Source organism: Streptopelia decaocto (assembly GCF_964273445.1).
Source record: "Streptopelia decaocto genome assembly, chromosome: 23".
NCBI classification, from domain to species: domain Eukaryota; kingdom Metazoa; phylum Chordata; class Aves; order Columbiformes; family Columbidae; genus Streptopelia; species Streptopelia decaocto.
In genome coordinates, this window is record NC_138678.1 from 1533986 (window position 1) to 1776930 (window position 242945).

Genomic DNA, 242945 nt, shown 5'->3' on the forward strand with positions numbered 1-242945 from the left:
GCTGTCACACAACAGACAGTAAAGCTGGCAGAAAAATGTCACTGTGTGATCACAGATGTAGCCACAGAGCTCAGCGCAGTTTACTGGTTCAGCAACTGGCCTTCAGTTTAGAAGACGTGGAAGAGATGATGCTGCAGGTGAAAAGCCCCTAAGCACAGCACAGGTTCGGGATCAGCTTCTGGACTGCGTGAGCCTGCAAGCCAACATCACTCTGGTCAGCTCCTACAACCCAGAGGACTGCAAAGTTCCTTTTCCACTGAATAAAAAGCCCTTCTTACTGGGATTTTCTGAGCACATTCAAAACAGATATTCAGAGGAAATCTATTTGGGAACAGCTCCGTTCCCAGTTGGACACTAAGGAGGAACCACGTCCCACCTCAGCTGCAGGCTCTGTGCCTGACCGCGGGCTGAGCCTCCTGAAGTTCAGGCACCACAACACCTGATCTCTATTACCAATGGGTTAGTCTGAAAAGGCACCCAGCAGAATTTATTGCACCCAACCACCTTTAGACATCCAGATGATCTTTTAACAGCCAGACATTCTTTCTTCACTTTGTCTAGCTCTTCAAGACACAGAATTTAATATCATACACTGCAGCCCCCAGGCATGGCTTATTACAAAGACAGTGCAGTTTCTGTAAAAAAATTACCAAAATACACTGGTATTATCAGCTTGACTAATTATGGCCTTCTAGGGATAGACTGGGGTAGAAATCTGACCTTGTAAGAAAAGGAGTCAGTGTGTGGCTGCACAGAAACTGCTGCTGTGGCCAATGGGAGCTGCTGAAGTTGCAGATTTGGACTGTTGCCTCCTTCCATTTTGGTTGATCAGAGTGTTTGCTTTTCAGCCTCTTTGATGCTGGAACTTCTTTTCAAAGAAGAGACTTGGACCCTGCTGGAACCGCCTTATCTGTAAGTTGGTACCACTTTTTCCCATCCATCCTGTTTTCTTGAACAAGCAACAATTAGTTCAGTGATGTACAAAAAAAAAAAAATCTCTGTAGTTTGTCTGGTGCTTTTGTTCTCCGGGCAGGCTACATCGAGATAGGGCAGAAAGTGTAGATAAGCCGATATCTCCAGCAAGTCAGTGGGGCAGCAATGTTGTATTCTTCCAAGGTGACACTAAGAAAAGAAAAGAAAAAAATATAAAGAAAATTAGGTGAAATGAACTCAATGGTCCAAAATCTGCAAGGAAGGGTAGTTGCCAGAAAAGTCCCCAGAATCAAACTAACAGCTGCATGTATCAACAGCAAAAGTAGCGTTTAAATGCCTTCTCACAAAGTCTGACATCAGGTCTCACACCCAGAAACTCACACAGACTCTTAAAGAGCTCACAACCTCGCTTGGCCCCAAGGGTGCCAGATTCAGCTGGCATTTAACACCAGGCCTTGCCATTTAGAACGCTCTTATCAAAAAGCCTCTGAAGTCCTCCAAGCCCTGCTTTTAATTTCTCTGCTGCCTGCATACCTCTGGTTTTTGTTCAGGATGCAGCATTAGTCACGCCTTCCCCACGTGCCAGGGATGACAGCGCTGCTCTTCTTGCAAACAGAGGTCATGTCAGTGTAATCGCTGTGAGCAGCATTTGGAGGCTCCATTCCTTAGAGCCAGACTCATTACCAGTGTCTGGAAAGCACCGCACACAGCAAACCGGTCTGAAGTCCCTGCACGCCACGACGGCTCCTTTCACCAAAGAGCATCAGCAACCCTGAGCAACGAATGTTGGAAAGAGCCCTTTGTAGAGAGGAGGATACTGGTGTAAAGACATTGCAGGGGTGTGATCCTCACAAGTGACGTGCCCCTCTTGCCCCACTCAAAGTCTTCCTGAAAGGGTGCAGGCTGAGCACCCCTTACACTCTGGACAATTGGGCTGCGGTCACATCCTGAGGTAGCAGGACCCATCCCACACTCAGGCCCCGAAATGCAAGATCTCTTGGCCTGTGACATTAACTCATGGGCTGCCTCTGTGCCTCCAGTGTGGGGAGGACAAGGGCAGCATGGCAGCCTAGCCATGAAAAGGCAAAACACCCCGTTGTGAAGGGAAGTGGGGGGCAAAGCTCCCCCCCCAGTCGTGAGGAAACCCTGCCCGGGCAGAGCAGAGCCTGGCTGAGGGCAGGGGGTGCCCCAGGACACCTTCCCTGGGCCAGGCCGCCCTGTCCCTCAGCCGGACCCTAGTGACGGTTTGTTCCCCACCAAAACCCGCCGGAAGACCCGCCACGCCGAGGGGGCAGGGGCGGCCGCTCCCGCCGGCCCCGCGCACTCACCTGCTCCCGCAGGGCGCGCCCCGCACCCCCGCCGCTCTGCCCCCATGGCCCGGGCCTTTGACCCCCAACTTCCTGGCCGAGCGCCGCGTTCCGTTCCTGCCCGGCCCCTCCGATTCGCCGTCAGCGCTGTCAATCAGAGGCCGGGCCCCGGCTGCCGGCGGGGATTGGCTGTCAGGCGTGGGTCGGGCCTGGCCCAGCCTATGGACTCCGAGGGGGCGGGCGGAAGGAAGGAGCAGAGTTCCGCCGCTCGTTCCAGGCGGGGCGGAGGCTGTGGCGGCAGCACCTTCACCCGGCGAGGTCCGACCGCCCCGGCACAGCCTGGCACCACCGCCTGCCCCGTGTGCGCGCCTGCCGCCCGCTCCGGGGGCCGCGACTCCGGTTCGCGCCCGGCCCGCCAGAGCCGCCTCAATGCGCATGCTCAATGAAGCTCCACTGAGCCCCCCCCTCCTTAATCTACTGCGCATGCCCAGCTGCGAGCAGAGCGGCTCTGAGAGTTTGTCTGTGATTGGGCACATGCCGGAGGGCTCAAAGTAACAGGCGCACTGATTGGAGGAGAGCTGGGTCAGCCGTTGTCTCGGCAACCAGGTGTACGCGTTACCTCAGCCGCCGGTGCCGCCGAGACGCACGGGCAGGTACTGGCAGGTACAGGCCGCCCCGGGCCGCCCCACCTGGGCGAGGGGTCCCCCCGGCGCGCAGCCTCACCCGGTCAGGTGCCCGCCATTCCCAGCGTGCAGCGCGCTGCCTCCCGGGGCGGACTGACGGCGATCCCAGCATGCACCGCGTTGTCTCACCGTGGAGGGTTCTCAGGCCGCGGCTCCGAGCTCCTCCGGCTTCCCCTCTACCCCTGCACCATGTGCACAGGCAGCAGGACTGTAACAGCTTGGTGAATGGAGAAACCAAAGGTTATGGCTGACCCGTTGTATCTGTGTAGAAAACCAACCCAGACCTTCCAGCCTCTGTCCTTTTGCTGGACCTTAATAGCTCTGATTTGTTTAAAACACAAAATGGCGCTACACAGAGACATTACATTCGATGTGCAGTAGCTCTAACACAGGTGCCTGCCTTTCCACAAACACTCATGAGTGTTCTGGAGCACAAGGTACAACCAGCAGAAAAGCACCGCTTGGTGCCATGGAGCAAACAGGAGCAGCACTTGAAGCAATCACAGCTGAAGAAGGAAACCCCAACCAAACAAAGGCTTTTCTTTCCAAGCACAGCAAGGGTTCATTAATGAAACTGAGCAATAGGAAGTGGCATCCAGAACAGTTCATATCTACAGCCAGTGGCAGGTGTTTCAGACACAAAATTGCTCTTCCTGGGTACAAACCAGCACAAGGGACTAAGAAATGCTGTCAAATCATAACCCTGGAGCACTTCTTGGGTGGCACCGAGCAGCCCAGCAGCTGGGCAGGAGCTGGGGAACTCAGCATCGTTGCTCAGATTTTCGGTTTTGGGAGGGTAAACCCTGTGCTGCGAGTTGTTCAGACGCCTGACTCAGAACATGAGGACAATCTGCAGAAGTGATTTAACAGCGCTGAGTCACCCTTCAAGCCCATTCATCAACAGTAGTGCTTCAAAGTGCTTGTTTTTTTCCCCCCCCTTTGCTTTTTAAATAAAACAGGGAAATTGAATGCAGCAATGTCTGCTGATTTCTTGCCTTGAATACTGCATTAATGTTAGATTTGCCTTTAACTTACACATCCTATTTAAATGAAAGATGGTGCTGTAGTTATATATTTCCTGTATCTCCATATTCAGAATTTTATCATTGTCTATTCCTTTTAAGTTTCAAGATTTCCTCCAGTGCTTATAAACAGCATAGGAAAGAAATCTCAAACTCAGAAAAAAAGGGATTTAATTCCCAAAGAGATTTAACCAAGTGAGCAACAAAAATGTTTGAAGTTCATGTTTTTGATTCAAATTTCTTTGCAACTCATACCGATCCTGTTTTGTAACAAGAACAACAATGAAATTTAGATCAAGGTTGTTCAAATAACTTTGTAATCACAACTGAAAACAGGATGAGAAAAATGGTAAAGTGACATTATTGGTTTAAACTTCGAAATCACTCTGCATACAAGCCCCTCGCCTGTACCATCTCTCTGGTCCCATTTCCAATATTCTTGAGCTCCCCAGGACACACACATATATATTGCATTTCTTGTGAAATTCAGGAGCAAATTCAAATAAATTAGTGAAATTAATGCTTGTGTAGTGTTAGCACGCTCCTATCTTTTCCTGCTCTTCACCCTTATCCTTTCCTGATGTGGAGGAATTACACTGGTACTTCTGTTCCCTGGCCAGCAGAGGGAAGCAGAAAGATATTTTAAAACCCGCTTTGTGCAGGCTGAGCTCTGCCCGGCTCCTTTTCAAGTCCAGCCAACACTCAGGAGGTGCCAAGGGCCTCCTGGGCTTTCTGGATCCAGCTTTCAAACTGTTTCCTCGGCTGGTGGAAGGAGGATGCCCGTGGCCCCTGCTGACAGTCTCCTGCTGTCTGGTGACTACGTGGTAACCCCACAACTCTGAAAATTAAGTATATTAAGAATTTCTGAAACTTTGTGTACCGGGTATGTAAAGTAGGTAAATCAAGGAAGTATTTGGCATCTTCCCTCTTTCTTCTTCTGCCTTTGGCATCTTCTCTTTCTTCTTCCTTTGATCTCTTCCTCCTCGCTTGTCTCTCCCATCTCGGTGATATCAAGAGTGTATTATCTCGGGATTGAATAACAGCAATCAAGGACGCAAAGGACAAAAGATGAGGGGAAAATGATCAAGGTAGAGAAGTTGCTTAAATAACCTTCTGTAGGCGCCATCAGTCTGTCTGGTCACCTTCCAGGAGTTCCAGGTGACCTGATGCTAAGTTGTGACTAAAAGAGAAGAGGCAGAGTCTTCAGGTAGCTTCACAAAGCACTCCCTTCCCTTTGAGAATTTCCTGCTTGAAGGGCAGAGTGGGCAGGAAGCCAAACCACAAGCTACACAAGGGCTTGGCTGATTCTTTCTTGAGCTTTATCCCTAGAGAAAAGTTACTGCACCAGGGAGGGGATGGAGAGCATTCGATCCATTAACACTAGACCGTGGGGGGGCTGCTGACTTAGTTTCCTCCACCAAAAGCACTTTCCATCCTCTCCAGCACAAGCCATTTTGGAACACATTCCTTTAGCAGAGTAGTCAGGGATAAATGCCAGTACCTGAAGTTTACCCCTTTGTAATTTAGACAATGTAAAGAGCTTATTTGCTTCTTACTGCCTGACCTAGAATACCTAACAGGTGAGTTGACCCACTTTTGTACCTCTGCCAGTTTACCACTCTCTTCACACATCCCTTTGGGTATCAGAACTCTGGAGTTAGCAAGGTATTTCTGATGGACTCACCTTGCAGCTCAGCACCCCCTTCTATTACCAGAATACGATTCAAAGCATTCAAAGGGCACCAAGGTGTGCAGTCACTTTAGCAGGAGGCAGATTTCCATAGGCGTGTAGATGTCTAATCTCCAATTACTTTCAACAACAGCGAGGTGATGATGGGCATGCCAAACCCGAGCTGGATGCACTGGATGGAGAAGGGCTCTGTAGCCGTTTCCCCGACACGTGCTCTCCTGGAAGGCGTTAATCAAGAACGTGCTGCCAGAGTGGTAACTCCTGTTGTAGGGCAGGGCTGAGCATGGGACTCCATCCAAACCTCAGCAGGCTGGTCAGCGGGAGCAGCCAAGCCTGGGTAACATCAGGGAATGGAGCTTGCAGATGCAGTTTTTTATCAGCTGCTTTGGAAACCTGCTGCAATTTTAATAGCCAGTTCTAGCAAATGGGACCAATCTTGCTTTCCTCAGCACAACCCTCTTGTCCACGGAGCACAGGGTGGAGAACCTCAGGCACGTGGCCGGGTTTCTACATGGCTTGGCCTTGTGGAGATGCAAGCTGAAGACCAGAGCAGTGCGCTGTCTGTTCTGCTTCTAGTTCTGGGGGTTGATAAAAACCAGCCAGCTCAGGATCCTGCTCCGTGTGGGCAAACCCTCACACCACGGCTTCAGAAATCTCCTGGAAGTTGGGCGTCCTTGGAGAATCACACAGGGGCTAAACTGAAATGAAGCGTAATTCAGAGCAGCTCTGCTGGAATTTCTGGAGTTGTATCACATAATGCAGCTTTTGGTTTGTACTGGAGCGTTTTCCTAGAAAGAAAAACAGGTGGAAAAGATTATTTGTGAGCAAATCCACAAGGATTATGCGTGCAGATAACAAGAACTGGAGACCTGCGGTCTGATGCCTTGCAGTGCTCTTCCAGTTTTAATCAAAGTGGCACATATTTGGGGTTTATTATTTTTAGCGCTGTAGGAACACTGTTACACTTGTCCATGCATGTAGGAAAGAAGCAGCTCAGCTGCAGTGAAAAAACAGACTGGTGAAGCGATTTGCCCGTGATCTCACTGTAAATCAACAGCGTCTCCTCCAGCAGATAGCACTGCCTGCCCACTCCCATCCATTCTTATCCTTGCTCTACTCTTTTGCAAGACCAAGCAGAGCAAGACCAAGCAGACCCTGCCTAAGGGAGAGCAAGCTGTTCCAGACACCTTGAAATGTATGTGACATAATTAGGAAAAATGAAATGGTGAGTATTCTCATATCATATAAAGCAGAATAATATCATCATAAACTCAAAACCCAAGATATTTAAGTGTGAAAGGAGGATGTAAATGTACAAACACTGTTCATCCTCTATTTGTGAAGTGGGATGGTAATTTACCATGAAAGCTGTTTGGAGCAACAGATACATGAATTAAAAAAAGAAAAAAAAAGTAGTTCATTTGTGGAACTCAGCTGTGAGGGCCAGTAAGATCAATTGTAAGAGAGGTTTAAAAGTTGTTTAGATACATATGGACACATATGGACTGTACGGACCATTGCTCTGCTCCAGCATCACTGTTCTCAGAGTTATTCCAGAAATAATTGGTATGTTTTGGTCTGTGCTCAGGAAGATGAAGAGCAGGGATGTACTGGGGACAGGAGCTGTCCCATTGGCATCGGGGTGAGCCCGTGCTTGTGGGAGACAGGTATTATAATAACTATTACACCTTGGCCAACGCGTGTGCTATTTCCCTCACTAGAATGAAACTCCAGGTGCAGGATTTGATAGTGTCACTGGATTTGCTGCCAAAAGCAAAAAGCATCCAGTGAGTTTTCATCCCAGAAATCCGACCTGCCTTAGTTGGGTGTACAGAACTCCCGCCAAGGAGCTCAAGGCAGGTGAATGTTACACCTTGAACAGGTTCTGGGTTTTGAGGTTCAGCCTCAGAGCTGGGACTCGGGTGTGCGTACGTACACCCGGTGTACCTGCCCGTGCCCTTCCACTCGCCGTGGAGCTGCACCGGTTTACACTGAGGACCCAGCCTTGGGGTTCAGTTCCTGAACCTCCTGCCGATTCACCCTTGTGTAAGTCACTTAACTGTTCTGGGCCTGCTGCTCCCCACCCGCCCCACGGTGACCAGGCTTCGCTGGGGTGTTGTAAGCTCTAATCCGCAGGAATTCAGAGCGTGTTCTGAGATACAGGAGATAATAACAAAACATAAAGTGTTATTAACAATTATCAGATAGTTTATAATAACATACACGCTGCTAATGGACTTTCCTGTCCCTTCAATGGCGTGTTGCTATCGCTGTGATTACTTTTGGATTGTTTTGTTATTCTTTCGGGAGAGTTTTTGTCTTTTTCCGCACAGCGTGTCTGCATTGCAGCCGTTTCCTAGTGGCCTGTCGCTTTTCAACCACGCTTTAACGCAAGATACATCCACTGTGTGGAGAGGCAGAGCACAGCGCCTCTTTGTAATATCTGATGACTTTGCACAGCCGTTGAAGACAGAATGAAGACGACGACACCATTTAATAAGCTTAATAAGCTGCCACTCATCAACCGAGACATCTTAACTGGCTGCGTGCATGCTCTTGAAGCAATTCATGCTTTTATAAAGTAATTTGATATAGTTTAAACATCAGCAAAGGTGTTTTAAACAAACATGTCTTACCTCACGATCTGGGCGTGCAAAGAGCACACGTACAGGGTTACCGAGGCCCAGCTGACGTGAGGTAACCGCGCTCGCTCACACAACCTGTACGCTAAGGCTGAACTTTCTTATAGTGACTCACTCCGACTGAGTATCTGCCCCAGCATGTTCTGAGTTGATTACACTAGTTTGCAGGCCGTAATTATTTTCTATATCATACTATAATGGATTCACATCATATTATTTTTAACATTGTAAGAATTTGCTTCTGGGAACGGCCTTCTTGAATTAATCACTGACTCATGATTTACTGTAGGAGATAATATCTAACCTACAAGAAGCAGAACAGGAAACTATCTATTTAAAAGATGGCAGTGTCTGATAATTTATGACTATAGACAAAGAGACATCTGAAAAGAAAAAGAAGGCCAGATCCTGCAGTTTTTACATGGTCACTCCTCTCAGGCTAAAAGAAGCTTTTGTCTGGTAACTGGAGGATCAGCTTTTTGGGACAATGACAGCTGAAAGATCACTAATATTAGAGAAAAAAAAGAGTGAGAAACAAGAAAACAGTGTCCCAAGCTGTCCTCAAAACTGATATTAAAATAAAGCCAGTTAAACGTTGTGGCTGTTGTAGGCATTTCACTAGTTGAATATAGAAAACATGAAAAAAAAAAAAAACAGGGAAAAAACAACAGTATTGCTGTGTTTGAATCTGTTACGCGGGTTTCTTGCTACCTCCTCACTCTTCTGCATAGAGTCTTCTACTTACACCAATGAATCAGCCTGACCTGGTAGATGTTTTCTCTAGCTATGGCCTGGTTAGAAAAAGTCCCAACAATCAGGAGACTTAAACACACAGAGTCACATTTTCTGCAAGACTTTCGAGTCCTCAGCGGCTGTAAATGCAGCCTCACCATGGTCCCAAGGGGATCTACCTACACCAGCCGAGCGCTCCCAGATTCTGGCCCTAATGCTGCCAACAGCTGTATCATTGGAGTCACTCACAACGGAGACAACTGGATTTTAATGTGGGTTTTCCTTTGGCGGTAGTTACCCACAGGCGAAGTCAATTCAAAGGCTTTCACAAGCCTTTTTTCTTTTTCTGAAACAGACCTCTCTGGATTTCTGCAAGCAAAGCAACACTGTTTCTGTGTCCAAAACCACAAGAGGCTTGAACTGGAAAAATTGGGAAAATGGCCTCTGCTGTGTGCATGGGCCTTGAGCTGGGAAGAAAGATGTTGCTGGTGATTTTAGTTCTGATTCTGCAGGGGACAAAGCACCATCACACGCAAATTCAGGTCACTCAGACCTTCTTAAGGCACGTTGGGTGTAAGCAGGTGTCAGGACACTAGTGAGCTGTGGACAGGTCCCTTTGAACCTCTGCTGAGACAACCATCCAGAAACCATCCTCAGATTTTGAGTAGCCATGAGGACTCACCAGAACGCCCCACAACTCCGTGTAAATGCCAGAGGCTTCAGGAGAAGCCACTTCAGTGCATGATGTACCAAGATCCACAGTACTCCATCTGCAAAAGACGCCTGCTCCTGGCCCAGTGCCTGGTGAGCTTTGAGACCCGGAGTGCGAGGACACGTAGCTTTGTAGCTTATCTCCCAAGTTATACCGCGTGCGAGTTCTCCTCCTGTTTGATTTTTATTTTAATTGCTAATATCTCCGTTTGTTCCTATGGCTCAGGACAAAGTTTAGTGTTGCCTTATCAGTGTCCCTCGAAATGAGCTCTGCCCAGGACAGCACGTTTTAAATCCAGAAGTGATTTCCTCACGTAGTCCTGTTATACCGGTTCTTTTTCCCTCTGTTACGTTCACTGACTGATGCGCTCTCTTTCCTCAGTGCCACTGTTGCAGCCTTGTTTGGTATTTACGTGCTTTTCCTGTTTGATAGGTCACTACAACATCACCGGTTCCCTCATCGAGGTGTCTCCCAAGGGTATAACATCTTGCTTCAAGTCAAAAACCTTCCTCCTAACAAGGGTGGACAGATTTACTCCAGAACCTGCAACTCATATAAACCGCCAGGGAAGCAAAGCAAGCTCCTTTCAGGCCGTTTCAGCCTGGCAGACGTGGGACAGTGTTCCTGCAATGTCCCCACTATGTCACCTGGTCTGATGGGGCCAGTTATTGCCACAGGGTCACAGGAACTGTCTCAGGGGTGAAGTGTCCCAGGGCATCGCCTTGGAGGGGACTGTGGGTTGGTAACACCCTGGAGCAGCGTATCAGAGGTACCTTTATCAGATGATCCCTCAGACGTTTACAAACAGTAATTAAATACTGCACCACCCTTATGATGGAGGCGTAATTTCTTATCCCCATTGCGCAGAGCAAGAAGCCAGAGCACACATGACCTGGAAAAAGATCCTTCACGTCCCAGGAAGAGGTTTTATGCATTAGGCTGCGCTTCTTTTTGCATCGCCAGTGCCTAAACTCAGCCCCAGAGGAACACGCTGAGCACAGAGAGCCGAGTATGGGAACCGCTGGGCAGGAATGTGGAGGGTGCTCATGGCTGTGCAGCAGCTCAAGGAACCCGGTGGGTAAAACACTGACATCTCCTCAGCCCCAGCTAAAGCTGGGAATTAGAGCTGGAAAGGGGCTTGTGAAAGTCTCAGCTGCTTAATTCAAGCCACAGCTGCCATCCCTTGTATCCATCCTACCGCTTGTTTCTAAGAGATTAAAAGGCATGAAATGAAACTCCCTTCTTCCTCCTCCCCCTTGGTATCCTTATGAGAAGACAAATAAATCTGCCTATCAGCAAATTGTCCAAGTAAATTTATTGTCACTATGCACTGACGTTGCCTGGCCTAAGATTAAGATCAACAATAAATTCCTGACCATGGAAAAGAATGAGAACACAAGAGAGCCCATGGCTCTCCTTACCCAACAGGTGTATCTTTACTACATCTCTCAGCAGCTGTATCTCATAACAGGTGTTTTGCAAAAAGAGTGGGAAGCCGTAGGCTGGGAGGGAAGCAGTGCCAAGTGGCAGTTGATAAGAACAGAGGGCTAGAGGAAAGGGCAAATTGAGTATGAGAAGATCGCCGGTCTGTATTATCAAAAAACACAAGAACACTCCACGCCCAAGTGCTGGGGAGGGAGGAGAGAATTGGAGTCACTCGGCACGGCTGTCGGGGCTGTCGGGGCTGTCCTGGGCTGTCCTGGGCTGTCCTGGGCTCAGCACTGTCATGCTCTGGAGCAGTTGGTCTCTGCAGAGGCTGGACCACAAGTCTTGGTATTTTACAATAAACAAAGGGGCATTGCAACTGGACCCTTTATTCCCCCACATCAGTTCCCGAAGATTTTGGCTTAGGAGGGTAAAGCATCCACCCCCCCAGGGCACTTAACAGAAACCACAGCTTTTATTTCTAGGCATAAAACCTCATCAGTTTGGGATGAGTTCCTTATATCTCTGTTTCTTCTTGACAGACAGAAATGCTGCTTGACTCCCTGCTCCAGCCATTCCACCGAGTAAATATCCTCCTCCACCTGGGCTTCGCACAGGGCATGTAGGACCCTTTGTGAGTGGGGCACAGTAGGTTTGTGATGAGCACCAAGTATCTAAATTCATATAAAATCGGAGCACGGTGCCTCCTGACATGTTTAGATGGTCTAACATGGCTGAACGGTCTCCAAAGGGCCCCACAGCAGCAATGTGGCAGAAGCAGTGCTGGAGTCCCAGCCGCCAGCTCTTTATTTAACTTGTTCGTCCGTATTTTACAATATTATTTTTTAAGGCAAGACTGAGAAAAGCGTGTTTGCAATGTAAAGGCCATTAAAGCATCACTGGCTGTCAGTGCGTTTGACAAACAGGTTCTGTGAGTTCTGGTGCATGTGTAAAACTATCACATCATTCTGGCTGTTGAGACAACAGACATTTCGTCTGTTTGATTGGAAAAGAGGAGCACTCGCAGGGAGAGAGCAGAACAAGCCTCTGTGCCCCAGCTGAGAGCAGCGTTACAGAGCGCCCAGCACCGGCTGCTTGGCTTTACACCTCTGGATTCACTGCAGTGTGTCCTGCAGAGCTGGTCCTGGGCTGGAGGCAGAGCTGAGCTGAGCCTGGGCAGAGCTGAGCTCAGCCTGGGCACATCATGCCCCTCAGTGCCCACTGGCTGATTGTTGCCGGGCGCAAGTAGCGTTATTTTTTCAGTTAGTCACACTCCTATTTCTTACCCTGTTTATTTCTTCTAAGGTTCTTAAGTCCTTCTGGGAGGTGACTGAAGGGCTGGAGAAGCAGACAATAGCAATACTGCACTAATTTCTAGCGTTCGTGCTTACCCAGCTGCAGATTTCGTACCAGCAATAGCACACGCCGGTGCCATCGGTCTCTCCAGAGCCCTCGCAGCAGCACAAATGGGGTAATGGGCTTTTTGGAGCCGCGGCCGGATCACATCCCAGACTTGTAACGCACTGCGGCAACACGCAGCTCCCCGAGAGCTGTTGTGCTGACTAAGCCGGGACGAGAGCCCCAGCCAAGGTAAATCACTCTCAGTTCAAGGAACTGAGCTGGGCCAGTTTATTCATGCTGAAGATCTGGCCCAGAATTGTTAAGGAGGGTTACCAAAAGTAATTAAAGAGGAAGTGAATGCGCTAGAAACAGCTTCTGCAGATGGCAGAGAAATGCCATCTTTCGTTTTCCTCAGTCTTTCGTGGCAAATATATTACAAACTTGTGCAATACATGTCAGTGCACAGAATGGACAAGGGGACACTATTGTCACCATCCATGTAGCCTTTGCTCTGTTGCTCGGAAAAAACCTCACATCTCTTCTCCAGCCCGAAAAGAGGGGAAGAAAATTCCATTGGATCAAAACTCGCAGTCATGAGATCAGAGGTGACTTTGTCTCTGATCCTCTTCGATACCCAACGCAGCACCAGGGCACCTCAAACACAACGTGTGGGTGTCCCAACACAACACAGGATGCTGTTGTTCCTTGTACAACGATGGAGAACCACACCACACACCGAGATCCTCAGCTGCTTGGTTGATGATGCAAGGAATGAATAAGCATGAATAAAGACATAGAAACTGGGTGTTATTTGTAGAAGAGAGGAGCGGAGCCCTCCACCCAGCACCGGGGATACCAGAGCTCTTGCACAACTCAGCTCGCGTGCTGCCACGGCTCTCTTTTTTAATGCATTTCTCTTTTTTCAATGCATTTCTGTCATTGCTTGTTCGCCCAAAGCACCCGGGACATGTGCCGGCACCCACAGCTGCGGTGGGAAGCGGCTCCCAGCGCTGGGAGCAGCAGAACCTGGGCACCAGAGCAGGGTCCTCTAACAGGACTTGTGCAAAGCACACACTACACCATGGTGAGCAGCCCTGTCCTCAGCCCACTGTGGCTGGTGGCTCAGCAGCTCATTAGTGGTGCTTCGTAGTGTATATCGAAAGATGATAATTAGCTAAAGTTGATCGAAAACTTCCAGTTGTGTAGATGTTGAATGATTACTACGATTAATGCAAGGTGCAAAATAACTCCTCTTGGTGCTTTCAGCTGGTAAACGAAATAGAAATCGGGGACTGAGCACACCCACAGATGTTACCCAGGCAGCGAGTCCTTCCTACCAGGGTAGAAATAGATGTGAAGGGCATCGTGGGCAAATCCTGCGCCTCTGCCGCTCACAGGCTCAGGGAACAGACACGGGTTTGCTGCACGGCGTCAGGCGCAGCTGGAGCACGATGCCTCGCGTCACCTCCCCGGTGCGGTGTCTGTGCCCACACCCTCCGCAACCCACCGCGACGTTTTACAAGCTCATCGACTGGAGCGTTTCTGACCGGAGTCAGCACAAACCAGCCACCGACCGTCCGGAGCAGCCGCCGCTCCAGAGGAAGCCGCTCGCGTTTGTCAGCACGAGCCCTTTTGCGAAAACACAAGTGGGTTCATACTTTCACACGACCTTTGTTCGCTCCCAGGTGAATCGCCTTCATCACTCGTATCTCAATCTTCAAAAGGAACTGGTGGGCTCCGGGCAAAGAGTCAAGAATGCTCTCATGTATTTGGGAGCTCTGCTTTACGCAACCTCCACAGCAACTCGCCTTTGCTGGAAGGGATGAGCGATACTGAGCCAGTCAGCAAAACACCCACCCTCGGCAGGGCTGGCAGGGGGCGGCGACTCGTCTGCTCGTACGCTGGTGTGAATCAACCAGCGTTTCCCTGCACGCAGCGGAGTTACCGTGATTTAAATAAAACCTGACAAAGCCAAGATCACCCAGAAAATGCGCCTTGTTCTCTGCCTCCGTCCCATGAACAGAGAGCGGGGGAAAGTCATTTGCACGCAGCAGACGTGCGCAGCTCCAGCCAGGGCCATCCTCACCCCACGAAACTTCAGATGGGTTTGTAGCCAGTGTGAAAGGGAACAGCAAAATCCATCCCTGTTCTGCCGGGAGCCTCAAGTTACCAGTGACATGACTTTGGCTGTTGTAAATCAGGAGTAACACTACTGGAATCTGTGGAGTTAGACTAGTGTAACTGGGAATCGGATGCCTAGTGCTGTGTTTACACCGGTAGGAAGTTACCTAGAAATCAGATTTTTAGAGCTGCTGAGGGATGAGGGGTCACCCAGAGCCTCTAACATCACATGCACAAAACACCCCCCCATGGTGACCTGCAGCCCCCAAACCTGCGCTGCGCCCCCCTGCTGCTTCGGGGTGATGCAGGGAGCTGCAGATTTCACAGCACCAAGCACTGGGGGGTTGCTGGTGTGCCTGGTTTTAACTGGAGCAAGATGGAGGGCACGGCCTCGCAGAACTAACAGTGAATCAGAGAAATCCTGCTGAGGAAGGAGTTTACGATATGAAGGAGTGCAGAGTGCTGGGAGAGATCTTCAAACACTGATAAGCCTTCAGACTTATCTGAGCCTCATCTCAGGGGCCCTCCTCGTCGTGATAACAACACTTAAGTAATCCAAAACTCACCAGCCTGATGCGTTTCAACGTTTCAAAACCCCCTTCCCAGACATGGGACCAGCCTCGAGTCCTTTCTGCGCCCCTGAGGTCACCTCCTGCCTTCCCAGCTCCAGCCTCCAGCGCTGGGTGCAAACAGTTCACTTTCCATCTTTCAACCTTTATTACTACAGAATATCCAAAACAACAAAACCAACAACACAGTTACAAAAGGAGTTCACGGAGAAATGTGAAGCAGCCTGTGTTTGAAATGCTCTGTGTCACCGTACTGTGTCAAATATAAAACAATGCATATTTATACATATATAAAATATAAAAGGAACAATACATCAGAAATGTATAAACAAGGGCTATGGAGGCCTTCGTGGTATTTACAATGAGTGAGGGGGGCACGGGAGCGGCAGTGTCCGAAACACGGCGAGGTTTGAGTGCCGCTGCGAAAGTCCCTGCGGGCAGAGCGGGCGCAGAGCGCGCTCAGCCCCGCTGGAAATGGTTTGAAGGTTCTGCATGACTGGTGCTTGGGAGGACGCCAGGGCCCGGGGTTGGATCCGTCACGGGCCGAGCAGCGAGCAGAGGCGGCTCCTGCCCCTGCCCAGGCTCTGACAGCCGCGTCAGCGCCGCTGCGCGTTCCCAGCTGTGAAACAAGGTCAGGCCCATCGCCAGAAGGGAATAAAATAAAATAAAAAATAATAATAATAAACTCAGAGAGAAGTTCCACGTTCACATCAGTAACAGATCTTCCAAGCAGTCTCCGGCCTGGCACTGGGAGGCCCAGGCCCTCCCCAGCGGCAGTGATTTCAAGTAAAGGCAAGAAGTCAAGGCACTAGGCTGAGCTCTGTTGGGTCAAGCTTGCCGGCTTTGAGAGAAGTCCCGCTAAGTGCTGCCTGTGGCTCTTTATAGCTCCTTGAGGATGATCTGGAACTTGTCCTCTGCTTCCACCACGTCCAGGAGAAAGGCCATGTGGTTGCTGTAGTGCTGGATGATGTTGTTGTCCATGTTCACCAGGATCCTGCGGGAGAGGGAGAAGCGCCGGTCAGACGCAGCACACGGGAAGGTTCGCAGAGCGGCTCAGTCAGGAGGGTCAGACCCCCCCGCACGCTCGGGATTCCCGTTGTGAACTGGGAACACCAGCGCCGGGGCAGGGGGGGGGCCCTCTCCCAAATGTCTCTGTGCAAAATTGCCATTAAGAATTGCCGTTACTGCCCTGTTAACGATCAGCGTTATCGTGGCCAGGAGCCCCAGCCCTCGGCAGGGACAGGACGGCGCTGCAGTGTCCACCTTCCCCAGCTGGAGGAGCTCGGCCATGATTAATTAATTAAAGCCTCGAGACAACACAAAAGAACATCCTGCAGAGCTTTTTCGCAATTCTGCCCTCGACATGCCTAGGCCCAGCGTTTGCTACACAGGCAAATTAATCTGGATTACGGCAGGGTGTGAATTTAGAGCAGGATTGCTCACTCCTCACTCGGGTGCGTTTAGGGGTGCGTTATTCTGAACAAGCCGAGGCCGCTCTGGGAGTAGATGGAAGCGGTTTGGACAAGGACGCTTTGCTCCTGCCCAGCACCAGCTCCCGCGCGGACGAGCCCCGAGCGGCGCGCGAGCCCGTTCTGGAGGGACACACACCGCAGGCTGAGCTGGGGGCACGAGCGCACAACCCCAACCCCGCCGCAGATCCCACAGCTGCTCTGACCTGGAGTCAGTTACACAGAGACACGGGGAGAAGGAAACGCTTAAACAGCCGATTTAAACCCGAGGCTGTGGTTCTGTGCCAGGCAAGAGCCCCTCGTTACTGTAATGAAAGTAACGGGGCAGCTTTGCATCGCCCCACTGAGCTCCCGTAAATCAGCTGGGAAATTTGTCACCGTTTTGGAGGAAACAAAGAGAACAAATTATCCCTCTTTGCAGAAAGCACATCCCCTCCAGGTTCCTGCTGGGGTCATTAATGGGGCAGCAGCATTAATTGTGCAATGCTGCACAAGCCAAGATTAAAAACAAGAAAAGGCTGAGGATCTAACAAAACTCAGTTTAAAGGCACAAACACGGGGCCCTGGTGTCCCTCTGGGGAACAGCTCGGAGGTCCCTGCAGCCACAGCGCATCGCAGCAACTGGTTCCTGCCCGTTTGGTCACAGCTCATCACAGCCCGGCCCATTGTCCCCACGCTGCAGAGGGGAAGGTGGCAGCTCTGTCCTGGTGCCGCGTCTGTCCTGGTGTCCAGGGCTCTTCCCGGTGAGTCACAAACCTTCACGGATGCATCGCACCCCCTGTGCTGGGGCTGCCCGGGGACAAGGGGCCCAGGTCCCCAAGCCCGATGTCCCTGGGAGTCTGGGGTGTCCCCAGAGAGACAGCAGGGACACCCAGGGGTGGGTTGTCACCAAAACCCTTGCGACAGGGCAATCCCAGCGCAGGAAGGCAGAGATGCCATCCGTGCCTCTTGCTGCTGTGCTTCCAGCTGATTTCTCAACACAAAGGACTCAAGGGAGTGTTGATGAGGAATCTCAGCACTGCGTTGTTTTTCTAGACCAAACCTCACCAAGATACTAAATTACTTCACATTGCTCTTGAGTCAGCCCGAGACCGAGTCCCTGCGGGTGAGCTCATCCCGCTGCGCTGGCACTGACAGCAGGTCAGCCCGCGGTAACTCCAGGTAGGACCACGGAGCTTCGCGGCGTCGCACCAGGGGCAGGCCTGACCCTCGAGCTGTAATTACTGAGAGAGGGTTGTTTATGGTGGAGCAATAGGACAAAATTAAATCTGGGGAGCAGAAAACAGTGTCCGGCCCTGACATCCAGCAGACTGGAGAAAATCCTGTATGTCCCCCACGCTTCAGCAACAACCCGTGGCATCGCCATGTCCAGCTTCCATTAAATCAGGTGTCAAATGTATTTTCTTTTTAATCTAATTTCCAGGTGTTGCCTTTTCATTAGATGCCTCTTTGCCCCTCCATTTTGGGGAAGAGATAGAAAAGACACCTACCTCTTTTCCCTCAATCATTATTAAACAAGATGCACTGCTTATCAGACCAAGCGACGAACAAACCCAAAGCAAAGCAAAGCAGAGGCGGCCTCTCCCCGCAGTGCTGCCATTGCCCGCCTGCCAACGCGCCCCTGCTCGGGTCTCTCTTGCCGCGCGACGCTGGCGCTGAGCCGGTCAGAGCAGAGCTGCTGGCTGGTGACAGGCTGGTGACCGCGGTGGCCACGTCAGAACCACCAGCACAGCTGACACCCCTGAGTTTGGGCTCAGCCCCAAAGCTGTAACAATAAACTGACCCCCCTGACTGTCCTTTGCAGTCGCTCTTCTCGTGAGGCCGCCAGTGTTGCTCTATGGGGTGAAAATTCCCATTTCTGGGGGTCGTGGGTGAGCAGCACCTGATGGCACCGAGGGCCCCAAGTTCAGCAACAGGCAGAAGAGCCTCCCGACCAACCTGGATAGCTCACTAGGACCCATCCACCATCTTAAACTTAGGACCACATCTAAAAATGCATCATCCAGGCCTCACTTAGGCTCCGCTCCCCTTGAAGCAAACAGGCCAAGTCTCACGGGGACCAGGTTCTGGTGACACCAAATGAGCTAGAAGTTCCATCCAAGGAGCCTGAGGACGTTCTCACCTCCCTGTCACCAGAACACCAATGCAGAACGAGAGCTTTGGACTAACCCTCCACTCCCAAGGCCTCTGTTCACCCCTTGTTCCCTCTTTGGGGGCCGTGCTGGTGACAGTGGCGGATCCGCAGAAGGTTGGACCCGTCCCCAGCCTGGCTCTTCTGTTCTGCCCGTCTGTCCCCGCGCTCCAGCTCTGGGCCAGCGCCAGCAGCAACCATGAGTTCATCTCCCAGGCACTCGCTGCCCCGATTACATCTCTCTCCTCTGCGATTCAGCTCTGGATTCAGCTTTATGAAAATAAGCTTGGGAGTTTCTGAGTCATTCCCGTTCCATCAGCTGAAGGGAGAACTCGCTGCCAGAGCTGGGGACAACCCACAGGGAGTTCTTAGTCCAGAAAACATTTCTGAAAGCGGCGCTTGGCTCCACGTCGAGACCATCGCCCTGCGCAGGACACCCGGCGGCTGGTCCCCGAGCAAACCGGCGCCGCTCCCTCCCAGCCAGGGGGGAGATCCACACGGATCTCGCACGCACCGCGCTGGAGTAACTCGAGAAGCCGTTTCACATTCACTGCAAACGTCCCCGTCTCTTTCTGAGCCCAGGACAGTGGTCTGGAGAAGCAAACATTTGTACCTCTCCGATGGCACCGAGATAAGTTCTCCATAACCTCCACCTTTTGGACTGAGGCACAAAGAATCACCCATTAAACTGCCCAAACAATTCCTCCTTCATCCAGCTGCCTTTCCTTGGGAGCCTTTACACTCCAAACAAATATAATACAAACGAGCATTATCCCAAATCTTTAAAGCCCAGAAAGATCTGAGTTTTATATGCTCCAAATAGCACAGATTCCCATGGCTTTAGTTTTTATTATCTTGTTAAAACGCTCCTTCAGCCCACAGGAGGGTACCAAGGGGTTCCAGAGGCACAGCGCAACAGCAGATGAGACATTAACTTACCCTCTTTTGCATTTTTTGTAGACTTTATAAATGCTTTCTTCAGGAAGCCCATATTTTTCTGAAATCTGCGAGAGAAAACACGGCAATTCTTTGTACTTGTAAAATGAAATTCCTATGATAAAAATCAAAGATAACACGGAGCCGGGGTGTTCAGCAGCAGAGGATTCCCCCCCCTTTTACTGAAAGGGCTGAAGCAACATTCTGAGCAGGACAAGTGGAACGTGTCCGTGTCCTGCAGCCTTGGCCCTGGTTCCCTGATAGTCAGGCTGGGAACCTTAGGGAATAATCTTCATTTTCTCTCATTCTCTGGCCTGTTTAGGGGCTGATGCTTCAACCTGCTGGGCACTGAGAGCCTGAGCTTCTCCTTTGCTGATCCATCTGAAGGTGAGAGAAACTAAAGCGGCTGCATCTGACCGCAGCTGAGGTTTGAGCTGATCCGCAGAGCTCTGCTGGGCAGGCAGAGGGACAGCCTTAGGACGACAGTTTTGTAGCTTTTTCACAAGCATTTTCTGTACATTTTTTGCCTCTTTGTGGCGAGGGATGGGGGAGGGAGAAGATGGCAAAGAATCCTCTGCGCTGACATTTTTCAAACCCTCTATTTTTAAAAGTTTGTAAAACCAACAGAGCTTAAAGTGCAGCCATAAAGCCGCCCCAAATCTGGGAGGTTTATTGTTTGTTTCCTTCCCAGCGATCTCCCGGGAGAAGGGGCTTATCAGAGATGCTGCTGATAATCATCACAGAAATATGTCTGTGCGCTCCTCAAACACAACGCAGGGAATTCCAGCGCGAGGCCAGAATTGCTTCGGATTGCACATCCACAGCCTTGAGAATGGAAAGGGTGTTTTACAGTGGAAAATATGAATGTGCTGTCACAAGAGGAGACTCACGATCTGAACAAAGCATCTCGCCATAAGGTGTGTTCTTCCCGCCGCAGCGCTAACGCGCAGCCCGCGCCAGGAGCTGCGGGGAGAATTCACCTGCTGCTCACAATTTCCATTTCCATTCTCAAGAGAAAGCAGATGGGACATCTAAACAGCCTTATATCCAGCTTCTTATATACCAAATCCCATTGCCCTTTTCTCTGCTGTTTGTTCACATGCCACAGGTAACACTTACAGCTGTCCTGAGGCCCTGGAGATCTGGTGTCTTCAACATGAGAGCATCGAACACCTCCTCCGACTCCCTGCGCACGTACAACAAGACTGCAAGAGAGAAACGCAGCTCCTTACGGTGTGTTCTCAGCGCTGTGGCCTCGTGTAATTCAAGGGCTGAGGTTAATTGAACCAAAGGAGACGCTACATTTCAGCAGAGCGCCCATCCCAGGGGTTACCTCTCTGCGGATCTTCTTCCTTAGTTTGCTTTGGAGGTATCGGGTCAAACTCGTCTGTGAAGGAGGCGCCGCTCCGCTTCACGGGCAGCCTGAGCGAAACGGACACGATCCTCTCAGAGGACAGAACAACAGCAGCGAACAAAACAGTTCCAGCAATCGAACTTCTGATTGAACAACCAATTATGCCAACGAACATCCAGCAATTAAGTATCGGGTTGGTAATCATGGCAGCAGTCTCTACCAGAGCTGGGGGTTCCTGGCCAACGCGCACAGGGTTGGGGACAAACGGGCAGCGCGTTTGGTGTCACGTCCCACACCAACGCCTTCTGTGCCTCCTTGTCATTGTTTCGCTGTTGGTATCACTAGACAGCGGATCAAGCCCAGGGAAAATACTGGTTCTCCCCACTCTAGACACATTACAAGTGTGATTTCACCTTAATTCTGGTTTATTTTAAAGCGGTATCTGCCTCTGGTTACTTGAACCCTTCAGTAATAGCTCTGTGATCTTTATTTCCCCTCTTTCACACGATCAGAACAGCAGGACAGCCATGGACTGCACTCACATTGGAGTGGCTCAGTGACAGGGACAGAAATGTGCTTCTGCATCCCCTGAGTCCATCCTAGGCCTGAGTTTAACAAATATTGTGACTCTCGAAGGCACCAGGGAGACCCTGTGCTGTGCTGTTTTGCACCTGTGGATATCCCCTGCCTGCAGATATCACACAAACGACACACCCACAGAAACAGAGCAGCTGATGGATGGGAAATACAAACCACTGGCTCCTTACCTGTTTGCAGAGTTGGGAACAGCAGGAGGGAGCACCTGGAATGGAAACACGGATCTTTAAGTTTGCACAGTATCGCTGTGTGCTGGTGAAACTGGGGGGAAGTCGACATGGGCACATTTAAACATGACGTCCCTCCTCCCAGCCTGTCACTCTTCCTACACAATTAACCCCAAACATCTGTAGGTGTTTCTTAGATTAAATGAATCCTGATATAAATAACTTATCTCGATTCTCCTCCTCTGCCTAGAAGAGACCTGCACACATGCCCAGCTAGAGCTGGTCACCTCTCATAACCTGCTTGGGGCCAAGGACCAGGGTTCTCAGTGAGTTCTTGGGGTGTAAACCGGATTCTTCCAGTCCCTGGTTTTGATGCTGATGCATCAGCACAGCAGCCCCTGCACCGGGATGTCACCGCACCGTCACAGCGGCTGTTTTTCCCCTTATTGACAAATTGAGGCAGTTGTTTCTTGGTACAACACCGATGAGCTCTGAAGGACGCTGGGCCGCGGTCTCCTCAGGCTGGAGGGGCAGAGGACAAGCGAGATGTTCCCACACACGGGGACTGATATGGTCACATTTTCTATAGTTTACTTTCTGCTGCTGCTCTAGTCCTCTGTGGAAGCTGCAGATGACACCTGTAAAACCACAGGGGTATCTGGCTGGAAGGAACCTGGAAAGGTTATCATGCCCATCACTGTTGCATGATGAGGCCACTCCTCACAGCTACGTCTTCACATTCACCACATTTCCACAGGAGAATTGTGGTTTGTTTTTTTTATACACAAGTCGTGTCTGGGGGACCGATCAGTTTGGAAATGACAGGACTGACAGACGAAGGCAAGAGGTTGGTTGTTTTTTGAAGGGACTCACCGTGCCACACCTCTGCAGGTTTGAAAAGTGGACGTTGGGGATGAACAGGACCGGTTGGGTTTCGAGGTCGGTCTCTGGCCTCAGGAACGTGATTTCATTCCCTCTGAAGCCAGAGAGCAAACAGCCTTTCAGACCTACGGATGGAAAGTCCAGTTCATCTCAGTTCGCTTGGCAGTTCAAGAGGCAACTACACACAGAGATGGGAAAGTGTCTGCCCACGGTTTCCCAACAGAAATATCAGTGCAAAGACAGAACTATGCAGAACCAGGTCTTGTCCTGTGCCGTGTCCTCGAGGGACTCCCTGCAGAGACCCCAACGCAATCCAGAGAGGTTGGTTATTAATAAAAGGCTTTGAGAGTCTCGGTAGGAGAGCAGGGAAGGACCTGCCTGACGAGCTGCTGCTGAGCGGTTCTGATTTCATCAGGCTTGGAAACACCCAGGGCCAGATCTCGTGGAAGTTAACGGACAAACCTCCATGGATTTCAACACGCTTGGGATCAGGTAACAAACACCAGCACTGACCATTGTTATTGGAGTCCAGGCATTTTCCTTTCCTTCTGAACTGTTTCCTTTCATCGTCCCGCATTTTCCTCTCTGCTCCCTGTGGGGAAAATAAGGGGAGAATTAGGACATGGGCAGTTCTAAGGTGGGCAAGAGAGGACTGACTGTCCACCTCTGGGAGATAAGCTCATGGAGGTAAAGGCAGCCTTTATTCCAACATGCTAATGTCGGAGACCTTCTACAGGCCACCCAGAACATTCTGATACTTATACATTTAAACCAAAATGCTTTTAAAAATGAAAAATGCAGAAAAAGCTTTTAGAAATTCTTCCGTGGGAAGGTACGTGAGGCTAAGGAAGAACCCTTAAGGAGATTCTCACCTCTTCTGCTATTTACAAACTTGTCAAAACCAAGAGTTTATTATGAGGCGCAATGGCATGTAGGGCTGATTTGGGGACAACTCTGTAATGAATCCGCTCTCCAAAGGCCTCAGCAGTGTGGACACATCCCCGCTGTCCCATCTTGCTCAGCTGAGGGCTGTAACCATCTCTGCTCCTCAGCCGTGACCTCTCGGCTGCTCTAGACCCTCACAACCTTTCTGTTTGTTCTCCTGGAGCCACTGGCCACCAGTTTAAAATTCCCCCGGACAGCCCAGTGGAAAAGCAACGCTCTACCTTATCGCAGAAGATCTTGATCTGGCAGACGGCGCGGTGCACCAGCTGGCTGCTCCCGTTGCCGTAGTCGTAGGTGTCGATCTGGAGGTTGAGCGGGACGCCTTTCACTCCCTTCTGGGAGGAGAAGTCGGTGCTCAGACAATTCACCCCAATAAACACCTGCGAATATGAGCAGAGATTGATACAGCTTGTTAGTGCCGAAATATTATAGTCAAACAGCAATGAGAGCTGTGGGTAGGAACAAAAGCAGCTACCGAGACATCCTTCCAAAACTCCTCGTGTCAGCCAAGCACCTGAGCGCTGGGTTTCCCACCCAAGCGCAGCCGCCCATCCTCCCAGCACCTCTGCAGCTCTTTATTTAATCTGCCTGCTCCCATCAGCTCGGATAAGCTCAGACCAGATGCAAAGGCTGCCTGGGGATGTTCCTGCTGCTCTTTCTGATCTTTCCTTTGAATGAGGGACCCTCAGACAGCAACGCCCCGGAGGAAGGGAGGGGGCTGGCGCACAGCTTCGGGAATTGCAAATCATCGCTGCTGGTTAAATAAATATTCATCACATACTGGGCTCCTTTATCACCAGGATGGAGTTACCTCCAGTGGGAACATTTGAAGAAAAGCTGAGCATAGATATAATCCACGTTGTATTTCCAAAATACCAACTGATCTGTGTGACCTTGACATTTCCCCTGGACTCTGGGTACAGGAGAAGCTCCCTCAGCAGGGCTTTGGCTGAGGATTCCAGCCCAAAACCTACCGCCAGGTCTACTCAGTGCCTACATAGAGAGGAGAAAACCACTTAACTGTGGTGTGAAGTTTAATTGCAAGAAGAGAAGTAACAGGTGCTCCAGACGACCCAAATACCTGACCCCTCCTGTCGCGCTCCCAGCCCTCGCAGCCTCTGAAGTCTCAGCCCGAGCTGCCCCGGGCCAGCGCAGGGACCGAGTTTCTGCTAAGAGTTAAATCCAGTTTTGCTGAGGTGCCCCGAGGGCTTGCCACATACCTGACATATTTCCATTTCTGACAACTTTGCCTTGAAGACATTTGTTAACCTCTTGGGTTGTAAAAGACCAAGGTCGCCTTTGGGCTAAAAGAAGGGCTTTTTGAGACCTCAAAGCAAACCAGCATTTTCCCAAGAACCAGCTTCAGAGAGGTGGGTATTTATACTCTTCTTTTTTTCTTAGTTACTTCATCTCTTTTTATATTCTCCTTTCAATCCACACCAGATGCAAAGTGTTAACGACAGACTGAAGACATGCAGAAGAGACAGCAGAACTAGAAAGATGTTGCTAAAAGCTTTACATTTAAGGTCAAAAGGGATCTCGTGACCTGCCTGGCTCCCTTCCACATCACACAGAAGGGTGGCTGGTCATTTCTGCATCCAAATGCTGCCTTGAAAGGAGGGTCTTTGTTCCCTAAGCTGAGGTTTATTTAAATAGGCTTCACCTACATGCGAGCAGAGCCCCGATGGAGGCTGCTGCTGCGAAAGGCTTTCTTCAGAGTTATCCATCAGCACTAAACCAACATCTCTGAGCCCGTCTCGGGTGTACCCAGAGTGTTTATTAGCTAATGGCAATGCTTAAACACACAGAGGAGCACGGTGTCCTTCCTCGCTGTCCTGCCAGACAAACACTACCTGGGGCCACTGGAATGGAATTGTTTGGACTGGAAACTCTCCCTGTTTCTAAGTGGAGAAGTGGGGGGTGCCTGGGCCAGCAGAAAGGAGGCTCCAGTTTGGCTGCAGACCAAACCTCCCCATTCCCCTTCCACAAGCAGTTTGTACCTTTGCTTCTTCATGGACGTTCCACACGAAGGACAGCGCGTTGTAGGCCAGCTCCTCAATGTTCTGCACTGTGTTGAAGTTTTCTTTGCAGTCAGCTGAAACGCAACGGAGAAGCAGTTTATACTCTGGCTGCAAACCCGGTTTCATTCCCTGGGCTTCCCACCCCATAGAGTCTGTCCCTCGCTGACCCCAAAGCTAAAGGAGTTTTGTGATTTATCAGAGGCCGCTCTTGATAGCACTGGGCAAACCCCAGTGAGCACAGGTAAGGGACGGAACAGAAGTGACTCAAGGATATTGGCTGGTGACTGCGGTTTGAGTAGCGATGTGCAAAGACAACGCAGATTGCTTCTAAATTCAAACAACTGCACGTCTCGGCCTGGTGCTCAGTGAGGTGCTGAGCTGGACAGACAAAACCTCCATCTGGCCCAGCAGAACATGCTATAAAGCCTGTGTGGTTGCGGTGGAGAAGGACAAGCAGCACCCAAAGCCATTCCTGGGCTCCAAGAGGCAATAAGTTACATCTGCAAGAGCCAAAACAGTTCAGCAGTTTGTGTCTCTCTGAGACTCTTTAATGTAACTTGAGCTCCTAGTGCATGTTTCTACACTTGGCAAACACCATCTTACACCCCAAAATCCCCTCAGCCAGAGAGATCTGAAGCCAGCAGATCCGCCTGCTCCTCCCGCTTTCCCCCAGGCCAGATTCTGGAGCTTCGAGTGTGTTACTGGGTACTGGAAATGCAGTGAAATGGTGCTGGAAGTTACCGACCCCACCCGGACATCGCCCCCGCTCATACCGACGTCAATGACTCTCTGCTTGGCCGTGGGCTGGCGGGAGTGCCAGTGCTTCCAGAACTTGAGCTGCTCCGTCGGGACCTTTTCATTGTCAAAAACAATCATCACAACGCTCTGCAACACAGCAAGGACACCCCGTATCAGTGCACACAACAGGATGGCGCCTGGTGCCCTCACTGTCCTTTCCACCCAGTGCATCCACAGAATGGCCAAGGGCAGCTTAGTGTCACTATTTAGTTGCTGGGGAAACTGAGGCAGGCAAGGCAAGGGACTTGAACAGTCATGCAGGCAGTGACAGAGCCAGGAGCAAAACAAGCTGCTCTGTCCGCCCCTCATTTCCACCGACTGCGAGGTGAACAAGGATCCTGTGCTGGGGAGTGTTCACAGTGCTGCAGCAAGTATTTGGCTGGGCCAGCCTAAACGCTCTTTCTCTAGACGTTCTGAGTTTCAGGAGTCCTCCAAGTCTCGAGATGCTCAAAGTCCAGCCCCTAAACACCACTCAGGATTGGAGGACAAGGTTTCTTTGCTAGGAACTGAAGCTCAGCTTAGTCTCGGGTGGCTCGGAGGCCTGGCCACACAACCCAGGAAGGAGATGGGGAACCCGTCTCCAGCTCAGAAGTCTTCCCACCGCGGCCCCCAGCCAGGATTCAGCTAGAGAGGCCTTTTGTGCATCCCTGACCTCCCTGTGACAGGTTTCACCCGTCAGGGAAGATGAAGGCTGTAGCTGTGCATCAGAGGATTAGCTTGCTACGAGTGAATCCATCCCATTCATCGCTTTAAGCCAACATGAGCCACAAAGCCATTACTCTTCATGTTCAGCTCTGTTCCCAGGCCAGGACAATTGCTGGATGTCTGATTACAGCATGTGTCAGCAAAATTGTCAGCTTGTCTCTTACCTTCACTTTATTTGAGGACAAGTGTAAACATTTGCTGTCTCCAGCTGTCCGCAGCGTGATGGGGTAGAACTGTCCTTTGTTGAGGTAGGCCATGGGAGAGTCCCCAGATTTGATGTGAATGGCTTTGGGTGACCCCAGCGTGTATTCAAAGTCACTTGCATGGAACAAAGAGAGAAGGATGAATAAGCACACGCTGCTGTTTCACTCCAAAAGCAAAACAAGGCGACTTGCGAGTCTCCGTCCTTACAGGTGACAGATACCGGAGTCCCTCACACACCCAGAGCTGTGGCCTCCCAGCACATACTGATCCTGCCCAGCACCCCGGGGAGCAGCACTGCCCAGATATCCTCATTCTACCCTTCGGTTTTGGCTTTAAAACGCCTGTACCTTCTCATAACCAGTATTTTTTCTGTGCATGGCTACAGAGCCATTGCACAATCAAAAGCCTAAACCAAACCAAACAAAAATAGGTACCTGTGATAAGACTTTTAAAACATTCTAAACTCAGATTCCTGTCTCTAAATTCCCACCCACAGCTGGCCGACCCACACAGACTGTGTCCTAATGGGTCCTGGAGAAACAGGGGGATCTGCAGGACACTGACATCTGCTTGTTTACCCAGAGGCTTAAAAATGGACTTAAACCCATCTTGTTGAACTCTCAGCCTGGTGGGCAGCAACTTTAGTCTTTACAGAAAAGATTTGTCATGTTGCACAGAGGAAGGTGTCACTGCCAACATGCAAATTTGAAAGAAGAGCCTCATTTGCAAGAAGTCCCTGCTCTTGGCCATTCCCCAGCACCTCTGAGCATTCAGACCATGAGGTTACAGCTCAAGGCAGCTGCTTCTGCCAGGAATCCACGTAAGCCACCACCTGTACACAAGCCTTCACACAGACCCTTCAAGTGCCTTGAAGATCATATTTAGTCACCAACCCATCTCTCTTTCCTGCTCCACCTCCCCCGTGATGCCATCTCTGCAGATCGGCTTGGCAGCTCCTCTTATCTGGAGCCAGGAGAGCCAGAGAACTCCAGCGCACAAACACAGAGCACAGAGCCTCTCGCTCGCGAAGGCGAGTGCTGGCTGTGTGAAAATCCCCACGTCTGGCACTGAGTCACGGAGCAGGTGACTGGGGAGGCAAATAAAAAGTGGGAGGTGGAATAATGTTACCTGCTCGGAGGTTTGATGCGGTATCTAGAGCAGGAAAGCTCTGGATGAGAGAGGGGTGGAAAGGAGGAGGAAATCTCTCTCATCTTTTAGGAATGATGAGAGGTGCGGTGGCACCTTCTAAAACCAAGGTTGACTAAACCCGAAGTGAGAACCTAAAGCTTATCACCCTCTTCAACTGTCACCCCCATTTTCTTTGTCATTTACCCCATTCCAAGCAGCTCGTGGAAGGTGCAGCCGCCTGGATCTATTTGTAGTTTGACTCCTTTTCAGCAAAACACTCAAACCCTAATCCCTGCTTCCTACTACGAGTGCTAAAATCCAGCACTGCTCTGTGTCTAAAAAGTCATGGAAACTTGTTCCTAAGACACCAGGGGACACAACTTGTCTCCACAGAAGCAGATCTGTAAGTTTGCAATGATCATTGGCAAGATGAGCGTTGGGTGAAGAAAGGGACGCAGACGTTCCCCAGGGAAGGGACCCAGCCAAGGGCGCAGTTACCTCTTAACACCGTCCGTAGCGTAACTCTCAGGGCAAGGAGGCTCTGGCTGGGGTTTGAGGATCTCGCTGAAGAGCAGCGACTGTAGACAAATGGAAACAAACCAGTCAGAAGTAGAATCTTCCATTGCTTTGTTCATCCACCCAGACATTACAACAGAGGCCGCAGATAAAACACGAACCCTCATTTCAAAGCCATTATTCTACTTTCAAAACCAACGTAAAAACCCCAACAATTCCACGGGAATGGCATCAAGCTTCTAACGCAAAAGCAAAGCTCCCGCTGACTCCAGCATGAGCAAACCCCGAACTAGAGATGTCCCCACGTAGCACCCCCGGGGCTGCACCCGACAGCGCTGACCTCCTGGGGATCCTCTTTGAAGGTGCTGTCCGGCTGCCACCTCTGCTGCGCCGGGGCCACGGGGATGGTCTCGAAGAGGGAATTCAACGAGCTGGTGTCGTACACGTCCCCTGGAGGGACCATGTAGTTGTCTGGGGTGGCATCCAGCTTGCTGGTGCCCGGTGGGAGCATGGCCGGCTTGTGAGGAGCAGGGACGCCTTCCAGATTTAAGCCGTTCTTCTTCTGTGGCTCGCAATATTCTTGGGTCATGGAAACGTTTTCGGACAAGAGCTTCATGAGGTGGGCTGAGCCATCAAAAGCGGCGATCTCTGGGTCGTACTCCATCCCGTGGCAGTGCCTGGTGGAGAGAGGGTCCTGTCTCAAACCAGGGCAGAGGGGGGAGAACCCCAGCGAGCTGCCGCAGCAAGAAGCGAGCGCCTCAATGTGCTGCGGGGAAGGAAACCGCACACCCGGCTGCCAGCTGACCGCTCCTGCTCGACGCGCGAGATCTGAGGGGCCCGTGGGTGATCTCCACCCACACACACCTCTCAGGGCCATCGGCAAGAGCCGAGGTGCTCGGCAGATCAGGGATGATCACACGGAATCAGAGGATGCGGTTTAGACGTGATTTGGGGCTGCGGATCCAGAGCAGACATCCATCATTTCTTTATTTTGCCTATTAAACGCTCAGAGCAGCAGGGACGATAAGAAGGATAACTGCTACGTGGTCCTTCCATCTTAGTCTTTTTAAGGCTCCTTGACACTGAAAGCTGATTTTTTTTTAATATGGAAAGCTGATTCTTGTACAAATTCAAAAACTCCAGGAGCTTAGGAAGCAAAACTCCCAGAGGACACCAGATCAGTGAAAAACTGACAGGGCTGCAGCACTGGAAGCAAAGTGTACGGCCTGGACTTCAGAGCAGAAAATGATGAGTACAGGAGCTACCGAGTGATAAAGACACGTACAAAACCGCGCTCGTCTCGCTCAGGGAAACCAGCCCTTGGTGCAGCATCCCAAGAGCTGGTCCCTCCTGCAGCGGTGACTGTGACCGGGTACGTGCTGAAATTTCCATAGTTAATAACAAATAGCAGTGGCCTTTCAGAGAGAAGAGAGCAGCTCAGCTCAGCTTACTGGTGAGGAAGGAATGAAGAGGCTTATTCTGTCAAGCAGGGAAAAAACAGACAACCAGAAAAGGCTGCCAAAGTACAAACCACCCAGGAAGGGGAACTGAACTCATAGTGGCAAATGAGCCATTAATTTCATAGTTAATTATCTGAAAACCTCAAAGGACAAATGGGAGTCACTGGATGAGAACACTGGGAGACTGGGAGCGAGTGGAACAGAAATCCTTATCGGTTTAAGCGAATGCAAGAGGACTTGGTCATTCCCTTTTGGTGCCAACGCTTAATCCCTTTCCAGTGTCACAAAGTGGGAAATCAAGACAAATTCTTCAGTTGCTGCAAATCAGTGCAACTGCTCTGAACACAGCCAGACAGCTCCTCAGTTGTGTAAATGGGTGTAGCTCCATTTCTACCTCCTTGGGATCTGGCCTAAAGAATTTTAATGTATGTCTCAGGGTTAATAACCTCCACTGTTGTTGGTAATAACACTGTGCTTTGATGTCTATTTTATGCAAGCTAAGAGACACATCATGCATGCAAGCAGCTGCAGGAGAATCAGACAGCTAGAGAGAACAAGAACTGAAGCGAACCTCTTTCCTAGTTCATTCCGTCCCATCACACCAGAGGGAAGAATCCTCTTCTCCTTCGGGACCTAGAACAAGGCAGAACAAAGGGTCTGTTTATCGGTAGGTTTTATTAATGGAAAACAGAGGCAAAATCAGCCTTGTCTGTGTAGCGAGTGAAGTCTCCCAGATAAAACACCAGGTGAATAATCAACACTGGGTGAGGATACAGAGACCTGGGCTCTCCTGCTGGTTCTGCCGTGGATTCCCAAGGTAACCTATGGCAAACCACATCGTTTTGTTCTGGGGAAGACTTTCAAAAACACTCAAATAAATGGGAACATCAGTCCTGTTGGTTTCAATTAGGGCTAAATCATGTCCATATTTCTTGAAGCTCCATCGTACAGCAACACTGAAAAAATAAAGATAGCACCTAGCTGTTCCAGCTCCACGTCCCTCAAAGCATTCCTGGTCCTTATATGAGAGTTGTTGGGTTAAAAAAACCCACCAGGGTGAGACTCAAGACACTCAGGTTCAGTTTTTCGCCCTGTTCTGGGTTCCTTCTACACTATAACGGTGTTTTGTGCCTCAGTTTACCATCTGCGCACTGGTGCTTTATGCCATGGTTATGAGGTTCATGGCATAAAAACCCAGATTGCTCAGGCGATGGGGACCCGGAGGTGGCTGAGCACAAATTGCACCTTCACGCTTCTCCTTGGGGACAATTCCCCCCCGAGACACCCAGCCCCATGGAACGTACCATGTAGTAGTCGTAGAGGAGGCTGAGGGCGGCCACGCTGTCGTCGTCTCCGTTCACCCTCATCATGGCTTTGGTGGCTGCGGTCAAGGGGTTCTCCAGGTAGGTTTTCCAGGCTTCATCTTCATTGGTGTAGGGGAATTTCTGGAAGTTCATGGTGTCATTCTTCATCAGACGCACGGATCTAAAACTGAGCCAGACAGAGGAGATGGAATGAAGGATCCTCATTCCTCACAGCAACCCCCCCGGTTGGCAAGGGCGCTGTTGGCAAGAAGGGATGGTTCCCTGGTCCCTCACTCCCAGAGCCTTCAGAATCACAGAATGGACTGGGTTGGAAAAGCCCTCAGAGGTCATCCAGTCCAACCCTTGGTCCAACTCCAGTCCGTTTACTAGATCATGGCACTAAGTGCCATGTCCAATCTCAGTTTAAAAACCTCCAGGGCACCTCCCTGGGCAGCCATTCCAATGCCTGACCACTCTCTCTGCACAGAATTGCTTTACAATTACCAATTTTTCTGCTTGTCGCTATGGACAAAACGAGGCCAGAGTGTGTCTGGTGGGGCTGTGCAGTGTGACAGCTGCACCTCTGCTTCCCTCCTCCTGCCCGGGGATGCAAACCACCAAAAAATCATCCGCCACGGCCCCTTCCTCAGCACGGACACGCTCGGCAGGCGGGTCCTGCACTGTCAGGGTGTGATGTCCGTCAGTAACTTCAGTGTAACGTGATTGAGAGACTTTGCAAATCTTTTCCTTGAATGTGGAGCTAAAGGGCAGTGCAGCCGACAAGTGTCAGTGATCACTCGGTGTCCAGAGAACTCGATCTACCCAGGTGAAATCAAACCCCGTCATTTTTCTGTGCTGTAGCTCACAGTTATCCAATTTAGTCCCACTCTTAACTTGGTTATTTTCAATCATTTGTATATGATTTGACTTAGAGGGAAGCAGAGAGGCAGATCACAACGCCCTCCCTTCCACTAACAAGAATTCCTGACAAAGGTGAGGTCCATGGGGCTACGTGAGCTGAGAAGCAACATACCAAAATAACGCCCTGCCTGTCCTTCTTCTGGCACTTTCTCCAGGTCCCTCCATCTTCTGTTAATAAACTGTCAGACACTTAATTACCCAAACATTGGCCATCTTTCCTTTTCCTCCAGCAAATCCTCCAGCAGCCGGCGCAGGAGCAGGGGATGAATCAGTGGCCGCGCTCCTGCCACGTCCTTCGGCCACGTGGGGATGGTGTCACCACAACAGCTCATCGTGAAACACAAGCTTGGTGGACAAAAATGACTTTTTCATCAAAATGGAAACTTCCTGGAAGGGCAGGTTGTTTTTTACTAGTGGAAGAAGTTTAAAAAATAGCTAAGAAGAAAGATTTCTTTAAATCTCCAAAGTTGCCTAGAGCAGAGCTATTTTTTTTTAATGGAAAGGTAAAGAATATCTCCAGGAATTTAGATAATGAATGCTACATTTTAATGACTTTTTTGGTAAGGAATATATAGTTTCCATCAAGCTACTCTGCATATGTTTATTATAAGTCCTGGGTTAGACTTTTAAGTGAATCACTCAGAGAACAGTAAGGAATCTGGCATCTCAGAAACGCCCCGTTGTTGCTGGATTTCGGATGGGGTGGAAGATGCTGGTCCCCCCTCGCTGGCAGCTCAGCCGAGACGGTTCCACCCCGCACAGGCGCCGACCTCCCCCAGCAGGAACACAGATACAAACCATCCAGGGATGGTTCTGCTGACGCTGCCAGATCAAACTCCAGAGCTCCTTGGCTGAGCAGAGCAGCAGCCCCAGCGCAGCACAGTGTGTCCCAGCGCAGCACCGGGGCCACCAAGAGCTGCCTTTGCTGTCCTCGTCACCTTTTTATTAAATCACACGGTGCTTCCACACAGAGTCCCTGAGCCAAGGGCAGGTGCCTCCACGTTATGGTTCCGGTCACCACCAGCTCCATCGCACGCCGGTAAAACAGAGATGCTGAGCTCGCTCCTGTTCTCCCTCGCACGTCGGGATGATGCGCTAACACCGGTCCCACCCCGCGCATGAAACTCCACCAGGTGTTTGGAGAGTTTCGTTGTCTTTAGCGTTTCTCACGCAGCCCTCCCTCCGGTGCGCCGCTGTCTCCAAGGCGAGCAATCGGCATGACTCAGATTTCGCCGCTGTCGACTTGGCGATGGGCTGTTCAGTCCTGTCCGGACAGGAATCCTCACCCGTTCTCAATCCGATCTTCTCAAGGAAGAATAGGCAGCAACAGAGCTCGCTCTCAGGGTGAGACTCAGCTCCTATCACTTGTAATCAACACAGATAAACACATCACGGCAAGATGTAGCAACAAAGCGTTCAGGAGCTTTAAAAAGCACAGATATTACAAGGAAAAAGGCTTTGGAGCTTTTAGGACTGTTCCGCCTGCCTTGTCACTGTGGCACGGCACAACCGCTGCTGATGTTTTAGCGTTTTATCACCCGGTCTGCAAAAGGTAGGCAGAGGGAGCTTGAGGGGGGAGCTTGAGATCTCCAGCACTTGCAGCTGTGTCCAGTTTATGAAGAATACGGTTTGCACTGGTCCCAGTGAGCTTGCACCCATTCACCCGGCCGAGGACTTGGACAAAGGTGACACGATGGGGATGGCACGTTTATTCCGTCTTGTTTCTTTTGCAGGTTTATATGATCCCTAAGAGCCACTGCAATACACTGGAGGGGAGCCAGGTGAATCGCCTCAGACACGAGTCCGCAGGTAGGGCAGCTCTGCGGTGGATGCGATGCAGACTCCGTCCCGTTCTTCTCTTCTGTTCTGCTCTGCTCCTATTCCAGAAGAACAGGGCTAACCCATATCTGAAGAAACAGGGTGATTTGGGGAAATCAGCAGATATGATGACATGTTTCGAGGCACATTTTGACATCAGATGCATTTCAGTTCACGCAGCTACAGCATGTGTTTGCTTCTACAGCCGCCTTCCAACTCCGCGTTAGCAATCTCTGTGAAGCGGAGGTGCAGGAAAAAGACACCCAAATCCAGATCCAAACACAGGTGAACTTCAGTTTCATCAGCCCCTGCGGTGCCCTTTCCATCTGGCTCTGCCGTGTTTGTCCTCTGCAAACTCTCCGCTCTCTGTTTGGCAAAACAAACGTTCCTTTTCCAGGCAGCCGCCGTGGTGCCCAAAGCGAGCACGCGTTGGTGAAACACAAACATGTGGGACCAGCCGGTGCCCTCCTGGTCTGCCCAGACCCACCTCGCTGGGGCCTCGGGGTCTTGTGCAAAGCAGCGCACTATTTTGGGAAGGGAGCAGTCTATTTGTTTCCAAACAGTTTAGAATTTGACACAAGGTGATACCGGCCCCCTTTCCCTGCTCCATCCCACCCCATCTCTGTTTTCCTGATTTATCTGCCCCATCTCCTCTAGCAGTGGCCTCCTGATGATGAATAAACACTCCAGGCTACGCTGAAACAGGAGAAGATGCCCAAAGGGTCTAGGTGGGGAGATCAGCCAAGCAGGAAAGAGACGCTTGTATTCCTGTGGCCTTTTGTTGGGTTTCAGTGGGTGGTTTTGCCGGCCTTTAAGCTTTGTGTTGCTTTGTTCTCTATAACTGATTAAGCCTCCAACCTTAATATTAGCCAGGCCAGATGCTGATGGCTACAGAGAACATCACATTGTCAGAGGAGCAGAGAATCCCTGACAATGCACAGCAGGAATTCAATGGCAAAGAACAGAGACCCGCGGGACCTCGGAGACACCCCAGGCAGTCCAGGGGGTTCATTAGCTCTGGCTTTGTGCATCACACTCATCTCCCTGCTGAAATAACCCCGATGCTCCCCCAGAGCCTCTCATCAGTGGTACAGGGAAGGATCAACTCTACACCAGGGCCGAGGAAGGGCAGGATTTACCGTGATGGCTTTTGGGGTGAGATCTGAAACCAAGCCCCTCTGCCAAGGAACAGCAGCGTCCCACAAAGTGGCTTCGTTCCGAAATCCAAAATCCTCAGCTAAATTCTGATTTCACCCTGTCTTTGCAAGTTTAACAAACAAGTACATGCCAAGTCAGCGTATTGTCACAGGGGCAAAACCCAGACAAACACAGAACCAGGAAAAAATAACGCACAAAAAGAAAAATAACACACGGACTAATAATGAAAAATGTTGCCTAGATGCCAAGCACAATACAGCGTCGATGCACAGGTGTCAAAGGAGAGCGCTGATCCCACGGACCCTGACCTGCACCGTCTACCAGACTGAAATATTTTCTCTGGCAGCTGGATAACAATGTGGCCTCTGTCCCTGGATTTCCTCGGGGCGTTTCAGCAGCGCGAAACTCAGCGCCACGTTTCCCTGCTGCCCCCCAGCCCCGTTTCACCCGCACACGGCCCGTGATCCCCTTGTTTTCCTGGAAGCACGTGTCTGGATGGCACAACCACGAGACACGTGAGCCCCTCGTCCTCAGCCAGAGACCCTGCGCACAACCGGGCACCTCCCCGCGTTTGGTAAGCGCTGAGCAGAAACGTGCGGCGGCTGCGATGGGGAGAAAAGGGACCATCACGGGCATCTCTGCTGGCTCCTGTTTCTCAAAAGGCTCTGAGTGTCCTCAACATCAATATGTGCCCCTGGTGCTCAGCTTTATTATCACAGGAGGAGAAACTGAGGCACAGGGGTTGACAGTAAAATGACTTCTTGTGAAGATGGGAGAGCAGAAGCAGAGCCGAGGCTCCGCTGCAAACCTCGCCAGCTGGTTCCTGCCTTCCCAGCCCCAAGGAGTGGGATCAGTGCTGAGTGACGTTTGGGGGACACCAGCTGGAATTGTGTTTTACCTGATAACATCACCCTTGAGGTATCCACCCACACAATCATATTGCACAAATGATTCCTGCTTCAGTGCCTTCTCTGCCTAACATAACAAATTACAGCATTGAATTAGTTTGCAGCTCAGGAATTACGGCTGATTTTTTCCAGCGGTGGTTTATGAGGTCGGACGCTTCAGTTTTGAGGTGTCCTGAGTCTGAGGGTGACCTGACTCCAGAGGCAGGACACAAAAACCGGGCCCTTCAAAGAGCCCCTGACTGCGCATCACCTGGCACTGCTGGAACCTCGGTCTAAAATTCCACCCGCTTTCTTATTTTCAGTGTAGACAGATAAGGAAACCTTATGTACACACGTATTCTAGAACACAAACCTTCATCTCCACCAACACAGAACACACACGCTGCACTGGAGCTCCCAGTGCTCCAAACACCACGAGAATTATCGCACACGACGAGAAGAACTTCGGAACGCCGAGGGTTCGGGTGCTTCCAGTGACCTGTTTTGTTTTCAGTCCTTATGGATTTTTCCTCCCAGCTTCCACAGGCAGATGCCTTGCTACCAGCTGTATTATTTTTTAATTCTCATATATTCACTGATACCAAAAGCTATGGCTTAAAAAAAAAAAAAAAACACAGTTCTACAAGACTTGGATTTAAAAAACAACAATAAAGGGATATGCAATCCTTTGTGACAAACAACTGCTCTTCAGGGAATCTGGGGTTAATCCAGTGATCAATCATTATGGGTTATTGGTACTGCAGAGCCCAGATTTACTCATGTTTCTATGCCAAACAAACAATTCACCGCACTCCAGTATAACCCAGTTAACCAACGCGTTTTGGAGAGCGAGCACCACAGCTCCGACAGCAAAGACAGGAGGATGAGAAGAAACAAAACGGTGACAAAGCAGGTGGGTGGCAGCCGGGAGCCCTCGGTATGGGCCACCGGCTCTTTCATCCCGAACGCTGTGGTTCCGAACGCTCTGGGGACAAGGACGGTTGGATCAGAGCTGCCCTCGCCCATCCCGCAACCACAGCAACAAAACACCCAAAGGAAGAACAACAAACAAGCCAGCGCATTTTCTTATCTTAAAGCCTTTGAAACTTGGAGTCCCAGCCAGGATATCATCATATGCTACATAATCAATTCTACTGATTAATGTATGTTTCAGCTGTTGGCTTTATCACCCTCGAGCACACATGGGTCAGGGATCTGATCAGGGCCCATCAGCTGAAGCGCTTGCAGGTGCCATGTGAGTGCGAGCGCATTTTTGGATGAATACTCCACAATGATGAACAATTCAAACACCAGACTAACAAAGCACAAGTAGATCCTCACCAGCGTAACTGTCTTTATTCTACAAATTTCTCTGGAATGACACCGATGCACTAATCAGTTGAAAATGTGACCCAAACCATCAAAGCAGAGATACTATGTAAATGTTGATTTCTCTCTGCTTTGAGTCTAGAGTTTATTCAGAGGGCTTTTACTCCTTTGTTGTGAGTTGCATAGCAGCTGATTATTGTTTCTTTAATTTACAAATCTCTCTTTCTCTTTACATAACTTAAAAAACAAGAAATAACCCCCACGTCTCCCTTGAAAGCGCACCTTGCCTCACCGTGCTTATCCCTTGTGTGCTTTACTGCCAGCGTTTTATAAAAGGGCTTTAACTTTTCATTCACCAGGAGCATAACTCAAGTTTTAATAACACACCTTATGCATGACAAAAATTTGCTTCTGGCGATCATGGTTTCGACCACAAAACCACAACTGGGAGTAACTCCTGGTTAACTCTTTCAAGCCCACGCATTGCAGAGTTAGACATAAGTTCAATTAGGAAGACTATGGAAATTATCAGTTAGAATATTTTATAATAGGCAAAACATCTCATTCTCTCATGCCACGCTCGCCTCTTCCCAGCCTTTCTGTGGAATTAAAGTGGCGAAGGGAGAGGAGACACTGTTCTCCCTGTCATTTCGGGTGACAGCTCCCTTAAAAGCAGCCACATCTGGGCAGACGTTCGCAGCTCAGATCATCCTCCCCGTGCTCGGCTTGTCCTGGGGGTTGTGCACAGAACACAGACACACAGACACACAGACACACAGATCCCCCAAGCGCTGCTCCGAGAGCCCCTTCCTTACACTGAGCTTTACAAAGCTACACCCTGCGTGACTCCGGGTGAGTAACCAGCAGTTCACAGCTCCTGCAGCAGCCCCTTTGCCCAGGTGTTGGCTTTTAGCAGCTCTTCAGGAGGTTCCTCCCCCCTCTCACACCTTTTCCCCTCTCAGGAAACCCAAAAGCTGTCTGAAGCTTCACCCTTTGGTACCACAGAGTTCCCAGCCGCCTTATCTCATATCACTGCTCCCTGTCAGCCCCGGGTGAGGTTCCCCAGGCCCATGGTGCTCATGCACCGTTTCTCCAGGAGCTCCTCGACAAGGACCCTGGAGCTGTCACAGCCCCTCTCTGCACTCCCAAAGGATCTTTTTTCCCCAGCTAATGAACCAAAGTGAAATTTTCAGAGAGATCTGTGTCCCTGGGTTCAATCCACGGAGTGTCACGGAGCCGGGGAGGGAAGGAACCAGAGCCCCTCCAAGATCCATCCCAGATGCAGAGCAGACACCAACCTCTGCGCTTTGATCCTTGTCTTGGAGATCGGAATCACAAAAGCGATCCTGCCCCCATCAATTCCCCTTTCTCATGTGCAAGGCACAGGGGTTAACAGCCCGTTAGGACAGAAGAGTCAAGCAACCATGTAATTCATCAGGTAACATAATGCCCCAGTCCTTAATTAGTAATACATCAATCTAATTCTGCAGCGCGCTGTGTACACACACAAACACTCCGGAGCGTTTTGAGAGTAAACTACATGCACAACCCTTAGGTTTAAAAAGCATCAAGTAAAAATGACCCAAAATGCTCAGAAAGGGAAAATTTAAGTCACTGATTCTTAATCAATCCAAGCATACAGATCCCAGTATTTAAATAAAATAATAATTAGTGCTGCATCTTTTTGGGGTTCTTAATTATTAAGAGATTAGCTGTCACAACACCTCTGTAGGCTTGTAAACACATACAGGGATGTGCTTTTCTTTCAAAATATACCTTCTGAAGCACCATCTCTGTACACAGATGTATATATGGACACATGCCTCTTGATATATGTTATCATACACATTGATTTCATATAGCGCTATGTACCTTGATAGGTTTTTAGGACTGGGCTGACAGCAGCGTTGGCCACCACTGTTCAGTGTCCTCCAGCCTTTACTGCACCGTGTCACCTCAAGATGACACTTGTTTGCTTTTACTCCAGCGGAGCGAGGTGTGGGATGATGTGCAAACCCACAGCAGCAGCACTCAGGACCAGAAGCAAGAGTTACACGGGATCAACAGAATGTCAAGCGCTTTTTTTTTGTTTAAAAAAAAAAATCCAAAAAATCAATCGTAATTACTTGATAGAATCATCATGTTAATCCATTTGCTTAAAAACAAACAACCCCCCCCAAAAAAAACCAACAATAAAAAATACAAGAGCCCCCATCCCCAAAAAAACAGAAACTCATTCAAAATGAGTAACTACTTTGGAAGGTATTTTCTAACAAAAAAACCCCAAACCACAGAATCACTGCAGCCTGTGTTGGGTTTTGTTGGATAGAACAGACCAGACTTGTCTCTACACAGAAACTTTATGGGTCATGTTTTAGTCTGGGGAAAATAAAAAAGAAAATAAAGGATCCTGATTTTAAATAACTCTTAAATAATCTCAATAAAAAGTGATTCCTCCCAAGAGCAGCAACAGGTCAGTGGGAAAGTCTGAAAAACGCTCCCATCAGTTCTTCTACTTCCACTTGCAAACAGCTGGGCAGGGAATTAACCCAAGGATTCTAATTCAGATCTAAAGCACCTAAACAAGCCTCAGAAGAAACACTCACCCTTCACAGAGCGGGTAAATAGAAAAAAAAAACCCTTCTACTTACTCAAGTTCATTCGACATATTTCCCCAATCCCTGCAGCCGGTAAATTCGGGTGACTTCTCTCTTCTAGTACCTGCTCAAGACAGACATTGCCTGTGAAGTGTTTGATTTATGTTGAGGTTTTGCGCGCAGGTATTTTGCTGACAGGTCGCCGGGGCGGCGCGGGGATTGGCTGCCCGGACAGGTGCCCTGGGACAGGTACACCCAGACAGGTGCAGCCCGTAACCCTCTGGCTGCCGGGAGGGAGCGCGGAGCCGGGGGTGGGGAAGGAGGGAAAAGCCCCGGGGGGAGAAGAGGGAGGATAAAGGAGTGGAATCAGCTCTGCATCTCGGGGATAATTAGTTTCAGTTTGGTGGACGTGTTCCATAGAGCGCGGTGCCAAATAGCTGTCATTTTTATGAATCTGGGGGTTGATTTGTCCTTTGCTGTTTCTTTATATATAAATATACAGACAAAAATACATACACGTATATAAAGGAATCAACTAGGGAAGAAGAAAAGCCTCTTAGTTTCCTCTCCTTCCTAAATGGTAATTGTGCTGGCAGGCTAACCCTTTCTTGCCTTTTCTCACCTTTCAGCTGCTCGCTCCAGAAAGTCTCACAGAATGTTAGAGACTGGAAGGGACCTCAAGAGATCATCTAGTCCAGTCCCCATAGGTGTTCTGTTTGTCTTTTAATTTTCTCTTAAAAAAGCAACTCTAAACCCCCAAACTTTAGACGCCAAGACACGCAGCAAATATCCTGTCTGCAGTATATAATCTCTGCCGTTTATAATCTCTGCGTTACAGGGGGTGGGTAGGAAAGCAGGTCTGCGGGACGCCCTTTTCCGTACCGTTCAAGCACGCTGTCCTGCCTCCCGCAGCGCAGCCCCGGAGGGGAGCCCAGACACATGCCGTTTGGGAACCGGCTGCAGAAATAGCACCCAGGCAAGAGCTCTGGAGCAACCCACCTGTGCATGGGGAAAAGATTTATGCAATAGAACAAAACTCATCACGGATTCAAGCGCTCCCGTTGGATGGTTTCTGTCATCCGTGTTGCAACGAGGAGGCAAAGGATGGGCTCCCGGGTGACTCACGTTGACTGGATTTGGAAGGCAGGAGAGGATTTTATGAGGCAAGTTGGTACAAGCCTTAAAACAAAGGGAAAAAGAAAAGCTTCCACCACTCGTTCTCACCCCCCACCGCTGTCTCACTCGCTGAATCTGTCCCACTCAGCGCCCTGCGCCGGCAGGTGAATCCAAAAAAGCTTCTGACTCTTCTTCACGTAACAGTAAGTCCAGTTCTGACCTGGTGACAAACGGCCTTCCCGGCCCACTTGGGCAGGGGCAAGGCATGTCTGCACAGGCGATGCGAAGACACAGAGCATGAATTTGGGCACAACACCCTTCAAGCACATCTCTACGGCTGCTGGCTCGGAGCAGGGCCAGCTCGGAGCGCGGCATGAGGAATGCCCGCGGTGTATCTGCACCGGCTGATAAGGACTTGCTGGGCTGAGCTTTGCCTGGGCCAGGCGGCAGCTATCGCCCTCCTGTGCAAACTCCTGCCTGCCAGGGAGCCGGGGAACAGACAACGTCTGTTTTCAGGGAATGAAAACTCCTCCAGGAGCAACACAAAGTCCATTGGGGACCGCTGGAGAGCAGCGGCTGCCCGGACCTTGCACAGCAGAGGACACCACCACCCAGACATCAGCTGAATCAATGCATAGCATAGAGGCACAAACAAAGAAGAGGAAAGAACACGTATGTCCTATCCAGCCAAGGATAGCACTAATCTTATGCAATGTGGCACTACTTGATCAATATTTCGGTTATGTTTCTAAATTAAGGAAACGGTGCCCAGTTCATGACGACCAGAGTTATAGTGCTGGGCACTTGTCCTTTACCCAGATCCAGGCAGAGAGGATTTCACTGCCTGCAAAGAGCAGCAACATCCCCTTAGGGGATTTCCAAGTTTCTCCTGACCTTTCAGTGAGGCTTACCAGATTCCAGCAACAAAAGTGAAGGAGGAGAAAACACTGAGGCAGAGCACGCAGGGAACGGCAGGCACGGGATCCCAACCTCCGTCAAAAAAGACAGAGAAACGTGCCTGGCAAAGCTGAGCCGTGAGGGGCTTTGCCTTAGTGAAATGTGCCCCGAGGTGCCACCACAGCCAAACCCACCTCTGGGTGGTTTTCAGACCTGGCCTGTTGCAGAACAGCAGGGATGACGTTGGCTGCTGCTCTGTGGTAGGGGACAGGAGAAAAACAAAGCCAGCAGAGCCTTCTGGCTGCCTGGAGCTAAGCTCTGTAACCAGCCTGCTGCTGACAGAGCTGTGTTTCTGCCTTTGGGGGTTTAAAGCCACCCCTGCTGCACTTTTAGCTCAGGTGCCACAGCTTGGGTGCACCTGGGGACAGCCAGGGCCAGGCTGGGCTCACCAGGCTGGGCTCACCAGGCTGGGTTCACCAGGCTGGGCTCACCAGGCTGGGCTCACCAGGCTGGGCTCACCAAGCTGGGTTCACCAGGCTGGGCTCACCAAGCTGTCGGTGCTGCCAGGTGACGTGCCCTGTCCTGCTTCTGTGTGCCTGGAACCTGCCTGAGAAGCCACCAGGTCCCTTGGGAAGCTGGGAAGGACTGGCAGAAAGGACAAAAACACAGATTCTCCTTTGAACCAATTCACAGGGACTCCAGCTACGACGGCCTCTCTTAGTTTTACTAATTCTGGTTTTTAAGCATTAGGCTGATCCAGGGCCTCGACTTTTTCCTGCTAGGACCTCACTGCGATGGCAGAATGAGACTTCGCCGGGTAGGAAGACGCGTGCTCATTCTTGCACACTGTCTTATTTCTTATACAACGAGCTCTGTGCCCACCGCAGCGCCCAGGGGCGATCCCAGCCTTTGGGAATCAGGACGCCTCGGTAAAACCCCTCACAGCAAACACCAGCCCCTTTGTGCCACTATTTTGGGGCCTGTACACACGTCTGGCTTCTTTGCGGTGACACCAGCTCGAGTTTGCTCTCTCCAGCACCTTCTCAAGGCCAGATGAAAACATTATCAGCTCCATATCACCCTTGCGGCCCCTCCTGAGTCACCTTCACGCTATTGACAGTTCAAGGGGCACCAGGACCCCCCAGTGCAGTGGGACGTGTCCCCGTGGGACATGGGGACACGTGGCAAAGCCCAGACACCACCCTGCCAGAGGGGAACCCCCTGCCCTGCCTCTTCCATCCTCTTGGGCACCTCGTCTTTTTTGTGATAATGTGTGTTCTATGGCGCCTGGGAGGCCCCCAGGCCTGGACGCCTAAACAATCCCTTTGACTATGATTTCAGTATTTTTAATTATTATTTTCTCCCTTTTTTTTTTTTCATTTATACTCCACCCTCCTAAGAGTATCTGGTGAGGGGTTGGGTTGGAAGAAAGAGACCAAGAGATACATTCTCCATGCACAAAACCCTCCCACTTCCCTTCCACTCCCCTGTTAAATATACCTTGGAACAAAAGCCCTTTATGGTGCTCTAAAAATAAAGCATACAGCAGGCAAGACAAGCTGCAAAGTTTAAAAGAGAGGGGCCAAATTTTGCTCAACAGCTACACCCTCTCTAAGGCAACAGGGTTGCACTTGTGTTTGGATTGTTAAACCCTCTTTAAACATCCAGGGACACACTGTGATTAGCTGCATTTTGTTAACGAGGGATCAGCAGCTCCGGGATCGAGGACAATGTCACTGGTCGGGTCTCAGGTGCTGCTGCGGTGCCACCTCGACGTTCCTGCTTCTCCCTCCGCCACCGATTCGCCGTGCGACCTCAGATTTCACGCTCCCTGTTCCCAGTCTGGCTTCTTTTCTGTGGAACTTCTAAGAAACTTCAAAGCGAGGGCTTTAATCCCTTTAGGATACACGGCTTTTCCCACTGACAGCTGTCAAACATCCTTCCCAGTTGTCCTGTGATGTGCCAGGAATTTCAGCTGCCTTTGACCAAAGGTTATTAAAACACTTCAACAATTAATACGCAGCACGAGGAAGCAGCCTGAAGCGGGTTAAAGTGAGCTCTTCTCCAAAGGGAGATGTGGCTGCTTCAGGTGCTTTTCCAGCAAAAAATACAGCTGGTGCCATGGAAGTTTGTAGAAACCTTTGATATCCAGAGCAGACGCTTTCCCAGTGAGATTCCCTCTGCCTCCCAGGGCCTTTTCCTTGGGAAGAAAGAACAAAAAGCTGAACAGGAACCTCCTTGGGCTGCAGGTCTTTGGCAGGAGCGCCCTTTCGCTCTGTTTGTACAACACATAGCACAGCACAGGCTACGACAGCCACTCTATAGCACTATTGTCACAGTAATAATGAGGGGGAAAAAGATAATTTGGTCTTCTGAAGCAAATGAGAGAAACAAACCCCTCACTGACCCTCTCCCAGAACTCCTCTACCTGCAGGGGATGTGGGGAGCCGGCTGGCTCTGCTGGATCCCAGTACCACTAAACAACACGACCCGATGCTTAAATGTCTTTTTAATAGAGTCAGGCCAGTTTGTTATTATCTGTTGTAGCCCACGGGGCTATAGGAAAATTCTTGTTGTCTTTATCTAGTTCTACCAGTTTTTTACACAGTAACAAGTTTGGGTTGTAAACAACTGACCCAACTAAGAGTCTTCAGGGCAGCCACCTCCGGTTTAAACAAACAAACATGACCCACCGTCCCAGCTGGAAGAAGCTTCACTTTGTCTGTGTGTGCTCTGAGCTGAGCCTGTCCCGTGCTCTCACTCTAGAGCTGGTTTTAGCTGATCCCTGCCGATACAAACCCAGCTAGAAGGAGCCCATATGCTGGTTTAGGCTGCAGCGGGAGGGAGCTGGCTGGAGATGTCGCAAGGATGTTCTCCATTTCAGCCAGATTCGCTGCCCCAGCAGCAAATGTGATATTCAGCTACAAATATGTACAGGGAAGGAGTCAGGGGAAGGTTTTACAGAGGAAAACTGGGTCCTCTTCAAAAGGGATTTCAGACTGGCTCCAAGTACACTCTGTCTTCAAACCCCCGCACCCAGGGATTCCTCACCGAGAGAAACTTATTTTTAAACATGAAAACAGTGTTTAAAATGGAGCAGATGCAAAACATCAGGTATTGCTCCCAACCATTTCCCCCAGTGCTGCAGCCTGATCAAAGCTGCCTCCCTTCGGGAAGTTATCTGATGTCAGCCGGTGACGCTACGGCAGAGATGAGGTTGGTCTCGGATACCTCAGTTGACTCCGCTCATCATTAATCAGCCCTTCATGAGCAGAGATATGGAAATGTCACTGGCACAGGTGTCCCAGGCTGCTCAGGATAAATCACCTTTATCAGCCAGCGGGCTGGATCCCAGCGGCAGAGATCGGGCTCAGATTCGGACTCCGGCTGAAGGACAACGAGCGTGTGGATCCCGGTGTCTCCTCGGTTCAGGCAGCTGCAGAGACGCTGGTTCTGATTGAAATCTAAGCACGGCACAGAAACAGGAGCTTGTTCAGTTAAATCCTAAACAGCAAATAACAAAGGAAATATTTGGAATGAATATCAGCCTGTCCTGGTGGACTATAATGTTCAGGGAGCCCTGAAAGACACCTTGACGTGACAACGTAGTTTCTGTAGCTAATTAGAAAAGCTCAGGCCAGAGATACTTATCTGTGTGCAACATCTGGAATTCATAACTCCTCAGGTTTGCCAGCTTTCACGGTTTCATCACAAATCTGCTGATACTTGCTGTTGTTATTAGTTTATTTAGTTGCCTTTTTAAAGCCTGACTTCCTATAATCATACGATCGTGTGAAAGTTTTCTCGACATAAAAATCTGTCCTTCATGATTGTTGCAAAACGCCTGAAAACACAATCCTTGTAGGCTCAGGAATGAAGAGGCAGAAAGGAAAATAACTCCCTCACACACCCCACAAAGTTAAGCAATTTTAAAGCCAATCCTACATCTACCAGGGACTGGGTTTGTGGTTTCTACGCCAGCCCTTGTGTTTGGCATGACCGCGGCTCACGGCGTATTAGTGCTCAGGCTGGTCACTATTGGAATCATCAACGTACTCTGCAAAATCTTAATTATTTCTCACTTCTGCTCTATGCTTGTCATTACTCATCTGAGTTGGTCACGGGGTGGTGGTACCGGGGGTGTTTTGGGGTGGCTGGAATTGGCACACGGCAGCAGTTGTCCTGCTTTCCTCTGCCTCAGCACTTTGGCAGGAGCCGACTTTCCCACAACACCTTGAGCAGACAGCTGCCGGACCTGATTATTTATAGAGAAGAGGAAGAAGTTGGCTCCACCATCTTGATTTGACTCTAAAATTGTCCCCGGAATTGGGATTCTGTGCTTAGATCCAAGGGCTGATGCGGAGACACCCTCCACTCCCGAAGCATTCAAATGAAAAGGCAAACGCGGAGGGAGGGGAGAAGCGGGGAGGCTGGGCAGGGGCTGGGTACATCAACTGTGGGAACTGAATCTCATTTCCACTGAGAAAACTGGAAACCCCTGCCAAAGGCCCCGCGTGAGTCACGGAGCCACGGCTGATATGTGCAGGGAACACAGTGCAGGCTTCTGAACAGCCTCCTGTGGTACTTGGGGCTCTAGTTCTCAGCTCTTGACAGGTGGGGAGGGATTTCCCTTTGAAAATCTCCGGCAAACAGGCTCAGTGTTGGCCCTGCTTCCTCCCCAGGGGCTCCAGCTTTGTCATGTTAACACGCAGCCATCAAAGGGAAAAGGAGAGCCCCCTCTGCATTTTGCGGAGCCCGCAGCGTGTGGGATGCTGCAGCAAACCCCAAAGCTGGCAGTGCTGAAGCCTCCTGTAAAAATTACATAGAAAGGGGAATCTGGAACTTTTGGGCTTTATCTTGCGGTGCAAGCACGGCTCAATGGAGCTGCTGCAGGACGGCATCGGTGGCTGGAAGCACCAGCGATGTGGGCGGCTCTGGCTCCTCTTTGGCGCTGCACGTCCCTGCTGTGACAGCCAGCACAGCGTCACGGCAGCAAACGCTTTATCGGGACCTTCCGAGCCCCCCCCAGCACCCCCTGGGCTGCAGAGTCCTCCAGCCCTGGCTGAAGCTGGAGCTGCACACCGATAATCATATCAGGGCATCAGGGCTTCACCTGCCAGAGCCAAAACCCCATTTCTTGTCAATACCTCTGTCGAAGAGACCGAAAGCTGGAAGGAACCCGTGCTCTGCTCTGGTCTCTCCGGTTCAGAGCTACCCGGAGGAGCCCTGAAACCCCAACAGCATCATCTCTCCTAAACACCCTTCTCATGGCTCTGAAGTCTAGAAGAGAGAGAAAGAAACCCAGATATCCATCTGCTCCACCCTCTGGTAGTGGGCAAGCTCCCTCTGCTTCTGGGCTGGCACCTGTCTATCATATTTGATACCAAATAAAGGCCCACTTAATTCTGACTCACTCTACCTGCTCATATTGCTTACTTTGTCTGGCCAGGCCATAATCCAACATCTACGGTGAAAAATCTTGCCATCTTCAATGAAACCTAAATTCTAATTATATCGGTGTATTGCCTTCTCAGGTAAAGAATCTAACCAAACCTTGTAAGAACTTCATAGATTGCTTCTAGATTGCCCAGCATCTAGGTCAAACATATAAATCCACCAGCCTTCCTGCACAGCAAATCCAGTAGATAGGTTTACTTTTCATCAGCCTCTGTAGGGCTGGAACTCCCTTCTCAGGGCGGGTTATTGGTGGGGGATTGACAGAAAGTTCTCTGCAAGACACCAGTTATCCCGTGGAGTGGAAAAATATCAGGTAGTTTTGCAACATTTCAAGAGATGCACCAAGAACGTCTGGGGTGGCTGTCAGCACATCAGGGCTGCTGGCCCTTAGGGGCTTGGGGATTTTCCTTCCTTGTAGAAAATGCCTCTGTCAGAAGCACATACCGATTACAAAACTGTTGCTTTAGCTTCTTTTAAATACATCAGTCCATCTCCTTTTACTTCAAGATCTGAGAATCAGTGTCCCTTCTAAGCTGATGCTTTCATATTTTCCCCACAAATATTACACGGCACCCAAACACCAGGCACCGATGGCTGAATTGGCCTCTCGAGTGGCAAACCTGATTTACCTGCAAACCTCCGAGCAGCAACGGCCTCACCGTTGATATTCAGGGAGGATCTGCTGCCACAGCTTGTCTCCAAGGCGCTGGAATGGAAAGCAGGAGACCAAAGCGCTGCTGGCTGCACATCGGGGAGCCGGAGCTTCGCCTCTCCCAACCTTTGTGCCCGTTCCAGTCGGGGGCCTGTTTGGGCGCTGGGACCGATGCCACCCCCGGGGCTCTCATGGGATTTGCAGCCGTGATGGTACTGCAAGTAATTTTATGCGAGTCTTCAGGAAATTTGCCTACCCCGAGTGTCTCGTCACCCACGTAAACCACTAGTGGAGATGTGACTTATAGCAATGCATTTTTAACCCAGTTTGAAACAAGATCAAACAAATTATACTGCACCAGCATGAACCGTGTCTCTACTGGAGCCGGAACCGGCGCTTGTGGCCAAACCCCAAGTACAGATGAGTCCTGAAAAGACACAAAGAGGAAACTACAATTTCATCTGAACCTGACGATTTATATCCTTGACGGTGAGACTTTTTTCCTGTGGGCTCCTACAGTAGCCTTAGGATTAATCACTGTCAGTGAAATCATTGTGTGCTGCTCTGATTTTCAGCAGAGAACTAAATCATTTTAGGATGAACTAGAAAGCTCCAGCCTGAGTCAGACCCTGAGCAGCCAAGGTTCAGAACTCACTGCAGAGGCAAAGCTGGAGACTGGGTTCAGCTGAAGGGTGCCAGATGGTAAGAGAAAGCCTTGGTGTAAGAATTTAAATGCGTTTTTACCCATTCTTAAAGAAAAGGTCAGTCAAACGAGACCTGAGGCTCCCACCTGGCCTATCTGCCTCTCCCTTTGGGTTCTTGCACTTGCAGGTGCTCAGCAGGTCGGCAGGGACGGGTTTACTCCTTGTCTTAGGTCTGTGCTGCCTTTCCACGCTGGCTGATGGGATTAATTACACCAAGTGCCAAACGGGGCAGTGCGGGGCCGTCTGAGCCTTCCCAAGGGAGATTTGGGATTGTTCTTTTCTTCCACACAAGATAAAACTGCCTTTTGCGGTGCAAAAGGGTATTCGCAGAGTCTCCCCCTCGACCCGAGGCTGACTCTTGGCTGCCGTTTCTGCAGAGCCCGTCCCTGCACTATCAGATCCTTTCCCCCTGTGATCTCCCGTGTCCTGACGACCCCAGGCAGCTCCCCTGGCTACCAGAACCCAGATCGAATTGTGGCCGTTCGCTGCCTGAGGTCAAGCTGTAAAAACGAACAATCCAAAATTACCCCGAAAGGCAGATGTACTAATTAGAGAAACCTTGGGTGGCAGTTCTGAGTACGATGCTTTTAATAACTGCAGGGATGTTGAGAAGCAAATAAATTATATGATGAAAGTCTACCAGGCTGCAGAACTCAGATATGTAATGAGCAAGACTGGCACCAAGGCTGAAATTTTGCCCCCTGGGCTTGGCATTTTGTCTGATTGCCTTTCCAGATGAGAAGGTACCTGGAGCTTCCGGTCCTGCCGAGTACTTGGCAGAAAAGTTATTTCTCAACAACAAGCTGGGGAATCATCCTGGGAAGGCTGGAATTCGAGAGCCGGCACTCACTGGCACCCAGGGGAGGACAGACAGGTCCCTGACCAAGGTTTCTCTCCCGAATTTTTGACTTAAAGAGGTCCTCACCCAGCACACACTGATGCTGAGCTCTTCTCCCACATCCCCACCTTTGTGGCTTGACCAACAGCTCTAATCAATCTTGCAAATGAGGGTCCCCAATTACAGGAGGTTTATGGCCCCTGGGTAGTTCACTTAGTCCCACAGGTCATCGCAGCTTTCCCCCGGGGTGGATCTTGTGGAAAGCAAACTCTCCCGCACATCTACACCCCATTTCAGATGCCTTCAGCAGCAGAGACCATTGCTCCCAGTGACAAGGAGCAGGGCAGGCTGGCAACATCTGCCTGTCCCTCAGCCCAGCTGCCCGAGACAGGAGGACACCGGCATCTGACTCACACTCCATTCGCTCACAGGCTGCTACACGTCCCAAACAAGCCACACACAGTTATTTTCAATGGCAATTAAAAGACCAGCTCTTGTTTCAAGGGCCGGACAGTGAAATTGCAGGAAGAGCCGCCCTGACCCAGCAACCATTATGTCAATGAATGCGCTGGACTGAGAGATGCTGACGCTCATCTCGGCTCCAATTCACTTTTAATTCTCTCCTGGCCTGAAACCCCGCAGGAATAATATGGGGAGCTTGGAGCCATTGCATGGGGATTTGGGAGCAGCACCTGTTTTAGGAACAATCAGCCCAGCAGGAGGAAAGTTCCTCTTGGTTAGTCTCCAAGTATTTACATTTTTGCCCCTGTCGCGGTGTGATAATAGCGCACTTTGTCAATCTTGCACAAAACCTCGCTGGGCTCTTTGACTGGTTTGCCCTGACTCCTGCATGGCTCTATTATGATTTTTCAAAAGACCTCCCATAAGGGTTAAATGACCTCACATTAGTGCTAATTTGGGGCTAGCTTTCCTATTCAGCACATAACAAAGCAATTGGTGTTTACTCAGGTCCCATAAAGTGACAGGGACCACACACAACCTCAGCGCACTCAGCCTGGACAGACAGAACACCACCCCAGCTCTTCCTTAAATATTGCCATTTTGTAAGAGAGAGGGAGGGAAAAACAGGAGAGGCTGATAGAAAAATCGCCGCCCAGCCTGAATTAAGCAGCCAACAGCCAACCTGAAGCAGCTCCGTTGCTGTCGCCAGCGAGACGCTGCCGTCCCTTCCATTCCCCTACGTGACCTAATTGCACCTGCTGAGTCACAGACCCACAGAACACTGGGCTGTCTCATTCCTCAGCTGCTTTTCTCCTCCACAGGCTCCTTGTGAATTTAACTCATATTAATTTGATGGCAGTAAATCACCCCGCGCAGCTAATAAATTAAATGCCTCGCTGTCCCCGCTGCTGGGAACGGAGAGGTTGGGTGGAAGGAGAGCGAGCGGCTGGTTGAACGGCGATGGCTGCGTGACCATCGCCACAAAGGAACTGCCCGTCCCGTCCCCATCCCATCCACCTCTCCGTGATTAATGATGGTGTAAAGTAGGGCAGGCTGAAAATAACAACAAACCATGATTGATGTTCTAGACACGGATCTTCAGCTACAGCGAATCGGTGTCACGATTGGAGCCACACGGCAGATTTTACGCCAGCTGTGCTTGTGCTGCTGTGAGGCAACGAGACCCAGCAACACACCGGCCAAGGGTTCATCCAGTGCATCGTTCCGCTTCATCAGAGCCTGATCTGAAGCACAAGAGCCTTTATTTAGCCATACACTTGCCCCCTTCCCCTTGCAATTAAATAAGGTCAAAAAAAAAAAGAGGGAACACAAACATGTTATTGGCCGAGTGAGTAAACATTTCGGGTTCTGTTGCAATCGTTAATGATAGTACAAGGGGTGTGTGAACTTCCTGCACACCGTCCTGCAGTTCATTCTGAATTCACCAATGCAATTAGGGTGTCTTTTATGCAAGAGCTGAAATTCGCCTAGATTGATTTAACGAGTATAATTTCCTCTTTGGAACTGCTGGGAATTAATCATCACTTCTCCAAGCTCCATCTGGAATTCACCCCGTCAGCACCCGCACGGCTCTGGTGCTGACTACACTCCTGTTGACTTTGTTCAAGTATTTCCTATACTTAGAATGGGAAATATCTTAAATATGCAGCAAAGTCAACCATCCCAGCTCAGGGCGCACCGATTTCTTTCTCTAGTGCCAACCATCACACAAACAAACCCAATTCTCCTCTTGCTCGTACTAGTTTTCATTGAGGCAACCGCGCCAACGTAATTGGATTGATCCTAATTTGCAGCAAGTGAAAGCGGCACAAGAAACCGAGGGAATATTTTAAAGAGAAACGAACTAAATACACCTAACCAGTTACATCTCTAAGAAGCTGCATTTGCACATTAAAATATCAATTAGTGCATGCAGATCAGGTAAGTAGCCACCTAATTCCCTGTTTTCATGGCCAGCTGGCCGATTCGGGTGCACAGCTGAGAGCATCAACGTGCCAGGGACAGAACTGTCTGGACTCCAGAGAAATCTGTTCTTTCTTGCCCACTTCAAACTCACCGAAAATCTGCAAATGCAGTCATCAAAGGAAAAAAGAGGACAACTTCACAGCAATGGGGACACTGCTTAAGTGACTAGCAGCTAAAGGAATAGAATGCTCTAGAAAGAAAACTGTTTTGTTTATTAAAACAATTAACGCAGCTTAAAAGGAAGAGCAGCGGAGTAGGTGTGAATGAACTGCCCTTCTCAACACCGAGGTGTGGCTGCTCCAGAGGTTTTCCCAGCATTTGGGTGTCTTTTGATGTAAACCACAGAAACTAAACTATATGAATTAAAATCAGAGCTCCTTAAAATTCACTAGTTCCAGGATTATTCTTGGGAGCTGACCCATCCCTGGAATACCCCACAGGTGTACAGTCACAAAGGAACTCACATGAAAGTTGGAGCAAGTCTTTGTTGGCTTCTTCCACCCCGGTGTTGACCCATTTCTAGCCATCAGTAGTTTTCAACATTTGTTGGACAAGGATCTCTACACACTTTCCATTCTTCTGTATGTAATCTGGTTAAACCAACTGCCAATGAGCTTGTTTTATTCAGTTGCCATCTGCAGACCCACTAGAAGTCACACAAATCCCCCTAGGAGCCTGTGGTGAAAAATAATTGATCCCCAGCCCTTTATTGCTTCTCCAGCACATAATGAGATATATCTCCCTTTCCTCAGCCCCTTGGGAAGAGCCAGGATAATTTTTCTCTGGACAGTAACAGCCTTTGCCACAGAAAGCTGCATACGGGAAGTACTCTATAGGGACCATCTGATTAAAGATTACAGCATGGGAGATGTACCAACTCATTCAATTCTGTCTGTTGATAACTGGGGAAAACAGACTCAAAGCGGAAGGGTCTCACCCCAAAAACGCAGCATGAGACAGCAGCGGAGCCAAGGTAACAACAAGCACTACTGATTCCTGCCACACTGCTTTCAGATCTTGTTTGGGACTAGGAAAGAAACCTCCCCAAATCTTCCTTCTGCTAAGTTGCTGCCTCTCTTTGGAGCAAGGACAGCTGGAAATCAAACAAACCCATCTCCTCTCAGAAGACCTCCATCCAGTTTTGCAAATAAACAGATAAGCAGCCACCCAGTGGGGGAAGAAGATAATAACTAGCTGGGCTCCGAGAGGCAGAAAGGTGTGTGAAAAAAGAAAGGCGTTTCAAGGACGACAAGATGGATGTGTAGGAGATGGGATTACAGACAATCCTAATAAGGGAAAGGAGAGTTTGAACTTCCTGTGAAAATGAAAAACCACAAACAAACCTGGGAGATTCTCAGAGAAAGGAGCAGGGAGAGGAGGGGTGGGGTAAAACTGCACCGAGTAGGAAACTGCCCCAGAAAACTTTGAGCTTTAAAAGTCTTCCCTTTTATCTAGAGAGCTTTGGGGTAAGAATGGAGCAAGGCAGAGTAATAAGCATAGGTACTAATTGCATGGAGCATCTCCATGGAGCTTTAGATTAAAGACTCCAGCACCTCGGGGGGTGAGGGAATCCGTTGATCTTGGAGACACGATGTGGGGCAGGCAGCTGCAGCCTTTGTTACCAACCGGCCTCCCTTCCCCATCTGATCATGTAAATGAGAGCCACAAATGCTGGAGTTTACAGCGTGCGCCATCTGAGCTGGGATCTCTGGAGAGACAGGAATGGATTTATTTACATGTTCTGGGTTATCTCTGCAAGTGATCTAACAGGGGCCCCTTCACATCTGGAGAGTCCTGATGAAAGTAACAACACTGTACCCAGGTATTTCTGTTTGTGCTTGTGGCACTGGAGACAAAAAGGCCAGATTCTCCATCTGGTTTACACCCCCTTAGCACTCACAGTTGTTATAGTTCACTCCTACAAAGCACGGTGTGTCCTTGACTATGAAAATGTGTTTTTCAGGGGAAGAACCGGGGCCAGATTCAGTTTGATTTGCCAGCTCTGCTTCAGCGTGGCCTCAGATCTTCCCCAGACGCCAGCCCAGCGTGGCTGATGGTCCCGACGCCCCTTGCGGAGCTGCACGGCAGCGGTAACTTCTCAGAGAGGGTTGGGATGGTGGGAGAGTGGAGGTCAGGCCGGATTAGTCCTATCCTGGCACTCCAAATTCCGGTGAAGCCCTCCCCATATCCGCACCACCAGCGCCTTGGGGAAAATGACTTCACCTGAGTGTGGGTGAACCTGTGCTTGGCAGCAAGGACTGGCCCAGGGAACTGATCCCGCTCAGAGCCAAGAAGAAAGCAGGCAGGACAGCAACCCCTTCACGCTCCTTTGCCAGCAGGAAGGGGGAAACAATAAGAAGCGAAGCCTCAGGTGTTGGAGGAGCAGAAACAGCTTTTCTCCACAGACACCAGGCCCACTTGGCGTAACACCCGCTGCTCCGTGCCCGCGCTGTTCCCAGGGACACCCAGCAGAGGAAAAGCAGCCGCAGCCCTCGGATGCAGCAGCTGCTGGGCTCTGTGCCCGAAATGTTTAAGTACCTTCTCTTGCCGCAGGACGAGGGAAGCCCAGGATGGGGGAATTCACCGTTCTTCACGTGCTTCCGTGCGGCTGACACGCTGAGATATTTCGGTTTTGAAGAGCAGATGTTCATATGTTAATAGCCTTTCTTCCTGTCAGGAAAGGAAGCAAACGCAGTCAGTCCCTCAGTGCTGCTGCCACAAGGGGAGTAGGGACAAAAAAAAAGGAGAAAAAAAGCATAAAATAAATCAGCGCATGAATCAGACTCTGGAGCTGTTTGTGAGAGGTGTGTAACTGCCGTCCTCCCGTTATCAGCCCCAGCTCACGCAGGGCCCACAATCACCGGGGATCCCTGCGGAGCCGCTGCCCTCGCGCACCCAGCGCCTTTAATTAGTGTTGAGCCCCTTCGCACCCGGTGCTGCCCTGTTCGGGGATTAAAGTGGTTATTGCTGAGCGCCACGGCTTTGTTGTGGAGGCACCATGACAAGTTACAGTCCCTGCCGCTATTAAATCTAGAATCTCAGGAGACAGATGGGAACCAAATCTTTGGATTCTGGAATCTCTGGAGCTCTTCTTTCTCTATAGCACCCTGTTGCCTTCCCTTTCGTGTAGGTTGCTCCAGAAAAATACCTCCAACAGGACAGCTTGTGCCATTCCCAGCCACATCTGCTACAGACCATGGACACACCATGTTGTGTGGAAGCAACTCGTGCTTTCCATTTGTACCAGAGTAGCCGCTCTTGGACATCTCTGCAGAAATGTGGGGAAAAGCAGGTTCTGAAATGAAAGGGCAGCACACGGTGGGCTCCTCAAAAGAAAGAGCTGCGTCCGTTGCTCAGCAGAGCAAAGGAATTCACAGCCGCAGGAAAGCGACCGAGACAAACAATGTTGACTGGGTTTCAAACTTGAGTTGGAACATTTTATGGCTGTAAATAACACCGGCAGTCGTATAACCCAAGGGAAAAAAATAGGGGTAATGAAACCTCCTGCTTCAGGGCATGAGCTGGTGGCCTCTAGGGACAAGGGAGGAATTTTTCCTGCCATTCACAGCATTGCTCAAGCAGCTGGGGACATTCTGCGGGGTTTCACCATCCATCGGAATATCAGACATCGACTGCTGATGGTAAAAAGAAGATATCGCACTGGACAAGCCACGGCTTGGTTTGGTAAGGACGTCTGATAAATCAGCCAGGCAGCAGCACGGCCGGGAAATGACAGGGACATGGGATGAGAGCCCAGCCCTGGGGTCCGAGCGCATCAACGGGGATGCTCTCCAAGGACAGAGACAAACACATCGCACGCAAAGGAAAAATGCAGCCCAAAGCATGGCGTTTGGACTCTGAGCTGGGGCAGACTGTCAGCACACTCCATCAGGACACACTTTTTGGTTTATTCTTAAAAAAATGGATAAGAATGAGCCCAAAAATGATGCTGGAAGAATTCCTCCAGTAACCTCTTTCCTGCCTAGTACTTCAGCTTGCAAAATTTACCCATCGAGGAAGTCTTCCTGCCTCAGTTTTCCTGTCTGCTTCAAGTGAATTATCATCTCCAGGTAGAATCTGGTTTTCACGAGGTCTGGGGCATTGCTACGCACACGTGTGTGTGTGTGTGTGTGTGTTCACTGGAGATACCTGCAAGGAATCTGTTCCTCGGTGGAAAAATGACAGTCTGTGCAGTCCTGATGCGGCACAAACCCGAGCTTCCAGGAAATCAGACCTAAGCTGGCTCAGAGCCACTGTCGTATTATTCCCAGCGCCCCCACTGTAACATTAAAAACCCAGACATGAGGACTTAGAGCAACAGCATCTTCAGCCCCGTGACACTTCCAGTAGCCCCAAAGATGCTCAGAATCAAGGGATTAGGTGGTTTGTAGGTCCGAAGTTGGGCAGATTTCCCTCCAGGGCCCCCGGCCGTTTGCTCTGTGGCTCATCATTCCTGTCAGGCTTGTTCAGAGTGTCTCTGCCTTTCCTCTCGGTGGATTAAAGGGTGGTTGAGGGGTTATTTTCTCCTGCTTTGTTGCTTGGAGATGGGGCTGCAGAGGGGAATGAATTACACCAGATAAATACATTAAACTGTCACTCTGAGAATTAACTGGAAAGCCCTGGGCCTCTAGGAGAACGGTACAAATGGCAAGAGAAGTGCCACGGAAGGCATCTCTACCGGCATTCCCATGGACCGATCACCGCGGATGTCATGTTTCTTCTCAGTAATTAATTTCAGCGTATTATTAATTGTAATAACCATCAATTTCTAATGAATACACCGGGCCTCACCAAAATCCTGGCACTTAGTTGTCACAATTAAAGTAACTGTCGTATTCCCTGATCAGCGGGCTCAGTCCTTCCATCTCCTCCCACTCAGATCAGAGCCCAAAGCACCTCCTGGCCAGGAAAAAAGGGCAGGTGACTGCAGCATTAGCCCAGAACTCAGGGTCTCTGCCGCAGATTTTCCACAGGACTTTGAGGAAAACTCTCTTTACCTGCATCTCATCCAGTGGTAACATCAGTCCACTACTGCACTCGGTTATTTGGAGGTAAGTGTGTTAAAACTGCAGGGATGATTCAGATATTTAGGTAATAGGACTCACAACGAACTGCTCAGAAAAAAACCAACACCCTTGGGAATTCTGCTAGAAACATCTCCAAAAAAAGGTAGTTTAAGTCGGTACAATTTACATGTCGTATCTGGAGACAATTACACGAGGTAAGAGCTTAATCCAGACTCAAAGCGACAGCAACATGAGTGTTTGTCATTTCCTCTGCACAGCTCCAGCAGTTAGGAACACAACACCGATTGCTACATGTGCCATTAACCTCGCACCTCACAGCACGAGCACACTATAATCAAACAGAAAGAAACAAGTATTAATTACAGCACGAATATCTTAGTCACCATCCTGATCAAAACCAAATCCAAGAATTTTATCATCAAACATCAAATGAGAAGCAATAAAACTATGTGGATATAGTGATGGCAAATGCCATCGTAGCTGCACCTGCTTTGGGATAGCGACTGAATCAGGAGCTGGTCCGGCACCCAGCACAGGGGTCCTGGCATTGCAGACACTACAACTGCAATTAAGTTTCCCATTAAGACACATGCGCCTTATTATCAAGCAGTAATAGTTACCATTGCTGTAGCAAAATGCTCAACGGTAAGTCAGTAAATGTCTCGATTAATTGTTTTCTTCGCTTTCACCATATTCCTTTTAAAGGCGTCTGAGAAGGGCATCGAGAGCCAAATCAGTTCTATGATCAATAATTTTGAGGTCAGAGTTAAGGATATGAAATCCCGGCTTTGTGAAGCTGAGCGGAGAACCCTCAATGATACCGAGATTTCCCCTGTGTTTAGTCAAGGTGAGATTTGCACCAAGGGGCATTTTCCCTCGCTGCTCCGGCTGATGGGTTTCACGGTGCGCTTAAGTGAGGCAAAGATTCGTAGTGAGAGGCTCTATCACTTACAAACCAGCTGCTACAGCCGAAGAAACACAGTCACCTTTGGGCTCTCAAACACGCAACTAGATCCGACTCAAAAGCAACAAATTTCAAGCTACATTCAGGCCAAAAAATTGTCTTTGAGTCCAAGGAAATAATGCTGATCAGTTAGACAAACTGAAAGTAAAAAGGGGTTGATATTTGTGCCAGGGTTTTGCTTGTTAGCATGAGTTCATGTGATGTTAATGAGGCTCATGGGCTTCTAGGCTGAAACAACTTGGTATTTGGTTGGGTCGGGGATGGAGAGATGAGGTTTGTGATTGCTTGTGCCCGGCCATGTAATACAGCCTGAGATGCGAGCAGTTATTTACTTAGTCATTTCCGTGCTCTGACACGACCCGGGTTTACAAACCATGTCAGCAGGTATCACGTTAGCACCTTGCAATGTTTTTATAATGGAAAGATTTGGTTCTGCACTATGACCCAACAAAATGGTTCAGAACAACAGGTGAATCTCCGGATCTCTCGCTGTTGTAACCTCCATCCTCCCCTTCGAGTCTCCTCCCCTGTGTTTACTGCAATTCCTCCCTTGCATTAGATTTAAGATCCTGCGAGCGGGGCCCCATCCAACCTTTGTTCACCCTGCGGGACATAAACAACTATTTGCATTCAGGGGGAGACTTATTGACCCAGGACTCAGAGTGGGGGGGGATCAAGATGAAACCCATTTACATACATGTAAATTTTTTGCCATTCGCTGCGCAAAAATATCCTGTCTCTGAGATGCAGGAAAATATGGTTCTGAGTCAGAATCGATGCTATCTTCCCAGTTAAGATTAGAGTCTAAATTGTGCAATCCAGCTTAACTCACAGTATCAGTTGCTATGCAAAAGATAATGTTTCATGCAGAGGTGTGGCCTTTCCGATGATTGCAACAAACACAGACCGCAGCTGGCCTGTCACTTCCATCCAATACAATAGGAAAGCGCAGCCGATTTTTCAGCTTTGATTCTGAAAGAAACTGATTATTCCTCATAAGATGCAGATTGACCCCAAATCATGCTGAAATTAATGGGACCGAACACTTTTGAATGCCTGTGAAGAAACTGCCCCTAAAAATAAGCCAGAAAAGGTGAAAGCACTTAAAGAAAATAGAAAAAAAGCTTTTTTCCCACAGGAAACTTCCATCACTATTGTATTTTCCCTAAGGACATCTCTGTATCTGTCACTAAAAATTACTGCTGTCAGCGCTAATGCATCAGCACAAACCGGAGGGCTGGGCTTTGGTGGTCTGAAAAGGGGTATAAACCACAGTTGTTTTTAACCACCAACTCACCTTAGCTCCAGTGAACTCGTTTATTATGCAATAAATCCAATTTTGGCTGGAGGAGAAATGGTGTTGGGAAGAAAAATGGTGTGTTGTTTTCACAAGCGCATGCCTGCTGCCTAATCGGGGCTAAGAGAGACATTTCGCTCACGTAAGGCTGAGCGGCTGCCAACACCGAGGTAGGAGAAAGGTCCGTGGTGGGGAAACAACCGCAAGTGAAAGCCAAACCCCTTCAAACGGCAAAACCATTGCTGCCCAAGCCCCTAAACAAGCACCTCACAATTCCAATTTGGAGCCTACAACAGATTTCCTCCATAATGCGAAATAACACCCTAGAAAATGACACCGCCAATAAAAAGCTAATGAAAAGGTCCGCTGGGAACAGTTTTGCCCTCCAGATAACTTGTCCCTCCTGATCCTAATGAATTCACTTGCAATCCTGACACGCTGTCATTACAGTGGCATTCAACGCCCCAGAAATCTCGGCACGAGGTGCTGTTCAAAGAGACGGTCTTTGTCCCAAGGAACATGACGTAACTCTTAAAAAGGCAATAAGAGAAGCTGCTAATTATTCATTGTTTGCACAGGGAATAAAAAATGGTTTATATGGAGCTAACGTATGGGTAAGTGTAAGTATTATTAGTAGTAATTATAGTAACTGCCTCTATGATCCTCCTCTGTTATATCTGAGGCAGAATTCATTTCATAAGTACAGGTTTGTCTGCTAAAATCCCTCTTTCACAACAGAGAGCCCATTGCGAGGCGATGGAGCACGGAGCGGGATCCTTTGGGCTCAGGCTACAGGAAAGCGAGAGCACGTTGGTGCTACAAGTTTTCTTCTCAAGATGCTTAACAAGGGCTTCACACGGAGAGATTTAATGCCAGAAATGTGTGGGCTGTCAAATCATCCAAGGAAAGGGACAGTGGAAAGGGACCCTCTGCTTTTTGTGCAGCTAAAACGCCATCTCGCTTCAAACCAGCATTGCAAAGGGGAGCAGAGATGTGAGGAAACGTGTCTCTGCCTCAATGGTTGTTGCTGGGTGAGGGCAGGATTAAAGAGGATGAAGAGGGTGTGGACTGGAGATAGGGAAGGGGATCTCTCCTGATGCAAGAAGCACCTTTGTGCAATGGCACAGCCCAGAGCGGAGCTCACGCTGTGCTGTGTCCACCCCGGCACAGGTTCCCCGCTGTCCCCAGCCCCTGTGGGTTTTCTTGCCGTCCCTAAAGGCAGAAGAACCACGGGTGCATTTTACCCCGTTGAGCGAATGCGATGGTACAAGTGCCCTGCGTGGGACGTGCCCATGGCCGAACCCACGCAGGCACACAGGGCGGGTCCGTTTGGCTCTTCGGGGCCCCAGAAACCAACAAACAGCAGCGGGGAGAGAACTTACCGCGGCCGTATCCTCAGCACGCCCACGCTCCCATGAGTGGCCTTTTTCTGCCTAATGAAGTGAGGATTAATTAGAGGAGGTAATGGGCTTCTACGGCCGGCCGGCGTTGTCAAGCGCTGCTTATTGCTGTTTGTTGATTCAGGCGGGTATTTTGCAATCCCTCACGTTGTTTTGCAGCGACTACAGGAAACAGGGTAAAAAAGACACTCGGCTTTAGCAAGCTGAAGGCAGCTATGCAGAGCCTTTAGAAATGATGGCTGATGCTGCATAGTTCTGAGCAATAGCAAACACACCATCAGTACTCAAACAGTCCCATTTATCTCCAGAAGACAGCTCATCTATAACACAAGGGATGGGAAACAACAAGATTTTCTATTTTTATTCAAGAAGAGGAGGAAAATTCAAAGGGAGTTTGGTACTTATTTTAAATAAGAAGTTATTTTCCATTGAAATTTTCTTACTGACACCCTGTTTATATAATGGGGGAAACACTCTAGAGAGGGTGTGGTGACTTGCCCAAAAACAGAACGGGGAAGAAAACCCAATGGTTTTTGGTATTCTCCTTGACCCATGCAGGACACAGTGCACCCAAAGCCTGACTTTTCTTTGCACTTTGCCACATCCAAGCTTTTGCAGCCATCAAAACACAGCGTGCAATGGTACCAGCCCTTAAGTAATGGTCAGTGGCTACGTGAGGCATCGGCCAAGCAGCCTGTGCTGTTCTGTGCTCTCCGGACAATTCTGCTTTGGGCTGGGCCATAAACTAACAGAAAAAAGGGTCTGCAAAATCTTTCCTTGCAGAACCACTTGGCAAAGGACCAAGTTACTCCACCGGGGTTGAAATAACTCTTATCTCCCCGGCCAACCCAGCTGGATGTCAGCAGGCAGCGCTCCTGTCGTGTAACTCGGCCCGCAGAGCATGAACAAACACGAGCAGGTTGAAACTGCCGCATTTCTGTGTTTGGGTTAAGCAGAGATCAGGGCAGGGATCCAATGTTGTCTCCGTGTGTACAAACCCACCACCAAAACTAAATCCTGGTTTTTCTCCTTAGTTCCTTTCAAAAAAGGTTCAAGTTTCACCATCGAGGCGCCTTTAAAAACTCCCCCTGGATTTTCTTTGCCTGCCCAGCAGGACGGGTGACACAGTACATTTCATTTCATTTCCTCAAGATGTGACATTTTTGTTGGCTCGTGTAAGGGAAAGGTTTCTCATGCCTTTCTGGAGATCCTCACGTGCATGAGCACTCCACGGGTCAGACAAAGCTTTAGCCCTTCCCAAGAAGAAAATGCCCTATGAGGGGGGACACAAAGCAGTTATTGTGGAAAGGGCAGAAATTTTGGCCCATTTACTACAAGATCCCATGGGACCTCTGTCAAAAAGAAGAGCAGGGTGTGAGTGGCTGTGTCCTGTCCCACGTGGACAGGGCTGGTGGCAGCGGTACCAGCGTGGTGACATCCCGGCTCAGAGCCAGCGGGACAGCAGCTGCTCCTAAAGGACAGGGCTGGGAAACCCCTGCCTGCCCTAAGGAACCAGTAAAAACCATTTCCACTCCCAACGGATGCAACAGCAGCTCCTGCACACCTTCAAACAGGCTGAGCAGGGCTCCTGAAATGTTGCTCCGCGCTCTCCACAGGACACAGAGGCCAGAGGAACCGTCCCTTTCCTTTCACGGTGAAGGAGGATTGAAGTTTTGAGGTGTTTCCTAATGGTCTCACCAACAGCCTCCTCTGCTCGGTGCTTCCTCACACCTCCCCAATGTAGCTGAAAGTCTAGAGGAGTCGTCTCAGATTGATGCTGGAACTCCCAGAGCTTGTCCACACGGTGGAAATCAATTGGAGTTCATGAACGGTAATAACTTAGGGCAGTAAAACGGCAATGAACTCTCCTGCAGATGCTGTGGTTTAGAATCAAAAAGCCTTAACCAAGTTGCCTGCTCTGAACTCACTTTCAATTAAATTACAGTAAATCCAAAGAGAGCCCCTTTAATTCTGAGTCTGTATGGACTTCCCTGGACCGAAGGCGATGCCTGCACTAGTGTTCCTCAAGCCTGGTTATAAAGATTACGTGATACCACACCTGCCTCGCCTGGTAGTTAAACACTAGACACAGCCTGCACCTTCCTGCACAGAAAAATCTGTATAAGAAATGTATATTTTTAATGCAAACACATTCTTCAGAGCACAAAGACACCTGGTGAAGACATTTCCTCATTGCTGGGTGCCCGTGCCCAGCTGACATTAGCACTAAAGAGAAGGAACAGAACCCACCCTCTTGGGTGGAGGTTTATCAGTGTGTCAGGTCATCGGAGGAGGTTTTAGGGTGATTCTCAGGGATTAAGGCCTCCTATTTCAAATCACCAACACTTGACGTTTCCAGTTCAGCTGCAAACTTGTAAAATCACTGCAGAAAGTGACACCAGGACACGTTAGTACCCAAAGAAGCAGAAATATGTGCAATCCCCTCTCAGTGCCCATGCTCCCAGTTAATGGAACTCTTGAGCAATTTTTTTGTCTCTGACCATTCCCAAATTGGTTTCTTACAACATCAAAACTGACTACTGACTTTCTTTCAACTTATCTGATAGAGTTAAAAGCAAACACCCTGGCAATGCCACTGCATCACAAGAGAGGCTTTGATCATCTAAAACTGCCAACGCACCTTGAAGCGTGTTAAACATCCATGACTTGGCTGATTGCATCTGCCTGTTCCCATTAAATGTACATGCACGGGAGACACCCGCCGAGAAGGGACAGCAGGAGGGACAATCGACGTGGGGTCTGGGTTGACGGATATTCCTTGAGGTTTTTCATAGGAGGAACGTGCAGCACTTTGTGTTTAGCTTGTCACCAGCTCAGGTAAGCACAGGTGACAAGAACTGACCTTTCCACTGTGCTTGTGAGTGGAGGAACCAAAAAAACCTTCCGCAGAGCTCACAGGCTTGTGATGTAAACTCAAGGGATGAGGTTCAGCTCCTGGGACAGCAGGTGCCACCAGTCGTGATCCAGCTGGACACTGGGGACTTGTCCCTCCCATCCCGCATGGGTGCAAAGTCCCTCCCAGTTGAAAACAGCTGCTCAGCTCAAGTACCAGAGCATAGATTTTAGACTCAGCCTTTACAGACTCAGATTAGGGGAGCAGATAGAGACAAATGCTGGAGCAGAAGATACGCTGCTGATGAAATGCTATGACACTTCAACACGAGCTATGTGAAGAGATGTCAGAAAAGTAACCCATTTCCATTAGCCTTTTATTTCCCACTAATGGTTCAGAACTCTTCCCAGTCCTCCTCTGGAGCATGAAACACCAAGGACACCTCATCCCCTGCCCTCTGGGAATGTGATTCTGGCTTTATAGGTTATCTGGGCTGGGGTGGAGGAGGAAGCAGGGGAGAGAACGATGGGCTGCCACGCAGCTGATTCTCATTCATTTGGGAAGGAGTTATAAAAAGTAAGCTTGAAAGTCTATCCTAAATATAAGGATTCAGCTGATTGAGAACTCATCTGCTTCTATCTCTCGGGTAATCGCGAATACACTTCTGCTGTGTCACTTCAAAGGCTCAGCACAGCTGGGAGAGTTTTCATCAAAGCTTCTGCATGTCTGGGGGAGGTTTCCCCCCCCATGAATATACATCACTGGAGGCTCCTTCTCCCAACTGTTCCCATGCCTCTCTCTGATTGATCCTCATTTCATTCAGATGAGCTCTTCCTCTCTGGATGGCTAAAGGGCAAGAGACAGCTCTCTCCAAAGCTTTCCCACTCGCCTGGATGCCTCTCCGAAGATTTTCCTCTCATCAGAGTGGGGGAGGGAGGGAGCTGTTCAGACAAGAGATGGAGCCTTTAAATTAACTTCTTGTCATCTGAGGGCTGGGGCTGATAGTAGCGGGGGTGGGAAGCACATTCTCCCGGTATCGGGACCCTGGCCAGATCCTCATCTGGTGTAAATGTAGACTGATCTCAGCAGTCATGCCATCCGAACTACAAGCCCTAAAACACTCCGCTCTCCGCGAGGCATCACCCCGTGTGTCCGTCCTGCGGAATACGTGAACTCCCCGGACAAGGAACACTTGCTAAAATTGCTCAATTCCCCTCTTTTTCAGTGGGGAGGGAGGGCCGGGCCACTCGGTGGAATTTCAAACACTCAGCCACCCTCAGCCGGGTTGGGATTTCACAAGAACTCAGACCCTGTGCGCACCCAGCACGTGCAAAGCGCTGGTAGAAATCTGGGCCCCTCTCCTTTCGGATGGGAGCTCAGTCCTCCTGGAAATTCTGGGCCCGGTGCCACTTGGTTACAGCACGTCTGCTGGCTGCTGGCCAGAGCCCGAACCTCAGCGCAGCTCCTCCACCCTCCACCCTCTAATTGCATATTCCCCAGGGCCAAAATGACCCCAGCGACTGGCAGGTCAGGATGCTGCTGAAGCGAAGGGATGCGCACTCTCTTAAACCGCCGGGGTGTGAATGATAACGTGTTGCTGCTGATGATTTAAAAAACATGTTATGAATCTCCGATGCAGTGACCCACAGAAAAGCGACAGCCGTGGGGATTATCAGTGTCCTTGCTGGTCCAGAGAGATGTTCTGCTGTTCCAGGGAGACCCCTCAGCAGACAGAGCTGCAAAGTCACCCACCAGCAAGTGCCATGAGTTCGTGTCCTTGCAGCCTCCTGAGCACCCTCAGCTCAGAGCCCCACAAAGCCACACCTTGCACCTTTGACGGGGAGATCAAACTAGGTCCCCAAGGACATGTCACCCTCAAGGGGGCTGTTCCAACACCATAATGTCTGTTGGCACCTATAAATCCTGCCCTCCATGCTCAGTTCCAGGCTGTGACCCTCCCCTTTGGAGCAGGAACCCCTTGGGAGATGCATTCAAAGCGGGGTCAGTTGTGGGGGTGCTGCCTGGGACTGGGAACGGCTCTTCCCCCCAGACGATGGGATTTTCCCGCACCAGTCCCCTGAATGGTTAATTAGACCTCGAATGGTTTATCACTTCTTTCACCGGGGTGTGTGGCTGGATTTACTTCGACACAAGCCCCTTTCTGAATTGCAAGTTGGCAACAATAAAAGGGAGAAGTCTTTAATTAGTTATCTAGCTAATTAACTTTTACAGCACTGTATAGCTTTGGCATCCAAATACTGCAATGCAAAACATCGCAAACATTCAAACAAAGCCTACCCACCCCACCAGGAAGCTGCTGGCACTAGCGGTTGCGGGGGAACAGCATCTCGCAGCCTTGGCCGGGGAGCGTGGAAACGCAGCTTGCGCAGTGCCGCGCTCCCCGGCCTCCCGCACATCCCCTTCTGCGGGCAACTCACCTCCTGCTGCTGCTGATGTTCCAATTACCGATACAGAACATACACGGCTTCCCCATGCCGTACTCCCCCTTCCCAGCACATGCATTCACTCTACCCCTTGGAGAAATACATGGGAGATTAAATGTATTTCTTGCTTGAAAGGGTTATGTAGAAATCCCCGCCACGCAGGGGAGAGTTTCCCAGTCAGGGCCAGGGTACCAGCATCCCTCAAAAGCCCTCACATCAGGCAGGGTGACATCGAATCAGACAGTATGGAAATGCTCTTGAAGAGGGATAAGTGCTGGAGCCTGTGGGATGACCCCCGAGAGCACAGTTTGGCTCAAAGAGTACAACAGGCAGGTTGCTGGAATTAAGTCTCTCTCTCTGTTGGAACATGCAGGGTCCCCACCGCTTTTCCCACGCTGATCGGTGAGAGCTGGGGGTTTCGGGAGGCACGGTGCCCCCGGGACGTTCCCGTGTTGTTATATCTGCACCTTGTGGGCTAGCACATGTTTTACTCTGTGTGCACTGGAGTTTCGCCGTTACTGCGTGTCCAGGCAAGCTCCCTAACTGCTTTCAGCATGAATAAAAAGGCACTGTAAAGGGGAAGGGACAGGTTTCAGGAAAAGCAAGAGAAGCAGCACAAAACGGGCCACGGGCTCGAGTCCTCTAGCTGATCAGCACCATCCCACACCTCTGTCCCACCGCCCAGGACGGCACAGAGGGAAAGGAGAGTCTGTCTGATCTCAGGCTGGGATCCAAACCACGTCTACTTTGTTGTTGTCTGGACTTAAACTGAGATCTATCTAATTTCTTTGTGGTAGAAAAGGATTCTGCCTGCTGGCAGTCCCAACTCAACCCAGGAAAACCAGGGGCGACACTTTGCCCCTGTCCTGTACCGGTCCGTGGGTGATCCAGGGAATCGGCTGAACTGCCAGAATTGGTGCCTTTGCCCAGAAGGGAAGTTGTTTCCATTAACGTTACGCAGCCAGCTGCCCAGGGAGGGCTGCTATGGGGGATTTTGGTAAAGCAGCGCTGTTTGCACACCACAGCGTTGCACACAAAAAGCAGGTCATGGGGAAGGTAAAAATGAAGTCAGCTCGGAGCCGCAGCGTGAGTAAGCACAGCTACAAAAGGGGGCAAGGCCCTCTCAGCATCCCGTAAACACGCACAGAAGAGACTCCTCTCCACATATGTTTGCTGTAAGCAAGTAAATCTATTGGAAAGATTTCATGCTGTGAGCAAGGGGCTTGTGCTTTTTTCAGCAGGGGCTTCGTTTTGCCGAGGGAAGGAAAAAACCTCTGCAGATTTGCACGTGCTAAATGGTAAAGCAGCGAGGGATGGTGCAGGACGGATGAGATCACTGGGACAGGGTGGGAGATGAGCAGAAGGTTGTCCCCTCCTGGTACAGACGTGTCTTAGCAGTTCTCCCCATACCAAAGGACCTAAATCTAGAAGGGATGGGGATGCCTGTGAAGCCACTCACCCTGGCCCGGTCTGAGCTGCGGTGCTGTGCCAGGCCAGGCAGCGGCGCAGCCTCCGGCAGCCCCATCGGCACAGCCAGCCCGCACGACTGCAACGTTAACGGTAACGAGGCTTTCGAGGGAGGAGAGTCCTCTGGCCTGGGACTACACGCTGCTCGTGCAGCTCTGAAACAGCTGTGAAACGCTACGCTCTCCTTAGGCAGCTCCTAAAGCCCTGACTAACCACCCTTAATCCCTGTCAGAGTACAATGGTCTGATGAAACCCTGACACGGGTACAACCCTGAAAACAAAGGTTGGCGTACACGGCCCAGGTATCTTTACAGGATTACTGTGTTCTCCTTTAAATCACGAATCCTGTATCAGCTCCAGTTGCTGTGTGCAGGCAAAGCCCTGAGCTGCTTGAAAAACCCTGCCCCAGAACTAAAAATAAAGGACATGAAATGATTCATAGCACTTGTATGGGGAACATTCTGTGTTTTCATTTTTGCTTTTCGTTTTAAGTCTTTTCAGAGTCAGTTTGAAAAACAAATCAAGCCCATTCTCTTCTCTTCCCCTGGTGACAGGTGGCCCAGATGCCTGTCTGGGTCAAGGGGACACTGCTGCATTTTATTTTACCATCTAGCATCGCCCACCTCTGCAGACTTTTTAACCTCTTAATGCCCAATAGCATTTTGTTCTTTTTTCATCATTTCCCCATCTTCAGTTTCCTAAATGTTCCAGAATAATTTCCATCAAATCCAAACACTCAGCAGCCTGTATGTCAGGCTCATTTTTAAGCACAAAGAGGAAAATATTTCCCCTCCTGAGCTGCAGAAGATCAAGTGCCCCCAGTACCAAGTTAGAGCTAAACCTTCAACAGAACGATCCTCCAGGGACAGGCAAGAAGGTTCAAGTTCACCAAACCAGTTCACTAAAGCCAGGATCAGGCTCCCTGCTACAGCAACTCGGTGTTTGCAGTCACAGGCTGTCACTTGGACAAACCTCGTCCCCTCGGAGCCTGTGTCTTGCACCCTCTGCCAAAGCCGGGGCTGCAGCCGCTCGCAGGGCGGTGGCTGTTTCCACACTCCGCGTTCCTGGATGGTACAAACACCATTGTCACACAACTCGTCCTACAGACCTACATAAGGCAGGGAGGAAGGAGGGAGAGTTGGGCAGGAGAACTGCCACAACATCAGTGTTGTCCGAGGGACAGTGATCCCTGCATCCCCAGTTCAAACTTGTCCCCCAGTGTGAGAAACTCGGGACAGGGGAGGAAGTTTCCGAAACCGGTGACTTGAGTTGTTCACAGTTTTTCTGTCCCTCCCCTAAGCGCAGGTTTCCTTGAAGAACAGCACGTTCTCCACAAAACTCACAAGTGGTTTCCTGGGAAAACTTTGGAACTGGGTGAAGTCTCCCTTTCAATTTCAGATGATGTTTTTTGTTTAGTTTGGGCCTAATGAGTATTTTCTCTTCAGACACTGCCACGCTCACTCAATTTTCCAAACAGGTGGTGAAAAATGTTGGAGGAAAAATCCCTCTCCTGCCCTTGGGGTTTTACTTTGCCCAGCTCTGAAGACAGGCCCATACCGCACTTTTGCCACCACAGTTACGTCAGCTCCGCCACCTCCAGAAATGAAGACGTTAAGCCAAGAAAAGCAATTTGACGCTGGTGAAGACTGCGCCTCTGCTGGGAAGCTCTGCCTGTAGCCTCCTAAGTCAAAGACTTTATTTTCCGACTGCCGAGCTTTGGGCTCAGGTCTCTAAACTGCTGCGGGGAAGTCAGTAATTTTTTCTGTGCTTCAGTCCCCATGTGCACAATCCCAGAATCCCAGAATGTCAGGGGTTGGAAGGGACCTGGAAAGCTCATCCACTGCAATCCCCCCATGGAGCAGGAACACCCAGATGAGGTTACACAGGAAGGTGTCCAGGCGGGTTGGAATGTCTGCAGAGAAGGAGACTCCACAACCCCCCTGGGCAGCCTGGGCCAGGCTCTGCCACCCTCACCAGGAACAAGTTTCTTCTCGTATTTAAGTGGAACCTCCTGTGTTCCAGTTTGCACCCATTGCCCCTTGTCCTGTCACTGGTTGTCACCCAGAAGAGCCTGGCTCCATCCTCCTGACACTCCCCCTTTCCATCTTGATCCCCAGGAATGAGCCACCCCTCAGTCTCCTCTTGTCCAGCTCCAGAGCCCCAGCTCCCTCAGCCTTTCCTCACACAGGAGATGCTCCACTCCCTGCAGCATCTTGGTGGCTGCGCTGGACTCTCTCCAGCAGTTCCCTGTCCTGCTGGAACTGATGGGCCACAACTGGACACAAGATTCCAGGTGTGGTCTCCCCAGGGCAGAGCAGAGGGGCAGGAGAACCTCTCTGACCTACTGACCACCCCCTTCTAACCCACCCCAGGTACCATTGGCTTCCTGGCCACAAGGGCCCAGTGCTGGCTCATGGTCATCCTGCTGTCCCCAGGTCCCTTTCCCCTACGCTGCTCTCTATTAGGTCATTCCCCAACTGATACTGGAACCTGGGGTTGTTCCTGCCCAGATACAAGACTCTACACTTGCCCTTGTTCTATTTCATTCAATTTTTCCCTGCCCAGCTCTCCAGCCTGTCCAGGTCTCTGATGGCAGCACAGCTTCCAGTGTCACCCACTCCTCCCAGCTTGGTGTCATCAGCAAACTTGCTGACAGTCACTCTATTCCCTCGTCCAAATCATTGATGAACATATTGAATAATACCGGCCGCAGTACTGACCCCTGAGGCACTGCACTAGATACAGGCCTGTGTCTGTGTACACGTCCGTGTTGGGAGGGATACGGGGCTACGTTCTGGAGGAGCGATGAGGGATGTTATGCGGGGTGCGGGCACCTCGGGAGCCATGAGCGGGAAGCTCAGCTGGGGAGCAGGTGTCACCAGAGGCAGCAGCAGCATCACACCCTGAGCAAAGCCGAGAAGTTAATTAAACAGCAGGAAAGGAAAAGATCATTTAAAGAGCTGAGTCAGAATGACTAAAGGTCTTAGTCACTCATTTACCAAGATCTCAGGCAAAATAATTCTAAAATAATTTGTATCTAGATCACATTCCTTTAAGAAATTTCTCACATCACCCAGTGAGAACCACTGGGAAATGTCACACTGATTCCTTGAGATTGTCAGTGTCCAGCGTGTTTGTGACAACTGCCACCTCTCCCCACCTGCAACGTTCTCTTAGGCTGGGCAGCCTCACCAAGCACAGGACTATGATCGCTGCTAAGGAATTATTTTTGCTCTGCAGAAATGCTGAGTTGGAATTCTCCAGTGTTTCAATGGAAACACTCTCCAAAACCACCTTGTTTCATTAAGGAACAAAAAAGCTCTTCACATTTCAGAACGAAACAAAAATTAACTGCAGAAGACTGCATGTGGAGGCCGTTTCCAAAGGCTACTTCACATTTTAAGAAACACTGAAAACAGCCAATCCTTCCCGCAATATGGTGGTGATAGAAATGTAAGAGCGCATCGGAAATCTTAAGCACGCTGCACTTACGATCAGTGACTTGGTTTCCCATTGTGCCATTCAGCCCAGAAATGTCATGTATTTTTTAATACATGGGGTTTTTCTCAGTGATCTGCTCGCAGCACACAAAGCTCTGCCAGAAAAGTGACGTGGGTGGGGAAGAGCAACAGATGGGATGACAATACTTTTCCATGGCTTGTTGACTCCAAAGGTTTCATGAAATCACCCCAGAGCCCAACGTGCGCCCTCCTCACGAGATGAAGGCTGCGTTTCCTGCAGTGCCCCTCCTCAAGAAACAAAGGTATCAGTCAGCCTGACTCAAAAAGGTTGCAGGGTTTGCCCTTGCGCTCTGAATCACCTGTTGCACGCAGCGAGGCAAGAGGTGGCAAATCGAGAGAGTTCCCCCAGCATCATCGCTGTTACAGCCGTATGCAAAGGGCCACCTACAGATGAGGCGTCGTGCTAAGGAGGGACAACCCCGTCCTGAAGCGTTTGTGCTCCGTGTGAGTAAAACAGCGGGAGAACGTGGGCATGGCGGTGTGATTTCCTCAGTGATGGAGAGACACTGGTGGTGTTATCAAACTGGGGCCTCTGCCGCCACAAACGTCTCTGCCTGCAAACATAAAGTCATCGCAGGCCAAGAGCCCCCACTGCAGGCTCCCAGTACAGATAACAAGTCTTTCTGCTACCGGTACCCATCCCTCACCCACCTGGGCACCCAACGCCAGGGAAAAAGGCCAGAGGGGTAGGAGAGCAAAATGTCACTGTGTATGATGCCAACTCCGTGCCCAAAAGTAGAGGATGCCGTTGGAAATACTCACACCAGCCACTGCGCGGGAGGGTGCGAGGAGATGCAGAGGGTGGGAGGAGTTTTAGTGAAGCTTCCCAGGTTTTTCAATAGGTGTAGATGAGAGTCTGTCGCTCGGAGGAACACGGGGATTTTGTCTGACAGGCAGCGACACCTCGCGGCACCGGCTCCCCGCTCCAACCCGCCCCCGTTTGCTGCCAACAGCTCACTGGTTTTTCCTGGGACAGGTTCTCAGCCCTGCTAAAATCGGGGGGAGTTTCGTCCAGCGCAGCCCAGATTTCAGGGCAGATGTTTCACAGGAAACGACGATGATGAGATTCACCTCTTGCAAACGCTTCCTAAAAATCACACGTCATCGTTAAGAGAAGCTGCCTGAGGGCTCTTAGCAAGACCTTAATGAGACTGGCCCTAGGACTGCCTCCTATTTTGTTCAGGTTGCTATGGGAAGTGTAAGAGCTGTGTGTTGGTATCAGCTCTGCGGTTTTGATGCGAAATGGGAACAGATCAATGACCCACCAGACCTGTAGCTTTGTTTTTTTCCTTATAAAGGTTATCGTTCTTTCTGCACGAGAAAGAGAAACTTCATAGAAATTAAAGAGAGGGAGCAAAATGGCCAAGGAACAACAGAAGTATGGGTGATAGAAGCCCATGGTATGAAGAAATTGACATTTTTGGAGAAAGTTGTCATTGAAGAAACTTGTAACTGTGTCTCCTCCTACGGCTTGAATTGTACCATGTTCAGGGAAACAAGACGTTCGGTACCTTCCTGGCAAACATGCAAGCTTTGCCAGCACAAACCTCAGCTCCATCAGCTCTTCTCCCACTCAGTAGCCAGAACGTGACAGTCGCAGGTGGAGCGATGGGCTGCCTGCTGGGCTTGGTGAGTTTTCCACCTGGGGAAGACCCAGAAATTCCCCTTTTCTCTGTGCCGGTGTTATCTTTGTGTGGTAACCTCATTGACCCATTTCCTCTTGGCACAGTCCTGGTGGTGATTGTGATGGGAGAGCAGCTGTGCCAACCACACAGCACAACTCATATTGCTGGTTTTTCCCCATCTCTCTGCACAGGATGCGGTGACACAGCTATTCCAGCCACATACGCTCGGGCACATGGTGGCGCAGCTCACGGCCGAACCAGGATGTTTCCTGCTGTGTTTCTGACACACACACAACAAAACTGCAGTCACCATGACTCCGCTTTGCTTTAGGAAGGTGTGTGAGGCTGTAACATACAGCAGGAACTCAGGAACTGAGCTTTGCTCCAGGAGAGCTCTGGAGTTAAAAGGTACCATGTGATGGAAACAGAAACACCTCCAGAGTTTCAGAGCTGTAAATGTCAAGGCCAACAGCCAACGTGTCCACGGATGCGGCAGCGCAGGGGCCAAGAACCATCCGTGTGTTGGCACAGTCCTGGCAACTGGTCCTGATCTTGGCTGATGTTTTTAGGTTGGTAATAAATAATTGATAATTAGTAGCTATGATGTAGGGAAATCACAACACTAGCACTCAACAAAAGCACAGGATTTATCAGAAGGATCCAGGTCCTTTCATTCGCCCACACTGGGTACAGGGCAGATCCCTCTCTAATATTGCCCTTTATTTCCCCATCCATAAAGTGGGGCAATTCCTTCACTTCTGAAAAACATTCTTCACCTGGTAACATAAATAAAGAGAAAATCCTTGGTCTCTTGTAAACACAAGGCTATCATAATATCACATACTCCTGATTGATTACTGCTTTTCATTATTGCTAGGTTTCTATTAGATAGCTCATGCAGTAAAACCTTATTTGATTCCTATTAATATTTCACAGCCACCCAGGTAAATTCCAAAGGTCAATTTTTGATCGAGGTGCCTCACAAGATAAGGCTTGCCCTGTTCTACTGCGTTCCTTTTGTACATGGCCTAAAACAGAGACAAGTTATGTTACACTGGAGGGCGCAGTGCTGCAATCTTTAGGATATTTTTGCTTTCAACAACAGTACTCGCTCTCCCATCTTCTCCTTCCCCCATCCAACGTGCAGCGCTTTATTTGGGCCGTACCAGGAAGCGAGACCGTGCGCGTGTGCGCAGCTCAGGAACCGCACGCTCCTCCGTAATTCATACAACTTAATACGAAAAAGCCCAACAGGATGAAAAGCTAGCAAGAAAAGAAACGTATTACAAGTGGAGAAGTTGTGCTTCGGCATGTGTACCTGGAGAGTGGGAGTCCTGACGGCGCTGTGCTTCCTGCAGCCGGCCACAGGTACGGTAAAGCTGTCTCTGCCGCTTTTCATTTTGCTGTGCTATGTGGTTTTGCCTGTAGGAGGAAAAGACACACACAGGTAAATTTTAAGGAGTTTAACAGGGAATGGTTCGCATAAAATTATATATTCCATGGCAAAGAGGTGGCAGTTTCAAATGTCTATAGAATGTGTGTTGTTGAAGGCTGGAAATGTAGATATTTACCTACTAGAAACAGTAAGTGGCAGGAAAAGCTGCACCGTGGTGGGGTCAGACTCCGCAGAACTGGGACGGGATGAGCAGGAGGTGGGAGCGCAGAATGGGCTGAGAAATCCAGGGAGACCACGGAGGAAGCCACAGCATATTCTGGAAAGGATGGTTCACACAAATGTAGGTCCAAGCTAAAAGCTGTTGACATGAAGATGTTTTACAAGAGGCGAGGAAAACATGCGTCATCACAGCCATACCTGCTTCCATAGCGGATTTCCAGCCTTAGATGAACTGAGCTGCTCTGTCCCAAATTTTGAAACCACCTTGGTCAAAACTAGGTGATATTTCCTATCTCCAAAGATATTTTTAATCATTCAAGCAATTTTCTCTTTCAATCAGGTCGTGTTCAACTCCCGCCTCCTCAAGATGTTACTCTACTGTCGAAAGACTTTGACCTGATTTTGACATGGGCGCCGGGAGAAGGTTCCCCACCAGATGTGACATACACTGTGAGGTACGAAAGGTAAGTACTTGATTGCAAGTGTGGCACAGGGCAAACATGTGGGCATGTATATTAATCCAGGTCATTATCACTAAAACCAAACTCTGAGCAAGATGCGGTACCCATCCTCCAAAACGCTTCCTTCTCTTGCTCCATAAATTCTAATAAAACAGCGTGTTTAATATTACGGTGTTCTTGTTTCTCCTTTTAGCCAGGACCTCATGGGCAAATGGATAAAGGTTCCTCATTGCAAAAACATTCGCCGTACCTCTTGCAATCTGACTTGTGTGCTTCCAAACCTCTTCGTTAAAGCCCGGGCTCGAGTCAAAGCTGTTTCCGGACGGCTGCAGTCGCCATGGGTAGAATCGCAGTTCAAGGAGTATCATCTGGATGGTGAGTGTCTGGTGGGTTACGGCAGTATTGGCACGAGCAAACAAGCAGATCACGCACCAAGGAAACAGTAACGAGCGGCTTTATGAACAACAGTGAGCGCAAACAATAAGCCGCAATTATTTGAAAATGAATTTTGTAGCAATGTCAGAAATTGCTCATCAGTGCTCTGGGTGAGCAAACTGGCTTCAAGCTTTCCACATTCCAGTGGGGGTGTGCTAGGGAAAAACGAGGTGTTTTCTTGCCTTCCTCCTTCCTTCACGTCTATCACAAGATAACAGAACACAGCAAAGCAGAACTTCTGTGAAGCTACGACACAAAGAAGCACTATTCTTATGTCTGGTCACTTAATTACAGTGGAACTGGCTCCCCCAGTGCTAAACGTGAACATCAAGGAGAACGTCATCCACGTGAACGCCTCCTTCCCTTTGGCCGCCTGCGTGGAGAGTTTCTCCTGGACGTACGACTTGAACCTTTGGGAAGCCGGATCTGAAGACAAGGTCAGTAAAGCTGCACTTCTTAGATGAAACGGGAATTAAAACCCTGTTAAACGGGGGCTTAAAGTTTCTGGGCAGGGAGGGACAAGACCCAGGGTCTGGAGAAAATGAAATGACCAAACCGGAGAGAAACCAAAGCCAGAGCATCCTTATTTTATTGGTGGTTCCCTTTCTTGTTCTGTTCCTGTTTTTATCAGGGAGATATGATGGGGTGGCTATGCTATATTCAGTATAACAGTATCTGAGGTTTCAAACAACCCGTTTGGGGACAGTTAACAGTGTCCATGGCAGAACAGAGCACGGCACCAGCTGCAAATCCCACCCCAGAATCCAGAGACCCTCAGAGGTTCTTGCTACAAAGAGCAGCAAGACATGAAGAGCCTCTCCACGCACCTTCCAGCCACACCATGATGAAAATCACGGGCTAAAAAGGCAGAGAAACAACCCAAATAATGCAAGAATCATCTTCCCAACTCTCTGTTCTTTTTGTTTCTAAACAGAAGACATACGAAAGAAAATTTAGGACGGAGACAGTGACTATTGACACCACTGCACTGAGAGGCAACTACTGCTTGAGTGCCAGATCTTCCTATGAAAGCGTTGAATTCAAGCACAGCCCGTTCTCTCAACCAGTGTGTGTGCTATTAAACCACAAAGGTACGCGAGAAAAGGACGTGGTGAGACATCGAATGGGATTAGGGCAAGTCAGAGATTTCTACCAAAATCAGCTTTTCAACCAAAAAAAACGGGTTTCCAGTTGGATTTTGTAGTGAAAGTTTCTGCCTTCGGTAGAAACATTTTTATTAAAAAGTCCAACCTTGAAATACATTCTGAAAATCTGGAAATATTGTACCTGGGTTATGCTTACAATAGAATTTTGGTAATATTCAAATTCACCCTGAAAATTATATTAATTATATTATACCTGCTCCAAGTAAAGCACTGGCTGGTATCAACACTAATTTCTGTCTGTGACTCTGACTTAGTGTCTGATCTCAGGCAAGTCTGTCGTCCTTTCTCTGCTCCAGGCTGGCACAGAGTGGCTGGGGAGCAGTCAGACAGAAAGGGACCTGGGGGACTAACGGACAGGAAGCTCAACATGAGCCAACAGTGTGCCCAGGTGGCCAAGAAGGCCAATGGTGTCCTGTCCTGTATCCAAACTGGCGTGGTCAGCAGGACAAGGGCAGTGATCCTTCCCCTGTGCTCTGCGTTGGGGAGGCCACACCTGGAGTATTGTGTTCAGTTCTGGGCCCCTCAGCTCAGGAAAGAGATTGAAGTGCTGGAGCGGGTCCAGAGAAGAGCAACAAGACTGGGGAAGGGACTGGAACACAAGCCCTATGGGGAGAGGCTGAGGGAGCTGGGCTTGTTCAGTCTGGAGAAGAGGAGGCTTAGAGCTGAGCTCAGCACTCTCTAGAACTACCTGAAGGGCAGTTCTAGCCAGGTGGGGATTGGGCTCTTCTCCCAGGCATCAGCAATAGGACAAGGGGCCATGGGCTTAAACTCTGCCAGGGGAAATTGAGGCTGGAGATTAGAAAGCAATTCTGTGCAGAGAGAGTGGTCAGGATTGGAATGGCTGCCCAGGGAGGTGCTGGACTCAGCGGCCCTGGAGGGTTTTAAACTGAGATTGGACATGGCACTTAGTGCCATGATCTAGTAAACGGACTGGAGTTGGACCAAGGGTTGGACTTAGTAATCTCGGAGGGCTTTTCCAACCCAGTCGATTCTGTGATTCTGTGTGATTTGTAAAATAAGGATCTGGAGCCTAACGTTTCCCAAGATTTCTGAAAGAGAAGCAGAGTATAAAACCGCATCATTAGTACGAAATGTATCAGCAGGAGATTATTTTTGCCTTTTTCTTTTTCAGCCGTGGAATGGAGGTTCCCATTTCCTGCAACCATCCCTGTGTTGGTCCTCACCATGTTCCTCACAAGCGCCTTCATCATCTGCTGGTTGAAACAAGATGCGGAGCAGAAGATGATGCCCCACGCTCTGGTACGGCCCAAACGCTGCGTCCTGACTCGGTCTTGATGATTTTCAGAGGGTAACTGGGGAGAAATGGGGCAGTTTTGTGCTTCACAGTTCTGTGCTTCTCAGGTCTGTGCTTCTCAGGTCTGCATTCAGAAGTCCCACGATAAATAAGCTTTCATTCTGGCACGTCCTATGGCCAAACCTTTCTTTAAAAAGCATCGCTAACTCACTGATCTGTGGCTTGTTTCTTTTCCTTGGTAGGATTTCTCTTCTTTAAAAGCTGCTGGAGCAGCCTTTGACTATGAGCCCAGTGAAAAGGAATCCTTCGGGGACTACCTTATCTGCACAGAGCAGCCAGTGTCCCAAAGGAAGACAAACAAAACTTCAGCAAGAAACAACCTACCAAGGACGGATTCTTTCCTCTCATCATCATCATCATCATCAGAGGAGGAAGAGGACAGCAGTACTTTCATCCCATACACTGAAATGCCTCAGTTTCCAAAGAGACACCTCAACTGTGAACCATCCAGAGCAGCTCAGGACGAAACTGGCTTGGACTTGGGATCCGGAGATCTCTCTGTGGACAGTGAGTCTGTGCTTGACCTGAGCACCCTGGGCTTCTCCTTCTTTCCAATGAGCAAGAATGAGGTGGACACCTCCGGATCCCAAGGAACGGAGACGGCGTCCCTTTCTCGCAGCTCCTCTTTGGGAAGAATATCTCTCACTGATGTGAGATTCCCAGGTCCCAGGGAACATGGACAGCAGGACACAGACAGGGATGAACACCTGGAAGTGACCCCTTTACAGACACCGGCGGAGGGGACCTGTGCCAAACCTCCAGCCGAGGGCCACTACCTGCACAGGAACGCTCATCGCCTCACCAAGCATTACCAGAAATCAATACTGGATCCGCAGGTCCGGATCGGAGAGATATCGCAGCTCAGGGAGGACCCCAGCACCCAGCAGCTCATTTCCTTCCAAACATCCCAAGTGGCAGAAGATGAAGGGATCGCAAGCGACTGTGACAGCGATAATTCTACAGAAGGGACACCTCCAGCACCCACGGTGCTAAGTGACACATTTGGAACTTCAACTATGAAAGAAAAATACGATCAAAAGTTTAAATTCAAAGGCTATGAGCATGCACATTACATGGGGAGGAGCTAGAGCGTCCTAGCAGTTCTGTGCTGCGCCTGGAAAACGCTAGAGAGCTCCAGATATCCGCACAAGGAGAGCGAAACGAGGACAAATAACTGATAGTGGTGCTTTTTGTATTTATTCACCTAGACAGTTTTTTCCACTGATGTCTGGCCTATCAAGGTATAAGGCTTTAGGGTCATAAAAGGTGTATTTTTACTGCTAAGTAACTAATGCACATTCACTGTCCCTCTGCGCAGGGGCAGCTGTGGTAAGGTGTTACGGTTCGGGTATGAGACACTCAATTTGAAGGCGGCCAAGGGTGAGACACGCGGTGACACTGCCGGTGTCACCCAGCGAACACGCAGTGTCTTGTGTCCGCCTGGGACGCGAGAGCAAAGTCACTTTTCCATGCGAGTTACGAAAGGCAAACCCACCTCTGAAACAGCAAAACCACAACCCGGACCCACATGAAACCATCAGCGAGCGATGTGCCTGCGCGCTGGTTTCGAACCAGGATGAACCGCTAACGTTACATTTGCTTGTCCGAAGCTACAAAACTGCGCCCCTGCTCGACTGGAAGTGCCACACAGAGACTTTGAACAACCTTCGCTTTTGCGGGATGAAAAGATCTCAAGGCACAGAGATCACCTTCTGTGATAAATGTGCGGCATGCCTGCTATTTATTTATTTTTGTTTTTATACCAGTGTACTTATCGAAGCTGAATTTCTCCCTGCTGTGCAGATTGTTTGAGAGCTGCTTGACACAGATGCAATAATATTTTCGTATATAACTCCACGTGTGTGTGTGTGTTTTCAGGTTTCCCAGAAGTACAAAGGGTGACTGCAGCTCATCCTGAAAAACATTACATTTTAAAACATGGGCTTCCCACTCCTAATGCTTTGGTTTGAGTGGAATCCTCCCAGCCAGGTCACCCTCTGGTCCCTGAAAGAGCAGGACTGTGACCATCTCTGAGCAAAGAATGAAACTGCAAGTCCTGCAGCAAAAGGCACAGGAGGCAAATCCTCCTTTGACTGGGCAATACTGATCTTTTCAGTGTATTTTTAATGTGCGCTCTTCACATCTCAGAGAAACACAGCCTCACATTTTATTCCAGTAAAAGGAGACGCAGAAAAGTAAAGTGTTAAATTAAAGAGGGAGACACACAACAGAGTTGTCTCAGATGAGGGAAGGATGTAGGAGGAGGGTATTAAAGCTGATGCCTTCAGAGACTTGGAAGAACAATATAAGAAAGAGGAGGGGTTGGGAATTGCTTTGAAAGAGGAAAGCAAGACAGACTCATCAAGGTCCTCAATTCAATAAAAAGGGGAGGTGGGAGAAAAGATTCATCAACTAGAATTTTCCTTTTTTATTTCCTACCTGTTCTCTGCAAAGTGTCCTTAGGTACATCCTGCACCCTCCCGTTCACTTAGAAACATACAGATCATCCAGATCCAATCGCCACCCATCTTCTTGTGCAATCCAGGAAAACCCCCCAAGGCTTTGAGTTACGGGAAACTCAAAAGCTGCTCAACCTGTACAGAATGATTTTGACATGCCACAGCTCTGCAAACAGGGCCTGGCATCAGTTCTTTGTCTTGTCCGGCTCTTCTCAGGCTGGGAGATGGTGGAGAGGTGAGCTGTGCTGCTGGGGCAGCACCCTTGTTCTTTCACCAACGTCTCAGACCTGCTTTTCAGTGCAAAAGGGTCAGGAATGGACAGAGGTTTAGGGCAGATATTTCTGTTAAAAGCATTTCTGGGGCTGCAGCAATAATGGTTCTCAGGACAGCCCAGTTGGGTTTGCTCTGGTGGAACCTCGGCTTTATGCAATGGTCCAGTTAGTCCTCGGCAAACCCCAGGACCGAGGGCAGGTTTGTGCAGTTGTGACCATGGGGAAGGAATGAGCCGGGGATTTTGGAATGCAAAAATCCAAAAGCAGGGGCTAAGGGAGTTTCCTAAGCCTCAAATGCAGGTTGTATGGGTGAAGTTCTGCCCGCTTAGGACATCTTGGGTAAAACGAGCAGCACGCAGCTGCGCCAGCTCTTCAGGGGTTACACACACCTGCTGGTGCTACATCCGCATCTCCTGGAAACAAGTAATTACTTTTCACTTTTGACCAAAGAAGGAAATGTCTCTCGCTCTTTTGTGAAAAGCCTGAAAATGTAACTTAACAGCCTAAAAAACAAAGAACACGACGCAACAGGAACTGTATCTTTTTCTTGGTTAGATTTCACGCAAACTCGCAGTTCTTACCATATGGTATTCACAGAACTCAGAACAGAGCCTTATATTGTCAGGAGCCACAAAAATAAACCGTAGGTCTCCAGCGGCCTCTGCGAAAAGCCACGGGGCAGTAAGTGCTGCTCCCCAGAGCTCTGCGAAGCCGTTTGGCTGCCATCCCTGCCCAGCGTGAACAATATAAGAGCTTAAAAACCATTCACTTGTCTGACTTTCATTTTAAGAACGCGTTCCACAGTATTTCTTAAGGAAATGGATGTCTCGTTTGCAGCGGTTATAAAGCCAAGTAGATGCGCAGCACTAGGTTTGAATTTCTAGAGTTTTAACAAGTCAAAGTTACCCGACCAGAAAAGCGAGGCCTAAAACTGAGAAAGCTCGGGGAGGGCTTTTGGGCAGGAAGTTTTTTATCGGCAAAATGTTTGGCGCTCTTTCAAAACCTGGGGGTTTTCTCAGCCTCGGGCTGGCGCACCTTTGTCCAGGCAGGTGTGCGGGCTCCGCAGGCAGCGCTGCGATCGCAGTTACTCTCCTGTTCTCTCTCACACATGCGCGCAGATCCGTAGCTGCTGATCTCAGAGCCCAGCGCAGGCGGGACTGGAGCTCTGCAGCTTGTTACTGGGTAACAAACCCAACCCGGCCTCACAAACAAGAATTTAGCTCCTGTAAAAGGTGATTCACCCACGCACAGGATCGACCGCCGGCTCTCCCAGCGCAGCTCGCGTAGTTATTCATGAAGCAATTTCTGAGCGTCTGGGCTGTATTTTCAGTGGTCGGTAAGTCCTGATTTCTCCTTCTCTGTCACTGGTCGCGGTTGTTTCTGTTTGATCCTGGAAGGTAATTCAGTCGTGTTTATTGAAAGACCCAGAGAATGAGCTCTTGTCTGAGGGTGTTCAAAAGTTCTCGGTGTCGCTCTCTCCCTTCAGTATTTTCTAAGTACTGTTGGTGTGCTCAGTGCTATAAGGATTAGTACGGACAAGGAAAGACTTCAAAGCGTTTGCCCCTGGTGTGTTACAACCCAAATCCTACAGGAGTAGAGGATACTCATTGCTTTCAGGGGGCTTCGCATCAGCCCCTTGTGTCTTAAGCGGAGACATAAATGAATACAAGAATGGCCCTGATTTTAAAAGGGGTACAAACAAATAATGTGTCCCTAAAATCCATTTAATCCAACTCCAGACGCAGCAAATTCACTCCTGGGTGAAACTTGTTATGTTTTCAAATGTCAGCTTTTCAGCAAGCAACCTTATTCATCTGCTTTTGTATCCACGATCTTATTCTGTAGGGAAGGCGCCTTCAGAAAATTCTATAACAGCGGGACTTTCACACTGTGAAATATCCTGTTTTTCCCTGCCCACACTTGACTGTGCTTACACTACGCTGCTTTGCATAACTGTGTTTTAGTATGGATAGATGTGGGAAGACGGAGGTTTCCTACATCTGATATGATCAGAGAATTGGTGACTCAGTTTTCACGGTGCCCAGACAGGGAAACCCACCCGGTTTGTACCGACTGCTGCGTTTCTGCCTCGCCAGGAAGATCGTGCCCAGCGTTGAGCTGCAGATGAGGTCAGGACAAAATGTGGATCAGGCTTCAGCCCATTTCTGTGTTGCTTTCCTGCCAAAATGCCACTCACAACAAGCCTGACAGCCAGATTTATGTCTTTACACCTAATTCTCCCCCTGTACAGCACGCTAGTTGGAACTACTGACACTTGGCTCTCCTTGGAGGCAGTTGGAGGGAAAGCTCAGAGCAAGGATCCGGAAACTGGTGTGGTTTAGTCCCTGATCTTGGCCAAGTCACCCCCATTCAGGTCCTCAGTTTTCCCATCTGTAAAGCTGTGCTGCTTGCATTTCCTTATCACATCGTTTGTTCATGCGGGGACTCATTGATTTTGAGTGTCCACTTGCAAGCACTATAATGGGACTATTAATTTTCAGCAAGTGCAGGCTGACCCTCAGGCAAGTTCAAGGTGTTTACCAATCCCGCAAACCAAGAGGCACGTATAAATTATCCACCTTTGAGGACGTGTCTATAATTTGAATTTAGAGAGCTTAGCGATTCTAAAGGTAACTCCCCAAGTTAGAAGGTCTTGTGAATCAGTCTCGAGAAACTTTTGCGCTGTGTATTCTCATAATAGCGGAGAGCTCAAAGTCTCCAAGAGATTGTTCTGCAGCCAAGAACGTTTGCTGCAGGTGGATCGGGGGTTGTTCTGCTCGGAGAGGGAGCTCAGACAGGTGATGTTTGCCAGGGCCAAGTGATATTTCTGCGTCCCAAGGCCGAACCCTGTGGGAAGAGGCAGAGGGCGAGCAGGGAGCGCAACTGTTTGTTTTCACCCGGGCACACCCAGCGCAGAGTCCGGGCACCGGAGTATATTGCGTGTCACCCTCCACCCCATAAAACGCAGATGGGGAGAGGTGAAGGGCAGTCACATCCTCAGTGATGTGAACTGATTGCAGAATGTCACCTCCCTGAGTATGGGCAGAAAGCAGAGACATTCTGTTCAACGATACTATGATTCATAGATATGAATCTAGCCCTGAAAACCAGTTGTTTTCCAGCCATTTAACTGCTTTAAAAGAAACCTGGTAAGGAACTCAAAGATTTTCCGACTCCGAGTTTTTGAAGTCTTTCTGTAAAAATATCTGACTTACATTTCTTTGGGATGAGCCGATAATCCACAAGCTGTACACAATGATCTGTGCATGCTTTGAATTCCTGTCCTGGCCAAACTTCTGCCTTGCAGCCCATCTCTAGCAAACTGGAACCGGGACGCCTGATATTGCTGCTCACTGAAAGGCCGAGCAGCATTGGACCCGCATTCATCCCAGGGTTGAGATGCTGGAATATGCATTTTAACACCAGTTTCTTTGCTCCCCTAGGCATTGTGACTGCGGAGAGGTCAGCATGTCTGAAACGTGCAGCATTTTCTTCTACAAACTTTGAGAACATCCTGACATGGGAAACTGAAGCAGATATTCCCCCTGGCACTGTATTTGACGTCCAGTATAAACAGTACGTGAGGTTTGCTTCTCTTTGGAGTTCTGTTGTTCCGAGGGCCACCGTTCAATGAGGAAGTGCCAAGAAAGAAAAGTAGAATTTGCTGTTTCTGTTGCTTTTTCCCCTGTTACGGAAATGCTTCTGCTTAGACAAGAACACAGTGAAGCACAGAATTAAACTGGTGCTCAGTTAAGCAAGTACTTTCACACCTTGGGTTGCCAGCTTTACTCCATTACTGAGCTACTATTTGCCTTCAGCAACTTTCTTCTCTCTATTCTGCAGTTTCTTCACCTGTAAATACAGACGAGAGCGATTGTTTTCCTCTGGTTCAGTCACTAGAGCTGTGAGAAATCAAACTAATGCTACAAAATGGCTCTGTGGGCTTTGGATAAGTCTGCAAACTCTCCAGCGAACTTGTGCGCAATCATTCAGAGTCAGAGCTGGGCAAAGAACCCCGGCCATCACATTCCCTGCCACCTGCGAATTGCAATAATGCTTTTAAAAACTACTAAGAGTTGGCAAAACAGCCTGTTCGGATCATTCTGGAGAAGGGTGGTATTGCATCTGTTCTACCAAACAGACTAAAAGGGTTGGTTTTTTTTTTGTCTTAAGGTATGGAGAAAAATCCTGGCTTAACAAGCAGGAGTGCCAGAGTATCACACAGCGTTTCTGCAACCTCACTCGCGAAACGGAAAACTTCACGGAGAATTATTACGCCAGGGTGAGGGTGAACGGCCAGGACGGCTGCTCCTCCGGCTGGGTGCGCTCAGAACGATTCGAACCCAGAAAAGAGAGTACGTACGGCTGCTGAAATTATCAAATCCCACTCGCTGGGGATTCGTTCCAGCTCTCACTGATGTTTAGGACGGTATTTCTTCGAACTGCAGTGTTGCAAGACTCTGGGCTGGGTAGGAAGGGGGTGAAGGCCTGAGGATGGGCAAGGGACATGCTGGGCAGCTTGAGGACAGTCAGTAACACAGTCACAGAAGCTATGAAATGTGAACTCCTGAAAATGAGGATAAGCAGCCAGACCAATGGATATTTAATGTTCCCAAACCCTCAGTGAGCTCTAATGCAAACACACAACATGGCCTTTGCCAATTCTCTCACTGGCTCTGTGACTAAAATTTTCCCACCGCACATTGGTCAGCAATTCAAGGTGGAAATTTTCCCCCTGCACATCTGTCAGTATTTCAAGGTGGAAATTTTCCCCCGCACATTTGTCAATATTTCAAGGTGGCGGTATATATAAGCTGTGTATAAGCTGATCTGGTAAGGTATCAACTTTAATCTCACACTTCCCATTCTGTCTTTTCCAGCTGTTATCGGAGCACCAGCAGTGGAGTATATTCCTTATGTACGGTCCATAAAGTTCCTTATCCGGCCCCCCTACACCCCCCTGAGAGGTGAGGATGACCACCAGCTAACCGTAGAGGACATTTGTAGCAAATTTGGTGCTGTTGATTATCACTTAACGATATTCAACCAAAGGACACACCAAAAGGTAACGCACAACCTCAGGCCCGCTGACTTTTGTGAGTCACACTTTGCATACGATGGAGAAGGACACCAGAGCTTATATGTGACCGATGAGATTTCTGAGGTGCAAGAGAAAGTTTCAGAGTCTTTGAGTCTCAGCAGATGAGAGGAACTTTAAGAATTCCTCTAAAATTATGGAAAGGAAACTGGAGTTTCCCAGGATAATGTATAAATAGCAAAATGTTAAGCTGCTGGTGACTAAAAGAAAGAATGACTTCATTAGTTCAAGTCTTAAGGAAATGAAATGCAAAAATTAAATACAGCAATTTGTATCTTTAGAATTCCATATATGAAGAATTCTTATAGTCCTGTAACACCTTACTAGTATGTAAAATTTCACGCTGAATTTTGCAATCTGATTTGAAGAAGCTGTATGCATGTAATCTTTCTAAAATACAGAATTTGCCTTTGTTTGAAATAGTGGACCAAGAATGAGCACAACAAAGAATTTGAAGTTTCCAACTTGGACCCCGACACGGAATACAACGGCACGGTGTACATGAACCTCCTCCAGAGGAGCAGCAAGGCCCAGGTGTTCTGGGTTAAAACGCTGGCAGGTGAGGCTGATTTTCAGCTGCTATAAACCAACACAGTCTTGCTAAAGATATCAAAGCAACACTGACTTTCCTAATTTAAAAATCTAGTCCTATGAGACTAGACCTATAACATAATTTACCTAATCCCATGCAGTTTTTCTCTGAAGCTCCATTTTCCATTTGTTCTCTTCCTCACTAAGCAGACAAGTCATGGCTTCTCTACTGCTTCGTGGCACTCGCCTTCTGTGCCGGGCTGGTGTTTGCTGCAATTAGCTATGGGATCTATAAGTACGTCAAGCAACGCAGCGCGCAGCCTATGTCTTTGGTAAGTGCTCCTAAACCCCTGCAGCAAATCTTTAAAGGGCTTGGAATTACGTGTGTGCACCTAAATAGCATTGCTAATTGAGGGGGTGAATGAGACGAGCACAGTCTAGGCAACCACAGCAGATCACTGGCAGTTTACATCTGGTCATCCTGCCACAGGTAGAGAAAATTGGTTACAGGGAGCTGTAAAATAAGACAGCAAAGATAGCTGAAGATTTGAAGAATCTTGGTTATTCTATTCAAGGAAATAAACTGGGTGTCTTGTCCCTAGAGGAGAGCAGGGCTCTACATCGATGTTAGAACCGCCCCCAAAATCACAGATTTTCATTTCCAGTTTTTAAGTGACCCACTGGCAATCTGATTTATACTTTTCAGGATTGCACAGTTGCCATGATGTATAATGACAGATACCTGTACTCCTTTGAAGGGTCATTCCTCAGGAAAAGAAGAATAAGTTCTTTTGTCAACAGAGCAGATCCCTGTTGGTCATTACTGGCTTTTACCGATATTTCTCCAAAGAAAAATATAAAGAACTTAAAGCAAACCTTCAAAGCCACAGCTTCTCGTTATTAATTCACATTTGTCTATCTACTTCCACAGGACTTCAGAGGGATTTCATCGTTCCAGCCTCTTACGCTGACAGTGGAACACATCATAAAGCCCATTAATTTAACCAGACCTTCCCTTCTCATCCCGGACGTGCAGTTACCGCAGATCAGCCAACGCTTGGACAGAGCGTTGGAGCCACCGTGGACTTTCCGTCCGCCAGAAGCTGCCCATGAGCAGCACAGGGATGTGTCCACACTCCAGCTTTCCCCCCAGCCGCCCTGCTTGGCAAGCGCAGCTCCAGCGGGTTACGCTCCTCAAATCGTTGAGCAAAACGTTCCTGTTGCCCCGTCCAGCAAAATGCTGCCCATGACCTACGGGGTGTGCGTCAAAGGCACAGATCATGTCGACAAGAAGAATTTGCAGCCAAAACAAATGCTAAAGGAAGTTTCTCTTGATAGTTCTGGTGATGGAAAGCTCATAACGGAGGTGCTGGGTGAGAACTGCAGCCACTGGAATTATAAAGAACAGAGGCCAAACTTGGCATCGTGGAGCAGCAGTGACACAAAAGAATCCGGTTTCTTACAGGGGAGCATGGGGCAAACGCAACAACTGCTGCTGCGGACTGACGGGGTGGAAGGTGAAGTGTACGTACCCCAGTTGGCACCACCTGTGCTAGGACACAGGGGATGCTACAGAAAACAGACAGAACTGCCGCTCTTGCTGTCTGCGGTGCTCGCGGACACAGAGCGTGTTGCAGAGGAGGAATCGCTGTTGCCCCCACCAGCAGCCCTGCTCCTCTCAGTCCGTACCGGCAACAACCTCCCTGGGGAGAACAACACGGAGCGCTGGGTGTTGTCAGATTCTTTCTCACATTCTGCAAAGTTGCTGTTTCCAGAGACTCCAGAAACAGAAACGTTAACAGCAGCAAAGGGGCTAAGCTGCACAAAACTGAGTAACGTTGTGTCCCAAGACGCTGTCTCAGAGCGGGACATGGGCACTCCCCTCACCATGCTGTTCAAAGACTTGGACTTAAAAGTACTGTGGGATCAGGAGGAAAACACAGAATTTTATTAGGATGACTTAATGATATTAAAATCCAGATTAGGTTTGTTTGCATGAAACAGTAGCCTACCCGGCAAACAGTGCGATGCAAATAAACACATCTTGGGTGGATGAAGTCGTTCTATCACGGAGACAGGGACCTTCCCTGATACAATTACCCCTCGGTATACTGCAATACCCTAACTTTGCACTTAAATACTAGGCCTTTATTTCTTGCATACTCTTCAGATTCATTATGAACTGGGCTACTTTAAAAGCTGAGTTAAGGTTCAAGTTCAAATTCCAGATTCAGTTTTCTGAAAATTTAGCAAAATTCACAACAGCAACTGCATTTGCTCTTTACCGACACCAAAGATCCCGGTCCAAGGTATATCCATCCTTTAACGAAATTCAGGTGCAGATGTATGCAAACCTAAAAGAATTAATTGTGTCAGGGTACAGGAAAATAATTAAATATATATTGGTAATCTACCCTTGGGTATATGATTCATGCATAACAACAGTCTACTCCCATGCAATGGACTCTGCCTTTAAAGCAGCCATTGAAACTGGGCTAACAGCTTCCACTGCAGCAGTTCCATGAACACACATGTGCCCTGTCCTGCCGTGCTCTTTAATGCCTGTAGAAAGATAAAGCCTTGGAATGAACCAAATCCAACGTCAACCGAGAGCCAAATTCCTTTAGCACTGCAGCTTCACCAAAATCAAGCTAAACGGTGGTTATTCGGAGGACAGAGGAGGCAATTATCTTTCATTAAGAGGAAAGCACAGTTCAACCTGTTGAATTCCACTGGTGTGGTGAAAAAGTGCAAGTGTCTGACGCCATCAGTTTCAGAGAATTGAAACCAGTTCTAGGAATAAGCCAGGCTTTCAATGGTATGGGGAAGTACTCGCTTGAGGAGCAGTGCCGGGGAAAGGCCGACCAGAAGCAAAACTCAGCTGCTCTCACCACGAGCACACTCAGGTGTTTGTTTTCTCAGCACAGGGAAGCTGAGGCTAAAGGCTGAATTCCACTTGCTTTATTTAGTGTGATTTTGCAAACAAACCATAGCCTTATGAAGTCAGGGCATCTGAAGACTCAACCCAGGATTAAAGGAATAGTCTGAGAAACTTCAGAGGTTCAGCCCTAGCTCCACCATCAATAGGAACAAAGCGCTATGGCCATGCCGTATGAAAGTCAAAGGCTGCAATGGCAGCTGTGGTGAAGCTGTGGTGAAGAGGTGCCACAGCACTGGGGTGAAAGGTGTGTGCACGGGGCTGGGCAGCACCCAGGAGGACGTTTCCCCTGTGCTGGCTTTACTTCATGCCATTCAGTATCAAAGGTTTGGTGGAATGTCGTTGGAGCTGTTTCATGTACTCTGTGTCTGATTATAGCACCCAAACCAACATGCACAGAAACGCTACGGGTAGAGGAGTCACAGCAGCCCAGCTGCGCTGTGCGAGGGGTGCGAGACCCCCCAGGTAATGCTCTGCCCCACTAATCCCCCCTGGGAAGGCTGCTTTTCAAGCCAATAATACCAATTACCTTATTCGGAGTTGCCTGTGGGCTGCATATCTTGTGTCAACAACACTCCCCGTGATACTACTCAGGGAATAATCAAACGCCACAATGTCAACATTTTGGCTCATGTTGTGAAACATAACCCTCAGGCCAGGGTCAGTATGGGCAGCGTAGCGTGGAAGTGAAAAGGGCCTTGGGGAGCATTGGAGATACTGCTGAAAAATACGTTTCCTATTTGAAAGCCTTTCAAATCCCTCTGCAGACCCCCTGCCGCAGGGTCTGATCACGTCCAGCCCTTAATAAATCTGTCACCTTGGTGCCCCAGGAGCAGAGATAAGAACTGAGATGCAGAAAGCCTGGGACCAGATTTTTAGAATGTACGTAGGTCCCTAAAGAGGCAAAGTGTCCCACAGCTGGGATGTCGAACTTCGGATGGCACTCAATAAATGGAAAGCTCCATTGCCTCTGACTACGCTCCAAAGCTGCAAACAGCAGGAATGATGTGATAACAACCCAGTCATTGCCCCATCCTGTCCTCATCTGTTCTACCCCTGACAGCAGGAACTGGAATGAACGGGGACTCAGTCAAGGCAGGCGCTTTGAGCCACGTCCTTAGCAGCTGATTGACAGCAATATTCTCAGCTTCCTGCTCTCATCATGGCTAAGTCAATATTTATCTTTAAGGCCTTGGTATACTAAACAGGAGGAGATCGGTTCTTGTCTCATGAGTCACCTCTCAAATTTACCACGGGGATCATCCTTTCTAAAACTATTTCTCTTTGGGAAAGCTTGAAAAGAGATGTTGACACAACGGAGCTTTGTTGTAGCCATGCAACAAAAGTGTCCATCCATCCCCCACCACCATGTGCTGACCCTGCTGCCTCCCGCTTCGTTGCTTTTGGTAATCAAACTGATAGCTTTGCTTGTTTTAAAATGCATCCCAGCAAACAGCTACAGCAGGATCTATTTATCTCCTTCTCGTTCTGTGTAAGCACAAACAGCAGGATTTCAACACTGTTTCAAAGGTCTTCCCACGCAAGCCATCTGTATTAACAACAAACCGCTCCTCATTATCTTGACTTTTCTAGATAATGACAACTAGAAGCGCCTTGCCACAAAGCCCGTGCTCATTCGCAGGCAGATGTCACGCCGATGACAGGTGAGCATTGCTGTCCCAGTTGTCACTGGGATATCGGCGGAGCAGGTGGCAGCTGTAACCCTATAGCGCCGTATTCCTCTTTGTCTTCTCGGCTAAATCTGGGAGCTGGCACTTGGCCGCTCCCCACGGCAGCAGCCCCATGAACACATTGCTGCAGGCTGAGGCTCACGTTCCACCTCGTTACTCGCTCGTTATTTTTGTCGGCGTCGAAAGGTGCCCTGCTTGAAGACTATAAAAGATCGCTGATTTCTTAACAAGTCCTTTGAGGAAAACCTCGCTCAAGGAACAAATGAAAAGCTCCAGATTCTGGAGATAGAATGAAGCAGAGTCGAGGGGCAGCTCTAAGTATTAGGGACCTTGATAAAACAGACTTGTATCTGAGCTCTGGCATCACGCTGGCGCAGCAGCGTCGCTGCAGCGATGGGAGGTACGACGCAGCAGAACCGCAGCGGCTGGATCGCAGTGCTGGGCAGTGACCTTACACTCGCTGCTTCAGAGGATTTCAAATGTCCACGTGTACCCTCTTCCTCCTCAGACTGAGATAATAAGAGCTGAGAAACACGATTACAAGATATTGTTGGAAGAAAAAGGTGACAAAGGTGGTCAGCATCCATATGAGGAGAGCATAAGTTAGGACTCATCTCCTTAAAACTTACAGCAGAAGGTTGATACGACAAAGATGAACTAAATTATCAACGTTAAGCAGAATAGGTGATAATTACTCATTACTTCTCACAATACAAAATTCAGGAAAGCACTCAGGTGGTCATGCAATTGCTCAAAACCCATGAAAGAAAAGGGTTCCTTCCCTTTGGCAGCTCACCTTATACCAAAACGTACTCAGTCATGCCAGCCCAGTACCTGTTTACTGCTGCTGATGCGCTGACTCCTCAACTAATAAAATGCAGCTGGAAAACATCTGGCTCACAAACTGTTATTGCAGCCTCAGAGCTTCACTACTTTCAAACCTTTGTTCCTCCTTCTGACACCACAAAAAATATCACCCAGTTCTCACATTGCTGAGAAGGGTTTATCCTGAAAGCCGAAACTGCAAACCCGTCTGAAATAAATAGAAAACCAGCCATTTCTGTTCTTTCACCCCACCCCAGGCTCCTCGATCCCGCCGTGGGCAGCGGGAGATGTAAACTCAGCCGCTACTGCAGCAGCAAGACTCGGTTTGCCTGTAATGAGGAAAGTCTAATAGTCGCACCCAACCAAAACATGAGAGCCGCCGTTAGCTCCCGATCTAATTATACCCTGACATAATTTGGCTGGAGTTGGCATTCACTAAAGAGACGTCAAAGTAAATGATTTCGCTCTATTATGCAGCGCTGGCCACGTTAATCCAGGGGAAATTCCTGGAGGAGATGAAAACATTCGTAATTCATTTTAGATGCTTTGTGAGCTCCTCAACAAGCAGAGGCTAATCCAACACTCTGATGCCTGAATTTTGGAGGCACCTGTCTTTCCTTATATCAAAAGCAGTAATTTGCCCCATCTGAAAAGGAGTCCGTGATCAGTTGCCATCGCAGCAAAGAGCTCCCAGCGCGTCACCCCCGCCGGGTCTCCCCATTGTCCCCGCGATGGCACGGGGACGCTATATTTAAGACTCCAGGATGGGCACTCAAACATGGGGAACATTCTTTTGGGGAGAGTCACTCTTAGTGTCATCACCAGGGGGAAGGAAACGCTCCTTTGTCCTTTCTCTTTCACGAGGACAGGCTCCCACTGTAGGCTCCACAGGGTGAGTTGGGCTTATCTGTAAATAAACTACTGTTTATAGCCACATTTTATAAGATCTTCGTAGCAGCATCAGTTATGTTGTGCGAGCGCTTTATTTGAATTGCACTTCAGAGATAACTGTGCTTCGTGATTGCTTTAAAGTGTCAGTATTGCTTTGCCAGTGTTGTTCTTATGAAAATCCTGCTTCGTGTTTTCTCACAAGACTCTGTTTTGCTTTACTGGTCTGCTTAGAAAATAAACCTTATACTCGGATTGAAAAGTGTAGATTTGAGCAGATCAGAACTCTGTATCTTTACAATAAATACAGGATTATAAAGCACTGAAAATTTTCCAGGAAAAATTAAAAAACATGATATAGCAAAACTTAACCTGGATCAGCAACTATTCAGGAAAATGGAAACAAAGGTCTGATAGTCAGTAATTACTCTGCAGCTGAAACAGCCCTGAAGTGAGCAGTATTCTAGGAAATTATAGAGATATTTTTTCCATAAAAGTCTTTTTAATCTTCTCTTTCTTCTATTTGCCAACATTTCTCTATTTCTTCTGAAGCTGACGTCTACTGAGGAAATATTAGTGTGATAATTCTGTAGTTTCTGGGATATTTTGCATTTACCAAGGCAACTCTGCTTTTCCCTACAACTGTGGTTTTCTATGGACTGTACTATCAGTAAAACCTCAGGGGTTTGTATTCTTTATCATTTCAGGATTAGAAAACAGTAAAACTAAAACGCAGGTGCAAAATTTGCCAGGGGAAAATTTGAATGACGGAACAGGAGCTGGGGAAAGATTTACAAGTATGTTTGAACAAATATTATCCAGCAACGATTACACTTCCAAAGCTGTTTTTACAAAGTAACCTAAGCTCTTAGAAATTCAAAATCTCACCAGTTGAAGGACTGTGCTGTACGTTTCTGAATCGGTTGTAGGATGGAATGAGCTAAAGAGGGATACGCTGTTCAAATTTACTTTTGTTTGATGCCCACTCGTCAGTGCGTGAAGCAGCACGGTGTTAATTATCAGAGAGGCTGCAGCACCAGGCTCGCTCTTCAGCAGTTAATGCAGAAGATGGGGGGACCCCAGAGCTGGAGTTTGCTCCCGTGTTTCACCTTCTTCCTCCTTTCTCCATGATTTATGAAGCTTTTTTGAAGACCAGGGAAGAAACAGCTGATCTCTCAAAAGACTGGATAAAACATTATCCTCCTAAAGTATTGAACTGTAACTCTGCCAGCAGCCCAGATACACACGTGGGAATACAGGCTGAACAAACACAACGGCAACTGGATATTTGCACTTGGATTTTTGTTTTGGTCTTTTTAGTAGTTGTCTTTTTGTAGTTAGTAGTAGTTGTTGTTTGTAGTTAGTAGTTTGTAGTTAGTCTTTTCTGTAGCTGTTTTTTCCTCTCCTTGCAAGGAAATCTTGGCAATGATCCTGCTCTCCATCCCCCTGCAATGACTGGACCTCAGTCATTAGCAACATCTCCCCTCCCTTTAATCCTTCTCCCAGTTCCCTGCCGGGATTAAAAGTGGTCAAATAGTGAGTCCCCTTCTTGTGCCATTAAAATACTCTCTCTCATGGTAGTAATGCCGGGCCCTATGAGGCATAACGGCCTGACATTCATACCCACAGTGCATGCAAGCTTAACACTTGTTCTGATTTAACCAAAAATATGCGCTTTAAAACAACTACGAAAAAGACCAAAACAAAATCCAACAGCACTTGGATTTTCCAGCTGCCCCGGACACCAAGCGATTCCTGCCCAGCAGCCACTGTGTTTGGTTCAGCAGTGTTGCCTCATCCAACCCCCGGCACATCCAGGCAGGAGAACTTGGTGAGATCACAACCTGGGTGGGAGGTCACGGGCTGTTTGGCATCACAGCTGCCCCTGCAATATTGTTTCCAGACCAAAAATCTGCTTATTTTCTAAACTTTTCCTCTGTATCTCACTATCTGATGTTCCATTCCTTATTTTGTCCCTAATGTCCCCCTGATCTCCCTTTTCACGATGCTCCTCATTTATCTGCAGGCTATATCAGGGGGCTGATCTCATGGAACTCCCTGGAAGAATATCCACCAGATTTAGAGCATAAGATCAGTCCTAGGAAAATAAATCTACCCACAAAATGCTGCCAAACTACTGTTCTGTTACAGCTTCAGCTGCCTTTAAAGACTTACGAGTTTCTTCATCTGATTCCATTTTTCACAGAAGCATCACAAAACAAAGCCCTTTCACAGTGTGAACGCCAGAACACAGTATTACATGAAACTTATTTCACAGCCCTTGAATGCCAAAGCAAAGCAAGGACTTAATAACTTAAAGAGATTCTGTTAAGGTGTCTTATGTGAAAGCCACTTGATGTTTTCTTCTATTCCAGCAAGAAAGTTCATTTTTGACTTCCCAGCATGGGAACCCGAACCTTGTTCCACCTCCGAGAGGAGGAGCAGAAGGAGGAGAGGCAGCAGAGCTTGCACATGAGCTCCACAACTAGGAAGAAGAAGTTCAAAACCAGGTAAGCCACAGAATTAGGAACAGGTGAAGCAAATCAGGTCCAGCCATGACTTTCTGCACATTGCCAGATTTGGTAAATTTTGAGTTTATGGAATTATGGAACTTTGGATTCTTTTACATGTGTCTGTCTCTGGAAGTGAGGAAGAAGAGACATTCAGCCCTTCTGAGCTATCGATAGCAGCTGCCCTTGCCTTGACCTCCGAAATATCACAGTAAGTCAGAACTCACTAAAACACAACCACTGTATGTAACATCATCTTTGTATACATGGCTCACAACTCATTTCAACTCATCTTGTTGGAAGCAAAAAGAGGAACTTCAGTCAAGAGGTTCTTCCTGTCAAACAAAACCCACCAGAGCTCAACTAAAATGCAGGAAATGAAATTGCATCACCTTAGTATCTGTGATAATGAATAATATTGCCCTGCTCACAAGAGAAACCAGATTTCATACGGATAAATGGAAAATACAATCAGATTAAGAAATTAATGGTAACAGATGGAACTTCCTCTCCTTGCAAGGAAATCTTGGCAATGATCCTGCTCTCCATCCCTCTGCGATGACTGGACCTCAGTCATTAGCAACATCTCCCCTCCCTTTAATCCTTCTCCCAGTTCCCTGCTGGGATTAAAAGGGGTCAAATAGTGAGTCCCCTTCTTGTGCCATTAAAATACTCTCTCTCATGGTAGTAATGCCGGGCCCTATGAGGCATAACGGCCTGACATTCATACCCACAGTGCATGCAAGCTTAACACTTGTTCTGATTTAACCAAAAATATGCGCTTTAAAACAACTACAAAAAAGACCAAAACAAAATCAAAGGTATTATCCTAACTTCTGCTGGGTTTTTTCCACCCTCTGTTGCAGGGATTACAAGCTAAGAAGAGAAGCTGCCATCCTGGAGCTGGAACAGAGGGGGCAAAAGAGAGTGCGGTTTGGGAATGAGATGGAGAAGCTGGAACAGGAGGTTATTAGGAACTGCAGGCTGCTGCGTGCCAGAGCCGACCGCAAGGCCCTGCGCAGAAAGGTCAGACAGGCATCTCTGTCGGGAGAAAAAGCACCAACAGGGTTAAAATTGCCAAGTCTAACCAGCATTCTGGAGAGGATACCAAACCTAATCAGGTGTTAGGACAACCTCAAAACCACTAGAAATAAGGACAAGGCCTTATATTCCTGCCACTGAAGCACTGTCATGTGTCGCTTTTGTAAAAGAATTCGTATAATTAGAACATAACCCCTTTCTATCGCCTTTATTTAGTGTCTCCTTGTCACAGGCTGTGGAGAAAGCACGTGTGGAGAAGGAATACATGGAGCTGCGGTCAGGGCGAGCGCCTATGTTCTGGATCCCGCTCAGAGTGCACGCGGTCTGGGAGCGGATGGAAGTGACCCTGGCGTGTACGGTCCTGGCGTCCCCACCGCCGCACGTTACCTGGTACGTTGGCCAACAGCCGTGACTCACGCTGCCCACGCCGTTAACAGGCTGTGTGCGTTTCGGGAAGCAAGCAGAGGAAAAACATCTGTGTCCTCCTAGAAAGAAGGAAGGGAGAGCTTCAGAAATCACAGAAAACACTTTCAATTCTCCAGTTCCACTGTTACAACCGGTAAAGACATTAAATATAGAGCGGACAGTCCTGTGCGACTCCTCCAGGGACAGGACTGACATTCACGTAGCCTTCCCTGGGTGCTGTCCTTCCTGCAGGTAAACTCAGGATTGAAGTCTCAGAAACCAGAATCTATCGCCAGCACTAAATCCCTGCACACCATCGAGGCCTGGCTACCTTGGACACCACGCAAGATTTAACATTAAACTGCTCTCTCTTCTACAATTTGTAAAATACAAAGCAACTCTTTCATTTACTCAGCTTTGCACATCTACCAAACCACAGTAGATGAAGCGTTACATACTGGGCCCGACTGCAGCACTCACCATTAATACAAAGGGACTGAAATAAAAGAAAGATCACCTCAAAAAACAATTTGCAAAGGGTGCTTTGATCAGTTTGTTAAAGCGATTGACCATTCCTCCCATGGAAGGTTCAAAGTATGCAAACATTTGGATTACTAATGACTTTGTAGGCAGCTAAGTCACTGCTGACAGAGCTCCTGATGTCCCGTGTCCTTCCGGAATTATGCAAAGAGAAAACGAACCTCCCCCAGATCGCAGCAAAAGGCATCTGCTCCAACTCCCTCACACAACCTGCAGAGCAGGGAGCGTAAACCGAGGAGGGAGCACCAACCCATCGCTGAGCTGCCGTGGGCAGCCTGCAAGGAGCCCTGGTCAGCTCTGGCCATCGCGGAGACCTGGCGAACAGGGAATCGTGTCTGCTCCTCCGTTCTGTCGTCCCTCTGTTGCGTTTGACGTGGTTGATTTTAAAATAAAGTGTTAATTTTACCAGGTGATTTATCCGTCCTTTCCTAAGCAGCTTCTTTGTGTTCCTTAGGTATAAAAACGGAGTCCGTATTGACCCTCGCCTAGCACCAGCAGGAAAATACAGGATAAAAAACAAGTTTGGGATGCTGACCCTGCACATCAGCAGGTAACGTGTGTGCTCTTGTCCGAGTTGTTTCTGCAGTTGAATAAGACCTGTTCTGAACCTCACAGTTTGTGTATGCTAGACAAAAAAGGGAATTCTTCTGCAATCAGACCCTGCTTGACTTCAATGTGTTGTGTCTGAGCTAAACCTTTACCTTTAGGAAGCAATCTCAACAGCAGTTAGAGCCTTACTTACTACTTACTTATTTTTGCTCTTGAATTTGTCATGTGATGTTTGAACAATAACTGAAACCTAAAAAGGAAGGGAAATTGTCTTTTTCCAGATGCTCCATGGAAGATTCTGCTGAATACAGTGTGGAAGTGAAGAATCAATACGGCGAGGCTTACTCATTTGCTACAGTGCTTGTCAGGAGTAAGTAGTCCTTTGGTTTTAAACTTGCAAATTCCTTAGATTCTTCAAAATATTCTCAATGCTATACATTATATCATAGAACATACAAGCACTCTGGGAAAACAGAGAAAGACGTGAGCATTCTGTGAGAATTTCAGTTATTACTGAGGGGAAAGCACAGCTGGGTAAAATAATCCTTGGTTACCACTAACTAATATGTACATGGCTGATATAACCTTCACTTGCAAGCCTTGCCAGATTCCTAAATTCCCTTTACCCTAAAGCAGAAATACAGAAAGTTACCAGCTGTGCAAGGCTTCTCTTCTACAAAGGTTCTTATGGTATGTCCAGAACTCAGGAGCTGGGCCCTTGCCATAAAGCAGAAGCAGCTGTCTGAAAAACACTCCATGGCAATAATCACATACTCCTCCCAATTCCCATCAGAATCTCTAAGATCAGAGCAGGCAGGATGATCGAACAAGAGCTGTGGTTTACCACCGAAAACCTTGGATGGGTCTGCTCTCTTCACCTCTAAGTGCCCGATTAAACTGCCCTTCATCAGTCCTAATTAGCATTTCAAACGGCTTGCTAACATTGCTCCTTGTGACCGGGGGAGAGGCTGACACTGTTCCTTCTCCCCTGACCCTGCCTAATGCCATCCCAGTAACATGATTCTTCCTTTTGCTATTTGCTTTTAACATTCTGAAAATAGAGACTACACCAAGGCCTTAATCCTGCCTCCACTGGAAACATTCCTGTCCCCGGGCGGGCGATGGCATCTCCTGTCCCGGCCCCGCGCTGTCTGGAACGCCCGCGATGCCCCAGCAGGGCCCGCGATCCACGGTTCCTGCACCAGAATCCACATTCACATTCCCCAAGACATCACAGAATCCCAGAATGTCAGGGATTGGAAGGGCCCTGGAAAGCTCATCCAGTGCAATCCCCCCATGGAGCAGGAACACCCAGATGAGGTTACACAGGAAGGTGTCCAGGCGGGTTGGAATGTCTGCACAGAAGGAGACTCCACAACCTCCCTGGGCAGCCTGGGCCAGGCTCTGCCACCCTCATTGAGAAGAAGTTTCTTCTCATATTTCAGTGGAACCTCCTGTGTTCCAGTTTGCACCCATTGCCCCGTGTCCTGTCACTGGTTGTCACCAGAAGAGCCTGGCTCCATCCTCCTGACACTCCCCCTTTCCATATTGATCCCCAGGAATGAGTCCCCCCTCAGTCTCCTCTTGTCCAGCTCCAGAGCCCCAGCTCCCTCAGCCTTTCCTCACACGGGAGATGCTCCACTCCCTCCAGCATCTTGGTGGCTGCGCTGGACTCTCTCCAGCAGTTCCCTGTCCTGCTGGAACTGAGGGGCCACAGCTGGACACAATATTCCAGATGTGGTCTCATCAGGGCAGAGTAGAGGGGTAAGAACATCACCAAGGGACCTGGGATGAGGCTTTGCCTTTTGTGCTTTCCTATTTCTTTCCTCTTCAGCTATTAACACTCAGTCCTCATGTCTGCTTATGAGCGAGCTCTGCTACTGCCGAGCTTCACTCATTACAAAAATGGGCACTATTTTATGTGCATTTCTTGTGGCTTATAAATATAAGAAAGTATCTCAATTTCATCCTATATAAGTGCATCAATTCTTAGGTTCCAGCTCCAAATCATGTCATTGTGTGCTGTGATGCCAGCAGCAATCCCAGCCTGGGTCAGGTGAAGCGCTTGGAAGGTTCACATTAAAAGCTGGTTGGAGGGCAAACCACAGTTTGCTGAGCATTGTTGTATGTTTTTGAGGGGAAGATGAACACTGGCATGAGATTTGCTCAATGTATTTTCTTCTTTTCTATAGAATATTATGGGAAGGAGTCAGGATTTGATTCAGAAATATACAGAAGTAAGTCAATTCTTGCTATCATTATTTCTTTTATAGCCTGAAGCAACTTGATTGTTCTTTTTTCTGAGCTGTAGCTTTTCCTATTAGTCTGACTGCACCTGAAAAGTGCAAAGCTCAGGTACCATTCTAAACATATGACAATAAAAATGCTACAAGGAGGAAGGCTCTGGGAAGTCTCTTTATCACGCTGAATTTTACTCTTTTTTCATAGGATCCCTGAAGGCCAGAGAGGCAGATTTTGCTTTTCCACTGAAGCCCTTATTTTCAAGAGAAAAGGAGCCTTTCACCCTTTCCTGTTACTTCTCTTCTGATTTACTTGAACACCAACGAGACATTACCTGGTTCAGAGATGGTTTGTATGCAATAGATAAGTTCCTATACATATACCTATATGAACACACCATTTGAATTCATAGCTGTGATCTAATGTCCACAGAAGAGAATTAGGATCACAGAATCGACTGGGTTGGAAAAGACCTCTGAGATCATCAAGTCCAACCCTTGGTCCAACTCCAGTCTGTTTACTAGATCCAATCTCAGTTTAAAAACCTCCACCACCTCCCTGGGCAGCCATTCCAATGCCTCTCTGCAAAGAATTTCTTTCTAATATCCAGCCTAAATTTCCCCTGGCAGAGTTGAAGCCCATGCCCCCTTGTCCTATTGCTGATGCCTGGGAGAAGAGCCCAATCCCCACCTGGCTAGAACTGCCCTTCAGGTAGTTCTAGGGGTTTTTGTGGCCAAAGTGCAGGACCCAGCACTTGGCCTTGTTGAATTTCATCCCATTGGAATCAGCCCATTTTTCCAGTCTGTCCAGATCCCTCTGCAGAGCCCTCCTGCCTTCCAGCAGGTCCACACTCCCTCCCAACGTGGTGTCATCAGCAAATTTGCTGATGATGGTCTCAATCCCCTCATCTAAATCATCAATAAAGATGTTCAACAGGACTGGACCCACCACTGACCCCTGGGGACACCACTAGTGACCAGCCCCATTCACCAGCACTCTATGGGCCCAGTCCTCTGGCCAGTTCTTAACCCACCAGAGCTGCTCTTGTCTCTTCTCAAGCTACAGATGTTATTAGTTAATTTGTATGTTTTCCTCATTTGTAAAATGTTTTGGAGGAAATGACTTAGTCCTGAGTTCTTTACTCCTCCTCCTGCTTCCCAGGTGAGTTGCTGCAGAGCTCTGAATGTCGGGAACTGAAGTACCAAGACCAGGAGGCTTCTCTGACAGTGTCATGCGCTTACAAAGAAGATGAGGGATTCTACACCATCCGCGTCCCCTCGCTGGATGGATATAAAGAGCAGACCACTTATGTGTTCATTAGAGGTATACGCAGGATTCTGTCTTACTTAGAACAAAAGCTGCTTTCCTAATACTTTGGCCTAAAGAAATTCACAACTTCATGCACAAGAAAACGTCTCCCAATTGTATGGATACAATTATCAAAATGTCCAAATCTCATTTTCAGTAGTGATTTAGGCAGTAGCAAATACGACTTGTATTACTGGGAAGTAGGCCCTTACACACTGAAAATGAAGCTATTGAGTGAAAATTTTGGTACAGAGAAGAAAACAAACCAAACCGCTTGGTGTTTCTCTAGATGCCGCAGCAGAAACAGCTGGTGCACCTGGAGCCCCACTCAATGTGAAATGCCACGATGTAAATAAAGACTGTTTGATGCTGTCTTGGGTAGCACCCAGTGACAACGGAGGCAGTCCCATCCTGGGATACTACATTGAAAGGTCTGTATGTCAAAAAAACCTCATTATTGTGTTGTGGAAAAACCATGAAGGGACTCCATGGGCTGCGTTTCATTTCAGGTGTGTTGCTGGGTCCGAGGATTGGGTCCCATGCAATGAGAAGCCCGTAAAAACCTGCAGATACCCTGTCGTGGGCCTTGCTGAAGGACAGACGTACCAGTTCCGAGTAAAAGCTGTCAATAAAAACGGCATCAGTCACCCTTCAAAAACCAGTGATCCCGTTACAACATACGATCCCAGCAAGGACAAGAGAGTGACAGGTTTGTACTAAAACCAGGAAAACATGCTCCTTAAGCACAACGTGAGACTGCAGGTAAAACTGAACGCAGTTTGTCCACATTCTCCTAATTTGCACAAATATCACTGCAACACACTGCCATGCCCTGCCTTTGCTGAACCTGCCCTAATGCGATTCGGGATGGAAAAAGACCAAAATACCAGTTATGACATTTCATTGTATGTGTGATGAAATGTATACAATTATCCATATAACAAAATGACACAGTCGCGGGCTCTTTTTTGACAAGCACTTTCTCTTGGTGGCTAACATTGCCCTGTTTGACATTACAGTTATTCCATACGACGAAGGCAGGACGATAGAAATTTTCAAGGATGACCTGGAAGGTAAGTGTGAGTTTATACTGAGCCATTCCCTCAGAGAGAAACGACTGCCATACAACAGTGAGATCTGTAATAACGTGACTCGGACAAAACACACTTGGGAAAATATATGGTGAAACATCACAGTAAGCTCCATAAGGAGCAGAACATATCCTAAACAGCACAGCCTTTTACAATAATTTTGGTTTGCCTGCATGTTCACAAAGGGTTTAAGTCTCCTCCTTTATATTGAACAATCTTACTTTACAGTGGGAAAACTTATTCCATTTTAAAACAACTCTTTTTCCTGCCCCGTCACACCTATAACAGCCTATTCTGACTTCCCATAGGACATATCAAAATTCCCTTGCCACCCACCAATGTTCATGCAAGTGAGGTCAGAGAAGATTACGTGGCTTTGGCCTGGGATGAACCAGATCCAAGAGGCAGAGAGCCGCTGCATTATTATGTGGAAAAGGTAAGAAAATAATATCACGTAGAAGGGAAATTGCAGAACAGAATAATTGATCTCTCAGCTGGTCTATAGCACAAATTAGGCCGTTCACTGTGTTGGCAACTGGAGAACTACAGCCCCAAAAACGGCTCGTTCAGCCCCTCTCCAGCTCCTTGGTTTACCTGAGCTGTGGTCCTGACTCTGGACACCGACTCAAGCGGTAACGATTAATAAAGAATAAACAAGTAAGTTTTACACCCCAGAACAGGAGAAGAGTTTTAGCAGGAAGACTCTCCCTGCTCTGTGGACCCTTAAGTGTGGAAAAGCTGTGAAGAACTGCACAGTCGTTCACTTTCCTGTTCCCCACTAATCATTTTGCTGGTTAATTAGTATCTTCTACCAATCTCCTTTCGCACATACTCCTTTCCCCCCTGCTGGACCATTTCTGCTGCAAAGGGGCCCTCTGTTGCCAAGGAAGACAAGCTTGGGTATATCAACAAGAAATACATCATTTACATTTTTGGTTTGCTTTCAGTTTGTTTGGGTTGTTTTATAAAAACTACTTTCCTGTAAAGACCAGCCTTGTTATTGCTCAGGAGGGTTTTAAGCTTGATTTACAACGTGAGTTGTAAATCATCACCTTTTTTGTTACAGATGATTGTAGGCAGCAACTCCTGGCAAATGGTTAATCTGGATACGCCAGCTAATTCCCCAAGATTTGCACTCTTTGATCTCATTAAAGGAAAATCGTACTGTTTCCGTGTGCGATCTGTTAACAAGTATGGAATCAGCGAGCCGTCCCTGCCCAGCGAGCCCATAACTGCTGGAGCAACACTGGGTAATTATTTCATTAATATGCTCTATACAAATGATATGCAAAAGGAGATGTACTATGAAAGTAACGTATGGGTTCCCCCGTCCCCCCTTTCCTTTAAACTTCATGGTATATGATTACGCAGCAGTTGCTTTGATGCCAGGAAATCTCTTAAAGCCTTAAATCCTTGTTTAATTACTTTGCAGTTGGCCAGTGCAGTGTAAATCTAGCCGAGCAACGCTGGGGGAATTAAATTTAATAAAATAAGAAACAGTTGAAGCCTGTATTTAATCCAAGCATGCATCCAGCACTGTGTAAGAGAGAGGTTACCCCGACCGGCGCTGGAAGGAACGGTACGGCTGCTGAAGCCGCCTGTTTCTGGGGGTTTCACACAGAACAGCAGATTTGTTTTCTTCCCGGACTGAGCTGACAACACTAAGAGATGCAAAAGCTCATGTTTCCATTATGCAGAAAGATGAGCACTTTTTCTTTTCTATTTTTTTATATTAAAGCTGCCTTTGTGTCATTTTTTCTCACGAGGGAAGTGGGCCCCGTTTCATAATGGAGTTACATGAGATTTACCAGATGAGTCTCGTTTCTCCCCTGCTTCAGAGAAGGTTCAGTAGGTGTTACTCTGTATAAATCAATGGGCTGTAAGGGAGAGAGAGACGAGATATGGCAAACCCCCAAAATACAGGCTGCAGACTGGGACAATGTCCATGGGATTTTGCCATGAACAAAGGTGAATGGAAAAGGTGAATAAATCAAACAGGCCAACTCATTTAGAATATTTGTTTCCTCACAAATTTTAAACCTCCCTACTTTGCTCTGCTTTTTTCTTTTCTCAGCTACTCTGCCTCCACCATCTCAGGTTTTAGCTTTCAGAGACACCAAGACATCTGTTGTTTTGCAATGGGATAAGTTAAAGGATGGTCTGGAGCCTCTCGGCTACTACATCTATTGTCGGGAGACAGGGACAGAAGAATGGGAAACTGTCAATAACAAGCCTGTGACATGTAACGAGTGAGTTCAGCTCTTACATTTGCTGAGAGAAGACAGGGTGCCAACGCAGATTCTTCTGTTCATGGCTGGAGTCGTATTTCAGATAAAAAAAGAACTTCCCGGCACAGCCGGGTTTGCACACACACAAACCCCACAGCCTCTTGTAGAACTAAGTGTTGCTCACACTCTCAGTTTTGCCTCCCAAGCCGGACTGACAGCAAAGTCTGGGTCTATCTCAGAGACTCAGGCTCTGCAGAAGGTACCAGCAGAACCACATTCCCCTTTATCACTCGCTTTCCAGTACAGTAAACTGGTGTCACTCATATATGATTTAGAAAACCCCTCTAGCTGTGGGGGCCACATGTCAAAAAGAAAAAGCCCATTAAAAAGTCCTATTTATTCTACCGACAATGCCAGCCCGTGGTGTGACACCTCTCTACCTGATCTGGACCTACTGGATGATTTATGGGTGGCCGTTTTATGTGACACAGTACACTTTGATTTCTAACTGCAAATAATGATTTTGTAAGTAACAATGCCTTATTAAAATATATCGCTGTCTGTTCAAAAGCCTGTTTACCTGTACTTTGAACAGTCAAACACAAAGTTATTAATTTGCTCTCCTAGATTTACTGTTCCTGGGCTGCAGCCTGGAAGAGAATATGTGTTTTGTGTGAAATCTGTCGGTGAGGCGGGACTAAGTGAGAGCTCACCAGAAACAGAGCCTATCGTTGTCAGGCCGGCTATTGGTAAGTAGTAACCTATACACACAAAAATTAAATCCCTTAAAAATGTATCTATCACGTATAGCTGTTATTGCATGTAGTGGTAATAATGTTGAGCAGGCAAGCAAAGCAAAGCAACAGGGAACTGATTTTCTTGTACCCTGCAGCTTCTGCCATCAATTATACTTGTCAAGGGTAGACAGAGTTCATTAGGATTTTGGCTTAGCAGCGTGTTCCATTTTCAGTATTCATTTAGCGCTGGTACAAGTGACCATTTTATACCAATTATGCTGGTATCTTGCAATCAGCATTGCAAATTTCTCCAGGGCAATTACAAAATCCTCCCAACCACATTAGCCAGTATCTAACCCTCCATCGTCTCCATTTCATCGACGCGCTGTTTCTGTCCTTCCTATCAGACAAATCGTAAAGCAACATGCAAGAAACATCCTGAGACACATCCGTGACTTTTCCTCTGACTTCCAAATGAGAATTTGGTCATTTTCAAATACTATTACACTGCAAAAGTGGTATCAGGGGGCCTTAACACAAATCAAATCACATCTGCTGTGAGCAAACATACTTCCTTGGCCCAGTTTATCCCGTACCTACACCTCTCTTCCTGATCCCCCGATTCCAAACCTGCCCTGAACAATAAATACCGTGTTTTCTCTCTCCTTTTGCAGCGTGTCCATCGGCACCGCACGGGTTTGTTCTTCTCAGCTGCGGGAAGACCGACATGACCATCGGCTGGAAACCCCCGAGGCGCAAGGGAGGAGCAAAGATTCTGGGTTATTTCCTCGATCAGCACGACCCATCTGAACCAGACTGGCATGAAGTCAATATTCAGCCAATTCCTCAACGCGTTTACACGGTACTCAGTTCAGATATTATACTGTCCTTCTTTAAGCGTAGCTATAGCAGGGTTGAGCTGTTTCTCCTCTACTTCCGCTCAGCCCAAACTCTCTTCCCACCCTCACAAGACCAGGACCACGCAGGGCTGTACCATTAATAATAATCTGTTTGCATTTCTGAACCCAAAGGTCAGCAACCTGGAGGAAGGTCACCTGTACGAATTCCGGGCCTGTGCCATGAACACGGCTGGTGTCGGGGAAGTATCTGAACCCAGCGACTTGTTCAAATGTGAGGAATGGACAATGCCAGAACCAGGTATCTCTCCTGTAAAAACAGCCAGAAATATATTACCAGGTATACTAGTTATCTGCTCGCTCCTCTGTGAATCCAAGAGACTTCTGAATACTATAGGTCTGTATAAGGGTGGCTACCAGTATAGAAAAGCACACGAACTCTTCCAGGGAAGCTCGATTCAGACGTAGTCTATTATTCCTGCATTGCACAGGTAACGGCACCCAGGTATTTTTAGTATTTCCAGACAATTAAGAACCTGTATTGAATATCTCAACGCATTTGTACATTACATCAAAGCTAATAATATTAAACCAGCTGACACTTGCTTCTAAACCCACCTCTACAGTTAACGAGCACAGAAAGCATCCCCTACGGACCCACTATTCACTTGTTACCTGAAAACTCGCTGGTTTCTGATCTCAGACTCAAAGCTGCGTTTTTGAATGTCGCTGTTTGACAGCCGACCCTTCTCCGAACAGGCCCCCCTTACGACGTGAGGTGCAGTGAAGTGAGAGACTCATCCCTGCAGCTGCGCTGGGAAGCACCACGGTACACGGGAGCCGGTCCCGTTACAGGGTATTACGTGGAAATGTGTGAAGAAGGCTCAGAAGAATGGAAACAAATAACCCAGCGGCCCATAGCCACCACCCACATGAAGGTCTGTATATGCACCTGGTATCCAAGTGTTGCTTCTCATCCAGTCTGATGTTAATTAATTCATTGTTTCCTGCAGGTTTCAGGTCTGGAGACAGGGAAATGCTACATTTTCCGAGTAAAAGCGCTGAACAAGGCTGGAACTGGACCTCCCTCGCTGCCCTCGGATCCTGTGGTGGCTAAAACCAAACCCGGTACGAAATTCAGAGTGATGGGATTGTGCAAGTCAGTAAATACCGTGATGATTCTGGTAAAAAAATATTTTACAAAGCATCAGCTGCACGTTTCATAGCAAGCAAGAACCTCAGTCAAAATAAAGATGAGCAAATCAAACCGTCACATGAATTTACTCCAGCTGTACACTGGCTTTTTTTTCCTTTTTCCATTATTTTCTGAGTTCGATGCCCAGAAGCTGAGCCCTGATCTCTTGTGGTAAGGAATGTTTTGCGGATTGTTTTTTTAATCGTACAGGCACAAATGAAATTGAACTTGGAGTCGATGAAGAGGGTTTCATTTATATGGCTTTCGAAGCTCCTGAAAAGAACGATTCCTCTGAATTTATCTGGTCCAAGGACTACGAAGGACCACCAGACGCTGACAGAGTTCAGATTGAAGAGAAAGGCAATAAGTGAGTAGATAATGTACACTGAGAAGACTAATAAAGAACACAATAACCACTGAGAGAAACGTGAAGCCAAATGTTTCCCTCTCCTCTCAACACGCAGCTAAAATACATGTACACTACTGAACTTCTGCAAATCTCTGTCCCTGATTCTCAGCTCTGGTGTCTGTGAAATGGGACATTCAGTGCAAGTTTCAGGTCACAAAAGGGAAGCATCAGCCATCACATTGCTAATGTTTTGCCTGGCTCCTCAGTGTCACACATAAGCACTGTATTTGATATCCCAGGTGTATCAAATATATTGCATTCTGTTACAGAAAGCATACTTTTTGAGGAAAATATAATTTTTCTTCTTATTTTTATTTCTAAGATCTAAGCTTATACTGAAAGACCCATCGGAAAAGGATCTGGGTATATATTCGGTGGAGGTCACAGATGTAGATGATGACATCTCTGCCAGCTGTACTTTAACAAAAGAAGGTAAAAACTAATAACTGACAAGAACAAAAATCTAATGTGCTATAATTTTCTAATATTAGATCTTTAGAGGAAAGTTCCTTGTAGAGGAATAGTAAGTGATGATGATTGTGGCATCGTTAGGAGGATGTTTCCCATCCACTGAAGGCTCAAGGGCAGTTTCTTTTACAGTCCCCTAAGGAAAGATTCCATTCTCCAGGAAGGTCATTTTTTCCATTACAGTTCAGATTTCACACACAGCTACATCACAATGATTTAAAACTTCTTTAACGTGTTTCTTGAATTGATACGACCAACATTTTTTCAGCCATAACTGAGAATTATCTCCACAACCTTTCCTAGTCCTCCCCGCTACTGTTTTGTACTTATTTATCTTCTTCTTCACATAAATAAAGCTCAGGAACAAATTAAATGAAATTAAAACCATTAGTTTGTTTTGGCCTAGCTGCACTAATCTACATGACTTGCTATTCTTTGCATTTCAGATCTGGACAAGTTATTGAAACGTAGCCACGAAATCAGGAACCCATGTAAGTTAAAGCAGTGAGAAGTCACTGTCACACATCTGGACTTCACAGAATCACAGAATCCCAGAATGTCAGGGGTGGGAAGGGACCTGGAAAGGTCATTCCCCAACTTATACTGGAACCTGGGGTTGTTCCTGCCCAGATGCAAGACTCTACACTTGCCCTTGTTCTATTTCATTCAATTTTTCCCTGCCCAGCTCTCCAGCCTGTCCAGGTCTCTGGATGGCAGCGCAGCTTCCAGTGTCAGCCACTCCTCCCAGCTTGGTGTCATCATCAAACTTGCTGACAGTCACTCTATTCCCTTGTCCAAATCATTGATGAATATATTGAATAATACAGGCCCCAGCACTGCCCCCTGAGGCACTGCACTAGATACAGGCCTCAACTGGACTCCGCCCCATTGACCACAACTCTCTGGCTTCTTCCTTTCAGCCAGTTCGCAGTCCACCTCACTTCGAAAGGGGAACCCTGACATAACCCTGTGGTTTGCCTGTGAATCCCCTCCGTGGTTGTCTCTGTTTTCCAGTGATCAAGCTGATATCTGGCTGGAACATCGATGTTCTAGAGAAAGGAGAAGTGCGGCTGTGGCTGGAGGTTGAGAAGCTGTCACCGAACGCAGAGCTGCATTTAATCTTCAACGACAAGGAGCTGACAAGTACTCCAGTACGTTCTGGTTTGGTTTGAATTCTGACTTACTTTCCTCCTGCTGAACAGGGAGATGGAGCAAATAGGTATGTTCCCATTTTGATATGTGTTTTTGGAAGACTCTCAGGCTCGGTTTTCCCTACATAAACAGAAAGCCAAACCAATTCTCAGGTCCTAGTACCGAGCCAGGCTGCAGCACTGACACTGTTAGTTCAAGCCAGTGCAATGTTCCCCTGTGCCATGGCCAGCAAAACCTCCAGTGGTGACACTCAAAGAGAATGTCCCCTCCTCCCTATGTGGCTTCCCTATTCTCCACCTCCCCTGAGAGGCTCCGCTGACCATCTTTCCCTTTTCTAAGGGAATTTTCTGACAACAAACCTCAGCCACGTGTAATTCAGCTGATACTAGAAACACCCCCGCGCAGGACCGAGAGCTTTCTCTTGGATGAATGAACTCAACTCATTTAAATGGATGCTAAAGCTATAAGCTTTCCACCCTGTCTCTTTGAACTAAATGCAGAGAAACCTCATGAATTCTAAGAGCAGATGAAAGTCATTTATTTCTCAGTCTGAAGTACTGCAAATAAAACCGCATCATGTGTTGCAGTGCACTCCAACCCTCTGACACATTAAAAAAATGTTTTAGCCTCTTCCTTGTCTTCCCATATCAAGTTAATATTATAACATTTAAAAAGTATTTGGAATGACAGGACCAGAGGGGAGAACAGTTGAGAATGAAGAACAAGATCAATCATTGGCCTGTCAGTTAAATGCAGTGGAGCGATGCCAGGACAACAAAAAGAACAGATAGAACTAAGGGAGAGGACTAGGCCAAAGAATTTCAGAGCTGTTATTGCCATGTTGGGGATTTTTAAAGCAACGTGTAGCAAACTTATTGAGGGCTTCATCTGTTGTAAGAACTGTCTTTTCCACACTGGAGAACTGACACGGTTATGCACGATTACAAAGTGTTTGTCAAGCTCTTTGTAATGATAATATTTGCTTAGAGCAAACAAGGCAGTAAGGCATAATGATGGTATTTATGGTTCAACATCTGGCAGGTTTCAGGGGTATAGGTAGAAAAGGTTCAGCCATGCTCGCTTCATCACAATAGAGTGGCAATATTACTCATCACTGCCCAAGTATGCAATTACATGCCACAGACGAGTTATTAAGTGGAACAGTTCTATTATACTACAAATCATAGAGTTTCTGGTAAGGTGCAAGGTCTAGAATATCCAACAAGAAAGAAAGTTTTGTGTTATGTGGTTTTAACAGAAACTTCTTCCCAGAGAAAAGTTCTTTTGTAAGCAATTCTACTGTTCCTACTTACACGAACAAATAACAGATGAACCCCAGAATATAGAATATCAGAGTGCACTAGCTTCATTAGTGAGTCCTGTCAGACGAGGGCAGTATATAAGGATTCATATAGAACAGGACTGTAGTGTCTGAGTGTTGCAGAAGACGCTGTGCCAGGATCAGGCCTTGAAACTGTTCCGCTGTGGAAAAAAATGATTCAGTTTCTCATATTTGCTTTGTTTTACACAGACACATAAAATAAACTTCGTCAAAGGAAAAGGTCTCGTGGAACTGATAATCCAGAATTTCTGCGATGACGATAAAGGGACATACACAGCCCAGCTGCAAGACGGAAAAGCTAAAAATCAATTCACCCTCATTCTTGCGGACGAATGTAAGTGGAAATTCAGGATCAAATATAGACTGCCATGCCCAGTGGAAAGTTTTCTAGGCACTTCAGGCTCCAAAGTATTTCTGACAGTTATAACGGGACACTGAGAATGGGGAGAACAAATATTTATTCTATCACACATTAAAGTCCAGAACTCATGGAAGAAATTATCTGAATTTCTCTTTAACATAAATTGAAGCTTTTGATCTTATAAATAGGGTCCTTGATTATAAAAATGGTCTAAGGCAAAAGATCCAGTGGAATGCTTAGGTTTTGTTTTCAAATGTTTTACATATTATCTTGCTATGGCAAACTGTCTGTGGGTGATACTATTGTGGGTGTCTATTCTAGGCCACCAGATCAGGGTGAGGAAGTTGATGAGGCCTCTACAGACAGCTGAGAGCAGCCGCACAGTCACAGGCCCTGGTTGTGGTGGGGGATTTTAACCTCCCTGATGTCTATTGGAAGGACCATTCAGCCCGCCACAGTCTAGGAGGTTCCTCCAGTGCTTTGACGATAACTTTGTGATGCCAAGGGTGGAGGAGCCGACTAGAAGAGGAGCACTGCTGGACCTCATCCTCACTGACAAGGAGGGGCTGGTTGAAGCGGTAAAGGTTGAGGGCTGCCTGGGTTGCAGCACCCATGAGATGGTGGAGTTCAGGATCTCACATGGCAGGAGCAGGATAGCAAGCAGAACTGCAACCCTGGATTTCAGCAGAGCAAACTTTGGCCTTTTCAGGCAATTGCTGGGGGAAATCCCACGGGCGAGGCTGCTTGAAGGTAAAGGGGCCCAAGATAGTTGGTCAGTGTTCAGGGACTGTTTCTAGTGGGCACAAGATCAGAGCATCCCGACACGTAGGAAGCCAAGGAAGGGAGCCAGGAGACCTGCGTGGTTGAACAGGGAACTGCTGGGTGTGCTCAAGTGGAAGAGGAGAGTTTCTAGATCATGGAAGGAGGGGCTGGGCACTTGGGGAGAATATCAGGCTGTTGTCAGAGCGGGCAGGGAGGCAACTAGGAAAGGAACAGGCACTTTATGGAGAAATTCAGCAAACACTGAGTTCAGGATATAGAATCAATTTGAGGAATTGTGCTCTAGAAGTGCCCATTTTTCTTTACTGACAATGAAGGAAGTAGAGATCACTAAAAGTACATGTGGATGTCTACAACTGAGGTAAATTTTATGTTCTCTGACTTATGTGTTTCTTACTTTTTAAACATTTTAATGTCAGCACTTCTAGCCTAACTTTTTGCACAGTCAAAATTCCTGTTTCACTTCCCAAATGCATAAGGGTCAAGTCTTCAAAGACCTTTTTGTTTAACTAAATAAATGTCAGGTTCTGAGCAACCAGTAGAATGAAAGAATGACGGTACTAACATGTTCAGGGTTCTTAGTAGGTACCAGAGGTAACTGATGCACTAGAGATGTTGTACAAACAAGTATCACAGCTCTAACGATAACACCTTTTGTGATCAGTAATTTCTGACGTGTTACACTGAGAAATAGTGGGGGTTTTTTTGACTTTGACCATTGCTGTCCCCACAGGTTTTGCTAAAGTTGCAGAGGAGGCTGCTGCAAAACGGAGAGAATGGAAGAAAAAGCAGGGTAAGATCAGCTGAAGGTTTATGACTCGCCACAATGATGCCGAGAATAAGGCAAAACCACAGCAAAGCTCTCGCACTGCTGGGAGTCAGCACTAGATGGAGGCATTTCCGTAGGTAACACTTGAGAGCTGCGGCAACACTTTGCAAAGACGTTTCGTTTCTTTTATAGGTCCACATTTCATAGAGAATTTGAAATGGAAGGTTACTGAGAACTGTGAAGTGCTCCTCACCTGCAAGGTACACACGGCCGTGGGATGCAACTGTACAGTCCGAGTTCTTTTAGCATTAAATTTTAGATGTACATTTTTAGGGAAGGGTATGAACAGTGCTCAGCCAAATGCTTATTTGCAGACCAATGAAAGTTAAGAGCCAGTATACCTTGGAGAAACATTTTAATAAAGAAGTTTCTAAGATTCTGCAGCAATTCTCTAACACAACCTAGGCATTCAGAAATAAAATGCATTTGGAACCCTGATTTCTAAATGTTGACTTTCAACAGGCAACAAACCTGAGAAAGGACACCAGCTTCCAATGGTTCTTCAACAAGAAAGCCCGAGCAGGTGGTGTGTTTGATCCACAGACTGGGATAGGAACGCTTTGTATTAAAAAGGTGAAAAACACAAAACAACTCAGAGGCTTTGGTGATCACACAAAAATGCAAAAAAATACAGGTTGATCTTATCGATATTCCTTCTGTGCTTTGGGCAGCGCCCACTTAATGAAAGATATTGAACAGACACTGGAAAAAGCGCAAAAGAAGAAACCTGTTAAGAGTTTAACATGTCCTGAGTGGCTAAAAGGAAAGTGGGGGCTTTTCAGGTTTCCTGATCAGGACTGGTTGCCTATTCTGAATGAAATTTTATGGATTTTATGGCTTGACCTATAGAGAGGGCCAGAGAAGCGGATATAATGCCCCCTTGATATGTTAAATTTTTGTTGGGCGGGGGGCGGGTGTGTTTGGTTTTGTGTTGTTTTCAAATAAATATTGCATATGTACATATGTATTTGGTAGATAACCAAAGCAGATGAGGGCCAATACAAAGCAGTTGTTTCAGATGACCGAGGTGAGGACTACACCCAACTTGATCTCACAAAGGGAGGTAAGAGAACCTTGTATCAGGTAATAACACATATTCACACCCCTGCCTGGGATGCATTTTGGATTTAAAACCAAATTTAATACCTCTCTGCCACATCGTTAATGACCATAGGACCTATTACAGCAATTAAAACTCATGTACAAAGTTACTGGTCAATTCTAGGCTGAATTACAACAACAGAACAGTTGTTAAAGACAACATCAAGTAGAAAAACAATTATATGTCACTGCAGATTCATATTTCACTTTTCAGTGTTGTGAATACACTCTGGAAATTGAAATATAAATGTGCAGTTCTGACATTCTAATGTCATTTACATATGTAGTTATTTACCAAGCTACAACCGCATTATAAATTCTGTCAAGCACCAGAGTTAACAGCTCAGTAATGTTTCAGTCACTTCAACTCAGCATCAATCTGAAGATTCTGCTTCCCAAGATTAAATCCCACCCTGACGTCTGGAACCTATCACTTAAACCTGACACAGAAATCTGCTTTCCGTGAGGCAGTCTGTTGCACGCATTGAGTGTGCTAAGAAAGATAGAAGCATCTAAATTTAGTAAGAAATGCCCAGCATGTAAAAATAAGTGAGTCAGTGGCAAAAACTCCACTTCCAGTAAGCTTTGCAATAGAAAGAGACCACAGATTTACTACTAGATATAAAACATCCTAAATATAAGAAAATTAAGTGGGCAGATCAGTTGTGATTTGCTAAATATTGTATTTATAGACACTTAAATCTTTATGTCTTGGCAGCCTTTGAAGACCTCCTGAAGGAGCTGTGTCGGCTCAGTGGTATGTCATTGTCCCCCCACTCACACCATAATAACGAAGGGGATATATGGACACCCCAAGCAGAGCAAACTGCTCACGAGCTGTCCCTGGGTTTGGATCAATGGGTCAATATTTACCACCTCAAGTACAATACCACCCATTTACTGTTTCTTTCGCATTAGAAGCACCTTCAAACTGTCAAGGAAGATGGTCAGTAAATAAACCAAGGGACATAAAACCCTCCGCACTTACAAACCAGCTCTGTGACCTTTACGCGCCAGCGGCTTGCTGCTTGGCACAGCACTTGCTGGGGGAATTCGGGCAATTTTTACTATTTCTGTCCATGAGACATGTATTCCAGACCCAAGTCTCTACAAGAGAAGCTGACATTTTTCTCCCGGCTACTGCCTAAAAGATCCAGGGTCTTAAGGAAGCAGAATACCATCCAGCTTTCAGCTAGCCACATTCTCCAGAACGAAATGTTACTATGTTGCTTGGTATTTTTGTTTGTGTAACATGTAAAATTCTGCATCCTTGAACGTCCTCCTCAATTTCAGTCTTTTCATTACACCATTAGCTCTTTCTGCTACACCTCTGAAAATTCAGCCTACTGAAGAAGGCATCAAGATCTACACGGATGTGAAGTACTACTCAGACTACATGAAAACAACCTGGTATCACAAGTAAGTTCCCAGAAGATGTTTGTGAGGCTTCCAATCCCTAACATTCTGTGATTCAGTGAGTTTGTAGAGCTTTGGCGTCCTGCCTGAAAGCACAGCCAGATGCCCCATGAGACTTTCAGAGCACACAACTCTCCATGAAACCAACAGCAAGGTCCTGACTCCCACTGGTTATTCTAACCAGCATAGGTCTAAAAAAAGTTAGCGTTCTAATTTACACGGCTCTGCTAAATACTATTGAAGTTATATCGTTTGTTTACTTAGGGAGAAAAAACTGGAAAGCCGTGACCGACTGAAAGCTGGAAGCACAATGAATCAGATCTGGCTTCACATCCTGAACCCAACAGATGCAGATAAGGGAAAATACACCCTGGAGTTATTTGATGGGAACAAGTCTTACAAACTGTCAACTGACTTGTCTGGACAAGGTAAGCTGAGTCACACAATAATGCCATAGGAATGAGAGGTACCTGAGCTGCTTTCCAAGATTAAATCTACTAAGTCAAATAAAATAAATGGCAACTTTCCCTAAAACAATTCCATTCCTTGCAGCCTTTGAAGACGCCCTGGCTGAGCACAGAAGGCTAAAGTAAGTTCCTGCCTAAATATTTTCACAGCTAAATCTATTTGAGTGTCACATGCTGTATTGAGAATACAATGCCTAATAAATAAAGCCACTATAATTTTTTCTCTCTCACTTTCAGGGAAGCAGCAGTAGCAGAAAAGTGTAAGTAAATTGATTTCCTTCTTTCTGTGAAATGCAGCCAAGTGGTGCCCTGGTAAGTAAAACTGAGAGGTCATGTTTGTTCATTCCCAGGTCGTGCCAGGGTTGTTCAAGGTCTGCCAGATGTTGCCACCATCATGGAGGACAAGGTAACACTGAGTAACTGTTTGTGTAACTGGCCCTGGCACAGACATAGAAGAATAATTGATGGGGAGAAAACCACTTGTTTTCACCTCCCAGATGTTCCCAGGAGCTTTTCTAAGCTACTGCAGTTGCCCAAGGTGTGAAGTGGCTCCTTCCACAATACCTGGATTTGCCACTGGTGGTGCTTCCAAACCCGCACGTGCTGCTGCACAGAGGTGCTCCCTGCGGCACAGAGACTCCCATTTTGTAGGGCGCAGATGTTACTGCTTCCTAGGTCTAGCCAGATCCTTTCTGTTGTCGTCCCATTTCACAGGATTCGACTGAGGCCTTTAAGTGCTGGACCTGATTTTCCCATCATACAAACTTGCTGCTTACACTTCTGAGTCACGTTCTCCTTTACTGGTACACAGGAAGAATAAAAATCCTGTAAAGTAATTGCAAATTCACCATGTGCCTATTTAACTGTCACTTCACAGTGTAGCTATAAAAAGACAGTAATGCAAGTATGAGTCAGGCCCAGTGAATTCAGTCACGTTCATCTTGCTTATACTGGAGGATATCAGGAAAAGGAGCGGACAGTCCTGGAATCTCCCCTACTGAAAATCTAAGAGAATTTCCAAAGTGTTTTATTACCAAGGTTGTGAAAGTGACCCCAAAGTCATTAATGTAAGAACTTTCTAGTTCCATAGCAGCTACAAGAAACAGCAATGAAATTTAATTAAGGCCCACCATTTGCTTGGAGCCACGAACTAGACAATCAATTCAATGGCATTGTAAAGTAGCAACTTTTCAAATAATCACTTTAAATACCAATCACCTTTCAGGAATCACTCTCACTTTGTAAAACAAAGATATAAGAGAAAAACGTTGGCTACTTGATGAATACAACAGAGTCAATTAGTTCATATCAGATTGGAATAAAGAAGTTATAGATAAGCAACCCCGGTGGATTTTTACTGATGTTGATTTCTATTTTTCTTAATTTCTCATCAACTGAATTTCCTTGCTCATTTATATCTTCATAATCCATTTCTGCTATCTGTTTCACAACAGACCCTGTGTTTAACTTGCTGTGTCTCTGGAGAACCTTACCCAGAAATCACTTGGTTCAAAAACGAGAAAGTTATCGTCTTTAAAGATCGCTACAAAATGGATGTGAAGGGGACAGTTGTCACAATTACCATAGAGAAAGTCTGCAATGAAGACACAGGAAAATACAGCATCTATGTCAAGAATAAGTACGGTTCTGAAACAGGGCAGGTCACTATCAGTGTCTATAAGCACGGAGAGATACCAACAGGAATGGAAGAGTAAGTCCCAGGTGGGATGACAATGAAAAAGCCTAAATGAATTGGTCAAGTATGTCTCATTGAATTTAAAAGGAATTTCACTCCTTCGGATTCCTTTCTATGTCTCTGCCCTAAAATCCAGGCTCATGTCAACATTCTTTTCTGGTAATATTTTAGTATTTTTATTTTGGTAGTTGTTAGAAAACAATTCCCATGTGTGTGCACAGGTGCGTGTGTACATATGCACCTTCACCTTACAGAGAAACTCTTTCCTAGTAAACCTGTGCGGGAAACGCCAGAGGATTCACATACGAGAACCGGGCTTCCAGTGGAGTTTTTCTGTAGTAAATCACTATGTATTACTGATTATCTAGTAGCTGACATATACGCTTGTGTGTGTATTATTAAACTTATACCCTTGGTGACACCTCAGCATTGTCGTCCAGTACATCCATCTTGAAATCAGGTAGGAATTTCCCCAAGTTCCGTGCAGAATCAGGGCCATGCAGCACACACGTTTACAAACCCAAGACATCCAGGATGAAAACATGGCAGTGACTTTTTCCAGCTTGGCTCTTTATAGACAAACACATTCCACTGGGAAGTCATGCTTGACCAACCTCATTGACTTTTATGAGGACATAACAAGGCGGATGGATGATGGCAGAGTGGGGGACGTGATCTACCTTGACTTGAGTAAGGCATTTGACACAGTCTCCCACAGCATCCTCACAGCTAAACTGAGGGAGTGCGCTCTGGATGAGCGGGTAGTGAGGTGACTGTGAACTGGCTGAAGGGAAGAAGCCAGAGAGTTGTGATCAATGCGAGGGGAGTCCAGTTGAGGCCAGTATCTAGTGCAGTGCCTCAAGGGTCAGTACTGGGGCCTATATTATTCACTATATTCATCAACAATTTGGACCAGGGAATAGAGTGACTGTCAGCAAGTTTGCTGATGACACCAAGCTGGGAGGAGTGGCTGACACTGGAAGCTGTGCTGCCATCAGAGACCTGGACAGGCTGGAGAGCTGGGCAGGGAAAAATTGAATGAAATACAACAAGGGCAAGTGTAGAGTCTTGCATCTGGGTAGGAACAACCCCAGGTTCCAGTATAAGTTGGGGAATGACCTATTAGAGAACAGCGTAGGGGAAAGGGACCTGGGGGTCCTGGGGACAGCAGGATGAGCATGAGCCAGCACTGGGCCCTTGCTACTCAGGTATTATAATATGCAAATGTAATTACAAAATTGGCTCTGTGTGAATCCTCTTTAAAATTACATACTGAAAAGGAGTTGTGAATTTGTAAGAAAAAGTTCAGCATTTGTTTTCTATTAAAACAGAAGAATTACTGACCAATATGGGGTAATAAAAGTTAACTTAGAAAGGTCACCAACCCCTGGGATACAGGCTCCATCTGAATTAAGCAATATAATTGCAAGACACATAATCTCATGAATATCTTCCAAAATCAACAGTTGTGCTGGCACAGACAGCAAGAAATATCACTCACCAACTATAACAAGTGAGAAAAAAAAATAATACATCCCATTTACTTATTTCATTTCGGTCTCCAAGCAACCTTCCATATTTTATTTTACCTTTAATCTCCTATGTATGCAGTGATTATTACAAAAAATAATAATAAACCAAATTTAATACAGATTTAGATACACATTACTGACATCTACTGGATAAAGCCGTAAGTGACTGCCCCATTCCAACATGATTTTCCCTGTCCTCAAGCAACTGGAGGCCCACAATTTTGGAAGAAATAGCTGTTAATTTTATTTTATTCCCACCATTTAAGGTCCAAGTGCCCATATTGTGGTAATTAGGAAGTTCCTGCTGTAAGACAGTAACTACCTCACACCTCTTGTATAAGATGCCATTTTATCTGAAGAATTCTGTCCAAAACAAGACGTGAACAAAAAGACAACAAATTAATCCATGCACACTTCACAACAATTACAAATAATTACCCAAGTTCAGTAACCCACAATAAACATAACATCCCAAAACAGCTGGTCAAGGTAAGATTTCCAACAAAGCAAAATGAACTAGAGGTTATGATCATTAAGAACAAATAAATGATTAATAATTGTTACTCCACGGTTAATAATTAGCCTGTCATCTCACGGTTTGGGCTGGCCTTTCCCTTTCCATAAATAGCACCTGAATAACCAGGCAGAGCCCTCAATTTCCTGCTACCGTCACCACCCTAAACCGCGTTCCAGCATCCAGAATGGCCTTCAACGGCACCTGGCAGGTCTATGCTCAGGAGAACTATGAAGAGTTTCTGAAGGCTCTTGGTAAGTGCCCAGTTACTTTTGAAATCATTTGCTCAGATTGCAAGAGATATATAACATCAAAATTTATACAGACTTAGATGGAATGGAACAATATACCCATAGAGAAGTGAGGAATCCAAAACAAGATTTGTCTTTTAACTTGGGCATCACTTTCTCTTATTGGTTTGTATCTTTTGCACCCTTATCAGAGAAAATAATTTGTTATTTAATATCAACACACGACTTCATAGAAGCCCTTTATTGCCTCCTTTTACAGCACTGCCAGATGACCTTATCAAAATGGCCAAAGATATTCAGCCTACTGTTGAAATACAACAAAAAGGAAATGACTTTGTTGTGACATCAAAAACCCCCAAGCAATCTGTAACTAACTCATTTACACTTGGAAAAGAGGCTGACATCACTACTATGGATGGCAGAAAGCTAAAGGTAATTTATTTCAGGAATGGGTGCATTTCTTTACTCATCCTTATACTTCAGTTTCTGTGCATGAGTGAAACTTGTTTGTACCATTCCTATTAGCATACATATCTATCATTTCAACAAACATAAATCCTTCTTCTAAAACTCTTATTAAAATGCTGTGGTGTCCAGTTTAAATTAGCATTTCCTATGTATGTAGTCCCCTACTTCCTCTAATTTAATTCCAAAATCTAACATTTTTTATAATTTGTAAATGTGCTTCGACAGTGTACTGTGAACATGGTAAATGGGAAGCTTGTGTGCAAATCAGACAAGTTCTCTCATGAGCAAGAAATTAAAGGAAACGAAATGGTGGAGGTAAGTGATACATTGAGAAAAATGCTGAATTACATATGAATTACAGAGACTTCGAGCCACTTAGCTCTGAATAAATTTCCTAAAGTCTAAATGAGAAACAAGTTATGCATATAACCAGGACCTGGTGGACAGCAGGATGACGATGAGCCAGCACTGGGCCCTTGTGGCCAGGAAGCCAATGGTACCTGGGGTGGATTAGAAGGGGGGTGGTCAGTAGGTCAGAGAGGTTCTCCTGCCCCTCTACTCTGCCCTGGTGAGACCACATCTGGAATATTGTGTCCAGTTGTGGCCTCTCAGTTCCAGCAGGACAGGGAACTGCTGGAGAGAGTCCAGCACAGGGCAACAAAGATGCTGAAGGGAGTGGAGCATCTCCCGTGTGAGGAAAGGCTGAGGGAGCTGGGGCTCTGGAGCTGGACAAGAGGAAACTGAGGGGTGACCTCATTAATGTTTACAGATATATAAAGGGGGTGTGTCAGGAGGATGGAGCCAGGCTCTTCTGGGTGACAACCAATGATAGGACAAGGGGTAATGGGTTCAAATTGGAAAACAAGAGGTTCCACTTAAATTTGAGAAGAAACTTCTCCACAGTGAGGGTGGCAGAGCCTGGCCCAGGCTGCCCAGGGAGGTTGTGGAGTCTCCTCTCTGCAGACATTCAAACTCACCTGGACACCTTCCTGTGTAACCTCATCTGGGTGTTCCTGCTCCGGTGGGGTGATTGGACTAGATGATCTTTCAAGGTCCCTTCCAATCCCTAACATTCTGTGTATCTGTGATATTTGTCTCCTGCAGACTATGACTTTTGGCGGAGTAACACTTGTCAGAAGAAGCAAGAAAGTTTAAACACAGATCACGTTCTTTGTGACATCTTTACATATCTAGAATAAAGTGCCATTTCCAAAAGGTGTGATCTTTGTTATCTGAAAAACTAGTAGAGAAAGTAGTTAATATTTCTACTCTCCTTTCACACACACATCACTTCCCATTATTATAAGACCATGCTTTCCCTGAGTAGACTTACAGATTCCTTCTATAGTCCAAGTAACAGAAATCTACCTCCCAGACAACCAAACCTGGACATTAACTGGAACATTATGATTTATCATAATAATCTTTGGGAGCAGACAAAAGCTGATATAAATGCTTCTTCATTTCTTACATACTCAGTGAACATATTCAGCTTTAATTCCTTTGCCTAATAAAGTTTGGTCTTCTACTTAAAATCCTTTCTCTGTAACCTAGCCAGCAAAGAACAATTAGACGTTTACTTAGCGACTCTGCACCACGTGTCTGTAACAGGAATAGACACAGTAATATTTTAAAAGCTATGAAGTATTTAACAGTCATAAAGTAATAATAGGAACGACTGCTCTTAAAATGAAGTACACAAGAGTACAATTAAACAAAAATGAGGCACTACAAGAGCAAAGGGAATTAAACATCCTTCCAATTTGCAACATATTCCCAATATTTGCTTGTTGCTGTTCGAGTTTGTGAAGCTCAAGTACAACTAAACCATTTATGTTCAGATTATGTCTCTACTGCAGTATAAAACACGCAGGACCCATGCCTATAACCGTTTCTCAGTTCACTGCTGATTAGATCCTACTGCTATATTAGCAGTCCAATTTCATACTTATTTAAGTCACCGCAGATTTGTTAGAGTGTAAGACCCCCCATGAAAAAAAGCTGCTGGACTGATTATGCCATTTGAAATCCTCAGGGGCTGTTTTATTCCAATTAAGAATGTTGAGTCTACATCTTCCTATGCTAGGAGAAGAGGAATTTGTGAGTGGGGATGTTGTGTTTTAGTTATTAACACCTGCAACATGATATAAGCAATCTGGGAAGTGTACTCCTATTCTGGGATCAGGTTGTCCTCAGGAGGAGCTTTACTGGTGTAACTATGCAAGTCTCATTGTGTTCATTTTGCTTCCTAGGCAGCTCTAATGCTAAGTACAATTTGCAGGCTAAATTAAATTCCACGTGAATTACACATAAATAAGATCAACAGAACAGAAATGAAGACACTGCTTAAACTCAGGGAGAAAGCTGCTTTAAAGCATCGGTACGCAAAAAGCCATATAAGAGCCTGAAACAACTTGTGTTTGGAAGTTGCTGGGTAACTGCTGCCAACTACACAATGAAACACCACAAAACAGCATTCAGTTCTTTTGATGACTTGTACAAGCAGATTTGTATATACACTGCACAAGGCAACAAACTCAACCTGCTGTTAGTATACTTAACACAGAATAGCATTAACTGTTAATATTAAATGCAGAAAACACTGTCAGAGACTCCTGCAGGGTCCTGAACACAGATCACTGACAATACAACCACCATTATTTTTTTTCAGAAGAGCTGCTTATATAGTTGATATATACCTCCTGTGTTGGTGATCGAACTTCATCTGTCATTCAAAATCTGTAGAAAAGCCTGGCAATTCCGAGTGTGCAACTGGCAGGACGTGAACAGGAGTGTCCACCCACCAGAGTTTTCATTCATGTTCAGCCATTTAAAAGCAAAATATGCTAGTGGCAGACATCAAACCTGCATTAACTCTTTCCCATCTGCAGCTCACTGAAAATCCCTCACACCAGCAATGATACACATGCTGCTTTATTGAACTCTTCATCAAATCACTTATAACTGTTCACTCACAGATCTGCTGGTGAGTCACACAATAAGGTGTTCAGAAATCACCTCTTGCCGTTCTCATTGCACAAACACCTTTAGTGAAAAAGGGCTGGTCCTTTGCATACAGCGCTTGCTCTACAGCTGTCCGATGAAAACTCCTGGGACACAACAATATTGTCAGTGTAGGAAACAATTATGTTGCAAATATAATAGGCTCGGGCAGGACCTCTCAGCAAAGCAATTTTTTTAATAACGATATTGCAACACCGGGTGTTCTACCTAAAGGTAGGCACACGTAATAGGGCAAAAAGCCCCTGCTTATATCCCCCCCAAATCTCGGCCGCAATTTCCCTCCCCTGTTCCCCACTGGTTGGTACTTCGGGGTTTACAGACCACCCGACCTGCCGCAGTTTACATACAATATCCTTCCTCTTATCGATCTATTTAAGATATGGATTCCTGGTACTTTGGCTACCTTTCCCCCTAAATTAACTTGTAAATGCAGGTATGAGTATGCATACTACCAGTATATATTCCAGGAAGAGACGGTGTTTTATGTTGTGGTTGAGCAGGGCAAACAACATAGACCAAGTTCTTAAGTACAAACAGCAGTCTCCATTTATGGCCACAAACACCTTTTTATATAGTCTTATACCAGCTCAAGTGTCTTTTTGCTATTGGTTACAAGTTGCAGTAGTAACACCTCATTGGCTAACTTTGCTATCATCACTGTTGCTCTTTTAGTCCCTTATCTTTCACGGGTACACCTTAATATCTCTTTATACTCCTTTACTCCCATCTTTCTCACGTGTAGGCCTTAATATCTTCAAGGCTAATTTCTGTTACCATACCCTCCATCGGGAATCCACGGACCCACCACAGTCCCTCACAGTTTTACATTAAGGATTCATAGTCCGATATCTCTCATCCCTTCCCCCGTGCTGGGGTGAGGCAGCAGTTATATAAAAACAACAGATCTTCGTTAAACGTTCCTTACAGTCAGTAACGGGCCAAGGGTGACAGCGTGAGGCTCCTTCTCTCCTCACAGCGAAAGCGCGGTCGCCATCTTGTCGCTTTTCGGCGGGAAAACAGCGCTGGGGGGCGGTGCCCACTGCGCCTGCGCATTCCTGCGCTCGCGGCGAGTAGAGGGCGCAGGCGCAGTGAGGGGAGAGCGGGTTTTGGCGCCGGCCGCTCTCGCCGGAAGCCCCGTGGGAAGTCTCGCGAGAGCCGGCGGGGCGGGCGGCGGTGGCGCTGCGTGCAGCTCCGGAGGGGTCTCCTCAGCCGCTCGGTTCCCCGCAGCGCCTGGGCCCTGCCGCTCGTTCCCTCCCTCCCTCCCTCGTCCAGCCACCGCCATGTCCCGTTACCTGCGCCCCCCCAACACCTCGCTGTTCGTGCGGAACGTGGCCGACGACACCCGGTGAGTGGGGGCGGGTGGCAGCGCGGGGGGGGGGCGCGCAGGCTTTGGCGGGCTCGCTAGGCCGCGCCGGCGGCTGAGGCCTGAGGGGACTGGGGCTCTCCCGGAGCGACGGGAGGGGAGGGGGGGAGTCCAACCTGCTCCTTTCCTCGCCTTTACGTTTCTCCCTGCCTTGCTTTCCTCCCCCTTTCTCCATTTTCCTCTCCCTCCTCGCCACGCTGCTCTGTTTCCCCTCCTCTCCATGAGGGTCGGTTTCCAAACAACATCCAGCCAGAACAAAGCTGGGCCGGGAGAAAAGTGCAACTCTGCTCCCCGCCTTTTTGAGTTTGTCCAGCGGGAGATTGAGGCGGGATTTTTCACGACGAGCCGCCGCCTTGGCAACGCCGCTGGAGTTTGTAACGGGCTTTGAAAGCGATTGTTCCAAGAAGGGAGAAAACGGCGCCTTTGCTGCGGGTGTCCCCAAAATATTCCTGGTGTAGTTGGTTCCGTTAGGATGGTAATTGCTGCCAGTTCGGGGTGGAGGGTTATTACATTAATTGTTGGGTACCATGTCCTCTTGTGACACTCACTCGCCATAGAGGGGGAGAAACAATCCTCTTTCCTTCAGAATTGTGTTGTAGCAAAATTCTGTATATATATGTGCAGCAAAATAGTGAAATACCTTTTAATAAGGAGGTTTTTTAAATTTCAAGGGCATATTGCACAGATTTTTATTTACTACCTAGATTTTTTTAAATAAACTGCCAGATTTCTCCGTTTCTTTTTTACAGTTAATTGTGTCCCTCTTGTATTTATTGTCTGTAAAACATTCATAGAGCATATTAGTACAGAATGCACAGGTGAATTAGAGCACTCGTATGTTTTTAATTGTAGTAGAATTTGTATGGAAATCCCTGCAAGGTCTAGTTGTATAAAATACAGGCACGAGTTTTCAAACTTGCTGCCTGGGCAGCTTGCACCAAAGTTGTGCAGCAAATAACGGTAGCGTGGGCACGATGGAATGGAATGAATTAAGAACGTTATTGTCATCAAAAGCATCAGTAGCTTCAAATTAAAAATTTTAAATTTATTTGCATGAATTTTCTTTCCTCTTTCTGGTAGTTTTACTATAAGAACAGCCAAGGAGAACTATTACTTCCAAACTTTTAAAAAATAATGTGGATCCTATTGAGGCTTTCACCATAAGCTTATGATTAGGCAGTACATTCTTCTTAGAGATGGTTTCATTGTAAGATCTTGATAGTTTAGTTCCCTTCTGCTGTCATTGACTTTATGCACTGTAGGTTCTTTCCCAACCAATGAGAAAGAGAAATGAATAGTAGTAGCTTATACCACATAAATACAGTATTACAGGGTCTTTCTCATGCAGGTTGTTGTCCTCAAATGACACAAAAATACATGTAAAGAAGCTGATGTGATTAAGAAACCTCTCGGTTGAGGAGACAGTAGTTTTTCCAAGTGTAGTTCCAGGTCTATTCAGCAGTTTAGTGCTCCGCTCTCTGGAAAAGCTGTCCTGAGGGCACGAGTGGTTGCTCACTCAAGTTTTGTTCTATTTGATGTGGTTGTAAGTATTGATTCTTCTATGGAGATGGGTTTGTGTGACTGGTTTATTATTATACTCTTTCCTTGGATCCTACGAGTTGGCATATGCGTGTTGCAAAAGCATTGTCAAGAGTTACATGAGATACTTGAATGACAGTAATTCTTAGATCCTTCTTTTTTCCTTTCTGCCCACCTTTGCTAGCACATCCTGCATTGAATTGACTAATATGTGTCACTTCTCATTTACACTCCTCTTGTAGAGTTGTGCTGAACACAGGTTTCAAAATGCCAGGGTGGATCTTAAGCATCCTGAGGCTTGAGTGTTTCAGAGAAGCCCCATGTGTTGCTTAGGAATGAGCTGCTCGAACACTTTTTTCTCAAAACATGTTTTGGTACATGCATCCTCTACCAACTGCTTCCAAAGAGGTGGATGATCTTATCAGTTGTAGATTTTCAATTGTGTGTGTGTATATGTTTTATAGCACCTTAAACAGTGAAAAAAAAATATGAGATATTTGTGATATTCTAGGTCTGAAGACTTGCGCCGTGAATTTGGTCGGTATGGACCTATAGTTGATGTATACGTTCCACTTGACTTCTACACTCGTCGTCCCAGAGGATTTGCTTATGTTCAATATCCTTTCTTCAGATGGCTGATTAGTGAGGGGTGTTGAAGTTTGAAATTCAAGTTTGTGTGAGAGGTAACAAATCTAAATGAAACAGCAGTTTACTTTTGTGTTGTATCTAATAAGTGTCTTATATTGTGGTGTTGATTTTCATAGATTAACTTCTCTCAATTGTTCTTTGCCTTTTTGCAAAACTTAAGTCCAGTAATATAAAAGCTTGCTTATGTCACTGAAATTAATACTATCTAATTTAACTGAAAATTTATCACTGACTCAAAATTGTCTAGCACGTTTTTATTATCACTGGTATGTAAGTAAACTTGTGCTTAGCGAACTGTGGCTGGTATTCATTGTTAATTTAACAAATGGAAACTGGAATCACTTGATCAAAATCAGATTGTATAAAAAATGAGGTGAAGTTTTTTCTTTAATATTGTCCCCTAATTTACTGTCCTCTGTTGTTGCCTCAGAATGTAAAGCTGTACAGTAATGGCGACCCCAAAGAGAAAGCATGAAAGAACCTTTAGAGTAGAGTTCAACAATTAAGGCAAGTAGACAAGCCAAAGACCTCTTAAGGATCAGGCTTGAAGAGAAGGGAGAGTTTGGGAAAAGAAAAAGTAAAGAAAAGCTGGAAGAAGGACAAGCCATAATGGGAGACAAAGCTTCGCTTTATCTGCAAAAGGGGGAAAAGGTTGTTTTTCAAAGTAAAAGATAAAGCCATCTGTCATTTTTGGCCAAGCATCTCATGACAAGTCCTTCTGACAAGCACTTAAAGAGTTAAAGGTCAAGATGAAGTTGAATGGTGGCCAAGATTAAAGGAGTCATACCTGATGTATCCTACAGAATAACAGTTTTTCTTCTGTTTGTCATGTAAGCAGCAATTTGATGAATGATTCTGGTTTAGTCCGTTGACAAACCCTGTGGTATTTCTCTTGTGAGTGCTATTGTAACTGTGCTCGAGTGAAAGTGCATTCGTTCTGGGTTTCTCAAGATCTACTCCTACAGCACTATGGTTTAGTTCTTCACAGGTGGTGCTGAGGATGAACTGAGTTGCTACCAGGAGAAAGGCAATTCCTTCTCCCAGGTCACAGCTGGAAGGAGGTGTGCGAATTACAGTAGTGGTCAGTCTCACAGATTAACATTAGTAAATTAGTAATGTCTGTGTTATTGAACACCTGACCTGACTGACAGTGCAGGGGGTTTAGTGTGTGATTTTTATCTCAGACTGTTGAAGGTCTGGCATTACATAATTTAAACTTAAAAATTGGGGAGGGGTGGTGGGAGGCTTTATTTTAAAATAATTAGACACTTGTTAATTTTTACTGTTGGTATGCCTAGCATAATTTAAGAGCTAGGGTTTAACTTTCATAAAGTCAATGTAGTGGACAGACCTGAATGACCATTAACAAATGTATTTTAAAAGGATACCGGGTTTTTTGCCTTGCATAAGTACAAGTGGGAGAGGAAAAAAGTTAAGAGTATTGCATAGCAACTGCTTGCTTATGGATAAGTACATGATGATATTATGAGATTTTAATTTTAGTATAGGAGTTCTTAGATAGATGGTGGTTAATAAAAAAATAGTAAATTTACTAGTGTTTACTGTAGCACAACCAACAGAACTTTTTTTAAAAAAAAAAAAGTAAAATTAGAAAATAACTGGTATTTTTTTTTTATTTTAAATACCAAATCTGTAAACTACTCAAATTCCCAAGTACCTTAACACTCACCACATTTGAAGATGTCCGTGATGCAGAGGATGCTCTCCATAATTTGGATCGAAAGTGGATTTGTGGTCGGCAAATAGAAATCCAGTTTGCACAGGGGGATCGGAAGAGTAAGTGCCTTGTGTGTGTTTCATCAGACTGATTTTAGCCTTAAAGTTCCAGTATAATCCCAGAATGTCAGGGATTGGAAGGGACCTGGAGGGCTCATCCCGTGCAATCCCCCCATGGAGCAGGAACACCCAGATGAGGTTACACAGGAAGGTGTCCACGCGGGTTGGAATGTCTGCAGAGAAGGAGGCTCCACAACCCCCCTGGGCAGCCTGGGCCAGGCTCTGCCACCCTCACTGTGGAGAAGTTTCTTCTCAAATTTAAGTGGAACCTTTTGTGTTCCAATTTAAACCCATTGCCCCTTGTCCTGTCACTGGTTGTCACCAAGAAGAGCCTGGCTCCATCCTCCTGACACTCACCCTTCATATATCTGTAAACATCAATGAGGTCACCCCTCAGTCTCCTCTTGTCCAGCTCCAGAGCCCCAGCTCCCTCAGCCTTTCCTCACACGGGAGATGCTCCACTCCCTCCAGCATCTTGGTGGCTGCGCTGGACTCTCTCCAGCAGTTCCCTGTCCTGCTGGAACTGAGGGGCCACAACTGGACACAAGATTCCAGGTGTGGTCTCCCCAGGGCAGAGCAGAGGGGCAGGAGAACCTCTCTGACCTACTGACCACCCCCTTCTAACCCACCCCAGGTACCATTGGCTTCCTGGCCACAAGGGCCCAGTGCTGGCTCATGGTCATCCTGCTGTCCCCAGGACCCCCAGGTCCTTTTCGCCTACACCTTGTATTCTCCCCAAGTGGCCAGCCCCTTCTTCCATGATCTATAAACTCTTGTCTCCCACTTGAGCATGCCCAGCAGTTCCCTGTTTAACGACACAGGTCTCCTGGCTCCCTTCCTTGACTTCTGAACAGATACTTGTAAAGAGAACTTACCTCTTTTCTATCTGTTAGTCTTATACATATTATTAATGTAATATCTGTATCTATCTATATATTAAAATATTGCATTTTTTTTACAGCACCGAATCAAATGAAAGCCAAGGAAGGGAGAAACCTGTACAGTTCTTCTCGTTACGATGACTATGACAGATACAGGCGATCTAGGAGTCGGAGTTACGAAAGGAGACGATCTAGAAGTCGTTCTTTTGATTACAGCTATAGAAGATCGTATAGTCCCAGAAAGTAAGTGTAGCGTGTGTTTGGCTTCAACTGCACAGCAGACTGGTGGAGGAGAAATGCCACACTGACTATTTAATTGTTAAAATTGTGAATAGTCTTTTTCTATACTCACATTGTAATTACTTGTGGGAGTTACATATCTTGCATGCTACATCAAATCAGAAATATTGAATGAAATTCTGTGCTGCATTGAAGAGTAACTAAAAGCAAAAGCACAGCATAAAAAGAATTGATTAAGCATTTGTATACAAACATAGGTATTTGTCACCGTTTACTTTTTCTGATGTACCTTTTTAGCAGTAGACCTACTGGAAGACCTCGGCGTAGCAGAAGCCATTCGGACAATGATAGGTAAAACACTTTTTACACCCTTTAAATTGCAAACTAGATCACTGTATTCCTTTAACTATAGGTTAAAAAAAAGTTTCTCCTGCAAAAAAAAAAAAAATGGTAAACAATTTTTAATGTACTAGATGTCTAAGAATAGTGTTTTTACATTCAAATCTCCTCTCTCCCCTTTATTCTGATAGGTTCAAACACCGCAATCGATCTTTTTCAAGATCTAAGTCCAATTCAAGATCACGATCCAAGTCACAGCCCAAGAAAGAAATGAAGGCTAAGTCACGGTCTAGGTCTGCATCTCACACCAAATCTAGAGGCACCTCTAAAACAGATTCTAAAACACACTATAAGTCCAGCTCAAGATATGAAAAGGAGTCGAGAAAAAAAGAACCAGCTAGATCCAAATCACAGTCAAGATCACATTCTAGATCTAGGTCCAAATCCAGATCCAGGTCATGGACTAGTCCCAAGTCCAGTGGCCACTAACAGCATATCCACGTTGGTTTTAGGCATGTAAGATTCATTTACACACAGTTCAGTTTACTTAAATTATCAGGAATATGATGTTGCAACAGTGCTAAAATAATACTTTCTTTGTCAGTTTTCCCTGTAGCCGACAATGGTTAAAATTACAACAGTGTTGAGAGGCCACTGAAAGAGAGAGAGAGAGAGAGAGAATGTCCATTTGGTTAAATGTTATGGGCAGCTACTGATTTGGTTGTGGTGTCTCTTTGTATATTTTTGTAAAGATTTGCATTTTTAGTGCTTAGATATTGGTGATGACTTGATTGATCGTAACTTGCAACATTAAAAATGTCATACCCGTAGAGAAATCGATATCAGTTTGTGCTGAACAGTTAAACCAACTGTTTAACTTGGTTTTTGATGCTCCATTTTGGGATGAAACCGGAAAACTGGACAGCCGTAGCGCAACACTGACTGCTGCGAAACGCAGCCTGGCCGGTTTACGTTCCTATTGTTCAAAGGCAGGTTTCTGTGTTCTCCGTGCCCACTGACACAAGGAGGAGAGAGAGTTTTGAGGTTTCTCTTTAACCCTGCCATCCGGAGAGATGGTACTAACATGGCGTGTACGACATGGGGAGAGAGTTGGTCTTGGGAGCTCGTTCAGAGATCATGCAGTGGCAGGATCGAGGCTTCGCTGCTTTTGACCTGGCTGCTAGTACTGAATGTGCAAGGGGAAAAAACCCTGCACCTTGAAATAGAAAATTAAATTCAGATTGCAGCAAATGGCAGAGCAACTAAGTATTAGGTTGTGTGTACATTTTATGCAGTTTTTGTATCTATTCTAAATTTTAGTGAGCAGTTAACCATAAAATTGCTTAGTTTTCCTGCTGTTAGATACCAGTAGATTGTTTCGAGTTGTGTGTGTACAGTATATAAGAACTAAACTTTTATGCCAATGACTCCTGTGGTTAGTTGGTGTATTCCTAGGTATAAAACTGTAGCCACCTCTCTTCCGGAGTAGCCAAGGCTTGCTTTTACACTGCAAACAGTATTGGGTCAAGCAAGCCTGAATCACTTCTTCCTGGGAACAGATAGTGGTTTGGTTACAAGCTTTCGTTCTCCTTAAGAACAAACGTTTGAAGCTGGATATGAACAAGAGCTGCATCTCTAGCTATTTAGTTCTCACTAATACACTATATTTAGTGAACTGAATGTGAACAATAACAAAACCAGTGTGTAATCTTACCAGTATTTCTCTAGAAGGCAAACACTTTGTGATGAAAACGGCTTTTGGCATCGTTTTTTCTAGTTACCTTTAAAAGCCAGCGTCAAACACATGGAGTTCTTGCTGTCTCACGTAGTAGCATATAAAGATATTGATTTCCAAAAGTTGCTTTTTAGAGCAATGTCTTAAGTTTGGGGTTTAGTGTTCTCAGCAGGGCCTTTGAAGAAACGCAGATGGCTTTGGAATCTCGGCAGTGGAACGTGCTTAGGGGCTTGATTCTAGAACCTTTGTACATTTGATAGTCTTTCTAACTTTTTCGTTACTGTTTGCAGTTAATGTTCATGTTCCGCTATGCAATCATTTATATGCACGTTCCTTTAATTTTGTAGACTTTCCTGGATGTATAGTTTAAAAAATCAGCAAAAAGTCTATTTAAAACTGTAGCAGTAGCGTGCAGCTCTAGCAGAGGAAAGTTGTGGGATTAAACTTTGTATTTCCTTTCTTATAGAGGCTTCTAAAAAGGTATTTTTATATGTTCTTTTTAACAAATATTGTGTACTACCTTTAAAACATCAATGTTTTGATCAAAATACCTAAAGACCCAGCTTATTTTCTGCTTGCTGTAAATTTAGCAAACATGCTGTAATAAAAAAATGAAGGAAATACTGATCCACTGGAATTATTGTAGCTGTAGAATTTGACTCCAGAGCACGGTCAGGAGTAGAGCTGTGCATCCCTTATGGAGTGAAATCCTTACTATGGTATTTCAGTCAAGTCAGGAATTTATCGTTTAATGTCCGAATAAATATCATTTCACATATTAAAAGGGGTACTAGACAAAATAAGAATGATAAGCATGTGTTTTAGTCTAATATATTGCACTTTTCCATTAATTTCTGTTATTGCTGGATGGACTTCCTGATGGTTATAGTTCAGATATGATTAGCCAGGTTATGAACTACTTCAAACCATATAGAGCCAAATTTCTCGTATCACCTTATCAATTTATATTTGCCATATCAAAAACTGTGCCAGCAGCGGTTCTCTAGAAGGTGGTGAAACTTTGCTGATGACTTTTAAAACTCAAGCTGCCTCCTGGCACCTGTATTTATAACCAGTTCTTCTTATGCCACCACATGAAAAGAAGACCTCTGTAAAGCTCTTAATTGCTTTGATAAAGCCACCGTTACACTTTAAGTCGAGCTGTGATTATCCGTCCATAAAAACGGCTCGTCACAGCAGAACCCCCCACCCTTTTTCAGCTCTCTTAAACAAATAGAGTTGTCCAGACTAAAATCCTGCTTAAATATGGTCCACCTGTCTGTGGTGTGGGAAAGCTGGTGGTGGTTTTGTCGGCAGCCTGCAAGGGGGTGCTGTAATTAATGTTCTCGTTAGTCCAGCCAGAATTACAGCTGGATGGGTGGGGAGGAGGGAGGAGAAATCTGTGTCCAGGCTGAGGTTCTCATCTCAGACTGCCGAGTAACAGTAACTTGATTCTGTCAGCATGTCCTTATATTGTGTGCCTCAACATTTATATATAGCACAGTTTAATACTTTTTGTTTTGAAAATCCAATTCATTGCAAGTATAATGTAGTATCTGCCAGTTCTGATGGTTCTTTCTTTCTCTCCCAGAGGTAGGACTAAACTTTGACTTGACTTGTGTATATGAACAAGCCAGAAAAGCCGAACACAAACCCACGATGTTTCAAGAGTGCATGAATAAAGATGTTGTCCTAGTTCTTGCTCCCATGGAAAAATTGTGAAGAAGCTGTTCTGTGGGCCTTTCAGTTGGGGACCGAGTTAGCAGGATGTGGCCAAAAAGGGCAGGGAATGTTCACGCATTCACGCAAGTCAAGCCACAGCCCATCTAGATAAACATCTCCCTTGATGCAGGTATTTTAGTCCTGGTCTAAAAACCAAAAAGCAGTAGCCTGTCTGGTGCAAGCTACCCGCAGGTTATGCACAGCTGGAATGCAAGAACAACACGCAGGCTACAAAAGATCACGTATAGGCATCTTTCTTGTGGAGTCTCAAGAACGGTGCGAATTCGGATGGGGTTTTTTTTTCCTGTGGTAAACTAGATTTTTGTCATTCCTGCAAAATATGTAGAATTGTAGTATGTAAAAAACCAACTCTGCTGAAAGTTAATGGCTGTGCTCCTAAGTATCTGCAGCGGATTGATTATCTCAGCAGTAATAGAAGGCTCTGTTGGAACTTCTTTTTCACCAAAAGTCCATGCACCCAACTGGTAATTAAAAGATATTAAATTTAGTGTTTAAGTAGCTGGGTGTCTCAATTAGGGACTATAATAGGCTGGTCTCTGAAAGCTAAATGTTATCCTTTCTATGTCTTTAAAGATGTTTAAATGTACAGTATAATGGCTTTATTCAAAGTGGAGTTTTCAGTTTAAATGTTATTTTGAGCTCTCTGTGGAAAGAGCTGCTTTTTTTTCTTGCTGTTTAGTCTGGGTAACAGCTCGAACTGTGTTCAGAGAGGGGCAGTTGGATCGATCTACATCGCAGCACTGCTACTTGATTTTTTTTGGCAGGAATGTTGCAGATTAACACTTTGAAGTACAAAGGGATAAACTTACACATTTTTAGGACATAATTACCCATTAATAATTGCTGGGTTTCTCCATTTATCTTGTAACTTGCTTAAAAAGTCTGTAGTCCATTGCTATAATATTTGTCTGAAGATGCTCTTACTGATGAGATTATTTAGGAAGGGAAGACTATGTACCCTGTAGTGTGTTTGATCAAAAGATGCTAATGTTTTATTCATACACATCCTTTCTTCTTGAGTTTTGTGTTCCATCTGTGCAAATAACCCTGTGAATTGGGAATAAAATGTACAAGTTTTGACTATAACTCGAGAGCACCTTCTGACTTAATTAACACAGCCATAGTCTGATGGAGATGGGTCCCCGAGCACCAAACACCCAAGAAGTTCCCTCTGACCCAGCAGAGCAGAGAGTGGGATCACAGCTGGGCTGAGCTTAAGCTTGTCTGCTTGCAAGTCTGGCTTTGTTGGCAGAGCCCAATCGCCCCTCAGCAGCACTGGTTTCCCAGTAGATGGAGGTGAGGCTGACTGGTCTGGAGTTCCGCAGCTCCTCCTTCTTGCCCTTCTTGAAGACTGGAGTGACATTTGCTTTCCTCCAGTCCTCAGGCACCTCTCCCAGTTTCCCAAGACTTGGCAAAGATGATGGAGAGCGGTCCAGCAATGACCTCAGCCAGCTCCCCCAGCACCCGGACCCATGGATTTATGGATGTCCAGATTGCCCGACTGCTCCCTAACCCAGTCCTCATCAACCGAGGCAAACTCCCCCATTGTCCTGCCTTCCTCTGGGGCCTCAGCAGTACGGGATCCTCAGGACAGACTCCAGCAGAGCAGACAGAGACAAAGAAGGCGTTCAGTAACTGCCTTCTCTGTATCTTCTGTCACCAGGGCACCCACCTCGTTCATCAGTGGCCTACATTGCCTCTGCTTTTAGTTTTATCTGCTACATATTGGAAAAAGCTCTTCCTGTTGTCCTTGACCCCTCTGGCCAGGTTTCATTCTAAGGAGGCCTCAGCTTTCCTAGTTGCCTCCCTACCCCCTCTGACAACAGCCTGATATTCTCCCCAAGTGGCCAGCCCCTCCTTCCATGATCTAGAAACTCTCCTCTTCCACTTGAGCACACCCAGCAGTTCCCTGTTCAACCACGCAGGTCTCCTGGCTCCCTTCCTTGGCTTCCTATGTGTCGGGATGCTCTGATCTTGTGCCCGGTACAAACAGTCCCTGAACACTGACCAACTCTCTTGGGCCCCTTTACCTTCAAGCAGCCTTGCCCATGGCATTTCCCCCAGCAGTTGCCTGAAAAGGCCAAAGTTTGCTCTGCTGAAATCCAGGGTTGCAGTTCTGCTTGCTATCCTGCTCCTGCCATGTGAGATCCTGAGCTCCACCATCTCATGGTCGCTGCAAGCAAAGCAGCCCTCAACCTTTACCGCTTCAACCAGCCCCTCCTTGTCAGTGAGGATGAGGTCCAGCAGTGCTCCTCTTCTAGTCGGCTCCTCCACCCTTGGCATCACAAAGTTATCCTCAAGGCACTGGAGGAACCTCTTTGTGAGTAAATTCAGTGTTACTTTTCCAGCCCTGTGTTCACCCTGTAGGTGAAGAAACTCAATCATTGGGATTTCCAGACCTACAGATTCTTAACAGATAAAGACAATTCTAAAGACTTCCTTGCCAGTTAAGGATACAAAAGGGGTATTTAAATACATTAATCCATCTGCTGAAGAGTTTTATAGAACCCTCGAGCTGCCAAAATACCATAATCTCGCTTCTCCATCACCATCTTAAAACCAGTGGATGCTTTTAGGGGGTGAAAAATTTTTTATTTAAATTTTGTGTTGTTTCCAATTTGTACATAGACCATTAGTAATTGACAATTTGAAGTTGAATACACAGAATTGTAACTGGGAAACAGCTCCTTTGCTGGTGAAGGTCCAGGTCACAAAAACATGAAGTTTAACAACTGCCAATTCCATCTTATTTGGAGCATTAAGATTTGTAAACATGCAAACAGCTGCCAGTGAATTTTGAATGTACAGAACATTTTAAACATCTTTTCCCAATCTGCAAAACTCCCTTTCAAGGTAAAGTTTGTGGTTTTATTAGTTCCCGCATTTTAAAAGAACCTTGTGATGTGCTGTCACAGGTCAGTTGGTCCTGGAACAGAAATAACTGACCTGTGACAGCGGCCGGAGCTGCGCTGGCAGCCGCCCCAGCTCCACACGCACCAATTCCCACATCCTGGGACAAAATAACCTTGTAGCATTGACTGATTTTAGAAATAGAAACACTGTTCCAATATCTCCAAATTCCTCAAGCACCCAAACCCTCAGCCCTTTGTATTTCTTGTGAAACATCCAATTTGATTTTGAACACCTTATTCTTGGTGTGTTTTGACCATTAAATACACACCTCTCTGATACATTCAGAACATTAATCTTCAAATTCAGCAGTTTTTAATTTTTTTTTAAATTTTATTAAAAAATTCTAAATAAGCCTTTTTTGCACCAAGTTTAGTTCAAGAATGATCTCACAACCAAGTAAAACATGCGTATCCACTGTATGTTAAGTGCAATGGCACAGCCACAAATGTCTTTTTTTTTTTTTTTAAACAAAATAATTATTTTTTTAAATCATCTTACATTCAGCAGTTTTGTACTAAAAATACTTCTGTGCAGGAAAGCCCAGCATCAATTTACATATGCTACAAAGTCTTACATTTATTTACATGGCTCTGTCTTCCCTATGAGAACATCAATACCTGCCACAAGCTACTGTAACTTAATCATTACAGGGTAACCAATTTAAGCGCATTTGTCACCATTTTAAAAACACAAAAATGCATTTTAAAAGTCATCAGTGCAATCGGAATACAAAGGATTTTTTGATATATTTTTTTTGGCAGTCACCTGGCAATGCAGCGTCATTAACTGGGAATTAGAGCTGGACAGAGACAACTCCAGAGCCTCCTAGTGTTTCAGATCTCAGGGGAACATGCACCAATGTGGTTCCTATAACCCCATTTTAATCACAGGCTTGAAGCGTTTGTCCATCAAAGTGCCAAATAAGACAATCTGGTTTATCTAGTGCCCAGGTGGGGTGTTTTCTGCTTGGAAATCTGCAGTTTTTATTAACTATCCATTTTAAAAGGCAGCAAAGTACCTGCCTAAAGCTTTCAGTGCATTTTTTCCCCCCCCAGTTAATGCTGCATTAAGTTAGGTAAAAGCTGGTTTTCTAACACCAAAAAGTAGTCACAATTCCAATTTTGAGGCAGTCCCATTTACTCTTACAATAAATACAATAAATGGTGACTGCCCAGAATTTGATTAGATTGATTGTAGAGCAAATACCTATTTCACAGTGAACACAGCACACAATTTTGGAGGTAAAACAGGAAGGGAATGTAAACGTCCAGCCCCTTCTACTCCATGCAGCAAGAACATCCAGCTCTGTACAGCCGGGCACTGGACTTAAAACTCTCAAATTTGAAACCCTGTAAATTTAAATAACTTTAAAAATATGAAAAGTTATATCTCAAGCCTGGACTTTAAGTAATGTTTTCAGCTGAAATGTCATCATTTCTTTATCAGAAGGTTTAAAAGAAACGGGTACCCAGTGACTTGGTGGCTTGGGAAGAACACTTGGTGAGGGCGGCTCACTAAATTTTGCTCCAGCATAGTTCTGATTGGTTTGAGGTGTGAAAAACAGGTTGCGATTCGATAAAGCAGGACTCCAATTTTGATTGTTGGGGAAATGAACATTGTTCTTTCCCCCTTTTTGCATGGCCTGCCATGCACCAGATGATGAGTTGCATCCATGTCCTCTCTCTTTCTTCATATAGGTCTTCATCTGCGAATTCTGGTCTTTATTCTTCTGCCTGTTTTTAAGCTGTTGATGGTTCTTGGTGGTATTTCTAGACTGGGGAACTGGAATGTTGAATCTTTCTCCACCACCCATCTTCAACTTCAATGTCACCTGTAGAAACAGGGGGAGAAGTCAGTGGAGTTTGCATTGCTACTGTTTTTTAAAACAGAAAATATGCAGAGAATTCTAAGGAAAGGAACTGAAATAAATCTAAACAAACTTAGATCTGACTACTAAATACATTCCTCCTCCGCAAAAGGTGTTACTGGAAGAATGTGAAGCACGTGTTGCTCATGAAAATACAGTGCCAAATCTAAGGTGTTAGTATTCAATCCCAAAGACACTTAAACCAAGCGTTTTTACACCTCAAGATCTGGGCAAAGTTTGCACTGATAAAGCCACTCCCCAGTTTTTCCACTACGTGCCAGGATTACTCTGATAAACCCAAAGTGAGCTGAAAACAACCTCAAGGGGAAAAGCATTGATTTGTGACTGAATTTCCAAAGCAGCCAGGCAGATCCTATCGCACCTTCAGCTCACCCTCCAGCGCCACGTTCCCCTCCCACCCCATTTACCTTTCAGTTGTCTTCTCAGATTCCGCACTCTCCAACTCTTGCCCCCTTTCTTGCTTCCAAGCCTGAAAAAGCAGGTGCTGCCTTTCGCTGGACTCCTTCCTTTGGCCAGGAATCGAAGTTTTCATGGGCTGATCTGCTGTATTCAGCCAGGGAGCCGAGCCCAACATCGGATTCTCGGCACAGACGCTCTGAAGGAGAAGTCCCGCTGCGCGAATGAGAAAGAAGTTTCAATTCAGGTTCAGGAAACAATAGTTTCTCTTTCAATTTTGGAAAGAGAAAAAGGCAGCTGAACTAATTCAGAAAGTCAGTTGGGTTTCTTATTTGTTAAAGATGACAATACATTTCAAACTAAAAAAAAAAAAAAAAAGAAACAGACAAAGATGGCAGTGTTTATCCTACGCTATATAAACTTCACCATCATACTTAGTATTTCAGAAAGAATGCTCCCTATATATCTTAATAAGTATTTCAATAGGCAAGCAAAAATCTTATCCTTTAATAGGGAAAAAAGGTCAAATACACTAATACACTGAAAAATATAGGGAACTAGAGCTTCAATGCATCTCTCCTCAGCGAAAAGAAACCCTGAAAACCACAATTCCTGGCCCCCAATGTCCCAACACCCCCATGAAGCCCCAAAGCCTCGTCCACCCACGGCAGCACAGCTCCATTGCTCAGTGTCACTTTATTCTTTAACCGTCCTTAGCAGAGCAATTCCTCTTTAACTCTTAGAACAACTTCCTGTTTACCCCACAGCTCGTCCTCTCCTGAAATCATATTTAGTATTTTAAGCACTCCAGTCTGTTCACCTCTCCCTATTCGACGCGTCACCTCAGAGTCTCGGGCACCCCCAGCCCATTTATCTCTACAGCTCCAGCAAGAGTCGCCCATCTTAGTTTTAGTCACAAGGCGAGAGCTGGAAATCAAGGGCTGAGGTAACGTCATTAGCACGAACAAAGCTTGTTTGTTCCCACCGGAGCGGCCCTCACAGGCCCGCCGTTTGTCTCCAAACTTTATATCTTTATCTTGCCCGCAGCCCCCGGCCCCTCGTCCCGCCGGAACCCCCGGGGAGCCGGGAACCCCCGTCCCCGTTCCCCCAACAATGGGGCGGCCCAGCGAGCACAACATGGCGGCCACGGCACCCGCACCGCTCCGCCCTTACCGACTTCTGTCCGTCTCGTTCGCACGACAGCACAGATACACACACACGGGCCTTTAAGAACCGACCCCGCTGCTCCTCCGCCGTCACTCTCCGACACCCACGACTCAAAGCACGACCCGAACCCCTCCGCCGCTGCCCCTCTATCTCCCACACAAAATGGCCGCCGCTTCCCTACGCCGTATAACCCACTCACCCTCCACCCCCCTCCCCAGGCTACGCCACTCCAGCCAATAGAAGCGCGCTGCCCGCTCCCTTCGCCAATCAAAATCAAGTCCCGCCTTGTTGCTAGGAGGAGACGGGGCAGACTGGCCACCGTGGGCGGGTGGGGCCGCTGTTTGAATCTCCTCAGCGCAGGGCAGCTCGGGAGCGCGGCCGCGGAGCTTCGTCCGGACACCGTTCCGTCCGCAGCCCCCCGGGTCACAGAATCCCAGAATGTCAGGGGTTGGGAGGGACCTCGAAAGCTCACCCAGTGCAATCCCCCCATGGAGCAGGAACACCCAGATGAGGTTACACAGGAAGGTGTCCAGGCGGGTTGGAATGTCTGCAGAGAAGGAGACTCCACAACCCCCTGGGCAGCCTGGGCCAGGCTCTGCCACCCTCACCCTCCTCTCATATTCAAATGGAACCTCCCGTGTTCCAGTTTGCATCTACTGCCCCTTGTCCTGTCACTGGTTGTCACCGAGAAGAGCCTGGCTCCATCCTCCTGACACTCCCCCTTTATATATCTGTAAACATTAATGAGTCCCCCCTCAGTGTCCTCTTGTCCAGCTCCAGAGCCCCAGCTCCCTCAGCCTTTCCTCACACGGGAGATGCTCCACTCCCTGCAGCATCTTGGTGGCTGCGCTGGACTCTCTCCAGCAGTTCCCTGTCCTGCTGGAACTGAGGGGCCACAACTGGACACAAGATTCCAGGTGTGGTCTCCCCAGGGCAGAGCAGAGGGGCAGGAGAACCTCTCTGACCTACTGACCACCCCCTTCTAACCCACCCCAGGTACCATTGGCTTCCTGGCCACAAGGACACATTCCCCAGGCTGCTCTCCACAAACCCTCGGCTGGGCAGAGACCTTCCCCCTGCACTCGGGAATTAGCACAACAAAAGGTAGGGGGGTGGCCGTGCCAGCTGCCGCTTGGGCCTTCAAAGTGGTGAAACAATTAACAACAACAAAAAAATCCTCCGGCTCTAAGAGGATTCACTGAACAAAGAGCAAAACCCAGCTCAGCAGGGATCCCCGCAGCTTTCAAGTCACCAAATGTATCTCCAAGTGAGGGGTTTGTCGAGCCCATGTCCCACAGCTGCTTTTTTTTTGTTGTTAAGAATGTTAAAATTTGACGTTGTTAAAAAATATTTAGAGACACTTTTAAAATGCAGAGAAATCTGTGAAGGGGAAAGCTTCCTGCATTTTTAACTCCTGTTGTGGGAGGGGAAGCAAAGCTGCGGAGCCAGCTGCTGTTCATAGCCACTAATTATTTCCACTGAAACTCACAAGATTTGGCCTTTACCCTGAGTCAAAATTAGGTTTTCACAAGAAACCTGTGCACTCTAAGAGCTCCCAGCACTGGCTCAGGCACTGTGCCCTCCATAAGGACCAAAAAAAGAACTTTAAAAGGAAAATGAAGAGGAACTCATTCAGTTTAATCAAGTCTGAGGTGGGGGAAAAAGTACTTACAAGCAATACATGGACATTCAAAACATTTTCAGGTACAAGCCTGAAGGGTTCATTGAGCCACTCCACATTTATAGCCACAAAATGTAAAGCTTACTTCTTCCTCCATTATCTGTAAAGCATTAAAACGGGGCTGGTTTACCGACCAGCACCCAATGTTATACAGGGTTCTGACCCATCGTGGGCTCTTCAGACACTACCAAACATTTTTTCTGTGTAATTACCCCAAAGAGAAGGTGCCTCGTTAAGAAGTTTGTATTTCATTATGCAGCGTTATTAAAAAGAACATGGAATGTTTTAATATATAAAATGTGTTGACATAACGAAGCCCAGACCTTTGTTCGTGTTCTTTATTGTATGTTTGTATAACCAAGCTGAGATTAATTTGTTTTCCTCCCTTTGCTCTGTATTTCCTGGCACTTGCTGTCGTGTCTAAGATACTTCTCATAGCTTTCATTTAGATAGAGGGCAACAGTATCTGCTGGAATCACACACTTCAGCCTTGAAATCCCACCAGTTATCTCAAACAATTCTCCTGCGTTGCGAATCAGCAGATTTTTGCTTTGGTTCTCTCTTTAGTGTGCTTTTATCTGCTAAAGCATCCTCTCATCTGAGCATGTAGATGTTCTTAAGCCAGAACATGTCAGCAAGATTTAGAAATAGCATTTTTACGGGCTGCGAATGTGCTCTCTTGTTTGGGAGCAGAACAGCCATGTGCTTTTCAACTCTGATCAGGGATGACACAAGGTCTGGAAGGTTTTTTCCTCACTATCTTTTAGCTATGTAAAAAAGCAACTTGTCTTTCAGAATTCATGTTGGGGTCAGGCTGACACATTAAGCCAGAGGGGAGCAGGAGATGTCAGTGATAAAGAAAGCCTGTACTTGTGCAGAAATCCTCCCAACCCTCCAGCACAGCTACACCAACTCAAGGTTTTTTCCCTCGCCACTATTGTTTTCTGGTTGGCATTTCCATTCCCTCTCATAACAAGTGTTATATCAGCCCAGGGAAGCAGCTCCATCTGTGCTGGCATTGCAACAAATAGCCATTTCCACAGAAATTCCAGTGAAGACAAAGCCCCCGGAGCTTCGTTAGCCCCAAACTGAAATGCCTCCAGCTGCGATTGAGATGGATCTAACCACACACAAATATATTAATGCCAGAGCATTTCAGTGGAAAAACCCGCTGCTGGATACAGGGAAGTGAGCAGCACAGATGAGCCATTTGTTGGGTCAATAATGAACCGTCACCCGCTTTGTTCCACAGGTGACAAGTTTCCTGTGGTACGTGTTTTTGAGAGCCATAAAAAGTAAACACCTTGGGGTTACTAAGAGTCCTGTGACACACTCGAAACCAGTCAGACGTTTCAGTCTGAGCCAAACATTAACCACTGCATGGAAGTATTGAGCGTACAGTAACATTTGGATTAAATACCCTTTATTCTATTTGGCAGACGACCCCTGTTTCTCAATCAAATAAAGCTCAGGAAATCCACAGCAGTGATCTCCAGGAACCAGGTGGATATTTAAATCTCTCCGGAGTAAACAGAGAACAGGTACAAGGCAAGCACCCCAACAACTCAATAAAGTGATGTACTTTAAGCACCGAAAGCTCCTTATAAGTTTGTTGTTAAACAAAGCGGAAGCAAGATACCTAAAGATACTTTATATATGAGCTGTAGATTTGATTTAAGTCAGTGTCCAGCGGTACCTTGGCTTGGATTGTCTCTGGAGTAAAAAGTTCCCTTCTCTGCACTGCTGAAACAACTTACAGGCTTGGGATCCATGTCCTCTGTGTGACTGCAACATGCATATATATTTTGTGTGTGTGTATATATATATATAAAAATATACAGAGAGCAGAACAAAACTCAGCACCAAGAATGCAAACACCACGGACACACACAGCTCATTGACGATCAGTTTTCCGAGCCCCGATCCCCACAGCCCAGAGGGGCCATTTAAAGGGCTTGTGCCCAAGCAGCTCCATCGCAGCTGATGCCTGAACTTGGTGAATAAAAACACATCCAGGCATGACTCCCGAGTCACACCCTGGACGTTTTCCGTCTCAACAGCTCCCTGTTCAAATCCACAGCAGCACTGACTCACAGGACCCTGCAGGAGCTTTCAGCCTGTTTAAATCAATATTCCTCATTCAAATCCTATCAGCAGGAAGAACGCTACACAAGCAGAGGTGTTCTCCAGCAGCACAGCTCACCCAGGGCACAGGCACCGCCTTACAGCCACTAGCTCACCAGCCAAGCCCTGTTTTTCTCGCATGAGCTATCAATACAAGAGAATAAGTGTGTTTTTTTTCCGAGCATTTCCTTTAAGAGCGTGGTATGAACTCACACTGGTGCTCTCTGCCTCACCTTATCAACATCAGCAACGACTCCACCCTCAGCCCTGCCTGTGCCACTCGGTTTTCAGCTTCACCCCAGCACACACCAAAAGCAGAACAAACCCCCCAGCTCTCTTTGTGCAAGGGCTGGTGATTAATCACCCCCACCACATGAGCTGTGTCCTAACAGCAGCCTCAGGGTGTGCTCCCCACTGCTCTGGAGACAGAGACACAACTTATTGAGCAAGACTGAGCTCAAAAGCCCTTTTCCCCACAGCCTGAAGAGCTTTTCTTTCAGCCTTTCCCCCCAGCAGGACCAAGTCCCAACAGCTCACCCCATCCTGCACCCCAACAAGCTGGGGCACCCACCAGCCAGAGCTGGTACCTGTGCAAGGGCAAACATCCCTGCCAAGGGCAGAGCTCTGAAGAGAAGCTGCCAAATCAATGTATACTGTGATTAAGTTACAAAAGATATACTCATCATTAACCAATTGACACAAGATAAATGTTTTCTGACCACTTGCAAAACGAGGGGATATTTTTCAAGTTTTAGATCGTTCTGCATGACAAGAGGGAGACGGAAGATGAAGTGATGCATTGTTTAGAAGCAGAGCGCTTAGTTTATATTTAACTAATAATTGATAGGTGTATTGTAAGCAGGAAACTAAACAATTATAGCTAACATCATAAATTATTTCTTAGTATAGATGCATGTCAAAATTTTCTAAAAATTGTAATGCATATGTAATAATTATGTGAATATAAGCAATGCAAGAGCATCCAGTCGTTGGAGCACTTATGGAGGATGATCCCCAGTGTTTCCCAGCGCTGAAAAAATAAAGAATGCTGCTTAACAGTATAATTAACTCTGCTGTTAAGCTTCCCCGTTCTGCTCAGCCTCAGTCACTTGGAGAGATCTGGTACAGCCACCAGCAGCAAGGCAGGGAAAAGAAAAAAGGCAGAAAAACCCCACCACAAACCGCTGCCAAGAGCATCTCAAGGAACCGAGCGCAATCCCACACAACCATCTCCAGAACAGCTCCGCTGAACCTGATTGTACATCTGATTTAAAGATGGTAAAATCAGATGCTCCGAATCGAGGCAAACCCACCCAATTGAGGGGGGCCCTGTAGAGCCCACCCAGCCCATTCCCTCCTGTACACCCCTTTTTTCAGGGGTGGGTCTATAATTCCCAGTGCTCCCTGCAGGCATGAAGAGGCAGAATGTGCTGTTTCTGGGAATGCAGAAGAGCTCATTGATCCCAGCTGTGGCCCTGGGCACGGGTGTTCCCAGCGACATGCCGTTCACAGCTGGGGGCTGCAGCTGATGCCAAGGCAAAAAATGCAAGCTGGAGGGGAACAAAACCCCTCACATTACAGAAATCAGCCTTTCAGAGCTTGCTTTTGCTCTGGCAGGACAATTTTGCTACAAAAGTGTATCCAGAAACCAAATTACAAACTTCTAGTTATGGTGCACTAATAATATTTTTTTCTTTATGGCATGCACTGCTTTGACAGAACAACAGCTCTTATTGTAGCTAGAGGAAACTCGGGTCTATATTTCAGAGGAATGCTGGATGTGAAGTTGTGATAGAGCAGGGAATAGTTAGGGGCTGAGTGTTGCTTTTCTAATGACCAGTATCAAATAACTTTCTGTTTTTTACAAGCTCTTTACAGTCCCATATTTATTCTTGCAAATGAAAATGTCTCAGTTCCTGGGAGCTGAAATGGAAGCCGTTCTTTTTTGAGGCAGAGGTGATAACCCATTTAATTCTCCTTTGCTTACACAACAGTCTGTGATGCCTTTTATCTTTATTGTGGTTTCCAGATGAGGAGCTTTCAAAACCACCCAGCCCTGAGCAGCATTGGGACGGATCCCAGACATTCCTGAGCAACCCATGGGCAGGGGAACCCCCTTTTCCCGGCCAGGGGCCCAGAGGAAGCGCTGGGTTACCAATTCGGCCTCTTTCTGCAGTGTCCTCAGGCCGATGTCCCCGTGAGCATCGCGGGTTTCCCTGGAGAGGGCAGCCGAGCATCGCCAAACAGCTGAGCTCCAGCAGCTGCTGGAAACCCCCGAGCCACAAATAATGGCAGCGGGGAAATATGTGAAACAAAGATTTGAGAGCAGGGGATGTAACTGCTGTTGAAATACCACCATAAATCCACCAAATGGGGGCGAACTGGGGTCCAGGCAGGAGGGATGGTTGAGTTCCTGCTTGGGAGAAGAGGGCTTGATGGTGATGGGGCTGTGGGAGGAGGTTGCAGCTGCTCCAGGGATTGTAGAATCATAGGATGTCCTGAGATGGGAGGGACCCACAAAAATCATGGAGTCCAACTTTGTCCCTGCACAGGTCAACCCCAAAATTCACACCATGTGTCTGAGGACGGTGTCCAGTCTCTTCTTCAACACCGTCAGGCTTGGGGCCATGACACGTCCCTGGGGAGCCTGTTCCAGTGTCCAGCACCTCTGGGTGAAGAACCTTTTCCTCATGTCCAACCTGACCCTCCCTGGCACATTTTCCTGCCATTCCCTCGGATGCCAGAGCGGGACCTGCTGCGGGCAGGGTGCATTTGGGGACTGAGGACCACGGCCGTGCCTTTGCAGCCAGCACAGTGTGTGCTCCCCACTGCAGGTTCTGTGGTCTTTACCCTACCATAACGTGGCCAATTGCTTTGGGATTTTTGGCAATCTTGCCTTTACCCACCAACACAGAGCCTTGAGTAAGAGGCAATGTTCTCCCCGGTGCTCTGGTGTCACTCGGTTTCTGTCCCTGTGTCACAGCAGCAACACCACAACCTGCAGACAACAACAAGGGAGGAGGAGAAGCGGTGAGCAGTGAGGAAGGACAGCCCAGAGCAGACACCTCAGCCTCTGCAGCCCTGGGGCCATCACGACCACAGGGCTACGATTGTGAAATTTAAGACCTTAAGCCATTTCATTTCCCTTCAACTTGCAAAGAGAAAAATCACCTAATACCTCTGGCATTAGCAGAGTGTGTTTGTATATGGAGAAGTGGCTTGGCCGCTTTACAGGGCACAGCGAGGTGGGATTCTTGGTGTTAATGGGTTTGGCAAACACAGATGGCAGATTTCTGAGCTTACCCTTAAACCTGCACACAGCTAAACATCCAGGTTTTTCCATGTTTGCCCCTTATCTCTTTTTCTTCCCTTCTGCTTCCACTCCCCCAGAGAAATCAGAAGACCCTGGATGTCTCTTGCCTCACATATGGAGGAATCGGAGGGACTGAGTGAATAATTCCAGCGAGCTGGAGGGTTGGGGCGGTTGTGAGATGTGGCACTTGCAGCCAGAAGCAGAACACAAAACCCACAGGGGAAGTGGGGAAGGAGAGAAAACCTGACGCACGTTCACCGAAAGAACGCGAAAGAGAGCGAGAACCCAGAGGAGGGACATGCACTGATGGGTTTCCAGCCCAGGGGAATACAACAGAATCGTATGAGAAACCCAGATGAACGCAGAAGTGATGTGAGAGCGAAGCAGGTTCCATTGCAGCTGCACAAGAGCCGGAGGGACGGGAAGCCCCGAGGATCCCCGGCCTGCGGGTGAGTGATTTGAGTTTCCTAACCCGGCAGGAGACCCTGCAGCCAAAATATGTCTTTTTTCCCAGTAAAACACATTGTACCTTTGAGCCCGCAGTGCTGCCACGCGGAGACTGTCACGCCAGGTTTGTCCCCGGTGCTATTCAGGATAAACTGCAATGCAATGTGTAACAAAGCAGGGGAAATAGTTTTTTAGGACGAATGCTTTAACAAGAACGTGAAGGTAAGTGTTGAAAAAGCAGACTGTGGGCTAAATGTATCCAGCTGATTTTAGGAAAATATTGACGTTGGGTATGTCGGAGGTGTTTCCAAATGTCTCGCAAGGATGAGTGTGATACTGAGCTCATGTTGGTTTTTATCATGACTCCGTGTGTGATGGTTTGATGGATTCAGATAAGCTGTTTTGCCATGTTTTGTACACAAACCAGTGTTTGCGATGCTGCTCTGCACCCACACACCTCTGTGCGTCCAACGCTGTCACCCCAGGCAGCCACACACGGGCAGAACTGGGCTCTGAAATGACATAAAGCGTCAAATCCTCAGTGTGCCGTTTGTGCCAGACAGTTCTTGCATTGGGGAGGTGACTCCGCTTGGCATCATTTAATACACTGAAGTGCTGTTTCCAAAATAACAGCAAAACTTCTGCAACTAAAACAAGAAATCATATACAAATTATTTGCAAAGCAATAGATAATTTGCTTGTTTAGCAAGTGAATAGTCTGAGCATTGACAATTTTGGCATAAATCACTTCACATGTTCATATTAGGTGGTCGCTTAAGACATTTTATTTTACTGTAAAGATCAAATCTCTAATTCTGCTGATGAAATATTCCAGGCCAGCACTTTCTGAGTGCTGCAGCCACATTGCACTGCCTGATAGCAGCAGGAAAATTTACTTTTATATTATGTAAGCAACCGGTATGTTAACTTATTAATCACAAAGAGTCTGAGGCGTCTCGGTAAATGAAGAAACCATCCCAAGTGATATCAGAAACGGTGCTGCCGCGGGCCCGGCAGTGGGAGTCTGACAGCTGAAATCAATCCCAGCAATGCACTGGAATGGAAAAGACTTTTCCACTTGTAGATTTAATTTTCACCAAAGCCAGTGGAGTTATTAGGCTGGAGCGAGCAAATCTAGTGGGGGGAAGGTTCCTCTGCTGCTTCTGGGCAGAATTTGCAGCCGGCAAAGCCGTACCAGAAATACATCGCATTCCCAAAAGTCTGATCCACATTGTGTTCCTAACAGCCGGGCTCCTTGTGCATTCAGCGCGTTGCCTCCGTTTGAAGCCTCCCGGGGCTCTGCTGTTGCTGTCGGCACCGTCCGGGGGTTCTGCATTGCGAGGAGACCGCGTTTCCATCGCTTTATTTTGGAGAACCCCCTGGCAGGAGACGCTTTGCTGTGTTGGGGGGAGAAGAAGAAGCCCCAGCCCTGCGGGGACTTGGGGCTGGTTATGGTGGGGATGCCCAGGGCTGTAATTCTTGGGGAAGGGGCGATGCTGCCCCTCAAAATGGGTTTTCCACGCAGGACTTGCCCCATGGAGGATGCTGCAGATCAGCTCCCCCATGGGGTTTGGATACGGGCTGGCTTGTTTCCCAAGAGCTGAGGCACGCAGGAGGCAGTGGGCATGAATAAGCACATGGTTGAGCCCATCTGACGAGAGAAAAATGTCCCCTGGGCAGGAAAATACAGTCTTACGGCCAAAAAATAAGACATGCAGTTCAAGGAGGGGGCTCTGGGCACTGCCTGTGATTTCGCACTCTGGACCTCTGCAGAAGAGACCTTGTGCTGGAGCAAAGACCCACGTGTTGCCCCAGAGACACAGGAGCTGTGAATAGGACTATAGGGGAGCTTGGTCAAAACTGCAAAGAGATTCGTCCTTGTCATTTGTCCTGAGACACAACAGACGTGGGAAGAGAAGGTCTGGGCTGAGCCCAGCACAGTGTTCTGAACCTAAGGGCTTATCTGAATTACTTCAGCTCCACGGAGAGAGCTGTGCCAGAACAGTCAGTGCAGGAGTTATTTTGCTGTTATACCCAAATTCTCTCCCCAAGCAGCATAATATAAGGGATGGCATTTTGCCTTCAATCTCTTGCTCAGTGTTCAGTCGTTTCTAAGCTCCGAAGTACATTTGTTGGACATTGCACAACTGCAGATACTGAGAGTGTAAGATGGTCCTGGGAACGCTGGCTGCAATTAATAGATGTCAAAGTGATGCTGGGGTTTGCTTAATTAAGAGATGTCTGGGTTTGGATGCCAGAGTTTTGGATCCTCAAGGAGGCAGCTGCTGCTCTGGTGGCCCCTGGAGAGCCCCGAGTTATGTCAAAATCCATCTGTCTGCTAAATCCATCTCTCTCTGGAGAGGGAGATGTTGTCAGGTTTAATTACAGCAGGTAGTAATTCCTGCTGCACTCATCATGTTTCTGTGAAGAGCTGCAGGAAACGAGTGCTGAGATTAGGGTGCAACATCTCCGGTCCTGCATTATTGCCCCACGCTGGAGCCTGATGTAAGAGGATAAAAGTTTGCTGCAATGCCCAAAGTCCAGCACTCCTCCGGTTTGATATGCCAAAAGATATGCCAAAAAATACGCCAAAAAAAGTGCAAATCAGGGTTGAACTGCTGAAACGTGCACCAAACGCCCCGCAACTACCGATGTTTCAGCCCCGAGCGGCAGGACAAAAGTGGGGGGCTGGGGCTCTGCTCTGCCGCGTCCTGAGCTGCATCTCGAGTGCTCTGGGGTATTTTGCAATGACTACAAAGCACAGAAGCAGCGACGGGTGCCAGGGGATGGGGGAATCGGTGGGAAAGGAAGTAATGAAGACAGGTAGGAAATACACGTCACTGCTAAGGTGCTGCGGACAGAGTTTCCCAGCGTATTGGTCACTGCTGGCTGTTGTCGCCTTCAGCTGTTGCCTTTGCTGAATTTAATAAAACACCCAGAGAAACCAGAAAACATCCCGTCTGCTGCGGCTCATGTGTTTTAGGTGTTTCCTCTTTCGAAAGAGAGTGGAGGGCAGGGAGAGACGGGGAGTCGTTTGTTTGGGGGAGAGGGAGCGCTGGCAGCTCCGGGCTCTCCTCCAGTAGCTCGTCAGTGTAATGAAGATGGAGGGATTTAAGTGCATTTTGCAGCAGAAGTGTGGAGAGAAACACGACTGGGCTGCCACAGGGCACACCGAGCAGCTCAGCATCCGCCCAGGGAAAATAAGGCATTTCCCACCATCATGTCTCTGCTGGAGCTGAGAATATTGATAAAATCAACCCGATCGTGAGCATGGTTCTTTGGTTCAGCTGTCTAACTGCTGCATGTCCCCATTTTTATGTCCAACCTGATGTTAAAAAGTAACTTTTAATCGCTCCAACCATGGGACAGACTGACTCATGACACAGGGATTAACGGGGGGAGAAACGCAACTTTAATGAGGCTGAGCTGTATAAAACCGCGATGGGCAGGCTTAAATATAAAACAAGACTTTTTATGTGTTCAGACAGCTTGGGTGAAGAATAAATGCTTCAAAATGCATTTGTGTTTGCAGATGAGCCACATTGAGTCCCTGGTAGCGCAATATCCATCATCCTTCTCCATTCCAGCCACGTCCAGGGGCAGCGTCACCCGGACGAGCTGTTCCCCAGGGTCACAGTAGAGTCACCACCAGCATCCCCTTCCACCGCCACCAGCCCTGATCAGCGATTCCCGAGGATTGGTAAGAGCTGGCCCAGGATTTGCACAATTCTCAGGGTTGCTGCTTCCCTCTTGTGGTGAGGAAACAGCCCGAGAGATGGATGTGGTACGGACAGAGTACGAATGGGGTTTGGACGTGGTGCCCATGGGCTGTGATAGATGCGTCTCGGCCAAATCACGGGTGGGGTGAAGCCTGGATCTCTGCTGGGAAATGGTGGAACTGAACGCAGGTCTCCCTGGGCTCTTTTTCTTTCACACACCTCCCTTTAGAGGGAAGGATATGTCCAAGCGGGTTGAATTTATTGCTCGTGCTCCTGTGAGTCCATTTCCCCTTGGTCTTTTTCAGAGCACCTGAAGAAGCGCAGAAGGAAGAAAAACGCTTTCTGCAAGCTCCTGCCTCCAGTTAATTACAATGGATGTTTGCAAGATACATGAAAACGCCTCCAAATGCAGCACGAGCACCATGGAATGCTTCATGGTCCTCAGCACACAGGCGCAGAAGATAAGTATCGCCACGCTGTGCGGCCTCTTCGGGACACTGTGCGTTTTTGAGAACTCTTTGGTGCTGTACTTGATCTTCTCCTCCCCCGGGACCAGGAGGAAGCCTTCCTACCTCTTTATCAGCAGCCTGGCCCTGGCTGACATTCTTGCCAGCATCATCTTCGTTTGCAGCTTTGTGAACTTCCACGTCTTTAAGGAAACCAATTTCTCTAAGGAAATCTACCTGCTGCAGCTGGGAGGGGTGAACACGTCCTTCTCTGCCTCCCTGAGCAGCTTGCTGCTGACAGCCCTGGACCGTTACATCTCCATCAGCCGCCCGTCCGAGTACAAGGTCCTGATGACGTGGAAGAGAGCGTGGGTCGCCCTCGGGGTGCTGTGGGTGACCTGCGCCACCGTCGCCTCCCTGCCCCTCCTGGGCTGGAACTGCTGCACCCTCAATTCCACCTGCTCCGAGCTGTTCCCCTTCGTGGATGACAATTATCTGTCGAGCTGGGTCTGCTTTGTCATGGTCCTGCTGGGCTGCATCGTCTACGCCTACACGCACGTGCTGTGGAAGGCTCACCAGCACGCGGCCTACATGGAGAAGCACCAAAAGCAAAACGCCAGGATGAGGATGGACGTCATGCTGGCCAAGACCCTCGTCATGGTGCTCGCTGTCCTCGTGCTGTGCTGGTCTCCGGTCCTCGTTCTCATGATCTACAGCATCTTCGGCAGGCTGAGCAACCACCTGCGCAAGGTGTTTGCTTTCTGCAGCACCCTCTGCCTGCTCAATTCCATGGTGAACCCCATTATTTATGCCCTGCGGAGCAAGGAGCTGTATTCCTCCCTGAGGATGCTCTTTGCTCGCTTCAGGAGGCAGCTGAAAGCCTCTGAGGAAAGTCCAGAAGGAGACAGTGCCCACAAGTCCTCTGTGATAGAGACCGTCTGCGAGGACACACCTGTCACGTAGGGAGGCAGCCGTGGAAATCTGTGCTCAGGCTGGCCAAAATAGTCTGGGTCACTCTTCTTTTTCTTTCCTCTTCTTCTGGAGGTCCCAGGAGATGTGAGATCAGATGCCTCTCATGGAGCCAGCTCCCACCGATGTTATTGTTAGACTCTGGGACGTAAAGTGCACAAACGCAGGCAGCTGGTCCCCAAGCTGTAGACACCAGTGGATAATGTCACATCCCAGAACAGCAGACCCCAATATTTTATAGCAGCTCCTCCTGCCTGTCCACAGTAACCTCCTAACCTGTTTTTCTTACATTCAGTGGTGTCTTCCTTACACTCCATAAACTACAGCTAACCTCAAACACTCCGCAGACCTTCAAGTTCTCTAGAAATCCCCAGGTGTCTCATAACTCTCTCTAAATCGCTCGCTGGGCAGAGCTGTACGAGCACTAACAGCACATCACTACCTGGCAGAGGCGCATCTATTGATACCAGACTCGAATGCTGTCCCGGGGTGTTTTGTATTAGCAGTACAGTGACAAAAAGCTCTTTAGCTCCTGACAGAGAACACCACCAAGTCGTGACGAGATCCCAGTGATGCTGAATCCCTCACTGCATCCCAGGGGAGCAGGACAGGAGCAGGAGGTGCCTCAGCCATGGCTGGGAAGGCGGCAGGTGGTTTCTCTGGGCTTTTGCAGATGCTCCTGGCTAATTGTATCTCGCAGCACTGAGGATTGTGTTGATTTTAGTGTCTAATTCTTTAAGAAAAACTGAAATGCTGTCACTGCAGCATATGAATTCTGCCATAGTTGAGGATTTGGAGGCAGACAGGACCCTGCAGGTAACACGTTTCTTTCGGCAGATTTAAGGAACGCTAACCTGCGCCACGCGGGCATTCACTGGATGTTATGTCATTAAATATTAAAGCCATTTCTCAGCCTTTTCTTCCAGCAACCTCTTGGGCACGAACTCCTCCAGGATACTCTGAAGATGATGAGCTCAATAGACTTTTCTGCAAATTACACAGATTGCCTTTAGTTGCAAAACCTGCAGGGTGAGCACCAGGGCTCCTGCCAGCCCCGAAACGCCTCTGACAGGGATGAGCTGGGCCCGGGACACAGCACAAGGCCCTTGGACTCTGTCCTGTTTCCCCAGAGGGTGCACCCCGCTCTCCCGGGCGGGTTTTGGAGCCCAGCCCCAGGGGTGAGGGGTCTCCTGGGACCTGAGCTGCTATGGCACCAGCCCCTCGGCCTCTCTCATGGCTCCTCGGGGATGGATGAAGAGGCTCAAACCGCAGGAAGACAGATAGGCGGCTACAGCGGGGCTGGGAGGGAAGAAAGGAAGGAGGGAGGAAAGTGGCGCAGCGCGGCCTCGAACCGCTGACTCCTCGGTAGCCATGGCGGCGCCTCGCTGGTGCCTCGGTAACTATGGCGGCGCCGCGGCGGCGTTGCCTCGGTAGCCATGGCGGCGGCCGCGTGACGTCACGCGGCAAGATGGCGACGGGCGGGCTGGCGTGGCCGGTGTGGCTGGTGGCCGCGCTGGGGCCCGCGGTGGCCGCGCTGCGCTACAGCCCGGACTGGGCCAGCCTGGACGCGAGGCCGCTGCCCGCCTGGTTCGACCAGGCCAAGGTGGGGGTGTTCGTGCACTGGGGGGTGTTCTCCGTCCCGGCCTGGGGCTCCGAGTGGTTCTGGTGGCACTGGCAGGGAGAGCACCGCGCCGACTACCAGCGGTTCGTGCAGCGCCGGTACCCGCCCGGCACCACCTACGCGGACTTTGCGCCCCGCTTCACCGCCCACGATTTCCAGCCCCGCCAGTGGGCCCAGCTCTTCCAGCGGGCTGGTGCCAGGTCAGCGCCGGGCACCGGCCGCCGTGGTTGGGGTCCGTGAGGGGATGGAGGGTGGGTCTGGGGGTCCCTGAGGGGACGGTGGGTCCCTGAGGGGATGACTGCCGTGCCCAGAGGTCCCTGAGGAGATGGTGGAGCCATTTCTGGGGATCTGTGAGGGGATGGTCACTGTGCGGATGGGGGAGCCATATCTGGGGGTCTCTGAGAGGGTGGAAAGGCCCAGGGAGGATTGGGGGAGCTGTTCCTGGGGTCCCCGAGGGGATGGAAAGGCCAAGTCAAGTAGACTGAGGGGGGACTCATTCCTGGGGATCAGTCTGGAAAGGGGGAGTGTCAGGAGGATGGAGCCAGGCTCTTCTGGGTGACAACCAGTGACAGGACAAGGGGCAATGGGTGCAAACTGGAACACAGGAGGTTCCACTTAAATATGAGAAGGAACTTGCTTGGGGGTGAGAGTGGCAGAGCCTGGCCCAGGCTGCCCAGGGGGTTGTGGAGTCTCCTTCTGTGCAGACATTCCAACCCGCCTGGACACCTTCCTGTGTAACCTCATCTGGGTGTTCCTGCTCCATGGGGGGATTGCACTGGATCAGCTTTCCAGGGCCCTTCAACCCCTGACATTCTGGGATTCTGTGGGTCTGGGGATCCCCGAGGGACTGGGGGTTTCTGGGTGGTGCTGGAGATCCCTGAGGGGTCATGCCCAGGGTGCTGAGGAGATGACGGGTCTCGATGGTTCATTCTTTTCCAGCATTAAAATCCATTAAAAACCTTTATTACTCTTGTAGTTGCTTCTACATTTCAAGGGTGATGAAAAGAGGCCTCCTCAGAACGTGGTTTTTCAGTCCCTTGCCATTGAGGCTGGGGAATGTCTTAGGTAGTTCCTTTGCCATCCTGATCGAGTACGTATTTTCCCCTCAGGTACGTGGTGCTGACCACAAAGCATCACGAAGGCTTCACCAACTGGGGGTCACCCGTGTCCTGGAACTGGAATTCTATGGATACGGGACCCCACCGAGATCTCGTAGGGGAGCTGGGACAAGCCCTCAGGGAGAGGTATGGCTATCAAATCGTGCTGTTCCTTTCCGCTCAGTTGTTGACAAACAGCGGAAAAACATGAGTTTAATACGAAAAAAAAAAAAGTAGTGCTTGCAAAGTCATGAAATCTTCTGTGAAACAATCTAATCTGCCACTAGATCTTAATCCCTACAGCCATCCTAACTCTTTCCTCTGTGTTTTCTGTCCCTCAGCAACATACGCTATGGACTGTATCACTCTCTGTTAGAGTGGTTTAATCCACTCTATCTAGCTGACAAGGCAAGTGGCTTCAAGACGCAGGACTTCGTTGTAAAGAAGACAATGCCAGAACTTTATGATCTGGTCTTAAAGTAAGAGCTGCAACCAGTTAGGAATCAAAAGCGTTTCCTGATTTCAGTACTGTAGAGAAAGATGCAAAGTGGCTGCAGAGAAGAGAGGTGACAAATGTTAATTTTTGCAAAGGCAAATCTGTTTACTTATCAGTAATGTTCTGCAGTAATTAGAAAAGGGGTTCACATTTGCCCTGTGGACAGCCTGACTCATAGAATAAGATAGAGACGATTTTTTCAGGTAAAAGCAATTCCCTTTAATAGTGCCTTTGTGCAGGGTGCCTGTGAAATCAGAACGAGCTGCTTAGTGTGTAGAAGAGCAATTTGACTGAATTTCCATCCTTGCCTTGCTTCCCCTTGTTGACAAAAATACAAGGCTCGGATTTCTGGGAGAATGGCTCTGTTGAGCCATGATCAATGCCTCGTTTGCTGCTGCAAGAACCTCAAAGCTTTGTCTGAAGCAGAAAGTGATAGCGTAAACCTCCTGGTAATGTCAGGCAATAGGAAGTGAAGCTAGACTCCAGACGCAAGAAACAGCGCTGCCTTTTTGGTAGGAGAAAATAAGCCGTTTTGAAATAACATTCATCTCTCTGTTAGATATAAACCAGATTTGATTTGGTCGGATGGAGACTGGGAAGCTCCGGAGTCGTACTGGAATTCTACCTCTTTCCTTGCCTGGCTTTATAACGATAGTCCCGTCAAGGTATCGCTTTCAGCTGTCCCTGGCGGCCGCTGGCGTTTCACGGGTGCAGAAGCTCTAGCAGCAGTGAGAGGTGAACGTGACCAAATCAGAAACATGCTTGACAGATGCCAAATGTGCTTCTCTTCTTTCCCAAAAAAATAAGAAGCTCACACTGTGCTCCTATGAGAAGACTCTGGTGTCCTCCACAGCACACAGGTGGGAGGCTCAGAGGCAGGAACCTTATTGCATTGATTTCTCCCTGAGTGAACAGAGAGAAGCTCTCCAGACAGGGATTCAGCCTTTTTGGAGGATCTTCTCTCTTTCCGTTCATTACACAAGGGGTTTTAGGTCCTTACCTGCTAACATAGATGCCTTTGTGATCTTAGGAGGGATGAATACAAGCTAAAAAGTCCAAGGCAAAACATTATTTTCACTGAGCTTTGTTTCTTCTTTGAGGACACTGTGGTTGTTAATGATCGTTGGTGTAATAACTGCTCTTGCCATCACGGAGGCTTCTACAATTGTGCAGACAAATACCAGCCGGGGACGCTGCCTGCTCACAAGTGGGAGATGTGCTCCTCCATTGACAAGCTTTCCTGGGGCTATCGGAGCAACATGAACATTGCAGAGTTAATGGATGAAATGAGTATCATTGAGGTAAGAAATGTGAAATCAAAATAACAGCTGTGGGGGAGCTGTTGAGAATTAGAGGTCTCCATCGTCCTCCTGCTTGCGGAAAGAGTTGTCAGGTGTTTTGTACAATCAGGCTGGAGATCAAGGAGCAGTTGCTGAGGACAAAACCCTCCTCAGGTTTCTTTGTTGTCAGAAGAGAAGATGATGTGATTTGTTACCGTGGTTTGTCTATGGCAGGAGCTGGTGCAGACTGTGAGTTTTGGAGGCAACTACCTTCTGAATGTGGGACCTACAAAAGAAGGGGTGATCGTTCCCATCTTCCAAGAGAGACTTCTGGCCCTTGGGAGGTGGCTGGACACGAACGGGGAAGCGATTTATGAATCGAAGCCCTGGAGAGTACAGACCGAGAACAGCACAGTCACGGTCTGGTAAGGACTCGGTTCCTCAGAACCATCTGGCACTGCCAGAGCTGACATTTCTTTCTTAGGTATTCTTAAATTGGGTACATTCTGAAGTGTTGTCGTCAGGTGCAGATGGTGTTTAGGTAATATCCTACAACGGGAGTGCTCAGTTACTGCCCCGGGGGGTTATCTGAGGAATAGCTTGATGGAAAGAAGAGCATAAAAATCAGCACTTCAGCCATCTGGCCTGATTTGGACAAAACCAGCTCTTCTTTTAAAAAAGTTTCCATGCTGCCGCTGCCAAGACTCTCTAAGTCACAATCCTGGCTAGTTTGAGTTGCACAAATGTAGTTCATCTAAACACGTGCAGTTTGGAAATGAAGCAATGTTTGGTTTTAAGCTGTTATGTACTAGTACTAATCACTGTTACCCAACTGTTAGATTTATACTGAGACAGGCATAATGTGTCAAGAGCCAGAACTTGCTACAAAAGAGTTATTTCTTTTCCTCAAGTGTGTTCAGTCTAGAAATGCAGAGCAACGATCGGGATAAGGTGGCGTATCCTCTCCGTTGACCACAGTCTGAGACAAATGACATTTGCTTTTAGGAAGCGATCACGGACTTTGTTTGGGTTTCATCAGCCAGTGCCGACTGGCTCAATGGTGGGTCCAAAGTGACAGGTTTTGGAAGGAAGGGGAAGTAGGTGACCCCTGTGCGGTGAGAGCAGGCAAGCTGGTGTTCTCGTGCTGTCTGGAAAGGTGAAGCTCAACTGGTTCTCACTCTCTGACGGGGCTCTTCACCTCGCCGAACTCTTACTTGACCTCGTAGGTACACGGCGAAGGGACCGGTTGTCTACGCCATCTTCCTGATCTGGCCTCGGAACAATATTTTGCAGCTGTCCTCACCCACTCCATCCCCAGCCACACAAGTAAGGGACTCAAAGAATAGATAACGCGCTCCAAGCGCCCACCTTGGGCACGTGTGGGCTGGGATGGGACAACCTGACGTGGTTTGGAAACTGTGGAGAGTGGGGAAGTCATCATCCCGTACTTGTTCTGGATGCTTTGACCTTTCCCCACATCCCCGCAGCATCCCAGGTTATTCTCCAGGCTTTTGCTCACTATTAACACATGACGTTGCCAGCCCAGGCTCATAGTCTGTGGTAGAACAGGCAGAGACACTTCACCCCAGAGCCTTTTGACCCTGTTGGCACAGGGAGGTGAAGTAAATAACGAACCTCACGCGTAGAAGGGCTCACTGGTATTGCGCCTCAAATTCAAATTGCCGGTGCAATTGTAAGTGACGCACATGCTGAAGTGCCCTTTGCTCTGAATAAACAGAGGTAAAGCCTTCTCCGTCAAAAAGGAAAAAGTTCCACACAAACAAAAATGCACACAAACCAAAAAATACCCTTTTGGCGTTACCTTTGTGCACTGTGACTGATGGTGGAAATGTGCAGGACTGCTTTGGGAGATGCTGTGCAGGGGCTGGAAGGATGTTTGTTTCATGTGGGAGGAACCTGTGTGAGCTGGGACCGAGCGTTTCCCCTGTTCCCCTCTGCAGGTGACGATGTTGGGGTTTGCGGGGACTCTGACGTGGCAGAAGGGCCCAGGTACAGGGCTGCTCATCACGCTGCCCCACCTGCTCCCGTCTCCTCTGCCCCCTCCGTCTGGCTGGACTGTCAGGCTCGAGGGGGTGAAGTGACGGCTGCAGGATGGAAGCACGAATCTCCCCCGCCTTTCTTTTAATCAAGTCTGAGAGGATTTTTCATTTATCATTGAATAAATTGATTTTCTCTTAAGAGAATTTTTCCTAATGCCATTTGTGATTTTGGGATGAGGGCAACTGGTATGGCAGGAGAGGACCGACCTCTCCGCTCAGCATTGGGAGGTTGGGAATGTCCTTTGCGGTACTTAAACGACAAAACTCCTCGTAACGGTGTGTTTCTGCAGTGCAGTTGTTGTGAGAGCCCCACGATGTTGCACACAGGCTTGATTTTGTCTCTCTACAATGCGGTGCAAGCAAAAGTTGCCAGAACGCTCGAGAGTTTAGTGCAAATGAATTCCTGGTGCACATGCTGAGCGTTACAGAAGCCATTACCCAATTCACAAATAACAATCTGTACTGATGAACCTGTGTGGACTTCAGAGAACTGGCACCGAGTGCCTTAGGAGCATCACCCCTGCATCACCCCGGCCCCGGCGATGACGCTGTTATGAATGCAGAAGGGCCAAAAAAAAGGGGCAAGAGAGCGATGGCCTTTTTACCTGCCAACCCCATCATGCCGGTAACCTCTGGCGCGGGGAGGAGGCCCATCCAAAACAAACACGCTGTGTTTATTTAGCGGCACCAACCAGCTGAAAAGCCCATCCTATAAGTGAGCAGGTACCGAGGGGCCGCACAGTCGCTGGTCTGGGAGGGAAAGATGCCACAGTGTGCCACAGCAGCGCTGCCACGGGACGGCCCGCGGGGACAGGTATGGGCTGGGGTCTCTCGTCCCCCCGAGGGGACTGAAATGACGGAGGGGACCGAGGGGGCAGCGGCAGCTCCGCGGTTTCGAACCGCGATCCAAGCAGCGAGGCGGTCATGTGACCGCGAAACCACGCCCCAGCTTTGGTCACGTGTGGCGGTGGGCGCGGTCACGTGAGCAGCGATGGCGGCGGCGCGGCGGCTGCTCCCGCGCTGGGCGGTGTCGCTGCGGCCGGTGAGCGGGGCCGGGGGGGAGAAGCGAAGCGCCGGGGCCGCGCTGACGCTGTCCTGTGTCCCTCTGCCCCCAGGTGAGCGGCGCGGCGGCGGCCGGAGCGCTCCCGAAGCGGGTGAAGGTGGTGGAGGTGGGGCCGCGGGACGGGCTCCAGAACGAGAAGGTACGATCGGCCTGGGGGTCCTGGGGACAGCAGGGTGACCATGAGCCAGCACTGGGCCCTTGTGGCCAGGAAGCCAATGGGACCTGGGGTGGGTTAGAAGGGGGTGGTCAGTAGGTCAGAGAGGTTCTCCTGCCCCTCTGCTCTGCCCTGGGGAGACCACACCTGGAATCTTGTGTCCAGTTGTGGCCCCTCAGTTCCAGCAGGACAGGGAACTGCTGGAGAGAGTCCAGCGCAGCCACCAAGATGCTGGAGGGAGTGGAGCATCTCCCGTGTGAGGAAAGGCTGAGGGAGCTGGGGCTCTGGAGCTGGACAAGAGGAGACTGAGGGGGGACTCATTCCTGGGGATCAATATGGAAAGGGGGAGTGTCAGGAGGATGGAGCCAGGCTCTTCTGGTGACAACCAGTGACAGGACAAGGGGCAATGGGTGCAAACTGGAACACAAAAGGTTCCACTTAAATATGAGGAGAAACAACTTCTCAGTGAGGGTGGCAGAGCCTGGCCCAGGCTGCCCAGGGGGGTTGTGGAGTCTCCTTCTGTGCAGACATTCCAACCTGCCTGGACACCTTCCTGTGTAACCTCATCTGGGTGTTCCTGCTCCATGGGGGATTGCACTGGATGAGCTTTCCAGGACGATTTCAGCCGCTGACATTCTGTGTCATTCAAGGCTCCTCATGACAGGGGACCTGACCAAATACCCATAACATGCTGTTGTGCTCCAGCGGCAGGGCCATTTTTAAAAAAACACTGTGATTTGATGCTGAAAGATGAGGGGTTTTGGCAATGGGGGAAGAGTTTGTTGTGGAAATAATGTGCTTATTTTTCTTCTTCCTAGAATGTTGTACCGACACCGGTGAAAATCAGTTTAATCAACATGCTGTCAGAGACGGGGCTTCAGGTTATAGAGGCCACCAGCTTTGTTTCCCCCAAGTGGGTTCCTCAGGTCGGTATTCAAATGGGATTTACAATTGTATGTCAAAAATAGTAAAGCAATAAGAAGAATCTCTCTGCTCCAAAACTCTTGTTACAGTGGCTTGTAACTGGGCAAGAAGCAGCAAAGTCAAACGGGAGCTTGCAATATCGCAGAGCTTCCCTTTGCACCCTGGGAAGGAGCAAACACGCAGCTGGAAGGCAAACAAACAGCCGGTTGTGCAGGTGCTGGCGCCGGCTCGCTTGGGTGATTGAACCCTGATTCTTCACAGGGCGCGTCGCCCTTTGCCCTCCAGAGGCCTATTTCTCTTATTGCTAAATTCTGCCTTCCCAGTTCATAAAAACAAATCTCAAAAATGATTTTACAGTTTACAGAAGTGGACGTCGTCACCCTGAGAAACCTTTCCTTGTTTGCTTTGCAGATGGCTGACCACACTGAAGTCATGCAAGGGATTAATAAATTACCTGGTGTCAGTTATCCTGTGCTGACCCCCAATCTGAAAGGATTTCAGGCGGCGGTAAGAGAGTGTCCTTGGTGCTTTGTGAACGTTTCAACTGTGGTTAAGGGTGGGAAATGCATCTTTCATTCTGGCACGCAGCAGGCTCAGCTTGTTGTTCCTTTACAAGGGATAGAAACCTGTTGTTTATAGAAATAGAAAGAAAAGTAATGTGTTTTAATTGATGGTGATTCTTTCAATCTTATCTGCATTTCCTGCAGCTCTCGCAACTACATCCAGCGGATGTGGCTTTACTGCTGCGTCTGCAACTTTACGCTTCCTTTGATGACAAACTTGGATGTGTCATCGTGTTTTTGCTGTAGAACGAACTGAGGAAAGAATTGGGCTATTCAGGAAAGAACTGAGGAAAAGCTGTTTTTTATAGAATGAGAGGACTGTAGTCGTGGTTGTTCTTGTCATTTCCCTTGCAAGAGAAGTCGGGTCGCTTTAATTTAGGCTTCCTCTTGGCAGGTGGCAGCGGGGGCCAAAGAAGTGTCGATCTTTGGAGCAGCGTCTGAGCTCTTCACCAAGAAGAACATCAACTGCTCCATAGAGGAGAGTCTGGAGCGGTTCGGTGAAGTGATGACGGCAGCGAGAGCCGCCAGCATTCCTGTGCGGGGGTAAGGAGCTCCTGCTGCGAGCGGAGCCTTGATTAATCCCTTTGGATTCCACCCTGTGCAGCTCGAGGGAGTGGGATTTCTTTTAAACTTGTCCCCTTTCTTGGGGGTGTCTCTCTGCTGTGAGCAGACGTGAGCTCAGTGCACTGGGAACCATTCATTTGGAAACACCACCGCACTGATTTTTCATGTCCATGGAAGTGGAAGAAGTAGTTGTTGCATGGTTAATTGTGTAAACTTTCTCTACTGGGCTGATTTTTAGAATATGAAATTAATTCTTCCAAGAAAGATACTGCACAAGTCCTGACTAATCTGGCCAGTAAAACGTCATGTTCTCTAGCTAAAAGTGTGTTGTTTTTTTAATCATAGATACGTTTCCTGTGTCCTTGGATGTCCCTATGAGGGGAAGATTTCTGCAGCTAAAGTTGCAGAGGTGAGTTCATTGTAAATACAACCATAATCTTGGGGAGGTTTTTGGCTGCCTGTTGTGGGTGTGAGTTGTGCAGCAGGGGCTGGAGGATGTGTCAACCATTTAACTGAGCTCTGGGGAGGGTCACAGTTTCCTCCTCAGGAAGGGAAGGCTGGATGTAGCCGAAATGGGTGGGGGAATTCAGGGAGGGGTGGGGGAATTCAGGGAGGTGTGGGGACCTGGAGATGTTTGATCCCAGAGAAGAGTCTCTGGGCAGTTTTTCCTGCTGCTGTTGTGCTCCAGGGAAGCAAGCTCTGATTCTTCTGTCTCCATCTCTGGGGAAGGAAATAGCAAAGCCGCCTTTCCAGTAAAAGCATCTTGGCTTTTGGACAGGTCTCGAAGAAGATGTACTCGATGGGCTGCTACGAGATTTCCCTCGGGGACACCATCGGCATTGGGACCCCGGGGAGCATGAGGGAGATGCTGACAGCGGTGATGAAAGAGGTGCCGGTCGGGGCTCTTGCTGTTCACTGCCACGATACCTACGGACAGGCTCTTGCCAACATCTTGGTAGCGCTTCAGGTGAGGTTCTCGCTTTGCAGCGTCTCACCCTTCCTCGCGTTTCTTCCGTCCTTGCTCGTGAACTGTAGATTTGAGGAGCAGGACCACGGTTTGTGCTTTGAGGGGAATTTACTGAGAGTGGTTTTGTTTGCAGATGGGTGTGAGCGTGGTGGACGCGTCCGTCGCTGGCCTCGGGGGCTGCCCCTACGCCCAAGGAGCTTCTGGAAACGTCGCTACGGAGGACTTGGTGTACATGCTGAACGGCCTGGGCATCCACACGGTGAGTGCGAGCAGCTCCTGCCTGCAGCAGCCGAGCCTCTCGCGCTGTTTGGGCTTCAGTGGGGGTTCAGAACTCATCCCAGGGAGCGCGAACGTGGTGATTGCAGCTGCAGGGTCACTGTGGCGCTGCCGTGTGGCTCAGCCAGGCTGGAGCCGAAGGTCTGGTCTCACCACAACACCGGGAGCGTTTTGTCCTCTCCTGCGATTTGACCCTCGCTCTCAGAGTCGCGTTAGTGAGCAGTGGGTGCTCAGCACCACATTAAAGTACCGGTTGGACTCCATGACCTCCAGGTCTCTTCCAACCAAAATAATTCTATAATTCAACCCTTCAGGCTCCCTCTGCCCCTCCTGGTCTCTCCCAGTGACACCAGTTGTTACTGGGCAGCGTTAAGCGGTAGAACCGGTACCAAGGCATGTCCTATCTTTTGTCCCATGAAGGGTGTGGACCTGCAGAAGCTGATGGACACGGGCACGTTCATTTGCAACGCTCTCAACAGACGCACCAATTCCAAAGTGTCGCAGGCGTCGTGCAGACTGTGATACTGAACCGAGTTTCTCCTTGGACCAAGAAGAAAGGCAGGATTCGGTGTTGGCCGTTCCGTTCTGACCCTCAGCGCTCCTTCCAGTGCTTGAGGGGAAATGCGTAATCCACTAGAATCTATGAAGAAATGAAAAAAATGAGAATATTGTGTTCAACCTTGAGGACGTTAGCCGTTTGCCTTGGAGAGGGGAGGACGCGACGTGCTGAGGAGAAGGGACAGCCGCCCCGTTCACTGTTCAGCACCAGCTCAGAACCACGTCCCGGAACTTCTCCCTTAGGATCTTGTTGTGATAAACCACAGCTTTTCCAGTTAGAGCACTTCTCCAGGTCAGGCCTGACCCTTCTTCCCTCTCTCTCCTCGCTCTAGATGTTAAGACTGAAAGCAAAATGTTCCCCTTGGTGATTAAAGCGTCAAGGGGCAGCCTTGGACCTTCTGTCTTAGCGTTTAGGGGTTGTAATAAAGACTGTATCTGTTGTAAGATACTTCTAACTACTAGGAGTAATAAGCACGTTATTTAATACTCCAAACTATTACAAGTTTGGGTTAAATAAGCCAGTAAAAGAGCTTTTGCTGCTGGTTTCCTTCCAAGTGCCTCAACATGGAACCGCTGCACCATCGTGGGCTGTGGCCCATCCCCTGAGAGTGAAACACGGTTATTCTGTACGCACACGTACTCCTCACGGCACGCAGGTCCCGGGGGAATCTCCCCCTGTCTTCTATTTAAAATAATTTATTTTATAAGTTTATTTGTGAGACTGGAGACAAGTGCAAAGACCCCGTCCTTCCCTGAGGTGAGTGTAGCCGTGTTCTGCACCTCTCTCAGTGGACCGGGTGTCTCCGCATCACTTAAATACGCTGTAACAATTAAATAAACAGTAACACTGAAAGAGCTGGAATCGGTGAATCTATCGGTGGGTTTAAGCCCGGGGCTCGGTGGGCTCCTCCCGCCGCCAGGGGGCGCTGCGGAACTGGTGGCGCAAGCCCCGCCCCGTGGGCGCTGGTGTGTGGCCACGCCCCTTCACTGCCCGCCAATGGCAGTTGTCCTTCCACGCTGCACCCCGCCCAGGGGGGCGTGGTCACTCACTCCGCGCATGCGCGCTCTGCGGCTTTTTGTCCCCGCTGCCGCGCCGTAGGGAGCGGCGGTGACACGTTTCCATGGGAGAGCGGGGCGCGTGGCACCGGCGGGGGCGGGGAGCGCGGCCGGGCCTTAAAGGGGCCGCACCCGGCGCGGGAGCAGAGCGGGCGCGGCGGCGCGAGCAGAGCGGAGCGGCGGGTGAGCGGCCGGGGGGGGCGGGGGGAGCCGGGGTCGAGGGGGGGTTGCGAGAGGGGGGACGCGCTGCCGTGCTCGCCCTTAGTGGGGAGCTCCCATGGCCTGGCGGGGCCCCTGAGGTACATCCAGACCCTGAGGTACATCCAACCCTCTGAGGTAAATCCAACCCCCTGAGGTAAATCCAGACCCCTGAGGTAAATTCAAACCCCAAGGTACATCCAACCCCCTGAGGTACATCCAACCCCCTGAGGTAAATTCAAACCCCAAGGTACATCCAGACCCTGAGGTATCTCTAGACTCTGAGGTAAATCGAGCCCCTCGGGGCTCCCCCAGCCCCACAGGGACCCGGTTCCAAGCCCTCAGGTTCGCCCTGGACCCAACCCCAGCCCCGGGCAGTCTGCAGCCCCTCAGGAGACCCCGGCCCAGCCCCACGGACACCCAGCCCTGTGGGAGCCGCGGCCCCGCACTGACGGGCTGCTGTGCCACGTCCACACCTTGTCGCACGTCCGCGCCCTGTCCCACACACACCTGGCCCACAGGCCCCTGTGCTGCTCGCCTGCCCGGCTAAAAGCGGCGTTATTTTACCTTTCCAGCCCTCACCTGCTCTGGCCTCCGCCGGAGGTGCCTCCTCTGGCTGCCACAGCAGACACAGAACAGTTTAGGGGTTTTAGTTGGGTTTTCAACCTGAGATGCAGCTCTGGGAGTGACTGAAGTCACCCAGGTAGGAAAATTCCCCCGTGCTGCCTGCACATGCCTTGATAATAAAGTGGATTCTTCCTCCTTTCCACGGGACAGGAGCTCCTGTTTGTTTCCCAGAGACAGGCGCTTTCTTGCAGGTTATTTTCTAGGTTTCCGCTTTGTGTGTGTCAGCAAATGTCCCTGTAGGCTGCAGTGACCTGGTGTCACCTTCGTGGGAAGCCGAGGAGGAACAGGGCCAGGGCTGGGGCTGGAGGGAGCACTGGGACTGATGTCGAGAGGGGATTTCAGAGCAGGAGGGAAAACGGGGAATGAGGGAAAATGTTAGAGCTGATGCCCTTGAGGAGACCACACAAGTTCATACTGTTTGATGAATCCCTGCCCTTGTGCTTAGGGGTGAATCAGCCTGAGAGGTTTGTGCTGCAGGATACGGGTGACACCAGGATCTCGACTGGATTTAGCAGGAAGAGCAGAAGGGTTTTTTCCTGGTGTGTGACAAGTGTCAGATAAACCCTCCCTGTCCCGGAGGGTGTGCCACAGCCTGCCCAGCCCCTTCCTCCCCGGATCCAGCGCTCAAGGGCCTTTCCTCCCACAGGGAACCATGGCAGAGAAGATCCTGGTGACCGGCGGCGCCGGCTACATCGGCAGTCACTGTGTGCTGGAGCTGGTGGAGGCTGGCTACGTCCCTGTGGTCATAGACAACTTCCACAATGCCATCCGAGGTACAAGAGCCTTCATCCTTTCCCACACAAGGGGCTTGGCCCCTCTCAGCCTGTGCTGGGACCTCCAGCTGTCCCAGCGCCTCATCCCTTCCCTGTCCCCAGGGGCAGACGCGCTCCCCGAGAGCCTCCGGCGTGTGCAGCAGATCGTGTGCCAGCCCATCCTCTTCCAGGAGCTGGATATCACCGACGGGGCAGCGCTGCAGGAGCTCTTCAGTAAGGTGAGAGCGGGAGCTGCAGTGCCCCGGGGAGGGCTCAGGGGCTCCGAGGGGTTTGTACTGGGGGTGGGAGTCAGGAGATCTGGCCTGGGGAGGACAGTGCTGAGGAAATTCTGTGACCAGCAAACGTTCCTCTGAACCATGGAGACAGTGCGGTCTGGCTGAATGAAACTCCTGGGGAGATTTCTGGCTGGTTTCTTGCCTGGAAATTCTATCTTCGGTAACTGTGGCACTGACATCAAGCTCTGTCCCCCTCTGCAGCACCATTTCTCAGCCGTTATACACCTGGCAGGGCTGAAGGCTGTGGGTGAGTCTGTGCAGAAGCCACTGGAGTACTACAGGGTGAACCTCACCGGGACCATCCGGCTGCTGGAGGTGAGTGGAGCCGGGACACAGCATGTGGGGTATAAACTGGAACACAGGAGGTTTCCTTTAAATTTGAGAAGAAACTTGTTCCCAGTGAGGGTGGCAGAGCCTGGCCCAGGCTGCCCAGGGAGGTTGTGGAGTCTCCTCTCTGCAGACATTCCAACCCGCCTGGACACCTTCCTGTGTAACCTCAGCTGGGTGTTCCTGCTCCATGGGGGGATTGCACTGGATGAGCTTTCCAGGTCCCTTCCAACCCCTGACATTCTGGATTCTGTGTGGTGCTGGGGGACAGCTCTGGGTGTGATCCTGCTCTGGGGGGCTGCGCTGGATGGTGCGGAGCTCGCTGGCTCAGCGGCAGCTGGTCCCTGCTCCCCAGACCATGAAAGCCCACGGCGTGAGGAACATCGTGTTCAGCAGCTCTGCGACCGTCTACGGAGACCCCAAGTACCTGCCCCTGGACGAGAACCACCCGGTCGGAGGCTGCACCAACCCCTACGGCAAATCCAAGTACTTCATCGAGGAAATGATTCGAGATCTCTGCAGAGCAGAGAAGGTGAGGAGCTGCTCGAAGGTGCGCAGAGCTGGGAACTGAGGTCTGTACACACTGGAGCATGTTGGGGTGAGCTCGCAGCGCTGCATCCTCCCCATACAGCCGCGTTTTTGTCTCCCCAGGACTGGAACGCTGTTCTCCTGCGCTATTTCAACCCGATCGGTGCCCACGAGTCAGGCATGATCGGAGAAGATCCTCAGGGGATCCCAAACAACCTCATGCCCTACGTGGCACAGGTACGGCCCCGCTGCGGCCTTCAGGGACCCCCAGGCTCGCGGTGTCTGTGAGGGGCACAGGCTGAGGGGGTTCTCACTGCTGGTCCCTCTGTGCAGGTGGCCGTGGGACGCCGGGAATTCCTGAGCGTGTTCGGGAACGACTACAAGACGGATGATGGAACGGGTGCGTCACGGAGTGGGGGGAGCAGGGACACCCCCTCACCAGCCACCAGCGCCCAGCCCTGCGGGAGGGATTTGTGCTCACCCTCTGTGTCCCCGCAGGCGTCAGGGATTACATCCACGTCGTGGATCTGGCCAAGGGCCATATTGCTGCTTTGAAGAAGCTCAAGGAGAACTGCGGCTGCAAGGTACTGAGAGGGCTGTTGTCTGGGGTGCAGCTGGGTCTGGGCCAGGCTCTCCCAGCCCCCAGGGAGCTAAAGGGGGGTCTGGCCCTTCTCCCTCGCAAGAGCAGCCAACCCACATCCCTTCTCCTCCTCCCAGATCTACAATCTGGGCACAGGCAGCGGCTACTCTGTCCTGCAGATGGTCCAGGCCATGGAGAAAGCCTCGGGGAGGGAGGTAAGGTGTGACTCACAGCACCACAGGCACAGAGCCAGCTGCTCCCACCGGCCACCCCAAGCTGTCACTGTCACAGCAGCCCTTGTGCCCGTGGCTGCGGCCTCGGCCGAGTCCCCTCTGCCGCCCCCCACTCCCGACATTGTGCGTTCCCTGCAGATCAAGTACAAGATCACGGGCCGGCGGGAGGGGGACGTGGCGTCCTGCTACGCCGACCCAGCGCTGGCCCAGCGCGAGCTGGGCTGGAAAGCTGCCTTCGGCCTGGACAAGATGTGTGAGTGTCCCCCCTCCCCGGCACACCGTGTGCCACCCGCTGTCCCCCTCCTGTCCCGCCCCTCACCCCTGCTCTCTCCCTCTTGCAGGTGAGGATCTGTGGCGGTGGCAGCTGCAGAATCCCACAGGCTTCAGCAAGAACTGAGCTGGCTGCCGCCACACCTTTTCCCTTGACGACCAGTGTGGTTTTAGGGGCCAAGTTCTATCTCCCACACGCCAGAGGAGCCCCTGCCAGGCTCCAGCAGCCCCTGCTGCCCGTAGATGTGGCTGGCACCTGGTTTTGCTTCCACGTTGCCTGTGGCAGCTGCTTCCGTGGCCACGTTGCCAAAGGCTGCTCAGGCGCCGGCTCCCCTGTCACACACTGCTCCTATTTATTACCAGCAGCTCTAACGCCTTCAGGAGGCAGCGATGACGCAGTCAGTTGGATTAATGACTTATGCTACTAAATTATGAATTGAGCTGTTGTTTTCTTTTTAAATAAACTTTCTTATTTTCTAAGCGGCAGGTCTGTTCTGCATCCTCTTGGAAACAGCACCCAGGGGCCTCACGCTCGCCCACTCCCTCCGCCCCTCGTCCTGCCCGGCCGCAAACCATGCCAACTCAGCTCTGGGAGAGGTTTATCATTTATTTAACCTTGTTTCTGACTCTGTGGAACACACACACAAAAAACCCCCAAACATTTACAAGGAAGACAAAAGAGAGAGAAAGAAAGAGAAGAAAAAGAAAGGAAGAAAAAAAAAAAGCTGTATTGAGGAATGGAGAGAAGCCGTTCGCCCTCCTGGGTCCTCGGCATGGCCCCTGCTCAGGAATGCTCTGCCAAGGGGCCAGTGCCCAAGGATGGCCACGAGTCCTGGGCCCCCACCGGCCCCCCAGTTCCAGTTCACAGTCAAATAGGTCAGTCTGTCCGTCCACCAGCCCTCAGGTAACCGGCCAGGAGCGGCGTCCCCGTCCCAGCCAGCCCCCCGCGCCTCCCGCCCGCCGGAGGGGAGGACACAGCAGCTTTAAAACAGAGAAAGGAGAAGAAACAGCAGGACTGAAGCCCAAGCAAGGGGAAGAGCCGCGCTCCCCCCGCCACCAGCAGCAGCTCCGCTGGTTTAAGACTTCCTAAGGGGAGAGAAATAAACTAAACACCCCAACCAACCCAAACCAACTGAAGGATGGGTCCAACAGATCCGACTCTCCGGAGAGCAGGTTATTGCTTTGCGCATCCCGGGGCAGGGCTGGAGCAGAGCTGCCTGTGCCGAGTCCCGCAAAACAGCCCGAAAAACACCCCAGGGTGGTGCCAGCCCCAGTCCCATGGGCCACCGAGCTGAGGCTCCATGGGGCGAGGGCCGGCCGGGCATGGACCCAGAGCCGGAGCACGCAGGAGGGAGCGACAGCCCGTGGACCAAGAGGGTTTTGCGGTGTTTTCTTTTTAAAAAGACACTTACAGCTCCAGCCCCGAGAGGCCCAGTGGTGCGGCGGGCTCAGCCCGTGGCCGAGAGGCGAGGAGACGGGCACCGCTGCTCAACAGCAAGTGCCCTCGGCCCTGCGGGAGGGGACGGGGACGGCCAGGAGCCCACCCGCAGAGGGGACATTCGGGGCCCTGCGCCCGGGGAGCTGCTCTGCTGGCGGGGATGGGAGAGGACAAACCTCAGGCACAGCCTCCAGCCAGGGAAAAGCTGCCGGGGAAACCTGTGATTGTTTGTGGAAATGCCAAGAGCCTGCAGCCCTCGCCCTGGGGGGCATGGACACCCCCCGCCAAGATGGGGCACGGTGGCACCTGGGTGTTCGGTGCTGGTGAGATGATGGCTGGGAGCAAAGCTGCTTCCTCCAGCTGCACCGGAGCCGTCCCTGGGCCACGGGGGGCTCTCCTCGCCTCTCCTCTCCCTCCCCACGCCAGCGCGAGCGCCAAGGGAAGGAGAAGTAGCAGCCAGAGAGACGTTAAGGACCGGGCCAGCGCCGCGTGGGCTCCATGGCCAAACCGTTCGGACAGTGGCTGTAAACAGCAGCGCTTTAGGGCTCAGGGTGCAAGGAGAACCTTGGGGACCCCCCGCCGGGCTGAGGGGGAGATTGTAAAAGTAACGAGGAGGATGAGGAAGGAGGCGATTATCGCAAGGAGGGCTGAGCCCGCTGGGGAGTGTGCGTGTGTGACAGGGCAGGGGCCGTGGCCCCGTGCGAGGGGGCGCAGAGGCTGCGCGGATGCGGTTCTGCCACCCCCGGCGATGGGGCGGCCTTGGGCTGGGCCTGGGGGCGTCCGCAGGAGAGTCCCGGGTTCCTGAGCTCCGATGGAAAACCCGAGAGTCGCCTGAGCAGAGGCCGAGAGCAGCCGCGGGGAGAAGGGGCTGAGGAGCAGGGGGTGCCCCAGCCCTGCGCCCGCCCCGCCGCACGGGGGAACCTCCCACCACTAATACTGTTACAAAAAGAAACCCAAACCCAACGAAAAGCCTCGCCCGTGCCCAGCCAGGGAGCCGAGGGGTTGGTGACACCCACAGAAACCACTCGGAGCAAGAGGAGGAGAGAAAAGGCCACGCCAAGACTCGCCTTAGCTCCGATCTCAGCTCCGGGAGCAGCGGGGGCACACAGGGCACCCCCAGCCGGGGAGGACACGGTGTGAGGAGACGGGGAGCGGTGGGAGGTGCGCTGGGGTGGCCATGGCTTCCGTTTGCAGCGGACGGGTCACAGGGGATAGGTCGGCACCTGCGACCTCGGTGTCCTTCCCTGTGACAGTCTCGATTGGGCTCCGCTTAGATCCGGGGCAGCAGCTTCTCAATGAATTCCTTCACCGCCATCATCTCCTGCCGAGAGGATAGAGCCCATCACCCTGGGGGCTCCTCAAGGGCTGTCCCTTGTCCCAGGTGTGGGGACGCACAGCCTCCCCAGAGCGAATTGGGGGAACAAACCCACTGACCTGAGGGCAGGAACTGTGCATCACGCCGGGGTAGGTTTTGAACTGGACTTTGGTGGGGGTGACGACAGATTTCAGCTTCTCTGCAGTGAGGGCCCCAAAGCGGACGGGGATCATGGGATCCATCTCCCCGTGGCACTGCAGGATGGCGATGTCCTTGTTCACGCCGTTATTCGCCGCCTGCGGCAAGGAAGGAAATGCTCAGGGGTGCCCAGGAGAGGGGCAGGTGCTTTACCTGCGTCCCCACACACATCGCTGGGCAGGTCCCCACTGTGAGAGGGACGTGGCAGAGCTACTGAATCCCAAAATGTCAGGGTTGGAAGGGCCCTGGAAAGCTCATCCAGTGCAATCCCCCCATGGAGCAGGAACACCCAGATGAGGTTACACAGGAAGGTGTCCAGGCGGGTTGGAATGTCTGCACAGAAGGAGACTCCACAACCCCCCTGGGCAGCCTGGGCCAGGCTCTGCCACCCTCACCATGAACGAGTTTCTTCTCATATTTAAGCGGAACCTTTTGTGTTCCAGTTTGCACCCATTGCCCCTTGTCCTGTCACTGGTTGTCACCAGAAGAGCCTGGCTCCATCCTCCTGACACTCCCCCTTTCCATCTTGATCCCCAGGAATGAGTCCCCCCTCAGTCTCCTCTTGTCCAGCTCCAGAGCCCCAGCTCCCTCAGCCTTTCCTCACACGGGAGATGCTCCACTCCCTCCAGCATCTTGGTGGCTGCGCTGGACTCTCTCCAGCAGTTCCCTGTCCTGCTGGAACTGAGGGGCCACAGCTGGACACAATATTCCAGGTGTGGTCTCCCCAGGGCAGAGCAGAGGGGCAGGAGAACCTCTCTGACCTACTGACCACCCCCTTCTAACCCACCCCAGGTACCATTGGCTTCCTGGCCACAAGGGCCCAGTGCTGGCTCACTGACACCACATCTGCTGCCCGGCCACCAAACGCCTCCTCCCACCAGGACCCAGCTGCCACCAGGTGCTTGTGGAGCCGATCGGCTCATGGATGCCCACACCAGAGAGAGCCCCAATATCTCTGTGCCCTCCCCTGCCTCAGGACCACAGGATGAAGCCCCCATCACAGACACCTCATGCAGCAGCCCCAGGTTCACACCGCAGCGACTCCAGATGGAAAAATCCCCCCCACGACCCTCCCCGGGGACACACGCGGTGGCAGCAGCACAGGTACCTGTGGGAAAGCTTTGTGCAGCGGGAGCCAGCAGCTGAGCGCCACGATGCCGGCCAGCTGGTGCTGGCACGTGAGAGCCGTGTACAGCGACAAGGCACCGCCCTGCGGCACATTAGAAAAGTTCATTAGTACTGCGGGGGAATCTGCAACACCGGGGCACCCACCCGGGACACCCAGCAGTGACCTGGGACACCCAGCACCCACCCATGTCCCAGCCACAGATGCTCCCTTTGAGGGGTGTTTTTGGAGGGGGAAGAGGGAACCCAACGCTCAGCCCCCGCGGTTCAGCTCACCTGTGAGAAGCCCCCCAGGATGATGCGGTTGGGTGGGATCCCATTCTTCATCTCATGCTCGATAATCGCTTTAACTGGAAGGAGAAGACAGAGAAACGGGTCAGTGAAAGACTGGGGGGGGCTGAAGAGCAGCACGTGAGGGCTGGGGGCGCACGGGATGCTCGGCTGGTCAGGGAGAGGTCCTAGGGACTGAACATACTTGGATTCAGCCCAGGACAAGGTGGGTGGGATCACAGGGGAGCGGAAAGGAGGGAGAGGGGGAACATCTGCCCCCGTCCCAGCGAGGGAGAGGCACCCAGGGGCTCAGCACTTCCCCCTCCCCAAAGCTTCTTACTGTTTTCTGCAGCTTTCTTGATCCCAGCTTCATCCTCGGGTGCGTCTGGAGTCAACCCCATCAGATCAAACCTGGGAGAAGATGCGGGTTGAGTGCCAACACTCCCCCAGCACCCTGGCCATGGGAGGTGGGAGCAGCGTGTGCTCTGCCCCAACTCCCGCAGGGCAGCGGATTTTGGCTTTTCAGCCCCCCCATCCCTCCCACTCCCCAAAATACACCCTCAGAGTGTCTCCCCCAGCCCTGCCACCCAAAGCACTGACCAGGAGGGCATAACCATCTTCATGTTGAGTGTCACTGGGATTCGGGGCCTGCAGAGAAAACAGTTTGGGTGTTTTAATTCAAGCGCACAAGTGGAAAATCCGAGCTAAGGGGAGCGAGATGACCATCCCTCCCAAGGGACAGCAGCGCGTCGGTGCCACCAGCCCCAGCCTGGGGGCTGCTCGGTGACCCAGGGATCACCCGGGAGCCCTGAGTGGATCCCAGCAGCTCCCGGGTGTTGCCGAGCAGCTCGTCTGGGGAGCAGAGCACCTGCGTCCCGCTCCTGCTGCTGCTGAGCTGGGAGATGCTGTCGGAGCAGCGGAGAGGGGACAGCGGGAACAGCCGGGGACACCGCGGTGCCAGAGCAACCCCAGCCCGGTGAGTGCCCCCCTGCCCGGGCTGCTATGGACACCGGGGAGTGATTCCTCCCCTTGCTGCTGAGCCCCCTCCTGCCTGACCAGGGGACGGGAAGGAGCTCCAGGGCTTTCGGCTGTCGCTGCAGCCTGGGCAGCAGCGCCCCAGCCCACCAACCCCCCCGGCCCTTCCCGAAGCCAGGACGGTGAGGACTCACGCGTGAGGACAGATGTATTTCACATAAGGGAGGCGGATGGAGGAGAGAGCGTCAGCCCAGCTGTGCCTGGGGAGAGAGAAGAGGGAGCTCAAGGGCTGCTGTAGCATTTTGGAGGACGCTCACAAAGATGAGGCCATTTCCCCCAAGGAAAAGCTTTTCTCCAAGGCTGCCATCCCCTGCCCTGATATTATTTTCCCAGGTCCTGCCCATTCTGGCAGCCTGAATCCCAACAGGAATCCCCGGCGCAGATCTGCAGCAGCAGACACAACCCCAGCGCACAGAGCCCTGCAGCCGGACGCGGAGGAGCCGCGGTCAGCGAGGGGGGACGGACAACGCTCTAAGGCAGCTTAGAGACGCTCTCACGTACACACAACCCAACTTCCCGGCCCTCCCAAGGACTGCAAAAACCGCAGTGCTTATCTGCCTGCCTTGAAGGAAGCAGAAAATCAAACCCGCAGGAGGTGGGGGCTGCCAGGATCATAAATATTCAAGCCGAAGCGCAGGCAGCCGCTGGCTGGCGGTTCCCGGCGAGGAACGGCTCTCAGACCGAGCTCAAAGCCCCCGAGAAGCCCCGGGAGAGCAGCAAACCAGGCGTCATGGCCAGCGCCAGGAATACTCACCCCGTGTCTCCAAGGCCATGTAAAAAAATGACCTGTTAAATTAAGCAGAAAAAGAAAAGAATGAGCTGGTGCGCCAGCTGCTGTCCGGGCAGGGCGGCAGGGCTGGGCGCGCAGGGAGATCACGCCAATTAGTCACTAACGAGAGACGCTAACAGGGGGGAATGAGCTGGTGCTAATGATGCGTCTCTGCAGCTCTGAGCGTGAGGGATGGGTGGAATGGGCTCGTCACTGTGACACAGAGCCTGCTGTCACGGCCACTTCGGGGGTGTCACCGGCCCCGTGGCTGCCCAGGGGAGCAGAGACCGGGGGCGATGGAGCGTCCCTGCCGGGCTGCACCACACTGCGTGGGACCAAACGCGCCCAGGACTCAAAAAACCAACCCGAGGACTCCAAAACCACATTCTGAGAACACACAAACCCAACCCGAGAACTCACAAACCCATCCCAAGGACCCACAAACCCATCCTAAGGACTCCCAAACCCACCCCTAAGACTCAAAAACTCAACCTGAGGACTCCCAAACCCAGCCCAAATCCATCCTACGGACTCACAAACCCACCTTGAGGACCCACAAACACACCCCAAGGACCCACAAACCCACCCTGAGGACTCACAAACCCACCCCGAGGACTCACAAACCCACCCCGAGGACTCACAAACCCACCCCGAGGACTCACAAACCCACCCCGAGGACTCACAATCCCACCCCGAGGACTCACAAACCCACCCCAACGACTCACAAACCCACCCCGAGGACTCACAAACCCTCCACTACAGGCTTTGCATCCCAGCCCCGAGCAGCCCCCAAACACAGCCTGTGGGGCCTCAGCGAGGGGCAGAGCGTTTTCTTTAAACATTTTGCTTTTAAAACCTTAAATAGGCAAATCAGATCCATCTCCCAACAACCTCCCAGCAGGTCAAGCCCAGCCGTGAGGCTGTGCCACGCACCAGGAGCAACCCCAGCCCAAAGGACAGCTCCTGTCCCCCCGCAAGACAAGAACCCACTGGTCCTGTGTCCCCATTGATGCCCCAAGACACACGAGGGGCTCCGGGATCAGCTCAGGGCCGCCCCCAGCCCCGAGCTGCAGCAAGGGGAGAAGCGGGGGGTCCGGTTCTTACCGCCGCGGTCTCCCGCTCTGCCCCTGAGACCGTCACTGCGTCAGCGAGGAGGGGGACAGACATGTTGTTACCACACATACACCGAGAGGGACTCAGACACTGGCACCTGCAGGACAGACGGACAAAGGTAAGGCAGGAAAATACTCCCGTCTGCCACCCCGGCAACTATTTGCTCCAGAGGGACCGGCTGTTTGGGGGAAAATTAAAGAGCAGGTGAAGTCTTTGATGTTGAAGCCCTTGGGACGGCTGGGAAGCTGAAAACGCTCCTCACGCCGCAGCACCCGAGCGGGGAGGCACGTGTGGGGTTAAAAGTGTTAAAATTAGCTGTTTCTGTTCCACCGCGGCGCCCGAGTTATTTCTGTGCCGGTACCGACGTGGGCAGAGGGCGACGCGCAGCCCCCGCGCCCCCTCACCCCTGCTCCGCGGGGACGCACAAACAGCGCGGGCTTTATGGTGACAATAAACGGGCCAGCCCGCTGTTATGGGGCTGCGTGGGGACAAACCGGAGGCCGCCCGGAGCTGGTGTCCCCCAGCGAGGCCATCGCTGTCCCCACCGCTGTCGTGAATTCTGTCACCTCCCGGTCCCCAGCAGAGCCCCCACGGCGGCACCTTCCGATGTGACAGTCGATGGCGTTTGTGCCCAGCCCGGCGCAAATCGCTAAAACTCTCGCTCCTCACGCTTAAGCCCCGCTTAACCAGCCGGGTCTAACGAGACCATGTTTCCATCATATCCCACCTGCTGCCAGGAGCAAGATCAGCCCCCACCGTCCGCTCGAAGCTTCGCATCTCACAGTGAGCTTAGGGACGCGGGTTAGCGGCCGGGTTGGGTTATGGCTGGACTTGATTATCCTGATGGTCTTTTCCAACCAAAATGATTCTATGAGCACCAACCCCAGCGCAGTTTGCGGCACCTGAACCCCCAAAAAGCTCCCGGTACCCCAGCAAACAGCCTCACCTGGCACAAACAGCCGCCTCCTCTACTGAGACCTGCCCGACTCGTTTCCCCAGCCGCTTCCCGACTCGAAAATACAAACACCGGGAACAACAAGCTCCTCGGGTCTGGCCAAACCGCGCGGCCCACGTGCCGGTGAGCACTCGGGGTCAAAACAGGCGGCCGGGAAACGCGGCACCTGCCAAACCCCGGCGGGAGGAGCCGTAAAGAACAGCGGCTGCCAGATGGAAGAGGCTGAGATGCACTGGCGGCTCCGCTCGGTTCACAGGAACTTCAGGGAAATTATAGGACTGGGGGCCAGGGCTGCGCGGAGCACCCGGGGGTCACCGCGCAGGACACCCCGGAGTTCTCGGGGCTGTTTCTGCCCCGTTCTCGGGGTGTCGCAAGGATCCACGGGCACAAGAAGAGGCACCTGAGAGGCCGAACGCACCGGGGAGTGATGGACGGAACCCCCGGGGAGGGATGGATGGATGGATGGATGGGACCCCCGGGGAGGGATGGACAGAACCCCCTGGGAGGGACGGACGGGACCCCCTGGGAGGGACGGAAACCCCGGGGAGCGATGGATGGATGGGACCCCCGGGGAGGGATGGATGGATGGGACCCCCTGGGAGGGACGGAACCCCCGGGGAGCGATGGATGGATGGGACCCCCGGGGAGGGATGGATGGATGGGACCCCCTGGGAGGGACGGAACCCCCGGGGAGCGATGGACGGACGGGACCCCCGGGTAAGGATGGATGGATGGATGGGACCCTCGGGGAGGGATGGATGGGACCCCCGGGAGCCTGTGCTTGCATAAAAGCCTCATTTGTAAAAAAAAAGAAATAATAATAAAATAAAGGGATTTGGGTCCAACTGGAGCTGTTTTGGAGCTGGCGGCCCCCACAGCCGCCCCCCCGGGGCCGCCGCCTTGGTCAGGGCGGGAGCGCGTGGTTAATTGGTGTTAACGAGCGTGTTCCGGCCTCTCCCGCAGGCCCGGACCGGCGCGGGGGGGGAGCGGCGGCGGGAGGAGCCCCCGCGCGGGGCGGGTGGGCTCCCGGAACGGCCGTTTGCGGTGGGAATGCGGCTTTTCTGGGGCTTTTCCGGGGCTGGGGGGGGCTCGTGCGGCCCCGGTCCCGGCTGCGCGCGCTCCCGCCGCCCCGAGCACGAGGCCGCGCAGCGCCGGGACCCGCCCTCGGTGCCACAACCGCGGCGGAGCGGGGCGGGGGGAGCGCGGAGCCCCCCGAGGCCGGCACGCAGCTGCACCAGCCGGATCTACCGCCCCCCCCAGCCCCCGTTAAGCGCCGCGGGGAACGGGCCTCTCAGCCCTCCCCGTTCTCCCGCCGCCCCCCCCCATCCCCGCGGCACCGGGAGCCTCCCCCGCCCCGGTTCACCTCGGGGCTCCCCCCCCCGCCGTGCCCCGGTGGTACGTCCCGCTCCCCCCTTCTCCCCCGCTCCCCGCACCTCTCCCGCGGGCCCGGCGCGCGCTCTCCTCCCGGCTCCCCCGACGCGCTCCCACCGGAACTTCCGCCCACCGGGTCGCGGCTGGGGCAGCGCGGCGGAAGTGACGCGCGGGGCGGCCGTTGTGAGCGGGGCTGAGGCGATCGCGGCGGGAGCTTAACGGGAGTTTAACGGGAGGTTAACGGGGAGAGGCCACGGGGGGCCCCGCTCCCCCACCGTTACCACAGCGGCCCCGCCCCCCTCCCCGCGGGGCCGCCCCACGGTAACGGGAACAGGCCACAGCTCTGCACCTCACGCGTGTTTTATTGTCAGGCGGAGACGTAAACGGTCCCGGCGCTGCCTAAAGACCGAGCGTCCCGTTTTAGAGCAGCCCCGCTGCGCCGGCGGGACCCACCACCCGCTGCCCTCAGCGGCCGCCTCCGCACGGGCAGCGCGCACCCGGCTTTCCGAGGCGAAGACCAAACTAAAGCTGATCCAACCCTCTCCAGCGCTTCAGGAGGCGCTTCTGGCCGAGTCAGCCCCTCACGTCTGGTGCCAGAGCCTCGGGGAGGTTCCAGCCGCGCCCTTAGGAGATGAAGTGAGTCTGGGGGGTGATTTGTTCCAGCTTGTGATCGGCCGGGTTTGCCGACGCTTCGTAATTGCAGATGGTGACCTCGTGGCGATGAGCCTGAATTAAGATTAAACGTGTTAGTCCAGAGGACAGAACTCAAGTCCCTCCTAAAACAACTGAGCAGGTTCCCAGCTTATGGATTTTTCATCACAGACCTTCCATCCACAGAACCCTCACCCCTAGAGCTCAACTTAAACTATGACTTCAGGCCCTTTTCACACTGTTTGCACAGACTCACTCATCTCTGCTCTCACCCACCTCCGTCCACTCTCCTTTCAGGCCTATATAAAAAATCTTCGTTGTCTCTGCTCCAAAGTTCTTCGGAAAGTGGATGGAGAGGTGGTAAACATTGGAGAAACGGGCAATTCTGAAAGAAAACACGCTGAAAGTGGAGCCAGGCTGCTGTACCACACGTTGCTCCTACCCGAATTCGAGACAGACTTGGGAGCAAAGGACTGAGGGGGCAGGAGGGGCAGGGGACGCAACACTGGGATGATTCTGCACCCCAAAATTCCTGAGTTGCAGGCACAGGCACCCCCCTGGCTCTGGGAAGGATGTTTTCAGACCAGAGCTCATACCCCCAAGGGCAGGACGGAGCCGCGGAGGCAAATTCTACTGTGGGCAGCTCTGAGATGACAAGGGAAGGACCTGCACCCCCGCTAACCCCTTCCTAAAATGCAGCAGCACGTGTGCAGGCTGACGGAGCTCAGCGCCTGCACTCGGGAGGCGCAGCCCCCGCGTCCCCACGCCGTACTTGGTGGGGTATTCCAGCTCGCCCCGCGGGTCCCGGTTCAGGCTGAACGTCTGGTCGGGTTCCCTGCCTGCGTCATCGAAGGACATGTGAGGAATGTTCTTGAACCTGGGAAGAGACAGAGGAAACCCAGGGAGTTATTAACACACAGCTCAGCTAATTGGTTTCTTCGCCATCCATTAGCACTGCCTGGCTTCTTCTCAACAGTAAGAAACTACGTTTGCTTTGTTTTCTGAGGGAGAAAATACCAGCGTCACTACAAAGTATCAGCACATTCCAGAATATCCAAAACCCTGAAAAAACAACAAGGAAAAGCAAGAAACAAAGCTTGGGAGATACAGATCCAGAGCCCAGGACACTGCAGACCAAGGACAATGAGGCCTCCATCAAGGTGCATTTCATCCCCCACAAGCAAAAATTGCAGAGTACTCAATACTCTTTCATTTTGGATAAAAAAATAAATCTTCCCAGCACAGCATCTCACCCAAACGGTCTAATTAAAATCAGCGCCACATTTCTCTAGAGAAGAAGGCAGCAAGCAGCCTTGCTCATCCCCATACAAGTTACAGCTTATTTTTCCCTCCTGGGCCCCTGGAAGGACGGAGGTGACACAGGGAAACGCCGCTCCCCCCACCCCACGCACCTCGCCGGGTGCTCAGGCACCGGAATCACCGCTCTCATTAGCTACGAGTTAATTAGTTCTGTTTAGGCTCCAGCAAAGGTAATGCTCGTTTTACTCACAGCCTCATCTCCGCTGGATGCGTATCGTCGTCTTCGCCCATCACAATCACTCCTTTTAATTTGACGTTTCCCGTAAACCTTTCGAGAGATGTAGGAGCGGCGTTTTCACCTTCGTTCTCCCCGCATCATTCCCGGGTGCGTAAAGGCGAGGAAGGAGCCCTGCCAGCAGCCGGAGCGATGCCGGGGGAGCTCGGGGAAGGGACTTACGGGATGTTAAACAGAAGCTCCTCGTCATCGTCACTTTCTACAAACTGGGGAGAAAGAAGAGCCGGTCAGGACGGACTCGCCTGTGCAGGTACACGGGGGTCGCACCGGGGGCTGGGAAAACACGGTGGGTGACCTCGGAGAGACCCACAACACCCCGCTGTCTCCCGCCCCGCGCCGCCCGGTTCTCCGCCGCAGGCCCCGGCCCCACCTGTGCGCGGTCACCGCGCTCCTCCCAAGCGCGGAAGACGAGCGCGCCGCTGCCCTCGCGGCGCTCGTTGAGGCACTGCAGGCGCTGCCGGTCGATGCGCAGGTACAGCCCCCAGGCCGCGCCCCGCTCCGGGTCTCCGCCGATCGCCGCCGCCGTCTCCCCGCAGCAGCAGCAATGCCCGTGCCCGTGCGCCATGGCCGCGCCGCGCCCACCGCGCCTGCGCGCCGCCGCCGCCCCGCCCACCGCGCTGGGACGCCCCGCCCACCGCACCGGGAAACTCCGCCCACCACGCTTGTACCCCGCCCCACCAGACCGTGACACCCCGCTCACTGCGCCTGCGCACTGCTGCCGCCCCGCCCACCGCGTCTGCGGGCTACCGCCGTCCCGCCCACCGCGCCGGGAAACCCCGCCCACCGCACTGTCGCCCCGCCCCACCTGTATGGAGTATGAACATCATTAGCTTGCTTTGTTTATCCAAGTTGTGTGAAGTGACGGTCTGTGCTGTGCAACTAAATCAGTGTCTCATTTCGGAATGGTGTGTAAACTACTGAGCGAGATCTGTGAGCAGGCTAATTGCCTGTACAAGCTCTGACACTGTGCCAGTGCTGGATTTGCTGCTCTCGTTTGCCCATGCCTGCACTCTTTCTGATTATGGAAAGTTTCTTCATTGATTACATGATTATGGCCAGATAAAGACCCTCCTGTTGGAGAATATCCAGGCTGTTTGGTCTGGTTGTCCACTTGCTAAGCCCACATGACTTCTTATTTTGGGTCTCCGTAGGCTTTAGGTGAGTGTCTCTGGTCTGTCATTGCTGGTTTTATGCTGATCCTCTCTCTGTCTCCATTCATTGAAATTACATCCTGCCATTTAGCTGCTGTAAGTCTTCACAGCCAGTCTCTTGAGATAGCCAGTTTAAGCATATTCTATTCAAAAGCAAGTCTTTGAGCACCTAAATTTGAGAAGAAACTTCTTCATGGTGACAGAGCCTGGCCCAGGCTGCCCAGGGAGGTTGTGGAGTCTCCTTCTGTGCAGACATTCCAACCCGCCTGGACACCTTCCTGTGTAACCTCATCTGGGTGTTCCTGCTCTAGGGGGGATTGCACTGGATCAGCTTTCCAGGTCCCCTCCGATCCCTGACGTTCTGGGACTCTGTGAGCACTCTGAGTTTACAGTTCTGTTCTGAAAGGGCACAAGTTAATATAGGTGGATCAAGATTATCGATAGCACGGACATACCCCGCCCACTGCCTTGTCGCCCCGCCCACCGCACTTGGGTCCCGTCCCCAAAGCCCTGAAACCCCGCCCACCGTGCTCCGCCCCGCCCACCGCGCTGTCACCCCGCCCACAGCTCCCGAGGCCACGCCCATCGCTTCCACCCCGCCCACAGCAATCCTGACGCCACGCCCACCGCCGCCGCACATGTCGGGTCCAGCACGGCTCCCGGTGAACCGAGACACCCCCGGTTCGCCCCGGGGAGGGGGCTCGGCCCCAGCCCGGCCCTGGACGGACCCCGGGGAAGACCGGGCTGCGCTGGCAGTGTCAACCACTGCGGGAAGAGAGCAAAGCTGCTTCTCAGCAGCGCCATGGAGAGCTCCTGGGGTTTAAACTTGGGGCTGGTTCCAGCCAGGAGAGGGGACGGGAGCCGGGACCTGGTGTGTTTAACATTTATTACTCAGAGACAGAAAAGAACGAGCAGACACGGTCCAGTGTTTGGCTTTTATTGAGACATGATTGTTCTCTTTTCATATAACTTATCTAATTAAAATATTCATCTTAGTTACCACAAAAAAAAAAAGGGGGGGGGAACATAGAAAATTGTATGTACAGAGTTGGGACCAAAATACAAATGCAAGTCAAAGTCACTCGCCCTCCTGCCCGTGTTCCTCATCCCAACACCAGCGGGGCAGCGAAGGGGGAAGAGGCAGCTCTGCTCCGTTCCTTTGTGCAGCACAGAAAAATTGCATCACTTAACACCCCAGGCACTGAGGCTGGGAACAGAACGAGCACTTTTACCCCAGACTTGGCTTAGTTTGTGTCTCATGGATGTAACTCTGTTGGTGCCGCTTCTGTCTGCGCGGTTTCGGTGCAAAGGGAAGGGCAGTGGGACCCGCTCAGCACAAACAGGCTGCTCCGGAAAGGAAGATGCATCACCCCGTAACAGCAACGCTTCGGGAAATACCCACATCTAATTACGTAGCTGTGGCATTAATTAAGTGGCAGTTTAGCGGTGCCCGAGATTGTTCTCGGGCCTCACCCAGATCCATTGGGGCCTGAAGACAATGCCAGACTCCGTTTCTCTGCCCTCTGCCCCTACCCCCAGTGCAGGGGAGAAATAAATGGTAGCACAACAGTCAGTACAAGATAATATATTGTTATCTAATTAAAAGTACAGCAAAATTAAATACAGCAACAACGCAAGAGTAAGGAGCCATTATTTTACAGCACAACACACACTGAAATGCTGCACGGTAACATTAAAGCATCTGGGACTGTAACGAACTTACAGCACGTGAGAGTCTGAGAACATTTTTCCAAGACCTTCAAAATAAGAGAACAGACCAAATAAACATGAGACGGGTGTTCAGAATGGTTTAAAATTAAGAAGAAAAAAAAAAAAAGGAGAAAAAGGAAGAAAGAAACCAACAGAAACCAGAGGCATACAGGGATTTTTCTAGAGCTCTTTCTTCACAGCAACGTTTCCCCCAGTCAGTGCGCACAGACGGCTCCACCGCTTCGGGATTTGGCAGCCACAGAAACCCAGCAGAACTTCCCAAAAGCCGCCACCAACAACAGCATCCGCTACCGGCACCTTTTCCACCCGCGCAGCAAAGTCCTAGGGCAGCAAATATGGCTTGGAATGAGAGAATCTCCCCTTTTGATCCAGTCAGACCCCTGAGCGCTACCAGAGCGGCCGCGTCCCTCACCACACGACCTGGGTCTAACCAGCTCCATCCTCTGCTTGCACCACCTCAGGTTAAGTTTATTTTTGAGGCCAACATAACCCACAAACATTCACCACGATAAGGCTTCACATTGAACAGCGAGTGCCCGGTTGCGTCCGGCTGCTCGCTCGCTGCTGCGAGTCCCCCAAAATCACACTCGCGCTCCACCAGGTCACATCTCACACCCTTTCCCTCCAGAGCTCCGGTTCCTCAGCCACCAAGTACAGCCACTTTGGGAACTCCTGCTATGCAGGACACGCATAAAAACCAAACCACATTCTGTTATTCCCTCCTCTCCAAGCCCAGTCAAGTGGTTTCAGGTTCAGAGACTAAAATCCTTGCTTTTTCCAAAGAGGAAAACATACAGGGAAAAGACAGGATTTAAACACCAGCTTCCAAAGTGGAAATAAATCCTTCCCGATTCCACACAGAAAACAACATAAAAGTATTCCTTCTTTCCACTAAAAGAGGCAAACCGACACCTTCATTGATATTTAAAAACTGGTTTTAATTTCAGAGGCAAAGTCCCCCTCTCGAAAAAAGAAGTTAAAATCTGACTTAATGCATGGTAAAATTTCTCCCCAAACCCCTCATAGTTTTATTCCCAGTAGCCAGAAGACAACAGCAGCAGATAAAAAGTCCCCAACGGCTCTTGGCGTCCCTGCACGACAACGTAAGCGTCTGGACGAGATCTACAGTAACAGCAGAGAGAAGGTTGAGAGCTACGATTTTATTAACATACATCATTAGAGCGCAAAGCCTCGGGACTCGATGTGCTTGCCAAAGGACCGATGAGCAGATGGGCCACCGGTGCCACCTGTCCCAGAGAGTCCAGGTGGGACGTTGGGCCCAGCAGGTACCAGATGAGGGGGAAAGACGCCCGTGACACCCAGGGTCCACTCAGATGGATTCCAGTCACCGAGGGGCTGCCCCGTGCACTGGACTGGGGGGGCAGAAACTACTGGGAGTGACATAAATAATACCAGCGGGATAGAAGGGCAAAATATTAATTAAAACCATTTTATAATTTATTAAGAGGTTAAATAGTAAATAGTCTCTGGATCTTCCACTCTCAGCAGGTGCCAAGACTTCACATTTTCTCGTGTCAGGAGATTCTGTACACCCTTCTTTTGACGGATGACAAAGCTAAAAACAGGATGTTAAGGGCAAGGGGGGAAAAAATGGGGGGGGCTTGACACTGAGAGAGGAACCAGAATAAAAGATTAAAATACTGTGCTGTCGTCTTGTGCAGATCGAAGCTTCTCCCAGCAGCTGCAGTCTCCAAAGAGTTCAAAGCAAAGGGCTGTTTGGTACCGTCTCCCCCTTCAGTGCCACTCCCCAGCGAGGGGGAAAGTCCCAGATCTGCACTGCAAACTTATCTCCGAGAGAACCTGTTTTTGAAAGCTTTGATAGTCTTTGCCATCATGGGCGCGATTTCTGCAGAGAAAAACAAAACAAGACACACACAAATATATAGATATTCAAAAAAATGAAAGCAGCAGTCACAAAGCAGACGCGAGGCAGGTGTGATCATCGATTTCCAGGTCACGCACTGAGCGGAGCCCACTCTGCTCTCTGCGCTGCCAGAACACGATCTCTGAATCTCTCCCCGCGTCGTTCCCAAGGGAACTGCACTACAATTCCATTTCAGCTGGACAGATACAGGAAGGGAAAGGCAAAGCTGCTGCCTCGCTGTTAGGACAGGCTGATACAGTCAGCACGGTGAATCAGATGTTTCCCTGCACTTTTTCTTGCACAAGGAGTTTGAACAGCCTTTCCCCAATCCTTAGGGAGAGGAGAGAGGCCACCAACACCAACCCTCCTGCACAGTCTGGATTTTTTAGAGCAGAAGCAGCAGATTCGTGTATTTGTAAAGGAGACCACATGGATGCGCTGCGGTTTGTACTTACTCTTCACTGGTGGTTTCCTGGGGTCGTAGGAGGAGAAGGTGCTACCTGAAGATGGGGCAGAATGGGCGCTGCTGGTGCTGGGCCCGTCATAGGACTGCTCCTCGCTCACACGAGTGTGGCTTTTGCTAGACGTGTACAGGACTGGTTTTATTCTGAAACAGAGACGGGATGGACATTTCAGTAAAGGAGTCACCGTGGTTTGGTACAGTTCTTCAGACACAAGCCGCACGTGTTAACACCAGCGTGGAACCAGCAGCGACCAGGATCTCCACGCTTCCCAGCAAGAAAGAAGCTGTTCTAGTCACAAGTTTCACTGCAAAAGAACCTCCCAGACACGCAGGATCCTCTCCTGCCAGGATGCTGAGCCTCGGGGGGAAGCTGGCAGGAGTCCCCAGGAAAAGAGGCCCTAAAGAGAACCACTCACTTGGTCTTCCCCGGCAGAAGAGGTCCTCCAGTTCCAAACTTCTCTTGTCTCCTTCGTACATCCCGAGGGGGCTTCACTGCAGAGTTCACAAATGCCATTTTGGCCACTCTACCTGTAGGAGGCCAGAGGAAAACATTGCTGAGATCCAACTTACTGCAAAGGAGGCTCCTCAGTGCTTGTTTTATGTCAGCAAGATTCAACCAGCTCTCCCCAGTCCATCCACCCCAAAGCTCTGGTGACAGCCTCCTCCCTAAGGCCTGAACCTCTTGCAGTCACAACACGGAACAGAGAACTAAGCGGCTCCTAAACTGGACTAGATTTACACCAGTCATTCCAAACGACCTTCCCCACCAAAGATACCCCCCAGGCAGCATCCCCAGCCCCCTCTCTGATCATTCAGCCCTACTTTACCTTTGGGTTTGTTGGCGTGAGCTGAGCCGATGTTCCGCGCCAACATCAGCAGCCGCTGCTCTCGCGCGTCGTGAAGTCGAAGGTACATCTCCCGCCAGGACTCAAACTCTTCCGGCTTCTCGTTCTTGAAGTCTCGGAGACAGTGATTGTGCCACAGCTGATCCGTATCCTCAATGAGGACCTGAAGCAAACCCACACGTGAGCTGGGATCCCTCCCAACACCTTCACTCCCCTCTCCCCCAGCACCAGTGACACTGGGATACCAGAGGACAAGACACTTTGGGGCCAACGCGCAGCAGGACATGGGCAGATGGCAAATTCAGGAACTCAGGACTGGCAAAAGCCACCTCTTGTTATTCTTTCCTATTCTGCTATTGCAGCTGAGGACTCAACGTCACTCCCGCATGTCACCAGCCCTTCCCTAGCCCAAGGCACTCACATGGTTACACTCCTCGATGCGATACAGCTGCTCAGGGGTGCATCTCTCCAGTACCGGCTCCAGCACTGCGAAAGGGACACCACCCACTTCGTAGATCGCTAGAAAGAAGCAAGATGCAGAGTGTTTATCCTCCTCCTTCCTCACCAAGGAAAGGGCTTGACAGCTTGAAATGCAGTGGAAAATAACGCAGTGCTGCACGAGGCTACGCAATGTGAGGGGACGGGGACAGGAGCCGCAGGTACAATAGCTCCAGCAAGCCACCGTAACTCCAAGTTAAGAAGTGCTTTCTGTTTTTACCACTATTTTCACTCCCTGAAAGCATGCTGGGTGCGGATTCCCGCAGCACCTGAGCTTTCAGCGGGATCTATCCCATATTAGTCAGCTTGCCCTGAGACACAGGGAAACTGTTCACACGCTGCAGGGATATATACAGACAAGTCACCGAGACTGCGGTATCCCCGCAACGTGATTTTAAGAGAGATGAGGAAAGTTCCTTACAGTCGATGTTGTTGCTGAGGACTCGGATGCATTGCTGATACAGAGACATCATCTTTGGGAGGTAGGCGGTTTTCGAGCCTGAATACACTTGCATCTTTGAATTCAACCGGCGGCCTGTAAAACCCGCTTCGCTCTCTTCAACCGGCGAGGACACGGCTGTGAAGTGAAAGACTTGGAGTAAGAAGGGAACAGAGAAAAGAGCCCACCCTGATGAATAGTGCGGGAGACACAAATCAGAGTCACCCAGAAGCAACCTCAAGGGTCAGGTCTTCTCTCAGAGACCTGCAACCTCATTCATTAAGGGCAAATCCAAAGCTCAAGCCCCGGGAAGGGTCAGCAAAGGATCTTCCTTATTTCTGCTGGAGCATGTGGGCAAGAAGCCACTTATTTTTTACACTGGGGCTCTGGGCAGGCGAGGCAGGACACCAGACCCCAACAGCAAGACCTGAACCCAGCCAGCACCCACTCCCTCCCACCAACAGCGGCCGGAGCCCATCTCAGACCTATTTTCCTGCCCAACGCACCTTTCCGTTTGGTCTGGGAGCACATAATGGACTCGATGGAAGGAAGAGGGCGGTAGTTGGCCTGGATCGGCGGCAGTGGGATGTCTGGTAATGTTGGTACCACATCTAAAAGTATCTGGAAGGAGAGAGGATGGACATGCAAGTGAGCTGAGAATACAGTATGTTACATCCATACAAAGAGCATTAGGTGTGATATTTTGAATTAGACGTCCAATGCTGATCAGCTTGCACCAGGAAACAGCCTCTGTGACTGTGCCTAAGCTGTCGATACAAAGAAGCCAAAATTTGGGATCTGAATCACTCAGTACCCTCCAGCAAGAGCCACCCACACCTTTAACCTACCGGGTTCAGTGCTAAATGCCTCTGGCAAGAACCCAGGTCAGATTAACAATGCAAAGAACTGAAGAAAAACCAGAAGAGAAAGCTGGCAGAAATATCTCCTTGACCTCAAACACTCAGGTACCTGTTCTGCCTCTTCTCCTCCTGCACAAAACGCTGCAGTGGTGGAGGAGAGATGAACCTCAGCAACTGAGGCAAACCTAAAACCTTGACATGAGGCACCTATTAGAAAGAATGGCAAGGTGCAAAGCAGCGTTTTAAAAGGCTGCTAAGATTATAAAAGCACTTCTTGAAGAGCAAAGTGCTTCAAAGTTGAGTGAAAAGATTAAGCTTTACACATTAGTCCCTATTTATATATACAGCTCTGGCACCCATGTGGCAACGAATATGTACAGAAATATTGCTCATTTTTCGTGCTTTCGCAAAAGAAGTTTTGTCTTCTAGAATCAGCTGCACTGTAACCCCGGTTCTCCCTCCAAAAACCCTTTGAAATCTTACCCTGTTTGGTTTAGGAGGCTCTGGGACCTTCTTCTCTGCCTTTTTCTCACTTGTTCTCTTGTGGCTTGGGCTTTTCCGACTTGAGCTCGAGCTGTTGCTGCTGGCTTTGGATCCGTTCTGTTTGCTGTGCCCCTGGTCTTTCTCCCCAGATGGCACAGCGGGTTTGACCACTTTCTTCTTCTTTTTCTGGGGCTGGTCGTAGCTGAGGTACGACTCAAAGGACATCGTAGGTTGTTCAAATTCATCCTCCGCTTCCCCCTCTCCGGAATTCGAGGAGAAACCCATCGATTTTTTGTCCCCATCAGAGACTTTGCGCTTCCCCTCTGAAGATTTTAAGCTCCCAGAAAGCCCCTTTTCTTTAATCCGATTTGACAAGTCGCTCTCAGCTTTCCTTTTCTCCCACTCTGTGTTAGATGTCTCTGGGCTCGGCTTGGGCTTCTCCAATTTGCTTTTTTCAGAGTCCCGGTGTTTTTGCTTCTTAACATGGTTGTCCAAATTCTCTTCCGAGTGCAGCGACACGTGCAACTTCTCCTTTCTGGAGGTGCCGCTTTCTCGATTCTTCTCCTTCTTGGCACCATCCGGCATCCTCTGCTTCTCCTTGCTGCCCCCTGCCACGGGGGCTTCTCGGAGCTGCTCTTTGAAAGAGCCCTTGTGCAATTTTTCGGGGCTGCAGGCAGCGCTCCTGTCCTCCCCTTTGCCATCGAGTCGCCGCTTCTTGTGAGAAGACTTGTGCTCTTTGCTTTGACTCGCGTTCCCTTTGCTGCAGAACTCACCAGAGTTCCTGTCCCGGCCTCCCCCCAGCTTCTCCTGAAAGCTGGGGCCTTTGCCGGCTTTCTGATTAAATACCATCGCTTCTTCTTGCTCCTCAGAAGCATAAGGGTCTGTGTACAAATCCTGAGGGCTCTCGCTTGGCTCAGGTGACACAGCTTGTCCATAGTCCGAGTATTCCTCATCTGAAGAGAGCGCTGGGGAAGACCGACCCCAACCCTTCCCCTCATGGCTGCTGTAGCCATAAGTCTCCTGGGCTCTCTCAGGCCTGGGATACTTTTTGGACTTCTTTTCCCTCTGATCTGGGCTGTAGGACTGGCTGCAGGACGGCTGGAAGGGTTCTGAATAGTCCTGGTCAGGCTCCTCATCCTCTCTGAGGGAGGATTCTTGATGCCTTTTGCTTGAGCTGCTCCTCTCGTAGTCACGGTCTTCAGAATCCAGGTTATTTCTGAAGGGGTAAGAAAACAAAACAGCGAGATTAAAGCTTCCAATATGAATGAAAAGAGCCACTCCGCACAGACTGTATAGATGGGAACCTCCCTTACAGAAGACTAAGGTTGTATTTGGTAGTTTTGTGGCAAGAATAACACTAATTCTCTCAGGCACAGCAACGTTCAGGGATTTCGAAACTGCATGAATTGATTTTTATTAGGATTAGAGACTTGACAGTTCACTGGGAAGCAGAGAAAGATGCGCACAGAGATTCCTCAGTGCCTGCGCACCCTGTGGTGTCTGTGGGAAACGCGTCCCCCGGTTTGCCAGGTAAACACGCAGGGATCCCACAGCCAAATTATCATCAATAACCAGGTTTTTATCACCTGCACCTAAACGATCTCATTGCTGGGTTCAACACAGCTCTTACCACAAGATGCTCGCTAGTGTCAATTTTCAGTTTCCATCAGATTTTTGCACATTACAGCCTCCTTTCAAAGCAAGCCACTTCCTCTGCTCGCGCCTAGAATTTCCTGTCTTTAGCATCATAAAACGGGAAGCGAGCAGATTGCATCTCTTGCTTTATTAAAGGCGCTTTTCTGGCATCTACTGTTAATCTCTTCATCAAACTGCAAATTCTTGAAAATTGGCCCCTACTTTCAGGCAAAACTGCAGCCGTCAGCAACCCGACGCTCTGCGGCTCGCAGAGGCAGCGAGTTTATGCCAAAACAGGCCAAAAACCCCCATGCACAGTTGCACGCTCGTGTTACAAGTTTTTCCAGGGCCTTCGCTTTGTTTCCTTGCTCAGAGAAGTTGATCATCACTGCAAAAATATAACAAAGCTTATCCATCGAAGATAACTGAACTCACCGGTCTGCCTCTTGGGACACCGGCACCAGCTTCTTCCACCGCGCTACGAGGTTCTTCGCAAAGTCTCCTACGAGCTCATGTTTCCGTAAACTGTTCACAGTCTTCCCAACACCCGTCTCCTTCAGGGGAGAGACAAGACATTAATTAATCTCAGCAAAATGAGTCAAAATTCTCACCTCCTGCGAAGGGAATAAAGTTAACCCGCTACCTAGAAGAAAAACTTCCTTGGTCTAACAGTTCTGTAAATCAAAGATGACTTAATTCTGCCTTAGTCAAACATTAATTATTAGTATTGATAAACCAAGTTAGTATTTACCATGACTGTTGGTAAGCTTGAAGACAGAAGTCTCTAATAATTGTAAGGATTAGCACTTCCTAATCTCATTCTGATTCAGTTGTCGTTAGGAACTGCTCTGGCTCTCATATCTCAGGCGAGTGTTAAGCTTTTGGAGGAGCCGAGGATGACGAACTGTCCTCCACGGCTTCACACTTGCTCTGACACACTCCTCCCGGTTACCGGAATCTCAGAACCTTGACACAATTGTGCCCGTGACACGGGGCTGGAGCAGGTGGCTGACGCAACACACCCCGTTCCAGGGAAAGCAGCTTTTCCGTGACAAACAGTCACCCTGGGACTCGACAGACGCGATGAGAAGCGCGAGAGATTTCACAGCTCTTACCACCAGAATGTCAACTGTGATGGGCAACTCCGACAGCCTCTTCAGACTTTTCAGCAGCTGCAGAGACAAGAAGGAAAGTGTTCAGACTTGTCATAGGGAACTGCGTGCTGTGATTAAAAAGGAAGAGAGCTTGTTAGAGCCAAGTGGCAGCCAGCTGCTGTGCTGCTCCAAATCCAGCTCCCGAGACACCAAATGCAAGGGCCATCTCTATAGAAATTGTGGCCTCTTTGCAAATGAGGGCCCATCTGAAAATTTTAAACCACTCAAATATGAATGCATTCTTCAGAGAGGACGGCAGCTTCATTCTGGCTTAAAGCATCAGGAACACGCACGCTACGCGGTGGCACAGCAAGGGGAAGAAAGGACTCGGCAGCTTGTGACTCTCAGGAGGTAGCGCTGAGAATCGCATCCCTTGTTGAGAGCGGGGTGGGAAATAAAGAGTCCTTTCTGAAGTTTTGCAAGCCAGGCAGTGAGGGAAGGAAGATGCTCTTAAAGATCTATAGGGAACCTGCCACCCAGGTGCTTCGGGACGTCGCTCCACTGAGATCCCTACTGACTTTTCAGTTCCAGCACAGGTCTGACAGCACCGCTGCCCCTCACACGATTGCCCTCGGCTCAGCTATAGCCACCGAGCAGCCCTGTCAGCATTCCCGTTATTCCAGCCCCACTACAGCCCCAGCTTTGTTCAGCGCTGCTGTGCTGTACGCCACAAAGCGCCGTCCTTCATCCTGAACATCTTGTCTTTAAAGCACTGAGGGTCTAAGCTATTCAATCACCCCACTTCCACCACGCAGGGATCGGAGAGGTTTAGTGGTTTCCTTGATTTTGAAGGAAATAAGTTCATTTCATTTATTCCACACCCACTGCAGTCAATGGTGGGAAAACTCCACGTCTTACCAAAAAAAAAGCAAGAGCCGGCTTTCCGAGAGGCCACCACAGACACCCCTTTGCCTGAGTGTCGCTTTACCGAGCTTTTACACTTGCACGGTCATTAGAAGCATTAACACAGCTTGAGCTGAGCAGAGTTCCCAGCCCAATCTCCAAATGACGCTGTCAGGAAACAAGGCATTTTCGTTACCTGTGTCATCAGTAACGCACTTATCTGGCGGCCTAAGAGATCAAAACCTCTGCTTGTTGCTGCTGCCCAATATGCGAGCAGGGATATATTTGGGAGCCGTGTCTGTACAGCACAGGAAAACCTCTGCAGACCCCACGTCCATGCACATGAGATGGACAAAACAAGACAACTCCGACACAGTGAGGCTAAAGAACTCGTACTGGTCTGTGTTTGCTACAGAAACTACGCTGCCTTTGGCTCCAATCAGCCAAGCTGACTCAGATCTGGCAGCTCAGCTCAGAAATAACCCAGATCCTACAAGTCCTACGAGAAACAGGCGGCCGGGCAGGAGACAGAAAACACAGCGCTCGTGTCTTGCCAGACACCAGATGAAATAGATACGGAAAAGCTGAACCAGCCCAGCGCGGGGTAGAGTTTCAGTCAATCAGCCACATACCGTAAAAACTTCACTTAGTTCCAGCTCCAACATAGTTTTATTTAATAGGAGTAGATTGTTTTCTTTCTCTAAAAGTCAGCCAGGCCATTCTAATGCTAACGACACACGTTAATTATCAAATGGCTACAGCCTGGCCCCATCCTCTTAGTGAAGATGCTCCTTGTTCATGTTTCCCTTACCCTCTTTCTTCCTTCAGTCCTGCAGAGTTTGTATCTTCTCTGCTGGAAAAAAAGACCATTTCCAAATAATTACAGCAGCATCCAAAGTTTCACTCATACCGTTCTGTGCCAGCAGCCACATTTTCACCCCAAGGCAATATTAATACTTAACATCTTTTGGCAAGGCAATATAGAGTTGTACATGATACCAGGCAAATATTATTCTTTCACATTACTGATAAAAGGTGTCAAATGGACAAGGTAAGAATAAAGAAGACTGGAAATGGTGTAAGGTGTGTGTATCGCCCAGGAGTGCCCCGGATTTATCCAGATGTAGTGGAAACAGTTGTAGCTGAAGAGCCCAAAGCCATTTTCTGACACGGGAAGATGCTCAGAAGATCCAAAATCTATCAAGACAACGCAACGGCAACTACATTCAAGCCTAGAAACACTAACACTTCCGAAGATAGAGCTGCAAAGGTATCGGAAATAAGAGCACAGGTCACACAGGACCTTTCTGCTGGGAAGGAGGAAAGGTTTAGAGTCACTACCCTGGCTAGTAACAGCTCACCAGCGCTTACTGCCTCTCCCTGCCCTTGCAAAACTGTAGAATCAACAGAGAAAGACACGACTTAACAGCACAAGGTTACTGGAGAATGAGCCAACCTGTGCAAACAGTGCCCGAAGCCTCACAATGCCCGAGCAGCACAGACAAGCAGCTCCTGCCCCGAGCTGACACACGGGTGGGGAAACGGGAGCGCTCATTCTCTGTGCACGGCGCGCTGGGCAAATATCCGAGTTCTTGCGTGTGCTCTCAGCACCACGGAGCCCAAGACCCCCTGGAAGTGACTCCTTGGCTCCGTTTTGGGGTCCCACCGGTTAAACTCTGCTCTGGTTTAGGCTGAGAGGGTGAGAAAAGGAACAAGAACCCCTGTCGCTTTGCCCCCAGCTTGGCTGGAGCTGGGTACCCGGGCAGCAGCGTCAGCACTTGAGCGCTTCGGTGTCCGTATCTGTCCATCTTTACGGGTGGTGGGAGATCTTGGAGAACAAGCGGTTTTCAGGCGTTTGCCTCAGTTAAACAAAGTTAGATGAGCGCAGAGCGGCTGCACGGCCCTCATCTGAATTAAGTGAAACATGAACCAAACACCTGTAAACAGTCACAACAGATGCTCCCCCTTAAAACATGACATCAAAATATGAACGGGACAACAGCACACCTGAGCAAAACCCTCATTCCACATTTCAGCTGAAAAAAAAGGGCTCAGAACCCTGGTGCCCAGCAGGAGAGTTGGGGTCAGCAACACGCAGCCGGACGTCACCGAACAGATCCCAGCACAAGCCGGATCGGGACAGGACGTGTCACCGTGACAGCTGCGTGGGCAGCGGGTTTGGGACACGGGCACGGGTGAGAGGTGTCAAGCAACATCCCCAAGGCCAAAGAGGGAATGTACACCAGGGTAGAGCTAAAACTTGGCAATTTCTCGCCCCGACCCAACTCCCTGGCGATGGCGGTGGCCTCGCCGTGGCCCTCCGGGGCCACACGACCTGTCACCTCCTGGCCAGGCTCACGCCGGGGACCGCGGCTCTTCCACCACGAACACGTCACCGGGTCAAGACTCTTCCGGCAAGTTCTCCCGTTGCCCGCTCGCCCACCCGCCTCTCCCCCCGCACCCCCCGACGGGCCACGGAGGGACCCCACACACCGACCCGCGGGGACCCCACGCACAGCACCGGGGGGACCACGCAACGCCGCGGGGGTCCGCGGGGCAGATGGGCCTGCGAGCCCAGCCCAGCGCCGGGGGCTCCCAACGGGGACACCCCCCGGGCCTGCCCGGTGGCGGCGGGCCCGCCCCGCCCCACGGACCGCGGCCCCGGCCGGGCAGGAAACTTCGCGATGGGAGCCGGCGGAGGGCAGGGCAGGCCCGGCCCCGCTCCCCTCGTCCCTCACGGGGTGTCTCGGGCCCTCCCGACCCCCGCCCCCGCCGCGCCGCCCCCGCGGGGAGGGGGAGCCCCGGTCGCGCCGCCGCCCCCGTCACCTTCTTGGGCTCCGCGCTGCCCGCCAGCCGCGACTGCAGCTTGCCCACAACTTCCAGCACCGACTCCGCCATTTTTACTGCTGGAGAGGCCGCGGCGGCGGAAACGGCTTCACCGCCCGCTGGCCACACGGCGATTCCCGAACACTGCCGCCGCCATCTTGGCTACGGGCAGGAAACGGAAGCGGCGCAGCCGTTGCGCCGACCGGTGGCGGCCATGGCGGGTACGGGCAGAGTTCGGTAGGCGCCATCTTGGGGCCTGGCAGAGGTGGTGGACAGCGCCATCTTGAGTGCTGGCAGACCACTGCTGAGGGGAGCGCGGCCGCCGCGGAGCCGCCTACTAAGGCAAATGTCGCTTCATGCCTATTCCTGTTGCTTCCCAACGACCACGGCGCATTGGCAGCGAGCATAAAGTAGTTTTGTTAAATTAATTTGCAGCCCAAGGCAAAAGGAGCAGGGCCACAGCTGCCCAGGCTGGGGGGTCGCGGCTGCCGGACCCTCCGCCCCCTCAGGAGCACAGGAAAAGCATCAGCAGGGGAATGTCCCCACAATTAATCCCAAATGCCCCAGGAACCCCTCTGGAGGGGAGCCAGGCCTGCAGCTGCCCCTCATTGCGTTGGCCTTGGCAGGAGCCTGCTGATCACAGCAGCCTTTGCTTCGCTGTCCTGCGGTGCGCCGGCATCTGTCAGGACTTGCAGATCACCCACTGTAAATGTAGGGGTGGTAAGAGCAGCCTAACTCAGACTAAGCAGGCTTAACTGCAAGGCTGGAGCAGACCCAGCCTGTGGATAAGTCACAGGGAACCAGCGCCCACCCAGCAGGATTTGCAGAGACCTGGCCTGGGGCACGGAACTGCTGAATAGAAATAATGGCATGAAGACCTTGTTCTCTAGAACAGGGCTGAAGGAATTAGAGGCAGCAAAATAACACCCAGAGCTGCAGTGTAGAATCAGATAACATCAGGGGTTGGAAGAGACCTGGAAAGCTCATCCAGTGCAATCCCCCATGGAGCAGGAACACCCAGATGAGGTTACACAGGAAGGTGTCCAGGCGGGTTGGAATGTCTGCACAGAAGGAGACTCCACAACCCCCCTGGGCAGCCTGGGCCAGGCTCTGCCACTCTCACCCCCAACAAGTTTCTTCTCATCTTTAAGTGGAACCTCCTGTGTTCCAGTTTGCACCCATTGCCCCTTGTCCTGTCACTGGCTGTCACCCAGAAGAGCCTGGCTCCATCCTCCTGACACTCCCCCTTTCCATATTGATCCCCAGGAATGAGTCCCCCCTCAGTCTCCTCCAAAGTACTTTTCCAGGCTGTTTGCTGTGACTCAGACCCTGCTTGACCCCAGGGTCTCCTCACCTTTGCCTTTACTTGCACAGTACCAAAAACCACATAAATCCAACGCCTGCTCCTCCAGAAGACACGTCCTGCTCTGCAGAGCATCCGTCCATTTCTGCTGCCCTTTCAGTGAGTGACCTCTGCTCCCAACAGCTTCCCAGGCCAGGAGGAGCCCCCATGAAATTCACAGCAGAATTGACAAGTTAGAAAATTTTATTCACTTTTTTTTGGTAACAGGAACTGTTCATTTACCAGGAAGGATGATGCCATCATACTGTGAAGAAAAAAAGAGAAAGAACCAAGTGAGAAAGCGCTGTCAGGTACAGGTGCAGAACCACTGCGGTGAGAACTGAGCCATGAAGAGTTTTACTGAAACGCTCTGGGGACACAAAAATCAAGAGGGACTTTACCTTTTGCTGAAACCAGCGCATGGCTTCTTCCTTTCCGATTCTGTGCTTGGCTCCGATGTTGCCGGTTCTGCGTTTCTTGTCAGCGATGCTGAAGCCAGGCCTGCCCAGCACCTGCCGGGAGAGGAGACCCACAGCGCTATTTCATTCTGATATTTATTTTTCTTATACTTAACATTTTTCTAGGAATCCATTTAGACTTGGATTTCGTTGCCGTTTTTTCATCTTCCAGCCCTGGGCAGCTGGTTACTGTTCTAGGTTCCTTCTAGAGCTTTCCCACAAGCCCAGTAGCTGCGAGGAGCAGGGAATACGCACCACGTAAAAGTCCAAGCCGTAGATACCAATACTGGGATCGTATTTAATCCCCAGATCGATGTGCTCCTGGATTCCAAAGCCAAAGTTCCCGGTGTCTGAGAAGTTGTTTTTTCTCAATTCATATTCTCGCACCTGAAACAATTGTTGTCGGTCACTATTTCCTTACTGGCTACAAACAGAATAAGAAATCCTGTGTGTTCCAACTGCTACCCGACCCACAACTCGCTTATAAGCTACTATATCTTTAGCCCAAGATTTTGCTCATAAACCACAGCAGCAAAGACAGAACCTCGAGAAAGCAGCAATTGTACCCAGCAGCTCTTAAATAAGGATAAAGCAGCAACCAGAGAAACAGCGCAAACGCAGCAGCCTGTGTGTCAGACAAACCTGCACCCCCAACCCTTAATGTCCACAACTAGATCACAGACAACATTTCAAATCATGCACCTTTGCAGCTGGTATGGATTAAATTTGTTCTTTCACGAAATCAAACCACCAGACCAACCAAATTCTCACCTTCAACCCCTTCTCCAGAATCTCCTCTGCTTTGGCCCCGCGAACCGTGCAATGAACAGCGATCTTCTCATTCCTCCTGATTCCAAAGGACCTCACCGTGTATCGTGCTGTGGGCAGCAACAATTACACTTGAGACTATCTAAATAATTCCCACCCAGGGATTCGGGGCTTAAGAAGATCAGAGAAACGACTTTAAAGGAAAGAAAGAAAACCAAGGCAAATAAATGTTTCTTGTTGGAGGATGAGAGCAGAGCACTGAAGGCAGAAGTGACTCGTAAACAGAACAACCGCTCACCTTTGGAGAAGACGGGGGTCTGGCCCGTCAGCTGCTCCAGCACCTTGGCCGCCCGGGTGAGCCTGTCCCCGCTCTCCCCCACGCAGATGTTGAGGCAGAGCTTGCGGATGCGCAGCTCCCGCATCGGGTTCTCCTTCTCAACGGGGTCTTGCTGCGGAGAAACGACACGGGGGGTGATAGGGGGAGCCCGGGCGACAGCCCAGCGGTCACCCCGGCGGCCGGAGAAGGCCCCGCCAGGCCGGTACCGCAGCCTGACACCGAGCCCCGCTCCACCCCGGGGCCGAACGCCAGCGCCGCGGCCGCCTCTTAAGCAGCAGGCCTGTCATGGCAGCCGCGTCCCCAGGGCGGCTCATCGGCTCCTCCCTGCCCATACCGGCCCCGCGGCTCTCCCTCCCGGCCTTCCCCGCTCCCGCCCGCACGGGCCGCGGCCCGGCCGAACCCCACCGAAGGCGGATGGCGGCGGATAGAAACGGGGCAGCCCGGCCGCGGCCCTGGGCACCGCCACTCACCGCCATGATGGGGGCGGGGAAAAGGCCAGTCAGGCGCCGCCGCGGGGTCTTATGGGACGGAGCGGGAGGGCGCGGCGCGGGCGGCAGCGCCCCCTGGCGGCCGGAGGGTGGGAAGCTCTGCGCCGCGGCCGGTTGCCGCGGCAACCGCTGGCCCGGGAAGCCGACGCGGCCATTTTGTCCCACAGGTCGGTGGGGACAGGGGTCCGGCCCGCCCTCACCCCGTGTCACCGAGCCAGGCTGAGACCAGGGCCTGGCATGCGGGATTTGGGATTTCAGGAGCCCGGGTGGGATGGGGCGACGCCGGGCCTCGAACCACGGTCTCCGGTGGGAACCGCTCCCCGCGGCCACGCCCCGCCGCCGCTAGCCCCGCCCACCCCGCCCCTGACGGTCCAGGACACGCCCCCGCCGCCTGACCGGCGCCTCGGGCCGGTCATGTGCTCAGTCAAGATGGCGGCGCTCAGGGCGGCGGTGCCGCTGCTGCTGGGGCTGTGTCTGCACTGCGCGGCCGCCGCCGTGCCCCTCGTTATCTGGCACGGGATGGGTGAGCCGGGACCGGCGGTGGGGGGGAACATCCTCCGGGCTTAGCGGACGGGGCCGCGCGGGGAGCCGGACATGCCCAGGGGAGCTCGCAGGCCTCTCCGTGCTCCGGGCCGGGGGTTTCTGCGGAGGCCGGGGGTGCTGACCGCCATCCCCGGGCCTGTGCGTGCGGTGGAAGCTCCGAATCCTGTTTGTGGGGGCGACGCGAGGGCCTGGGCGGTGGTTTGACGGTGTTTATCGCTGTTCCCTTTCGCAGGAGACAGTTGCTGCAACCCAATGAGCATGGGCTACATCAAAAAAATGGTGGAGGACAAAATACCTGGGATTTACGTTCTGTCTCTCAAGATTGGAAACAACATGATACAGGTAATTATCTGCTGTCGCTCGCGTTCCTGCCCGGCAGGGTGGTGGTGAGTGCGGCAGGGCAGTCTCCACAAGTTTCCTGTTGTGCTCTCCCTGCTGTTTCTTTTCTTCCTTGTGAAGTAAACAGCTTTAACGGGTATAAACCAATGAAGTCTGGATAATACCCGGGGAAAAACAAATCCCTAGTCTAAGTTGGATTAGTATGCAAATCCACTGATTAGCACTGTGATGATTACCACACCAGGTAACATGAAGGCGTGTGATAAGACGCTGGGCTAGGGCAGAGCTTCACCCCTTCCTGTCCTTGTTGATTTACAAATGTTTATTCGCTACACATCTTCAGTATAATGTAGATATAGGCTCCTTCTGCATCTTTGTGCTTTTGGATAGTTTCATGTAACCCTACGGAATTTCTTTAATTAGTCTCTGAGGATAATGTGCGATGTATATTAGTTTTCTGGGATCTGGAGAAGATGAGTGAAGTTTGATATTTTTATTTTATATATATATAAAATCTGAAGGAGCTCAGATCGTTAAGGCGTTTTGGGAAGCGTCGCTGTTCCACATAGGACAGTTTTGCCATGCAGAGCAGTAACAAAGACACGGCGATGGGAAGCCTCAAAACCTGAATTTCGCTTCTGTCACGTTGTGAAAGTTTCAGGTCCTCTTCCAAAAGCAGAACTGTCAGTCGTCTATTTGTAGAGATTAAACTAGCGTAAGACACTTTGAAGGTACGAGTTGTACTTTCTAATCTGCCTAATCCCTCAGGACGTGCAGAACAGCTTCTTCATGAACGTGAACGACCAAGTGAGCGACGTGTGCGGCCAACTCGCCGCGGACCCCCGCCTGCGAGGGGGCTACAACGCCATGGGCTTCTCCCAGGGAGGCCAGTTCCTGTGAGTTCACACTCCTGGCCCGTTTCCAGGGGTTTTCCTTGGGTTTTACCTTCCGATTTAAAACTCTTTTGAAGTACTAAGCAGATGTAAACTGGCAGAGTCCTCTGTGAATGGCTCTAAAGACCAGGGTGTGTTTGCCTGTAGCCCGGCTCTACCAGGGAGGGTTAATTCTCTTTGCAAACCTCACCCAGTGCGCTGGGCTGAGCTCAGCTCCTCGTCTCTCCCGCAGGCGAGTGCATTGGGCTGAGCTCAGCTCCTCCTGCACTAGGCTGAGCTCAGCTCTGTCTGTCCCGCAGGCGGGCGGTGGCCCAGAGGTGTCCGTCTCCTCCCATGCTCAGTTTGATCTCCATCGGAGGGCAGCACCAAGGTAGCGTTCAGTGAGCCACCTCCTACCCGCTCTGAAGGGTGGGGGCTCCTGTTTGCAGCAGGAATCATTTCTTTTAACCCCTTCCTAAAAACTGACTGTTTTCTTGTCAGTTAAACTGCCTTTGTTCCTGTCTGAACCTGCTGACCTGCTTAGGCCCAGCTCTTAGCCCACTACATTACCATCTGTCTCAGTCTTGCTTAACTGGCAACCAGAGGGACTTTTGCGAGTAGGCGACTTATTGCCTGGGTTGAACTCTTAGATATTTTGGAAGCACTTGAGATTAGTTGTTTCAGCAGAAGAAATTTAAAGCCTTGGTGAAAATAAACCTGAGCGAGAATGATATTTTCCAGTCGTCAGCGGGAAGGCTAAAGCCCTGAGGAAAGGGAGGTGCTTTTTGCGGTAGATTAAAGAGGCAGCAGAGAAAAGGTTTTAAGAGGTGTACAGGTAAGAGTGGGTGGTGATGAGTTTCAAATACTCTCCCCAAGATGTCCCATGGGTTGAGTATTTCTTTGTAATGTAGCGGGAAGACTTGTAGGGAACCTCCTGGGAGACAACACGGGGCGAGCTGGACGGCGTTCGGCTTGTCCGCCTCTGTTCTCCAGAGCAATTCCCTCAGCTCGAGAACATCGCCCATTATCTTGGTGTGTAACAGACCCCAGGGCCAGCAGGGCTGTCTAATGGGATTGCAGGATTAAACACCGTCTGATTCCCCGGGTAATTCTTGCCGCTGCTCTGTACGAGGGTGGTTCTTCACCAGCCAGAGGGATTAAGGGATTTGGGTTTGGCTCACAGAGCTCTCACACGTCCCCCTGCCCCAGGCGTGTACGGATTTCCGCGCTGTCCTGGCGAGAGCTCCCACGTCTGCGACTGGATCCGGAAGATGCTGAATCTGGGCGCCTACACGCAAGCTGTCCAAGAGCAGTGAGTATCCTCGCCGGCTGCAGCGCCGGGCCCGCGCCAAAACCTCTGGGTTTCCGCTCTGACCTTTCGGTTTCTCTCTTTTCCAGCTTGGTACAAGCTGAGTATTGGCACGACCCGCTGAAGGAGGAGGAGTACAGGAAGAACAGCGTCTTTTTGGCTGACATAAACCAGGAGAGGGTGAGTCCTGGCTGATGATTAAGCACCGGCAGGAGAGAAGACTCAGCAGCGAGTTCCTGCCCGTTAGTTCTCCGTGGCAGTGGTTTTGCTGGAGTTTTAAGGGGAATATTTTGCATGTTCTGCCTCTCAGGCCGGTGCAGTCCAGGGTTTCCTTTGCTGGAGCGGGCGGTTTCCCTGACCCACCTCGGGGAATTTTCTGGTGACTCGGATCTGTTCTCTGTTCACTTTCATCCAGGGCGTCAATGAGACATACAAGAAGAACCTGATGGCTCTGAAGAAGTTTGTGATGGTGAAATTTCTCAATGACACCATGGTGGACCCTCCGATCTCCGAGGTGAGGCGGCCGGGGGCGGGCGCTGCTTTTGGGCGCCGCTTTGCTTTTGCTTTGCTCGTTTCGGTTTGTCCTTTGGCGGCAGAACTTGGGGCTGCCGAGGAGCAGCCTGAGCACAAACACGGGCCTGACGCTGCGCTGTTCCCGGCCGAAACTGGTGAAAACCTCTTTATCTCCCAGGAACCCTTCAGCAACTATTTCTTTTGTTTTATTCTGACAGTGGTTTGGGTTTTACAAAAGCGGCCAAGCCAAGGAGACCATCCCGCTGCAGGAGACCTCGCTGTACAAGGAGGTACGTTCTACTGAGGGGTTTCTGCTGTTTCTACTTCAGTATCTCTTAAGAGTTGTCCAACATGCCTTTTTTCCCCTCTCTGAGAAGCTTTGAAGAGCAGAGGTGGCGCGCACTGTAGCGTGACAGCCACTTGTGTCACAAAAACGGCCTCTGGCCACCAACGCTTCTCTCTGTGCTGGGTTCCCCGGCCGCGGCAGAGCCCCCGGAATCTACGGTTGCGCTTCTGTGTCTGCAGGATCGCCTGGGGCTGCAGGAGATGGACAAAGCAGGAAAACTGGTGTTCCTGGGGGTGGCCGGGGACCACCTGCACGTCACAGAAGAGTGGTTTGACAGCACCATCCTCCCCTTCCTCCAGTGAGCCCAACGGGAGGGTCTGGCGCTGCGGTTAACGCAGCTGCTACCGTGCAACGGCACTTTTTGCATACGAGCCCGCGGGGAGACGGGGAAGGGGCAGAAAAGGGGTTAATTCAGCAGTTCCAGGGTGTGCGGTTTGATTACACTCCAGTACGGGCGGTGGAGCCTCACGCTGACTCTGAAGGTTCTGGTAACTCGACTTCAGATCGCAGAGCGGAGGCTGCGCCGCTCACTCGGTGACGGCAAATTGTGCAGGAGGTTTGTTGTCCCCGTCGCCTGCTCCCCGCAGGACACAATAGCAGTATTAACCGAATCACTAGTGCGAGAACGCGGCGTCTCTTGTGGGATCAGCAGGCAGACTTGCCCACCTGGATACAGGGGAAAGAGGGGACAGCCTGTCCTTCAGGATGGGGGAAAAAAAGCCACATTTAAGGGTTTCTGGGGGAATAAGGAGGGGTTTAAATTAAGTGGGTATTAGCAGCTTGAACAGTTTTCAACTAATGGGTTGTTTTATGCACTTTTGTACAGCAACTGAAATCAATAAAGAACTTCATACCTAATCAACTAAAAATAAATAAAAGGGGTGAGATTCGACAACTCCTGCCAATCGTGGAAATTCTGTGTTTGCAATTTGGCAGCAACACCCTGTGAGCCCCCAAAGAACAAACACGAGCCGCTGTAGTGAGCAAGTTGGCATTAACTTTATTCTATCTTCTGTATAATCTTAAGTACATAAGAAAGGTCGTTTTTTTCCACAAGCCTCAGGAGAAGACGAGTACAAGTCACAGGACAGTCTCAAAATTAAAAAATTGCATATTTTTTTTTTGTAAGTTTTGTCCTAGAGATAAAAGAACATTGACACTTTACAGAGGAAATGCTTTTAAGATATGCTTATGCCACCCGAGGCATTGGAGAAATGAAGGTCAAAGCACGTGCAGCTCCCTTTGTGGGTTGGTACAGTACGTGTGTGTGTCTTGAATCCGTCCCTCTGCTCCAGCGCCCTGGCACAGAGGCTACGAACTTCCACCAAAGTAAAGAGCCAAGCGAGGGGGCAAAGGGGAGGGTGAGAGGACTCACGTTTTGGGGGTTGCAGATGAGGGAGAGAGTGATGAACCGACTTGATCCAACTCGGGTATTTACAAAACCGCGCTACAACCCTGGAATGCAGGAGACCTCTGCGGGAGGGGAACAGGTTCAGCAGAACCGTCCTGGAAGACTGAACCTGGAGAACAACCAAAAAGACCCAGGGGCAAAGATTCCCCTGCGAGGGTGGGGGGTGATGGACCCGAGGTGCTCAGCTCCGAGCTGCCGGCGCCGGCTCCGCCGCTGCAGCCGTTCCTGTGGCACCGGGTGGTGTAAAACCTCCTGACATGGCACAATCAGAAATACACTGAGCTAATAGGAATGGTGGAAGAGAAATCAGGGTGGAACGCTACGGCCTTTGGTCCGACAAAACCATTCCTGTGTCCTGTAATGCCACCAAATAATACACAGAGCTGGAATGAGCGGCTTCTGGGGCCTTCTTGAGACACCTGCCGTAGCCATCGGGTGCTCTGGACCCTCACAGACACCGTTATTTGTTAAAAAGGGACAACATTCCTCTCTCACATGAACAGTTTACTCAAAGGCAATAAAAAAAAAAACCCCGAACAACACTCTCAAAGCCAACTGCCTGTACTGGGATGTCACCGAAAATCTGACTTGATCGATTGGTGCAGTTAGATCAGCCAAGGGGAGAAAAACCAACAAAAATACACCTTCCTGCTAAGAGATGTGGATGATAACTGACCCGCCACCTCCACCAAAGCCCAGCCAGAGGGATCTCAGTGACGGCAGGCGGCCGTGTCTCTCGGGTAGAAGAGAAGCAGTTTGAGAGCAGAAAGGTACAAGAAATCTAAGAGAATCATCTGGAAGCAGATTTGTCCCACAGCAGGGCCAGGGGAGGGCATGAGCCTCGGAGCTTCTCTGCTTAGCCGGCAATTTCCGTCACGGTGGTGACCAACTTCTGACCGTTCCACACTGTCTTGAACTGTTCTGGAACGGGGAATTCAGTCTGGAAGGTAAAAATAGAAATCCAGTGTCAAAAGTCAGTTTATGACAGAGAACAGTTGCTGCTTCAGGCGCTTCTTTTCCAAGATAGAGGCTTTGTCCCCTCCTGCACCACAAACGCTGCCTGTTCTGCCTCCCAGAGACTCCGAGGAAGCAGCAGCTCTCACAAAACAACAAACATCTCACCCTAAAGACAAATTATTTGCTGGTTTTAACATCTGCTCGGCATTCACAGCCTCCAAGTCTAGAACTGTCCCTCCAGACCTCACGGTAACTGTGACGTTCCCTGTCGGGGTTCGAAGTGCAAACCCTGCCCCGCGTTACCCCAACCAGACCGCGCCGACTTCCAAACTTCACACTCACAAAGTCACCGCCCTCCGCGGGAATAAGGACGTTCATCTCTGACGACTTGGCACTGACGATTTCGCAGTCTAGGGAGTCCTTGCTCAGGTACACGTGGCAACCGTCTGTCTTGTTGATGGAAATCGTTGGCACTTTCCCCATGACCTGGTCAAAGCAGCGGTTAGAGGAGCGTTAGCTTGAACCGGGTAACCGCAACACTTTGGTTTTGAGCTTCCCTTTGAGGGAAGAGCTTTGACTCTATCCCACAGCTGCAGACACGCTGGATTTAAGCACTCCCACCTTTGGCAAAAATCCCAAGTTATTTCTTGTTTTGATCCCTTTAGAATAAAACTACAGAGAACGCTGGGCAGATGGACCATCCCAAATCAGGGAACATGTCGCAGACACTGACCTGAACTTTAACGTCCCTGCTGTTGATGATCTCTACGATGCCCACCACGTCATCAAACACCAGCCCAAGCTTCTTACAGTTATCTGCGAAAACAAGATACAACAGATCACAGAAAGGTTCTGGAGACTCAGCCTTCTGCGAACACACCAGCACGCAGAAGCGCTTTTCAAGGGTTTCTCCACTTACCGAGGGTGATGGAGTTGATCTTGCCCTTGATCTGGAGCGTGCTATTTGTGCACTTGAAAACGTATGCTACCTGCTTCAGCTCTGTGTCGCTGATTACCAGGTTAGTGGCGTTCTCCTGGTTTTCCTGAAAAGGCAGGGAAAACGCGCTTTATTTGCTGAACGCAGACCAATTAATCCATGTGAAGAGCAGGACAGCGCGGCTTGTTAAAAGCAAACCGCCCGTGCCTTCAGGTGCCTCTTACAAGAAAGGTCTTCAGGGGACGTCCCCTCCCTGCTGCAAAGCTCCCACCCCTCCAGCCCTCTCGCTGACACCAGGAACTCACCACTCTCCACTTTTTGCCCTCTAATTCTAGCAAGGCAGGTGCCTTGGGAGAGGTTTTTTGGGAGGGATTAGCATTACAGGCTGGTTTGGGAGCAGTGAAAGGTTTGGGCCCGCTTCTCACAGGACCCCCTTGGTTCTTCAGCGCTGGATTCTTGTGGGTCTTCATGTCATCGGAAACATGTCTTAAGCCTGCAAGAAAGGTCAAGCCTGAGCTCCGGCTCTGCTCCAAGAACGCGGTTTCACAAACACCAGGCGCCAGTGATTGCAACAACCAGCGTGATAACATTTTTCAAAATACAAATAAATTATTGCCTAAATTGAGCCCACGTATGAGTGACAGCAAGTGAGAGGGAGCAAGAAACACTTGACAGAACACACGGTATAGAACCAGAAGGCACCAGCTCTTCCACTCTGCAGCTGGAAAAAGCCTCGAGCTGAGCACCTCACCTTTGTTTCACGTCTGTCCCGATGTAACAGGTGACACACCAAAGGGACGCATTTTGTGCAAACACAAACAGGTGCAAAATTGCATCTTTCGTACTTGAGACATGCAGGCAGCCCAAAGGCTCCACCTCTTGTAAAACCTGAGAGATGAGGCTGAGAATTCTATCTCAGATGTGCTCTCTCTGTCCCCAGGAACCACCTTGAGGCTGCTTCTGCCTCCCACCCTCATCCTCAGCCCAGACGGTGTTTTTTGCCTCCAAGCGAAGGTTCCAAGCGGGTGTATTGAGAACAGCAGCAGAACAAGGGCTCGCAGCACAACAGTATCTCGCTTGCGGCTGCTCCCACCTACCCGAAGTGATCCCTTCTCCCCGGTTGATCTGGGCGAAGAGCGCGGAGCGGGAGGCAGAGTCGTCTGTGCTGGAGCTGCTGGGGGCAGGAGCTGGCGGGGGAGGAGGGCCCGGCGGGGGGGGCGCAGCCCCGGCTTGGGGAGCGGACGGTGATTTAGCCCCTTCTGTTGCTACAGGACCCTGCAAGAGGCCAGCGAGAGGAAAGGCCATTGCACAAGCTCCGCATCTGCTGCAATAGTCACGCAACACTCGTCTAAAGCTCCTGCAGATGCAGACGGCACTTACTGTTTTGCTCCAGGTCAGCCCCGTGGTGTGATATTCTTTGATATAAGCCTGCAGCTCTGTCCAGATGCTCAGATAAGCTTTCACCCAGTCCACTTGCTTTTTATCTCTGAGGACACAAGGAGATTGTGAGGAGTGAGTAGGTTCATTTGCCATTAGAACTCAAGGACTACAAAGTTCTTTATGCCTCTCAGCCCGCCGGCAAGACGCGGCTGGGCCAGCACAGCAGCCTCGCACCTCCAGCACCGCGTTCTGCCTTCAGCATTAATCCTGCACCTGCAGGGAGGAGGCCAGAGCCCTGCTCTGTAACCCATTTTCATTGAGGAGTCTGGGATTTCCAACAGGACCCACTCCCGAGACACAACGTGCAGCCCTGAGAAACACTTCGGGTGCTGCTGGGACAAGAGCAGCAATACGCTTCCTACCTGAGATCCCAGCTACAATGTGAATGCAAAGAATCATCCCTAAGGATCAGGGAAGAACAGCTAAATGAGGCTTTATAAATACACCCTGCCTTTCAAAATAATTTAATTAAAGACCAAGGCAGCCATGGTTAGCTACTGAAGGAGAGCTTACACAGCCAGTTAGCCATGTTCAATGACAAAGAAAGAAGAGGAACTTACACATCCTTGTACTCCTTGAGGATCCGGTTGGTGTAAAACATGGCAGCATCGGTCATTTCCTTCACATAAGGACCAGGCTTTGGAGCCTAAAGAAGAACAAACACATGGGTGTGGAGCTGCTGACCAGGGAAACAGACCCGTCCCACCAGCCCAAGGAAACCGCGTCCCACTGGAGTTCTTACCATGGCCACCCAGCCCAGCGCTGGGATGCTCTCGCTGACTGCCGATAAGTGATTGAACATTTTGCTACCGCGGTTCTTCTCCCTGAAATCCTGCACCATCTGGATTTGCTCTGAAATGGGTTTCAGAAGCGATGACAATGCGTTCTGCAGGACAAGAGGGACGGGAACAGTTAACGACATTAGTATCACTCTGGAATGGCCGCACGTCTTCACGGGCAGCTCTGCCGAGATGAAGGTCACTCGGAGGAAGGTTCCAACTGGCACAGGTTTCTGCTGCAGCCCCTGCGCGGCCCGGCCCTCCCCGCCGGCCCAGCTCGGTCCCACAGCCTCGCTCCTCCGGGGCTGAAGTCATCGCTCCCAACTGGATCGGTACGATGGGAGTACGCCAAGAACTGTGACTCATGTTCCCTCCAAGACACACTGACAAGGCTTGTTAGTAACGAGGACAGAAATAGCATTTGCCTTTCCTGGATTCTTTTGTTCCAAAGCAGTTTGTCAAATTTTTCCTCTCCTTTACGAACCCTCAGAAAAAGGGGGTGCTGCACAGGTTTAGGAATTACAGTCGGAGTCGGAGCAAGTTCCCAACTCACCCTTATCAAACTGGACTTGTGTTCAAGTTGCTTCTCAAGTGTTTGGGTAATAAGAATTGTTTCTGTGTGGTGTTCACCTGGCATGCTGACCAAAGTGCTTCGAAGTCTTCTGAGGTCAGAGCAGCCAGTTCAGCAGTTCCAGAGATGCCTCTTGGGCAACTTTTCCTTCCCCTAAGATCACAAAGTCTCCTGCTGATGGCAGCAGTGAGGGACAAATTTGGGCAAAACTTGCTTTTCAAAGCCTCTGCTTTTCCATTTGCTGTTGGGATGAACACAGAGATCCTGAGCTGCACCAGCCAGGCTGAGCTTTCAGCAGCTCCAGCCTAACAACAAGTCACAGGATGGGGAAATTCTTTGCCACAAGCGATGAGTGTTCATACATTTTACATTTTTAAACTTGCTGCTCCAGAACTGACTCCTGCAAGACAACCTGAACAAAGACCTACACTAGATTAAGGTTGTTGTTTGCTCATAATCCTTTACTTAAATAATTTGTGAGCAGATTCTCAGACTAGAGGCTATTCAGAGCAGTCCCAGCCAGCCTGGGGAAAGACAAACAACCCTCCAGTGCTGAGTTTGGGCAAAAAAAGATGCAGATACATTCTGCAGTGAATAGGAAAGTAGCACAGAAATGCAGCTACCACAGTGTAACAGTAGAAGCCGTGACTAAGCCACATCATAACTGCAAAGAAAAGCAAGGTGGGATCCTGTTGCTCAGGAAAAACAGTTCTCAGCAGGGAAAAGCCAATGCATTCAGGATCAGATTCACAGTCACACATCCTGCTGAGAAGCAGCAGCCTCGGGTAAAGTGTTAAATTACTCGCTAAGGACAAATCAATCCTAAAAGCCTCGCTACTATTCAGAGGCCATTCAATAGAAACAAGCGCCTGTTATACTTCAGAAGGAGTTTAATGCCTGAAAGTCTATAAGCATCACATAATGAAAAGCAAATCCCAGGGCGACTCCTGTCTCAGACAAGCTGCTGTCTGCAGGCTGCATCTCAGAGAACCCTGATTGCGCGGGGCTGGTGCCAGGCGGAACTTGAGACGGACGCCGTGAGATGACACTCAAAGCTGCTCCGACAGCTACAGGAAACCTGTTGCTCTAATAACTGGAAAACACCAGTTCTGCAGCTCTAAGAATCAACGTCCGGAATTGTGCCCAGTATTGGGTGAGCACCCGGAACAGTTTGGCTCTCAGCAAGTGTCACCTCACAGACAGGAGTGTCCCCAGGCCTCTCTGGTTCCTCGTCTGGAGCAACTGTGACAGCCCAGATTGCGCTGCGCTCGCCGCCATCCCCTGCGCTGAGGTCAGGACACACAAGTTCTGACAGGCGATTCCCCAGACTCACCTCTGCCGGCTGCTGATGTTGCGACGCCATCACCAGAAGAGCCCTCTCGCTCATCAAGCCCCCATGAACCATCTCAGCCTAAAAACAGAGAGAAAAATAAGAGAGAGCTTCCCTTGTACCCAGTGTAATGCTCAAAGTCATTCCAGCCCCTGCTGCCACTAGCTCCAGGTCTGTAAGAAGCAGCTCACTGATCCCAAAGCGATCTCATCCTCAGAGAAAAAGCACAAGATGTAACAGCTCTTGGGCTGGTAGCTCACAAAGCTCCTAAAGGCATGTGCCAAAGTGACCTACGCACCTATTAACAAAGACTTCAGGAAGGAGGTTTGATTCATAATGTGTGTAGGTGGCAATCTGCTGGAGTTACCCAGGCATCTGCATCTGCTTTGAATCCTCAAGGATTACAAAGATCCTCAAATACCGCTCTACAGGAATGCAAACACTGACAGCAAACTTGGCCCTTAACTGCCCCGAAGAACAAGCAGCATCTACTTAAAGCGAAGGGAGAACGTGAGTCCTTACATGCTTCTGCACATCCCCGCCAACTTCTTTGCTGATCTTCATATATTCAGCTACCGGGCCGGCCAGAAGGGCGTCAAAAGCCTGCACGTACTGAGCCACTCCTGCAGAGAGGGAACCAGAGCACGGGGATCAGCGAGAGGTACTGGGGGGGCTCAGCCTGCAGCGGAACACAGAGGAGGGAAGTGTTGCAGCCACAGGAAGCCCTTTTCTCAGCAGGACGGTAACCGCAGGGCTGTCGGCGTTTGCGCAGTGCCTGCAAAAGTCGCTTCCCCTCTGTGCACAAGCAGCTCACAAGCATCGCCCGCCCTGCAGCAGCTGCTGATGTCTGACGCTGCCACATCGGTGCAGGGCGACGCTGCCGGGGGTGCTTTGGGTCTCACCTTTGGAAGAGTCATTTCCGCACATGCCTGGTCCTTGGCACATCATCTCCAGGCGCTCCACAGCCTTCTCCAACCGTCCAACCAGTCTTTCCATCTCTACCGCTGTCACAACCTGCACAGGCAGAACACCGTTATTCCTATCGACTGACAGTATGAAACTTGTACAGCAGACATTGGAGAGGGTTTATCAGCTGCCTGATACAAGCTCTATGAGAATAATTTCCACCTGGCTCTGCACTCTGATGATGGGCAGGAGGGTACCTCACAATAGCAGGGACATCGGGATCACACAACAGCCACTTTCTATTGCCACAGTTGCTCCTTAATGACCACACAGTCTTATTCCATCGTAAGGACTTCTTACACAATATAATAACACTAAAACTTACATGTTCTAACCTTGTATTGACACCTCTCGATAAAACTAAGGTCTGCACAGAATCTCACTGCAGTCAGTTCTTGGCCAAAGTCCCAGCTGTGACCATAGAACAAGCCAAGTACGACGGCTTTGCTGGGAGTTCATGCACTTCAGGTTAGAACCAGCAGTTTTGATTCTGCAAATGCATCCATAGGGACCTCCTAGAGTCTTGAATTTCCCCAAGGAACATCTATAACTCCAGCATCGCTGCAGCACAGAGCATCAGCCTGCAGAACGAGCCACCCTGGCACACGCCAAGATGAGCAGCTGCACGAGCTGAGACAGCAGAGCTGCTTCTGCAACAATGCACCCCTGTTCATCTCTCCCTCCGCAGCCTTCGGGTGTGAACTCCAGAATCTACCCTGCAAGCACCGCACAGTGATTTAGGCACATAAATCATTTGACGCATCTCATCTGGAAAAGTCTGAAGTGTCATATAAACTTTCCATTCATTACCGCTTTGCGGAGACTCTGCACCAAGGAGCACAAGTCACGCTCCCAGCACACTAATGCACGGGGAATGCGGGGAGGGAGCAGCAAGTCACCGTTCGCATTTTTATCTTATCACCACTTATCGAAGGATTTTACAATGCAAATCACGACTGTGGCCTGGACGCGGCTTCCTGCTCACTGCAATGGCTGCGAGAGCTCAAACCCTGCCTGGAGGAGAACGTTGAAAAGGAAGACGGGGTTTACCCAACTGCGTCTATGAACTGACAGCAGATCTCCCTCAGAACTGAAACCTGACGTTCTAACTCGAGTTTTGCCTTCTCAGCCCCGCTCCAAAGTGCCTGTTTTCACCCGATTTCCAGAGGATGTGGGGCAGATCCAGCATTAGTCACCGGCGGGACTGATGTCACCAGACAAACAAGGCTGTTTTCCACCCTTCTTTCGCCTGTTTGCATCAGGAGAAGCAGCACTGACGTTGGGGCAAGCAGGGGGGACAGGTCACCCCCTCCCGAGAGGAAGAGCGCGGTTTCCTCTGTGTAACACTGAGCCAGAGCAGATACCGTGCAAAAAAACGGACAGCGGTAACTGGACGGCTTCCAGATAGACAAAAAAAGTTCAGAGAGGCTGCAGCTCGCGGGCGGTCACCCATATAATCAACAGAAATGAATACCTCCTTTTTTTTATCCTGTGCAATGTAGAAATCCTGACCACAGGATTGTCAGCGCTTTGCTGCAGCCGAGGACGCCGCATCCAGAATGGGGCTCACGTCTCCAAGCGGGAGCGCAGCCAAGAGCGGGGCTCTGCCTCCCCCGCGCTCAGCACACTAAAAAGGGTGTTTTTTTCCCTAAAAGAGCCACCTGTTAAAGAAATTCTGTGCTTCGAGAGCGCAGCAAGATTAGGAGGTGTAGCGCAAGCATTTCAGGAAGGACACCGGGTTTACAGAGCGCTGTGCAGACAAAGCTGCTGTTCTGATCCCCACCACATTCCACACGAGGCTCTAATCTGATCAGCCCCATTACAGAGTCACAAACCGCATTTCAAATCGGGATTACAAACCAGAAAGTCCAGATGGAAAGCTGCTTCCTACCCCCAGCACTGAAACAGGCTGTTGCGAGAAGCGTATCGCATCGGTTCTAGATCTGCTGTCGGGATTCGCGTCCTTTAACAAGAAACCATTCCTTGAAATTCAGATTCCTCCCGTCCCCCCGCAGTTTGACACGTCCTTGCTCAGCCTCTGTGGTTTCCCTGACAGAACCAGCTCTGTAAACCTCGAGCTCTCTGGCAGATGGTGAACTCATTTTAATTTCTGTTTAATGGGCAGCATTAGGACAACTTGCAAGATCAGTCACTTGGTAAATTGGCAGCAAAATGGGACCTGAGCGCAGGTAGCAAAGTCCTGGCACAGGCGGCTGTATCTCAGTCGCTCCTCGCTGAAGCCGTCTCAACCCCCTCACTCTGCTCTTTGCCCTGTGGATGCAGCTCCTTCTGATATCTACATACCAAATTGGAATGAAATAAAGATATTTAGTTGTACAGATGAGAGCCCAACTAACATCAACAGTCTGCAATCCAGAGAGATTCACGTTAATCAGGAAGAAGAAAAAAAAAAAAGGGCACAAAGTAGACGTGTTTGGGCAACATCTAAACAGTGTTTTGACTATCGATCACTGAATGCAGAATAATAAGTGACAAAGTGACTCCACAGTTATCAGGAATACAATGGGACCTCAACTGCCTCCTTTAAAGAGGAAGCTGAGACGTACAGATCATCAAAGTGTCATTTTTGCTCAGCGCATCGTCCCATGCTCAGGAGGGACGAGAAAGGCTCCCGAGCGCCGCGTGAGCCGGGGTGGAGGTGAGGTGGAGCTCTCCCTTTTGGGACTATAGTGCAGGATTTAAATCTAGGTCTTGTTTAAATTCAATTGAACTTTGATTACCAATGGAGCAGAAGCGATGGACTCGCAGCAAACACATAACTTCACCCTGGGCCAGAAAGTCCTTTCATTTTCATAGCGCATTTGGTTAATTTATTAACCGGCTTTTATTTCCATCAACACTTAGGAACACGGTTTGGACACAGTGTACAGCAAACAGCCTTTCATCTACAGCTGAACTGGTTCGATACACTGAGCAGAGCAATCAAGGGAAGGGATGTTATTTGTACAAACACACGTTATCCCAAAGCCGATCCCATCCAACCCCACAGCACGAGGAGTTTCCTGTTTGGAGAATATCAAGGAGACGACGCATCCCAGCCAAAGGCCGGGGAGTGAATTATAAAAACGACATAAATGAAACTCTCCCGGATGCCTGAGACAGCAACACTGAGTCCTGGTTCAGACATTCTGCAAGACACAAATGTTGGTTTTACAGCCAAAGCAAGTCAAACCTACGCCCCTGCTCAGCTTCAGCTTTTCTGAAGCCCGACAAAGCGCTGTCAGCAGCGCCGAATTTGCATCAGCTACTTCCTGTTTCGACAGGCAAAAGGAATAAAGATGGGACAACTAAATTAAGAACATACCACAGTTTATTTCTGAGCTGACACTGGAATATCTCAAGGGATCAGCTACCAGATGATTTCCGACATTTATATCTTCCAAAAGCCCAAAGATATTTTTTGGTTTAAACAGTTCAGCTCATCAAGTAAGGAACTATTTGAAGCAAGACAGGACTCAAACGCCTGATTTTAGTCAGTTGTCAGGACCAGCCACGAACACCAGGCAGCTATTGTGAGTCCCAGCAGCTGCCAAGACAGAGATCTCTGCTGTTTATATCCAATAAAACTTGTTGACATCGCTCCAGGACCCAGGGTGCCTGCTTCTGCTAGTTCACATCCACTTTATTTAGAAAACCAAAAGCGCTTTAAAAAAGAAAAAAATAAATCCATCTGGACCCTATTTAAGCTCTCTCAAATAACAAATCCTATTGAAATAATTACACATGTTATTTGGCGTTTTTACTGAAACATTAAGAGATGGTTAAAGTATCGCTTCTCACCAGAGCAAGCGCAAGGACTCCTTTTTCATCACAATTACATGAAATAGGAGATCTGCACTTGCCAGACTGTTGTTACACTCCTCTCCTTTCCAGTCCCTGTCAGGGCGACGGATCCACCAGGGAAGGAACTCAGGAGCTCAGATTTAAGATAAACTGGATGCAGCACCAAGCCCTGTACCAGGAATTCAGAGCACAGACCCTGCTCAGCATCCCTCCTGAGCTGCGCCCGCCCAAGCTGCTCAGCTCAACTTTGTTACATGAAGAACAGGGAGTATTTTTGGCTTTTGGAAAGCTCAGCAATATTCTGGGAACACCAGGATCACCTCGGGAGGAGAAAGGGAATAACAGCAGTTTCTCGAGGTCGCTGGTTCCTGCTTTTTCAGCCACGGTCTGGGGGAATCCCAGGACCCGATGTGCAAAATCCCGTCACCTGACGCGTGAAATGCCTGTATCGCTTTTTTCATTTAACCATCACAAAATCTATAGCGATCACTGACGCGTTTATCCCATCCTAATCCCCACCAAAGGCGGAAGGGAAGGCAGCGGCGGGCTGAGGACAGCCCGACAGGACCGGCACTGGGAAACACCGAAATATCAGCGCTTGAGGCTGCGAGAAATCGCTCCCGTCACGGAAAGGCGGGTGTATGTATCACCTGGGCACACCCCGCGCCGGACTGAGTCACCGGGAGATGCTGGCGCCGGGAGCGCACCAGGAACCGGCGGCTCCCGCCGCAGAGCCCCGGCAGACCCCGGCCCCGCTCCCGGGGGCTGCACCGAGGACCAAACGCCTCCCGCTGGGGTTGTGGGGGCGGATCCCGCCGGTAATTCGTGTGTGTCCCCCAGCCCGGGCCGGAAGCGCTTCCGCTCCTCTCCGGAAGCGCCGGGGAGCCCCGAAGCCACCGCGCCCGGTGACGGGTCCCGGTAACAACCGCGTCGGGGAGTTTTCACCGTTCCGTGACTAAATCAACCCCAAAACAACCGCGTTTAACGGATTCACCCCCGCGTTCGGCCCGGAGCCCCTCCCTCCCCCCTGAGGCGGAGGAGCCCCCTCAGCCCGGCCGGCCCGACCCCTCACCGGCACCGGCGCCCCCGCCCAGCCCCGGCGCGCGTCGCGGCCGCTCCTCGGGAGTCTCCTCCCGCCGCTGCGGGCTCGGTGCAGCCCGGCAGGACCCCCGCCCCGCCCGCTCTCTCTCTCTCTCTCTCTTTCTCTCACCTCCCGCCGCTCCCGCTCCGCCGCCGCCCGGCGCCGCCCAGCTCCCCCGCGCCCGCCGCTTCCGGTCCCCCGCCCCGCGCGCCGGAAGTGCGCACAGCGCGGCGCGGAGCCGGCGGGGAGGAGCTTCGAGCAATCGCCCTCCCTGCGATTGGCGGGTGGGGTTGGGGGCGTGGTCGAAGAAGGCGAGAGGTGGAGTTAGGGGCGGGGTCTCTCTTGGGGGCGGGGTCAGGGGGGCGCCGGTGGGAGGTGAGGGGTGGGGGGACTTGGGGACCCCCGAGCGGGGCTGGGGGGCTCAATCCCAAACATCAAACCCCTCCCGGGACACGACGCGCTTCGGAGCCTTGTGCTCACAGACCCTCTTTGATCCGAGGGTCTCAGAGCGCTTGGCAGAGGGCAGATAGAATCACACAGAGTGTCAGGGGTTGAAGGGCCGTGGAAAGCTCATCCAGTGCAATCCCCCCATGGAGCAGGAACACCCAGATGAGGTTACACAGGAAGGTGTCCAGGCGGGTTGGAATGTCTGCACAGAAGGAGACTCCACAACCCCCCTGGGCAGCCTGGGCCAGGCTCTGCCACCCTCACCCCCAACAAGTTTCTTCTCAAATTTAAGTGGAACATTTTGTGTTCCAGTTTGAACCCATTGCCCCTTGTCCTGTCACTGGTTGTCACCCAGAAGAGCCTGGCTCCATCCTCCTGACACTCACCCTTTCCACCATGAATGAGTCCCCCCTCAGTCTCCTCTTGTCCAGCTCCAGAGCCCCAGCTCCCTCAGCCTTTCCTCACACAGGAGATGCTCCACTCCCTTCAGCATCTCGGTGGCTGCGCTGGACTCTCTCCAGCAGTTCCCTGTCCTGCTGGAACTGAGGGGCCACAACTGGACACAATATTCCAGATGAGGTCTCAAAATTAAATAAATAAGTATTGTTGTCCTGGTTTTGTTGCCGGAGAGACCGAGAACAGGGTGGTCGAGGGAAAAATAACTTGGAGTCAGGAAGAGGACCCTGGAGACAACACGAGATTGTTCCCACAGTGGCTTTTACCATTTTTGCATTTTACATTTTACTGTCTGCTTTTAAAATTTGGGCAGGACTTGACATAAAAAGGTGTTTGCTGGCACGGTTGGAGACAGGGCAGCGGTCCTCCCTGCCTGCTGCGGGGGGCTTGGAGCTTTGCCCTGCGTTTCTGGGTCCCAACAGCCGCTGTTGGAGCCGGGAGGCTGTGCAGACAGACGGACAGCGCGGCTGGGACACGTTGACAGGATGGGAAGGAGGAGAAAACCCGGCTGACTCTACCGCGGCTTCCTGCCCGCGGCTCCGCTACCATAGATGGTCACAACCGCCGCGGCGGGGGCTGGAAGCGGGACCGGCCACCGCCGAGTCCCCACACCAGATCCCGGCTGCGGGATCGCGGTGAGCGGGGCGGGGGGGAAACGGGACCAAACCTGGGAGCGGGCTCACCGGGAGCGGGATCGCCGCGAACGTGGCTCTGCTGACCCCTAGTGAGGTTGATCTCCTGCGGCTTCGCGCTCCCGGGGCCGCGTTAAAAACCCGTTGAGGGTTCGGTTTTTCCGAGCAGCCAGGGGGTAGTGGTGTCGGTGAGGATGGAGCTCTCCCCTGTTCCCCTCCTCTCCGTGCAGCCCCCCGGCCTCAGCCGCTGCCCTGGAGCCAAGCGGGACCCGCACCGGTGCCATCACCTTGTCCTTCCTCCTAGAGAGGGAACAACCAGCTCCCTGCAATCACCAGCGCCACTGGCCTGGTGGTTTTCTGGTTTTCTTGTCTCATTTTCCGCCCTGCCAACACCCAACCTGCCTCTTGCAGCTGTCTCCATCATGGTCAGACACCTTAGGATCAACTGTTGGGCTGCAAAATAGAAAATATGGTAATAATACAACCACCTCTTTTCCTTGAGGCTGTTTATTTCTATTTTGTAGCATCCTGTAGTGGTCACAGCAGTGAAGCACCAGCCTCACTGGGGCAGGGGCACCAGTAACTGGGGGGGCAGCATGCGCAGGAGCTGCCACCCCAGTGCTGCAACCGCGAAGAGGAAGCGAGAGTGGGGAACGGAACAAGAAATACCCAGAGCACAGGGAGAGGAAGGTGCTGCTCACCGCTGTGTTTGCTTCTGGGGTGGGTCCGTTCAGCTGAATGAGGTTCCTGAAGGAACAAAGCTCAAGTTCCTGGTGTAAGGCTGGGTCACGGGAGAGCCGCCTGTTTGCAGGAGGACTGTGAACCAGCTCAGTGCTCCGTGGGGTTCCCGGTGCCCATAAACCGTGCCAGGCTGCAGCTGTCACTGTCCTGCCTCCGGGGAAAAGCGTACGGCTTCCCCAGGTGGTTGATGCCTCATCCCATTTTCCTCCGAGCACCACAGGAAGATTTGCTCCTTCTTTTTAGCTATAAAATCACAGAATAATTTGGGTTGGAAGAGACCCCCAAGATCACTGAGTCTGACTGTTCTCACCCCTGTCCCTGCCCCATGTCCTGAGAACCTCATGTCCGTCTGTCCAACCCTCCAGGGATGGTGACTCCAGCACTGCCCTGGGCAGCCTGTTCCAATGCCCCACAGCCCTTTGGGGAAGAAATTGTTCCTAAATCCAACCTCAACCTCCCCTGGCGCAACTTGAGGCTGTTTCCTCTGCTCCTGGCGCTTGTTCCTGGGGAGCAGACCCCGACCCCCCTGGCTCCAAGCTCCTTTCAGGCAGTTCAGAGATCAGAAGCTCTCCCCTCAGCTCCTGTTCTCCAGGCCCTGTGAAAGGGCTAAAATGAAATGGCCATGAAATGCCTAAAATGCCGTTGTGTCCTCCAGACAGCGCCCTTTGCCTGTCACAGCCAAAGGACAGATCTTGTCCCAGCTCCAGCCCAGGTCCTTGTGCTCAGCAGCCTCCGACTCCTCTTGGGGAGCAAACCCAGCCCTGGCCGGGCTCAGGCTCTCCTGAGCTCTCAGAGCTCCCTGAGCCATTGCTGGTTAAGGCTAAGCCTGAGTGCCAGCCTGTACACAAGATTTCATTCCTCAGCAATGCAATTTAGATCTTGTTGCCTCACCAGTTTCTGGCCACGTACTGCGGCGCCTTGGCTACTTACACCCTTGGAAACAGTGTTTTTGCAAAATATTAACTAAAGCCCACCCAAACAGGTCAGTAGCGTTCCGTCGCTATTTACAGATAAAGTGAGTGACCTCAGCCAGGTGGCACAGACGAGGTGACCCCTGGGGACAGTCTGTACCCAGGAATGCCCCATCCTGCACCCTGGGTTAACTCCACCTTCCCCAGCGGTGACAGAACCCGGTGTGCCCAGAAGGGGACCTGCTTGCCATGGCCTCTGTCCCGAGCACACTCCTGTTTCACCCATCCTGCTTCTCCCTACAACTTTTTGGGCTGATTTCCAGCTGCATCTGCCAATTCAGCCCCCTAGGGATGGGACAAGCACCATGGGGGGGCTGCCCTGTCAGACCCCCCTTCCTGTGGGATCTTGTGCTTGGTTCAGCTTTAAGCATCCACAAAGCCAGCCCTGGGTGATTTCTGCTGCAGGGCACGCGGGTCCTTCCAGCCCAGGGGAAAACCATCCCCAGCAGCAGCTGCGTGAGAGCTTCATAAATCTCTTTTTCCTGCAAGATAAACCTGCAGCCCTTTGCCCTTTCCCTGGGATAAGGATCGGGGTTATTCCTCGCTCTCTGCAAGCAGCGAATTTTTACACTTCCACTTATCCGCCGTAGGGTAAACAGACACAGCGTGGCCACTCTCACCTTGGGGACCATCCTTCCAGTGGCTCCTGCTAAGCGCTCAGCTCACCCCCTGATTTTTCCATGTTGTGGCTTTGATTTCACTTCCCTGTACATCAGCCCCAACACGTGGCTCACCCAGCTGGCACGGAGGACACGGCACCGATGGAACTCCAGCTTCCCCGCCACCCGGCTGCATTTTCTTCGTCCCTGAAGTTCATGTGGATTAAGCCATGTCGCAGCTGCTGCTGGAGGCAGCTGGTGGTGCAGCAGCATCTCCCCACGCAGACTTCCCACGCCAGGGAGGCTTTCTTCATGCTCGGACTGAAAACCCTCTGTAATCACAACCAAAGCAAGACACGGTCTCTGCCTCCAGACTGGAGTTTTGCCCATGGTTCGGTGCTATCAGCTCCCATGGTCATTTTTTCCTCCCCCATCTATTTTCTTAAAAGCCCCAAATAGAAGAGGTGTGCTCAGCAAGGAATGTCTGGGCCCCGGTTCAAGCGCAGTTATTCCTTTTAGTCTCTTGAGCTGGCTGCAAAAAACCTGAACAGAGACTCCTCGTGAACCCCGCAGAGCCAAAAAAGAGCAAGCAAAGAATAAAACGTCCCCGCTTTCTGTTGAAACCCTTTGAAAAAGAAAAGCTGGCAGCAATTTTTCAAACCCTTGGAGACAGCAGCGCTGCCCACACCCGGAGGCAGCCAGGTCACAGCAACGGGCAGGACGACTCCTCGCAAACCCGGCCAGGAGCAGGACAGGGGTCAGTACATTTGCAACAATCTCAAGCTCTATGCTTGGCTGCCCTCCTCTTCCTCCTCCTCTTCTTGCAGAAGGTGCCCGTGGCACCCACCTGCCGTGTCACAGAGGCTTTGGAGAGCGCTGGCTTTGTCCTGCCCTTGCTCCTTCCCTGCAAGCTCTGTCCCTGGTGGAGCAGGGGACACCCAGGCCATGGCTAGTGTAGAATCATTTTGGTTGTAAAGCCCCTCAAGCCCATTGAATCCAACCATTACCCCATGTCTGGCACTACCGCATGTCCTGAGAACCTCATCTCTGCGTCTGTCCAGCCCTCCAGGGATGGTGACTCCAGCACTGCCCTGGGCAGCCTGTTCCAATGCCCCACAGCCCTTTCCAGGGAGAAATTGTTCCCCAGTTTCCAATCTAAAGTTCCCCTGGCTCTCACTGCCTCTCGCCCTCTGCTCCGCACACAGCCGGCTCCCAGCCTCCTTGCATCATCCCCTTTGCTTCTCTCCATGACCCCGCCATGGTGGCAGAGTGGGGCCCAGTTCAGCATTCCCAGCTAAGGTCTAATCCCTATGGCTATTTTTAACCCCCTCATCCTCCCTGCAGTCCTTTGTACCCAAACACGGAACAAAGGCCGAGCCGTCCTTCCCCTGAGCCCCCACCCCGCGCAGCGGGGCCGCTCTTGACTCAGGCACTGACCCCACAAATTGCTCGGCGTGACAAATGCGCTTAACAAAAGCACAGTGGCCATGGGGACAGAGCAGCAGAACTAGCACAGTCCCAACTGCACGGGTGGCTGCTTCATCCCCAATGCATCCTCCAGCCTGTTCTCCCCCTCCCTCTGCATTACACTTGGTGCCGCAGGAGCGGGGCTCTCCCCAGTTCTGCTGCAGAGGGGGGAATGCGAGAGCAAGGTATAAATATCCACAAAGATTAGTGCTTGCACAGCGCTCTGCCCTGGGAGACAGTGTTGAGTGTCACCCACAGCCTGCATTCCCTTTCTCTCCGCTCCCCAGCTGCCTCTCCCCTTTCCAGCCCCTGGGTTCACCATCTCCACAGCCAGCACTTTGATTTCATTCCTCCCCCCACCCCCGTCCTCTCTCTTGAAAGAGAGAAAATAATAGAGCCTTTGTTGGGTTGCTGCGGCAAAGGCACCGAGCAAGGAGCCGCACGGGGGTACGGGGCTGCGGGCACAGCTGCCTGCCTGGATTACGGCATTCCTGAGCTTTCAGCTCCGGGGAAGTCAATCCTGCACCCTGTGGCATGTAAAGGGACCCTGGGCTTGCTGACATGCACAAAAAAAAAGCAACCAGCCAACCAAAAAGTCCTCCGCACCCACACAGCTGACTTTCCCCATTTTTATGTAAATTTAATATTAATAGGTCCTTGAGTTCAGTTTCTGAACAGATATATACAAATAGGAAATAGTTTCATATTTACATCATTAAGTTAATTAGGCGTTCTCTCTCTCTCTCAAAAAAAAGAAAATGAACAGCTTTCCAAATTAGTGTCGTATGTACAGACAGCAGAGGTGAGCTCACGTCCTCGGCGCGGGCACTTCGACAGTGTAATGTACACTAACCATCACCCCGGCCCCACGGCCGTTGGCCCCACGTGGGCAGCGGGCACGAGTGTTACGAGCAAAAGGATCCCAGCTCCAGTTTTTCTGCTCTCCAGAACCCGGCAGGGAATAACAGTGCTTGCTCCTCGTGAGGCACATGGGTGCCACAGGGTCAATCCGTGTAATGTACACTACCAGCGCTCTGTGGATCCCGTGGAAGGCACAAGACCGGCACAGATCCCGTGTTGGAGTCGGTGGGTGCTCCGCACGGCTCCTCGAGGGCACACAGCGACAGCGGCTGGTCCAGCCCAGGGCGATGAGTCCTTGGAGAGCCCCGGTGTGAGCGGAGGGACCCAGCTCGGGTCACACGATGCTGGCCAGTTCTGTGTTGTCTGACTCCGAGCTGCTGTTGCTCTCCTCCCTGGGGGCAAAGAGTCAGAATCACTTGGGTTGGAAATGCCCCTTAAGATCATCAAGTCCAACCATTCCCCCACCCCTGGCCCTGCCCCATGTCCTGAGAACCTCATGTCCGTCTGTCCAGCCCTCCAGGGATGGTGACTCCAGCACTGCCCTGGGCAGCCTGTTCCAATGCCCCACAGCCCTTTGGGGAAGAAATTGTTCCCCAGATCCAACCTCAACCTTCCCTGGCGCAACTTGAGGCCGTTTCCTCTGCTCCTGGCGCTTGTTCCTGGGGAGCAGAGCCCGACCCCCCCTGACCCCAAGCTCCTTTCAGGCAGTTCAGAGATCAGAAGGTCTCCCCTCAGCTCCTGTTCTCCAGCTGAACCCCCCAGGTCCCTCAGCTGCTCCCATCACACTTGTGCTCCAGCACCTTACACAGCTCCAACCGAATGGCTGGGGCGGCGGCGCGGGGTGAGCCATGGAGCAATCCCCGCCTCCGAGCAGAGGAGCCTTCAAAGGGCTCCCCAGGGACTGTGTTGTCTCGCACAGTCCCCAAACCAGTTTTCTTTAGCAACTGGGGCAGGTTCCCTGTTGATCTCCAACACCTCACGCCACCTCTTTGGAAGTCGGGATTGGGAAAACAAGCCAGCCCTTCCCTCACCCCACCACCCACGGGTCCCGGAGGATTCCTGGACAAGTCACAGTGTGTCCCAACCCGTCCAGGCCTGATCCTGCCTGCACACATCCCGCTGGCACGCTGCACTTCTTACCGCCATATCACAAGCTGACGCTCACCTCAAGTCCTGCAGGGCTTTCTTGTTTTTCCTCCGCTTCTCCTCGTCGATGGGGTACAGCTTGAAGAGAAGCAGGCCCAGCAGGATCAGCACCACGGGCACGGCCGACACCAGCATCTTCAGGGTGAAGTTCACCTCCTTGGGCTGGGAGCAGCCCCGGGTCTGGTACCCTGCAAAGCTGCGGATAGAAAGGTACCTTCAAGCAAAGGAAATATTTTGTAGGAGGTGAGCCTGCCCCTGCAGGGAGAGGGTTTGGAGCCACAACTGGATTTAGACCCCCCCAGCTCCCTCCCAGCCCTTGGGAAGCAGAGATACCTGGACTCCCTCCCTCCCTCCCTGCCCCTCGGCTCCCACACCAGAACTCACTCTAAGCTGAGGGTGGAGATGCCCAGGGAGACCCCAGATGTAAACTTGGTGAAGAAGACGTAGAAGGAGAAGAAGATGGCTTCATGGCCATGGGAGTTGGGGTGCTGCAGCTTGAAGTCGTCTACGACATCTGGGAGCATGGACCTGGGCAGAGAGCGGGATGGTGAACGCTAAGATTGAGCCAACATAGCATCTCCTCTCCTCGCTGAGAGGATTTCCCTCCAAGAGCCCCATCTTGGGCTGAAAACATTGCAAAAAAGCCTCCCAAGGATTCCTAACCACCTCGGCAGGCCCTGGCAGCACCTTGCCCAGCTGTGGGGGATGCAGGAGCAAGAGCACCAGGACCTCACACTCACCAGGGCAGGAGGAAGGCGGCTGCGACGCTGATCCCGGCTGCAACGGCCACGATGTAGGTGACGATGAGGTTACTGTCCAGGACAGCCACCATGATGAGGAAAGGGATGGCAGACTGGGGACACAAACCAGGCTGGCATCAGCAGTGCCTGACCCAGACCCAAAGCCTTTCCCCTTCCCTGCCTTCCTCCCACTTCTGCTGGCCTTGGCCACATCCATGACAGCACAAAGCTCAGGATGAGGGGCAGGCACCCAATCATCGTCAGCATGAACCCCTGCCCAGCTCTGGGCTCTCTGAGGGACAAAGCTCCGCTCACCCCATGGAAACACCACCCTCACGTGCACCTCGAGGGGACCCACTCACCGAGATGCCCACGTAGACAGCCGTCTTCTTCCCAAAGCGGGTGAGGAACCACTGCCAGAGCGGAATGGTCAAGGTGGCCGAGAGCTATAGGAAGAGAAGGGGGTCACAGTGTCACTCGCTGGCCAGGCTCTTCGGGGAAAAACAAGCTCTTCCCAGCAAGGAGCAGCTCCTGGGCACAACCTCCCCAACTCCTTTCCAGCTTTTCCCAGCATGTCTGATTTCCACACACTCCGGGCTGGCACGCAGCCACACTGCCTGCTCCTGCCCTCGCCCCATCCCGCACACACCTGCCCAAACCGAGGGAGCACCGGAATCGATACTCGGTGCTGGGAAGGGACCTGATCTTGTCACCGCTGCCCGTGCACAGCGTGGCCAAGAGCCCGGCCCTCTGGTGACCTGGGGACATTGGCACCTTGGACCTCTCCACCCCACAGAGCAGAGAGGGTGGGGAGGGCTCCCAGGGATGAGGAATGCTGGAAAGGGCTCTCCAGGAGCTGTTTTGCTCCATCTTGCTGGCAGTAAACACTGAGATCCTTTTCTCGAGGTGGGGGGGAAGGGAGATAAATGGCAGGATTTGGACAAAAGGCCCCCACGGCTCCTGGTTTTTCCCATCTCTGGCTGCCTTCACACGGGAACAAAAGCTTTGCTGTTCTGCCAACTCGTCCAGCCTTTGCAGGACATTTGGCAGCTCCTCCTGAGGGACCTTCGGTCACTGTCCCCATGGTGGGGACACTGTCCTCCCCTCAGCCCATGGAGCCCCCACCCCATGCCAGCTCCTGAGGAGGACCCAGGGAGTCCCATAGCGTGTGTCCCATCAGAGTCCCAGCCCCGAGGGGCTCCAGTACGGGGCTGTACGCACCATGATGGCCAGGAGGATGTTCTGGAACTCGTTGCGGAACCCCAGGGTGTAGGTGCAGAAAAGGGCAAAGTTGCCCTCCAGCAGCTGCGGAGGAGACAGCGGTTAGGGGGGGACAGACACCCCGGAGGCTCGAGATCCTCCTTGCAATCAGGGGAAGAAAGCGGCCAATTCACCCACCCCTCTGAGAGCACAAGGCCGCATCCTTCCTCTCTGCCTGGGGCAGCTCCGGCTCGTTGAGCTGCCATCTCATGTGCTCCCAGCCCACCAGGATCCTGTCTGAGCCCTACACGGCTCATCTCCGAGCCCAGCCGTGCTTACCATGAAGGCCAGCGAGGTGAAGAGGAAGCCGACGATGAGCTTGATGTAGGCACCGTGGTTCATCACCAGCTTCAGCCCCCGGAAGAAGGAGACGGGCTCGTCCGACTGGAGCTCAGAGGACTCTGGGGAGCAGAGCAAATCAGCCCATCATTAGACCCACTGAAACAGTACCCTTGGGTGCAAGGGGTGCAGTGTCTTGTCCTTGCCCAAGCTCCTGCCCCCCTACAGCATCCCAGCCCAGGGACCTCCCTGCCCTCACCCAGGGGTCCCTCAGCTCCATGTTGGGGACAGGATGGCCTGGCTGATTCACCCAGGATAAGCAGAGCCGGTCACAAAGCAGAAGGGAAGGACAGAAGCTACTGGACTTTGGATATCACCTCACTCTGGGATGCCCTAATTGGCACTTGCAACCTTGGCCAGACAAAACTGCAAGATAAGGTTTATCTCTGAGAGCGCAGAACAGAGAGCTAAGTCCCCCAGGCTATGCCCCGGAGATGCTCTGGCCCACAGCACAGCCCTTCTGCAGCACCTGCCCCAGACCCCACACCCAGCCCTCAGCTCTGCCAGCCCCGACCCACAAATCATAGAATCACAGGATCCTTTTGGTTGGAAAAGCCCCTCAAGGTCATTGAGTCCAACTGCTAACCCAACCTGGGCAATACCCCATGTCCTGAGAACCTCATCTCCATCTGTCCAGCCCTCCAGGGATGGTGACTCCAGCACTGCCCTGGGCAGCCTGTTCCAATGTCCCACAGCCCTTTGGGGAAGAAATTGTTACTAAATCCAACCTCAACCTCCCCTGGCGCAACTTGAGGCTGTTCCCTCTCATCCTGACACTTTTTCCTTGGGACAAGAGACCAACACCCTCCATGCTACAACCTCCTTACAACAAATACAACAAATGAGTGACCAAGAGCCCAACTGGGCTCCTGAGGAGCCCCTTGGAGGATCCAGAGGATTTCCATGACTCCATAGTACCCCATCACATGTGAAGCCTCACCTCTCTTCTCCCGCACGCCCACCGACAGGATGACGGCACAGAGGATGTAGAGTCCCCCGATGACCCCCGCAGCGATCATGTAGGCGTTTCTCTGTGCGAGAGAGGTGTGAATGGTGAGGGAAGGTGCTCGTCCCAGCCTGCTCAAAAGTCCAGGAGAGCAGCCCCCCAGCTCACCGTGTCCGTGAGCGACCCCGTGTCGTGGGTCATGTTCAGCTCCTCCATGGCCACCGAGGAGTTGGTCTTGCCAATGAAGAGGGGGCTCTCAATGCAGGGAGTGTCCACCTTGCCCACGATCTGGCCCTGGATGGCGGTGCCCAGCACGGTGCCCAGCACTTCCACCGTCATTCCTGGGGGAGAGGCCAGAGGGATGAGCACAGCCCTTGGGCACCCAGGGCATGGGGGCAAAACTCTTCATCCCCATCCCAGCTGTGGTGAGGAAGGGAAGGAAAGAGTCTTACGGTAAGCGGTGGCCGAGTCCCGCTCGCTCTGCTCCCTGCTGATGAACATGGTCAGCGCTGAGTAGGGCACGTGGAAGCACTGCAACGGCACGAGGAGAATTAGCTCGGGGTTGGGAACTTGCCCCTCTGCAAAGCTCAACGTGGTGAAGCAGGGGGGTCATCCTCTCCATCCTTCACATCCTGGTGTGTGCAGAGCCCAACTCACCGTCACAAGGGTCTGGAAGATGCAGTAGAAGATGAGGTACCACATCACTTGGCCGTTGGAGATGTCCGGCACAAACCAGATGAGAAAGTAGGAGATGACAGCAAAGGGGGTGGAGAAGATGATCCTTTGGGAGAACACAGCGTTAGCCCAGCAGGAAGCCACCCAGAGCATCTTTTCCCATCATCCAGCACATCTCACAACTGTTGTCCTGCTGCCACCCAGCCAGGGAACAGCTCTACCCTGCACCAGCAGCCCGAGGACACCGCGAGCACCCAGGTCCCCCCATCACTTGGGAGGAATTCCTCCTCCTGGAGGGATGTGAGCCAGGTGCTGAGGTTACACCCACATCTCTTTAGGAGACTGATTTTGCGGTCCACAAACTACTGGTCAGAGGCTGCGTCCTGGAACAAAGCCAGCAGAGCAGGACAGGGGACAGAGCCCGACACGCTCCGCGCTGGCCCTTCGCCACGCCGCTGCCGGGGTACAGTGAGATCTTTCCATCCAGGCTGATGCACAGGATGCAGAGTTTAAATTTAAAGTTGGAGCTTGAGGGGGAGAGCAAGAAACCGAATCTCCATGGATGGCAAGGCGGCAGAGGCATTGCACAGGACCCAACACATGCACATTTTTCCACGCAGACGTCACCCCCGCAGGGGGAGGAAAGGGACGAGCCAGCCCCAGCCGCTCCTCCCTCCCTTATCGCCTCACGCATACGTGGAGCCAGGGTAAAATTTTGAATGAGTCACGGCCGCCGCGCGGCGGGAACCACGTCACACTGGCCGCGGGCGCCAGCGCGTGCGGGTCAGATGTGTCCGTTCCCCGTGATCCCAGCCCAGAGCTGGGACGGGGGTGCTGAGCCCTGCCCGGGGCTGACCGGCAGCTCCTGGCAACGGTGGACGAGTGACTTTGAGTTACCCCGACCGAGGTGATTAAGAAGCTTGGAGGAGGCTGGTGACGCACTCGCCCGCTCATTGGCCCGGCGCGATGGTGTGTTCCTGCTCATGGGGTGTTCCGGCTCGCACACCCCTGCCCAGCCCGGCGGTTAACCGTTTGGTTGGCAAACGGTTGCTGCTCCGGAGAGCGAAGGTCAAAGCTCTTCAACCACCACCAAGGAAAAATTTGATCCCCAAAAAGTCCAGGATGGTTGAGGAAATGGAGCTGCTGGGAACACAGCAAGGTCCCCAAAGCCAGGGGAGAGGAAGCAGTCAGTGAATGAGCTGCTGGGACAAAACACACCAAAAAGTGTTTCGAAATGAAAAAACTGGAAAGGAGAGAGGTGATGGCTCTTGGGGAAGGTCTCCTCTCCCTTTGGGGGCCCAGAGCAACCCCAAGCTTTGAACCGGAGCTGCCAGAGCCAGCTGGGGCTCAGCCCCACAGAGCAGACCCGGCAAGCCCGGCAGCAACTTTGCACAACAAACCCCTGCACACAGGGTGGGTGACACAGGGTCTGAGGGAGGGGGGCAGGCAGCAGCCTCCGAGGCCACCCCACAGCTCCTGGCTTGGCACACAGGGAAACTGAGGCAGAGAGCAGCTCCCCAGCCACAGCCAGCAAACCCTGAGCTCGGGAGATTTAAACTCAGCTCAACTCCATCCAAATTAGACTCAGCCGGTCGCCCTCAAGCCATGCACAATAGCAGCAAGCTCCAAGCTGAGGGGCCCAGCGCAAGTCAAAAGCCCTGGCTAATTTTAACAAAGCAGGAGCCCTTTGGAGCAATGCAGCCGCTCCATCCCCACCCCCCGACTCGCGAGATGAGAGCGAACAGAGCCGTGGTGGCCGCCAGCCCAGCGTGCAGGGCGCTCCCGCGCAGCCCGAGGCAGCTCCGGGCCCTGCTCTAATCGCCGAACCCCAGACCCCGCCACACGTGCGGCTGCAGAGAAGCTATTTCAGGCCATGTGTTGAGCTCGGCTTTAACAACAGCCGACTGCCACTGCCCAGAGCTATTCCAGGCAAACCCAAAAGCAGAGGGTATAATCTGCAGGGAAACGACTTTGTCCCTTTAATTCCACTCTCCCCATGCCCACCCCATTTGCTGCATTGTATTTCAGAAATCCCACAGACGCCCAGGACGTGGGTTATTTTGGCGTAGGATGTGCCACCATGTCCACACTTTGGCATTAGCACCCCGCTCCTTGTCCCACACAGTGATGGGTGTTTATGGACATCCTAAGCCTGCCCTGGGTGCAGCCACGAGCCCTTTGGGGCTTTGCAAACCCCGTCCCAACTGCTCCGACTCCCTTCAACACCCCTTTGCTCAGCACCCTGCTCCAAGGGTGGCGGGAGCACCCACGTGCAGACACCCAGATCCATAATAACTATTTTCCTGACAGAAGAACATCCTCATGACCATCAGCCGGCACTACCACTGCGCATCGACCGCGCACACCCCCGTCGCTCCTCCCTGTGGCTGTGATGCCACCTGCTCTGCTGGCAACGTGGCCCTGCCACCGACCAGGGCTCAGCGGCCACGGCACGAGCAAAGTCCGGCATCGGGCAGCTCTCAGGGAGGCTGGAGCTGCTGCGGTGCCATGGAGGACAGCTGAGCTCAGCCCGTACGGGGACACCTTGGGACCAGGTAGAATAACAAGCACAGACGTGAAGCCCCAGCTGTTGGCAGCATCACGGGTGCTTGGGGTGCTTGGCACCTCACCTGGGCGAGACAAGGTGTCAGCAGATCCTGCCCTGCGAACCTCATGCCAAGGGACACTCAAAGCTGTCTGCGGGCGCTGTGACACATCGGGCAGGGATGCAGAGTGCTACGGGCGGCTCTTACCATGGCATCAGGCGGCCCAAGCGAGTCCAGGGTGTTTTGCTGATGAAGAAGCCCACCATGGGGTCTGTGACGGCGTCCCAGGCTCGCCCCACAAACAAGATGATGGAGGCATAGAAAGGGTCCAGCTGCAGGAGAAGATGTTGCGTCAAGACATGCAAAGCCCCCCCGTGCCCCTGCCTGCCTTTTGGGAGCGCCTCACGACCTTCCCAACCACATCGCAGCCCCGCTATAGGGGACAGACCCCTCAGTCTCTCCCCCTTTTTCACTGCGATTTGTGGCACAGTCCCCCAGTCCCCCCCGCCACGCTCTTTCCACACCAAACTCAGAGCAGACCTCCCCAAACCCCACCCCACTGCCAGCACGAGGTGCCCCACGGGCGCTTCTTCTTCCCCATTTCACACCCACTCGGAATGTGTTCATAGGACACAGACCCCGTGTCCCGACCCACAGACGTCATGAGCCCGTTTCGTGGCCCGGGGCATTGGAGCGGTCACACGGGTCCTGGTGGGAACCCGCAGCCTTCGGACCGACACCCACACAGGACCGCAACCACACACCCCCCGGCGGGCCGCACCGGGAGCGCCCGTTTACCGGGCAAAGCCGCCCCGGGAGCTCCGTCCCCCCTGCCCCGGTCCCGGCCGTACCTGCGCCACGTCCAGGAGGTAGATCTGGAGGAAGAAGCCGATGGCGCAGCCCGTGATCTGGTAAGGGGCCCCCCCGACGGCGTAGCACAGCTTGCTGCAAACCGACAGCCGCTCCCGGTTCTCCTGCAACCGGGCTCGGCGTTAGCGCGGCCGGGAAGCGCCCCCCGACCCATCCCGCCCCCCTCCCGGCTCCCCCGGCGCTCACCCTGCGGCGGGGCTGGCGGCAGACGGGCGGCAGGAGCCCCCCCGGCCGGGCCCGCTCCGAGCCGCCGCCCCCGGCCATGCCGTGTGCGATGAATGAGCCCAAGCTGCCGGCCGCGCCCGCCTTGTACCGGCCGCCCCGCCCCGCTCCCCGCCCCCGCCTCCCGGGAGGCTTCTTCCTCCTCCTCCTCCTCCTGTCCCGGCCCTTCCTCCAGCCCCCAGCCCCTTCCCTCTGTTCTCCCAGCCCTCCAGCCCCATACTTCCTCCAAGTCTCGTCTGTTTCCATCCCCCTGATCCCACATCCCTTATCCCCCTATCCCTTATTCCCTTATCCCCTCATCCCCCCAACCTTTAACCCCTCATCTCTCAACCCTCTATTCCCCTATCCCTCACCCCTCCATTCCCATTCGTCCATTCCCCACCCTTCATCCCCCTGTTCTATCATCCTCTCGTTCCCCCATACCTCATTCTCTCATCTCTCCATTCCCCTATCCCTTATCCCCTCATCTCTAATCCTTCCATTTCCCTATTCCTCACGCCCTCATCCCTCCATTCCCGCATTCCCACAGGTTCGGTAGTGCCGGTGCCATGTTACCACAGCCACCAACTCCACTCGGCTCAGGCCACCGAGGTTCAAAGGTCACCCTGAGATGTGCTGCGAGATAGGGCTGCACAGCAGGGCTAGTGTGGCACCCAGTGCCATAGCCTGATTGCCACTTGGAGCTGCCCTTCCGTGAGGATGGGGACAGGCAGGGACGACAAGCAACTGGCATCAAGCAGGGACCTGGGATGCAGCAGAGCCCAAGCGGATGTTGGGGACGAGTGGGGCTGGAAGTCCCTGGCGTGGAGCCATGTCACAGCGGCTCCGGACACTCCCCGGTTTCGGGAGCACTGTGCTGGTGTCACCATTGGCTCACAATTTCCATATCCCCCCCACCCCGTACAGTGTGTGCAGTGGGTTCCCCCTGTGCTGTCACACCTCACAGGAACGAAGGGGATTCCCATGGTGGCATAAGGGGACTCCCATGGTGGCATGTGCCTGCCCCGGACAGATGGAGCTCCCTGGGGACAGGGTGATATTGTCCCCTCAGCTCCCCGTTGTGTCTGGCCCCAGCATTATTGCTCCCCTCCTTTTGTCCCAGGGGCTCCTCAGCTCCTGATGCTTTTGGCATTCCTGTCCTTGAGCAAAGCACGGAGTAACTGCCTCCTGGGCAAACGCGGCTTTAGGGGAACAATGAGCTGCTCTTTGTACTGGAGATTGTGCAGAAAGCCCGCAGATAGGTGCAGCACTGCCTTACATGTGAATTAGGAGAAGCAGAAAGCCCAGGATTTCCCTGGATTAGGAGGATTTTCTCCCCCAAGTCTGGTATTGCACAATTTCTGGTGGAGGATTTTAGACCTTCCTCCCAAGCAGACACTCTGGGGGACCCTCACAGCGCTAAATGAGCCGCCAAGGACTGATTCTCGTGGGACATTGGTGCAGCAGCTCCTGCTGGGCTTGGGGTCGCCAGCGACCCACAGGTGATTGGGTCTGGGCCACTTGTAGGGTCCCCCATCGCACCAGGACCAGCCCAGTGTGATGATGTTGCAGGCAAAACCAGATGCTCTGCTACACCAACTCGGCCTCAAATCCCTGAGCTGGGGACACCATCAGGGTCTGGAGGTAACTCTTCAGGGGTTGGAACCCAAATGCTGGCCCTGGGGACATGGTTCAACCCTGTGGACAGCGATAATGGCAGGATGATGGCTCTGCCATCCCACCCGCCACCCACACCTTCCTGCTGTCACAGATCCAGCTCAGCCCGGAGCAGGAACTGAGCAAGCGTGAGTGCACCCGAAACCAGCCAGCCCTGCCAGGCTGGGCCAGCCAGGACGGGGAGCCTGCGGACAAACAGCGGCAAGACAGCCCCAGAGCTCCTGGGGGCTGTGGGTCAGCCTCACTGCGTCACCCTGTTTCGGGACCAGCCCCGCCTGCACACCACAGAGCTTCTCTGGGGCTCAGGGCACCTCCTGGCATCAGGCAGAGTGTGCCAGGGGCAAAATGGGTCCAGGGGGGCTGAAGAGGCAGCAGGGCTGGAGCTGATGGTGCAATCTCCTCCTCGTTCTCTGCTCTTCACTGCCTGCTAAATTGAGAGTGAGTGGCTGCACCCCGAGGGATCCAGAGCTGGCTTGACCCCAGGGCTGTGAGCACCGTCCCCCACTCCGTATGGCCAGGCAGTATTTCATGGTGCTTCCCGACCCCGGAGGGACTCGAGAGACATTTTGCAAAGACCCGGCCAGCCCCCATGGCCACTGCCCAACAGCTTCATGGGGACAAAGGGGACACATTGCATGGCAGCACGTGGCAGCTGCTCGGCGCTGCCCACATCGCTGCCGCATGGGACCCTGGGGAGCATGTCACAAGGCTGAGAGGGACAAGACGGGGCTGGGATGTGTTGTTGTGGGGTCTCACAGCCTCTGCTGTCCCCAGGGACATGGGACCCCCATGGGGATAGCAGGATGGCTTGAAGGCTGCTGCTGCGGCGGGATGGGGACAGCTGGAGGCAGAGGCCAGCTCAGGATGTCCCCAGAACACCTGTCAGGCACAGGCTGTCTGTCCCCAGGGGGAAGCACCATGGTGCTGGAGCTTCAAAGTTCAGCCCTGCTGTCAATGGGGATCCAAAGGGCACAGAGTCCCTGGGAACTGCCTTGTGACGTGTGCCAGAGCAGCACCAGCCACCGGCCGGGCCACAGCAGCTCCTGCAGAGCTGTGCGAGGCTGGGGACATGTGCTCGGTGCTGGCTGTGGAGCTGTGCCAGCACCCGGTGACCGGGGGGCACGGTGAGGTGGCAGCTTGGCCCGTGGGTGGCCCCAGCCCTGTCACCCACGGTGCCGCAGCCCCCGGGGCACTCACCGCCCGCCCCTGTTTGCGCAGCCGGTGCAGGTGCTGGCAGCGAGAGGCTCTTGGGTCCTGTTTGCCGAGTGCCTGGAGAGGTTGGAATGAAAGGGCTGTGCGGCCCCTCCAGCCTTCTCCAGAGGTGCTTTCAAACCTTCAAAGCATCCGGAGCCCCTTGAAGCCGGGAGGAGCTCCTGCCTCACCCTGGGAAAAAACTGAGAGGTCCCCGAGGCCAGCAGGGAGGGGGAAGGAGACATGGCCCAGAGCTACGGGCTGTAGGAGCCTTTGCTCTTGTTCCCGGGGATGTGTTGGTGTTGGATGAGGCAGTCTGGGGCAGTGCCAGCTTCGTCCCCAACTATGATCACTTGTCCCTGCAGGTGCTGGCACAGGATGAGCCTCCACAGCCCTTGCAGCAGCTCAGCTCCTGCCCTTAATGTTGATGGGGTGACTTGTTTCCTAAAGAGAGAAATCTTCACCCACACTTGATGGGGAGGGTGAAGAGCTGGGAGCAGCCCTGGGGTGGGAGGACTCTGTTTGGGGACATCCTGAGGACAAGCCCAGGGCTCCTATGATGACTAGGGACCGGGGCCAACACTGAGACCAGACACAAAGGGGACATCAGCCTGGGTCCCAGAGCTCCTGTCCGAGCTCCATGGGCATGCAGGTGGGATTGGGATGCTCTGGATGGGCCAGGAGGACATGTAGGGTGCTGTGGCCATCATGGGGACCCCATGGTACCCTCATGGCTGGGAAACTACAGCGCTGGGCCCAGCACCCTCCTGCTGTGCTGACCCAAAGGCACAAGGCTGGCAAAGCTTTGCAAGCTCAGCTGCACCCCGTGCCAGCCAGGAAAGGGCCAGAGCAACCCTGGGGCACCCCACATGCTTGGGGACCCTGGGAACAGCTGCCAGCCCAGTGTCTGCTCCCGGTCCTGCTCCTCTGCCTCCCTCGTGCCGTCTGCCGGCTCAGCGATGGGGAAACTGAGGCACGGAGCTGTGCGCAGCGGGCGGCGCTCCCCTCCGGGCCGCTGCTGAGCGGGGCCGGGGTGCCCGGTGGGTTGTCCCCGCCCCGTCCCCACTGTCCCACGGACGGCGGTTCTCTCGCGGGTCCCCGGCCCTACCCGAGTCCCGGCAGGTGGCGCCCGGCGCCCGCCGGTGGCGGCCGGAGCCCGGGGGAACCGGGGGAGCTCCGGGTAAACGGAGCGGGCTGTGCTGGACCGCGCTGGGCAGCGCGGGGATGTGCTGGTTGATGCGGGGCTGGGCTGGGCAATGCTGGGCTACACTGGGCTGTACTGGGCTGTGCTGATCCATGGAGGATCATGCTGGACTGTGCTGGAAAGAGCCGGACTGTGCTGGGCTTCACTGGGCTGTGCTGGTCCATGGAGGATCATGCTGGACTGTGCTGGAAAGAGCCGGACTGTGCTGGGCTTCACTGGGCTGTGCTGGTCCATGAAGAATGATACAGGGCCGTGCAGGGCTCTGCTGGGCTGGGCTGCACTGGGCTGTACTGGGCCCTGCTGGTCGGCTGATTGCTCCCTGCAGAGACCTCCCAAGGACCCAAACCCCCGGCTCCCAGTGCCACTGGCCGCGGCAGGTCCTGTGGCCCCAGCTGTGCTGGATGGCAAAAGGAGGAGGTGCTGGGGCTAAAGTGGGTTTGGGCACATCGCTGGGGGGAATCTGCTCATCCCAGGTGGACTTTGTAACAGCACCTGCGCGTGTAACGATGCCATGGTCGTCAGGGTGTGAGGTGAAAGCCTCATTATGTTTTCACAACATACATTGCCCTTCCTAGAAGGACCTTGGCAGAGGAGACACACCAAGGGGGTCCTTGTCTCACTGTGACATGTCCCTGATTCTGCAGTTTGCTTTGCCATTGTGCTCAGCCGAATGTCCCCGGGCTGGTGGCACCGCTGCCCTTGCCCTGGGTGGCCTCAGACAAAATCTTTCTTGCAGAATTCCCTCCTTAGCGCCTGCAGAGGGGTGTCCCCCAAACCCCGACCTTTCCCTGGGCTGGGGATGGCATCGGGAGCCGGTGAACACTGTGGGGGCAGCGGGGGTCCCCCAGCCCAGCGCACGGGGTGGTCGCTGGTTAATAGCGCCGTTAGCAAAGCCGTTAGCATCCCCGTTAACAGGACCGGGAAACCCGGGGCGGGGGGGCTGCGGCATTCCTCAAACCGTGCCCTCCGGGGGGCGGGGAATATACATGACTCCGCCCTCTATGCAAATCAAAGCGCGGCGATTGGCCGGAGGGCGGGGCCAGGCGCTGCAGAGAGGCTATAAGAGCGGGGGGGAAACAATGCACCCGCCGTCCCGGTTGGGTGCCTGATGCGGCTGGGACCAGCAGCACCGGGCGAGGTGGGTGCACCGGGGGTGGGGGCTCCCCACCTTCATCTATGGGGCTGAGGGAACCCCTTTCCTGAGCAGGGCTGCAGATCGGAACAGATCGGAACGAGTGGTGCCCGCTTTTCTTTTCTGCCTTTTGTCACCTCCCTCCCCTCCATCCAGAGATGGAGTTTGACTCGTACCAACACTACTTCTACGACCACGACGCCCAGGAGGATTTCCACCGCTCCACGGCACCTAGCGAGGACATCTGGAAGAAGTTCGAGCTGGTCCCCACGCCCCCGCTCTCCCCACTGGGTGCCCCCGGGGAGAAAGGCTGCTGCTCGGGGGCGGACGAGCGCTCCGGCTGCTTCTCCCGCTACTGCCTGGCCGGGGAAGAGCCGGAGTATCTCATAGGGACGGGGGAGATCTTCGGGAACCTGAGCGCTTTCATCCTTAAGGATTGCATGTGGAGCGGGTTCTCGGCCCGGGAGAGACTGGAGAAGGCGATGACAGAGAAACTTTCCACGGGCACGCAGAGGGCCACCCCCCACAAACCCTCTTTCGGCCAGGATTTTGGGTTCAGCAGCTCGGTGAGCGAGTGCGTGGATCCCGCTGCCGTCTTCCTTTGCCCGCTGGCCGAGAGCAAGATCCCCGCATCCTCGGGATCCGAGGGCCAAAGCGATTCTGGTAAGGGATGGAGGTGCGGGCTGGCCCCGGCCCAGCCTTGCTGCAACCCGCGGGGAGCCCGGCGTGGAGGACACGCGTGTCCACACATGTGTGTGCAGGGAGCCTCCCAGGCAGCGCCTTTGTTGCGGTTCCAAGCGAGTCCCGGTCCCACGAACAAAGCGGGCTCGGCTGCGCCCCTTCCCGCGGGCCTCCTGTTCGGAAACCCCCTGCCCCACGCAGGAGGGAACGTGGGGCTCCCCCCGGCTGCTTCGTGGGTCTCTGCTGGCCCCTCTCGCCCGGCCGGGCCCCACGGGAGCCTCGTGGGCTGGTCGGTGAGGGGCAAGTTTGCAGCTCACCGTGGAAAGTTTGATATTTTTCTCGAGTATTGCAGTGTGCTCGTAGGCTCGGCTGTTTCCCCTGTCCCCTACGCTCACGGGGCCCACCCGAGACGGGCTTTTTCTCGGGACGAAAAGCAAAATATCCCCTGGGGCTGGCAGGTGGTGGAGTAGCAGCCGCGTCCCCCGAGGCGATGGCTCCGTGGGATGGGCAGGAACATCCCGCATCAGCTGTAGCGCGTCCCGGGTCACCCCCAGGGCACGTCTGCGTGTCACGCGTGGGGCGGGGGGGCGAAGTGTTTACACGGGGGGTCGCGCTGGGAAGCAGATGCCTCTGAAACCCACCAAGACATCTTGCATTATAAACACTTATTTTCAGTCCCTATTTACAAACATTCTCCCCCCCGCCCCGGGGGTCGTATGCCGTTTCTCTCGCCCCCACGGAAGCCGGGCTGACTCGGCTGCCGTGGAAGCGCTGACGCGGCCCTGCCGGTGCCGTGACCCCGTTAATAAATCTGCCGGTGGCAACGACCTGCGCCGGTGAGTCACGGCGCGGGACGGGGACTTAATGCCATTAGGAGCCCGGGGACGGTAAAGCGGGTCGCGGGCGCTAAGAGGCTTAACCCAAATTGCGGGGGCCGACTGGGGGGCGAGAGGGGGATGGCGTGGGGATCCCGGTCCCGGGATCAATCACGGTCCCGATCCGGTCGCGCCACGTGGGCGCCGAACAAAAAGCAACAGATTGCAAACAATGAGAGGGGGCCGCGATGATGGACAGCGGCGGGGGCCAATAGGGTGGCAGGACAGCCGGCCGCCCCCGCTAGGCAGCCAGTTGGCGGCTCCGGGGGGCGGGGCCGTGCGTCCCGACTTTTATTAATGGGCGGCGGGGGGGGGGGTGTCTGTGTGTACACACGTGGCTGAGACCGGTCGGGTTGTGACACTGATGAGTGTGTGGGGACAGCGAGTGTCCCCCCTCCAGCAGCTCCAAGAGCGGCCAGGCCTCTGCCCGAGGTGCTGGTGGAGGTTTGAGCACCATCGTTTGACCTTTAGTGACCAGCTGTATTTTCCCCGAAAGTCTAGGAAAGAAAGTTGAAATTGTGTTCCTAAAGTGAGAGTGTGATGTGTGTCTGGAGCCAAGTCATCCCACTGTCCCCAGGGGCCGGCTTCATGCCACTGGGCTTCGCTGGGGTGGGACAAGCTGCGGTGACAACAGACAGGTTATGCTTTATTTGGGTCTTGCTGTTCACAGCTCTGATAACCTCCCCCTGATGACTCCTGGGCTTGAGATGCCTTTGCGGTTCAACAAGTCTGTGGGAGGGACCCCTTCACCTCTCCCTGCCCCCCTGCACCGCGGGGATTGTCCCCAGGAAGCCTGGGCTGAATGGGGTTTATCACTTGTGAAAAGTAACAAGTCACCCAAGTGGGAAGCTGCAGCCAAGGGGAACAAAGAGCAGCTCTGCCCCTGTGTCCCTCATTTACAATTCCAATGGGCCATGAAAGCACCCGACCAGGATGAACTTTGGAGTCAGGCTGTGCCAGGTCCCCCGCATCCTCCTGTCCCCCCAGATGGGCTCTGGTGTTTCTTCCTGGATGATTCTTCATCCTGGACACATGTTGCTCCTTGTGCAGAAGCAAGGCAGAAGTAAAGCCCTATCCCAATTGCAGGGGACCTAGCATATGAATGTGGAGAGAAGATTCTTCCTGTGTGATGATATTGGAGGAGTTTTTAAATCACAGAATCCCTTCTGGAGGTCGCAGAGTGGCTTTGCAGTGCACGAGCGAACTTCTGCGGGGTGGCAGTGGGGGGATCGCACAGGGAGCCCCGGTGGGGTGATGAGGGGTCACCAGGTGCTTCCAACTGATGGTGGATTTTTCTTTGTTTTGCCACATCCATTTTGAGCAGAAGGTGAAGAGATCGACGTTGTGACCGTGGAGAAGCGACAGTCGCTCAGCCTGAGGAAGCCGGTCACCATCACACTGCGCGCCGACCCTTTGGACCCCTGCATGAAACGCTTCCACATCTCAGTCCACCAGCAGCAGCACAACTACGCCGCCCGCTCGCCGCCGGACGCCTGTCCCCCGCCAGAGCCGCCCCAGCAGGACGAGGACAAGCCACCGAGTGCTGCAGAGCTGGCCCCTGCCATCACGCTGCCTGAGCCCGGCTTACCCAAAGCCGGCAGCGGCCCCGGCTCCGACAGCGAGGACGTGGCCAAGAGGAAAAACCACAATTTCCTGGAGCGCAAGCGACGCAACGATCTGCGTTCGCGCTTCTTGGCCCTGCGGGACCAGGTGCCCGGGCTCGCCAGCTGCCCCAAGACACCCAAGGTGGTGATTCTGAGCAAATCCTCCGAGTACCTGCAGTCCCTCATCAGTGCCGAGAGGAGGATGGCGGCCGAGAAGCGGCAGCTGCGGCTGCAGCAGACTCAGCTGCTCAAACGGATTGCTCACCTCAAGGGGCACTAGCACCCAATGTCCCCCCAACCCTGGTCCCCACACCCCCCTGCCGTGTCCCTCTCAATTTGCACATTTTAATTTTTGTTGGTTTTGGTTGGTTATTGAACTGTTGGCCCCGGGGGGCTGGAGTACATGGTGGTCGCTGCAGGTGGGGTGGTTGTGGTGCCGCTCCCGGCTGTGGGACCCCCTCACCGTGGCATCACCTGCCTGGGGCCGGTGTCTTGGCACCGGCTGTTGCAAGATTTGCCCTGCCCAGCTTTCTTAAGTGACTGCTTTGATTTGTGGGCTGACAGCGATCCCCTGCTCGGCTGGACCGTACCTTACTTTCTTACCACTTCACACAGTAGCTTGTCTTGGATTTTTCTGTTCTAGAAACTGCTGCTGTAACTACGAGTCTTATACTGGAGGCTGTGTTTTTATACTGTATTTTTGTACCACTTTTGGAGAAGTATTGGTAAAGAGTTTGCTTTTTATATATATATATATATAAACTTTTGTTTTGGAGGGGGGTTGCTGCTGTGGGGGTGGGCTCAGTCCTGCTGCACTTTAGGGAGATCAGGAAGGGGCTGGTTCCTGCTGGACCCTCGAGCTGAGTCCTCACCGAGGCCGGTTCCCCCCTTGTAGCTCTCCAAACCACCCATTTGCAATAACAGGGGATGTTGTTTTTCCCCTTTCCCATTCCTGTGACCCCCTTTCCCGCCTCTGTGAGCACCCCCTCACCAGCAGCCACACGAAATCCCCAGCAAAGCTTTGGCCTTTGCAGGAAGCTGGGCTGGAAGGGGCAGGTTGGGTGCAGGGGGGGCTGTGCTGCATTCGAGGCTTCTCCCTGCCTGTGCTGTCCTGCCGGCCAAGCCGTGCTGGGGTACAGGGGTGACAGAGTCCCTGGGGGTGCTGGCAGGGGTGGCCCCATGGGACAGCACCCTTGGGTCCCCACTGACCTGCTGAGAACCGTTAGAGTTAACACTGTGGTCGGATTTAGCACTTTCTTCATTACCTCACACTTCATAAATAAATAAGTTTGCAACAGCCTGGGTTGGCTTTTTCCATGCAGGCGGCTCTGGGTTTCCACGCATCACACCACGATGCTCCCGGGTGGGGGCTGGCGTGGCCCCCATGTTTTGGGGTGTCCTGTCCACTGGCAAACACAAACAGAAATCAATGTGTTTTGCACCAGGGCTTGGCTGCTCAGTAAGACCGAGCTCTTTGTCCTGGCTTTCTCCCAGCAATCGAAACAGAAGCGGTGACGGTGGTGGGGCCAGGGAAATGAATCACCTGGATTATTTTTCCTCCTTTTAAGTGGCTTTATTGGCAAGGAGGGGCAGAGAGCCCACGCTGGGCTCTGAGAAGGCTTTGGTGTAACTGTAAACCCCACTAATGGGGCTCGGGGCAGTCGGTGTGGGGCGATTGCTGCCCCATGGGTCAGGGGATGGGGCCACAGTTGGCAGTAACCCTATAGGGAGGGGGGAATGTAATCCGCTTGCTTCAAGGGGCATCGGAGAACTTCATATACCGAGATCTGCCCAGTGGATGAAATTATATATATGTGAGCTCTCCCCACTGCCCCTGAACCTGATGCTTTTGGGTTTCCTTCATACTGGCAGTAAAAGTCTTACTGTAAATGCAGGAGGGACGCGGGATCCTCTTACTGCTGAGGAGTCAGAAGAGCTGTGGCTGCTGCAGGAGACTCACCCGGGGGGAGCCAGCCCTGAAAAGCAACGGTTCTGCATAGAAGCTCTTAAATACCTTTTGTTCCGGCAACATTTCACACTTTCTGCGTGTTGCATCACGCCGTGTCAAAGCGTTTTAGAGCTGTATTGAAAGGTGTTCACAGGAACCACAGCTTAAACGTGGAGCAGGGTGACCTAAATCTGACACTTTGCCCATGCACAGAAAATAAAGCACAGATGTACCAGTGCCTCAAACCTTTATTTTTGTTGTGTGTATGCTGACACTTGCAGAAAAGCATCTTTTTTCAGCTCAAAGTGACCCTCCTGATAAAGTTTCTATTAAGGTGTGCTTTTTCTTTTCGTGTTGAAGGAACACAGGATGTTCAAAACGTTATTTCTTGGAAATGATGTGTAGATCATGTGGCCTGAACTGAGACCATCACCGGTGGAAAATGTAGTTGGTCTCAAACCGAACTGAGGAACGGTTGCAGTTTTGCACACACCTTTGAGTTCTGCTAAAACCTGCACACATAAATAGATACCTACCTGAAACTTCCCTCGTTACTAAAGCAGATGTTTCCTCTCATGAGGTTCTCAGGGATGTGAGTTAGTGCCGGGGTGGGTTAACGGCTGAACTTGATCATCTTGAGGGTCTTTTCCAACCAAAGTGATTCTGTGATTCTACATTGCCACATTAAGGACCAGGAAAGCAGACTATTAAGTGAACAAAATAAACACGCACGGTTTTTCCCCCTCGCTTGTTCAGTGTGCCAGCTGTACCCATCACAATTCCACATTTCCCAGCCCGACAGAGTTGTTTTTTTAACACACATGACCCCGCTTCTTGCAACTCACCCCCTCGCCTCTGCTCCATAGCCCCCCCAAACCACCTCTGCTTCCCCACCGCAGCTTTGCTGCCGACCCGTGGGTGCCACGGGCACGCTGCTGCCTTCACGCTGCTGCCTTCACGCCTGGGCTGGCAAATTTTTAGGACAGTTTCCCCGAGGCGGCGATAATCCCTTCCCCTCCGAGGGGGGCCGGCTGCCCGAGCCCCTCCCCGGCCCGCAGGCTCCCGCTCCCTGTTGCTATGGCGCAGGATGTGTGTTGCCAGGGAGAGCAGCACCGCGGAGATACCCTCCTCCCGCCGTCGCCATGGCAACCGTCTCCATGCCTTCCCTTCCCCTCTGTTGCCACGGAGACAGCCGCCCCGCTCCCCATCACCCCCGTGTTGCCGGGGCGATGGGGAGGACGAGCCTCCCTGGAAGCTGAGGTTGCCACGGCAACGCGC

The 242945-nt window shown here is 50.6% G+C and overlaps 20 protein-coding genes across 37 annotated transcripts in view; 11 read left to right on the top strand and 9 right to left on the bottom strand.

Moving 5' to 3' along the window:
• Window positions 1-2664, bottom strand: part of NIPAL3 (NIPA like domain containing 3) — an 11970-nt gene extending 9306 nt beyond the window's left edge. The window contains exons 1-2 of one of the 3 annotated variants that reach the window (XM_082071221.1): window positions 2262-2664; window positions 721-1122 (exon numbers count right to left, since the gene is read on the bottom strand). In XM_082071221.1, the coding sequence (XP_081927347.1) occupies window positions 721-819 (99 nt within the window). In that variant the 5' untranslated portion in view covers window positions 820-1122; window positions 2262-2664. The remainder of the gene's footprint in view (window positions 1-720; window positions 1123-2261) is intronic. The other 2 variants (XM_082071219.1, XM_082071220.1) reach the window with 2 other exon arrangements.
• A 12662-nt stretch (window positions 2665-15326) lies between these two features.
• Window positions 15327-55287, bottom strand: GRHL3 (grainyhead like transcription factor 3). 6 transcript variants are annotated; one of them, XM_082071614.1, is made up of 18 exons: window positions 55155-55287; window positions 48985-49053; window positions 45845-45981; window positions 31795-31981; window positions 31062-31123; window positions 29371-29707; window positions 29013-29092; window positions 27347-27500; window positions 26453-26564; window positions 25659-25753; window positions 23880-24038; window positions 23227-23305; window positions 22705-22838; window positions 21835-21869; window positions 21047-21135; window positions 20833-20918; window positions 19717-19781; window positions 15327-16171 (listed from the first exon to the last, which is right to left on the bottom strand). In XM_082071614.1, the coding sequence occupies exons 4-18, from the start codon at window positions 31960-31962 to the stop codon at window positions 16057-16059; spliced, it is 1770 nt and encodes a 589-aa protein (XP_081927740.1). In that variant the 5' UTR covers window positions 31963-31981; window positions 45845-45981; window positions 48985-49053; window positions 55155-55287; the 3' UTR covers window positions 15327-16056. The 6 variants fall into 6 exon arrangements, with proteins under 6 accessions (XP_081927740.1, XP_081927741.1, XP_081927742.1 ...); XM_082071615.1 differs by having other exon boundaries at window positions 45845-46021; XM_082071616.1 differs by lacking the exon at window positions 55155-55287 and adding an exon at window positions 51313-51360.
• Window positions 55288-74422: 19135 nt separating this feature from the next.
• On the top strand, window positions 74423-80161 carry IFNLR1 (interferon lambda receptor 1). 3 transcript variants are annotated; one of them, XM_082071620.1, is made up of 7 exons: window positions 74423-74583; window positions 75171-75285; window positions 75485-75666; window positions 76021-76163; window positions 76661-76817; window positions 78025-78152; window positions 78390-80161. In XM_082071620.1, the coding sequence occupies exons 1-7, from the start codon at window positions 74526-74528 to the stop codon at window positions 79293-79295; spliced, it is 1689 nt and encodes a 562-aa protein (XP_081927746.1). In that variant the 5' UTR covers window positions 74423-74525; the 3' UTR covers window positions 79296-80161. The 3 variants fall into 3 exon arrangements, with proteins under 3 accessions (XP_081927746.1, XP_081927745.1, XP_081927747.1); XM_082071619.1 differs by having other exon boundaries at window positions 75171-75294; window positions 78390-80160; XM_082071621.1 differs by having other exon boundaries at window positions 74445-74583; window positions 75171-75294; window positions 75489-75666; window positions 78390-80160.
• Window positions 80162-82231: 2070 nt separating this feature from the next.
• IL22RA1 (interleukin 22 receptor subunit alpha 1) lies at window positions 82232-88557 on the top strand (the record flags this gene model as incomplete). Its single annotated transcript, XM_082071463.1, has 7 exons — window positions 82232-82274; window positions 84382-84514; window positions 85112-85293; window positions 85819-86003; window positions 86460-86595; window positions 86778-86899; window positions 87499-88557. 7 exons carry the CDS (start codon window positions 82232-82234, stop codon window positions 88519-88521), a joined length of 1824 nt encoding a protein of 607 aa, XP_081927589.1. The 3' UTR covers window positions 88522-88557.
• Window positions 88558-92888: 4331 nt separating this feature from the next.
• On the top strand, window positions 92889-118058 carry MYOM3 (myomesin 3). Its single transcript, XM_082071688.1, has 37 exons — window positions 92889-92913; window positions 95285-95419; window positions 95556-95630; window positions 96286-96445; window positions 96693-96850; window positions 97860-97955; window positions 98236-98324; window positions 100147-100191; window positions 100403-100543; window positions 101357-101518; window positions 101793-101934; window positions 102013-102212; window positions 102523-102576; window positions 102903-103030; window positions 103661-103844; window positions 104669-104843; window positions 105450-105571; window positions 106234-106421; window positions 106591-106717; window positions 107176-107354; window positions 107430-107544; window positions 107822-107978; window positions 108343-108452; window positions 108935-108979; window positions 109503-109639; window positions 111172-111316; window positions 112857-112916; window positions 113085-113152; window positions 113415-113525; window positions 113928-114015; window positions 114772-114810; window positions 115367-115472; window positions 115734-115897; window positions 116022-116058; window positions 116174-116196; window positions 116287-116342; window positions 117391-118058. The coding sequence occupies exons 2-37, from the start codon at window positions 95313-95315 to the stop codon at window positions 117649-117651; spliced, it is 4254 nt and encodes a 1417-aa protein (XP_081927814.1). The 5' UTR covers window positions 92889-92913; window positions 95285-95312; the 3' UTR covers window positions 117652-118058.
• Window positions 118059-119832: 1774 nt separating this feature from the next.
• Window positions 119833-121552, top strand: LOC309449411 (fatty acid-binding protein, liver; the record flags this gene model as incomplete). The annotated part of the gene is made up of 4 exons (XM_082071524.1): window positions 119833-119932; window positions 120189-120361; window positions 120623-120712; window positions 121502-121552. Exons 1-4 carry the CDS (start codon window positions 119866-119868, stop codon window positions 121550-121552), a joined length of 381 nt encoding a protein of 126 aa, XP_081927650.1. The 5' UTR covers window positions 119833-119865.
• A 2992-nt stretch (window positions 121553-124544) lies between these two features.
• Window positions 124545-134792, top strand: SRSF10 (serine and arginine rich splicing factor 10). 6 transcript variants are annotated; one of them, XM_082071367.1, is made up of 7 exons: window positions 124548-124766; window positions 126835-126939; window positions 128665-128768; window positions 129730-129892; window positions 130187-130240; window positions 130420-130521; window positions 133555-134792. In XM_082071367.1, exons 1-7 carry the CDS (start codon window positions 124702-124704, stop codon window positions 133571-133573), a joined length of 612 nt encoding a protein of 203 aa, XP_081927493.1. In that variant the 5' UTR covers window positions 124548-124701; the 3' UTR covers window positions 133574-134792. The 6 variants fall into 6 exon arrangements, with proteins under 6 accessions (XP_081927491.1, XP_081927490.1, XP_081927495.1 ...); XM_082071365.1 differs by lacking the exon at window positions 133555-134792 and having other exon boundaries at window positions 124545-124766; window positions 130190-130240; window positions 130420-132584; XM_082071364.1 differs by lacking the exon at window positions 133555-134792 and having other exon boundaries at window positions 124546-124766; window positions 130420-132584.
• A 2876-nt stretch (window positions 134793-137668) lies between these two features.
• On the bottom strand, window positions 137669-140242 carry PNRC2 (proline rich nuclear receptor coactivator 2). Its single transcript, XM_082071222.1, has 3 exons — window positions 140077-140242; window positions 138915-139119; window positions 137669-138450 (listed from the first exon to the last, which is right to left on the bottom strand). Exon 3 carries the CDS (start codon window positions 138430-138432, stop codon window positions 138010-138012), a length of 423 nt encoding a protein of 140 aa, XP_081927348.1. The 5' UTR covers window positions 138433-138450; window positions 138915-139119; window positions 140077-140242; the 3' UTR covers window positions 137669-138009.
• A 7187-nt stretch (window positions 140243-147429) lies between these two features.
• CNR2 (cannabinoid receptor 2) lies at window positions 147430-153704 on the top strand. Of its 2 annotated transcripts, XM_082071440.1 has the most exons (3): window positions 147431-147637; window positions 151168-151335; window positions 151660-153704. In XM_082071440.1, the coding sequence occupies exon 3, from the start codon at window positions 151726-151728 to the stop codon at window positions 152761-152763; it is 1038 nt and encodes a 345-aa protein (XP_081927566.1). In that variant the 5' UTR covers window positions 147431-147637; window positions 151168-151335; window positions 151660-151725; the 3' UTR covers window positions 152764-153704. The 2 variants fall into 2 exon arrangements, with proteins under 2 accessions (XP_081927567.1, XP_081927566.1); XM_082071441.1 differs by lacking the exon at window positions 151168-151335 and having other exon boundaries at window positions 147430-147637.
• A 530-nt stretch (window positions 153705-154234) lies between these two features.
• FUCA1 (alpha-L-fucosidase 1) lies at window positions 154235-159478 on the top strand. Of its 2 annotated transcripts, XM_082071464.1 has the most exons (8): window positions 154235-154590; window positions 155500-155634; window positions 155829-155966; window positions 156543-156648; window positions 157084-157284; window positions 157498-157688; window positions 158490-158589; window positions 159225-159478. In XM_082071464.1, the coding sequence occupies exons 1-8, from the start codon at window positions 154238-154240 to the stop codon at window positions 159363-159365; spliced, it is 1365 nt and encodes a 454-aa protein (XP_081927590.1). In that variant the 5' UTR covers window positions 154235-154237; the 3' UTR covers window positions 159366-159478. The 2 variants fall into 2 exon arrangements, with proteins under 2 accessions (XP_081927590.1, XP_081927591.1); XM_082071465.1 differs by lacking the exon at window positions 155829-155966.
• Window positions 159479-160289: 811 nt separating this feature from the next.
• Window positions 160290-165239, top strand: HMGCL (3-hydroxy-3-methylglutaryl-CoA lyase). Its single transcript, XM_082071525.1, has 10 exons — window positions 160290-160365; window positions 160439-160525; window positions 161359-161466; window positions 161876-161971; window positions 162422-162570; window positions 162937-163000; window positions 163370-163558; window positions 163692-163817; window positions 164255-164529; window positions 164674-165239. Exons 1-9 carry the CDS (start codon window positions 160315-160317, stop codon window positions 164354-164356), a joined length of 972 nt encoding a protein of 323 aa, XP_081927651.1. The 5' UTR covers window positions 160290-160314; the 3' UTR covers window positions 164357-164529; window positions 164674-165239.
• A 258-nt stretch (window positions 165240-165497) lies between these two features.
• On the top strand, window positions 165498-169549 carry GALE (UDP-galactose-4-epimerase). The gene is made up of 11 exons (XM_082071449.1): window positions 165498-165631; window positions 166920-167046; window positions 167149-167264; window positions 167523-167636; window positions 168004-168180; window positions 168300-168413; window positions 168510-168576; window positions 168675-168760; window positions 168894-168971; window positions 169128-169242; window positions 169331-169549. Exons 2-11 carry the CDS (start codon window positions 166926-166928, stop codon window positions 169384-169386), a joined length of 1044 nt encoding a protein of 347 aa, XP_081927575.1. The 5' UTR covers window positions 165498-165631; window positions 166920-166925; the 3' UTR covers window positions 169387-169549.
• Window positions 169550-169852: 303 nt separating this feature from the next.
• LYPLA2 (lysophospholipase 2) lies at window positions 169853-179024 on the bottom strand. Of its 2 annotated transcripts, XR_014185944.1 has the most exons (11): window positions 178911-179024; window positions 176514-176619; window positions 175395-175426; window positions 174775-174840; window positions 174206-174253; window positions 173946-174016; window positions 173612-173685; window positions 173319-173420; window positions 172132-172308; window positions 171765-172018; window positions 169853-169887 (listed from the first exon to the last, which is right to left on the bottom strand). XR_014185944.1 is itself a non-coding variant. In XM_082071452.1 (10 exons), the coding sequence occupies exons 2-10, from the start codon at window positions 176589-176591 to the stop codon at window positions 171968-171970; spliced, it is 699 nt and encodes a 232-aa protein (XP_081927578.1). In that variant the 5' UTR covers window positions 176592-176619; window positions 178911-179024; the 3' UTR covers window positions 169853-171967. The 2 variants fall into 2 exon arrangements, 1 of the variants encoding a protein (XP_081927578.1); XM_082071452.1 differs by having other exon boundaries at window positions 169853-172018.
• A 175-nt stretch (window positions 179025-179199) lies between these two features.
• On the bottom strand, window positions 179200-181858 carry PITHD1 (PITH domain containing 1). The gene is made up of 6 exons (XM_082071453.1): window positions 181425-181858; window positions 181217-181260; window positions 181010-181087; window positions 180272-180376; window positions 179776-179884; window positions 179200-179574 (listed from the first exon to the last, which is right to left on the bottom strand). The coding sequence occupies exons 1-6, from the start codon at window positions 181617-181619 to the stop codon at window positions 179473-179475; spliced, it is 633 nt and encodes a 210-aa protein (XP_081927579.1). The 5' UTR covers window positions 181620-181858; the 3' UTR covers window positions 179200-179472.
• A 1247-nt stretch (window positions 181859-183105) lies between these two features.
• ELOA (elongin A) lies at window positions 183106-196023 on the bottom strand. Its single transcript, XM_082071448.1, has 11 exons — window positions 195868-196023; window positions 192160-192216; window positions 191480-191598; window positions 189410-190625; window positions 188573-188687; window positions 188049-188204; window positions 187551-187648; window positions 187112-187292; window positions 186701-186812; window positions 186277-186428; window positions 183106-185803 (listed from the first exon to the last, which is right to left on the bottom strand). Exons 1-11 carry the CDS (start codon window positions 195937-195939, stop codon window positions 185742-185744), a joined length of 2340 nt encoding a protein of 779 aa, XP_081927574.1. The 5' UTR covers window positions 195940-196023; the 3' UTR covers window positions 183106-185741.
• A 1372-nt stretch (window positions 196024-197395) lies between these two features.
• RPL11 (ribosomal protein L11) lies at window positions 197396-199332 on the bottom strand. The gene is made up of 6 exons (XM_082071233.1): window positions 199243-199332; window positions 198734-198884; window positions 198439-198545; window positions 197923-198054; window positions 197611-197721; window positions 197396-197474 (listed from the first exon to the last, which is right to left on the bottom strand). Exons 1-6 carry the CDS (start codon window positions 199246-199248, stop codon window positions 197445-197447), a joined length of 537 nt encoding a protein of 178 aa, XP_081927359.1. The 5' UTR covers window positions 199249-199332; the 3' UTR covers window positions 197396-197444.
• Window positions 199333-199497: 165 nt separating this feature from the next.
• On the top strand, window positions 199498-204077 carry PPT1 (palmitoyl-protein thioesterase 1; the record flags this gene model as incomplete). Its single annotated transcript, XM_082071232.1, has 9 exons — window positions 199498-199783; window positions 200036-200145; window positions 200911-201038; window positions 201335-201405; window positions 202224-202326; window positions 202413-202503; window positions 202739-202837; window positions 203055-203126; window positions 203362-204077. The coding sequence occupies 9 exons, from the start codon at window positions 199498-199500 to the stop codon at window positions 203482-203484; spliced, it is 1083 nt and encodes a 360-aa protein (XP_081927358.1). The 3' UTR covers window positions 203485-204077.
• An 80-nt stretch (window positions 204078-204157) lies between these two features.
• Window positions 204158-216672, bottom strand: CAP1 (cyclase associated actin cytoskeleton regulatory protein 1). Its single transcript, XM_082071230.1, has 13 exons — window positions 216588-216672; window positions 211510-211621; window positions 211130-211230; window positions 210611-210688; window positions 208670-208813; window positions 208488-208573; window positions 207868-207973; window positions 207585-207762; window positions 206793-206980; window positions 206470-206593; window positions 206284-206366; window positions 205893-206036; window positions 204158-205533 (listed from the first exon to the last, which is right to left on the bottom strand). Exons 2-13 carry the CDS (start codon window positions 211601-211603, stop codon window positions 205450-205452), a joined length of 1410 nt encoding a protein of 469 aa, XP_081927356.1. The 5' UTR covers window positions 211604-211621; window positions 216588-216672; the 3' UTR covers window positions 204158-205449.
• A 5714-nt stretch (window positions 216673-222386) lies between these two features.
• On the bottom strand, window positions 222387-231464 carry MFSD2A (MFSD2 lysolipid transporter A, lysophospholipid). Its single transcript, XM_082071429.1, has 14 exons — window positions 231341-231464; window positions 231136-231258; window positions 230492-230616; window positions 227721-227844; window positions 227516-227594; window positions 227232-227404; window positions 227058-227148; window positions 226058-226179; window positions 225740-225823; window positions 224881-224964; window positions 224519-224631; window positions 224163-224306; window positions 223798-223974; window positions 222387-223024 (listed from the first exon to the last, which is right to left on the bottom strand). Exons 1-14 carry the CDS (start codon window positions 231416-231418, stop codon window positions 222967-222969), a joined length of 1575 nt encoding a protein of 524 aa, XP_081927555.1. The 5' UTR covers window positions 231419-231464; the 3' UTR covers window positions 222387-222966.
• Window positions 231465-236529: 5065 nt separating this feature from the next.
• MYCL (MYCL proto-oncogene, bHLH transcription factor) lies at window positions 236530-241849 on the top strand. Its single transcript, XM_082071442.1, has 2 exons — window positions 236530-237222; window positions 239440-241849. The coding sequence occupies exons 1-2, from the start codon at window positions 236718-236720 to the stop codon at window positions 239997-239999; spliced, it is 1065 nt and encodes a 354-aa protein (XP_081927568.1). The 5' UTR covers window positions 236530-236717; the 3' UTR covers window positions 240000-241849.
• Window positions 241850-242945: the final 1096 nt, after the last annotated feature.

What these genes read in the sequence shown, in the direction of transcription:
- GRHL3 (XM_082071613.1), bottom strand. An exon ending in CCTGGACTCCAATAACAATG is followed by an intron (nt 22,839 to 23,226) that starts GTCAGTGCTGGT and finishes TTCCATCCGTAG; the next exon opens with GTCTGAAAGGCTGTTTGCTC. An exon ending in GGAAGAAGATCCGCAGAGAG is followed by an intron (nt 20,919 to 21,046) that starts GTAACCCCTGGG and finishes TCTCTCTTGCAG; the next exon opens with TCTTGTTGTACGTGCGCAGG.
- IFNLR1 (XM_082071619.1), top strand. Translation starts at nt 74,526, where the DNA reads ATGTGTACCTGGAGAGTGGGAGTCCTGACGGCGCTGTGCTTCCTGCAG. An exon ending in CAAGGAGTATCATCTGGATG is followed by an intron (nt 75,667 to 76,020) that starts GTGAGTGTCTGG and finishes ACTTAATTACAG; the next exon opens with TGGAACTGGCTCCCCCAGTG. An exon ending in AGATGATGCCCCACGCTCTG is followed by an intron (nt 78,153 to 78,389) that starts GTACGGCCCAAA and finishes TTTCCTTGGTAG; the next exon opens with GATTTCTCTTCTTTAAAAGC.
- MYOM3 (XM_082071688.1), top strand. Translation starts at nt 95,313, where the DNA reads ATGGGAACCCGAACCTTGTTCCACCTCCGAGAGGAGGAGCAGAAGGAG. An exon ending in AAGTGCTCCTCACCTGCAAG is followed by an intron (nt 113,153 to 113,414) that starts GTACACACGGCC and finishes GACTTTCAACAG; the next exon opens with GCAACAAACCTGAGAAAGGA. An exon ending in GCTGAGCACAGAAGGCTAAA is followed by an intron (nt 116,059 to 116,173) that starts GTAAGTTCCTGC and finishes TCTCACTTTCAG; the next exon opens with GGAAGCAGCAGTAGCAGAAA.
- SRSF10 (XM_082071364.1), top strand. Translation starts at nt 124,702, where the DNA reads ATGTCCCGTTACCTGCGCCCCCCCAACACCTCGCTGTTCGTGCGGAAC. An exon ending in TGCACAGGGGGATCGGAAGA is followed by an intron (nt 128,769 to 129,729) that starts GTAAGTGCCTTG and finishes TTTTTTTTACAG; the next exon opens with CACCGAATCAAATGAAAGCC. An exon ending in AGCCATTCGGACAATGATAG is followed by an intron (nt 130,241 to 130,419) that starts GTAAAACACTTT and finishes TTATTCTGATAG; the next exon opens with GTTCAAACACCGCAATCGAT.
- PNRC2 (XM_082071222.1), bottom strand. Translation starts at nt 138,432, where the DNA reads ATGGGTGGTGGAGAAAGATTCAACATTCCAGTTCCCCAGTCTAGAAAT.
- CNR2 (XM_082071441.1), top strand. Translation starts at nt 151,726, where the DNA reads ATGGATGTTTGCAAGATACATGAAAACGCCTCCAAATGCAGCACGAGC.
- FUCA1 (XM_082071464.1), top strand. Translation starts at nt 154,238, where the DNA reads ATGGCGACGGGCGGGCTGGCGTGGCCGGTGTGGCTGGTGGCCGCGCTG. An exon ending in TTCCAGCGGGCTGGTGCCAG is followed by an intron (nt 154,591 to 155,499) that starts GTCAGCGCCGGG and finishes TTTTCCCCTCAG; the next exon opens with GTACGTGGTGCTGACCACAA. An exon ending in CTCCATCCCCAGCCACACAA is followed by an intron (nt 158,590 to 159,224) that starts GTAAGGGACTCA and finishes TCCCCTCTGCAG; the next exon opens with GTGACGATGTTGGGGTTTGC.
- HMGCL (XM_082071525.1), top strand. Translation starts at nt 160,315, where the DNA reads ATGGCGGCGGCGCGGCGGCTGCTCCCGCGCTGGGCGGTGTCGCTGCGG. An exon ending in ACGGGCTCCAGAACGAGAAG is followed by an intron (nt 160,526 to 161,358) that starts GTACGATCGGCC and finishes TCTTCTTCCTAG; the next exon opens with AATGTTGTACCGACACCGGT. An exon ending in ACATCTTGGTAGCGCTTCAG is followed by an intron (nt 163,559 to 163,691) that starts GTGAGGTTCTCG and finishes TTTTGTTTGCAG; the next exon opens with ATGGGTGTGAGCGTGGTGGA.
- GALE (XM_082071449.1), top strand. Translation starts at nt 166,926, where the DNA reads ATGGCAGAGAAGATCCTGGTGACCGGCGGCGCCGGCTACATCGGCAGT. An exon ending in CTTCCACAATGCCATCCGAG is followed by an intron (nt 167,047 to 167,148) that starts GTACAAGAGCCT and finishes CCCTGTCCCCAG; the next exon opens with GGGCAGACGCGCTCCCCGAG. An exon ending in CAAGACGGATGATGGAACGG is followed by an intron (nt 168,577 to 168,674) that starts GTGCGTCACGGA and finishes GTGTCCCCGCAG; the next exon opens with GCGTCAGGGATTACATCCAC.
- LYPLA2 (XM_082071452.1), bottom strand. Translation starts at nt 176,591, where the DNA reads ATGTGTGGTAACAACATGTCTGTCCCCCTCCTCGCTGACGCAGTGACG. An exon ending in TCCTGGGGGGCTTCTCACAG is followed by an intron (nt 173,421 to 173,611) that starts GTGAGCTGAACC and finishes AATGTGCCGCAG; the next exon opens with GGCGGTGCCTTGTCGCTGTA. An exon ending in TGCACAGTTCCTGCCCTCAG is followed by an intron (nt 172,019 to 172,131) that starts GTCAGTGGGTTT and finishes TCCTCTCGGCAG; the next exon opens with GAGATGATGGCGGTGAAGGA.
- PITHD1 (XM_082071453.1), bottom strand. Translation starts at nt 181,619, where the DNA reads ATGGCGCACGGGCACGGGCATTGCTGCTGCTGCGGGGAGACGGCGGCG. An exon ending in GAGCTTCTGTTTAACATCCC is followed by an intron (nt 181,088 to 181,216) that starts GTAAGTCCCTTC and finishes ATCTCTCGAAAG; the next exon opens with GTTTACGGGAAACGTCAAAT. An exon ending in CATCCAGCGGAGATGAGGCT is followed by an intron (nt 180,377 to 181,009) that starts GTGAGTAAAACG and finishes GTCTCTTCCCAG; the next exon opens with GTTCAAGAACATTCCTCACA.
- ELOA (XM_082071448.1), bottom strand. Translation starts at nt 195,939, where the DNA reads ATGGCGGAGTCGGTGCTGGAAGTTGTGGGCAAGCTGCAGTCGCGGCTG. An exon ending in TCACAGTTGACATTCTGGTG is followed by an intron (nt 191,599 to 192,159) that starts GTAAGAGCTGTG and finishes TCTCCCCTGAAG; the next exon opens with GAGACGGGTGTTGGGAAGAC. An exon ending in GCATCGAGGAGTGTAACCAT is followed by an intron (nt 187,293 to 187,550) that starts GTGAGTGCCTTG and finishes GGTTTGCTTCAG; the next exon opens with GTCCTCATTGAGGATACGGA.
- RPL11 (XM_082071233.1), bottom strand. An exon ending in TTCTGGAGAAGGGGTTGAAG is followed by an intron (nt 198,055 to 198,438) that starts GTGAGAATTTGG and finishes CAATTGTTTCAG; the next exon opens with GTGCGAGAATATGAATTGAG. An exon ending in ACGGCTTGGACTTTTACGTG is followed by an intron (nt 197,722 to 197,922) that starts GTGCGTATTCCC and finishes CTCTCCCGGCAG; the next exon opens with GTGCTGGGCAGGCCTGGCTT.
- CAP1 (XM_082071230.1), bottom strand. Translation starts at nt 211,603, where the DNA reads ATGGAAAGACTGGTTGGACGGTTGGAGAAGGCTGTGGAGCGCCTGGAG. An exon ending in GGCTGACCTGGAGCAAAACA is followed by an intron (nt 207,763 to 207,867) that starts GTAAGTGCCGTC and finishes GGCCTCTTGCAG; the next exon opens with GGTCCTGTAGCAACAGAAGG. An exon ending in GGGAGAAGGGATCACTTCGG is followed by an intron (nt 206,981 to 207,584) that starts GTAGGTGGGAGC and finishes CCTTTCTTGCAG; the next exon opens with GCTTAAGACATGTTTCCGAT.
- MFSD2A (XM_082071429.1), bottom strand. Translation starts at nt 231,418, where the DNA reads ATGGCCGGGGGCGGCGGCTCGGAGCGGGCCCGGCCGGGGGGGCTCCTG. An exon ending in GGGCGTGCGGGAGAAGAGAG is followed by an intron (nt 226,180 to 227,057) that starts GTGAGGCTTCAC and finishes TCTGCTCCCCAG; the next exon opens with AGTCCTCTGAGCTCCAGTCG. An exon ending in AAAGCCCTGCAGGACTTGAG is followed by an intron (nt 223,025 to 223,797) that starts GTGAGCGTCAGC and finishes CTTTGCCCCCAG; the next exon opens with GGAGGAGAGCAACAGCAGCT.
- MYCL (XM_082071442.1), top strand. Translation starts at nt 236,718, where the DNA reads ATGGAGTTTGACTCGTACCAACACTACTTCTACGACCACGACGCCCAG. An exon ending in CGAGGGCCAAAGCGATTCTG is followed by an intron (nt 237,223 to 239,439) that starts GTAAGGGATGGA and finishes CATTTTGAGCAG; the next exon opens with AAGGTGAAGAGATCGACGTT.